Genomic DNA, 288358 nt, shown 5'->3' on the forward strand with positions numbered 1-288358 from the left:
AAAAGTGTTTGTGTTGTTGCAAGAAAGAAGAAAAGCCAAGAAAAAAAAGGAGAGGAGAATGTAAGTAAAATGAACAACTGATAGTGCGTAACTTTAAACTCGCGAAATTGAAGAAAATGATTAGAATCGTTGCTTTTGCACAGGCCTGCTGCAGCATCCAAACTGCTGTCGAGATTGTACTACTGTAGTAACTGAAGAGCCATGTAATTTGCCAGCTGAAGATGGGTGCAAACCCGAAATGCATATTGGCATAAATAAAACGCATTAAAAAGTGGCTGGTTGCTGTATTTTTACAATGAAATAACATGTCTTTTGGTTTCCACTTGCGAGACCAATAGTGGCTAGAACTCGTAAACAGCTATTTAAAGTACGAGATTAGTTGCGATTTCCACGTGCAACGACTTTCCTGGGCAGAAAACTGTAAATTTACAATCTTTTGTTACACCTCAAGCGATAATAACTCAGATTATTCAATGGAAATGAGAGGAAAAATCAAGTGTACTTTGAGGCTTAATTCCGTGCACACCAGGAAGTAACTCGTCGATCACAGAGTTGCCAAATATACCTTGCCTTGTTGTCAAATCTCAGTTGCATTACCAGCAGGAAGAAGACGAACCGATGTGATTCTACATCGGGCTGGGAAGTGACCAGAGCTGGCGTCTCTAAGTCGCGGCTGCTACGGCCTGGAATACGTAATGCGTCTGATTCACGTTTCTGTAACTAGGTTTAGGGATTGGAGCGTAGTTACTAATAATACTCAGAACTGACTGCAAACAAAGCATCATAAATCAGTAACTCTCATAGTTGTTTTTATATTTCTTTCGTAAGTGTACTCAAAACTAAGAAACTTATTGACAGACGTTCTCGGCCAAGAAATCTCACGCTAAAATATTGTTGAACCAAACTGTTATTACCAATGTGACAGAAAGCGAAATATTTTGTAGATTCGCTTGAAATACACTCATAACTTCAGCACCGAGAGGAAAGGGCCGATTAAAATTTTTTCGACACGTGCTTTCGGTTGCCAGACGTCGTATTAGCTAGTCTCGCGTTTTACCTCATGACTACAGTCGTAGTCAAGAATGAACTACTCATACTGCAGTCAAGACTTCCTCCGGGAGTAGCTGCAGTCTACAGTGTTGTCAGATCGATCATATTTCCGGACATAGAATTCTGAAGGGAGCACAACTGTATTGTCCACATTACATGAACGAATCGGTGGTCCATTTTTTTTTTTTTTTTTTTTGTCTAAGACTGTATCTACAACACATATTGCACAATGAAGACCCAGAAGAATTAAAAACAACAAAACTAGCTTATGAGAGCAACGGTAACTACAGCGTTTGAAGTATTCATGGTATTGTGTAAGTGTGTGTAAATGCCTTCCAATGCCCACTCAAGGAAGACAAGGATACACAGTGTAGCTTCAATACTATAAATACCGCTCAGTTTGTGGATGAACTCAGACTTTGCTTGATAATCATTTTGAATATTCAGCAGTACTTTACCCATTGGTGTTAAACTCGTTTTCGACCAATGATTCCCACAGATACAGGATCACTACTTGTGATACCTCTTAGGCAAAATACTTACGCAGTGCTGTCAGACGAAAAGATCAACCTGACACAAACTTTGGGAAGTTTGTTTACCGACCTTTGTACCTGGATAAAGAGCTTGTTCTATTTCAGATATCTGTGAAAGTTGCTGCATAAGATGATTTAAGAAGAAACTAAATTCCTGCAGCTACGACAATGTTTAAAGAAATCGTCCTAACGGTGCTAAATCGTGGTTTGTGAATCGCTTACTGGCCATACTCTGCCGCATTCCTCTGGTTGGAAGGCAAAAGAAAAAAAAAAGCTTATTGACAAATTTCACAGAAGGGGAAAGGGGACGAGATGTCTCCCACTGGAAGGTCATGTTGTTTTATTTAAATGATTACAAAATCAGCTAAAACGAACAGTGAAGCTGTCAGTATAAGCACATTACTGTTGTCAGTATGATGCACTGCAGAGGGTCTTTAATGATAAAGGGCCTGTTTAGGTCAGGCATATTGTATAAAGAAGTGGAAGAGAGAGCATTACTAAATTCTACAATCCGTATGCATTGAATACACACAGAAATTACTGTTTCAGTGTACTAATGGTGCCCAATGAGTGAATTGCATATTTTCCGGTGAGAAAGAGCACTGGTGAACAGTCTTCGCTACATTAGGTTCCTTACACTGGTCTCGCTCTGAGCTAGAATTTATGGTCAGTGACGTAAGGTCAATGAGTCGGATGAAGGATTTGCAACTGTGAAATATTTTCCTACATTATAGAAGTGAATATTAAATTTGAACTAATATTGCGAAAATTTTGAACTTGGATAGCTTGAATGAAAATCTTCCTGTTTATTGCAAAGGAAAACAATTAATTTTCTAAAGCATGCTCTGTCACACACAACTTGAAACAGGTCACCTCGACCAAATCATATTGAAGAACTGACAGTGACGTATATCTGAATGCAGTAAGATCCCTTGGCTTTTAGGCTGGCAGTTTTCGACAGCCATTTCTAGGAGCAAGTAAATTGAGAAAGGCAGCGCGTTTTCGTTATCAAGTAACGTCTTCATCAATTACTTTAGTTTTAATCTAACCTACGAGTAATTGCTGATGTTTGGTATTAACATGAAAAGGATTCCATAGACAGGGAAAGAACCTGTTCTTGGGCAACTACTTCTATAATGACCAAAAGGCACTAAATGATCTTCAAGCACATGTGTTGCAGCAGCGGTATGAAGAAAATAATAGTAATAATGACGGTAATCATCGAATTACCTGGTAACATCACACTTCACAGTGTATTTTCTCGAACTAAGATATTTTCTGAATTAGTGAAAATTTCAAAATGGCTTCACATCGAGGCTATGATTCCTAGAAGAGTCTTTACGTTCTGCTGACATGAGAATTGCATAATCTCCGTGACAGAACCTTGCTTGCTTCTTAACCATTTAATAGACTCGCATTTTTTCCACTGTGACTAATTTTGTAAGCTAAGCACATCATCCGTTACAGCACACTCCTGGGGCTGGGAAATGTGGCCACAGTGCTCTGGTAGAACGAACTATCATAGGTGCAATGCGTGGGTTCAGGCATTTACTTTTAAGAGGCACAAAAATATTTACTTTACCTCTGGCAACCTCAAGAGAAAGACGCTATAATCCAGAATCCTCATTAAACCTCACGTTCCTTCATTACCAACTGCGCAGAGCTGGTTTACGTTGGGAAATGACATAGGTGAAAGTCATGGTAAACAGAAATATTGTCGCCAGTAGATTTTATTTTATTTGATGAACCGCTAGCCATTTAAAGGAACAGGGCTCTTCATTTACTTGTATTTGATTGAACTAGAGACGAAAAATTTGGTGCTGGACTGTGATTCGAATTCGTATCTCCTCTTTCGAGGATCTGAATCCCTTGGAACAGTATAGTTCAATCATTTCGTTCCTTTTCCCAAGGCCGAAATCTTTAGATAAGTATGTAGGTCCGAATCCTGATCAAGTAAAAAAATTTTTATAATTTCATTTAAAGCCCTATCACGTGCTAGGATAGTGAAAATTAACGTCCATTTTTAATGTCTCTTCATGTGTTGCCAAAAATCGCAATAGGTATCGTTATTTTTGGTCAAACACGCACACATCTTACTGTTCGTGAGTAAGCAATTGATACTTAAACTATTTTCGTGGATGATAAAGAAGGACAGTAGGTGTGTGGTTCGATTGGCGCTCAGGCACAAAAATTTGTATCCTTATTTTAGATTCCAAACCTAGCAGCTAATAAGAAAAACCAGATCGTAATATTTGATTTTACTTAGTTAACAATCAGATTACTTGTTGGGTTCGTCCCTCCATCACAGAACTTCACATCATGTGCTTCATCTTTAAATGCATGCACACTTTGTTACTTCTGAATGAAAGTATCTCAGACATCTTCGTGGTTAGTTAACAGGAACGAAAGGGTCTCGATAGGAGTCCCGGTTTATTACAAAAACCGTCGTCTTTTATTTTCAAGTTTAAATTTGGTTACTGATATTGGCGAAAATTTCGGTAATTCATGGCTCTTCATGGCTAGTCAGCAAAATGATATGATTAGATTAGATTAATACTTGTTCCATAGATCACGAATATGACATTTCGTAATGATGTGGAACGCGTCATTTTAATGAAAGATTTCTTTACATAAGATGATTCAAATGGCTCTGAGCACTATGCGACTCAACTTCTGAGGTCATCAGTCGCCTAGAACTTAGTACTAATTAAACCTAACTAACCTAAGGACATCACACACATCCATGCCCAGGGCAGGATTCGAACCTGCGACCGTAGCGGTCGCTCGGCTCCAGACTGTAGCGCCCAGAACCGCACGGCCACTCCGGCCGGCACATAAGATGATTCAGTTTCTTTATAACGATGTTTACTCTCTCTCTCATCCTTTCTTTATTTTTATCTCTCTCTCTCTTCTCTCTGTCTCTCTCCCTCTCTGTCTCCCTCCCTCTCTGTCTATCTCTTTCACACACACACACACACACACACACACACACACACACACACATTCTTTTTTATTTTTATTTTTTTGTAGTGTTCGACTATCGGCAAGGCACAACAACGTCCATCAATGAGTTTCTTAGTTTTGAGTACACTTACGAAAGAAATATAAAAACAACTATGAGAGTTACTGATTTATGATGCTTTGTTTGCAGTCAATTCTGAGTATTATTAGTAACTACGCTCCAGTCCCTAAACCTAGTTACAGAAATGTGAATCAGACGCATTACATATTCCAGGCCGTAGCAGCTGCGACTTTGAGACTCCAGCTCTGGTCACTTCCCAGCCCGCTGTAGAATCACATAGTTTTGTCTTCTTCCTGCTGGTAATGTAACTGAGATTTGGCAACAAGGCAAGGTATGTTTAGCAAATCTGTCATCGACGAGTTACTTCCTGGTGTGCACAGAATTAAGCCTCAAAGTTAACTTGATTTTTCCTCTCATTTCCATTGAATAATCTGAGTTATTATCGCTTGAGGTGTATCAAAAGATTGTAAATTTACGGTTTTCTGCCCAGGAAAGTCGTTGGACGAGGAATTACTTGCAAAACAAAACACACTGAATGTGACACTGTTCACTGAGGCACTCCAAGTGAGAGAGCAGACTTACGTGGAGCTGGCCCGAGGCTGGAATCGATGGACGCGGATTCGGTACCCAGATCATCTGAATGAGAACTCCGCCAAAATGCGGAATCTAAGGGATTTAAGGAGTCGCGTGGGGACACTGTTTTCCCACTTAATAAAGCAACCCAGCCAATCCCGTAGGTCTCTTGCAGGTGCCTGCCAATCACGGCTTAGTTAGGTCCCCTCTACTGCTCCTAAGTCGGGGATGTTAATGCAGTTGCACTAACTAAGTCCGTATTTGGTATCAATATTGTTCAGCTGAAAGTTAACCGTAACTGCTCTGCCAAATAAGACTTGCAACATTATTATACGTCATTTAGCCCCGACCCTCGGGCTCCCTGCAGTAGATACTGCTAGGTCAACAGTTTTTTTGCGTTTTCGCTCTCTTTCTGCCCCTTGTGAGCCTACTGACGTTGCTGTTCTCAGGGCTGGTATCAAGCTGGCTTTATACGCTACTACATGCCTGTTGGTTACAAAGTTCTACGGTCGCAACCTACCACAGCGTCTGGACGACATATGAAGTTACATGTTAATTCCTTGAAGTGGGACCACGTCTGGTGGCGTCTGCATTTTCGCAAGGCTCTCCCCTTACGGTTTATTTCATGTAACAATATCTCTCCAAGTTTCGTCTGCCCACAGCATCGTCTCTACTTCCGTGCCTTGGAGGTCCTGTCCTCCTTTCTCACAGCTTCAAGATAACACCACAGTAGTATGACAAATAAATATATTTCACTTCCCCTTGTGGAAGAAATTTGTTGACAATCAATAGCCAAGAAATTTGTAAACTCGTTTCTGTTGTGCTTAAAATATCTTACCTCTAGAAATGATATTTATTATATTCATTTTTTGCTAAACACTTCAGTCTATGAACAATCCTTTAGTGTCTTCTCACAACATAAAACACTTTTCACTGGACACATAATGTGGGGCGGTGGGTGGAAATTGTTGTTAATGAAATGAATAATGACAAAAATGTTTTGTTTGTCTTTCCCGGCACATGCACCATTCGTGGGGCGGCGGGTGGAAATATTGTTATTAAAATGTTCCTATGATTTATTTATTGCTGTTGTTTGCCGTTCTCAAACTGGCTCTCTAACTACAGTATTGGCAACCTGAAAGTGATTAGCAAAACGTAAAGCCTGTAATTAGAATTCCTAGTCCCCACTTTATCTAAGAAAGACACTTATAGCTACAGCTTATAGCTCTGAGGAATTAGGAGATCGTCTGGAATTCATAATCAAAAACGATTCACTCTAAAATGTTCACTATATTCTGAAAGCCACAGATAAAAAAGAATCCACACAATCCAGCTACCAGAGCAGTTCAGAGTCTAATGCGCTGATGCAACTGTAACTGTTCAAATTAAATGTTTAAGTGAATGCTCGCCATAATTTGATGATAATGTTCATCAAACGCCACGCTAAATAATGGTAGAACGTCTGTCCCGCGGCGGCACGTGAAAATACGACATACGCAAACTAAAGATAGATCATTAAAGTCATCCCAGAATTAACACTTCACTCGAAAACGATTTCATGGTTACGCGTATCACGAGTAACTTATTACGGCACCCGAGGCTGTTTATAGCAATGATACCGATGCGATGCGACTCCCGGCACAGATGGTGCGCTGATCAGCGTCTGGAGAGAACTAGGGCCTTTTTTTCTGGCGCAGCATTCTTACATATGAAGCCGCGGTGCGGACGGCTAAGGGAACGCCTGATTAAATCCGCTCTCCCGACTAGCCGCTGGGCTAGTAATGCACCACTAAGTTATGAAATAAATCATTGCTTCCTTTGCTGATGGCCGATGAAGCTCTCAATTTAAATGTGCAATCAGCACACAGGTAAGTAATCATAATAAAAGTCTGACGTGGCTCAGTCAAATATTTTGGGCGACAGAATTAATTTAATTACACTACACGCAGTAGACGAGCTCTGAACTTGCCCTTTGGAGTTACGCTACGCTATAGTTTTATAGTTGTTCTGTTGAAACTTCTCACATCTTTATGATTATAGCGGATCTCCCTTCTACTTAAATTTAAACATCCTAGCTTTATTTATTCGCCTACTTAATCCATCTTGCTTCCATAATTTTAAGATAAAAACCAGAAAATCATGAATTTAAACTAAGATTTTAATTTATCAGATCCAGAATACTATTTCTACTAAATTATTATGCAAAAGGAATCTAAATATAAATTTTTCAGTTTCTAGCTCCATTCTGTTGCGCCATTGATTTTTATAGAAAAACGTCCAAATTTCGAAAATGGTTAAAGTTATTGAACTGATATTCAACACATACTGATTTAGTATTACTCCTGACATGCTAGGAACGTTTCAGGTTATTTACTTGATTTTTAAAGTATTGCGCAACATTTATGACGTCAGACAGCGGACTGGCTGGCACACAATGGAAAGACTGATGTGAATTTTATACGGCGTGAGTAGGCTGCTTCCCTACAATAGGTCATCACTATAAAATGGTTCTCTTTTGTTAAATATACTTTACATGAAAACATCGTTGTCACAGATTGTTTTACAAAATGTAAATACATCACATGTACATATACATCCAAAATTTAATACATTTACTTACTTAATTGCTATTTTTGGTTAATTGTTTTTCTTTATTCCATAACTTCTTTTTTCATCACAGATACACAAAAAACAGAAGTTGAATGTTACATTTAATATATGCAATGTCAAAATAGTATACATTTTTACATTATTCAGTTTACATAGAGTGACATGAATCACAATATTGGTTTCTTATGTACTAATGGGGGTTTTCTGCAGTGTCTTTTTTTTAATCTTTGATCCCTACATGGAACTGGCATTGGTAGCAGGATATTTCCTTCATTTCGTGCTGAAGTCCTCATTTCGCTCGTCACTACTTCGACCGTTGTTTTGGAGGGGTCGTCTACTCTGGATGCGTGTCATTTATGACCCTTCGCACATATTTACTATTGTTGTTCGCGCACATATTTGGCCACAACAATTATCTCCAACGCCTTTCCACAGTATTTGAAACAATCTCGGAAACATTTGCAATTTTGGTACAAACAACATTTAAACAAAATAGTCAGTAATACAACTCCTAGGTAAGACCAGAACGAATAATGATACCAAGAAATTTCCAAGAAACTGTGCTGTTCCTGGATTGCTATCTCTTCCTCTATTTCGGCTATTTTATGACCGGCGACCTTGAGGTCGTCTAAATGCTGTACTACATGTTCTAACGGCATGTCTAGCGTCAGCTCCGATATGTTTCTTTGTTCTTTGTTAATTATACAACAATCAATCTGCATGTTTAGAGCGGGCACCATATCCTCATTAGTCATGTTAGATCTTATGATTTGTTCAGACTGTATGAACTTGTGTTCCATATCCCTTGCACCTGCCATAAAAGGTCAGTTTTTCTGTACCTTTTACTCGTACATCTGTGGGCTTGTTATCGTTACACGAAACTGTCAACCCTTCCTCTTTTGGGGCAACGAACATCCATTGATCCTGACTCAAGGGAATCCATATACACTTATACAATTTCACACACTTTTGAATGCAATCGCTAGGAATTTTCCTTATGGGTTGCAGCATTGTACCTTCACACGTTTCATGATCGTACGTGGACATTAAAACAAACTTTTGTTTACAAATTTTTCAAAGACGATTTATTTCCTTACACAGTCTAGAACCGCGCGACCCCTACGATCGCAGGTGCGAATCCTGCCTCAGGCATGGATGTGTGTGATGTCCTTAGGTTACTTGGGTTTAAGTAGTTCTAAGTTCTAGGGGACTGATGACCTCAGATGATAAGTTCCATATTGCTCAGAGCCATTTGAACCATTTTTTGACTTCTTGTTATCAAAGGCCTGGGGGATCAATTTTAACGTGTTGCTTATTGAAATACTAGCCATAGCCAGTCCGCTCTCAGTATAGGCAGAGTTAAGGGTCGTCAAGACTTATTGTGTTTGCAATGCGACGTGTTGAGTAGATGGCGCTGCGCTTTTCTGGTACCTACAGATGCGTGCCGATGTGCTGTCCTTCGAACCGAGTTGCTATCGCCTTTCCGCAGCGACTGAAGCCGCTGCCGCTGCTGAAGGCACCTGCTGACGCCTGAAGGACGTGTCTCGGCGCTGTCCTGGCTCGGTTCGTGGGTGCGATGCCCTGGCAGTCCTCCCAGGAACGCGATAAGGCCACGTCTCGTTGGCGCTCCGCCGCCCCCGCGACGTCCGCGGTGTCGGCAGCCGTGAACACAGGCTGCCCTGGCCCCGTCTTCCGGCGTCCGGCATCCACGTCCGGCCTCTTGTTCTTTCTTCTGTTCTTCTCGCTCCGTCTGCTCTCACTGGAGTGCCAGTGCTGCGTCTAACAGAGTCTCAAAGCCGTCAGTCCTGTCAAGACCTCGGGATGAGCAGGAACGATGCGTCTACCTATCTCAAAATTCAATTAAACCGAAAATAACCCCACACCTGGCACCAAAATATTGTTCCTATGTCATGTCCAGACATAGGTGGGAGAGGGAGCAAATGGATAACTGGTCAGTCTGCGCTCCCGAGCGGTACAGAGTAGAAGGCAGAAGGACAACTCACAGTGAAGGCATTTGATTGTTTTCTTCTATCTCAGCCAACACTGGTACAGGCATTTACTAGAAATGCAGGTGGTGAGACTCGGTAGGGAGTTCATTGTGGAGACTCTTGGACAAACGGGGTTTTCAAATAGTTGTTTATTCCAGACAGGACTAACTAATACACTGGCGGCTAATTCTAGGGTTAGAAAAAGCATGAATAACACTGTTTTAACAGATCAGTGCATAAGTCATAAGTCCCAGGGGTGGTTGCTAACCACAGTAGCAAACACTAGCAGCATTTTAAGGCAACAACTTAATTGCAAAACAAAACGCTCTGAATGTGGCACTGTTCACTGAGGCACTCCAAGTGAGAGAGAAGACTTACGTGGGGCTGGACTGAGGCTGGAATCGATGGGCGCGGATTCGGCGCCCAGATAGTGTGACTGAGAACTCAGCCAAAATGCGGAATCTAAGGGATTTAAGGAGTCGCGTGGGGACACTGTTTTTCCCACCTAAAGCAATCTAGCCAATCCCGTAGGACTCTTGCAGGTGCCTGCCAATCACGGCTTAGTTAGGTCCCCTCTACTGCTCCTAAGTCGGGGATGTTAATGCAGTTGCACTAACTAAGTCCGTATTTGGTATCAATATTGTTCAGCTGAAAGTTAACCGTAACTGCTCTGCCAAATAAGACTTGCAACATTATTATACGTCATTTAGCCCCGACCCTCGGGCTCCCTGCAGTAGATACTGCTAGGTCAACAGTTTTTTTGCGTTTTCGCTCTCTTTCTGCCCCTTGTGAGCCTACTGACGTTGCTGTTCTCAGGGCTGGTATCAAGCTGGCTTTATACGCTACTACGTGCCTGTTGGTTACAAAGTTCTACGGTCGCAACCTACCACAGCGTCTGGACGACATATGAAGTTACATGTTAATTCCTTGAAGAGTAACTAACACCCCGGGACCGCTTCTGGGAGCGTCTGCATTTTCGCAAGGCTCTCCCCTTACGGTTTACTTCATGTAACATTATCTCTCCTAGTTCCGTCTGCCCTCTGCATCGTCTCTGCTTCCACGCCTTGGAACGCCTGTCCTTCCTCACAGCTTTAAGATAACGCTACAGCAGCAAGGAATAATCAATATATTACAAATTGTTAAGAATGGGTACTAAATTTTTGTGGTCAGAAGAGTGCCAGCGTGCTTCGGAGGAATGAAAAGAGGTTTTAACATCGAGTCCGATATTGGTATTTCCGGATTTTAACAGAGAATTTATTTATCGTGTGATGCATGAAATCATACACTAGAATTTGTGTTGCCACAATAAATAGAAGCCATAGAACATCCGGAAACCAGTGCATCAAGATAACTAAATTTTGTGGATAGATATTATTCGACAATGTAGAAAGAGATGTTAAGCCTTATTTATGCAACAACATATTTCAAATGTTATCTGTATAGTAAAAAGTTTAGAGTAATAACGGATCATGCGGCATTAAAATGGTTGTTAGGATTAAAGAATACTTCCAGTAGATTGTCAGATTGGACTGTAAGACTAAGTGAATTTGATTTTGATGTTATGCATAAAATTTGGGAAGAACCACAGAAATGTGGGCAGCTTAAGCAGAAAAGTAGCAGTATTACATACTGGGGGCAATAAGCTTATGGATGGCAAGTTCCACAAACAGCGGATGAAGAATTAAGCAGTATTTTAAGCAGTCATAGTTTTGTATGGAGGATGGGATCCTATGCAGAGAAACCAAGTTGGGGCCGCAGAAGAAGCTAAGGAATAGTGTGCTACAAGAAGCTCATAATCACATATTATTCGGTCATGGAGGTTGCAGATCGACCAGCAGAAGAGTAGTGGAAAAGTGTTGATGGAGGAACAGGCAGACAGACGTTGCGGAACTGCATACAGTGCACACTGAGAGCGGATTTGTGTCCAACGAGAGTTGTGGTTACCTGAAGCATAAGGTTTTTCTGGGGATTGATGTTTTAGGTTCATTTAATAAAACACCTGCAGGGAATAAGTACGTACTCACAATCATAAATTAGTTTTCACGACACTTGGAAACGGCCACAATGCCAAACGTGTAAGCAGAATCAGTGGCACTAGCTCTTTTGAGTAATAGGATATTGAATTTTGGATTGCCTGGAGTAATAACAACAGACCCAGGGAACGAACTCCATGTCAGATCTATTCAAGGACTTGCGTAAGTTACTGAATGTGAAGAAGTTAAGAATGAGCTCTCGCCATCGACAAGTCAATGGAAGAAGTGAAAGAGTGCATAGGACGATCAAGGACATGCTTGGATACTGCAATGACTCACATCAAACCAACTAGAATGTCTATTTGGAGTACATCGTCTCCATCTACAATTTAAAGCAGCACACAAATCCAGGATTATGGTTATATGAAATAGCATATGGTTGTAAAACGACATCACCATTTGACATATTGAAAGTGAAGAAAGGGAAGACTAGAGAGTAATACAGAGATAATGTCACAGTGTAAGTTTGATCCGCGGGTGACGCTGTCAACTTCATATACGCCTAAGGGAAAGACCAAGATGTTTTTTTGCAAAGTATCAGCGGCCATACAAAGTGATAGGCACTACGTCACCAGTAAACGTCAATATTCAGTTGTCGAGGAGACCGATAATTGTGTGTGTAGAGTGGTTGAAAGCTTTTCGAGAGAGTGCGGAAGTTAAATCAGGGATAGGAATGTGAACCAAAAAGGGAGAGTGAGGCGAAAGATATCAGAAGAGGAAAAAAGAAGTTTTCAAAGAAACAGTAATGAGGAACCCGTATAGATTAAGGCCTAGGAAACAGAGATTAACATTTTTTTAAGGTTATGTATACATTTAGTGCAGTTAGTAGGAGCAGCAAAGAATTAAAGGAGGAGGGTAGTAATAGATACTCCTGCTCATAGACGAGATTTGGAGAAGGATGTATTGAATAACACACGACTACTACAACTCACCTGGAAAGTAAAGCAGTATGCCAGAGCTGCAGAAGAGGCACCTAATCAGAATACCAGGGAACTACAAACTGTGCTAGAAGTCTTACATAGGGATGTACCAATGACAAAGTGCTTGCAGTTCGTAGGAGTTGGTGTTTGGGAAGCACAAGGGAAAGGGAGAGAACTATAGGAGACTATGTAGCAGGCTGTAAGGGGTCAGTTAGGGGTAAATTTGCTGTCGGTAGAGCAGTATTTAAAGGATCTAATTAAAGTACAGAAGGAACTACCACCGTAGTTGAGGTTCGTTTTAGAATCCAAGCGCAAAGTCTCACCCTTTTATTTCAAGATGGACATAGCATCAGTGAGAACGGATGAAGCAAAATTTTATATTCCCGTTTCTATACCAGTAACAGGGACACAAGCACATTGTTGGTGCTACATAGTTCATGCAAATCCTGTAACGTGGAGAACATTGAAGAAATTTGTAAGAGTAAAAACGCAGCGACTGCTGTTTATTACAAACAAAAAATGGTTCAAATGGCTCTGAGTACTATGAGATTTAACATCTGAGGTCATCAGTCCCCTAGAACTTAGAACTACTTAAACCTAACTAACATAAGGACATTACATACATCCATGCCCGAGGCAGGATTCGAACCTGCGACCATAGCAGTCGCGCGGTTCCAGACTGAAGTGCCTAGAAGCGCTCGGCCACACCGGCCAGCTTAATTACAAAAGACAAGGGAAGATATGTACAAATGGAAGAAGGAAAATTACAAAAATGCCGCTGAGGAGGATTCACAGTCTGTCCAAATATAGTAATAAGAGAGGGGCCGGATTCCTGCACAGTTAAATTGCTAATGGGACCAAAGGAAGCAAGAGAATGCAATAAAGAAGTGCTCGAGTCAGAACTGCACATTCAGAAGGTTGAGGCACATTGGTTATACTCTAACAAGATGGTAGTAGCGGCTAGTTGTTTTGATCAGGGGAAGCTTAATCCAGCGAATAGGCTAGAATTAAATAGGAGTGATTTGTTATTAAATGGAACAGCGTGCAATACGATGGGGCCTACTGTCTGTCTGCCTGACCAGATTTCAGGGATAACTCACCTTTCGGAACCTCACTTGTATTGGCCAGGGGAGCTCAAGGAACTGCTACCTGCCGGAAATCTAAGCAGCTTAAATCAAACTCTAGGGTAGTAATTAACGCAGTCCATAAACACGTTTCAGAACCAGCAGGAGGGACGATTCTCCCTGGAAACCCTATAGCAGCATTTAATTCATATCAGGAATATCAGTACAGGAAAGAGACAATATTGACTATTGTCCTACCAACCACTACAGCAGCACTTGTTCTGCTGTGTAGTTCTTCTTTTGGTACATAGAAGACGAAGCACAAGACCCAGCCGTTGTTCAGATTCAAGTGGATTAAACGCCCTGGGCGTAAAAGCAACAGAATGGAGCTGGGCGCACAGGAGGCTAGTATTAAGAATAATTGGTTCATTTCAGCTTTTAAGTTGGGCATAGAGAGTAGTATTTGCGCGAAAACCTTATAATGAACAAGTTCCAAGGTGTTTGAGTTAAGGAGCAGGACAAAGGGCCCTGTGGCAATGTGTAAGATTAAGTGATCGGCTTAAAGGAAACAATTCTTATAATAATTCTTAAAAGACGAAACAGGGCTGACAAAGCAGGTCGCCAGGAGCTCTTGTGTAAAGGATAATCTAGTCTGGTTGACCTGATGTGATAAACAGGACGGCAGTCTAGCGTATCGACCGTATTTGGTCCAAAAATACTCTGGAGCGGAAGTGATTTGCAACAGAGACAGCCGCATGGAGGCGAGAGAGTTACGCGTTGCGAAGCAAAACACGGTCAAGTGGCATTGTGGTTCGTATAGCAACATGCGACGCTGCAGTACACTAGCGGAAGGATGGAAAAACTTCCCTCACTTGCCACCACGAAAATGCTTAGAGTACGTACCTTAAATCTTTAATGAATATAGTCTACAGCATATAAGTACTCAGCCATTCGTGTAGTAAATGACTCTTGTCTTAGAATCACAGCCTAAACCATGAGCCTGTGACACTTGGAGTGGCATCCTGGAATGCAGTATGGACTCCAATGTTCAACCAAAAGACAGGGCAGCTCAACCTGAGTCACGAGAAAGCTGCCCACACACTACAGGAAGTTCACAGCCACCATCGGCTGCGCCGTCACGCAGTCTTCATGATCCCAGCCAGAGGAGTCGCTGACAGTGGCTTTAGAGTAACATCATTCTCGGCCTTGCTCTTCATGAAGTTAAAGATGACAGCTGTCAATTCTTTTGCATCAGATCAACTGGACGCCTCCACCAAGCTTTTCCTGATGTACTATGGCCCAGCGCCAGAACAAAGAATATAATATATATAACAAACCTACTGTCATCCTGATGTCTCATTTCACACTCCAAACTCTTTAGTCTCATTTAACATTCCAAAGATGGATTATGCAATGAAGGGCAAGATAAGAATTTTTGAAAATGTGAACGATATTCCTCCACTTATGGCGCCTGCTATATATATTTCGAAAGAAAAACATCCAAAAAAGGGCAAGGACATCACATCATAATGACTCCAGTAATGAACATTTAGTCTTAATGAGATTTGTATAAGTCTAATTCTCTAAACACCACTTTAAAATGTACAGTATTAATGGTAACTTTATTATGAAAATTAATTTGATCAACAACTCAAATCCATTTTGTCATTTTAAGTCTCTATTTTTGTACTGCATTGAGGGTTACTTTATCTAATATCCGGTGAGAAACTTAATACGGATATTTTCAGTGTAGAGATTGTTAAAATTGAAGACTTGTTGTTGTTGTTGTGGTCTTCAGTCCTGAGACTGGTTTGATGCAGCTCTCCATACTACTCTATCCTGTGCAAGCTTCTTCATCTCCCAGTACCTACTGCAGCCTACATCCTTCTGAATCTGCTAAGTGTATTCATCTCTTGGTCTCACTCTACGATTTTTACCCTCCACGCTGCCCTCCAGTACTAAATTGATGATCCCTTGATGCCTCAGAACATGTCCTACCAACAGACCCCTTCTTCTAGTCAAGTTGTGCCACAAACTCCTCTTCTCCCCAATTCTGTTCAATACCTCCCCATTAGTTATGCGATCTACCCATCTAATCTCCAGCATTCTTCTGTAGCACCACATTTCGAAACCTTCTATTCTCTTCTTGTCTAAACTATTTATCGTCCATCTTTCACTTCCATACATGGCTACACTCCATACAAATACTTTCAGAAACGACTTCCTGACAAATCAGTACTCAATGTTAACAAATTTCTCTTCTTCAGAAACGCTTTCCTTGCCATTGCCAGTCTACATTTGATATCCTCTCTACTTCGACCATCATCAGTTATTTTGCTCCCCAAATAGCAAAACTCCTTTACTACTTTAAGTGTCTCATTTCCTAATCTAATACCCTCAGCATCACCTGACTTAATTCGACTACATTCCATTATCCTCGTTTTGCTTTTGTTGATGTTCATCTTATACCCTTCTTTCAAGACACTGTTCATTCCATTCAACTGCTCTTCCAAGTCCTTTGCTGTCTCTGACAGAATTACAATGTCATCGGTGAACCTCAAAGCTTTTATTTCTTCTCCATGGATTTTAATGCCTACTCCGAACTTTTCTTTTGTTTCCTTTACTGCTTGCTGAATATACAGATTGAATAGCATCGTGGGTAGGCTACAACCCTGTCTCACTCCCTTCCCGACCACTGCTTCCCTTTCAAGTCCCTCAACTCTTATAGCTGCCATGTGGTTTCTGTACAAACTGTAAATAGCCTTTCGCTCCCTGTATTTTACCCCTGCCACCTTCACAATTTGAAAGAGAGTATTCCAATCAACATTGTCAAAAGCTTTCTCTAAGTCTACAAATGTTAGAAACGTAGGTTTGCCTTTCCTTAATCTTTCTTCTAAGATAAGTCATAGGGTCAGCCTCACGTGCTCCAACATTTCTACGGAATCGAAACTGATCTTCCCCAAGGTCGGCTTCTACCAGTTTTTCCATTCGTCTGTAAAGAATTCGTGTTAGTATTTCGCAACTGTGACTTATTAAACTGATAATTCGGTAATTTTCACATCTGCCAACACCTGCTTTCTTTGGGATTGGAATTATTATACTCTTCTTGAAGTCTAAGGGAATTTTGCCTGTCTCATACATCTTGGTCATCAGATGGTAGAGTTTTGTCGGGACTGGCTCACCCAAGGCTGTCAGTAGTTATAATGGAATGTTGTCTACTCCTGGAGCCTTGTTTCGACTTAGGTCTTTCAGTGCTCTGTCAAACTCTTCACGCAGTATCATGTCTCCCATTTCATCATCATCTACATCCTCTTCCACTTCCATAATATTGTCCTCAAGAACATCGCCCCTGTATAGACCCTCTATATACTCCTTCCACCTTTCTGCTTTCCCTTCTTTGCTTAGAATTGGGTTTTCATCTGAGCTCTTGATATTCATGCAAGTGGTTCTCTTTTCTCCAAAGGTCTCTTTAATTTTCCTGTAGGCAGTATCTATCTTACCCCTCGTGAGATAAGCATCTACATCCTTACATTTTTCCTCTAGCCATCCCTGCGTAGCCATTTTGCACTTCCTGTCAATCTCATTTTTGAGATGTTTGTATTCCTTTTTGCCTGCTTCATTTACTGCATTTTTGTATTTTCTCCTTTCATCAATTAAATTCGGTATCTCTTCTGTTATCTGAGGATTTCTACTAGCCCTCGTCTTTTTACCTACTTGATCCTCTGCTGCCTTCACTATTTCATTCCTCAAAGCTACCCATTCTTCTTCTACAGTTTTTCTTTCCCCCATTCCTGTCAATTGTTCCCTTATGCTCTCCCTGAAACTCTGTACAACCTCTGATACTTTCAGTTTATCCAGGTCCCATCTCCTTAAATTCCCACCTTTTTGCAGCTTCTTCAGTTTTAATCTACAGTTCATAGCCAATAGATTGTGGTCAGAGTCCACATCTGCCCCTGGAAATGTCTTATAATTTAAAATCTAGTTCCTAAATACACTCCTGGAAATTGAAATAAGAACACCGTGAATTCATTGTCGCAGGAAGGGGAAACTTTATTGACACATTCCTGGGGTCAGATACATCACATGATCACACTGATAGAACCACAGGCACATAGACACAGGCAACAGAGCATGCACAATGTCGGCACTAGTACAGTGTATATCCACCTTTCGCAGCAATGCAGGCTGCTATTCTCCCATGGAGGCGATCGTAGAGATGCTGGATGTAGTCCTGTGGAACGGCTTGCCATGCCATTTCCACCTGGCGCCTCAGTTGGACCAGCGTTCGTGCTAGACGTGCAGACCGCGTGAGACGACGCTTCATCCAGTCCCAAACATGCTCAATGGGGGACAGATCCGGAGATCTTGCTGGCCAGGGTAGTTGACTTACACCTTCTAGAGCACGTTGGGTGGCACAGGATACATGCGGACGTGCATTGTCCTGTTGGAACAGCAAGTTCCCTTGCCGGTCTAGGAATGGTAGAAAGATGGGTTCGATGACGGTTTGGATGTACCGTGCACTATTCAGTGTCCCCTTGACGATCACCAGTGGTGTACGGCCAGTGTAGGAGATCGCTCCCCACACCATGATGCCGGGTGTTGGCCCTGTGTGCCTCGGTCGTATGCAGTCCTGATTGTGGCGCTCACCTGCACGGCGCCAAACACGCATACGACCATCATTGGCACCAAGGCAGAAGTGACTCTCATCGCTGAAGACGACACGTCTCCATTCGTCCCTCCATTCACGCCTGTCGCGACACCACTGGAGGCGGGCTGCACGATGTTGGGGCGTGAGCGGAAGACGGCCTAACAGTGTGCGGGACCATAGCCCAGCTTCATGGAGATGGTTGCGAATGGTCCTCGCCGATACCCCAGGAGCAACAGTGTCCCTAATTTGCTGGGAAGTGGCGGTGCGGTCCCCTACGGCACTGCGTAGGATCCTATGGTCTTGGCGTGCATCCGTGCGTCGCTGCGGTCCGGTCCCAGGTCGACGGGCACGTGCACCTTCCGCCGACCACTGGCGACAACATCGATGTACTGTGGAGACCTCACGCCCCACGTGTTGAGCAATTCGGCGGTACGTCCACCCGGCCTCCCGCATGCCCACTATACGCCCTCGCTCAAAGTCCGTCAACTGCACATACGGTTCACGTCCACACTGTCGCGGCATGCTACCAGTGTTAAAGACTGCGATGGAGCTCCGTATGCCACGGCAAACTGGCTGACACTGACGGCGGCGGTGCACAAATGCTGCGCAGCTAGCGCCATTCGACGGCCAACACCGCGGTTCCTGGTGTGTCCGCTGTGCCGTGCGTGTGATCATTGCTTGTACAGCCCTCTCGCAGTGTCCGGAGCAAGTATGGTGGGTCTGACACACCGGTGTCAATTTGTTCTTTTTTCCATTTCCAGGAGTGTATAATGTATCTGAAACTTTCTAGTATCTCCAGGATTCTTCCATGTATACAACCTTCTTTCACGATTCCTGAACCAAGTGTTAGCTATGATTAAGTTATGCTCTGTGCAAAATTCGACCAGGCGGTTTGCTCTTTCATTTCTTAGCCCTAATCCATAATCTCCTACTACGTTTCCTTCTCTTCCTTTTCCTACTGTTGAATTCCAGTCACCCATGAGTATTAAATTTTCGTCTCCCTTCACTACCTGAATAATTTCTTTTATCTCATCATACATATCATCAATTTCTTCATCATCTGCAGAGCTAGTTGCCATATAAACTTGTACTACTGTAGTAGACGGGGGCTTCGTGTCTATCTTGGCCACAATAATGCGTTCACTATGCTGTTTCTAGTAGCTTACCCACACGCCTATTTTTTTATTCATTATTAAACCTACTCCTGCATTAGCCCTATTTGATTTTTTATTTATAACCCTGTATTCACCTGAACAAAAGTCTTGTTCCTCCTTCCACGAACTTCACTAATTCCCACTATATCTAACTTTAACCTATCCATTTCCCTTTTAAATTTTCTAACCTACCTGCCCGGTTAAGGAATCCGACATTGCATGCTCCGATCCATAGAACGCCAGTTTTCTTTCTCCTGATAATGACGTCCTCTTGAGTAGTCCCCGCCCAGAGATCCGAATGGGGGACTATTTTACCTCTGGAATACTTTACCCAAGAGGATGCCATCATCATTTAATCATACAGTAAAGTTGCAAGCCCTTGGGAAAAATTACGGCTGTAGTTTCCCCATGCTTTCAGCCATTCGCAGTACCACAACAGCAAGGTCGTTTTGGTTAGTGTTACAAGGCCAGATCAGTCAATCATCCAGACTGTTGCCCCTTCAACTACTGAAAAGGCAGATGCCCCTGTTCAGGAACCACACGTTTGTCTGGCTTCTCAACAGATACCCCTCCGTTGTGGTTGCACCTACGGTATGGCTATCTGTATTGTTGAGACACGGAAGCCTCCCCACCAACGGCATGGTCCATGGTTGTTGGGGGGATTGAAGAGTTATGAGGCAAAATTTAACATTCATAGTTAGTTGTTGCATTGGAAGTGTATGAATTAGGGGTTGCGTTTTTTTTTTTTTTTTTACCCGAGAACTTATGATTATATTTATTGTTTCAACATGACATTGCTGAGAAAACAACTTACATTTGTCTTATTACTGAAGTGCACTACTCACTAGTAGTGTTGTATTAACAAGCATTGAAGCAAAAATATGTGAATAAATAACTGTGCACCATAACGTAACGAAACTACATTAAAAAAATTTACAAAAATCTATTCAGTTCAACTCAAAGTCACAGCCAAAATTTATTATTATCTGTGAACAAAGAAAGACACCAAAAGTAACAATCAGATCAACATTATTTAAATAGCTAAAACTTACTGTAATACTTGAGATAGCAGACAGTATTACATTGCAAGAACAAAAACAATAAAATGTAAATGTTATTCATGTTTAATTGAATAAAAATTACTACTAAATGTGATGATCAAACATAAGCTGATAGAAAAAATTATAACACCTAAAAGTAATTAATGTAGGCTATTGAAATTTCAGGAATACATATATCTAGGTAGCATATTTATTAATATTGCTAGATCACAGGTTAATGTAAGTGCAACAAAATCCATTGTGGATATGAAATGCTAGTACATTAATAACCACCATAACCGCCTAAATGTTGAATGCAAGCAAGCAAACATGCACAGATTGTGTTGTACAGGTGTCATTTGCCAGTCTCTGGGATGGAGTTCGATACCTGTTGCACTTGGTCGATCAATACAGGGTTGGTTATTACTATTGTACGTGACACTGGAGTTGTCGTCCAATAATGTCCCATATGTGGTCGACTGCAGACAGATCTGCTGATTGTGCACACCAAGGCAACATATCAACACACTGTAGGGCACATTGGATTGCAACAGTGCTATGTGAGCGAGCGTTATCCTGTTGGAAGACACTCCTTGAAACGCTGTACATAAATGGCAGCACAACAAATCAACTCAACAGCCTGACGTACAGATTTGCAGTTATGTGGTGTGTGATAACCATGAGAGTGCTCTTGCTGTCATATGAAAACAAACCCTTGCCCATAACTCCAGCTGTAGGTCCTGTGTGTCTAACAAGCAGACAGGTTGGTTGCAGGCCCTCAACTGGCCACCTTCTAACCAACACAAAGCTATCACTGGCACAAGCAGCTGTCATCAGAAAACACAAGAGACCGGCACCCTGCTCTCCGATGAGCTATCGCTGACACCGCTGAAGTCGCAAATGGCGGTGATCTGGGGTCAGTGACACGCATGCTACAGGCAGCTGGCTCGAAGCTGTCACTGAAGTAGACGATTTGTAACTGTTCGTTGTGTCAATGTGATGCTAAATGGAGCTCGTATTTCTACTGCAGATGCAGTACGTTGGCCCAGAGCGATACGCCAAATATGATATCTTTTCTCTCATTAGTGCCACATGGCAATATGGAGCCCAGTCTACTTACGACCATACATTCCCATGACCACCGATATCACCAATCATGTACAGTGGCACAATCCCTGCCAAGTCTTTCAGCAATATCACAGAAGGAACATCCAGCTTCTCATAGCGCTGTCACATGACGTTGTTCAAACTCAGTGATGTATTGGTAACGTTGTCTTTGTCGCCTTAAAAGCATTCTTGACTAAAATCAGCTCACGACGTCCAGCCTCAAAGGTAAGTTATAATCAAGACCATTACACCGTGCCGGCCGGAGTGGCCGTGCGGTTCTAGGCGCTACAGTCTGGAACCGAGCGACCGCTACGGTTGCAGGTTCGAATCCTGCCTTGGGCATGGATGTGTGTGATGTCCTTAGGTTAGTTAGATTTAATTAGTTCTAAGTTCTAGGCGACTGATGACCTCAGAAGTTAAGTCGCATAGTGCTCAGAGCCATTTGAACCATTACACCATGTACTTAAAATAAATCTGATATGGATTTTCGTAGTGGAGCTACTAACGCCACTCTTATGTGACTGGCGCGAAAGGTGAATAGACATCATCTTTCAGATGAGGAAACAAGCCTACCAACTTTCATTTATGTCGTACAACTCTTTCTTGGTGTCGCGATTTTTTTCAGTCAGTGTACTATGATACTCTAACAAAAACAAAAAAAATTCTAATGACATACTGAGACGTTTACCTCAATACATACAGAATATACACAGAACTAATCCAACATGAAAAATATAGTGATTCTCTTGTACATGCCCTGCAAGCAGAAAATACATCTCATATATTTCGTGGCTGCACAGAAAACCGTTCAGAGAACTAGGTCTATATAATACATAAGTGATCCCCATAAATAAAAGATTGTAAACACGCCCACTGATATCATAACATAAGCTACTCACGGCCAAACAATCCATAAAACCAATACAAACTTACATGCTCATGGGTTAGGCTTGTCAGTGATATGTGCTCTCACACAGTGAGATAACCAGACTTCCACACACTGACATTATAAAAAGATACAGTACAAAGTGCCTGCAGGTGCAGATGTCAGTTCATACATGATATGTCCCCTTTATGCAAAGATTCCGACTTGTCAATACTGCCTTCATGCACATACAGAACACCACAATTAAAATGTCATGTGATGGTCAATGTACTAGGCTGAGTGCACAATGGCTAGCATCTCACGGGAAAGCTGTAAGCTAGTAACCCTGCTATCATCATATCTAAGATGTCGTGAAAAAGCACCATCGCCAACACACTAAAACCGCCCATTAACAAAAGATGCACTATTATTACATATAGCAACACTAGTAGTAAACCAATTGCACCACTAACAGATGTGATAAGAAGTAAGTGAACATACCTCCTACAATGCCAATAATAGAATCTGATACCACCACATAACAGTACTAGTAATAGCAGTAACACCACTAATAAGGTCAGATACCACAATGTATCAAGACAGACATAAGATTGTCACTGAGTTGTAGCCAGTATGAGCTTTCAGGAAGCTAATGCCTCTTGGACCCAAGCCTTAAACGAAATTTTCAAAACCACCAACATATTAAGATCACTGTTACAATGGCAATATCAATTGAAATGCAACTAATAACCACATATTGAACGGAATGGACAGTGTCTTGAAAGGAGGATACAAGATGAACATCAACAAAAGCAAAATGAGGATAATGGAATGTAGTCAAATTAAATCGGGTGATGCTGAGGGAATTAGATTAGGAAATGAGACACTTAAAGTAGTAAAGGAGTTTTGCTATTTAGGGAGTAAAATAACTGATGATGGTCGAAGTAGAGAAGATATAAAATGTAGACTGGCAATGGCAAGGAAATCGTTTCTGAAGAAGAGAAATTTGTTAACATCGAGTATAGATTTAAGTGTCAGGAAGTCGTTTCTGAAAGTATTTGTATGGAGTGTAGCCATGTATGGTAGTGAAACAAGGACGATAACTAGTTTGGACAAGAAGAGAATAGAAGCTTTCGAAATGTGGTGCTACAGAAGAATGCTGAAGATAAGGTGGGTAGATCACGTAACTAATGAGGAGGTATTGAATAGGACTGGGGAGAAGAGAAGTTTGTGGCACAACTTGACTAGAAGAAGGGATCGGTTGGTAGGACATGTTTTGAGGCATCAAGGGATCACAAATTTAGCATTGGAGGGCAGCGTGGAGGGTAAAAATCGTAGAGAGAGACCAAGAGATGAATACACTAAGCAGATTCAGAAGGATGTAGGTTGCAGTAGGTACTGGGAGATGAAGAAGCTTGCACAGGATAGAGTAGCATGGAGAGCTGCATCAAACCAGTCTCAGGACTGAAGACCACAACAACAACAACCACATATTAGGAATCAATGTATGAATAAGAACATATTAAGAAACGAGAACCTTCAGCAAGGAAGCCTGTAAGCAACAAATGCATAATATAAGAACTAGTCAACCATCCTGAGGTGAACGAGTTCAAACCCACTGTAATACCTACTACACTTATTTAATTCGCGATGAGCAAAGCACTCGAACTATAAATCATTAACACAGCTTAAAAAGCCAGTGGCTTTCTCTTGTCCATATAATTACACATCAACATACGTGAGTCCCTTAGTGGGAGCTCCAGAAAAAAAAAAGTCGTGGCGGAAGTAAATGGAAAATATATAACAATATAAATATAAACGCAAAACACTGAGATTCTTTACCTTTTACATAAAATAAGGTTTGTCTACTGGGATACACTACCTCAAAAATGTTATATATATAGATACGAAGCATTGCATAAAACCTTCACGCAGTTTGTTAACATCACTCTCTGGACGCTTGATTTTACATTTCATGATTACAATTTCTTCCAAGATGTCAGTGTTCAGCCTATAGGGCATTTGTGCGAGATATCTGAATCTTCGCTAACAACCTGCAAGTTCTGTTTATTAGGCACTAAGTGGAAGTAAACGACTGACAGGATTATTCATTTCATCGTGCTCCCTACATCTGATATGGAAGCTTCACTCATCTGGCCTGCGCATCTCGTTCTTCATGATCTATAAACCATTGCCCATTTTTCTTGGATGTTAAATACACAGTTATTACATTTAAGTCTCTCAGCCACCGACCCACCTTACCTGAAACTGGTCGACGTTAATATACTTTGCAATATCTCTTCTTCTTATCGTCCACATTCTACTTAAGGAGGACACTACCCACTGATCCCTTTTTCGTACCATCTCTTTCAATATTCAGTTCTATTTGTTAACCATCTCCCAAGGATAATCTTTCACGTGGGCCATATGTCTAATGGTATCTAGTTCTCTCCTTGTCTCTCTATTGCTCAACGGAATTTCCTGCACTCTATAGAGGATTGCTCTAAAGGCAACGTGTTTAAGGTACGTGGGATGTCCAGAAGAACTTGGTGTCAAATTATATGTTGTGGTGGTCATATCATAAATACTGAACAGAATTTTTCTTTCATTCAGAGAGACGTTTAAATCCAAATAGGATGGCTTATCTTCCTATGATAATACGACGGTATATTTAATATAAGGATTTTGGCTATTAACCGCCTTACACATTTCATCTAACTGATCATTATTACCATAAAAATCTCAATTATATCGTTAGTATACACCTTATAGCCCACTGTCTTGTCCTTGAACGTGGCTGGGCATTAAGGAATCTTTGTTCAAAATGGGCCATGTGAGGCAGTGGCTGTGCGGGAGCCCTCGGCCAACTCCATATTTCATTCGTAAGTTTGTTCCCCTAATTAGAAAGAAGACTACCAATTATAATTTCGTAAGATCAGCAAAGCTCGCAGTCGTCTTGAAAAGTAGTGCCTCCAAATTTTTTATTCTGTCCTCAATATCGGTTGAGATTTTATATGTCATGCATAGCACTTGGTGAACCTTCTGGCATCTGAGGACGACATGATCACCACAATCCTCCTCTCCACGTTTACAGATTCGTGTGTTACTACATCCCAGAAGGTGCAGAATTTTGGGATATGGACCGTGCCCTCGACCTCGTGCACCATACCTAGTTGTGCAATTTGAATATGTTCCCGATGCTTGACTATATGTGTTACACACTCTTTGTAGTGCTCCTAACATCCCAATCAGACAGCTATTCATCTAACTTCGAGGCTCATAAAAGTCTTTTATCAATGATATGCATACCTGTGATCTCATACACATGATCATATTGCTCACACCCTAACCGAAACAGCACTTCCCTATAACAAACCACGATATCCATCAGACATATCCTAATTATCACGAATAAACCCTCTATAGGTGTAGTACAAAAGGCACAGTGAGCTCCACTGAATTTGTTGCAGTATTGTTTTGTTGCTCCCTAGTCTAAGATGATGAGTCAAGATGCTGGTAGTGACGTCCATAATGGTGTTGAAGTTAACTTCGTGATATAACCATACCACATGAAATGGTAATTTATAGTCAGTAGTCCCAGCACAGGCAATATTATGCATAATTTTTGCCGCTTTCTGAGTAACAGATTTTTAGTGTTCTAGATAGTATCTTTTCTCGACTAGAAGAAAGCCTAAATATCTGCTAGCAGTTCTGCGTTTTTCAGGTATTCCATCAAGCCTCACGGAAGGATTCCTACTTAAGAGAAAGCCTTCCCTTCAGAAGTATGTACGTGGTTCTATGAACAGCATTAGTCAGTTTGTTGCTCTTGCACCGACGCTGCATCTGAGGAAGAACATCGCTCGCCTTTGCCTTAAGTCTCGCCATGGAATCTGCAGACACACCTGCTAGGATGTCACAGATGTAACTGGGTTCAATACTAAGATCTCAAACCAGTGGACTACTTACAGAACTTTGAGGTTAGCCCTTGGCAATATTTTTAATTACCTTTCTCTGAAGCCCTGGCATACGATTTAGCAGAGCACTACTCCAACAAATGAGAAGTCAGCTACTACAGAGACCATTTATCCACTTTAAGGCACAAGTTGAATGAATATTTTGAAGTGTTTGCTGATCAGATATGAGCTGTGTCAGGTGGCACATATGTGTTAGGGTGGGGCGCCACATGTAATGACGTGTTAATTGAGGTAGCTAGAGCCAGAACAATTGACGTCTTCATATGTGGAATAAATCTGCAGATATATAGAGAACCAAAGGTGGCCTCACCTACTTCACTACATGAAGCAGTAAGACTGATACTTTTTTGCAAGGTGACTGCAAGGTTCGTCCCTACTCTGTCGCAAAGCAATAAGCTGCGCTACGTTTTTGTAAATGGTACGCATTCCAAACACTGGTATGCAAGTACTGCCTGTCCAAAAGATCAGAGACTGAATCTTCAATAGCTGAATTCTCCACGTGATAGTAGAAAAAAGTGTGAGTACACGTTGGGGAAATGGTCAGGGATCAGGCCCCACCACCCATCCTCCACGCAATGTGGGCAATGTATCCAGCCCAAGACAGAAGTGTAAATGAGGTGACAAACAGTTTTAAAGGCCAATATCAGAGGAAGAGCTGCCAAAGTGTCAGTAGACACAGGAACTCAAATTAAAGCATTATTTGTTTCTCTTAATAATAAGAGTGCACTTAAATCGTGCACATTAGTGGATTAAGAGCAGAAGTAATACTGCCCACAGGAATATGTTCTGTAAACCTGCAGATGCATGGTAAGAACTATGGTTTTGTTATTAAACTTGGGAGAAGAAGCAGAAGGGATTTCAGTGTCATTCTAGAGAAGGATTTCCTACACTGGCACTGAGTGGTGGAAGATTATGGGACGCATATTATTCGATTCAGTGTGGCAGCTATTTCTGTGGAACTCGCGACCCTCAATCGTTAGGAATTTGTGGAATGAGGCCTCTTCCACAACCTCCAACAGAACTACATACATGGGCATTTGGAATTTACACAACTGGTAACAATCAGCGCCTGGCACAGGACAGACTTCACGATCCAAATACTGCCTAGATTGGACTTTCTCGTTGGTACACTCAGTCTAAACAACGTTCTATACAGGTCGTAGATTCATGTGAGAAGTAGTGTAAATAAAATAGAGAGACTGGTAAAGAAGTTTTGTGCTCCAGTATTTATTGATGATTTTCGGTAAGGTGATATAGACATTACACGTGGAACAATACTTGCTAGTGCTCAGGAAGTTGTTGAGGAATAATTTCAGTGAGAAAATAAGTTAAAGCGTAAGAGCAAGAAGCAGCTGACAGAAGGAGAATTTGCACGGTAGCGCCCTTACTTGAAAATCAGGCCTATGAGAAGTTAGCACATTTGCCAGTGTCAGTGTAATCTTTTGTACTCGATATTAAAGGAATATGCTTGGCTGTTCGAGGAACAGCAGTATATGTCAGTCACTGACATTGTACAACACGGAATTCAAACTTAAGACATTAGGCCACTTGCTCAGAAACGGGACAGGTTCGGAACCGGACAGATTCCTATTTTATCTACAATCTGTTGTTCAGGATGTTACACAACAACTGCTAGTTGCAGGGATAGATCAATCCTCTGCGAACTCCTGCGAGGTTCCTATCGTTGTGGTACCCAAAAAGGCAATCAGTAGAGAGAAAGCCTATCGCCTATGCATTAACGTACAAGCAGTAAACAAGGTAACTACCACTGATACCTACCCTCTACCCCATATCGACGAAACATTAGACAGACTGGGAAACTGTAAGCATTTTACTACCTTTCATATGTATTCTAATCAGCACCAAATTCCGATTGCACCAGAATACCTAAAAACCGCATTTGTGGTTCCATGAAGGTTGTATGAGTTTTTGCACATGCCTTTCAGCCTTACAAATGCGCCTGTCACTTTCCAAAGATACGCTGACTTGTTACTAAGATGATTGAAGCCTACAACGTCTTTAGTGTATTTGGATGATATCATATTTTCAAGGAGTACTGAGGAACATTTGGTGAGATTGAGGTACGTTTTACCAAGGTTACAGCTTACACATTTGAATTTAAAATTGTTTTTTCTGCACAATCAAAGGTTAAGTACCTGGGACATATTATCAGTTCAGATGAGGTTAAGACAAATCCACAGCTATCCAAACCAGTTGAGACTCTTCCAGGCCCACTAATGTTAAGGAGATGCAACTTTTCTTGGCCTCACTAATTATTATCATCTTTGGTCATGGATTGTGCTATGACACTCAAACGATTAACTAAGTTGTTAAAGCAAGTTGCAGTGCTTTAGCGGACAGAAGGAATTGAATAGGCTATGAGGAAACTTAAATATGATTTGACAGGTACACATTATTAATATACTGATTCGGAAAAGCCTTTTATCCTTTGAACAGACACCTCGAATATCCTATAAGTGCTATTCTTTGTCAGGAATAATTGCTAGCACTTAAATTCGGAGACAACTATTTTAGATGTTATTTCTACAGAAGAAAATCACTGTGGTCTCTGATTATACTGCTCTTTTGTAAAGGCTCAGTTTAAAGGACCCCAATAGTCATTTGACTCGTTGGGCATTAAAAATCATCAAAGAAGGATTATGACGTATGCCACAAACCAAGCTGTTCACACCTGAGTACTGATGCATTGAGCCATAAGGTCAAAATGATTCAGACTGACAATGTTTTAATAGAAGCATTGAGAGATGTACAGTGTCACTGGTACAATTCTCTTCCACATTTTGTCGCAGTTGATCATATTCCATGACGCATAAATCCCCCTGAGCAACAGAGTCATAATTGCAGAAAGAGTTGCAAGCATGTATAATAGCTCAGTATCATGGCACTTTGCAGGCATGTCATAATGGACAAAAACCATGAATGCCAGAATAGACACACGGCATTGAACGGAAGATAGACGGACTAATGTTCAGAAGTACATCCAAAACTACTTGCTTGTTGTCAGAGGTCAGTCCCACCAGGAACTTAATTTGCCTTGCAAACACTTCTAGACGCTACAGACGTTGCAAACCCGTTTCAGAATGTTGCCTTAGACAATGTCAGGTCGTTCCCACAGACCACACAAAATAATAAATATATCCCATCTATCACAGATTTTTTCTTAGATATGTAATTATAGTACAAGTTGCAGATATGACTACAGGAACAGCAACAAGTGCCTTTGTTAATAGTTAAGTTTTATCATTCGGACGTCCTGATAATATTTTGACTGAATGGAAGACTAATTTCATATTCACCCTGTTTTTACAAGTGTACAAATTACTACGAAACAAAAAAAAAACAGAGAAACACTCCTTTTCATCCAAAAGGTAATAGCCACCGCCAATGTGTTCATCAAACAACAGTTCGGCTGTTGTCTTACTACATAAACCACTCAATGACTGGGACAGGTAGGTTTCCTATGTAACTTCTGCGTAAAATAGTCATATACATGCATCAACTAGGCATACATCCTACGAGGAAGTATATGACGGTCTATGAGCTCCCCATCTTAACATGATAAACTCCAATCTGTCGTGGATCTGGCAGAAGTTGTCACCTCAAGGCTATCCGGAAGGAGATCAAGCAAAATAAATATAAGCAACCCAGAAAACAAAGTGAACGACGTAACAAAATGGCTGTGCTTTCTCTGTATAAACCTGGGGACCTACTTTTGATTCGTAAGCCCATGATTAAGAAAGGGAAGACTAAGAAATTCATGCCTCAATACGAAACCCCTTTTTCGATCATAAGAGTAACTTCTGTTAATGCAGACCATACAGTGGTAGTACATTATGTCTGGTTACAACTGTATCATGATAAAGCTCTGCCACCCTCTGTAGTGTCACTTAGTCCAGCTCAAAATAGTTTATGCAGAAATGCAGGAAAAAAAGGACAAGTTGCTGTCAGCATATACTCAGTATGCCTTGAGGTCATGGGACTGAGGTATTGTTTGTTTGAACGAGTTTCATGTGACATTTTATTCTGTATAGGAGTGATTTCACTGTGGGAAGAAATGTATTTTATTGATGCAGTTGTGAGTAATAATTCTGTCGTTCAGTCAGTCATTTTGACTGACTAGTGCAAACGAATTGTGCTAGAATGTGAACCAGTCTCCAGTTGAGGCTAGTTTGCCATCTCTCTTTTGCAGTTTCTTTTTTTTTTTTTTTTTTTTTTTTACGCAAGAATTGCTTTCTACAGTACGATTGTGCCTTGCTGTCTTCTAAGTTACTGTATATTAATAGCAAAGTAACGAGAGCAATGATAACGTAAAAGATTAAAGTGTGACGGGAAGTAATTGCTTATACAGTGGACAAGAGTTTAGAGAGATCAGTTGTTTTACAATTATAATGTACCACTAAAAGAGAATGTGAGAGGCTGCTATTCATCATCATCAGGAGGTTACTATGTTACTCTGTAAAGCTTTAGAAGTTCCTTTAAGTGAGAAACGCACTGTGGTGATACATGAAATGACTGTAACTTTTGCGTTATGTGCACTAAAGATTTTATATCATGTGAAATGGACTTTTTACGAACGCATTTACACTAGTGAAAGCGAGGTTTAATCAGTACTACATTGCTATAAGATGAGAATGACAGTTTTAAAGTAGAAGAATGTTTTTCTTAACCAGCTCATAAGCAGCGTTGAAGTGAAATAGAAAACTGGAAACGTTAAAAACAAAGTGTCTTTCCAGTAACTGCTATTAATTGAATGGTTTCTTTACAGCAATACATATTTTTCTTTTGCCGAGTTTTGTACGAAAAACACAAACACCATATTTTCACTTATTATCAGATGTCATGCTATTTCCACTTCACTATCAAAATTTACTTTAGGATTCATAGGTCTCTTGTCCACAATAGGCAAATAAAGTACTTAATTAAATACATGAAGAGACAAGAGATAGGTGCATTCATTTATATAACAGTTAAGAATCGAATTTGGAACAATCAGCGGACCTCTACAGGGTGGTCCATTGATAGTGACCAGGCCAAATATCTCACGAAATAAACGTCAAACGGAAACACTACAAAGAACGAAACTCGTCTAGCTTGATGGGGGAAACCAGATGGCACTATGGTTGGCCCGCTAGTTGGCGCTGCCATAGGTCAAACGGATATCAACAGCGTTTTTTTAAAATAGGAACTCCCATTTTTTATTACATATTCGTGTAGTACGTAAGGAAATATGAATGTTTTAGTTGGACCACTTATTTCGCTTTGTGACAGATCGTGCTGCAATAGTCACAAACGTATAAGTACGTGGTATCACATAACATTCTGCCAGTGCGGACGGTATTTGCTTCGTGATACATTACCCGTGTTAAAATGGATCGTTTACCAATTGCGGAAAAGGTCGACATCTTGTTGATGTACAGCTATTGTGATCAAAATGCCAAACGGGCGTGTGCTATGTATGCTGCTCGGTATCCTGGACAACATCATCCAAGTGTCCGGACCGTTCGCCGGATAGTTACGTTATTTAAGGAAACAGGAAGTGTTCATCCACATATGAAACGACAACCACGACCTGCAACAAATGACGATGCCCTAGTAGGTGTTTTAGCTGTTGTCACGGCTAATCCGCACATCAGTAGCAGACAAATTGCGCGAGAATCTGGAATCTCAAAAACGTCGGTGTTGAGAATGCTACATCAACATCGATTGCACCCTAACAATATTTCTATGCGCCAGGAATTGCATGGCGACGACTTTGAACGTCGTATACAGTTCTGCCACTGGGAACAACAGAAATTACGGGGTAATGACAGATTTTTTGCACGGGTTCTATTTAGCGACGAAGCGTCATGCACCAACAGTGGTAACGTAAACCGGCATAATATGCACTATTGGGCAACAGAAAATCCACGATGTCTGCGTCAAGTGGAACATCAGCGACCTTGGCGGGTTAATGTATGGTGCAGAATTATGGGAGGAAGAATAATTGGCCCCCATATAATCGATGGCAATTTAAATGGTGCAATGTATGCTGGTTCCCTACGTAATGTTCTACTGATGTTACTACAAAATGTTTCACTGCATGACAGAATGGCAATGTACTTCCAACATGATGTATGTCCGGCTCATAGATCGCATGCGGTTGAAGCAGTATTGAATAGCATATTTCATTACAGGTGGATTGGTCGTCAAAACCACACCAAAGCCCGCACGTTCACCGGACCTGACGTCCCCGGATTTCTTTCTCTGGGGAAAGTTGAAGGATATTTGCTATCGTGATCCACCGACAACGCCTGACAACATGCGTCAGCGCACTGACGATGCATGTGCAAACATTACATAAGGCGAACTACTCGCTGTTGAGAGGAATGTCGTTACACGTATTGCCAAATGCGCTGGGGTTGACGGACATCATTTTGAGCATTTATTAATGTGGTATTTACAGGTAATCACGCTGTAACAGCATGCGTTCTCGGAAATGGTAAGTTCACAAAGGTACATGTATCACATTGGAACAACCGAAATAAAATGTTCAAACGTACCTACGTTCTGTATTTTAATTTAAGAAACCTACCTGTTACCAACTGTTCATCTAAAATTGCGAGCCATATGTTTGTGACTATTAGAGCGCCATCTATCACAAAGCGAAAAAAGTGGTCCAACTAAAACATTCATATTTCTTTACGTACTACACAAATATGTAATAAAAAATGGGAGTCCCTATTTTAAAAAACGCAGTTGGTATCCGTTTCACCTATGGCAGCGCCATCTAGCGGGCCAATCATAGCGCCATCTGGTTTGCCCCTTCAGGCTAGACAAGTTTCGTTCTTTGTAGTTTTTTCGTTTGACGCTTATTTAGTGAGATATTTGGCCCAGTCACGATCAATGGACCACCCTGTATATCAAGTGTTTGGAATTAACACTAAAGACTAATTTATGGAATGAGTAACCTACATAGATCATGTACTTGACACACTCGCTTAAAATCTGGAAATCACAGCTATTTTAAATTACCCAAGAGGCTCGTAGTACACACTGGTGGGAAGTTAAAATGTATAAAACAGTATTATCTGGAGGTTGTGTTAGCCTTTTGTAAACAAAGAATAACACACACTGCAAAATTTTACTAGTAGTCAGGCAAACGCATGCATATAGTGTAGCATACGTTAATGTTTGGCAGCACCTTTGCGCGTCAGATGATCTATATTCTTTGTATGTAAAGGATAAAATGGTTCAAATGGCTCTGAGCACTATGGGACTTAACTTCTGAGGTCATCAGTCCCCTAGAACTTAGAACTACTTAAACCTAACTAACCTAAGGACATCACACACATCCATTCCCGAGGTAGGTTTCGAACCTGCGACCGTAGCGGTCGCGTGGTTCCACACTGCAGCGCCTAGAACCGCTCGGCCACTTCGGCCGGCTAAATCCTGGTCTTCGTAATTTGTGGTGGAATGTATCGTACCTCATGTGGACTGATCTGGTGAAACAAGCGATTTATGGTTATGAGTTTTGTCATATGCCATTATAGAAACTGTATTACGCCTTTAAGAACTACACTTTCCTCGTTTCTCAACCTACTTTACAATAGACTTCAGACGTGAAATTCTGAACATCATCACAAGTAAGTCCATTGTCAGAAGACACTGCTACGTGTTGAGAACACAGATCCAGCATGACATAAATACAGGGTATCAATAGTAGGTCAGGAGAACGAAAGCATAGATAAGTTGAATTATATAGTGCTTCTGTATCACAAATAACTTAACTTCATTACCAGACAATGATACTTGAAACGCACTAAAGACACAGAGGGTGTCAAACGCAGGTTCCTAGCAATGGTTTGTGAAAGGTAATGTTTAATTATATCCAGTTCTATATGAAGTTAAGAGACAAACAATTTTCAAACAACAGTAGCACCTTCACTGTCGTATTGATGAATAAGAAATACTTAGGGTTTTGCAAAGAAGGGTAGATGCATTGATTGTTGTAATTACACAGTGATGGGTTAACTGTTCTTGTCACTGCGACAGTTACTGTGAAAGCATGCCATTCATAAATGTTCATTTGCATTTAACTTTAAATATTTCCATGAGTACCTCTTTTTATGCTTTGGTTACTTTTTTCTGTATTTTGTTTACTGTATTTTAAGTGTGATAAAAATGACGTCATTATAGTCACTGTGCTCTGAGACTTGATAAAAACAGTGAGATCGTTTGTTGTACTAATATGTGGGAGATTACCTTTCTTTAAGCTTTAACACAGTATTTCATTTGAAATACTCTGATCGTCAGTGTGCATCGTTCTTATACAACAATGATTTTATTTTTTCCTTTTGTGGGTAAGCCAGTAACTTTGATTTAATATCCTTCTGGGAAAACTTACTTATTACATGCACTGCAGTGACGCATGTTATCTTTCCATCCACTTTTGGTATCATGAACTACACTGCGTGTACTCCGGCCAAGTAATACAGTACTATTTCTTAATTGTAGTTGCGCTTTCACTACATCTACCAGTATTCAAATGTGTACGCATAATTAAAAAGAGTTATTCCCACAAGACCTGATGGGAGTTATCTGTATTAGAAATGGTAAATATCCAAGTGGACATAATTTTGATACAACCCCACAGATACGAATAAAGGTATGTATGGATCCATGGTTGTACCATTTTGCTGTTAGACAATCCTATGGTGCTTGCACGTGATAATGAAGATTATGCTAGCCTTTTTTTTAACCTGGCTATCTGCTAAAAATGCATGTAGAGTCACTGATTCTCATTCTCAGTAAACAAGGAGGAATAGGGACAACCTCTCAATGACATGGTTTCTTACACTACTGCTAATGTGTGATGAACAGTCACCCTGTACTGCTGGAGAAATTCTGTAGTCACATATCATTGCAGTTAGTTTCTTAACCTTTCCCTGTTACTCCTGTCCCTACTATCATGTCCCTCTATCTGTTCTGTTCTTCTTCTTACGTTAAGAAGGGACTAGTCTGAGCACATCTTGACCATGTGACTCTCATAGTACCATAGTTCCAGTTCTATTTCACTATTCCAGCCAATACTATGAGTTATCGCTGCTGCCTTGTTGCAGTGTCTGCTTTAACTATTCTCCAAAGACTTATTGCACGGTATGTGCCGTCTCTCAATTGGTTAGTTAACCAAGGAGCCAGGGTTATTTTCTAGAGGAATGATTTGGCACATCAGTTGCCAAACGGTAAGTGTTTTATCAGTGACAGGAATATAGCTAAGTACTTCATCTAGGCCCCCAATAAGCCTACTTATTATTTATCCACATCATCTTGGCTCATATATCTTACCAATGGGAATATCACCACTCCATTCATGTGTTTCACAAATTAGATGTATACCTTGTTAATTATGGACTTACCACTCCATAAGAGAACTATCTGGAACCTTGATCATTCTTTTAAGATATTCATATGGTATGTTTCAATTGGACAAAGGTGATTCCAGAAAGTTTAGAACTGCTTCCAATGTGCATCATAGTCTGAAAGTAATAGCACTGCTCTCTCTTACACTGTCTTTCTTTACAACAACTTATATTTAACATAAGGATGTATGACCAATAAACAATGATATAGTGTGAGAAATGTGATATGCCTTGTTCAATGTACAGCCCTCCTGTTTATTCCATATCATTAACTGCTCAAAAATTTATGTGTGAAAGGAACCAATGAGACTCGCTAGACAGGCAGTTAGTGTCTTTCAACATCTACCCCATGCAAATGAGACAGGAGGATGTTGCTTGGCCTTCTGGTTCCTCCAGGGGCGTCCTCCTAACACGGTGTGGTTAGCCATCACAGACTCTGGTCTGGTCTCACCACTTACTTATGATTTGTCTTTATACTATGGTCCTTTCTACCATCATTCATCTTGCTGTCACACAAAAACATGAGTGCCCCACTTGCACACTGAAAACTACAGTACCTCACTTATGGTTGTAGTGGCTCCACTCACACACAACACAAACACCTATGAAACACAACATTCGCTCTTGGACCCTAACAAAGTGTTCCCTGAACGGGTAACTATCTCTAATTCATACACTATCATGTTATTTTGACTCATCATGTTTCACCTACCACTGACACTGCTTTTAATACTATGTGTACACAGGCAATAATGTTCCACATTGTTTCCAGTATTAACACTGATCTACCCTTGAGTATCTATCTCTTTAGTATATTTTTAAAATAATACTGGAGCCTCCATTTGATGCTTATGAACACTTGTGCTACATTACTCGACGTCATTGAGCAAAAGGGGACCTAAGAGATTATCTACATATTCCACTGCATGAAATGTATCATTCAGCAGTACACAATCACATTTATCAAGCAGTTCCTGGCACCACACCAATTTCAGCCTTGCTCACTCCTTCAAGAAGAAATATGAATAATGATGTCTTTTCCCAATGTGGCCGCCACCAATGTTATCAGTTACGCTCATACTCTAATTAAATACTCACTAAACCACAATTTTGTGCATTTGTCCCTCCAGTGATGTGTTTTACCTACCAGTTAGGCTCTGCTATTTTGATGACATGAGTGCAAACACATCTGATGACCATCATTCCGTGTATGGAAAGATTTAGAATGCTTCAAGCAATCTGTTCAACTGCTCTGTGCTTGCCCATCTGTCACTAAGCATGAGAGCAGTGACTCTGTATATGCATACATTTCTGATACTGGTTACTTTTGTGACTCATGTCCACAAATACGTACCACATTATGCATTCACATGTAGTACACTATAAACACGTATACAGTTGGACACACCCCAGTGTCTTACATACCTACAAAGATAACGTACTACTTGCCAGCATTGCATCACTGAGAAAAACTATGAATGCTTTGCCTCTTTTAACTCATTTACTTACCACGTGTATCTATAGGCGTTTCTGCCCATTTCACATTCCTTTACTACCTTTAGCTTTGACATATTTTTATAGCACCAGAATAAAATTCTATGGCTTTATGACACTAATCTTGTATGGCAGCAGCACACTCACTTCGATTCCTACTACTCATAAGTTCATTACACCTTGATAGGCTGATGAGATGACGAAAAACGACTGATTCATCTAGCAACAAGCTCCTGCCCTTCCTATTACTTCCCTTTATGATTAAATGTAAGTTGCAGTAATTGTAGTGCATGATGTCACCTCTTTTCCTGTTAATTTATTTGTTTCTCACTTCATACTGTCATGTTCTGCCATCTGTTTATTATCACCTAATTTAATTAGGACTGGCTTGGACCAGTTAGGTCCCTCAACAGTCACAAGACTACAATCCTTTTCAAAAATTGACTACTGTGAACACCTGTTTTCAGTCCATTACATAGGCTACCCTGTATGGTGCATAACATGCTGGTTTGCTTGAGACATCACGTGCATGGACAGTTGATCATGATTCCCTACCTAGTTCACCTCCCATCCTTATTAAACCATCTGTTATATTTTAATACATTATAATTATAATTGTAACCAATACCAGCAACTTTAATTTCGTTACAGACAATTGAAGCTGGTTTGGCCATTTTCCTATCAGGTTAGCCCTCTACTCTTTCCCATAGCTCACCAAGGGAGGTATCACTACTGGGTAGGTCCACTGGCTCCTATTTTGACATCCTTGTCCTAAATCTAACATCTCCATATTCATGCCCGTTTACATAATGGACACTTCCAAAATGTGGTTTCATTCTCATTAGATTTTCAGAAAAGTGAGGATAGAAACTCACATTCGATTTAACAACAAAGTATATAATTAGTACAGCTACAGTAAACCATACACATTAGCCAACTGTTGACCAAATTCTGCAATATGCTAGGCTATAACGTCTTATGTCCCTTCTAAAAGGATGCCAAAAGCAACTGGCTGTGAATTCAGTCCTCTCAACATTCAGCCCTACTCAACATAAATCATCACTATTTTTTCGAAAGAATACCGAACTTTTAAACTTGTGCAAAATTTCAAGACAACTAGCACCTGTGAACAAGCTATAAATACTGCTGATCAATCATCTTGACTGTGAAGCCATCGAACATTTGTACCCTGTTGAAATTGCCTCCACATGAGTGCTAACTTTTGCAGCATGCAAGCAGAAATGACCAGACAATGGGTACTACCATCTCTGTCTTTTCATACTGATTTAATTCTCCTTCACTAAATTATAGACTCTGTTCATCCTGTGAACAACCAGTCACAGTACCACTCCGCCATGCTATGCGAGTTTGGTTTAATGGAAGTGCAGCTGTGCTGAAAACAAATTTGGTATCCCTGATCAGACTGACGCTGATCGCTGTGACAAAGCTCCCCAGCGAGCTTCATTCTTTGTTACGCAGTATCATGAAATCCTAGTATGCTTGCATGTATGGCTCACTCACAATGAAGACCTTTCAGCTACCAACTGACAAACCCATAATATAGTCACTGTGCTAATACTGCAATATTAGGGACTTAAAAACGCGCTCCAGCGTGACTTAATAACCATTCACAGGGAACTGTGCAAACTCACTGCTACTCTGGAAATAACTAAAGCCTTACAGATCTTGTTGTATAACACCCAAGCAACAGTTGAATGTTCAAACCCTGCTCACTACCATTCAGCCATGACTGCAAGAGAGACTCAGCCCTAACTTAGTGCCAGCTGAAACCTTCCAGCAAACCATAACTAATAATTCATTTCATGCATCAGTACACATGCAAATGATCTACTCCACGTAGGTATCAACCTTGCTGTATTATTGCACTAATGCTATTGTACAACTGTCATGATCTACAGATGTGTTAAATGTGCAGATATCCCTGCCCATGACTTCCACCAGTTGCAAATTTGAATGTTATCACCTTTTCTTTACTTGTCGCCTGTGTAGCTACTTATGAACGCCATGTTTGGCAAATGGACGTCCTGTTTGCTTGCAAGTGTTATTCATCAGACTGTCATGTAGTTCGAGTTTCACCTGTGCATTTATAATAATTATTATAAGAGGCCTAACTTATTACTCTGAGCCAGTGTCATGAATTGTGAAATTGCATTGCTTTTAGAGGGTCCTAAATAATTCCGTTGCTCTAGCACAGTTGTTGCAATCCACAAATCTCTATTTATGCCCATTGGGAACAGATTACCGTATTTGGTAGCACAGTCAACTATAGCAGCAGTTCTCTGCTGTAACCATACATTTACACTTCTGACTTATCGAGTTTCTCTAACATATGATGCATATAACAATTATGATGTATCACACCCACCATTAGCTTATCTGCTCATTTAACTTACAAACACAACAGCTTTAAACTTTTTCTGCTAATTTGCCTGAAACACCTTTTGTGACGGCACCTAACTGACAGCCTGTCTAAACTACCAAACAAATCGAAGACTCGCTTTCTGCAAACCACTGACGAATACTAGCTTGGGAAAATTGCAAGTTACCACTGACCACATCAATGCACACTTCACTGAGTGGAGTAAGCTGGAATACCTACATACAGTGGTTGCCCTGGTGTCATCTCTCTTGCAGTCACTGTAGTTGTCCTCATAATTGTTATATGGATCATATGTAATCAAGGATATTGTGAAGTATTCAGATCACCAAAACCAGTGGTGGACAGGCAGCAGCTGTTGGGTAATTTTATACTTAAGTGGATTTTGGATCCTGGCACAATTCAGTCACAACTCTCGTTTATGACTAAGCATTAGGAGAAGGGATGCTAATATGTATTAGTTTGTTTCCATTGCATAATTTTGTCATTTTTCTTATTCTGTAACATGGGAGAGTTACATTCCACTCAGTTAAGGACCAAACCAATGAGGTAGGATTTAACAATCAGTATCAATTGAGTACATGAAATAAGATTTAATAAAACAATGATAGTGCTACAGTTGTCTTAATGAGATTAGCTTATTATGGATATATAATCAGTTTGTAATGTATCCTTCAATAACTTTGTAATGTTAACTTTTATACTACAAACTGCAGAGATTATAGAAAAATTATGAATCTTACCAATATTATTTAGCTAAACCTCCTTTTGTATTGAAATACCCAGCCTGCCTTTGCTGCTGCACCCCTTCGATGCTGTGTTACAGTCTTTCATGATCTTCACAACTGGTAACAACAAATGGTGGCCCCAATGCTGTCATTCCTGACCACAATACTATATCACTGCCCACGGGAATCACCACTGCAGCAGCCTAGCCACTGCACAGCTGACGCATCTTGACAGCCCTCATGCTGTCCCTGCTGCCTCAGAACGTGGTTGGCACATCTGTTGCCTCTGCACTACAACACCACCGTACCAGTGCATCATCTCACTTGGCTGTATATATTTCTACAATAACCAAAATCAGTCAATTCGAACTCATAATTATTGTACTATTATCTGTAACTTCTTAAATACTTTTGAGTTTTCTATTTCTGTCCACTTTTTTTACTGTATTTTGGAAATTCTTTGTTTCCCATATTAGAAGCTTGCATCCCTTAGCAAGAGCCACCCGTCCAAAGGATCATTTTCAAACATTAAACTACCACTTTTGTAGTTTTGAAATAATTAGCCTGATGCTATGGAGTGAGACTGAAATGTGTGTGGTAGACTGACAGACTGAGTGGGAAAAACTTCATGAAATATGTTTCACTGCAGAGCTGTGACTAGGCAGGGGCTGGTTCTGTACCAGTTACCACTGTATATGCCTTCCTCACATTCATACCATTCTGACAGTGAGGATGCTGATGGGTTACACTTCCAGGAAGCATTGCTAGTGAGGAAAAATTCCATAAACCTATCCAGCAACCAATCAGACAGCTGTTAATGGTCACACAGGGTCAAAGAGCATAGCGAGGTTCAATTTGGCTCTCTTGGAACCAGCTTTCAGTCTGATCAGATGTGCCCTGCCACCCTATTCTCCAGCACTATGCCCTCAGTTGTTAGTGACCTTACAGGTAGAGTTCTGATGTAAACACCAGTCAGAAGTTTTAAAGCACTCTCCGTTGTTTTTTTTTTTAACAGTATGCTTGATTGCCATGTGTTCCTGGAGCCACATCCTACAATTGACTTTTCCTTGACAATTCTTGTACAATAATTTATTCTGTAGTGATTAGCTTAGGTAATTATTTAAATAGGTGCAGTTACACTCTTTAATTTGTGGGTATGTACTGTGTTTATGTAGACTCAGTTCTTTGGGTAGTTTTCCACACAACCACTGAATATGTTTATATTCTGCTTACATCTCTTGTACTAGAGAAACGCTACATAACCCATCTTTAGCTGACACCCTTAGACATTCAGTTAACATTGTGAACCTTTTTTAACATGTTACTACAAATTTTACTGTTTTTCTTAGAGATTCATAATATGTAAAGTCGCCACACTTGGTAGTATATTTTCAGATTCATCTGAATATAAGGCTATTGTCCTGAAGCCTGGTTTTTCTTTCCTTTTATTGGAAAATATTTAGTAAAATATTTAAAAATAAATAATAAATAATAAAAATAAAAAATAACAATATTTAATAAAAATGCATCTGGATGTCCTATCATGAGAAAGATGGAATAAATGTAATCACATCTCTACAAAGTGTAGTAAAACGGAACAGTGCCAATCACTTAATTATAACCAACCCCAGTTGTTACACATATGATGGAACATGTACTAAACCACTTTCACAAATAACAAATAGGGAATCAAAAATAAAAACAATCGTTCTAAAATTAAAAATGAAGCATAAGTACACATTTCCCAAAACGTCATGTTTATTTACACAAATTAAGAAAAATATCCAGAATGGAAACATCTTTGAATATAACACTAGACGTATTTAGTACTCACGTTCTCAGCTCTCCAAAGTGTTATTCTTGCATGTACCTTACACAGTATTAAATGCTTAACAAAGAATTAAGAACTTTGGTGCATAACACTTATCTACAATATCTCTGAATTATGTACAGAGCTTTGTGAAACAAAAAAATTTCACAAAAAAATATAGCTATTGTGCACTGGTGTAAATGGTAACCAAGCACAATGATTTTGTTAGATTACACATTTTCCCATCTGACCCATTTACATGAAGATGCATTGATGAGCAAAAATATCATGAACACTGCCTGTGAGGAGAATGAATGCCATGTTGTACACTAATGATGCAGTAAGCAGATTACATGTATAGCAGATCAGAGATTAAGAAGGAATTGTTCTACCAATTAGATAGGTTGTGAACATGTAAATCCAATGACGTAAGTGACTTTAGCAAAGGACCGGCTACAGTGGTATTGCAGTTGGGAACTAGCACCTCAAAAGTGGTGAAGCTGGTTGGCTGGACCTATGCTACTGTTGTGAACATCCAAAGAAAGTGGTTGAAAGATGATAAATCCATAACCTTATGAAAAGATGTAACACATCTATACCTCATTACAAATCTTGGAGATCAGAGGCTTGTCTGCTCTGTAAAGCTGGAAACGTGGCAATATGAGACATATCTGATGACAGAAAATAATGCTGGAGAGGCAATACACATTTTAAAACACACAATTCAGTGTACATTTTTGAACATAGGGCTCCACAACATATGGTCTCTGTATGTTTCCATACTAACCCACCAAATTTTTCAATTGCAACTGCATTGCACAAGGGATCATTGATGCTGGAATGAAGGTCAATGCTAATGACAACTGCCAACTGTCAGGACGTGTGACATTTCTTGTTACACCAGGTGAGATGCCACATCCAGATATGCAGTCATGTAGGTGAATGGCATCAGATCGAGGGCCCGTTATGCTATGGGGCAAGTCACATTGGCTCCTTTGGGACATCTGGTAATAAGTGAAGGCATCATGACAGTTGCAGACTATGTCACCTTTATAGCAACTACATACATTCCTTCATGACTGATGTGCTCTCCCACAGTGAAGGCACCTTTCAGCAGGTAACTGTCACATGTAAAGAACGACTACACAGTGGTCTGAGTAGCATGGTAACTAACAGTTATGTCTCAACCACACCATTTAGCTGATCTGAATGTGTGCAGTACAACTAGTGCGACATACATCCAGAAATATGAAAACGACATGTCAAGTCCATATCATGTATTCCAAAAGTGGACAAACATGCTATTAAGTTGATTGTTATATTTGTTGTTACGTTTACAAATGCAGGGTTAATATGAACAAAACATACATGTACACACTATTAATGACACACACAGCAGATCTCTTGAGAAAACATACATTAGTTAAATAATGCCATAATCACGTTTCTCCAGTGTTGAGTTTACTAGTCTTTGTGCAGGAAGTGCCATGGATATATTTTTGATAACATTGTTTCTAAAGTGCAGTTATGAGTACTACATAATGACTATGTCTGGAATATTAAGCAGCAAGTCATCACATTTCCTTGGCCTTATACTGAATATTGCATTGTACTTATGATTACTGACGAAGGTAAGGATTTATCACAATTCACAATCTTCTTGTCTCAAGATCGATAGGAAAGAGCAGCAGTGTTAATGACAAAAACAGATTTGATTCATGTCTCTGGAGTATTTAGTAATACAAGTTCTTGACATCACAATCTGTAGATATGGATTTTTATATTGTCACATTATCTTATACCACTCTATAGTACACATCATTGCTCATTTTTTTCCACAATTCTACCACATTTTAATATTATTTCGCAGGAACTGCAATTTATTGTCCCCTGTTACATCCATTACTTTATAGGCCTTGAGGGCACAAACCAGGAAAACCTATTTGTGTAAACCAACACTTACTTGTAGTTTCTTTCTGATGTGAATTAATGCATCTGTCTTGAGAGTACCCAATTTAGTGAAACTTTTGTCACAGACATAACATTTGTGAAGTCACCTTCCAATGTGTTCCAATGCATGTGTCTTGAGATCGCCTGACATAGCAAATGATTTCCCACTAATCTCACATCTGTGAGGTTACTTTCTAATGTGAATTAATGCATGTGTTTTGAGAATGCTGGATACAGCACAAGATTTCCCACAAATCTCACATTTGTAAGGTTACTCTCCAATGTGAATTAATGTTGGGCCTTGAGATTGCCTGCCCTAGCAAAAGACTTCCCACAAATATCGCATTCGTGGGATTTCTTTCCAGTGTGAATTAATGTGTGCCTCTTGAGAGCATTCAACAAAGCAAAGGATTTCCCACAAATATTACATTTGTAAGGTTTCTTCCCAGTGGAAGCAAAACATCTCCCACAAATCTCACATTAGTGAGGTTTGTTTCCAGTGTGAATTAATTCGTGTCTCTTGAGATCGCTGGACCTAGCAAAACATCTCCCACAACTCTTACATTTGTGAGGTTTCTTCCCAGTGTGAATTAAAATGTGAGTCTTGAGATAAGCCCTAGCAAAAGACTTCCCACAAATATCGCATTCATGGGATTTCTTTCCAGTGTGAATTAATGTGTGCCTCTTGAGAGCATTCAACACAGCAAAGGATTTCCCACAAATATTACATTTGTAAGGTTTCTTCCCAGTGTGAAGAAATACATGTTTCTTGAGATAACCTGACAAAGCAAAACATCTCCCACAAATCTCACATTTGTGAGGTTTGTTTCCAGTGTGAATTAATTTCTGAGTCTTCAGATTACCTGACTGGGCAAACGATTTGTCACAAATCACACATTTGCGAGGTTTCTTTCCAGTGTGACTTAATAAGTGTTTCTTGAGATACTCTGACCTAGCAAAAGATTTGCCACAAATCTCACATTTATGAGGCTTCTTTCCAGTGTGAACTAATTTGTGTCTCTTGAGACTATCTGACATACGAAAAGATTTCCCACAAATCTCACATTTGTGAGGTTTCTTTCCAGTGTGAATTAATTTGTGATTCTTCAGATAACCTGACTGGGCAAACGATTTGCCACAAATCACACATTTGTGAGGTATGTTTTCAGTGTGAATTAATTCGTGTCTCTTGAGACTGCTGGACCTAGCAAAACATCTCCCACAACTCTTACATTTGTGAGGTTTCTTCCCAGTGTGAATTAAAATGTGAGTCTCGAGATAATCTGCCCTAGTAAAAGAGTTCCCACAAATCTCACATTTGTGAGGTTTCTTTCCAGTGTGAATTAAGTTGTGAGTCTTGAGATTCCCTGACTGGGCAAACGATTTGTCACAAATCACACATTTGTGAGGTTTGTTTCTAGTGTGAATTAATTCGTGTCTCTTGAGATGGTTCGACCTAGCAAAACATCTCCCACAAATCTTACATTTGTGACGTTTCTTTCCAGTGCGAATTAATTCCTCTGCCTTGAGATGACCTGACTGAGAAAACGATTCCCCACGAATCTCACATTTGTGGGGTTTCTTTCCACTGTCAAGTAATTTCTCTCTCTTGGGATGACCTGACCTACCACACAATTTGCCACAAATACCACATTTGTGCATGCTGTCTGCAGTAAGTAGATCACCCTGGGTCCTGACATTAACAGCTGTAGACAAAGTTCCATAGTCACTTATTTTGTCAGCATCATTTCCCATAGGTGTGTTACACATGTCATTAGAGGACTTCTTTGAAGGTTTCCAAGTTTCCTTGTATGAAGACCACACATTGTGTTCTGTAACAGAAACTTCTGGCAAACTATCCAAAAGGATACTGCTTTGATGCTCATCACTATAGCCATATTTTTCATGGATGCCAGCAGTTAAGACGTGATAATTCTCACTCATTCTCAGATGTTTTTTCAAACTAAATTTACTGTCAAATATCTCACAACACCACTTACAAACATACAAAGGTGGTTGCATGCCATCAATGTGCATAAACACATGCTTTATGAGTCTGTATTTTGAAGGAAAGCCCTGTTGGCAGAAATTACAGCTATATACATGTAATTCCTTTTCCCTCGCACTACAGTCATATTGGGTAGCAACTGAGCATTCACTATCAACAGTCACATCTCCTGTATGCGTACCAAACTCTTGTGTTGACTTCTCCATATCTATCACAAATTCATCCTGGACCAGTTGATGGTGACACGTTTCTTCACATATGCCACACCTCCCACCAGTACTCTGAGTCAATCTGAAGAGTGAGGAGCAGAATGTTATATATATATATATATATATATATAAAACAAAGAAACAATATTTGAATGTCCATAAATCCAGTACTATAGGGCACAAGTCATAAAAGTGCATAAGAAATCATATATTTACTGTTAGCAATTTAAAATTATAATAGTCCACCAGAAGGAAAGAACTGATGAGGTAAAAATGGTTTAAAACGAAAATAACCAGAGGAAATTCAATAATGATTAATCTGAGACACTGTCACTTTGATTTGAAATTTTTAGATCAGAATTAAAATAATTGCATGTGTTACAATCTTTTTAAAATACATTGCTACAAGTTGATAGTCTACACAAATTTATTAAATTTATCAAAAGATGTATCACTTACATGTTATAATTCAAAATACTTAAGTTCAAGGCATTTAAGATTGAAATCAGAGAAATAATTTTTAAATGTTCCTCTTCCATTATCTTAGCTTGTTAAGTGCCTTTTCTTTGTTTTGCAGACACTTTCACCTTTGGCAATGATATATTTATTTCACCTAGTAAACAGATTTTTTTTGTTTGATTCCCAGTGATTCAAGAACTAGTGCAAGCTTCAATATTTTGATTAGGTATCTAGTATGGATGTTAATTAGGTGGATAATGACTGTTCATGAACAAGAACATTGTCACAGGAATCAAGGGGGAAAAATTGCAAACTGATGAATGAATGTACACTTGCAGATGGTTTCAATCTAAGACTGCGTTTTTGGCACTGCAACTTATATGAAGCCTTGAACAAATGGAAATACTGTCTGAAAGGATGGAAATGGTTGTAAATTTTCCTGTACATTTGCAGTGAGCCTTTTTTAAAAGTTCTACATCTTCCCAACATCTGGTCATCTGGCATTGCAGAACACCATTGACTGAAGGACACACACATTAATGGCCACATCATCACCATTAAACACTGCAGGCTGACACTTCATACTGAGTGGCAGTGATAACAGCTGATGCATGAGCTACCCCTGTACTATCTGGGTCCCATTATTCCACCTGCAGTTAAACCCTTTCCCACAGATCAAAATTGTGATGTGTTTCTGGTCCCCAGTATGTGGAACATGTTGGAAATAGAAGATTACAGATACTGAAAGCGTGCCTGCTCCAGTGTTATCTTTTGTTCTGACTGTAACTTTTCACTTTTTTGCAATGTGTTGGGTATATAGTTCTGTTTGGCATGGGTCTGGTAAATTTCGAGTGTTTATAAACTTGTAATTGGGATCACACGATTTTTGAACGTAACTGAGATCATGGTGTGTGTCAGATTCTAGAAGTTGACAACTGAATCACTAAATCTTGTTATTTATTTTTAACTCAATTAGATACAACATAGGAAAGTGAAGTAACTGTATATTAATAATTAAGAAAGAAATCGGAAAAAATATGCAAGTAAAGTTTCAAACAAATACCTTTCTGTTTCTCAAAGTACTAGAAATGAAACTTACAATTAAAATTTTATGCTATGCCAGTCAACCATAAACAAACCAGAAATTGAAGAGAATATGTGGAAAAGTTCAACAATAAATAAATTTTGATGTTAGTTATTTATCAATTGTTTTAGAGACCTCCATGTAAGCATTGTGTAGGTACTGGGTACTTGTGTCAAATCCTTAATCTTTACTGCACAACAATTTTTGTTGCAGGTACATTCATACACTATTCATGCAGTGTCAATGGAAGTGCAAATATATTTTATTGACACACATACTACACCCTGGACAATAACACTGCTAATGGTTTAGACCACATATGTTATAAACGTTGGCACTGCAGATGTTACCTCTACTTTATTCCTTTGTTGTCTCGATTCTCAAACCAAAGAGCTGTCATTATGAACAAAAACGCTTTCTTACAATGTATCTATCTACTCTGGTACCCCTCCATCTGACAACTAGTAAGGTCGGGGGATTAATAGGACATCTCGCCACCTTTACTTGGTCTTTCGGCTGAAGCTGGTTGCGAAGTCCCACTGCATATATAAGCTAGTATTGCAATGGGGTCACCACTCCCGAAGACTACCAACCCCCTCAATAATCAATATAGTTGAAGTACGGTTCTTTTAGGCTCAGAACTCATGGATGATGATGTTTGGTTTGTGGGGCACTCAACTGCATGGTCTTCAGCACCTGTACGAAGTCCTACTTTTTACACATTCTATTTTTTTACACAGTCAAAGGTAGCCACTGTCACAGATGATGATGAAGAAATGATGAGGACAATGCAAATACCCAGTCACTGGGCAGAGAAAGTCCCCAACGCGGCGAGGAATCAATCCTGGGAACCCATGATCTAGAAGCAGCAATGCCAGCTACTAGACCATGACTGCGGACAGAACTCATTGAGAATAATAAGTCTGTTCAGGCTGGTTTGAATGGTTAGAGAGACGTGGCACACACTGCATATTGTAAAAAACACTGGCAGCAGTCACCATAGTTATTACATTGTAATAACAATAAACACACACTGTTGATAAAACCCCTGCTGAGTAGCAATCATAGAACGAGTGTGGTATCTCTGCAAGACATCATAGCAACTTCATTATGACTCTACTTAGGACAAAACTGTCTGAACAGCACCCTGTTTTCATGACAAGAAGTCGATCTGGGGCGTTTCAAGTGATTATAATTAAACTGACAGTGTTCTGGGTGCTGCAGTGTGGGCTCTATACTTTGCAGGATGCTGTAACATTGTAGGGTGTTCATTAACTGGTATCCTCACCAAGTACACTGAAAAATAATTTTTCAATTTCCGCCACCAGGTGAAAATATGGCGCTGTAAGCAGTGAGAATGAGGTATCAGTGCAGGAAAAAAGAGGAGAAACGATCAGACCAATGATAATGATGGTTCTGATACGTTTATTAGGATATGATCAGAAGTTACATGTTCAAAATGGTCTACTGAATTTACAAAATGCTGGTCCATGACATGACATGGTTAACAGTTGCCTACAGCATATCCAGTTTAATAAGGTTGATTGTCATCATATGATATCCTTCTCATCAGGAGTATCTGGATACATCCCCAAATAATCTTTCACATATCCCAACATCCACATGTCACATCAGTTTAGGTCAGGGGATCTCGAAGGCCACATATCTTTAAACTACATAGATATAACGTGGATGATACTGAAGGTTTCATGAAACCAATTGTTCACTCAACAACTGACATATCATGCCACCCCATCTCACATGAAAATAATGTCACAGACACTATTATGTTCTTGAAATGATGGAATCTCGTCGCATAACAAGGTCTTTATAAGGTTCAGATGTGACTTGTGAAATCACACCACACTGTCACGTAAGCTGAGTGGAGTGGATGTTCCTGCACAAGATTTGGGAAGACAACCCCATATGTGACAGTTCTGTGTATGCACAGCCCCATGCAGAGTAAAATATGCCTTGCCCATCCAAAGAATATTCCCCAGCAAAAGGTCACTCATTTCCATGCATGCCAAAAATGAAAGCAAAGTCACAGCGTTGTATCCTATCATGGGTTTCTTTAGTCATGGGCTTTCTTCAGCAACACATTCTGAGCCTTAGAGAGATACTAGTGTAAAATGTGACACAAAATGTTTTGAACTGTTGATTGGGATGAGGCACAGTCAGAGGCAGAGTGTGAGTGTGAGTACTCTAGCACTCACTGCAGAATTTGAGCCATCTGCTGCATGGTCGGTTGTACTAAAAGCAACTTGAGCAACCACTATGAGTGTTTGCTGCACCACTCAATTCACCTATTTCTTCAAATTTCTTGATTGTATTCTTCAACACATTTATTTCAATAATATTCCTCCAATGCAGTGCCACTGGTCTGATAAAACAAGTGTACCACTAGTGCACAGTGTTTCTTGTCAATAGGCACTTCATTGCATATGGAAGGCTTAAACCTTAACTAGGGGGTATACTTTGGCAAGAAAAAATTTCCCAGATTTCCCAATTAGAAACGCGCTTTCTAGGCTCAAAAACTTTTTACTGGATGGAAGTACATTCTTCCATGTCAAAAGATGGTATCATTTCCCTAGGAGCTGTAAACCGTATCAATCCCTTGAATGGTTATGGATTTATAAACCTATGCATAACTTCCTGGCACTTTATGAATCTCAACCTAGCAAAAATCAAAGCATTTTTGAAAGATCTTTGATGCACGGAAACATGTACACTACATATTTTTGTATCACGTAAGTATAAACACAATTACATTACGCTAGCTTCCAAAGCACTGAAATCATGATTGTGGCATGCTTTTGCCAGCCAAGCATTGCTCGTCACATGATCTCGCCAAAGATGGCACAAATATTCAGAGCATAGGCAATGATGTAGCCAGCCAATGACAACATGAATGTTAAGATGTGCAAACACACAAACGGAAGAAGTTAATGATTAAATTAATATACATCAGTACAACTACAAGAGAAGCTTAGTGTTGATATATAATATTGACTTTTCAAAAGTTTTTGCTGTTTTTTTCGAGGTGTGGTTAGGCGGGACCCTAGGAGCACCAGCTTCAATTTTAGCAGTTTTATATTTCTGACAAGCACGATTATAAATGTCACTGATGTGCACTGGACACTTTGTGGGTTACATGGCTGTTTACATGTTCTGTACACCACTGACTTTTCCCACAGTAAAGCTTGTTACATGTGAAATCGCTCAAGGACTTACTTCAGTCTTGTTTTTGAAAAGGCAACTATACTTTTTGCCAGCATTAATGCATAATCTGTAATCAATGAAAGAACTATAATAATTATGAGACACTAAACTCGAAACTTGGTCATTTTTTGTGTGTATTATCTTTTCAAGATATATGAAATGCAAGTGTGCCAACAAAATTTAAAATTATGGCATAAATTGCTGGTATTTTGAGACCAAATTTTTCAACATTGCTGGTCCTAAGCGTTAAGTCTTGAATGGGAATATAATGCTCCATGATTTAAGGAATTCATCTCACAGTCTGACACGCATCATCATCTTACATTTACGTTGAAAGGAACACTTCTGAAACCTACATTCGCGATATTTCACCATCTTCTGTTAGAAATGTAAGCAGCTGTGACGTCACTAATCAAAATCAGCCCAAGAATGAAACATACTGAAAGCAGTTTGTTGTTAGAAAATAATGCAGAATTTTTAACATCGATGTCTGCAGATGCCTGTGTGTGCACTCGTTTTGTTGTTTTGAATGGCGCATTTCCTTTGCAACAAAATATTTCTTTTGGTGATATTCCCTCGTTTTTGTTTTATTGCTGCAGTACTACCCTGCAATAGCGGGATAATGTAATTTTTTTATTAGTGTATCAGGTCTTAGCAATCAGAATTACAAGAATTTAACTTAAAAATAAAATAATAAATTACTGGAATTCTGAAACATCCCTAATCCGGATCTGAGCAGATCCGAGTACTTTTTGTGTGGCTATATTAAAGACAACGCCAGCCTGGCTGGTTCCCCTTATTCCGCCTCAGTTACACTATGTCAGCGATTGCTGTGCAAACAAGCTCTCAACGTATGCGTACACCACCATTACTCTACCACGAAAACATAGGGGTTACACTCATCTGGTGCGAGACGTTCCCTGGGGGTCCACCAGGGGTCGAACTGCACAATAACCCTGGGTTCGGTGTGGGGTGGCAGAGGGGTGGACTGTCGTAGTTGTTGTGGGGTTGTGGACCACTGCAGCTGCAGTGGGGATGGAGCCTCTCTGTCTTTCCTAGGTCCCCAGTTAACGTGCAATACAATATTAAAGACACGGTGTACAGCAGTAACCCCAAAACCATTACTGAGCTGAAAACCGACATTGAGGGGGTCATCAACGACATTGATGTTCCGACACTTCAGTGGGTATTGCAGAATTATGCACTCTGGCTGTACCACAGCATCGCCAATGTTGGCAGGCATATCAAACATGTCAATCTAAATCAGAATATCTGTAGAAAGGTTTACATGTGGAATAAAGTGTGTAAACGCTGTAGTTTGTAACTAATTTACGATTTTTTCATACAGTTTAATAATTGTCACCTTGTATCTTTGCTAAGTGACAGACTGGGCACTGGACTAAGTGCTCCATATCCATCACTGCTACCTGTGTTTTTACTGAGCAATTCAGTTACAAATGTTGGTGTGGCTTTCTGCCCTAGTTGAGAGTGAGGTTATTATTTCCTTTGTCATAATTCATAGGAAGTTGAAATCACTGAATGTTCATCATCCTTTCCCCACAGTATCTCCCTGATATCCTTCACACTCTGATTCTATCATGGAAACAATTTGTGATAAACAGAAAAATTAAGGGACCACCCATTGAAGCTTTCCGCATTTTGTGAGGTTTGTATACTGGAGAGTGTACATCATCCGTGTGGGTACACACACACACACACACACACACACACACACACACACACACACACACTTTAGAACCTTTTACTCTAAATATCTAATTAAGTGTACAGTCCCTGCCTGGTTTCATGATATTACACTACATTACATTACACTACATTAAATTACATTAATACTCGTTCCCCAGATCATAAATATGACATTTTGCCATGTGGAGCTTGTGAGTTTAACTTTAGGTTTCTTTACACAACGAATATTTTCTATTTACAATCACTATTTTGTAATTAAAAATTCATCTGCTGAGTAGACGATGCCATCATTCATAAATTCTTTTGATTTATTTTTAGATGCTAGTTGGCTATCTGTCAGACTTTTAATGCTACCTGGTAAACGACCAAACAATTTTGGGGGAGCACAATTCATCTCTTCCTGTGCCACAGTCAGATTTAGCCCACTGCACTTTTCTGTTATCTTTGAGCCGGCCGCAGTGGTCTCGCGGTTCTAGGCGCGCAGTCCGGAACCGTGCGACTGCTACGGTCGCAGGTTCGAATCCTGCCTCGGGCATGGATGTGTGTGATGTCCTTAGGTAAGTTAGGTTTAAGTAGTTCTACGTTCTAGGGGATTGATGACCACAGCAGTTGAGTCCCATAGTGCTCAGAGCCATTTGAACCATTTTTTGTTATCTTTGAACTGTGGTTCATCATTAATAACAAATTCCATAAGTTAATGTACATATTGTAAATGTACTGCTGATACCTCCAATTCCCTAAGTATCTGCAAGGTGATCTTGGGTGCTCTCCACCTATTATTCTGATTATGCACTTTTGTACAATGAATACTTTTTCTCTTAATGATGAGTTAATTTACTGATATGTTTGTCACCAAAATTTGCAATAACCCTTAAAGCATAAGATGCTGAACTGAAATGTTTCATCCGCTCATTGATGCGTTTCTTCCAGTTAATTTTTCATCAATGCACACACCCACAAATTTCGAATATTCTGCTTAGCAACAGATTTCTGTTCCAAATCTATATTTATCAATGGTATTATGCCATTTACTGCACAGAACAATATATACTGTTTTCTCAAAATTTGTTGTGAGATTATCTGTAGACAACCACTTCATTTCCTGAATGACATAAATCACAATTTCCTCAGCTAATTATTGTTTGGGTATGATTACTGCATCATTAGAAAAATAACTAGTTTTGCATCTTCATGAATGTAGAGTGCCAAGTCATTAACATATATTAAGAAAAATTTGGGGAACAAAACGAACACTGTGGGACATTGTTCTTGATACCTCCCCAGTTAGAGGACCGCTGACTTTACTGTTACTGTTAATTTCTACCTTCTGGACTCTTCCACTTAAATACGAATTAAACCGTTAGTGCATGTCCAACTCACAACAGGCTTTCAGTTCTCTGCTGGAAGTGCTATCAGTTCCATGCGAGCTTTTACTTTGAGCGAATTTATTATTTTCCTAATTTCAGTTGAGGTGCGTTGAATTTCAATTCTATCAAATTGCACAGATACTGCTTCTTCCATGTACATCCTATTATTTCCTAATAAACACCTGGATCCTATTTTCTTTACACCATTTACAAAATGATTATTGAAATTACGTCTTACTTCTGGTTTTTGTTAAACTTTTCATTGAGTTTGATAGAAATACAGTCTTCCTGTGATTTCGAATGTCCTGTTTCCTTTCTAGCAATATCCCAAACTGTTTTATTATCAGAGGTGCGAATCTGAGACATTATGCACACAATTCTTGACTTTTTAATACCTTTTCTTAATACAGTGCAAGTTTTTTTGTAATACTTTGCTCTTTCTGGATAATTATCCTTCTGGCTGTAAAATAAATTTCCATTTTCTGCATAAAACATATTCTTATCTGTTTACTAAGTCACAGCTTTTTAGATTGTTTCTTACGATTACGTTTTGTTTGATTCCTTAGGGAAATTATTTTCGCATTAAATTTGAAATTGGCATCAGGTTCCCTGTAGATCTCATCCCATTCTCTTGCTAGCTCTTATCAAATATATGCTTCTGTCCAGTGTGCACACTGACAGTGACTGTCAAAAAATCTGCAAAGCCATGTCAATAGCAGCATGAATTAAGCAAAGCATTACCATATGACCTTGTCTGTCTGGTACTCACTGCTTACAATGCTATTCGAAAGGCACCCGTGGTGGAAATGACACTGCGGCAAAGGTATGAGCTTAGAGATATCCACTAAGGCAAAATAGGCCAAAGAGTGCTTGTTGGCATTCAAAAAATGGAGTGAAGATGAAGGCTGTGAAAACTGGCATAACCCTCTCAACCACCACTTGTCACTCTATGATGTAGAGCAGCACAAACTTTATGCAAGGAAGCAATCTTGTTGCCTTTCACAAGTTTCCTGTGACAAGTTTTTGCAAGCCCAGTGCATGTCTTGGCCAAGTGATACATGATGTAGGGTCATTGCGCACGGGTTTAACAAAGCAGGATGGGTGGAACAGGAACCAATATTGACATCGATCAAGTTTACAATACTGAGTATGACCTGTTAAAATAGCATCTACAACGAATTGTACAGATGCAGGCTTGGTTGCTGCTTTCATGTGGGCGGACAAAGAGAGATAGAGAGAGAGAGAGAGAAAAGAGAGAGAGAGAGAGAGAGAGAGAGAGAGAGAGAGAGAGAGAGAGAGAGAGAGGCGACAGGGGACAGGGAGGGGGACAGAGAGAAGACAGTAACGGAGCTAGGGCCTGAGGTGCACAGGATGAAAAGGGGATATTTGAGCGGATGTTGGAAGGAAAACAATGACAGGACCTTCCTGCCTCCTCCATGTGCTTCTGCTGATTGTACATGTAGCAGCTCCTGTTCCAAGTGCCCTCTGCTCTGCATTCACAGGGTCAAAATTCCGCTCAGTTGAGATGCATGTCATTTTTCACTGATATCAGCGTTAGCATCCATCCATGAACACAACCACACCCATGGCCACTGCTCCAGCAACTTACGGAAGCACACACTGCCCTGTTCTCCTTACATCTCTGAGCCCATCATGTCATATCACATTACTACAACTAACATGAATTAAGTGTTGCGTACGTTTGAATTGTTTAAAATGCCTGTCCATACAACGAACGTTTAAGTACTAATGTACCTGAAACTCTTATTATGTTTCGTTACTATTGTGTCAGTAGTGGGTGGTACTTTCTTTTTTAAATATCTACGTACAACTCCCCCGCAGCATTTGCATCTTGATAATAACTGATGAATACGTCTACTACGTATTATACACAGTTAATACACTTTTTGGCCATGGCATGCTGTAATGGGAGTGGTGGTGATGAAGATACTGAAGCAACTTGCTGCTGTTGCTGTGGTATTCCAGAAAATGAAATGAGGGTACAGTTGGTAAATATGTGAAGAGCAACTGGCTTTGAGACAGTTAGCCACACCACCTAAACGTCCTAAGCCAACGAGCATAGACGTATGTAAGATGACGATGATGGCTGATCTATATCTACATTAGTATTCTGCAATTCACAATTAATGGCCTGGCAGAGGGTCATGGAACTATCATTTTAATCTACTTCTCTACCATTCCACTCTCATTGCGTGCAGGGAAAACGAACATGTACATCTTTCCATGTGAGCTCTGATTTTTCGTACTTTACTATGATGATAATTTCTCCCTACGTAGATGGGCACCAATAAAATACCACACTGATGACAAAATTCGTGTTTGAGATTTCATGAAAAAGTCTTGCTGTAGTGAAAAACACCTTTGTTTTTTACCACGACCCCAGTTCATGTAGCATATCTATAGCACTGTCTATTTCGCGATAATACAAAACGAGCTGTCCTCTTCTGAATTTCTTTGATGAGCCCTACCACACTGTAATACTCCACAAGAGCACAGACAAGCCGTTTCTTTAGTTGACCTGTTACGTTTTCCAAGTGGTCTGCCAAGGAATCAGTCTTTGGTTTGCTTTCTCCAGAGCATTATCTACATGAATGTTATGATTTTATTTATTCGTGAGTGTAATTCCTATATATTTAGTTGAGTTCACAGCTTTTAGGTTTGTATGATACATATATTGCGAACGAAATTTAGCACATTCCTTTCAGTACTCAGGTGGTTGACTTCATAACTCATTATTTACAGTCAATTGCTATTTTTCACATCATACCGATATCTTTATCACTTCACAATTCGTTTTGATCATCTGATGACTTTACAATAAGGTAAATGACAGTATAATCTGCAAATTATCGAAGAGAGCTGCTCAGATTGTTTCCTAAATCGTGTATGTAGGTCAGAGACAAGAGAGGGCCTATAACACTTACTTGAGAAACGTCAGATATTACTTCGATGGCTTTCTGTCAGTTATTACGAACTGTGACCTTTCTGGTACAAAATCACGAATCAGTGCACACAACTAGGGTGCTACTCCAGGGGCACACAATGTAATCGAAAGTCACTTGTGAGGAATTGAGCCAAAAGCCTTCTGTAAACCAAAAAATACGGAATTCATGTAATGTCATTTGTCCAAATCAGCCATTACTTTGCGAGAATACAGAGCTTGTTATGTTTCACAAGAATTATGGTTGTCGAATATGTGTTGGCTGTTTGTCAATAAATGAAGTCTTCAAGGTAATTCATAATGTTCAAACAGATAATATTTTCCAAAAACCTATTCCAAAGCGACTTTAGTGGAATATGTCGGCATTTCATCGGATTACTCCCATTTCCTTTCTGGGTTCTGGTGTAATTTGTGTAAATATCCTGTCTTCGGGTACCTATCTTTCTGCAGTTGAAGAGTTGTACATGACTGCTAAGTATAGAGCTATTGTATCAGCATATTCTGATAGGAATCTGAGTGGTGTACAATCTGGACCAGAGGCATTGCTTTTCTTAAGCGTTTTAAGCTGCTCCACTACGTTTAGGATACCCACTTCTAACTTACTCATGTAGGCAGTTATTCTTTATCAGAATTTTGGAATACTTACTTTGCTTTTCCTGTGAAGGAATTTAGGAAATTCGCCTTCACTAACTCGTTTTAGTAGCACTGTCGTCAGTAACTTTACCATTGTTATCACGCAGTGAAGGTATTAATGCACTATGTCAGCTGTATACTTTACATACAACCAGAATTTCTTTGGGTTTTCATCCAGATTACGAGACGGAGTGTCGTTCTGGAAACTATTAAAAGTCTCTCTTATTGAAATTCGAGATAAATTTTGAGCTTCTGTGAAACTTCGCCATATTTGTGGTTTTTGCATTCTTTTAAATTTGGCATGTGAATTTCATTGCTTCTGCACCAAAGGGCTGACTTGTTTCGTGTCAGCACCACCTCTTAATTTGACACATATCTCTCAGTTATTACTTATTTTACTTTAAACAACATCTGGACTATGTTTAGAAAGATTTATCTGGAGGAGTGGAAACTGTCTCTTCGGAATGTGTCAAGCGAATTTTTATCTGCTTTTGCAAGGGCAAAAATTTTGTGTTTATTTTAGTTAGTTTCGATGTTACAGTGTTCACTCTTGTGAACTCTTCATGGCTACAGAACACTGCGGTCACTAATCCCTTTATCTGTTATGCTCCCTGTTTGGTCAGGGTCATTAAGATATCAATGATGTTTTCGCAACCATTTACACTTCAAGTGGGCTCCTGAACTCATTGTTCGAAATAATTTTCAGAACGGTTTCTAACGACGTTTTATGCCTACCACTGACATTAAACATTTATTTTCGCCAATATATCAAGGGTAGACTGAAATCCCCACTAACTATAATTGTACGATTGGCATACCTATTTGAAATGACAAGTTTTCTTTGAACTCTTCAACTGTTTCATCGAAGTCAGAGCGTCGGTAAAGGGAACTTATTAATTTACTCCAGTCGGTAGGTGTAAACTCCACCCGTACTAATCATAATGTGTTGACTTTCAGTCAGCATCTTCATCTTCATTAGTTAAAACGTCTGGCCTCGGAGGCTGTGGTCGATCTGTGAAACTACTTCTTCATGACATTTCATTGCCAACTGCAGGCAACAACTTCCGAGGTGAGTCAACGACTGGGTACCAGGCTGTGCAGGTTCCAACATTGCCTGTCCATGACTGATTTCCAGTATGATAATGAGTTCCACGAACAAGCATAAGGCATGGCCACGGGCATTCCTCTGAGTCCAGCTGTTGATAATCTTTTCATGGAATTTTTTGAACAGGCGCTGCAGTCTGGCAGTAAAACCCCTTTAAAGTGGTATCGGTATGTGGATGAGACTTCTGTGATATGGAATCACAGTGAAGAGAACTGTATGGTTTCTTGGTGTATCTGAATAGTATTAATCCAAGGATACAATTTATTATAGAGGAACAGAGAAATGGACAACTAAATTTTTTGGATGTATCAGTAATTAAACAGGCAGATGCGAGTCTAGGGCAGAAAGTGTATAGAAATGAAACACACACTGAGCATTACCTTCATAAGGATTTGAACCATCATCCCAGGCTGAAGAGAGGTGTTATTAGAACACTGGTGGATAGAGATAGTGAGATGTGTGAGCCAGTATTTGCAAGATGATCTAAATCATTTGCGAATGACTTAAGAAAAATGGATATGCTGACAACGAGATATATCAAGCACTTCATCCCAGAAGGAAAGTGTGTGACAACATTCAGCAAGAACAACTGTCAGCTGGAAAAGTTTTTGTTCCATTTATTTATTAATATATACTACGAACCGTATTGGGAAAGTTCTGGCCAAGTTTCTAGTTGAAATAGTCTTTAGATCCACAAAGAAGATTGGTGAGTGGAAACATAGGCTTCTGAGGCCGTCGTCACAGCTAATAAAATTCTTCTGGGTTTGAGGCCGCATTGTCAATTATAAAATTTTGTAGTTGACAATGCAACCTCGAACCCAGAAGAATTTTATTGACAATGCGGCCTCAAACCCAGAAGAATTTTACTGACCAAGATTAGTCAGTGCTTAAGATTGGCGAAAGACGCACGACACCTCTTAAGCAACTCCTGAGGTGTATGAAATTCCATGTGGCTGTGGGAAGGTTTATATTGGAGCAAAGATAAGAAGTGTCGATACCTGCTAAACTGAACACAAAACTGTCAAATGGGATGTACCGACAAATTAGCTGAAGTAGAACAAGTTTTTAAAGATGGTGATCATGAAATAAAATTTAGTGAGACAAGAGTATTCGCCAGAACACCAATTATTTTGCAGGTATGTATACGAAAACTACAGAAATTCAGGACCACCACAATAATTTCAACAGAATAAAGGAAGGCTTAAAGTTAGACAGGATATGGTGGTCCACTTTGTTCCAACGACGTGACGATCGATTACATTCAATCCAGAATAATGACATTAGTTAGAGGTAGACTTACAGTCGGCCCCATGTGACGTATGGTGATGCCCTCTATATAAATGGGATCTCCACGACCTGGCTGCTATCATTGACTCACCTCCGAAGATGTTGCCCGCAGTTGGCTACGAAACATCAGGAAGAAGTTGTTTTACAGATAGACCACAGCCTCTCAACCCGTAACTTTTAATTGATCACCTGTACTACCTCACAGGAACAATCCATTTAAATTTCACTACAAGGTAAACTATTTCGAATACCAATGAACACTACACCACCAACTGTATTTCAACTATTCTTTGTGAACATGGTTAGGTCTCTTGAAAAATTTCAGATCAACTTATTTCCATACATTTATTGTAGTTGTATCTACCCTCTTTCGGTGTTGTACTTGCATCCTTTGAAACTGAAGACATTTCTGCACTTACCTGAGACTCTCTAACCTAAAAAAAAAGACCAGACTCCTCTACACATTCCCCATACTCGTGGAACTGCTTCCTTTGTATAGTTGACTCCTGACCCACTTAGCAGAACTCATAAATTCACCACCTTTTGGCGCTAGGCGACGTATCTGCAACCTACACAGTTGCAGAACAGTCTGGGACTGATTCAGACCTTCACTCCACTCTGCACCAAAGAACCACTTTCAGTTCTGCCCAGGATGCTACAGATGGAGAGCTCCACCTTCATCTCACAAGCAAGACTGGCAGTCTTTACTAGTAAGTCGCCTGAAACCAGAGACAACCTCTTCCAATCCGATGTGGCACATATTGTTAGCACCCACGTGAGCCACCACCTACAGATGGCTATGCCATGCTTTTTATGGCATCCGGAAGCACCCATTTCTTATATGTAAATACACCTGCCAGTATGCACACGGAATGCACAATGGATTTCTTCCCCTCATATGCAGTCTTATCTCTAAATAGTACCATTATACACTTATCAGATCTTTCAATTACCAATAATACTACTCTCTTAGAATGCCCAGTCTTGCATGTTGACAGGACTCCTCTCGAACATGGCAAGTGACTTCATCTGGCTCATCAATTTCATTAGCCATAGAAAGCACCCAAATCTGTTCATCAGACGAAATAAGCAGGCTCTCCAAATGGCACCGTGGAAATTCTTTCACTGCCACCCACATGCAGGAATGACTTCCCACTCAACCACAAGTGCGAAGTCAATCTCAGAGTGGGCTGTGTCCAAGGTGACTGCAACAGTGGACCAATTGGTGGACAACACTGCCTGGAGCTGTGAGCGAAGAATCACCAACTTGATTCTCATCTGAACACAACAATTACTATATCTGTCCATACCAGAACTGGCATAGTAAATACACGGACATATACGGAATATAGGAGTTGAAGGTAAGGAACGCTGACAAAATTTAAAACAAGTCGCTTCTTACAAAAACATGTGTCAGCTCACAGTACTCTGATGTGCTACTGCTGTTACTATGAGAGCTACCACTGGATTGGGTGATTTAAGTGCTGCAAGTAACACAAAACAAATGGGTGATGCAATGTAGACAGTGGTTCTATGCACTACACAGTTAATAAAGTGTATAAATGTGTCTGATAAATACACAAATGTGCACAAAATAAGGGATCTGAAGCTAAAGAACAATAATAAAATAATACAATGATATTAATAATAAAATAATATATAATTACAACAGTAGTAGATGTCACGAAAACATAGTTACAGCAATTGATAAATAGCTTGCTCGCTTGTGACAAACATCAAAGGATAACGATGTCAAGCCATGTATCAGAAGTCCCTACTGTGAGCCTGTTCAAGTATTAATGCTGATGAACAGAGAAAATGAGCAAATAATCCTCTAACAATATGTGCTTTCGTTGCAGTAAAGGTGAAGATGTTGCAGCAGCAGGCATCAACATAATGTTGTTCAATCAAATCTACTGTTTGAATACCAGTGGGTGTAAGCATGTTATTGTCAGTGTAATATCGAATAGGGATTTCTTGAAAACCATCGATTTAGTGATGACAAAGTAATATTCGACTTGGATGAATGACATTGACCATGCAATGTGTCAAAGCAGATTTCAGCATTGTTCCACAGAAAAGTTTGCTCTCCCCTGATGTTACTGAGTCATCATATGATCTCTGTAGGGGATTCAGTTGGTACAGTTAAAATATTTAATAACAGATGGAGCACACATCTACAACAGCAGATTTTTAACATTTTAATGAAATGCGGTACAGGATAAGCTAGGGTGTGGGCAAAGATGTCAGTCACATATCCTCCAATTCAACGGCACATTGTACAGTAATCTACTTTTGATAGCTTGCCAAACTATCCACTCATTGGAAACTACCATAGCTCCACTCCATGATGCATTCTGTGCATTGATGGAAGTGGAAATGTATTATTCAACATTACCAGATGTGCGCACTGAATTACGATCTAAATTAAGTTTGTTGGAATACCCAGCTGTAAGGAAGAGTTTATAAAACCCTTCTATTTCAATGTAAATAAACAATTACCACCATAACCAAGTGGACAAAATAGTCTCACCACAAGGGTCTTTAAATGATTGGTCCTGCAATGATGAAGGTAGAAACCAGAAGAACCACAAAATTGGTTCTGTGGGAGTCCACTTAGAGCATGTATATATTTTTCAAAAATTCTGTTTCAGTCAAAATATCAGCTACTGCAGGAGATTTTGCATGGAGTTAAGGCACTAACATACTGAACTACCAGCAAAAGCAATGATATTCTACCACCTGAAAATGTAAAACCACACAGCACATTCTTATTTGTTAACATCTCAGTGGAAAATCAGGATATCTGCAGATATTTCTGCTTTGATCGCCACATGCAAGTCAATATATTTTATTTCAGTGAGACATACTTAAGCATACCACAGCTGTTGGTCTGAACTTCTGAACAGGACAATCTGAATTTAAAGCATATTTTCCAAGCATGTGTAGGAGCTCACATGTCACTCAATGAATTCGTTATATGTGAGGACTGCCAGAGTAACTCTCAGTATAGCTTGCTGGTTACAGATAAAACTAGTAAATTGAATGAGGGTCAATAGAAACAAAACTTCAACAAGTTTCTTCAGAAAGGCAATGCACCAAAACGTGCCTGTGTCAGTATATTGTACACTATGTACAAATTTGCGCATGTGCTGCACAAACATTCAGAGGACGCAAAGCAAGTGCGTTTGACCAAAAAATGGAGCCAATCAACACTAAATTAATGGAACTGAAGGTCTTGTTAATGGAGGTGCTACAAATGATGTGTTGTTGAATGCTTGAATACAGCAATGTGAACTGTGTGTCAATGAGAAATTAAAGAAGTCAATGCAAAACTAACGTATATGTGGAACAACAATGTGATAGCTAAGACACTTCACTCCCATCACCACCAATTGTCTCAAAGTATATGGAAGTTGTAAATTTTCAAAAATGGCTTAGTATACAGCAGCATGTTGGCGAAAAAGTGTAATGTTAAAAACTGAGGTGCAGATGGCAATTTGACAGGAGTTACTTTTGTGAAGGTTAGGTCAACTGCAACGAGACGAGCATCTCTCAAACAATTAGCCAGTGTGGAGATACTGACATCAGAGAACATCATATACAGTGCCGCTATGTGTGGGAAATACGGGAGTTATGCTGACTGATGGTGGGGCTTATAAACCAAACTGCACCTTCCAGTGTGACACCAACGTGAATTCTCTCTCCTGACTTTAAACTGCACGCAAGAATGAAGAGCAACGCCATGGCCTGGCTACTGGGACACATTGCCTATGCTAATTTTGAGATACGACAGTCACGCCATGCACCGACAGGCTGAAAGAGCTGTCAGGGACTATGGATAAAAGCAGAAACAGGAGGAGTAATGCTGAGTTAAGACAGAACATATGGGGGTCATCAGGGCAAAACCATATTTGTTAGGTAAGCACTCAATATGCTTAACCAAGAAGGCAATAAGAACAGGGAACAAGTAATTTCAAAGATTGCCTAGGTTGTTACAGTTAATAATTTCGAAAATGTCAAATGTTAAAAATATACCCTGAAACTCTAAAAACATGTGGTCCAATATTATGCATTACCAATGCATGTAAAACCCCAAAAGGATGAACGGAAGTCTCAGAGCGAGAAATAGAGCAATAGCAGCTCCACATAATGTAGGTAAAATAGTCGAAGTTCAGACACTGAGACACTGAACAATCCACCTCTAGTAACTAAATGAAATCATAGCTCGATTATGACTGCTTACAGCTTCAGCTGGTAAAGAGAATGCAGATCACATGAACAAAATATTATCGATCTTACCTGAGCTTAGAAAAATATACATCGTCGAGTAATTGAGGAGAGAGTTGTTCATGAGCTTTACAGACCTGCATGCAGAATATTTCTGATAATATGAGGAATGGATTATGTATGGTAGGCTGATCTCAAATACACAAGACTACTAACAATCAAATAATGGTTTCTCAGGGTCACAGACACATTCAAATTTCGCTTGGGCCTTACCTTTGAAAGGAAAGATAGGGAAGGAGGTTTGAGAGGTTTCTGAACAATTGTTGCACACAGGACTAATCGACTGTCCAACAACCTTGAGACATGATGGAAGTGAATTTTACGACAGGCAGTTCAAAACAGAATTGGAATGATGTGGGATAAATCACTATTCAACATTCTCCCATTTGGAAGCTAGTATTGCCAATTGGTTGCACTGAACAATTAAAAACCGAATGTGGAAGCAATTGATCTTCAACATATGTGCAAATGGCTGAACATACAGCCACAAATCATTGACAAGTATAATCACATTATTCACCACAGAATTAAGAACAAACCTACTGATGTCACAAATGAATTACGGGAAAGCTTTGAACCCAATATTTTCCTCATAGAGCTGGTCATAAGATGTCGAGGGAACAGGACTTTGATGAAATGGGGTAGTTTCTCATCAAAGCTCAACAGCTGGGTGAACACTCACAATCCTATGTAATATGAACAGCAAAGCTCAAACCATGCAGTAGTGGGACATGAGTGCTAGGAAACGTATCAACAAAGTTGGAGGTGGTATTCTCGAGAATCTGCCATCAGAAGTTTGTATCTCTGGATACAATTTCTGTATAGCTGGAACAAAATTGAAATAGCACCTAGCTTATGGTGATAAGGGCTTTAAGGTTCTGGACAGTGTATGCAAAGAGGACAACACTGCCTACACTACAAATAAATCTCATCATATTGCAGACCAAATGCTCACTCATTGATAAGGCTGTGCAAGTATGTCATTGATAAGGCAGTGTTTGCTTGAACTTAAATTGGATACCGGACTAACCTTCAAGCAATACTGAATGCAGCTCACTGCATACTAAAGAAGAAAAACCTATGGGATGTTTAAAAAATTGGTATATATGAAGACAGTAACTGTTCTCGAGAGAACAGATACTGTAGATGACTGTGCAGCTTTTCCCTGGAATAAGTGATAACTGAAACCCTCAGCTGCTGACAGGTGTTGTTGATATACCTCGATGTGGACAGCTGAAAATGCGTGCCCCGACCGGGACTCGAACCTGGGATCTCCTGCTTCTATGGCAGACGCTCTATCCATCTGAGCCACCGAGGACACAGAAGAATAGCGCTACCGTAGGGACTTATCACTTGCACACTTCCCGTGAGACATTCCCAACTGTCCACAATTCTACCTATGTAATGTACCTTGTAGACATTTCCAGTGAAAAGCTGCACGGTCATCTACAGTATTGGTTCTTTCGAGAACAGTTACTGTCTTCATATATATAGTTAAAGGCTACCCAGCCATTGACCTTCGTCTGTGCGAATGCGCACAGATTGCCCAAACTCTTATGGGAATCGCTAAAGTGTGCGCGAGTAATGAGTGAATGAGCAAATGTCTGTAAGTTACAGCCACTGGTTTCATTAGATAGGAGAGCTGAAATCATATTTCGAGCAGTACAGAGTGCCCGAAAATGCGAAAATTAATTACAAACAGCAAAAGGCATAATATGACCATGGAGGCCATCGCTATCATTAAAGGCCTATCTTTACAAAACAGGAAATGGCTTGGGCTGTACATTTAAAAAAAGGCCCACAGCAATGGTACTGGAAAGAAGGATTAAAAACATAAGAGCTGCTTAAACTCGCCAGAAAATTTAAAATAACGAGATTTCACAGCGTTTTTATGTAGGATACACTGCCTGAGACAATGTGGAAATACAAGAAACGTGGAACTGTCAATTTGGATGTTGTTTGGGATACGGAGCTCTTGGTGATTTAAGGCCACCTGAAGAATTGTGTTGTCACTTCACCAATAGGAACCAGCTCCTGTACAATGTTCGACTCTACCATGACATCAGTTGATACCTCTGAGGATATTTCTGCATGATACTTTTCCTGAAAATTGCATAAAAACAAGAAGTATGCAAGTCTCCACATCATCTGAATCTACGATGTAACGACGTTCACTCTAATCCTAATTGATATAAATTGAAAGCAAACTACTTTCCTCCAACATATGAGCATGGGGTAGTGATGTGCTGCATTGGCTGGTCTGGAAACACACAAAAGCATGGCTAACGTCACTGAATTAATAATAAATTGCATCTAGGGAATGGGGAAGTTGTGGCAATACCTCCTGGCTCTTGCGACACTGACAATTCATATGCATACTTGAAACGTTTTCTTAAAGGATTTGAGGTACATGCAAACATTAATATGTTGAAATCAGAGATAAAAGCAAAACACATTGAGGACCTTAGTCACAAATATTCAATAGGATGGCTACTAGGTGTCTCGAAAGGTCAAGTGATGGTGCATAATACTGATAAAATTTTTTTAGTTATCAACCGGTGGCCATATCACCTGTCAGTACAATTCGTGTAGAGTGTAATAATATTGCAACGAATTTTCTAACTTGACAACAGATTAGTCCATACTATTTATGCATTTTTTCCTACAGTGTGTCCTGCCTATACGAGTGAAGAAAATGAAGTCCATAATGAACATGGGCTTCTACATGAAGGTTCACAACCATCAGGAATGTGGCAAGTATCGTGAAGTTACACTGCTGAAGCAGAAGCCAAAAGTGAACTCCGGGAGGTAACGAAGGAGTATGGCGTGCCCCATACTGGCAGACAAGGGAGTCATTGAATAAGAGGGAATAGGACAAGTGGCCAGGTGTGAAACGGCATGCCTATCCAATGAGGACATCATGCCAGTATGACTAGCAGCTCAGCGTCTTCTGCATATACTCTCAACTGGGCTTGTAAAAAGCCGCCAGTAGCGAAACATATTCCATAATAGTGGAGTGTGTTACGACTGCACATGATGGACAGAGGTGCTGAGGAATGAACTAAACACCCACAGTCTAGTTATGAATGGGCATGGGATAAAAAAATGGAGGAGGGTTGTCTGATCCTCTACCCTGGAAGTACCACTTAGGACTGGGTACTATGTACAGCCAGGTAAGAATACATGGGATGACCAAGAAAGTTTCCTATCAGACATGAGCGCCAGGAATTTTCTAGTTACAGCGAGTGGAAGAACAAAAGGTGCAAGATTTAAAGAGGGTGTAAGATACTCATTCCGCCTCCAAATATTCATATAAAAGATTTTGGCAGTGGAAAAGTGAAAGCCACTGCCCATGCCTCACGAGAAAAGACGATAGGAACGACGCTGAAGACGCCACTCAAGGAGACAAGTTGATGTAGAACTGCAACAGATTGTAAAATCATTGACGAAAAGGGAGCTGAGATGCCTGGTGGGAGAGTCCACAATATGGTTAATTGGGATAGCAAAGATAATGATACTCTGTACGAGTATTCAGGCTTCTCCTTTTCCTGGATAAATGTGACACAGCCAAACCATATAAACCTCGAGAAAACTTTGTCTTTCAGAACTTCCTGTAGTAAATGGGGGCAAATACCTCTGAAGCCCCGCATGTATAGAATACAGAGAATACCAGCCCTCTAGCAGATGCATCAGGATGATGTTTCAAAATGTGAAGAGCACATTTCTGCAAGCAAATCACATCGCTGCATGCCTCAGTCCACCAGGGACCAGGACATGCTACAGTAAACTTGAAGTGCATGATATTGAACATACTGCAGCAGCAAGGATAACGTTCAGAAGACACTTTACCTGGTCATCACATCTGCGTACAGGTCATGAGGGAGGAGTAAAGCCTCCAGTCGGCCTTGGAAAGCTGCCAATTGGATTTGCACTTAGGTGGGATAGGAGTCGGTGAATGGATAGCACATAGGATGTTATCACTTGAGTATGTGTCAGAGGGAATGGGCCATTCAAGACGATGGATGAGCTGGACAGTGCAGAACGAGAGGTCCAAATGGTAATAAATGTGCATGGAATCTGAAAGGAACGTGGGTGCTCCAATGGTAAGAGAGATGATTCAGAAGGTCAGTTAATAGGGAAGCTCTTGGACAGGTTCTCCATGAGCCCCACAGCAGATGGTGGGCATTAAAGTCGCCATGCAGCAAAAAGGAGTAAGGGAGCTGAACAATGAGCTAGACCAAGTCCAACTTGGTAACAGCAAATGATGGTGGGGTGTTGATGTTACAAAGAGAAAAGGTGAAATGAGGAAGGAAAATGCAGACTGCAACAGCTATCAGTGGAATGTTTAATGAGATGGATCACCAGCATGGTCTCCCTGCGAGGTGGAATGGTGTCCTTGGGGGAAAGGTTATAGAGGACCTGAAGGAATTTTTTTTTTCTTGGAAGCAGAAAACAAGCGGACACTGAAATTCCAAGGGCAGCTGTAATTCCTCCTTGTTGGATCTAATGCCAGGAATGTTTCATTGGAGAAGAGTTATAATGGGGATTGGGGATGAGGGAACAAATGAAGGTTAGTCACCCTGATGGCTGCTGGGTGCCAGCCTTCAAACCTTCACTGCTACAGAGGGCAGAGGCTGGAGAATACTGTTCCATGAGATCTACGAACATACTAGCATTCTCCCTTGGTCAGCCAGTGAATTCCATGGCAGAAAATCGGTAGGCAGTGGGCACCAGCAAAATGGAGGTCAGCTGGGTGAGGGTGTATGTGCCAAAAGCACTGAAGGGGATCTCCAAGTCAGGAAAGGAGAAAACCGTTTGTTTTTTGTTTCATTTCTTAGAGCTTTCTAGTTGGAAGATGAAGACCATGTTTTTGGCTGTAGAAAGTCTTTGCACAAGTATTGCTTTTGATCTTTCAGCCTGACAGTTGTGCAGCAGGTGATTTCGCCACCAGGGCAAAGATCTGATGGCTTGTTGCGCAGCTGTAGGAGGAGTTGGGATGCTACTGTGGCCTGAGTGATTTCACTACTGCAATACTGAACTTGAGGTTGCAAGTCTCGGTGGGCATAGTCTCCATTATGCATGGCATAGCAAAAACGGTACTGTAAATGCCAGATGGTAAAATGCACGGATTTAGACTAGCTAACAACTTCAAGTAACAGGGTGGGGTTTTATGTCTGACTCGGATCTCCTGGATGGGAACAGGATAAATCTTGAGGAGTGATGCTGTACGCAGTTGTTGGGCTTGAAAATCGCAACACATCTTTAGAAGCAAAGTTGCATTACATAAATGAGAAAAGAATTTCACAGGGCCTGCAACTGCAACAACACCTTTTGGAATAATGCACGCATAAAACGTAGCAAAGGACTGACCACCTCTGGTACGTGATACCATGAGGAACTTACGTGCAGCTGAGAGGGACTTCAAATCTTTAGCCTCATTCTGTTTATGTTTAGTAGACACACTAAGATGGTGATATTGAGTCACTGAAAAAAAAATCCCCCATTATTGCAAACATCTCCAATGGCATGTTCCCTCCACCCTAAGTGACTGTTCACACCTCAGGCCACACCTCCCGAACTCCAGGCAGAGGGACCAATAGGCATTTGGGAAGGTAACAGCTTAGGCAGTCACCCCTCTCTGTGCCTGGCCTGTATCAGAGGGTATGTGCAAACCGTACCTGTTGACCTGGAGCTGGGAATTGCGCATTACCTTGTGAACTATGCAATACCTTGTCACCTGTAATGTGTGTAATGAATGGGCAAGCCTTCAGGAACACACTGGGATGAAGGAGAAACAAAGAAAATGAGGATTCAAAGGTTAAGTCTTCACAACCTTACTGAAACTGGCACCAGCTAATTATGTTTCTTCTTGATGGTGGCCCATAAACTGTCACCACTACAAGCTTGTGTGTTTCCTGAGCACCACTGTGGCACAGCATTGAAAGAGCTGTTCAACACTATATTCATTAACCTAGAAGGCTGGGAATCAGCTCAAATTTTTGGGTATATAGCCACTCACTCTTTCTTCTTTCTTCTTCTACGTCAGTATGACATTAGCTTGTGCCCATCAAGATGAATCTGTTGAATTTCATGTGATGTTCTGCATTAAGCACAATACAGCTGCTGATATACCACCTGAACTTTTATTTTCCTGTATGGATATTAGACATTTGCTCTATTTCTCTACCAACAGTCACATAATGGTTGTTGCAGAGAATAGCATAACTGACCATACTATCTTGTAATGATGTTGCTTATTGGTAATACTGAATAATTACAGTAGTGCATTTTATATCTTAAGTACTTTCACAAGTAATAATAATTTTTATTTCTCACAAAGTTCTGCAGTGAATTATGAAAACTTACCTTGCACTATCAGATGGGTATCTTGTTGAGGTTTCCACCTGAAATATTTGAAGAAATTACCAGTGATTTACAACAGATAAGACAGTAAACAGATTTCTATTAATGCCCAACATGTGATTGGTCCACAAAATGCTGTAAGTGAGGCTTCAAAATATCATTAAAGAGGACATAATAAACTGTTGCAGTTAATGATAGTAAGAATTCACTCTCCATTTTCTCACTTTGTTTTCAGTACTGTAAATAACTACACAAGCCAATAATTCAGCTGTGGCCATACTTCTTATTAGACACTTCACAAAGAAAAGTGACTACAAGCATCTTTAATCTGTCATGCTTTTACACCTTGTGTACGATTTTCATTCACTTTTGTTTATTATGAAAACTGCCACCCACTGACAATGAATCGACCATCATAAGTGAAACATTTAGGTCTGTGTCCTCTGGGCAGCCCATACCAACTTGTAGAGGTGAGGAGTGACTTCTAAACCCAACAGCAAGTTACAAAAATGGCTCTGAGCACTATGGGACTTAACTTCTGAGGTCATCAGTCCCCTAGAACTTAGAACTACTTAAACCTAACTAACCTAAAGACATCACACACATCCACGCCCGAGGCAGGATTCAAACCTGCATGTTCTAAAGATTGGGAGTTAGCAGTGTAGTACATCTGGAGACTAAGGCATATCGCAACCACAAACAAATGTGCACAGTCAATGGCAAGAACAGGAAATAACAGTAATCAAAAAGCCAAGGTCCAGTCATCCTTGAAGAAGAGCAAGGAGGGTGGACAGAATGATTTGTAAGCAATCAGCTGCTGCTCCAAGAGAAGCTTCTCAACAAAACAGGGATCATCTGAAGCAACATAAGGGACTGAGCTGACACATGTCTAGTCACTTAGTAACAGGTGATTTACATGATAAATGAAATAAACCCACTCATAAATTCAAAAAATTAGAACTGGATAGAGTTCCCAAGGAAACCCCGAACTTGGAGTGCCAAAGACAAGTCTAAGGTTTTATGGAGTGACAAAAGTTAATTTAACGTATTTATTTTCTGATGGTGTCCAGTATACAGGGTGAGTCACTAACTATTGCCACCAAGAATAATTCTGAAATTATGTAAGAGTTGAGAAGTTTGTGGGACAAAAGTTGCAGGATAGAATGGGGGCCATAATATGACTTGGGTTTTATGTTGCTTCAGAGATATAAAGGTCAACTTTCTTTTTTTAAATGTGTTGCTATGGTTTGATATATATTTTCTTATAGCGGCTACGGAGACAAATTCAATTGTGTGTAACAGTAAGGTCTCTGAAGGTCAACAAAGCGTCACAAAGATGGCATGAACATCCACTTACAGGTGTTCAAAGTGATGGTCATTGGTATGAATGTAGTGCTGCAATGATCTTATCATGGACTGAGTGGTATTCCCTATCACATTGACACGTGTCGAAGAACATGCCCTAACAATTCTCTCTCATATATTTTCAGGTGTAGCTAGAATGTCTTTATGAACAATCTCCTTCGCAAATACCCAGGGATCAATGTTGGGGCCATTCCTGTTCCTTATTTATATAAATGATATGCCCTGTAGTATTATGGGTAGTTAAAATATTTATGTTTGCTTATGACACTAGGTTGGTAGTAAAGGATGTTGGGTGCAACATTGGCTCAGTTTCAAATAGTGCAGTACATGACCTCAGTTCATGGCCTTTAGAAAATAAACTAATGCTAAATCACAATAAGACTCAGTTTTTATGGTTTCTAACATACAATTCAACAAAACTTGACGTTTTGATTTCACAGAATGGGTCTATGATTAGTGAAACTGAACAGTTCAAATTTCTAGGTGTTCAGATAGATAGTAAGCTGTATTGCAAAGCCAACATTCATGATCTTGTTCAAAGACTTAATACTGTCATTTTTACTATTCGAACGGTATCAGAAGTGAGTGATCGTTCGACATGAAGATTAGTGTACTTTGCTTATTTTCATTCACTTATGTTGTATGGTATTATATTCTGGGGTAACTGTTCCCATTCTAAAAGGTTATTTTTGGCTCAGAAACGGGCGGTTCGGGTAACAAATGGTGTGAGTCAAGCGCCTCTTGTCCACTTCTGTTCATGAGTCTGGGTATTTTGACATTGGCCTCTCAATATACAGGGTGGTCCATTGATAGTGACCGGACAAAATATCTCACGAAATAAGCGTCCAACGAAAAAACTACACCGAACGAAATTCGTCTAGCTTTAAGGGGGAAACAGATGGCGCTATGGTTGGGCTGCTACATGGCGCTACGTTTTTTAAAATAGGAACCCCTGTTTTTATTACATATTCGTGTAGTACGTAAAGAAATATGAATGTTTTAGTTGGACCACTTATTTCGCTTTGTGACAGATGACGCTGCAATAGTCACAAACGTGTATATACGTGGTATCACGTATCATTCTGCCAGTGCATACGGTATTTGTTTCGTGATACATTACCCGTATTAAAATGGACCGTTTACCAATTGCGGAAAAGGTCGATATTGTGTTGATGTATGGCTATTGTGATCAAAATGCCCAAGGGGCGTGTGCTATGTATGCTGCTCCGTATCCTGGACGACATCATCCAAGTGTCCGGACCGTTCGTCGGATAGTTACGTTATTTAAGGAAACAGGAAGTGTTCAGCCACATGTGAAACGGCAACCATGACCTGCAACAAATGATGATGCCCACGTAGGTGTTTTAGCTGTTGTAGCGGCTAATCTGCACAGCAGTAGCACACAAATTGCCCGAGAATCGGGAATCTCAAAAACGTCGGTGTTGAGAATGCTACATCAACATCGATTGCACCTGTACCATATTTCTATGGACCAGGAATTGCATGGCAATGACTTTGAACGTCATGTACTGTTCTGCCACTGGGCACAAGAGAAATTACAGGACGATGACAGATTTTTTGCACGCGTTCTATTTAGCGACGAAGCATCATTCACCAACAGCAGTAACGTAAACCGGAATAATATGCACTATTGGGCAACGGTAAATCCACGATGGCTGCTCCAAGTGGAACATCAGCGACCTTGCCGGGTTAATACATGGTGTGGCACTATGGGAGGAAGGATAATTGGCCCCCATTTTATCGATGGTGCAATGTATGCTGATTTCCTACATTATGTTCTACCGATGTTACACAAAATGTTTCACTGCATGACAGAATGGCAATGTACTTCCAACATTATGGATGTCCGGCTCATAGCTCACGTGCAGTTGAAGCGGTATTGAATAGCATATTTCGTGACGGGTGGATTGGTTGTCGAAACCATACCAAGGCCCGCACGTTCACCAGATCCGACGTCCCCAGATTTCTTTCTGTGGGAAAAGTTGGATATTTGCTATCGTGAGCCACCGACAACGCCTGACAACATGCATCAGCGCACTGTCGATGCATGTGCAAACATTACGGAAGGCGAACTACTCGCTGTTGAGAGGAATGTCTTTACACGTAATGCCAAATGCATTGAGGTTGATGGACATCATTTTGAGCAATTATTAATGTGGTATTTACAGGTAATCACACTGAAATAGCATGCGTTCTCAGAAATGGTAAGTTCACAAAATGTTCAAACAGTCGAGTGTTCTGTATTTTAATTTTAAAAAACCTACCATTACCAATGCTTGTCTATTAATTGTGAGCTATCGGTCTATTACAGCGCCATCTATCACAAAGCGAAAAAAGTGGTCCAACTAAAACATTCATATTTCTTTACAATCCTACACGAATATGTTATAAAAAATTGGGGTTCATATTTTAAAAAACGCAGTTGATATCCATTTGATCTACTGCAGTGCCGTCTATCGGGCCAACAATAGCGCCATCTGGTTTCCCCTCCAAGCTAGACTAGTTTCATTCTTTGTAGTTTTTTCGTTTGAAGCCTATTACGTGAAATATTTGGCCCGGCTACGATCAATGGACCACCCTGTATATATTCCTTATTGTCGTTTCTTGTTACCAATATTAGTTAATTCACAAGAATAAGCAGCTTTCACTAGGTTAATACTCACCAGAAATCAAACCTGAATTTGGATTGGACTTTCTTAACCCTTGGGCCAATAGCTCTGCAGTATACTGCTGCATCTGTTTTCAATAAGGTACCACCCGAATTCAAAACTGTTTAGCAGTAATCCACGTGCTTTCAAATCGAAACTGGAGTTCTGGGTCACTCTTCGTATTGTCAAGGAGTTTCTTGAAAAATTAAGCTGATTCTTATAGTATTGGTGATAACGTTTACTTACACATATGGACCGACATTTTCAGGTTCATGAATATTTATTTTTATCTCTTATTACTGTTATGTTGTTATTTCATGTACTGACACGTTCCATGACCTTTGAGATTTGCTCCTCAATTTGGTCCTGTGGAACTTCATGTGTAAATAAAATAATAATAATAATAATAATAATCCCCATGGAGGCCCAGGAAAAGAATAGGCCTCCGGTATGTTCTGCCAGTCGTAAAAGGCGACGAAAAGAACAAACCACTAATAGGGCTAACCCCCTTTTAGTGTGATTAGTTGGTTCAGGACAGAACTAATGAAGCCTTGGACAAGCGTCGTCATGGTCGGGGACGACGCTTGAACCCTATGCCCGCCCACAATGGTAACGACGACACTGCTAGCCAACTGGAAAATGATTTAAATCCAAATAGAGATGTTTCGCAGGATATGCTTCCTGCAACCACCCTAGAAGGAAAACAAAGACAGAGGATGAGATGGTCAGATGAAGTTAATCGACACCTCATGTTCTGTTATTACCAAGCAACAAACCTAGGAACCAACACAACTGGATACAGATCACAAGAATACACAACATTTATTACCAGATACCCAGAATTAAAATTTTTAACAGAACAACGACTAGCTGATCAGATCCGTGTAATAATCAAAAATAACAGGATACCCCAGTCAGAATTAGAAAACATCAAACAACAAGTACAACAAATACTGAAACAAAATATTGTGCAATCAGAAGAAGAAGAAAATACAGTAATGGACTCAAACATCCCAAAGCAAACAAACAAAGAACAACATGCACCAATTAAACAATCAGAGGAAAACGAAATCTTAAGACAGCCACCAGAACAAGCACAAATAGAACACGAAGTGACACAGATGTTAGATATAGAAGAAAAATTTCAGCTAACATATATAGAATACAAAGACACAAATACAGACATTAGACCATTCTTGCATAGACCACCAAATAACCCACAAGTCGAAACAACAATAAAAAGTATCAACACAATCATACACAACAAAATAAATGAAAACACAACTATGGAAGAGTTACAACTACTGGTTATATAGGAGCACTCACTACACTAAATATACACACTAGGCAGAGATCAGAACCAACCAACACACAGAAGAAACCCACAAAACCAGCATGGCAACACAGGTTACAGATCAAAATAGAAAAACTGAGAAAAGCCATCGGACAGCTAACACAATTTATAAGAAATGAAATCTCGGAAAAAAAAAACAAAAGGGTTAGGTAAAATCTCACAACAAGAAGCGATAGAGCAATTAGACGAAAAGAAGCAGAAATTACAAGCATTCGCCAAACGACTCAGAAGATACAAAAAAAGTGAAAATGGAAGGAAACAAAACCAAACATTCAACATAAACCAAAAGAAATTTTACCAGACAATAGATAACACACACATTAAAATAGACAATCCACCAAACATAACAGAGATGGAACACTTCTGGAGCAACATATGGTCAAACCCGGTACAACATAACAGGCATGCACAGTGGATACAAGCAGAAACAGACACATACAAGATGATACCACAAATGCCTGAAGTGATAATTTTGCAACATGAAGTCACCCAAGCAATTAATTCTACTCACAATTGGAAAGCCCCTGGAAATGATAAAATAGCAAATTTCTGGTTAAAGAAGTTCACCTTAACACATTCACATCTAACTAAATTATTTAACAGTTACATTGCAGACCCATACACATTCCCTGATACACTTACACAAGGAATAACTTATCTGAAACCTAAAGATCAAGCAGACACAGCGAACCCAGCTAAATATCGCCCCATAACATGCCTACCAACAATATACAAAATATTAACTTCCGTCATTAAACAGAAATTAATGACACATACAACACAGAACAAAATTATAAATGAAGAACAACAAGGCTGTTGCAAAGGAGCACGAGGATGTATAGAGCAACTGATAATAGATGCAGAGGTGACATATCAAGCTAAAACTAAACGAAGGTCGCTACACTACGCATACATTGATTACCAAAAAGCTTTTGATAGTGTACCCCACTCATGGTTACTACAAATATTGGAAATATACAAAGTAGATCCTAAATTGATACAGTTCCTAAACATAGCAACGAAAAATTGGAAAACCATACTTAATATCCAAACAAATTCAAATAATATCACATCACAGCCAATACAGATTAAGCGTGGAATATACCAAGGAGACTCATTAAGTCCTTTCTGGTTCTGCCTTGCTCTGAACCCACTATCCAACATGCTAAATAATACAAATTATGGACACAATATTACTGGAACATACCCACACAACATCACACATTTGCTATAAATGGATGATCTAAAACTACTGGCAGCAACAAATCAACAACTCAACCAATTACTAAAGATAACAGAAGTATTCAGCAATGATATAAGTATGGCTTTTGGAACAGACAAATGTAAGAAAAATAGAATAGTCAAGGTAAAACACACTAAACAAGAAGATTACATATTGGATAACCACAGCGACTGCATAGAAGCGATGGAAAAAACAGATGCCTATAAATATCTAGGATACAGGCAAAAAATAGGAATAGATAATATAAATATTAAAGAAGAACTAAAAAAAAAATATAGACAAAGACTAACAAAAATACTGAAAACAGAATTGACAGCAAGAAACAAGACAAAAGCTATAAATACTTATGCTATACTCATTTGGAGTAGTGAAATGGAGTAACACAGACCTAGAAGCACTCAATACACTTACACGATCACAATGCCACAAATATAGAATACATCACATACATTCAGCAACAGAAAGATTCACATTAAGCAGAAAGGAAGGAGGAAGGGGATTTATCGACATAAAGAACCTACATTATGGACAGGTAGACAATTTAAGAAAATTCTTTCTAGAACGAGCAGAAACTAGCAAAATACACAAAGCAGTCACTCATATAAATACATCGGCTACACCACTGCAATTTCATAACCACTTCTACAACCCTTTAGATCACATAACATCAACAGATGCGAAGAAAGTAAATTGGAAAAAGAAAACACTTCATGGCAGGTACCCATATCATCTAACACAGCCACACATCGATCAAGACGCATCCAACACATGGCTAAGAAAAGGCAATATATACAGTGAGACAGAAGGATTCATGATTGCAATACAGGATCAAACAATAAACACCAGGTATTACAGCAAGCATATTATTAAAGATCCCAATACCACAACAGATAAATGCAGACTTTGCAAGCAACAAATAGAAACAGTAGATCACATCACAAGCGGATGTACAATACTAGCAAATACAGAATACCCCAGAAGACATGACAATGTAGCAAATATAATACATCAGCAGCTTGCCTTACAACATAAACTTTTAAAACAACACATTCCTACATACAAGTATGCACCACAAAATGTACTGGAGAATGATGAATACAAATTATACTGGAACAGAACCATTATAACAGATAAAACAACACCACATAAACCTGACATCATACTCACCAATAAAAAGAAGAAATTAACACAACTAATCAAAATATCCATACCCAATACAACAAATATACAAAAGAAAACAGGAGAAAAAATTGAAAAATACATCCAACTGGCTGAGGAAGTCAAAGACATGTGGCATCAGGATAAAGTTGACATCATACCAATTATACTATCAACTACAGGAGTCATACCACACAATATCCACCAGTACATCAATGCAATACAGCTACATCCAAACATATATATACAACTACAGAAATCCGTAATTATTGATACATGTTCAATTACCCGAAAGTTCCTAAATGCAATATAACATATACCGTACAGTTAAAAGCAAGTGACGCTTGATCAAGGTCCGCGTCACTCCATTTTTAACCGGACTTAACGTCTGAGAAAGTGAAGGAAATAATAGTAATAATAATAATAACAAAAACAATAACAATCCACAAGTGTCAAGCGGTGACGACGCATCACCTCTGTGTCAAGTCCTACGATTTGGGAATTTTCTCTGCAACTCATTTCTAACCATCAGCGAAAAATGTGCCGGACACCCATCATGTTAATACCACATTCTGCTCCTTGTTCCTACAGGTTTTTAGTCCAATAACAGACCTACTGTTTCTTGCAGGAATGTGGTGTACTTCCTACTATTAAGACTGCCTTCTATGACATAGGGGCCTATAATTCTGTCCTCCAGAATACCACACTACACCATCACTGACCTAGTGTGCACCTTGGAGCAACCAACATGGATTTTCAGTTGCACAGTAATGAATGTTATGCAATTTAACGTTTCCATGGTCCATGAATGTAGTCTTGTCAGTAAATAAAATTAAATTAATAAATGTGTCATCCCTCTGAATCTGAAGTTGAGCCACCAGCAGAATTTAATGCGATGCATACAATCCATACAAGTTAATTCTTGGTGGAGATTGATATGGTAAGGGTGGTATTTATGGTGATGCAGAACATGAACAACACTACTCTGGCTCATGCCAGATTCTCTTGTGATTTGATGCAAAGTAGCACAAGGATCTTTAACCACAGTGCAACAGTACCAGCTCTCACTGAATTTCATTGGCATTCTCCGTAAATGAGAAGCTTATCAACCTGTTCTTCAAAGGAATACATCATTCACATTCACTTGATTCAACGATTGTAGTCTTACTGTTCCTATTAGTGTTCTATTGCAAAACCATCAAATAGTGTTTACATGTCAATGGCACGTTAGATGGATACGCCCTATTTGGCGAATATTTACTGTTTGCATAAGATATGAGAGAGAATTATAAGAGCATGTGCTTCGGTAAGTGCTGATGTGATAAGGAATACCAGTCAATCCATGACAAGAAGATTGCAGCACTGCATTGATACCAATGATGATCACTTCGAACACCTTCTGTAAATGGACGTTCATGCCACCTTTTGCTCTTCGTTGACATTCAAAGACCTTATTGTTGCACATCACTGGATTCATCTCGATAGCCGCTATCAGAAAGTAAGTACCAAACTATAGCATCCCATTAAAAAAACAAAGTTGACCTTCATATCTCTGATGTGACCCCACCTAGCAACTAAATACCAACGTCATATTATGGCCCCCGTTGTACCATGCAACATTTGTCCCACAAACTTTTCAGCTACTCTCATACTTTTGGAGTTATTCTAGGTGGCAATAGTTACTCACCCTGTATGCATAACAATAAAGCTAAAGGGAAAAAACGAGGATCACGTGTAGATCATTAGGCATGGTGGTTGAATTGTCATGTTGTGGGGATGTTTCCTGTACAGTCACATTTTAAAAAAGAATATGATTCCATGTAGGAGACACAACATGTCACATAATTGGCTATTTCAGCAGATCATGATTCGAAACACATCTCCACCTATTTTCTAAAAAATTCTTTCCAGGCCAAAAACAAACTTTTTAAGTGCCCAAGCCGGTGCCTGGATCTAAATTCAACTGGCGCCTCCAATATGAGCTGAATTGATGTGTTCATGGTAGAAGCTACTAAAACAAGGTTCAATTTATTATCTTACTGGATCCATGGTCTGAACTCTGAATTAACGTGTTACAAAAGCTTGTGGATTCACTGCCAAATTGAAGTGCAGCTGTAATCAAAGCCCATGGGTATGCAACAAATACTGATTTGTTCTTCAGATCTCAAAATAGTATTATTTTTACACACTTAGACCTACAAATTACTTTTGATTCAGAAGAATTACTTCTCTCTTGATGCAACATAACCTTGTTTAAACTACATGTAGACTTTTACTAAATAGATTACAATTTCATGTTTTTCAATTACCCAATGGCAGTTTTTTCCATTACACAGTTATGTCTATGTAGTTGTAATTAATGCTTTCTATAAAACATTTTTGGGTGCTACTGTAATAGGACTGTGTTTACACGCATGGTGAGATGAAAGGAGCATATAGTAAACAACAGTGGCACTATACACAATCTGATGACCCTCTGGACAGCAGCAACAATCCTTAAGTGCATTGTTTGATGTCAGCTCATCACATCAAATCAAACTCCTTTCAAAGAAAACAACTACCATATTTTACTGACTGTAAGGTGAATCTTAATTTTCAAGCAATTTTTAAGAAAATTAAATTTTTATCATTTTTTTATTATGTTGCAAAGTCAGCCTTTAAAAATCACTGAAATTCATTATCAGACCTTTCCTCTTTCCTCAGCATCACTGTTCTCTTTATTTACAAGATGGTCTTCACTACCATTAAGAGCATTATTTCTTGAAAGATTTAACAATATTTTCCCTCACCCAAGATGACAACTGCTTTATTGACTGATACACTTGTTTCTTTGTAGATCGTTTTAGAACTCCATTTGTCATGAACTCATGTTGGGCTTAATCCATCATGCATTTGGTCCATTCCCCTTCCATAGACTTTAAATACACGTAAGTGCTACAGAAAACTGGTATAAGCATGCATATTCAAAGACTGACATGTAATGCATGCATAATGACATGCAGAATATGACAATGGTCGGCAATGATCATATAAGACAACATATGTCTGGCACAGCTGTTGTATCAGTTACTATAGATCTAATCTAATCTAATCTCTAATCTACTGCTGCAACAATGGCAGGCAATTGAGATGTAACCGAGTCCGAATGTGATGTTATAGCCAGAGCATGAGTGATGGGACACAGCATTTCTGAGTGTAAAGATGGAATCTGTTAAAATATAAAATTTCTGAAATCGCTGTCGCCAGAAAAAGATACTACATGAACGAAACTAAGAAAAAATGAAGACAATCATTCAGTGTGATGGGAGTGCAACCCTTGTGCAAATTGCTGCATGTTTCAATACTGGGCCATCAGAAAGTATCAGCATGCAAACCATTGAATAAAACAACACTGAAATGGGCTTTTGGAGCCAAAGGCTCACCCGTGCACCCTTGATGACTGCACGACACAAAGCATTACGCCTCACTTTGGCCTGTCAATAGTGACATTCTACTGTTGATGACTGGAAACATGTTGCCTGGTCACATGGGTATCATTCCAAATTTTATTGAGCAGATGGATGTGTACAGGTACGGAAACAGCCTCATGAATCTCTGGACCCTGCCTGTCAGCAGGGAACTGTTCAAGGTGGTGGAGGCTCTGTAATGGCGTGGGGCGAGTGCTGGAGTGATACAGGACATCTGATACATTTGGATATGACTGACAGGTGACACATACGTTAGTATCATGTCTGATCACCTGCATCCATTCACGTCCATTGTGCAATCTGACAGACTTGGGCAATTCCAGCAGTAGAATGTGACACCCCACACCTCCAGAATTGCTACAGAGTGGCTCCATGAACACTCTTCTGAGAAACACTTCTGCTGGCCACCAGATTCCCCTGGCATTAACATTACTGAGCATGACTCGGATGTCTCGCGACATTCTCCTCAGAAAAGATATACAATCCCTCATACTCTTTCTGATTTGTGGTCAGCACTGCAAGATTCTTGGTGTCAATTCTCCCCCAGCACTACTTCAGACATTAGCCGAGTCCATGCCACAATGTCTTGCAGCACTTCTGCATGCTCACTGGGGCCTGTAATGATTATTTACGTGACCATTACGGCACTCCAACCCCAGTTCCCGATAGCAGTAATATCGTACTACTTTTCTGCGAAGTGACAGACTTTTAGTGACAATATTCACATTTGGTTTTATTAATGTAAAGGTACTCTGATGTATCGATATATTACAATGATATGGTTCTTGTGTGTATTCATTTCTGTGAGACTGTCATAATCTTTGACTTAGTTGTAACTGTTCCGGTGTGAATGCGCACAGAGCAATCTTTGTTTCACTTTGCAGAAGTTGTTATTTCGCTTTGTATAAGAACATTCAAGTCTTGTGTTTGGTTAAATTGGAAATTAAATAAATGAAGATTGATACAAAACTGTTTTCTTGATGATGTGACAATTAAGAAGAAATATATGTGAATTTACATTTAGTTTAATAAAAATGTGGATCGTGAACACCAAGCCAAAAATTATTTCTGTCATACCGTTGTTCTGATCTGGGATTGTTTGATCATTAACAATTTCCTGAAAAACGCATTTGTTATGTCTTCAAATATTGCTAAAATACAGATCTGGACCTTCTAGCAGTCAAAGTGGAGTCACCCTAGAATCAACAAGATGAGCCATAACTTCAACAAAATCTACATAGGAATCCATTCAAGGTAAGTGCCAAAATTAATGACTTTTTTACAGTGACTTCATTATTTCCATTCTGACAATACCATCCACAGTCAAATTTGTTGTTGCCCGATAAAGCGAACATATGCTGTGGGAACAACATTATTGATCCGATTTCTAACCTACTTTGCAAGTGGTGGTATTGTTAAGAGGCCCTACCTGATATACCAGCTTCTACGGCTCTTCAGTGCAGTGTATTTGTCAAGACTTCAAGAAGTTGCAATTGTGAAGTAAGTCATCCTGCAATAACAGCAAGCTCTGTATTTAACTGCTTCAATTTCTCTTTCACAAAATATTACAAATGACTACTAATGTGATATAGCACAAGAAGAGAATTCTTCTTCGACGAAGTGACTTTCCTTTGCTTCAACATTGTTAATCCACAATTTCATATTGGCCTCCTCCATCCAAGCCTTGTCATGTACATGAACAACACCTGGAAGTATTCAGAAGGTTTTGACACTGTTTAGCACTTGAAGATGATCACTGGATGAAGTTTAGTACAATCAACACAACATCAAAAAACAACAGTTTAGTGCATTTTTTTATGTTCACTTGTTTTTATAGTTACCATTTTAGCACCTTTCATGGCAAAAATTTTGTTACTTGGTTACTGGTGAAAACTGGATCTCATTGGGATATCGAGACTCTCACACTAAAATAGTGAGTGAGGAAAATATAGGAATGGCTGGGGAAATGCCAGCCTATTATATAACAATTCCCAACTGCTTCAACAAGCCTTACAATACAATAACTGGAAGCAGGGAGCAGTGGGAAAAACAATTTGTCACCATATGGGGGACACTGCCTGGTTCACTGAAAAGTCGAAATCAGACCAAGGTGTTTGAGGCCAGGGTGTACGTGGTTCAGCCAAGACTGGAGGCCATCATTCCTCTATAAAAACTGGTCTCTGTATTTCGAGCTGAAATTACTACAATCAGGGTGTGTCTGGAGGAGATTATACATAGCATCTACATCTATTTAGACAACCAGGCAGCCCGGAAATCATTGGCAGCTCCTGCACCAAGATCTAAGCATGTCACAGGGCTCTAGTGGAGCTAGGGGAAAGCAATAGGGTAAACCTAATGTGGGTCCCTGGCCACTCAGTGATTGGTGGCAACAAACAAGCCGGCAGATTGGCCAGGATGGGGGCAAAGACTCCATTCATTGGACTGGAACGTGTCCTGGCAATTACCAAGGCTTTGATCAAACTAGAACTACGGAACTGGCTTAGAAGACAGCACACAGAACACTGGACCAAGGTCTATACCAAAAACATGATAAGGTAATGTTGTCATAGCCGTGTTTTGAAATAAGATCTCTAATTCTGGGCTTCAATAGAAAAGAGATTAAACATATGGTAGGACTGATGACCAGCCATGGGAATTTCAAACAACACCTACATACAATGAGTATAATGGAAGAAGACCCTAAATGTAGCATCTGTGATGAGACAGAAGAAACTGCTGCACGGTATTGGTAATTTTCGGGGCAACTACAAGTGTAGAAATTGGGTCTAATAAAGAACTGGTAAAGGAACTCCTAGCACTATATAAGGGCACTGGTTGGTATTACTAGATATCCAGGGAGTAATACTGCAAAACAAACTGTTTCGGTGTAGGTCGTGCCAGATTAGACCAAAGCTGTTTTAGATTTCCTACAAAAATCAAATCAAATCGAATCAATCATCCTTAGTGAATTTGTGTTTAGGTATTTTTTTTTGATGAATTAACTATTACGCAGTGTGACCAAGATGGGTCCAGTTCAATTGGTTGTAATTTGAACTTGGTATGTGCTACATAGTAACCTAAAGCGCCATGTAAATGAGCAGGAAATTATGATCTCACCTGATATGACACACTTGTTTGTATAGAAATATTTCCTTGTATTTGGTTATTTTAACAGTTACATATGATGGCAGTTTATCATGTTTTCACTGGTATTTAATGTAATATTTATCTTAGAATGTTTAGTAAGCTTCTAAAGTGACCAGCATGGGAAGGTGATTATTTCAAGTTGTTTAATTTTAACAAAAACTATGTACTTTCAATCATTGTTATTTTAATTTACTTTTGTAAGATGGTTTGAAGATGACTAGCATGGTATGGTTTCTTGAGGTTTTAAATAAGCAGTGCCTCATAGTCTTTGGTAATATATTTGTGTTTCTCACATAGTCTGGGATGGTGAACAGTTACTGTTAAGTCTGCGTAGGTTTTGACAGTAGTTGAACTGAAGTCTCTGGGCAGCCAACCAGTTGTGCCATTTCAGTTCTCTAAAATTGCATGGATGATATGATTTTAGCAAAACGTGAGGATTTTCACATTTTCTGATTACATTCAATTGATGTATCTTTTTGTGACTGAAGAACTTTCACTTTGTGCAACTGATAGTTCTGTTTTGTGCTGAACTTTGATCAGTGACACAGCATCAAAGATGAACTTATATTACCCCATAGTTGTAACTTAGATTTTAGTTCTGGTTTCGAAGTAGCTTATGTAATTGGGGAATCTGTTAAATATCCCTAATTATTCACATAACTGAACTGCATTATATTCAGTCTGAAGTATTCAACCTTGCTATGTAAATATATATAATTCAAAATAATGATTTTAAGTATGGCTATTTCTACTTTTGTGTCTTACATTGACAGTATACACCATTCAATTTAACTTTGCCACTGTTTATATTTCCTTATTATCACTGCATTTAAATTCAGTTTACACATCTTGTTTAAGTATACCTTAACAATTGCAATGTATGCCTAACTTCGTACTTTTAAATGGTGCTTGACTGACAAAATCTAGTCTAGACAGATGGTGCTTTTAACAGGGTAGATACTCAGTGGTGGATGTCCTTGACCCATGCATGGGACTGTAGAAGTACACTCCGACATCAGATCTGTTCACTAGCCTGAAACTCAATACATCATAGGACCAATTTCGTAACATTAACATTACGCATCGTGATTGTTATTCTCAGTAAGGAGTCCTAACAGTGTCAGCAGTTGGACTGAAATCACCATCAGGCACCCTACTGGCACACAAACTGAAGATAAAACACACATGGCCAAAATATACAGTTTGCTCTTCCAAACCTATTTCATCATTGGATATTGCAATGGAGTTCCTTCTTTCAGTACCGGCAAGAACACCAAACTGACAGATTTTTGAGATGATCAATTTCTGTCAATTTTCTACTGTGTAGCCACTTAATAGAAAAAAAAAACACACCTGGACAATATGAGGTGGCTGTACAATACTGCTCATATTACACTGAACTTGTTCCTTCTATAACACTAGCTTACCAAACACCTCAGAGGCCATGAAAGTTTCCTAGTGACTGGAAGAAGGCACCAATCAATCATATTCTGAGTTAGTGTCACTTGATAGATGAACATAATCATAGTAAAATGAAGCATGTGCATTAATAATGCTGTCTTGCACATTTCAGACTTTTATGAAAGTGACAAAAACTGTTAATAACAAAGTAATAGCAGGTTTGTATTGTTTGCAGGGGCAGACTATTGAAAATGGTTGTGCTTTTTAAAATTGCACTAAAGACAGATTTTAGAAAATAAATAACTATTAAAACGAAAAAAAATTATAGCAACTGATTTATGGCATTACTGCAGATCACTCTGTATTTTGCTGTAATGATAAGGTTGCCTAGAATTTCAAAGTTTTAAATAGGAAAATTATAGCAAGATACAAACTAATATTTATTTTAAACTGATTAATTTGGTCCTAAAAAAGCTATAGAACATGAGTGTTGTTAATTTGGTCCTAAAAAAGCTATAGAACATGAGTGTTATCAAGTTGAGACCCAAAGCTGGCACATTACACACAGATGGCACACTGAATGTTTTCATAAAATGCCTTTACTTTGATTCCATGTACTTCATCATGTACAATAGATCACTTTTTTTCTTGTTACAAGTTTCAGTACACCACTGTAGAGCAACCAAAAATCAAAAAACAACAGAATTTCTTTTAATTCATGTTCACAACCATGTTTCAAAATAAAATGTCTTTCACGTGGATGAAACAAGCATATGCCTCAAGGATTGTTACTGCATAACTTCAGACAGAGAACACCAGGAATTTTCTACGCAGGTGCTGTTTTGAGAACCAGCTCAACAGATCCTATGCCCTTCAATTCCTGCATCATCTCCTCAACGGTCAATTTTGAAGGTTCTACAGAGGCCTAAGATATGACATGTTTCCATTCTAAAGGAGCCATAACTTATGACACATTCTTTTCTCAATCACTGCAATGTTCCTGTCACGAGGTAGGAAACTGTGATTTCAACACAAAAACTTTTTGTGTGTTTCTCCACAGTACTTGCAGTTAACCAGATGGAAATAAAGTGCTAAAATTCTCCAGTTATTGTTCTGCCCAACATGGTGGTCAGACCATATAATTACTTTGTGTTCCATACCTTCTTCAAGCATCACAAATTTAATCCGACGGGAAACTATTTTGGCTGAACCACACCTTGCATCAGATCCAGCCCCTAAATTTACGGTGTTATTTAAGTACTGAAGTCATGAACCATGAAATTATATGATGGCAGCTATCTCTGGCAGAATACCATGGAATGTGTCAATGTATGACAAAGTAGAACCTGTTATAGGTCAACATATGTTACATATATATTGTTGTTCCTTTGTAGCCATTTCCGATTTTTTTTTTTTTTTAGCAGTTTATATGCTCAGTCTGCTTTTGTGTGACAACTGACGTAAGTTCTATGTTGTGCATTTGTATCTCATCTGAATCTGCAAGCATAAAGAATCTATACATTCTGCAGAGTCTGAGATTGTGGTACAGACATTCTTTTGAAGATTTATTCCTACTTTGAGGAACTCAAATTGAATTCCTAATTCATATACCTCTCATCATTTGATAAGGCTTTGGCCTACACTATTTTCCTCAACCATCTTCAGGAGTGGTCACTCCTCTGTCCTGTTTATGTTGAAGAGAGAGTTTTCATTGCTGGGTGATGCAGAATATGTCAAGCAATGTTTTTAACGGACTTTTTTTGAATGGACTTTATATTTGAAACTAGCTTGTTTCCATGATGTACTATCTGTCGTACCTTCCTTTCGTCTGGCTGGCACGCCTATTTATGTAGAGTTTATGAAGTAAATTGATTTCATTGTGCACCAAGGCATGGTAATCTATGTACAGCTTTACATTAATTTACATATTTCTGTTCTAGAATCCTCCTTTTGAACACAATTATGTATTGCGTGAAATACTGAATCATGCTGTCAATATTACTACCCAATATTCAACTGAATTATCGTACTCCAAATTCTCTTTTAATAATATAGCAGTGTGTATTCTACTTTTTCATCACTGATAAAGATAGAACTGTAGTAAGTTTTATCCACGTGACTTATTTTTACTGTAATATTGCCAGAAGATGCACATAAGATATGTTGTTAGAGCCATGTACTCTACAGGGATAATAAGCTGCTGTTCAGCACAGTTGTTATTCTATAGACATATGTCATTTTACAAAACCAATGAAACCAATCCAGCATTACTCCACTCACTTGTGTTGGTGACTGTTTTGCATGAACTACCTTTCCTATTGTGATTTATATTCTGATCCACCATCATGAAGTCTTCTCCTCTTAATATCCTGCCTGTTACCCAAGTTAATTCTCCTTTTTGTAGCACTATTTGCGCTTTTCAAACCACTTGCTGTAAGCATCACCTTGCTCCACTATGCATTTCCTGTAACACCTTGCAAGCAGACAATATGGTGGTCATCTCACACTGTGGTCACATTGTGTCCTCCAGTACCTTGTCTCCACTGGTTCTGCATCTGCCTCAGTGTTGTTGGAGCTTGCCTTGTGTGAGCCAAAACATGACAGAACAACCAATAATTCTGCCCCATGAACACACACAAATCCCGATATTCCAGCTTGTGGAACTGGAAAGGAATAGTGGCACTTGGTTACATGTTGCTAAACTCCTGGAAATTGAAATAAGAACACCGTGAATTCATTGTCCCAGGAAGGGGAAACTTTATTGACACATTCCTGGGGTCAGATACATCACATGATCACACTGACAGAACCACAGGCACATAGACACAGGCTACAGAGCATGCACAATGTCGGCACTAGTACAGTGTATATCCACCTTTCGCAGCAATGCAGGCTGCTATTCTCCCATGGAGACGATCGTAGAGATGCTGGATGTAGTCCTGTGGAACGGCTTGCCATGCCATTTCCACCTGGCGCCTCAGTTGGACCAGCGTTCGTGCTGGACGTGCAGACCGCGTGAGACAACGCTTCATCCAGTCCCAAACATGCTCAATGGGGGACAGATCCGGAGATCTTACTGGCCAGGGTAGTTGACTTACACCTTCTAGAGCACGTTAGGTGGCACGGGATACATGCGGACGTGCATTGTCCTGTTGGAACAGCAAGTTCCCTTGCCGGTCTAGGAATGGTAGAATGATGGGTTCGATGACGGTTTGGATGTACCGTGCACTATTCAGTGTCCCCCCGACGATCACCAGTGGTGTACGGCCAGTGTAGGAGATCGCTCCCCACACCATGATGCCGGGTGTTGGCCCTGTGTGCCTCAGTCGTATGCAGTCCTGATTGTGGCGCTCACCTGCACGACGCCAAACACGCATACGACCATCATTGGCACCAAGGCAGAAGCGACTCTCATCGCTGAAGACAACACGTCTCCATTCGTCCCTCCATTCACGCCTGTCGTGACACCACTGGAGGCGGGCTGCACGATGTTGGGGCGTGAGCGGAAGACGGCCTAACGGTGTGCGGGACCGTAGCCCAGCTTCATGGAGACGGTTGCGAATGGTCCTTGCCGATACCCCAGGAGCAACAGTGTCCCTAATTTGCTGGGAAGTGGCGGTGCGGTCCCCTACGGCACTGCGTAGGATCCTACGGTCTTGGCGTGCATTCGTGCGTCGCTGCGGTCCGGTCCCAGGTCGACGGGCACGTGCACCTTCCGCAGACCACTGGCGACAACATCGATGTACTGTGGAGACCTCACGCCCCACGTGTTGAGCAATTCGGCGGTACGTCCACCCGGCCTCCCGCATGCCCACTATACGCCCTCGCTCAAAGTCCGTCAACTGCACATACGGTTCACGTCCACGCTGTCGCGGCATGCTACCAGTGTTAAAGACTGCGATGGAGCTCCGTATGCCACGGCAAACTGGCTGACACTGACGGCGGCGGTGCACAAATGCTGCGCAGCTAGCGCCATTCGACGGCCAACACCGCGGTTCCTGGTGTGTCCGCTGTGCCGTGCGTGTGATCATTGCTTGTATAGCCCTCTCGCAGTGTCCGGAGCAAGTATGGTGGGTCTGACACACCGGTGTCAATGTGTTCTTTTTTCCATTTCCAGGAGTGTATTTCATATGACATCTCTGCACCAAGTGCTGTGTAATACTGACCTGTCCTATCACACAAAAGACTGCTATATTGGGCCTATGGGCACACCACCTCTCTGCCATTTAAATCACGTATTATGTTACTACTGTTGTACAGTCCTTTTGTTGTGGCAAGGTGCAGATCACTGCTTCTGAATGTGTTACTTTTTAGAAGCAGTAGTGTATTACAGGGAGCACATGAAGTCTGGGAACACTTATTTATTTCAGAGGAACCAAACATTGTACAGATATCATACATATCTCATTTTGAAGAGAAATACCAAAATGTTTTTTTGATGTCTACTGCCACAGCGTAATTTGGTAATATGCTGATAATCAGTACTAGTTGCAAACACGGCAAGTTCAGTTGCAGAGCGAGCTTTCTGTGTGTTGGAGTTTGACAAAAACAAGTGCGCTACAGCTGTTAAACAGATCTTTAGAACCAAGTATGGTAACAAGCCGCCAACAAGGAACGCCATTTACCACTGACAACAAATTCGTTACAACAGGTTGCTTGTGCCCAGCAAAGAGAAGTGGACATGCCAGTGTGAGTAAAGTGAATGTGGAGCACGTACGAGAGACATGCTGGGATGGAAATGGCAAGAATTTGATTACCGTATTGATGTCTGCTGTGTTACTCATGGTTCGCATATCGAGTGTTTGTAAAAAAAACTGTCAGTTTCTTTTCAAAATGCAATGGGTGTGATATCAGTACAATGTTTAGTTCTTGTGCAATAAATAGTGTTCCTGGACTTTATGTACACCCTGTATTTTAACAATATTACTGTATCCATATTCTGGAGCTACATGTACACACCTCAAGATGAAAATAAGTAACCTAGCAAACTTCAGACTTATGAAATTAAGTTACCTATTTTTGATCTACATTTTGATCACCCCAATTATGTTAGGAACGGTGCACCTCCTGCAAAATGTGCTTCACTTTAACAGCACCAGCTGTAAATTCGAAAGAAACAAGGTGAGAGTTATACTACTACTGTAACATGACCTTCACTCATTTACACTTTGTGACTTGCAACATAAGAATATTTGAAGTAAAGAGATCTGTCTCCAGTTACAGATGAGACACCACACACTTTTAGACAGTGAACAAACATAAAAGCAGCACCAAAACAGTATTTCGCAAACACTTTATCCACTCAACAGTGTAGTGTTCTTGCTCACGCATGATGCTAGAGTGGGGTGGAGTAACCGTCAACTTATGCACGTTCATCTTTAAAAGCTGTATTTCAGTTGGTTATAACTGCAAAATATTAGAATTATGGAGCAAATTTCAGTGTCAGATCAACTGCAGCACTGACGTCTTGCAAGCATCATATTTTATGGAATCAAGTAATGCAGAATCCTGCATGGAGTGTAACAATATTATGAAGAGCAAAGTTGATTGACTGGGTGGTTTTGGGTATAAAGGGACCACACTACAGGGTCATCAGTCCCTTTTTCCTGATGGAAGCAAGGCTGAAGGTACAAAAACACCCAACACCACACCTAGAACAAAAAAGAATGGAACAAACAACAGGGAAAACATACACCATAAGGAAAAGAGTGTATTCAAAACACAGAGCATGTGGTCTGGGCTGGCTGATAATAATAAAAGAGGATGAGCCAGCCACTCTGCAACACATTAAAATGTTCACCCCAAAAAAGACAAGGCGAGATGAAAACATGTAGGGAATAGATGACCATGAAGACAAACAAATGCAAAGAAAGTGCGACAGAGTTAAAATGGAGGGAGAATGATGACCTCAGAGGGAGGCTAAGTGCCCACCCATAGATGGTATAATAAAACCCCCATCAAGAATAAAACATAAATCTGCTGTTGAAGCACTGTTGCCCAACACCGAAGGTAGGATGCTGTAAAGGTTAAAAGTTCACCACAGAGTGGCTAGAAGTGGGCAGTCCAGCAAGATGTGGATGACAGTCATGTCAGCCACAGTGACAACAAAGCGGGTCCTTGCGACAACAGAGTGCCTGCGAGAGGCTCGCATGGAGGTCTTCCACACATTCATAGTCTCCTTCAGGGCACACAGTTTGTTGTGCGTACTGAGATTATGCCATACCATCTCCCAAACCTGAAAAATATTGTGACATAATAAGGATCGCAGGTCAGTTACAGGGATGCTGATCTCCATAAGTGGTTTCCAGCCTGTTGGAAAGTTCATTTCGTGGGATTCCGACATGCCCTGGGGTCCACACAAACAACACGGAACAACTGGTCTGTTCCCGGGCATAGATAGACTCCTGGATGGACGCCACCACGGAACATTCAGGGTAGCACTAGTCAATAGCTTGTAAGGCAGCTCAATGATTCAGTACAGAGAAGAAACGACTCAACAGGACATGAGTGGATGCACACAATAGCACGAGAAATGGCTGCCAGCTCTGCAGTCAAAAGACTGCAGCTGTCTGGCAAGGAGTGGTGTTCAGTATGTCCCACATGAACATACCCAAAGCCAACGTGACTATCACCCATCAAGCTGTCAGTGTAAACTACTTCATGACCCCGTTACATGTCAAGAATGGAGAGGAATTGACAGCAAAGAGCTGCAGGGTTAACTGAGTCCTTAGGGCCCTGTAAAATGTCCAGGCGAAGCTTCGGACTCAGTGTACACCATGGAGGTTTACGTGAATGGATCTTGAGCATAGGTGGTAAAATCAAGGACGCCACTTCAGACACAAGAAATCAGATGCGAACTGCCATCTTAAGCCCTGACCTGGGCCTCTGATGCAGGAGATGGGAAAGGGAGACGGTAATTCGGCTGCTCAGGAGAACTAGGAATGTGTGCAACGTAACTGGCGAGCAGTTGTGCACACCTAATCTTCATTGGAGGCACTCCAGCCTGGTCACTGGACTTGTCCTGAAACCTTGCTGCTAGTCAAACGCCACAGTGGTGCACTGGGTCTAGTAAACGTAACGCCGAGGGAGCTGCCAAACAATAAACCAGACTCCCATAGTCAAGAAGGGACTGAACAAGGGCTCGATAGAGCTGCAGCACCATAGAGTGATCTGCACCCCAGTTGGTGTCACTCAGGCAGCAGAGGACATTGAGGTGCTGCCAGTACTACCACTTCAGCTGATGAAGATGAGGAAGCTATGTCAATCGGGCACTGAAATCCAGTCGTAAGAATCGAAATTTATCCATTACAGTGATGGTGGATCATCATTAAAGTAAAGTTCTGGTTCCGGATGAATAGTACGACGATGACAGAAGTGTGTGACACACGACTTCACAGCTGAAAAGTGGAAGCCATGAGCTAGAACACATGCCTGCACCTTGTGAATGGTTCCCTGTAGGCGCTGCTCAGAAACACCATTACTAGTGGAGCAGTACGAAATGCATAAGTCGTCTGCATACAGAGGTGAGGCCAACAGCCTGACAGCTGCTGCAAGACCGTTAATGGCCACTAAAAATAGAGATAAACTCAATATAGAGCCCTGCAAGACCCCATTCTCCAGTATATGTGGGGAAACTATAGGAGGAAACCAACTTGGACATGGAAAATACGGAGTGATAGGAAATTTTGGATAAAAATCGGGAGCATGCCTCACAGACCCTACTCACATAATGTGGCAAGGATATGTTGCCAGGTCATGTCTTCAGCTTTTCGTAAATCAAACAAGATGGCAACCAGGTGTTGGCATCTGGAAAAGCCTGTTCCAATGGCAGACTTGAGGGAAACTATCAATGGTAGAGTGACCCTGGCGGAAACCCTCGCATGCAGCCAGCAGGCCATGTGATTCCAGGACCCAACACAACCACCGACTTACCGTATGTTCTAACAGCTTACGAAGAACGTTGGTGAGGCTGATGAGCTGATAGCTATCCACATTAAGTGGGTTTTAACTGGGTTTGGGCACTGAAATAATGGTGCTCTCCCACCATTACGATGCAAAGATGACATCACTCCACATCTAGTTGGAGATGAGATGTTGCTTGTAATCAAACAAGAGATCTTTCATCATCTGACTGGGTCCGATCTGGCTCAGGAGCTGTGGCATGGCAATGTGAAAGGACGATGAGGAACTCCCACTCTGAAAATTGAGCATTATAGGGTTCAATGTAACGTTCAGTGAACTGGAGGGCTTTCCATCTGCCTTCTGAGGGTGCAAAATGCTGGGGGATAATTCTCTGAAGAGGAGGCTCAACCATAGTGCTCCGTAAATTGCTCGGCAATTGTGTTTGCGACAGTAGGTAACACGCCATTGATGTTAATGCCAGTAACACCTGTCGGGGTCTGGTACCAACACACACATCTGATCTTCGTCCAGACTTGGGATGGGGACATATGGCACTCAATGGTCGAGACATCCCTCTCCTAACACGCCTGTTTCTGTCTTTATTTTAGCTGGCGAACGCACGTACAAGCCCTTTAAAAGCCATTAGTTGTTCTAGGGAAGGGTGGCACTTACGTCACTGTAGAGCTCGCCAACGCTCTTTAGTGGCTTCGGCGATTTCCGGGGACCCTCAAGGTACAGACTGTCGCCGGGGCCACCCTATAGAACAAAGGATCGTGTTTTCTGCCACAGAAACGATCGTTCTAGTGACCTGCTCAACTACCACATCGATGGTACAATGTGAAGTAGTTTCAATGGTGACAGCAGAGATGAAAGCTTCCTAGTCTGCCTTGTTTAAAGCCCATCTCTGTAGACGTCCTGGGGAATGGTGCTGGGGGAATGACAGGAAGATCAGAAGGTAGTCACTACCACGCCAGTCATCATGGGCTCTCCAGTGGACAGATGGGAGAAGTTCTGGGATAAATCAATGGCGGAGTAAGTGCGATGAGCCACACTGAAATATGTGGGGCGCCCAGTATTTAAGAGGCAGAGGTCGAAATGAGGCACTGTAGTTTCAACATCTCCACCTCAGCCAGTAAGCACAGTGCCAATGGGTTAAGGACATTAAAATCTCCAAAAAGGAGGTAAGGTTTAGGGAGTTGTTGAATCAGTGCAACTGCACCATCTGGAAGAAGATATACATTGCAGACAGTTACTTCCTGCATCATCCTTATCCTGACAACCACAGCTTCAAGAGTGGTTTGAAGGGGCACAGGTTCACTGCATACTGAGTTCAGGACATAAACTCCACCTGATACACTATTATTGTCACTACAGTTCTTGTAATATCCCCTACAGCGATGAAGGGCAGGGGTCTGCATTACTGAGAATCAGGTTTCCTGGAGGACAATGCAGAAAGCAGGTGTGAAGCTAAACAATGCCATGGCTGAGTCAGGTGATGGAAAAAACTGCAGCTGTTCCACTGGAGGATGAGATTATCGTGAGGCCAAGAAGGCATGAAGCACACAAGGAGGCAGGTTATGCATCAGAGTCACCTGCTGCCACCGACTGAGTATTTGTATGCATTCCTATTGTGGATGAGGCATCAGTGAGATCCAGGTCCTCAGGAGATGCTGAGCTCTCCACCTCATCTGCAGGTGCAGAATTGGTAGGTAGTGGTGGTGGTGGTGTTGAGGCCACAGGAGGGTTCTTTTTCTTAGCAGACTTCTTTGCTTCTTTGCCTTCTCACTTCTCTTTAGGGGCTTGCTGGGAATACTTCTCTAAAGTAGCTTCAGCCATCGAAGAAGACCGTGAAGCTCTTCGTCCAGCAGCTTTTGGCTCCTTTAGCCACTGGTTAGTGTCCTCTGTGGCATTAATGGAGACCTTGGGAGAGAGGGTCCAAATGGACCACTTCCTCACGAGACGAGCCAGAGGAGGCTGTTGCTTCTCCGGCTGGGAGGAGGGCACTTATGTCCCCTGCATTTGGAGGAGTCCTTGCTCCCAAAGTAGGTACTTGTGATGGCAATGGGTAATGTAGCTGCAGCATATATGGACGTCAACCAAATGCGGTGGAATCGTCCAAATTACGTTTAGCCTCTTGGTAAGTCAACTGGTCCAGGGTCTTGAACTCCATGATTTTCCGCTCCTTTTGGAGTACTGTGCAGTCTGTCTAGCTGGGGGAGTGCTGCTCCCTGCCGCTGGTACAAGTGGGAGGAGGTGCACAGGGAGTCTCGACATATAGCGTTGGAAATGCATCAGGAAGACATGTGCCCAAATTTCCAGCACTTATTGCACCACATAGGGGGAGGGACGTATGGTTTAACATCACAGTGGTAAACCATCACCTTGACCTACTCAGACAATGACTCACCCTCAAACGCCAAGATGAAGGCACAGGTAGCGCCCCTGTTGTCTTTGGGTCTCCTGTAAACGCACCAGATGAAATGAACACCCACCATTCTAGATTTCTAGATTGGCGTGGAGCTTGTTGTCAGACTGCAAGAGGTCGCAATGGAAAATAATCCCCTGGACCATGGTGAGGCTTTTATGGGGAGTGACACAAACAGGAGTATCACCCAGCCTGTCAGAAGCAAGTAATGCCTGGGATTGGGCTGGGGATGCTGTCTGAATCGAGACTGCACCACTTCTCATCTTGGACAGCACTGTCACTTCCCGAAACTTACTACCCTCAAGATAACAAAAAATTGAGGCTTCGTACACAGAAAGGAGTCCCTGTCCATTCTGCTACAGACTAAATGACGAGGCGAATATGGCTCTCTTCTTTCTGTAGCCCTACGACCCTCCCATGGCATAGCAATGGAGGGAAATGATTTTGGATCATATCTGTCAGCATTGTACTCGATTTTGCCCTTCTTACAGGCAGGTTTAAGTGTCAGGAAGTCGTTTCTGAAAGTATTTGTATGGAGTGTAGCCATGTATGGAAGTGAAACATGGACGATAACCAGTTTGGACAAGAAGAGAATAGAAGCTTTCGAAATGTGGTGCTACAGAAGAATGCTGAAGATAAGGTGGGTAGATCACATAACTAATGAGGAGGTATTGAATAGGATTGGGGAGAAGAGAAGTTTGTGGCACAACTTGACTAGAAGAAGGGATCGGTTGGTAGGACATGTTTTGAGGCATCAAGGGATCACAAATTTAGCATTGGAGGGCAGCGTGGAGGGTAAAAATCGTGGAGGGAGACCAAGAGATCAATACACTAAGCAGATTCAGAAGGATGTAGGTTGCAGTAGGTACTGGGAGATGAAGAACCTTGCACAGGATAGAGTAGCATGGAGAGCTGCATCAAACCAGTCTCAGGACTGAAGACCACATCAACAACAACAGACTGCTGGCGCCATACAGTCACCAGCAAGAGGTGACTTAGTCTGCTTAATTGGGAGTCATCTGCCATGATGCCACCCACTGCCCCATGGGCACCACACAGCCACAGCAAAGGCCACCTGGCATGATGGCTGTAGCTGGGAGTCCTGGCGCCCCAAGAAGACAGGCATCTACTCCTTGGCATACATGGGCAGTTTACAGCTCAAGCATAAGCAGTGTGATCCCTGTGTTGTCAGGAGACTACCACCAAATGGTTACATGGTGGCCCTACCACAACAGACTGGCTACTGTACTGGATATTGGGCGCCGAGAAATCCAATACTGTCATGGGGGCTGAAGTGTACAGGAGACAATGGAAGAGGACATACCCGGGAAAGGGTCCTCGCCCAAATAATTCATCTGCAGGTGGAGATGCAAAGCCATGACAAGAGGCTCAGGAGATCGTATCTAAGGGCACTATGGATAACTCATGCACCACGTAAGGTGTCCTTCCCCAAATAGCCTGAACTTCTGTAGAATTTGGAAAGTGGCAGGTCAAATCATAAAATTAGACCGGAACTTACAGGCATGGAAAGTGAGACAATCCTGTTAGTCACCTCTTACAATAGCCAGGGATATCTCAAGCCTATTCTAACCCCTGGACCAGCAGGGGGAAGCAAAGTTGACAACACTTGCCATATTGTGAAGATGCTAAGTCATATATAGGCAAAACAAAAAAAGTGTCACAAATAAAACTTTTGGCCTATAGTTCCTAAATCAAAAATAAGTGACACACACACACACACACGACTACAGTCTGAGGCAATGCTGTGAGCAGCAACATGATGGAAGTAGTGGCTGAGTAAGGGTACAAGAAGGCTGGGGTGGAGAGGCATAGTAGGGTAGGGGTGACATACAGTGCAGTGCTGCTGGGGAGCATGCAAGGATAAGGTGGAAAGAGGGTATGGCGGGGCGGGGGAGAGGCGGGGCAGGGGAGAGGCGGGGCAGGGGAGAGGCGGGGCAGGGGAGAGGCGGGGCAGGGGAGAGGCGGGGCAGGGGAGAGGCGGGGCAGGGGAGAGGCGGGGCAGGGGAGAGGCGGGGCAGGGGAGAGGCGGGGCAGGGGAGAGGCGGGGCAGGGGAGAGGCGGGGCAGGGGAGAGGCGGGGCAGGGGAGAGGCGGGGCAGGGGAGAGGCGGGGCAGGGGAGAGGCGGGGCAGGGGAGAGGCGGGGCAGGGGAGAGGCGGGGCAGGGGAGAGGCGGGGCAGGGGAGAGGCGGGGCAGGGGAGAGGCGGGGCAGGGGAGAGGCGGGGCAGGGGAGAGGCGGGGCAGGGGAGAGGCGGGGCAGGGGAGAGGCGGGGCAGGGGAGAGGCGGGGCAGGGGAGAGGCGGGGCAGGGGAGAGGCGGGGCAGGGGAGAGGCGGGGCAGGGGAGAGGCGGGGCAGGGGAGAGGCGGGGCAGGGGAGAGGCGGGGCAGGGGAGAGGCGGGGCAGGGGAGAGGCGGGGCAGGGGAGAGGCGGGGCAGGGGAGAGGCGGGGCAGGGGAGAGGCGGGGCAGGGGAGAGGCGGGGCAGGGGAGAGGCGGGGCAGGGGAGAGGCGGGGCAGGGGAGAGGCGGGGCAGGGGAGAGGCGGGGCAGGGGAGAGGCGGGGCAGGGGAGAGGCGGGGCAGGGGAGAGGCGGGGCAGGGGAGAGGCGGGGCAGGGGAGAGGCGGGGCAGGGGAGAGGCGGGGCAGGGGAGAGGCGGGGCAGGGGAGAGGCGGGGCAGGGGAGAGGCGGGGCAGGGGAGAGGCGGGGCAGGGGAGAGGCGGGGCAGGGGAGAGGCGGGGCAGGGGAGAGGCGGGGCAGGGGAGAGGCGGGGCAGGGGAGAGGCGGGGCAGGGGAGAGGCGGGGCAGGGGAGAGGCGGGGCAGGGGAGAGGCGGGGCAGGGGAGAGGCGGGGCAGGGGAGAGGCGGGGCAGGGGAGAGGCGGGGCAGGGGAGAGGCGGGGCAGGGGAGAGGCGGGGCAGGGGAGAGGCGGGGCAGGGGAGAGGCGGGGCAGGGGAGAGGCGGGGCAGGGGAGAGGCGGGGCAGGGGAGAGGCGGGGCAGGGGAGAGGCGGGGCAGGGGAGAGGCGGGGCAGGGGAGAGGCGGGGCAGGGGAGAGGCGGGGCAGGGGAGAGGCGGGGCAGGGGAGAGGCGGGGCAGGGGAGAGGCGGGGCAGGGGAGAGGCGGGGCAGGGGAGAGGCGGGGCAGGGGAGAGGCGGGGCAGGGGAGAGGCGGGGCAGGGGAGAGGCGGGGCAGGGGAGAGGCGGGGCAGGGGAGAGGCGGGGCAGGGGAGAGGCGGGGCAGGGGAGAGGCGGGGCAGGGGAGAGGCGGGGCAGGGGAGAGGCGGGGCAGGGGAGAGGCGGGGCAGGGGAGAGGCGGGGCAGGGGAGAGGCGGGGCAGGGGAGAGGCGGGGCAGGGGAGAGGCGGGGCAGGGGAGAGGCGGGGCAGGGGAGAGGCGGGGCAGGGGAGAGGCGGGGCAGGGGAGAGGCGGGGCAGGGGAGAGGCGGGGCAGGGGAGAGGCGGGGCAGGGGAGAGGCGGGGCAGGGGAGAGGCGGGGCAGGGGAGAGGCGGGGCAGGGGAGAGGCGGGGCAGGGGAGAGGCGGGGCAGGGGAGAGGCGGGGCAGGGGAGAGGCGGGGCAGGGGAGAGGCGGGGCAGGGGAGAGGCGGGGCAGGGGAGAGGCGGGGCAGGGGAGAGGCGGGGCAGGGGAGAGGCGGGGCAGGGGAGAGGCGGGGCAGGGGAGAGGCGGGGCAGGGGAGAGGCGGGGCAGGGGAGAGGCGGGGCAGGGGAGAGGCGGGGCAGGGGAGAGGCGGGGCAGGGGAGAGGCGGGGCAGGGGAGAGGCGGGGCAGGGGAGAGGCGGGGCAGGGGAGAGGCGGGGCAGGGGAGAGGCGGGGCAGGGGAGAGGCGGGGCAGGGGAGAGGCGGGGCAGGGGAGAGGCGGGGCAGGGGAGAGGCGGGGCAGGGGAGAGGCGGGGCAGGGGAGAGGCGGGGCAGGGGAGAGGCGGGGCAGGGGAGAGGCGGGGCAGGGGAGAGGCGGGGCAGGGGAGAGGCGGGGCAGGGGAGAGGCGGGGCAGGGGAGAGGCGGGGCAGGGGAGAGGCGGGGCAGGGGAGAGGCGGGGCAGGGGAGAGGCGGGGCAGGGGAGAGGCGGGGCAGGGGAGAGGCGGGGCAGGGGAGAGGCGGGGCAGGGGAGAGGCGGGGCAGGGGAGAGGCGGGGCAGGGGAGAGGCGGGGCAGGCAGGGGAGAGGCGGGGCAGGCAGGGGAGAGGCGGGGCAGGCAGGGGAGAGGCGGGGCAGGCAGGGGAGAGGCGAGGCAGGCAGGGGAGAGGCGAGGCAGGCAGGGGAGAGGCGAGGCAGGCAGGGGAGAGGCGAGGCAGGCAGGGGAGAGGCGAGGCAGGCAGGGGAGAGGCGAGGCAGGCAGGGGAGAGGCGAGGCAGGCAGGGGAGAGGCGAGGCAGGCAGGGGAGAGGCGAGGCAGGCAGGGGAGAGGCGAGGCAGGCAGGGGAGAGGCAGGCAGGGGAGAGGCAGGCAGGGGAGAGGCAGGCAGGGGAGAGGCAGGCAGGGGAGAGGCAGGCAGGGGAGAGGCAGGCAGGGGAGAGGCAGGCAGGGGAGAGGCAGGCAGGGGAGAGGCAGGCAGGGGAGAGGCAGGCAGGGGAGAGGCAGGCAGGGGAGAGGCAGGCAGGGGAGAGGCAGGCAGGGGAGAGGCAGGCAGGGGAGAGGCAGGCAGGGGAGAGGCAGGCAGGGGAGAGGCAGGCAGGGGAGAGGCAGGCAGGGGAGAGGCAGGCAGGGGAGAGGCAGGCAGGGGAGAGGCAGGCAGGGGAGAGGCGAAAAGGAGAGAAGTAAAATGACTGTGTGTGATGGTGGAATGAGGGCTGTATGGTGCTGGAATGGAACAGGAAGCTGGATGGGTGAGGACAATGACTAATGAAGGTTGAGGCCAGGAGGGTTACATGAATGCAGGCAAAGTTCCCACCTGCACAATTCAGAAAAGCTGGTGTCAGTGGGAAAGAACCATATGGCACAGACTGTGAAACAGTCATTCAAATGAAGGATGTCATGTCTGGGAGCATGCTCAGCAACCAAGTAGTCCACTTTTTTCGGTGGCCAGCCATGCGTACAGATGGCTAGTTGGTTGTCATGTCCACAGAGAATGCAGCACAGCAGTTGCAGCCTAGCATGTAGATCATGACTGGTTTCAGAGGTAGCCCTGTCTTTGATGGGATAGGTGTTTGTGGTGGTGGTCAGAGGATGTATGGGGCAGGTCTTGTATCTAGGCCTATTACAGAGGTATGAGCCATGAGGCAAGGGGTTGGAGCAGGAGTTGTGTAGGAATGGACGAGTAGATTGTGTAGGTTTGGTGGATGGTGGAATACTGCTGGGGGAGGTGTGTGTAGGATAGTGGGCACAAAATTTCTCATTTCAGGGCATGATGAGAGGTAGTCAGAACCCAGATGGAGAACACGATTCAGTTGCTCCAGTCCTGTGTGGTACTGAGTTACAAGGGAAATGCTCCTCTGTGGCCAGACATTGGATGGTTGGAAAGATAAGGCATGAGAGATTTGTTTTTGTACAAGATTGAGAGGATAATAATGATTGGTCAAGTCTCCAGTGAGACCCTCAGTATATTTTACAGACTAGAAGATTCTTTGGGCTATGAGGCACACTTTCATTTTTAACCAGTTCTTTAAAAGTAACATTTTTACAATTTTTAATATTAGATTGGAAAGCCAGGCTAAAAAAATTCTTAGTGTATAAAAGCAAACTGACCTAAAGGCCCCTGAATATCACAATTTAGTTTCTCCTTCATGACCACTGTCTTCTCCATGTAAGAGATTGTCTTCTCCATGTAAGAGATGGCCTTCACTGCCTGCTAGATCATTACTTATGCTGTACTTCTTGAAATATGTGACCATTATGTCTTCTCTTACTCTATACCATGACTTTTTTCCCACTGACACACATGTTTGATTCTAGGTCCTTTCAATTATCTCTCTGGTGTGAGTCCTTGTTGGGTTTTTCCTGCAGCATGTCAAGTGAATTTGGTCAGAAAATACACCAGAGCAGAAGTGAGCTGCAACACAGTCAGCCGCAGATGGGTGGGAGTATTACATGTTGCAAAGCAAAACACAACCAACTGGCATTGCGAAACTGTCAGCTGGATGTGGTACAGCAACAGCCAATGCTGCAGTACATTAGTGGAACGTCGGGAGACTTTCCTCACCTGACATCAGTTGTGTTTAAAATATTTGCCTGAAGCCCTTAACGAACATAGCCTGGAATGTATAAACATTCAGCCATTTGTGTACTAAATGACTTGTCTCAATATCAGAGCCAACAACACCCACAAGCCTGTGACACCCAGAGTGACATCCTAGAACGTAGTGTGGGGTCGCCGTTTGACCATTAGACAGCCTGCTGTGATGCACGAGGGGGCTGGTTGCTCACTGGAGGAAGTTCACAGCCATAATCAGGCGCACCACTGTGGTGTCATCACTGTCGTAACCAGAGACACTGCTGACAGCAGCACTGAGTGACCCCACATTCAGCCTTGCACTGTCAGCAATGCTAGATGTCTACTATTTCAAATGAGAGGCAATTGGAAGCTTCTAATAAGCTGTTCCTGATGTACTATGGTTGAGGTTTGGACAAAAGAAACTAATTAGACATATCTACAGTTGAGTTGTCCTGACATCTCATTTCACTCTCCACATGTGACAATCCAAGGGTCATGCAACACTGATGTCAGAAGTTTGCCTCCTTTTTAGAGCAATGTTTGAACCTACACCCATGTTACAGTGAATAAAGGGGTAATAGAAAAAACATCTGACAGTCATGAATTTTATGATGTAGATTTAATTGCAAATGGAGAACCAGTGGATTTTTCTACCCTTAGAGGTAATGGAAGGCATGATTAGTTAGTGACTGTTAGATGTGCACAGTGTAACCTTGAGAGTCACTAAGAGCAATGTATGAAATCACTTCTAGGAAAATGTTACACATGTAATCATTTGGGCCGCATGTGTATGCAGTGCTGGGAGTCAATATGGCTCATAATTACATCTAAGAAGTAAGTTAATGTATTTTGTCTTCTTGTCGTGTGAATGTTAGTTCTCAAAGTGAGTGTTGTCAAGAACAAAGCTTCAATAGAACCAGAGATACAAGGTGTGCCATAACCAGAAGCAGTATGCATATTGTTAGGAAAGGTAGCAGAAATACCAGCAGATTATATAGAACTTCATGGGTTGACAGAATCACAATCGTTATACAGAGTGTAAATCTGTCAGACAAAAGTTGAATTGTTCCTTGTCCTGGTAAAACAACTGACATTGAGCAGGTCTTCACCTTCTGTATCTGGCTCAGATGCAAGGTTGGTCTAATGAAGTATTATTGACTGTTACAAAACTGAGGGTAACAGGAGATGTATTTAGGATATATAGAAGCTCTGAAGGGAGCCATAACATTCATTCAAAGAATTTAAAGAAAGGTTAATTCAAAGACATATGGAGCAAAATAGTGCCAGTCGCTATAGAGAACAATTAGAGGTAATAACTAAAAAAATACAGGAACTGTGCAAGAATTTGCAGACAGAATAAGGAAAATTAATGGGAGAACCTGTACACTGGGGTAGGTTGCTGAAGTCAACGACATTATTTCGCAAGAAGCAGAGCAGAGTATCTTCAATGCTTTTTTGAGAGGGCTGCATGCAGAAATAACACAATGTGTTGTGGACAGGGTGTCCAACAGATTTGTGCACAGCAGTGTGGCTAACTACAAAGCATGAGGAGTTCAATTTGTTGACTGGAATGCAGGGCAGATGGTCAGTGTTTGCAGCTAATAGAAGACATTTCAAGTTTGAATGAACAGGCCCTATAAGGATGAAATGTTGCCAGCCTCAGGGTGATGTGAATAAAGTAAGAAGACATAACAGTTTTAAAAGTAGAGGAGCAGGAGAAATAAGATATTAAACACTAGCTGGGACTCTTTGTCCACCTACGGTGATTCCCAGTAAGACTAGATGAAACAAAACTGTATGCAGAAGTAGATGCGATAAGATCTGTGCGTGATAAGAAGAGTAGTAGGAAGAAAAGGATTCCATGATGATATTGGATGCAGGGATCATGTTTCAGCTGCCACAAGTGATCTGGTGAAAAGTAAGCACTTAGACCCACCACAGTACAGACTGCATTGAGTGGGAATGAAGACTTCACACCATTAGGATGGTGGACATAGGCATCCACCTGGATACAGCTTAACTTAAACAATAATTAGAGATTGTGCAACACACAATTAACGGCTATGACATGATTCTGGGACTAGATTTCTTTATTCAGCATTCTGCTATAATTAACTTCCAGCTACCTAGTGTGGAACATGACAGCAAAATGCTTCAGTTAGGTTAAGTCATGGTAGAGAGGTGGCAAGGAGGGTTTGTTGCAAAAGATGAACTAATTAAACCATGAACAACCATACTAAGACTTGATTTTCATGATTATGTATCTAAGGGTACTGTGAAATTACTTTGGGTCAGTGATGAGTCTAGCTTACCAATAGGAATTTTGTGTTTGGTGGAACCATTAGAAGAGAAAGAGGTATTAGAACAGGTGGGTTGTTTATTTAACAGACATATCATGCACATACCTGTTTCTATGTAACGTTTCAGCACAGAGGGCATACGATTAACAAACCAGTTATTAATCACTAACATGAATATCTTATAGGAAGAAGAATGGGACATGCGGTGTGTCAGAAAAGGAGAATTGCCAGATATTACTTAAACAGTATGGGGAGCAAAATTAAAGCGCTTAGAGGAAAGCAATAGGGAACAGATGAAAAAACTACTTTTGGAATTCAATGATTTATTTTTTCCTAAAGGACCATTATCAGGTACGCATATTGCACAACACTATATACCAATAGGAAATGAATCATCAGCCTATCATAAACCATACAGAATAGCTAGCAACTTTCACCCAATTTTGGTGTTATAAATCGATCACCAGCTGAATGATGGAATAATTGAAGAATGTAATAGTCAATGGTGGGCAGGAATAGTTGTGCCAAAAATATAGATTGTGTTTAATTACAGACACCTAAATGTGAAAACCATAGCAGATGCCTACCCTTTCCCACACATCACAGAAACTATGGATCATTCTCAGCAATGCTAATATTTTTCAACAATGGATTTGAAGTGTATCACCAAATAGAGCCTGCACCACACGACTGACACAAAACCGAATTTCTGGCCCCCTGGGGACACTACCAAATCAGAAGTGTGCCATCCTCATTAAAAAAGGCACCTGTAACATTTCAGAGATTGTCGGATGCAATACTAATAAGTTTGCAACTATGGAAATCCCCTGTGCATCTTGACGACATAATCATCTATGGAAGTGATATCAAACTGCACATTCAGTGATGAAGGGAAGTATTCCTAAGGTTAAAAGCAGTGAAGTTCACACTGAGTACAGGAAAGTGTGATTTTGCTATGGAATAGGACATATCAGAAGATGAGTTAAGACAGACCCAAGATTAATTAGAGCTCTAAGTGAATTTCCTATAACATAATCTGTAAACGAGTGGAAATCATTCTGGACTTTTGTACTATTACCACCAGTTCATAGAAGGATGTGCAGATATTGCCAGAATGTTACACAATTTAAAAGGGTACCAAATTTGTGTGGTCAGAACAGTGCCAACATTCCTTTGAGTTTAAAGAAGCTTTAGCATTGAGTCCAATTGTGGCATTTCCAGATTTTAATAGAGAATTTATTTTATTATGTGATGCATAAAACCATGCACCAGCCCGTGTCTTATCAGAAGAGGTGGAATGCATAGAACATCCAGTAGCTTACACTCAAGACAACTGGATTCTGCAGAATGAAATTATTCCATAAGGGAGAATGGAATGTTAACCTTATTTATGGATTCACATATTTCAAATTTTAACTGTACGGTAAAACATTTAGAGTAATAACAGATAATGCGGCATTAAAATGGTTGTTGGGGTTAAAGAATCCTTCCCAATAGGTTGACACAATGCACAGCAAGGCTAAGTGAATAAGATTTTGAACTTATGCATAAAACTGAGAAGAAAGATGGAAATGCAGAAAGCTGAAGTAGAAAAGAAGCAGTATTACATATTACTCAGAATATCAGTGCTCTGCAAATGCAAGTACAAGTCTTGGATAGGGAAGTAGTTATTTAAATGGTTGCAGTCTGTAGAAGGTAGTGTTTCAGCTAGGGATAAATTTGTTGCAAGAAGAGAACTATTTAAAGGTTCTAAGGAAAGTACAGAAGGAACTATCACCAAAGTTGAGGTTGGTTTCCGCACCTGAGCACAAAAACTTGCCTTTAATTTGAAGTAGCCAAGGCGTAAGTGAGAATAGATGGAAGAAAAGTTTCCATTTCTATTTCTGTAACAGTAGCAGGGAAACAAGCACATCATGACCGCTACGTAATTCGTGTATTGCTCGTCAACTGGGGAATACTGAAGAAATTTGTGAGAGTAATAACTCCGTGACTGTTATTAACTGCTAAAGACAAGGGGAGATATGTAGAAATGGAGGAAGAAAAGTTACAAAAATGCCACTGAGAGAAAATCACAGTCTGTCCGAGTATGGTAATAAGAGTGGGGCAGGATTCCTGTGCAGTGAAATTGCTAATGGGACAAAGGAGGAAAGAGAATGCAATTAAAAAGTGGTCCAGCCAGTATTGTACTTTCAGCTGGTCGAGGCACATGGGTTGGACCCTAGCTCTGACAAGATGGTAGTAGCATCTAGATGTTTCAAGAAGTGAAGGGGTACATCAGCAATGAGGACAGGATGAAAGGTGAATGCTTTCTTATTAAATGGAACAGCGTGCAACATAATGGGGCCTACTTTCTGCCTGTCCACAATGACTGCTGGGAGAACTCACTTGAGTATTTCCCAGCCACATTTGTACTGACCAGAGGAGCCCATGGAATTGCCACCTACTGCAAACCTAACCAGCTTAAATCAATCTCTAGGGCCAGAACTAATGCAATCTATGAACACACTTCTGAACCAGCAGGAGGGACCAATCTCCCTGGAAAACTTCTTGCAGCATGTAAATTCATATTGTGAAGATCAGCACCAGAAAGAGACAACACTGACTATTGTCATACCAAAGACTGCATCAGCACTTATTCTAATGGGTCTGATGTTGTTCTGGTACATAAAAGACAAAGAACATGACCCAGTTTGGACCCAGCCATAGTTCAGGTCCCACTGGGTTGGATAACCTGAGCATAAAAGCAGCAGAATGAAGCAGAATGCAGTGATATTCTACAAAGAATAACTGATTTATTGTCGCTTTTAAGTGGGAAGTAGAGAGTTAGGAAAAACTGTGCAAGGAGCATAGTAATGAAATTAGTTCCATGGTATTTGAGTTAAAGTGCAGGGCAAGGGGCCCTATGGAAATGTGTATGATTCAGTGAAAGGTTTAAGGTAACTGTTAGAATGATACTTAGGAGGTGAAATAAGGCTGGAAATAACAGTCACCAGTAACTCTGTCCCTCAGATTGACCAACATATACTACTCATTACACCAGGGTCTTGATTAAAATGTCAATGTAGTGTATCAACCATAATTGGTAAAAAAATGTACCAGAGCAGAAGTGAGTTGAAACAGAGCCAGTTGCAGATGGGTATGAGTGTTCTACATCTACATCTACGTTTATACTCCACAAGCCACCCAACGGTGTGTGGCGGAGGGCACTTTACGTGCCACTGTAATTACCTCCCTTTTCTGTTCCAGTCGCGTATGGTTCGGGGGAAGAACAACTGTCTGAAAGCCTCTGTGCGCGCTCAAATTTCTCTAATTTTACATTCGTGATCTCCTCGGGAGGTATAAGTAGGGGGAAGCAATATATTCGATACCTCATCCAGAACCGCACCCTCTCGAAACCTGGTGAGCAAGCTACACCGCGATGCAGAGCGCCTCTCTTGCAGAGTCTGCCACTTGAGTTTGCTAAACATCTTCGTAACGCTATCACGGTTACCAAATATCCCTGTGACAAAACGCGCCGCTCTTCTTTGGATCTTCTCTATCTCCTCCGTCAACCCGATCTGGTACGGATCCCATACTGTTGACCAATACTCAAGTATAGGTCGAACGAGTGTTTTGTAAGCCACCTCCTTTGTTGATGGACTACATTTTCTAAGGACTCTCCCAATGAATCTCAACCTGGTACCCGCCTTACCAACAATTAATTTTATATGATCATTACACTTCAAATCGTTCCGCACGCATACTCCCAGATATTTTACAGAAGTAACTCCTACCAGTGTTTGTTCCGCTATCATATAATCATACAATAAAGGATCATTCTTTCTATGTATTCGCAATACATTACATTTGTCTATGTTAAGGGTCAGTTGCCACTCCCTGCACCAAGTGCCTATCCGCTGCAGATCCTCCTGCATTTCGCTACAATTCTCTACTGCTGCAACTTCTCTGTATACTACAGCATCATCCGCGAAAAGCCGCATGGAACTTCCGACACTATCTACTATGTCATTTATATATATTGTGAAAAGCAATGGTCCCATAACACTCGAGTTGGGTCTCACACGATCACTGTTTCCGGAATCCATGTTGATTCCTACAGAGTAGATTCTGGGTTTCCAAAAACGACATGATACTCTAGCAAAAAACATGTTCTAAGATTCTACAACAGATCGACGTCAGAGATATAAGTCTATACTTTTGCGCATCTGCTAGACGACCCTTCTTGAAGACTGGGACTACCTGTGCTCTTTTCCAATCATTTGGAACCTTCCGTTCCTCTAGAGACTTGCAGCACACGGCTCTCAGAAGGGGGGCAAGTTCTTTTGCGTACTCTGTGTAGAAACGAATTGGTATCCCATCAGGTCCAGTGGACTTTCCTCTGTTGAGTGATTCCAGTTTCTTTTCTATTCCTTGGACAATTATTTCGATATCAGCCATTTTTTCGTTTGTGCGAGGATTTAGAGAAGGAACTGCACTGCGGTCTTCCTCTGTGGAACAGCTTTCGAAAAAGGTGTTTAGTATTTCAGCTTTACGTGTGTCATCCTCTGTTTCAATGCCATCATCATCCCGGAGTGTCTGGATATGCTGTTTCGAGCCACTCACTCACTGATTTAACGTAAGACCAGAACTTCCTAGGATTTTCTGTTAAGTCGGTACATAGTGTTATGCACTTCAAAGCAAAACATGGCCAACTTGCTTCACAAAGCAGAGCCAGCTGGGCATAGTAGAGCAACAGTCAATGCTGCAAAATGCTAGTGGAAAGGTGGAAGCTTTTCATCACTTGCCACTTGCCTTAAACCCTAAACAAACAATTTGGAAAGCTGAAGTACTCATCGGTTCGTATACTACATAATTCTTGTCCCTTTATCACAACCTACACAACACACCTGTGACAGACAGTGACATCCCAGAATGCAGCATGGGGTTCACCATTTGAACACAAGACAGGGCAGCATGCCCTGGGTCACAAGCAAGCTGCCTGCTCACTCTAGACATTGCCTTCTGTGAAGATGTGTCAGAGTTAGACATACAGCAGGTCTCCGACAAAGGCAACTCTGGCAAAGTCATTTGCACACAGTTTACTTTGATACAACACATCCAGCGGACGCAGCAAGCCCATATGCCAGTTGCCGTGCAGTACTCATGTGATCTGTTGTGACCTTACAGCCAAATAACAGTCCTCTCTTCTTAAGTCACACATGGTCAACCCTGTCTTCGATTTTGGGATACAGTTTGAGTCTCTATGAACTGTTGTCCCATACAACAAACAACTACACGATTCACATTAAGCCATCATACCACATCAATTTTTGACTATCTTGCTTCCTTTCTTTCTATGGCCCTCCACTGCCCGGTCTAGTAGGCATTTCCTCTGTGTCCACCTGCATTGTCTGTAGCTGTGTACATGGTGATTGTGAATGTGGGGCTACACAACAAACACTAACCCATTTCATACAATCACTGACATCACTGGCATAGTTGTCAATTGACCAGACTGCCGTATTCCATGCAGAACACGATCGTATGGACATCTGGTTTACAGTTTGTAGGATTGTATGGTGAATGAAAAACAGGGCGGGGAAGTAGTTGTTTCTTGCTTTAATTTTGGATACCATGTAGTTTTCGCCATTCTGTATTCGGTCCTCAATTTGCACATGTAGTCTTCTTCATTTTTTCAGTTCTTCCTTACTTGCAAGCCAATCATGAATGGCTCTTTCTGTTGGAGGAGGACCAAAATACCACTCAGCTGCTTTGTTTCCATATTGTTCTGCATGTGCTATTACCTTCAATTTATAGCCCACATCATACGAAACCTCTATTTTTCCATTAGGAAACTACTAAATAAAATACTCCTCTGTTACCAATAACACAAATCGCTTTCAGTTCAAGTTCACTGGCACTCTAGACTGCAATGACACATTGGCTAGGGAGTGTTCTGGGTTTGGAATGGCAGGACAGGAGGGGGACAGTGTTAGCAAGCTTGTGAGGCTCCACAACTTTTTCATCGCATCAGTGCACTACTGCTGCCAGTTGACTCCAGTGTTGCCAGATAGAGATAAGTTTCCCACAGCATTGAATATATGGCCTTTTTTAAGCCTGGTAGGAATTTTAAATCAAACACTGGACATTTATACATTACTTTTGAGAATGTTGTAGGAAATTTAATGAAGAAAAAAAGTGTCATAATCCGTAAAGTATGGTATGCTTTTGTTCTCTAAAATATAAGGTCAAACTGATGATGTATCTTTGTGAGTGGCACTCTTTGGGTGTCAGTGACCTGCCCTTCTTTCCCAACCTTCCTGTATCCATTACTAACTCTTTCCAGATAAGGGAACTGCTAATTCAAAAAGCTATGGAAGTTCCTTGTACTTTTGTGTGCATGTATTGCCAGAACTAGCTATTTCACCTCCTGAAGCTAGCTGAAGGCCAGCCATCTAGCCTGGCAAATTTGTAGTTCTGAACAATTCCAAAATGTGAACACGAGAGTAAAATATAATTTTCTGAACCTTATCTTTGTTTTTGCATCACGGTTTATCTGTAGTATCTATTTTCCTGTCTGCGGAGGAAAAACGTAAATAATTTCCCACATCTAATTTTTGAAAGTTAGAAGAAGGGGTTACAATGATGTGAAGAATCTTTGTCTTCACAATACATACCTAACATACTGATCAGTATGACACTTCCTGTGTGCTGATTTGAACTGCGTAGACCATGTTACAAAGTACATTTTGTCTGGCTACAGTGCTAGAGGCATTTTAAGTTTAAATTCATAATGTTTGCTGCCATATATGCAACTAAAAATACTGATTAAGTTTAATGTCAAGGATTCTTACTACTCAGAAGGTGGGTCAGGAAGAAAGTTTATATTTTTTGTTCGTTAACTTTAACCTACACATTTATAAAATGTGCTGTTAAAGAAAGAATTTACAGGGGATTTCTTTTATGTATGAAACAATAAAAGTTTCATTTGCTGAATAATTTACATGGTAATACATCTGCATATTAAGGCTCGTGCAATTGTTACACATTATTAATACTAGCTTTCTGTTAAAGATAATGTATAGTAAATTTGAGAGAGAGAGAGAGAGAGAGAGAGAGAGAGAGAGAGAGAGAGAGAGAGAGAGAGAGAGAGAGAGAGAGAGAGAATGTTGCAAAACTATAAACAAATCAGTTACAGTTGGTTCAATGTAGAGAAAGTGACAAGAAAATATCACAAGACTTCAGAAGAAAGGAAAGAGAGCAACTTAGCAAATGTATGGATTTAAAGTAAAGAAAAAGTGAAAGAAAGAGTTGTGAACTCCTAAACTTCACTCCACATTAAATAATGAAATTTACTTATCAATAAGTAAAATGGAAAAAAAATGAATTGACGTTGACAGGCAACAAAAATATGAAGTAGTTAATTGTACCATCACTGATGTGGTGTCAGAAATTGATAAGCAAATTTTATATTTAATATTTCACTGTTTCATTAAAATCTCTCAAATCTGCTGAATTGGGGATATGTGCAAAATGGATCTCTCAAATCTGGAGATCTACAGACAGACTTTGTAGAGAATGCTTCTGGGCGTAATGAGACAAAGGTCGAAGTGCTCATCATCACATGAACAAGTACAGGCTTCACAGGTTTTGCTTGGATGCTGCGGAAACATTTTATCATGCCATCATCACCAATGAGATCTAACACATGAAAGTTTCTATAGCTATGTTCTTATATATATATATATTACACCTGAAGTAAAGAAGATGATCTCATGTCTCAAAAAAGTTTACAATTTGTTGAGATGGTTGTACTCCCCTATTAGAAAACAAGTACATGTTATCCAGTTTGTGTTCGAAAGTATTTAAAGTGAAAATGGACTGTTATTTTTTGCAGCATGTCATGGCAAAGTTGTGATGGATGCTATTTTGGTAGAAAATAAGAAGAGGAGTGTGGAAACAGACAAAACACAGAAAAGGGTATGCTGGTTGAGCTACAGATTTTTATAAATGAGCACAAACTCTGATTCAAGCAAAAACCATGTTTTATGGTACTGGAAGATGGTTTCTGTACAACTTAGTGAGCATAACTTACATTCAGGTCAAACGTTTTGCTCATATTCAAAACAATAATTATTATTTACCTTCAGCTATCATAATATTGTTGTCACTCCAACCCTGAAGCTTGAAAAAACCAACATCTTTTCATAACTGAGGATGCAACCCATCAAAGATGTGCTGGGTATTCGGAGGTGGAAAATGATTCTTGCGGGCACCAAATGCTGCAGACGAAGACAATAGCAACAGATGCTGTCAAGGATGTGCATATTGATCTGATAAATCCTAGACTGTGTCATGGCAGAAATTTTAAATGAGAGAGGTGTAAAATAATTTATGGCATCTCTGAAAATGCAGAGGCTATGGTAATGTTTTTGAAACCCATTACAAAGGCTACAATGTATTCACACAATACAAAAGTGGCAGCACTTTATGTTATAACTGAACAGATTTGAATATTAATAAATTAACCAATGATTATTTAAAAAGCCATAGATAGTACTTATATCTTTAGAATTGGGACCTACAACTGTGTTATGAGATAAATCTTTTTTTAAAATAAGAAAATGTAGTATAATTAAAAACTGAAAGACTTATGTATTTAAATCATACAATTTATGTACAGTTTTAGTTTTTTATTGTATCAAAAATTGCATATGAATAATGCTATTTGTGTGAGGCATGTATAGAATCTATGATGTCCCAAATGCAATTAGTTTTTGACTTTTATCTTCAAGATTTCAAGTTTTAGATATAATTACTGCATGTCTAATGTAACACATTCCTTGTGTATTTCTATTTTAACGGAAGGGTGCAATTCAAATAATTTATGATTTAAACATAATTTTCAAAAATTCTTTCAGGAGCTATTTTAATTCCACACAGCCAACCGTGTGAACACATTATCAATCATTTAGAAAAGTAATGTTACTATAGGCATTTAATGAGTAACTATACTGTTGTATTCCATTAAGAAATAGTTGTATCTCTATCCACTGCAACTACAAGGCCTACTGATCATACAACATATTCAAATTATTTCAAACATCAACTGGTGGATATTTAGTGCTTCAGCCATTTCTACAAGGAAGTAAACCAATTTATTAACTAATTTACAGGATCTTCATTGCATTTTATTCATGTCAAATTACTTTTAGAAATAATGCTCATTTTTTGATAATATTTCAATGCACCCCTTGAATTGTTCGTTAAAATTATTTCAACCAATACTGTACCTCAGATCAAAAGTATTTAGTTTTCATGTTGGATAACTGTCACAACACAGCTGACCCATCACTACTACTCAAATGTTCTGAGAAAAAATGGTGCACAGATTAAATTAACCTCTCAACAGAGCCATGTCATTTTATGGCAAGAAATTAAGAATCTTCTGACATTTATTCGGCGATAACCTCACTTGGGGACCCTATATATTTTGAGAAAATATTAAATTCTTTATTAACTTGACAACTAAAGACAATATGATTCATCATTGAAGACTTAGCACACATGCACTGAGTTAACTGTGTTGCAAAAGATATGTACAATACCAATCCATGTTAGCACCATATGTACCCAGACAATGTGCTTAACAGACCAAGTGTTATTCTGAACATTATACATATTGGTTAGACAGAGATGAATGGAAACAGTTTACCAGTAAAATGAAAAAAGGTTACACCTATGTACCCATTTGTTGCAAGTATTTGGATGGTACATGGTTAATTGGATTTTTCTGTAAGTTTAATAGATAACAGAGACAAAGAAGGGAGACTTAAATAATCAATGAAACGTTTTGCTTCACTGTTTACAGCGGTCTCCCAATCCTGGGATGACTTTCATTCTGTAACTGCAGAAGTCACATGGTTTTAAGGTGAAGAACACTTTGAACAAGGTTCACAGTGTATTTACATCTTGAAAGGAAGTCCCTTGAAGGTTGTTCAATAGAGAGCAGAAAGGGAGAAAATCTGAGGGTGCAAGATCATTTGAATTAGGTGGGTGTGCAATGATTTCGAAACCCAAATCATGTGTACTGTTTTTGGGTCAGTCTAGCAGGCTGCGGGCAGGCATTATGCTGGAGTAGTGTCTTCCTGGTCGTTGTTCATGTACTGCATCTGCAACACATCTCAGTTGTTGACAGTAAACGTCAGCAGTAATCAGTGGTTACATCTCAAGGATGCAATTCGAAGAACACCACACAGGATGTACAACATTGTCTTTTGTGGATGCTTTTTGTTGCTGCTTTGTTTGGGCTCAACCATTCCTTTCTTTTCCTTATTTTAGCACAAAGCCACCATTTCTCATCAGCATAATGATACAGTCTAGGGACGATTAGTGTTGCTCACAAGCAACTGATGACAGGCAAGCAAGAATGCACATATGGCCATCCAGTTTTGTGATTTTCGTTTAGTGCATGTGGTATCCATACACCCTATTTTTAAGCCTTCCCCATTGCATGAAAATGTCAAAGAGTCATGAAATGATCACAGTTCATTCAATTTGCCAGTTCTCAAGTACAGTAACATGGCTCATTTTGAATTAATGGATTTAAATGATCATCAAACCCTGAAGCTAAGTCAATAATGGTAAAACAAATCTCCTTACAATTACAACCCCATATTCTTGCAAATCTCTGTCCAATGGCATTAAACAAACAGGGTGCAAATGTTTCTGGCTGCCTCCACTGCTATTACCCCTGTACAGAATCCAAACAAATGAATATGTCAACAGCACTCCTATTTCTCCACTTGGCACTCCACTTTCTAGTGATCACAGTTCCACTAAGTATCTCCAAATGACAAATGGAGAATATGTAAACTCAAATATATGTAAACCCAAAAAAAAAATGACAATTGATAAATAAATCCTCAGCAACTGGAATACCAACATGCAAAATGAAAGTGCTATCAACTTAAGCACAAGCATAATGCTTAGAAAAACTGAGATAACATCAGGCCATCAGATGAATGGTCAAATCAATTACAAGAATCATCTAGTGGCAGAAGCAGGAACTCTTCTTGTAATGATCTAATAATCTAATTAATAAAATATTGTGCTGAATTTACAGCATAACTGAAGTATGTAGTAGAAGTGGAGAAAACCTACTGGCAATACATTACAACCTTGATCTCCCTTTACTTGGGAAACTACAGTGTTACTGTGTTAAAAGAATTACACTTACAAGAACTGAATCTTAGCTTAACAATAAAAAACTGTGTCATAGTACTAAATGATACCTTGGGAGGAAACCTGAATACAAAACGGAGAAACAATACATACAATTCCCACAGGGCTCAAAATTTGATTTATTCTGACCTACATAAAAGTTGAGCTAAAACCATTGCAGATGCCTTCAAAATCTGCAATGCTTGCTGATGACAAGAACACTGATAACTGGCAAACACATTCTTACTACAAACAGCCAGGAGAATAATGGAAGATGCTTGTAACTGGTTTACAGGCAACAGAACAAAAATTCAACATTTATACTTACAAAAACACACATAATGCAATTCCAAACAAATCCAAATGACTTACAGATACAAGGAGATATCAATGACAGACACTAGATGAGGATCCATGAGTTAAGTTCTTGGGCATTCGGATTGATAATGAATTAAGGAGGCACCAGCATGAGAATGAGTTACCCAAAAAGCACATGCCTTTCTGCCTTGCAATTAATCAATGTTCCTCCAGAGTGTCAACTTGCAGAAATGCTTCTTAGCATCCTTTCACTCAGTAGTATCATATAGGATAACCTTATAGGGTATGGCAGCTATGAACAAATTAGTATTTACAAGCTTGTAGTAGGAATGTGATGTGATGTTGACAACTGAAAACCTTGCATAAACCTCTTCATTGACCTAGAGAATCTTTCATCTATCAGTAATGTCTATTTCTTCAAGTAGCAGGCCACTTCTGATTGCTTTACATGTTATAAAATGAGTCTTCAAGGGATGACTAACTGGTAGCTGCAACATTAATAAGGGTAATGTGCTGTGCAATATGGGACAGGAAGTTTTTTGGTAGTGATCATGATTTGTAATTCAAATTATGTAATGTGATGAACAGTTTAGTGGGATTAGCACTGAACTGAATCTGAAGAGAAGGGATTTCTGGAACAAATTTAAGAAAGTTGACAATATTAGAAAACACATAGATGGACTAACAGAAGAGATGGAAAATTATCAGACATACAATTTTTCATATGGATGGTGTATCACTGGATTGGAACCTGCACAGAACAGCACTTCTTAACAGCAAGCACCCTGAGTGATTGATGAGCTAACACGGCTGCAGATCTGACCTTGAAATTTGCTACAGCTCACAGTATGGTATCTTTTTTATTGATGGGAGTTTGTGAAAGGCTCCACCTATGTGCCTCCTCTTCCAACAACTTTCGATGAACTATGATGCTACATGCGAACAGCAGTGAGTTTCCTAAACTGACATGCTTGCAAATGCATGGATCAAGTCTATCGCCTGGATGCTTATATGTGTTGAAAGGAATTTTGATATTTGTGATCAGTAAATAACGAATATGATCCTAAACACAGCTGTGAAAAGCACCTTAATGTTGTATGTGCACACACACAAAATGTAAGGAACAGGAAAATCATATGGTTCCTTTGTAAATAAAGGCCATGCAGGCATGTATAGAAGTAAAAATGTGACCAAAATTCTGTACCTTTATTTGTGACAAAGTTATAGCCTTGTGAAATCTGATGATTTTAAACATCATGAAGAATTGCTTGTACACGTATAACTTGTTTCAGTAAAATTTGTCTTGATGGGTTGCATCGATTATTGGAATGTTTCATAATTTTTTTCATAAAATTAAATTTCTTTTCAACACTGTAACCTCTGCTCCAGCTAGAGTTGGGGTGTGAATGATATTCATTTGTTCATTCTTTGATTTACACATTGCATTCCATAAAAAAAAATGTGGATGGATGTGGGATGAGCCAGGCTGCAAATCTGAAGGCAGAAGCTCCCACAGGAATTTACCATTGCGAAGAATACTTACAACCAGCTGTTTATGACGCACTAATCTACCGAAACTGTTAATTATGGGAATTGCTAATAGATTATTTTGTATATATGTATACATACTTTACTATTAAAAACATCACTGTCACTCCCATTAAATTAGTCAGCTACTTATTTTGCCTAGTATCTCCAAATACATCAATATTTTGCTATCCACCTAATGGCATATGGCAAAGGGTACCCCATAACACTGCTGGTCATTTCCTTTCCCATTCCACTTGCAAAAATGAGAGAAGAAGACTGTATATGTGCCTCCATGACAGCCCTGATTTCTCAGTTTTTATCTTCATAGTCCTTATGTGCAATTTAAGAAACAACAAAATCGTTCAGCAGTCAGCTTCAAATGGCAGTTCTCTAAATTTCTCAATACTGTTCCTCAAAAGAACAACCCCTTTTTCTCTGGGAATTCTTGTTTGAGGTCCTGAAGCATCTCCGTAACACTTGTGTGTTGTTTGAACCTACCAGTAACACATGTAGCAGCCTGCCACTGAATTGCTCCTCCAACAAAGTGTTACTTTGCTACACTGCTAGCTTGCTCTAGCTTCTCATACAATAACCAAATATAATTCCCAATTCAACAATTAATACAGAATATTGCTGGCCATGTGCCAGTATCAAAATGGTCAGTCCTATTTTTCTGCATCATTATTAAGCACTAGCATTTTATGTTCTCCATACCACGAAGACTGCATGTCGTGCTAGCTGACAGAACTACGATGTTCACCTCACAGCTGCATGTGTTACTCAAGATCACTGTTATGGTCACACATCCTGCTCTTACATTTGCTGCTCAGGTGTCTACCACTATTTAATTTATGTTACATATTTTCAGAGTAACAAGTGGGGTACACGTCAGTGATTTCAGTGCCAACAACATGACATGGTTTTCCAGACCACACAACCAGCAACACACTGTTCTGCACACTTGCTATGGGAGCAGCACTCCCTGCAGTGGACACTATCCCTGAACCTCTGGCCCTAGTGCTATGGGGACATCTTGTTTGACCTGTGATCTCTTGGGCTGCATACGAAGGCCAGTAAGTGGTCACCAACTACAATCCAGCCACTTTGACAACTACAGCTATGCCCTAGAACACACTACAGTTCGCTGTTTTGGTCAAACTCCTCATATGCACATCCATGACTACTATGCATGGCATTCTCATTTCTGCATAACCCTTTTTGTGAAACACTACTACTGTTTCACTTACTGTCTTGTCTGCTTGTGATGCAATGCATCCCTTTAATTTGTTTAAAATGGCATAGTATGAGTCTATGTGACGGTAAGTCTTGGCCTGTTAGCTGTGAATCAGCTACACTCTTTTACATACTCTGAGCTGTCCCTAGCATGATAGCTTGATTCCTTGACCTGTATGCTTGTATAATCACCACACATTTCAGTGCCTGAAGTATCCTTTATAACTGCAACAAGTTGTTTTATGAACAATGAGATGAAGAATGAGCCAGTGCCTAACGTTCTGCAATTGTGTGTTGAATGTTCCCCTCTCTTTGCCTTATTTCAGGTTGTAGCCAAAGTATCAGGGCTGATCTGCAATACACCAATTTTATCTCTCTTTTTCAAACCCCAAAAATTTTTAGGACAAATTCAAGAATAACTATGATTCACACAAAAGATAAGAATAGCCAATCTCCTTTTGAATTGTATTTATCAGAAGTTATCGAAAGGAGGAATATTTCTCAAATGATCTACACTATTAGAACTTACACTTCATCCAAACGTGAATTCTGTTTATCCATCACACACAACCATTATACAATATACTTGATATGAACAAGGTCAGCCACCAGTCCCCTTCCCCTTCTATTTAAAACAGCACGTACCAGGTGGCATGAAAGTCAGGTGCAGGAGTACAAGAATACTCTACAATTATGAACAGAAACAAGTTCCAGAAAACTGACAATCTGTAACAATTCCACTGCAATGCATCCTATATTCTACACTATTGCCTGACTACAAGCAATAAATCAGAGATGTAAATACTTACAATATTCTCTGTTACATTCATTTCCAAATTTAGTTCAGGGTCCTCCTTGATAAAATCAGTGGACCAAGATATTCCCATTGGATCTCTAACAGACTGAAAGAAGAAAACAACCTGAATTATAACTGCTGACTAACTTCTGTACGTATGACAAATTTTTGGTCATTAATCAAATGAATATGGCATTTGACACAGTATCAGCAAAATGAACCAAATTTAATGCTATTTATACAGCTTCTTGTTCTGTTAGCATGTATGTTCAGTGCCTGCTCTTTAGGAAACAAAATTTATGTCATGTGTACTGGACGAAAATCATACAGAATTACATACAGCGAAAGTAGGATTTCAGCAATGATGTAAATACTACAGTGAATAATGACTAGGAACTTTACAATATGCCCATCACATATCAAAGTTCCACATCATCTGCTACAGCAGTGTGAGAAAGAGACATAACATTAACATTTACTTCCAAAAGCAAGTCTTCTTCGCTCTGTTGACACCGAGTATGTACTGAAAGCATTCATTACATAGAATCATAATAAAAAAATTAATGCAAGGTTAATGGTTTGTAAGGATCTGCTTGTTACAAGTGCTGTTAAAATACCATCGGTAATAACCTACAAATAGCACATCTAAATAGTGTCAACTGGAAGACCACAAAAAGTCTTGAAAATAACTGGTATCATAGGTTACAATTGTTCACCATCCATGAAAATTCAGCTTGAATTGCCCATTTTTGTATCATGACATTCTTACTACACTTTCGAAACAATACAGTGCTTACATGAAAACTTATATTATGCTCAGATCCAACAGCATTTTGTTTCAGTTTGGGATCTTGCTTTACCAAAACAGTAGCGCCATCAGTCTTTAAAGGGTCTTCAAGAAACTGAAAAATGGAAATTTTAAGGGCTCAAGGCTTCTGTCTTATTCCTACATGGCTCTTTCATAGAGTGGTGGGGTGGAGTGGGTGCGGGGGTTGTAAAGAGAGGGGGTTGGGTGGAGGTGGAGAGGGAGAGGGGGTTGGGTGGAGGTGGAGAGGGAGAGGGAGAGGGAGAGGGGGTTGGGTGGAGGTGGAGAGGGAGAGGGAGAGGGAGAGGGGGTTGGGTGGAGGTGGAGAGGGAGAGGGAGAGGGAGAGGGGGCGGATGGAGAGGGAGAGGGAGAGGGAGAGGGAGAGGGGGGCGGATGGAGAGGGAGAGGGAGAGGGAGAGGGGGGCGGATGGAGAGGGAGAGGGAGAGGGAGAGGGGGGCGGATGGAGAGGGAGAGGGAGAGGGAGAGGGGGGCGGATGGAGAGGGAGAGGGAGAGGGAGAGGGGGGCGGATGGAGAGGGAGAGGGAGAGGGAGAGGGGGGCGGATGGAGAGGGAGAGGGACAGGGAGAGGGGGGCGGATGGAGAGGGAGAGGGACAGGGAGAGGGGGGCGGATGGAGAGGGAGAGGGACAGGGAGAGGGGGGCGGATGGAGAGGGAGAGGGACAGGGAGAGGGGGGCGGATGGAGAGGGAGAGGGACAGGGAGAGGGGGGCGGATGGAGAGGGAGAGGGACAGGGAGAGGGGGGCGGATGGAGAGGGAGAGGGGGCGGATGGAGAGGGGGAGAGGGCGGATGGAGAGGGGGAGAGGGGGAGAGGGGGCGGATGGAGAGGGGGAGAGGGGGGAGGGGGCGGACGGAGAGGGGGAGAGGGGGGAGGGGGCGGACGGAGAGGGGGGGACAGGGCGGACGGAGAGGGGGGGACAGGGCGGACGGAGAGGGGGGGACAGGGCGGACGGATAGGGGGGGACAGGGCGGACGGATAGGGGGGGACAGGGCGGACGGAGAGGGGGAGAGAGGGCGGACGGAGAGGGGGAGAGAGGGCGGACGGAGAGGGGGAGAGAGGGCGGACGGAGAGGGGGAGAGAGGGCGGACGGAGAGGGGGAGAGAGGGCGGACGGAGAGGGGGGGACAGGGCGGACGGAGAGGGGGGGACAGGGCGGACGGAGAGGGGGGGACAGGGCGGACGGAGAGGGGGGGACAGGGCGGACGGAGAGGGGGGGACAGGGCGGACGGAGAGGGGGGGACAGGGCGGACGGAGAGGGGGGGACAGGGCGGACGGAGAGGGGGGGACAGGGCGGACGGAGAGGGGGGGACAGGGCGGACGGAGAGGGGGGGACAGGGCGGACGGAGAGGGGGGGACAGGGCGGACGGAGAGGGGGGGACAGGGCGGACGGAGAGGGGGGGACAGGGCGGACGGAGAGGGGGGGACAGGGCGGACGGAGAGGGGGGGACAGGGCGGACGGAGAGGGGGGGACAGGGCGGACGGAGAGGGGGGGACAGGGCGGACGGAGAGGGGGGGACAGGGCGGACGGAGAGGGGGGGACAGGGCGGACGGAGAGGGGGGACAGGGCGGACGGAGAGGGGGGGACAGGGCGGACGGAGAGGGGGGGACAGGGCGGACGGAGAGGGGGGGACAGGGCGGACGGATAGGGGGGGACAGGGCGGACGGATAGGGGGGGACAGGGCGGACGGATAGGGGGGGACAGGGCGGACGGATAGGGGGGGGAGAGGGCGGACGGAGAGGGGGGAGAGAGGGCGGACGGAGAGGGGGGAGAGAGGGCGGACGGAGAGGGGGGAGAGAGGGCGGACGGAGAGGGGGGAGAGAGGGCGGACGGAGAGGGGGGAGAGAGGGCGGACGGAGAGGGGGGAGAGAGGGCGGACGGAGAGGGGGGAGAGAGGGCGGACGGAGAGGGGGGAGAGAGGGCGGACGGAGAGGGGGGAGAGAGGGCGGACGGAGAGGGGGGAGAGAGGGCGGACGGAGAGGGGGGAGAGAGGGCGGACGGAGAGGGGGGAGAGAGGGCGGACGGAGAGGGGGGAGAGAGGGCGGACGGAGAGGGGGGAGAGAGGGCGGACGGAGAGGGGGGAGAGAGGGCGGACGGAGAGGGGGGAGAGAGGGCGGACGGAGAGGGGGGAGAGAGGGCGGACGGAGAGGGGGGAGAGAGGGCGGACGGAGAGGGGGGAGAGAGGGCGGACGGAGAGGGGGGAGAGAGGGCGGACGGAGAGGGGGGAGAGAGGGCGGACGGAGAGGGGGGAGAGAGGGCGGACGGAGAGGGGGGAGAGAGGGCGGACGGAGAGGGGGGGAGAGGGCGGACGGAGAGGGGGGGAGAGGGCGGACGGAGAGGGGGGGAGAGGGCGGACGGAGAGGGGGGGAGAGGGCGGACGGAGAGGGGGGGAGAGGGCGGACGGAGAGGGGGGGAGAGGGCGGACGGAGAGGGGGGGAGAGGGCGGACGGAGAGGGGGGGAGAGGGCGGACGGAGAGGGGGGGAGAGGGCGGACGGAGAGGGGGGGAGAGGGCGGACGGAGAGAGGGGGAGAGGGCGGACGGAGAGAGGGGGAGAGGGCGGACGGAGAGAGGGGGAGAGGGCGGACGGAGAGAGGGGGAGAGGGCGGACGGAGAGAGGGGGAGAGGGCGGACGGAGAGAGGGGGAGAGGGCGGACGGAGAGAGGGGGAGAGGGCGGACGGAGAGAGGGGGAGAGGGCGGACGGAGAGAGGGGGAGAGGGCGGACGGAGAGAGGGAGAGAGGGCGGACGGAGAGAGGGAGAGAGGGCGGACGGAGAGAGGGAGAGAGGGCGGACGGGGAGAGGGAGAGAGGGCGGACGGGGAGAGGGAGAGAGGGCGGACGGGGAGAGGGAGAGAGGGCGGACGGAGAGAGGGAGAGAGGGCGGACGGAGAGAGGGAGAGAGGGCGGACGGAGAGGGAGAGAGGGCGGACGGAGAGGGAGAGAGGGCGGACGGAGAGGGAGAGAGGGCGGACGGAGAGGGAGAGAGGGCGGACGGAGAGGGAGAGAGGGCGGACGGAGAGGGAGAGAGGGCGGACGGAGAGGGAGAGAGGGCGGACGGAGAGGGAGAGAGGGCGGACGGAGAGGGAGAGAGGGCGGACGGAGAGGGAGAGAGGGCGGACGGAGAGGGAGAGAGGGCGGACGGAGAGGGAGAGAGGGCGGACGGAGAGGGAGAGAGGGCGGACGGAGAGGGAGAGAGGGCGGACGGAGAGGGAGAGAGGGCGGACGGAGAGGGAGAGAGGGCGGACGGAGAGGGAGAGAGGGCGGACGGAGAGGGAGAGAGGGCGGACGGAGAGGGAGAGAGGGCGGACGGAGAGGGAGAGAGGGCGGACGGAGAGGGAGAGAGGGCGGACGGAGAGGGAGAGAGGGCGGACGGAGAGGGAGAGAGGGCGGACGGAGAGGGAGAGAGGGCGGACGGAGAGGGAGAGAGGGCGGACGGAGAGGGAGAGAGGGCGGACGGAGAGGGAGAGAGGGCGGACGGAGAGGGAGAGAGGGCGGACGGAGAGGGAGAGAGGGCGGACGGAGAGGGAGAGAGGGCGGACGGAGAGGGAGAGAGGGCGGACGGAGAGGGAGAGAGGGCGGACGGAGAGGGAGAGAGGGCGGACGGAGAGGGAGAGAGGGCGGACGGAGAGGGAGAGAGGGCGGACGGAGAGGGAGAGAGGGCGGACGGAGAGGGAGAGAGGGCGGACGGAGAGGGAGAGAGGGCGGACGGAGAGGGAGAGAGGGCGGACGGAGAGGGAGAGAGGGCGGACGGAGAGGGAGAGAGGGCGGACGGAGAGGGAGAGAGGGCGGACGGAGAGGGAGAGAGGGCGGACGGAGAGGGAGAGAGGGCGGACGGAGAGGGAGAGAGGGCGGACGGAGAGGGAGAGAGGGCGGACGGAGAGGGAGAGAGGGCGGACGGAGAGGGAGAGAGGGCGGACGGAGAGGGAGAGAGGGCGGACGGAGAGGGAGAGAGGGCGGACGGAGAGGGAGAGAGGGCGGACGGAGAGGGAGAGAGGGCGGACGGAGAGGGAGAGAGGGCGGACGGAGAGGGAGAGAGGGCGGACGGAGAGGGAGAGAGGGCGGACGGAGAGGGAGAGAGGGCGGACGGAGAGGGAGAGAGGGCGGACGGAGAGGGAGAGAGGGCGGACGGAGAGGGAGAGAGGGCGGACGGAGAGGGAGAGAGGGCGGACGGAGAGGGAGAGAGGGCGGACGGAGAGGGAGAGAGGGCGGACGGAGAGGGAGAGAGGGCGGACGGAGAGGGAGAGAGGGCGGACGGAGAGGGAGAGAGGGCGGACGGAGAGGGAGAGAGGGCGGACGGAGAGGGAGAGAGGGCGGACGGAGAGGGAGAGAGGGCGGACGGAGAGGGAGAGAGGGCGGACGGAGAGGGAGAGAGGGCGGACGGAGAGGGAGAGAGGGCGGACGGAGAGGGAGAGAGGGCGGACGGAGAGGGAGAGAGGGCGGACGGAGAGGGAGAGAGGGCGGACGGAGAGGGAGAGAGGGCGGACGGAGAGGGAGAGAGGGCGGACGGAGAGGGAGAGAGGGCGGACGGAGAGGGAGAGAGGGCGGACGGAGAGGGAGAGAGGGCGGACGGAGAGGGAGAGAGGGCGGACGGAGAGGGAGAGAGGGCGGACGGAGAGGGAGAGAGGGCGGACGGAGAGGGAGAGAGGGCGGACGGAGAGGGAGAGAGGGCGGACGGAGAGGGAGAGAGGGCGGACGGAGAGGGAGAGAGGGCGGACGGAGAGGGAGAGAGGGCGGACGGAGAGGGAGAGAGGGCGGACGGAGAGGGAGAGAGGGCGGACGGAGAGGGAGAGAGGGCGGACGGAGAGGGAGAGAGGGCGGACGGAGAGGGAGAGAGGGCGGACGGAGAGGGAGAGAGGGCGGACGGAGAGGGAGAGAGGGCGGACGGAGAGGGAGAGAGGGCGGACGGAGAGGGAGAGAGGGCGGACGGAGAGGGAGAGAGGGCGGACGGAGAGGGAGAGAGGGCGGACGGAGAGGGAGAGAGGGCGGACGGAGAGGGAGAGAGGGCGGACGGAGAGGGAGAGAGGGCGGACGGAGAGGGAGAGAGGGCGGACGGAGAGGGAGAGAGGGCGGACGGAGAGGGAGAGAGGGCGGACGGAGAGGGAGAGAGGGCGGACGGAGAGGGAGAGAGGGCGGACGGAGAGGGAGAGAGGGCGGACGGAGAGGGAGAGAGGGCGGACGGAGAGGGAGAGAGGGCGGACGGAGAGGGAGAGAGGGCGGACGGAGAGGGAGAGAGGGCGGACGGAGAGGGAGAGAGGGCGGACGGAGAGGGAGAGAGGGCGGACGGAGAGGGAGAGAGGGCGGACGGAGAGGGAGAGAGGGCGGACGGAGAGGGAGAGAGGGCGGACGGAGAGGGAGAGAGGGCGGACGGAGAGGGAGAGAGGGCGGACGGAGAGGGAGAGAGGGCGGACGGAGAGGGAGAGAGGGCGGACGGAGAGGGAGAGAGGGCGGACGGAGAGGGAGAGAGGGCGGACGGAGAGGGAGAGAGGGCGGACGGAGAGGGAGAGAGGGCGGACGGAGAGGGAGAGAGGGCGGACGGAGAGGGAGAGAGGGCGGACGGAGAGGGAGAGAGGGCGGACGGAGAGGGAGAGAGGGCGGACGGAGAGGGAGAGAGGGCGGACGGAGAGGGAGAGAGGGCGGACGGAGAGGGAGAGAGGGCGGACGGAGAGGGAGAGAGGGCGGACGGAGAGGGAGAGAGGGCGGACGGAGAGGGAGAGAGGGCGGACGGAGAGGGAGAGAGGGCGGACGGAGAGGGAGAGAGGGCGGACGGAGAGGGAGAGAGGGCGGACGGAGAGGGAGAGAGGGCGGACGGAGAGGGAGAGAGGGCGGATGGAGAGGGAGAGAGGGCGGATGGAGAGGGAGAGAGGGCGGATGGAGAGGGAGAGAGGGCGGATGGAGAGGGAGAGAGGGCGGATGGAGAGGGAGAGAGGGCGGATGGAGAGGGAGAGAGGGCGGATGGTTTCTGGGATGAAACGGACCAGACTGCCAGGGTCATCGGTCTCTTTTTTCCAGATACTAAAAACACCCACAGAGAATAAAAACGATTAACAGAATAGATCACAGACGACACAGAACAAGAGAAACTCAGACAAAACGGACTAAAATCACATAGAGTGTGACGGTGGTTGGCCGACCATAGAAATAAAAAAGGAAAAGCCAACCACTCAGATACACATTAAAAATCAGTTTAAAATCGTAGGCCAAAAGCCAGAATCAACACAAAACAATAAAATAAAATGGAAACACTCAGATTAAATGATAAAAAACCTCTGGCTGAATAAAACGGAAAACTAAGTCAGCCGTTGCAGAGTCATCTGTTATAAGAGCAGGGAGCGTGTCAGGTAATGCGAACGACTGCCTGAGCACAGCTAAAAGTGGACAGTCCTATAAAATGTGGACCACTGTCAAAACAGAGCCACAGCGACATAAGGTGGGTCCTCACGTCGCAATAAGTGGCCGTGCATCATCCATGTGTGCCCAATGCGCAGCCGGCAGAGGACAAGAGACTCCTTGCGAGAGACCCGCAAGGAGGAGCTCCACACACCGGTAGCCTCCTTGATGGGCCGAAGTTTATTTCGTGAAGGCAGGACGCGCCATTCGGTGTCCCAGAGGTCCAGAAATTTTGATGCGTAGGAACACTCGCAAATCTGTCTCCAGGAGGCCAATGTCCAGAGATGGTGTACTGGTGGCCTCTTTCGCCTGGCAGTCAACATTTTCATTTCCGGGTATCCCAACATGGCCTGGGGTCCAAACAAAGACCACAGAGTGGCCGCAACGCACAAGAGTATGCAGGGACTCCTGGATAGCCATCACCAGATGAGAATGAGGAAAACACTGGTCAAGAGCTCGTAAACCGCTTAGGGAATCGCTACAGATCACGAAGGACTCACCTGAGCAGGAGCGGATATATTCTAGGGTACGAAAGATGGCGACCAGCTCAGCAGTGTAAACGCTGCAGCCAGCCGGCAATGGACATTGTTCAGAATGGTCCCCTAGAGTAAACGCATAACCGACACGACCAGCAACGATCGAGCCGTCAGTGTACGCAATTCCAGAGTCCAGATACATTGCAAGGAGGGAAAGAAAGCGGCGGCGGAAGGCCTCCGGAGGGACTGAGTCCTTCGGGCCCTGTGCCAATTCCAGCTGAAGGCGAGGGCGAGGCACACACCATGGGGGTGTACACAGAGGTGCCCGGAAAGGAGGCAGAAGAGGTAAAGCCCCAAGCCCGGAGAGTAGCTCTCGGACGTGGACCGCGATCGCACAACCTGACCAGGGCCAACGTTGTGGCAGATGGATGACCAATTGCGGGAAAAGGAGATGATAGTTTGGATGCCCGGGCAAGCTTAAAACATGGGCAGCATAAGCGGCCAGCAAACGTTGGGGCCATAACCACAGGGGAGGGACACCTGCCTCCACTAGTATGCTGTCCACTGGGCTGGTCCAGAAAGCACCAGTGGCAAGGAGTATTACGATGTGTAGGAGTGGATCCAGGAACCGCAGCGCAGATGGGAATGCTGAGCCATAAGCCAGGCTCCCATAATCCAGACGATACTGGATTAACGCCTGGTAGAGCCGTAACAGGGTAGACCGGTCGGCGCCCCAGCGGGCGTGGCTCAAGCATCTCAGAGCATTTAGATGCTGCCAACACGCCTGTTTAAGCTGCCGAATATGAGGCAGCCAAGTCAGCCGGGCATCAACAACTACACCCAAAAACCTGTGGGTCTCCACAACAGCAAGGAGTTCTTCGGCAAGATAAAGCCACGGCTCAGGATGGACCGTTCGGCGCCAGCAGAAATGCATAACGCAGGTCTTGGCAGCCGAAAACTGAAAACCATGCGCTACAGCCCAAGACTGCGCCTTACGGATAGCGCCCTGTAGCTGACGTTCAGCAGCTGCAATGCCAATAGAGCTGTAGTAAAGGCAGAAGTCGTCAGCATACAGGGAAGCAGGGACAGACATCCCCACCACCGCAGCGAGCCCGTTAATGTCTATTAAAAACAGGCAGACACTTAAAACAGATCCCTGGGGCACACCGTTCTCCTGGACTCGGGAGGAACTATGGGAGGCCGCGACTTGCACGCGGAAGGTACGATACGACAGAAAATTGCGGATAAAGATCGGCAGAGGGCCCTGAAGACCCCATCCATGAAGCATAGAAAGGATGTGATGACGCCATGTCATATCGTACACCTTCCGCATGTCGAAAAAGACAGCGACCAGGTGCTGACGGCGGGAAAAGGCAGTACAGATGGCCGACTCCAGGCTCACCAGATTGTCGGCGGCGGAGCGGCCTTTACGGAACCCACCCTGAGACAGAGCCAGAAGGCCCCGAGACTCCAGTACCCAATTCAACCGCCGGCTCACCATCCGTTCAAGCAACTTGCAAAGAACGTTGGTGAGGCTAATGGGACGGTACCTGTCCGCCTCCAGAGGGTTCTTTCCAGGTTTCAAAACGGGGATAACAATACTTTCCCGCCATTGCGACGGAAACTCCCCCTTGACCCAAATACGGTTGTAAAGGTCGCGGAGGCGTCGCTGGCAGTCCACTGAAAGGTGTTTCAGCATCTGACGGTGGATGCCATCTGGCCCAGGAGCAGTATCAGGACAAGCGGCGAGGGCACTGCGAAATTCCCACTCGCTGAATGGAACATTGTACGATTCAGGATGGTGGGTGCGAAAAGAAAGGCTCCGACGTTCCACCCGCTCTTTAATGGTGCGGAAGGCCAGTGGGTAATTGGAAGAAGCGGAACTAAGAGCAAAATGCTCTGCCAAGCTGTTGGCAATTTCATCGGAGTCTGTACAAACTGCTCCATTCAGTGAGAGCACAGGGACGCTGACAGGGGTCCGATAGCCATAGAGGCGTCAGATCTTGGCCCAGACCTGCGATGGAGAGACATGGAGGCCAATGGTGGACACATACCGCTCCCAGCACTCCTGCTTGCTTTGGCGGATAAGGCGGCAGGCCCGCGCACGCAGCCGTTTGAAGGTGATGAAGTGTTCAATGCAGGGATGTCGCTTGTGACGCTGGAGTGCCCGCCGGCGATCTTTAATCGCTTCAGCGATCTCAGGTGACCACCAAGGCACAGTCCACAGCCGAGGGGACCCAGAAGAACGGGGAATGGCAGATTCGGCAGCAGTAACGATGCCGGTGGTGACCGATTGAACCACCGCATCATTATCATCAGTAGAGAGAGGCTCAATAGCGGCAGCGGAGGAGAACAATTCCCAGTCAGCCTTATTCATAGCCCATCTGCTAGGGCGTCCAGAAGAGTGTCGCCGTGGCAGTGACAGAAAGATCGGAAACTGGTCACTACCACACAGGTTGTCATGCACTCTCCATTGGACAGACGGTGAGAAGCGAGGGCTGCAGATGGAAAGGTCGATGGCAGAGTATGTGCCATGCGCAACTCTGAAGTGTGTGAAGGAACCATCATTTAAAAGGGGAAGATCGGGCTGTGCCAATAAGTGCTCAATGGTGGCGCCCCGACCGGTCGCCACTGACCCACCCCACAGAGGGTTATGGGCGTCGAAGTCGCCCAGTAACAAGAAAGGAGGCGGCAATTGGGCTATCAGCGCAGCCACGACATGCTGCGCATCACCACCATCTGGTGGAAGGTAAAGACTGCAGACGGTAACAGCCTGTGGCGTCCACACCCGAACAGCAACAGCCTCTAAAGCTGTTTGTAGAGGTACAGACTCGCTGTGAAAAGAGTTAAGGACATATATGCAGGCGCCACCAGACACCCTTTCGTAGGCTGCCCGGTTCTTATAATAACCCCCATAGCCACGGAGGGCGGGGGTTTGCATTGCTGGAAACCAAGTTTCCTGAAGAGCAATGCAGAAGAAAGGGTGAAGGCTGATAAGTTGTCTGAGCTCAGCTAGATGGTGGATGATATTGTCCATTGATGGGAAAGGCGTAAAGGTGCTGGGGAGGCAGATTACGCCTCCTGGGCCCTGCTGCTACTGAGTCTCTACCTGTACAACAGCCATCCATTGCGTCTGGGGGATTGGCGAGATCCAGGTCCTCAGCGGACGCCAGAATCTCCACCTCATCTTCGGATGCAGAGTTAGAACGTTGCGGTGGGACAGGTGCCACCGTAATGTCAGGATACTTGGGAGCTTTTTTCTTGGACTGCTTTGCGTGCTGTGCCTTCGGTGGTTCTGGCTGGGAGGGCCTCACTGGGTCAGTCTCAGGGACTGAAGACGACCGTGACGCCCTACGACCAGCGACTGGTGGGTGTTTGAGATACTTGCGGGTGTCCGCTTTGGCACTTGGCAAAGCCTGGGATGCTTCCAGGCGAGAGGAGCCGAAGAAGGCTCATGCTTCTCCGGCTGGGAAGGGGGAACAGATGTCCCCGATGGTTGGGGAAGTGTTGCTCCTGAAGTAGATGGAGCAGGAACAACAGGGAGTGAAGTGCCCCCAACAACAAAGGGGGCCGGGAATTCTGACAGAGCTGAGATCGAACTGTAGGTGACGACATGGTAGAGGTTCAAACCAGTGTTGCAGCAGCATCATAGGTGGATGTCATGGGCACAGGATGTAGCCGCTCATATTTCCGCCTTGCCTCGGTGTAGGTCATGCGGTCCAGGGTCTTATATTCCATTATCCTCCTTTCCTCCTGGAAGATCCGACAGTCTGGAGAGCAGGGGGAATGGTGTTCTCCGCAGTTAACATGGAGCACATGGAGTATTGGGGTGAGAAGGACGTCCACAATCTCGACATGTGATGCCGAAGTACAGTGAGATGACATGTGCCCGAACTTCCAGCATTTAAAACACAGCATCGGGAGGGAGGGATATGTGGCTTCACATCACAACGGTAGACCATCACCTTGACCTTTTCGGGTAAAACATCACCTTCGAAGGCCAAGATGAAGGCACCGGTGGCTACCTGATTATCCCTCGGACCCCGATGGACGCGCCAGACGAAGTGAACACCTCGTCGTTAGGTTGGTACGTAGTTCGTCAGACTGCAGAAGAAGATCCCTGTGGAATATAATACCCTGGACCATGTTGAGACTCTTATGCAGCGTAATGCTAACAAACATCCCCCAACTTGTCACAATTGAGCAACCTCCATGACTAGGCAGAGGATGCTGTTTTGATGAGTACTGAACCAGAGCGCATTTTGAACAAGCCCTCCACCTCCCTGAACTTGTCCTCTAAATGCTCCACAAAAAACTGGGGCTTGGTCAACAAACGATTCCCCATCAACTCACGTACACACGAGGTACTGGGGTGAATATTCTCCACTGCCTTCTTTAGCCATACGTTCCTCCCATGGAGAGACCAGGGAGGGAAATGATCTTGGTTCGTATTTCTTGCCGTTGAGGTTAGACCTTGATCGCTTAGAGACTGCTGGTGGAGGCGAGAGATGATGTACCACGCTTCATTGCGGGTCATCCACCCCGATGCCACCCACTTCAACCAGGGGCTCTCCACACGGGCGCCACCCAGGCACAGCAAACACCACCTGGCAGGATGGCCTTTGCCGGGAGTCCCGATGCCCCAGAGGAATAGGCATCTACTCCTCGGCATACGTGGGGAGGTAGCAGCAGTGCGATCTCTGTGTAGTCAGGGGGCTACCACCAAGAGGGTACATGACGACACCACCACAACGGACTGGCTACCATGCTGGATGTCGGGTGTCTAATATCCATGTGTGTCAGGAGGGCAAAGATGGAAGTTCATAATGGAGGGCTTGTATGCTGCCCGGAACACACAGCAGCTGACGAGGCTGGAAGCTCAGTGTAAGGCCAACTCCATGACAATATCGGTTGTGCCAGATCCTAGAGCAAGATGGATACATAATACACCACATAAGGCGTCCTTGCCCAAATGGTACGCACTAACAGAAAATTTTGAAGGGAAGTGGTCAAACCCCCTAGGGGACAACCACATTAAGGCCAGAACATTTGAGACTCCTTTTAGTCGCCTCTTATGACAGGCAGGGATACCGCGGGCCCATTCTTACCCCCAAACCCGCAGTGGGGGAGGGGGAGAGGGGCTGGATGGAGGGCGAGAGCGGGGTGGATAGAGAGCGAGAGGGGGGGGTGGATGGAGAGCGAGAGGGGGGGTGGATGGAGAGCGAGAGGGGGGGGTGGATGGAGAGCGAGAGGGGGGGGTGGATGGAGAGCGAGAGGGGGGGTGGATGGAGAGCGAGAGGGGGGGTGGATGGAGAGCGAGAGGGGGGGTGGATGGAGAGCGAGAGGGGGGGTGGATGGAGAGCGAGAGGGGGGGTGGATGGAGAGCGAGAGGGGGGGTGGATGGAGAGCGAGAGGGGGGGTGGATGGAGAGCGAGAGGGGGGGTGGATGGAGAGCGAGAGGGGGGGTGGATGGAGAGCGAGAGGGGGGGTGGATGGAGAGCGAGAGGGGGGGTGGATGGAGTGCGAGAGGGGGGGTGGATGGAGTGCGAGAGGGGGGGTGGATGGAGAGCGAGAGGGGGGGTGGATGGAGAGCGAGAGGGGGGGTGGATGGAGAGCGAGAGGGGGGGTGGATGGAGAGCGAGAGGGGGGGTGGATGGAGAGCGAGAGGGGGGGTGGATGGAGAGCGAGAGGGGGGGTGGATGGAGAGCGAGAGGGGGGGTGGATGGAGAGCGAGAGGGGGGGTGGATGGAGAGCGAGAGGGGGGGTGGATGGAGAGCGAGAGGGGGGGTGGATGGAGAGCGAGAGGGGGGGTGGATGGAGAGCGAGAGGGGGGGTGGATGGAGAGCGAGAGGGGGGGTGGATGGAGAGCGAGAGGGGGGGTGGATGGAGAGCGAGAGGGGGGGTGGATGGAGAGCGAGAGGGGGGGTGGATGGAGAGCGAGAGGGGGGGTGGATGGAGAGCGAGAGGGGGGGTGCATGGAGAGCGAGAGGGGGGGTGCATGGAGAGCGAGAGGGGGGGTGCATGGAGTGCGAGAGGGGGGGTGCATGGAGTGCGAGAGGGGGGGTGCATGGAGTGCGAGAGGGGGGGTGCATGGAGTGCGAGAGGGGGGGTGCATGGAGTGCGAGAGGGGGGGTGCATGGAGTGCGAGAGGGGGGGTGCATGGAGTGCGAGAGGGGGGGTGCATGGAGTGCGAGAGGGGGGGTGCATGGAGTGCGAGAGGGGGGGTGCATGGAGTGCGAGAGGGGGGGTGGACGGAGTGCGAGAGGGGGGGTGGACGGAGTGCGAGAGGGGGGGTGGACGGAGTGCGAGAGGGGGGGTGGACGGAGTGCGAGAGGGGGGGTGGACGGAGTGCGAGAGGGGGGGTGGACGGAGTGCGAGAGGGGGGGTGGACGGAGTGCGAGAGGGGGGGTGGACGGAGTGCGAGAGGGGGGGTGGACGGAGTGCGAGAGGGGGGGTGGACGGAGTGCGAGAGGGGGGGGTGGACGGAGTGCGAGAGGGGGGGTGGACGGAGTGCGAGAGGGGGGGTGGACGGAGTGCGAGAGGGGGGGTGGACGGAGTGCGAGAGGGGGGGTGGACGGAGTGCGAGAGGGGGGGTGGACGGAGTGCGAGAGGGGGGGTGGACGGAGTGCGAGAGGGGGGGTGGACGGAGTGCGAGAGGGGGGGTGGACGGAGTGCGAGAGGGGGGGTGGACGGAGTGCGAGAGGGGGGGTGGACGGAGTGCGAGAGGGGGGGTGGACGGAGTGCGAGAGGGGGGGTGGACGGAGTGCGAGAGGGGGGGTGGACGGAGTGCGAGAGGGGGGGTGGACGGAGTGCGAGAGGGGGGGTGGACGGAGTGCGAGAGGGGGGGTGGACGGAGTGCGAGAGGGGGGGTGGACGGAGTGCGAGAGGGGGGGTGGACGGAGTGCGAGAGGGGGGGTGGACGGAGTGCGAGAGGGGGGGTGGACGGAGTGCGAGAGGGGGGGGTGGACGGAGTGCGAGAGGGGGGGTGGACGGAGTGCGAGAGGGGGGGTGGACGGAGTGCGAGAGGGGGGGTGGACGGAGTGCGAGAGGGGGGGTGGACGGAGTGCGAGAGGGGGGGTGGACGGAGTGCGAGAGGGGGGGTGGACGGAGTGCGAGAGGGGGGGTGGACGGAGTGCGAGAGGGGGGGGTGGACGGAGTGCGAGAGGGGGGGTGGACGGAGTGCGAGAGGGGGGGTGGAGGGAGTGCGAGAGGGGGGGTGGAGGGAGTGCGAGAGGGGGGGTGGATGGAGTGCGAGAGGGGGGGTGGATGGAGTGCGAGAGGGGGGGTGGATGGAGTGCGAGAGGGGGGGTGGATGGAGTGCGAGAGGGGGGGTGGATGGAGTGCGAGAGGGGGGGGTGGATGGAGTGCGAGAGGGGGGGTGGATGGAGTGCGAGAGGGGGGGTGGATGGAGTGCGAGAGGGGGGGTGGATGGAGTGCGAGAGGGGGGGTGGATGGAGTGCGAGAGGGGGGGTGGACGGAGTGCGAGAGGGGGGGTGGACGGAGTGCGAGAGGGGGGGTGGACGGAGTGCGAGAGGGGGGGTGGACGGAGTGCGAGAGGGGGGGTGGACGGAGTGCGAGAGGGGGGGGTGGACGGAGTGCGAGAGGGGGGGTGGACGGAGTGCGAGAGGGGGGGTGGACGGAGTGCGAGAGGGGGGGGTGGACGGAGTGCGAGAGGGGGGGTGGACGGAGTGCGAGAGGGGGGGTGGACGGAGTGCGAGAGGAGGGGTGGACGGAGAGCGAGAGGAGGGGTGGACGGAGAGCGAGAGGAGGGGTGGACGGAGAGCGAGAGGAGGGGTGGACGGAGAGCGAGAGGAGGGGTGGACGGAGAGCGAGAGGAGGGGTGGACGGAGAGCGAGAGGAGGGGTGGACGGAGAGCGAGAGGAGGGGTGGACGGAGAGCGAGAGGAGGGGTGGACGGAGAGCGAGAGGAGGGGTGGACGGAGAGCGAGAGGAGGGGTGGATGGAGAGCGAGAGGAGGGGTGGATGGAGAGCGAGAGGAGGGGTGGATGGAGAGCGAGAGGAGGGGTGGATGGAGAGCGAGAGGAGGGGTGGATGGAGAGCGAGAGGAGGGGTGGATGGAGAGCGAGAGGAGGGGTGGATGGAGAGCGAGAGGAGGGGTGGATGGAGAGCGAGAGGAGGGGTGGATGGAGAGCGAGAGGAGGGGTGGATGGAGAGCGAGAGGAGGGGTGGATGGAGAGCGAGAGGAGGGGTGGATGGAGAGCGAGAGGAGGGGTGGATGGAGAGCGAGAGGAGGGGTGGATGGAGAGCGAGAGGAGGGGTGGATGGAGAGCGAGAGGAGGGGTGGATGGAGAGCGAGAGGAGGGGTGGATGGAGAGCGAGAGGAGGGGTGGATGGAGAGCGAGAGGAGGGGTGGATGGAGAGCGAGAGGAGGGGTGGATGGAGAGCGAGAGGAGGGGTGGATGGAGAGCGAGAGGAGGGGTGGATGGAGAGCGAGAGGAGGGGTGGATGGAGAGCGAGAGGAGGGGTGGATGGAGAGCGAGAGGAGGGGTGGATGGAGAGCGAGAGGAGGGGTGGATGGAGAGCGAGAGGGGGGGTGGATGGAGAGCGAGAGGGGGGTGGATGGAGAATCCCCCATGGAAGAACCCCAAAAGTGCCCCACTTGTGACAGGATACTTTCCAGGACTGGATCAGACTCTGAATGTGGCTCTCCAGCAGGGATACGACTTCCTCAAATCCTGCCCTGAAATGAGGTCAATCCTTCATGAAATCCTCCCCACTCCACCAAGAGTGTCTTTCTGCCGTCCACCTAACCTTCGTAACCTCTTAGTTCATCCCTACGAAATCCCCAAACCACCTTCCCTACCCTCTGGCTCCTACCCTTGTAACCTCCCCCAGTATAAAACCTGTCTCATGCACCCTCCCACCACCACCTACTCCAGTCCTGTAACCCGGAAGGTGTACACGATCAAAGGCAGAGCCACGTGTGGAAGCACCCACGTGATTTACCAACTGACCTGCCTACACTGTGATGCATTCTATGTGGGAATGACCAGCAACAAACTGTCCATTCGCACGAATGGACACAGGCAGACAGTGTTTGTTGGTAATGAGGATCACCCTGTGGCTAAACATGCCTTGGTGCACAGCCAGCACATCTTGGCACAGTGTTACACCGTCCGGGTTATCTGGATACTTCCCACCACCAACACCAACCTATCCGAACTCCGGAGATGGGAACTTGCTCTTCAATATATCCTCTCTTCTCGTTACCCACCAGGCCTCAATCTCCGCTAATTTCAAGTTGCCGCCACTCATACCTCACCTGTCATTCAACAACTTCTTTGCCTCTACACTTCCACCGACTGACATCTCTGCCCAAACTCTTTGTCTTTAAATATGTCTGCTTGTGTCTGTATGTGTGGATGGATATGTGTGTGTGTGTGCGCGCGCAAGTGTATACCTGTCCTTTTTTCCCCCTAAGGTAAGTCTTTCCGCTCCCGGGATTGGAATGACTCCTTACCCTCTCCCTTAACACCCACATCCTTTCATCTTTCCCTCTCCTTCCCTCTTTCCTGATGAGGCAGCCGTTGGTTGCGAAAGCTAGAATTTTGTGTGTATGTTTGTGTTCCTATCGACCTGCCAGCGATTTCGTTCGGTAAGTCACATCATCTTCGCTTTTATATATATTTTTTCCCATGTGGAATGTTTCCCTCTAATATATATATATATAGCTCAGTTGTTTGAGAAAATTTGCTGCCAGAATGTCAAATGTACTTTTGGCCACTTGTAGGTCACATTGGTTATGTTCCCCTTCCCTACCACCCCGCCTCCACCAACCTAAGTTTCCAACAGGTGCTTATGGCAGTGACAGCTACAGCACGGTTAAGATGAATGACAAAATTAGTAAATGAGGGTAAAGCTCTCACATTCCCACAAACAAGGAAAAGCTAAATACTGATAGAGAAAAGCTTACAATATTGGTTTCCACACAGACACAGTAAAAGGAAATTATTAACACAAATATATTTATGCATCTGCTAATATTGCTACTGCAGAAGTGCTGTATTTGTTCTGCACACATTGTACCACTCAATTAGCTTTTTTCTTTTTTTATATAGCAAATGCCATGAGAATCTTTCAGATAAGTGGCCCAAAAAAATAAAGCTTTTATGCCACAACTTTTGTAAGGGATAAATTTGTGATACTGGATATGGTGGATGCATAGAAAGTCCACCCATCAGGTAGGAGATCTCAGAAAAATCATGGAAGAAAACAAATATGGATGTAACAAGAGGGCAGTTGCTGTAAACTTAACTTTGGTGCCGTGCATAGATGTTCACTTACAGCTATAATTGTACCAAGAGTGTGGCTGCATCATTATACCATTTGACTACGAAAAGTGGTGGAGAGTAAACCAGCTGTGAAATTGTACTGTACTCCACATAAAACAAGTGTTCACCGCTTTTTACATCAAAGGCCATTTGCTGTGCCTGTTCATCATCGCAGAAAATTTCTCTCTAGTTTTGGATTCCTAGGACAACCACCATAGGTGCCCAGATGGCATACGTGAGTTGTTCGCTGTGAGTCCTGGAGATTGCTAGTGGTGCAAGCAAAACGATTATATTTATTTTTATTTGTACAGATTTAGGTCAAATTCACAATTACACTAAACTGTAAAATAATTAAATTTATAGCTTACATGGCATCCATAATTCACCACTTCACTACCGTAATAGTGATACTGGAGAGACGCAGAAAGTTATGATATCTTACATGTTATCTATTTTGTACAATAATGATGTGGCATTGCTTTTCAGAATGAAGGAACTTTCATTTAAGGAAAACTAGTGGAATTCTTGGCTTCATCTGGCTATTTGTTTACTCCAGTTCTAACCTCCTTGACCTCAATTACCTTTCACTCCATTCTCTGTCCATGTCCCCTTCCCTCCCCTCCCCAAGGGCCTTCTAGGGTGATGCATTGATGCAAAAGGTCAAGGTGATGGTAAACTGATGCGATGCGAAATCATAGGTATGCCCCTACCGCCCCCCCCCCCCCTCATGTAGTGCTTAAAGTGTCTGGAATTTAAGTATGTCTCTGCATTGCAGCTCTAACCTTATCTGTAGAGATTGTGGATAAGTATCACTTGCAAATGTCCTGTGTGCCCCTCTCCGCATCTGTGTCCACTGTGGAAAGCACCACACTCCCTGCTCACCAGATTACACTCTTTTCTACAGAGTGAATAAGATACGAGAATACAAGACTCAAGACAAACCTACTGACAAAGAGGCCAAAAGGAAGTGCAAGCTGTTGTCCCCAGCATGTACACAATGTCATATGCTACAGCTACAAAGACATTTCCCCTTTGCCGATGGTACTCCTGCCTATTACTCTTTCTGTATTGGGCCCTCAGGGCCACTTATCCATCCCTGCCCCCCCTGATGGTTTGGGGCCTCCCCTCCTGCTGCCTTTTCCATACATGTTTTGGGATTGATAGCTTCCCATCCACCAGGGACATTTGTCCCCACCTCGAAGCCTGAGACAAATACGCTTCTTCTGGCTGCTCTTGGCAGGAAGGGGTCCTTGGGGACACTTCCTTCCATGGGTTGCACTTATCTAAAACTGGACACCAGCAAGTGGCTGAAGAAGCCACTGGCTGTTGGTTGCACTGCTTCATGATCATTATCTTCACCTGAAACTGAGTCAGAGAAGCCCTTGGCATCATCAAAATCCTCTAAGGAGAGGAAAGACAAGAAAAGTGCTTGAAGGAGGAGGACCTTCCAGTAACCCCACACTGGCAGATCTCACCTGTTCAACTCCTGTGGCCAATACAGTGAATCCAGCAACCCCTGATGACCCAGTTCTCACCACACAATGGAACTTGGAATGGAGTTTGCACATATGTTCTGGATACACTCTCTAGCAAACGTCAGCCCCTTGGTACACCTTTGGAGGCTGTGCGTGCTTAGGTAAGTGCATTTCAGCATATTACTGTCTGCAGTGTTTACCTCCCTCTTGATGACAAAGCATCTTATGACATATCATTTGCATTGGTTTCTCAGGTCCCCTCCTCCCCCTCCCCAATCTTTCCTAATCTTGGACAAGTGCAGTACACATAACCCTTTGTGGGTTTTAACCATGATCACTGGTCATCATAAGGCCTCGAAAACTTATTGGCACAACTTTAACTTTGCGTCTTGAATACTGATACCGCCGTCTTGAATACTGATACCGCCACACTCTTCAGCATGTTACACAGAATTTTCTTGGCCATTAACCTTTTCATCTGCAGCCCTTGGCTTCTCACATCCATCCAATGGGGAGTTCATGATGACCTGTGTGGTTGTGACCATTCCAAAATCTCTCTGTCCCTACCTCAGCATCACTACCCTGGATGCATGCCCAGATGGGCTCTCACCATTGCTGATGGCAGTGCTTTTGGCTTTGCTGTTGGCCTTTTCTCCCCACTGCATAGAGGCATCAACAATGCAGTCCAGAATACAATTACAGCGATTCATTTGGCAGCTGATTTAACAATCGCCTGTTTGTGTTCTTCTCTGACCGAAGAGTACCTTGGTGGTCATCAGAGATTGCAGAGGCCATTAGCGATAGTAGGCAGGCGCTCCAGCACCATAAGTGGCACCGACCAATGAAGCATCTTATTTACTTTAAGTGGCTTCATGCCCGTGTCTGCCACCTGATGAAATGATGTAAACAAGAACGCTGGGAGCAGCATGTTTCAACCATCGGACCACATATCTCTAATATGAAACTTCCTGGCAGATTAAAACTTTGTGTGGGACCGAGACTTGAACTCGGGACCTTTGCCTTTTGTGGGCAAGTGCTCTGCCATCTGAGCATACCCAAGCATGGCTCACGCCCTGTCCTCACAGCTTTACTTCCACCAGTACCTCATCTCCTGTTGTCTTCATATCAGTGCACGCTCCGCTGCAGAGTGAAAATCTCATTCTGGTCACATACCTCTCCTTCGCAGGTTTGACCTAAGATGAGATGTGCCTAATATACCATACACTAGTAGGTGTATCTGCTACTGCCTTGAAATTGCACTGTCTTCACTGACCCAGACACTATTGCTGAACAATTTGCTCTGCATATGCCAAAGTCTCAGCATCTGTGAATTGTCAACCTGTCTCATATTCCCAAGCAATGGGTGGAGCAAAAGCAATTATCTTTTACTACATGCCACCTAGAGCTGTATAAAGCCCCATTCATTGAGTGGGAATTCATCAGTGTCCTAGCCCTCTGCCCTGATACAGTCCCAGAGCTAGGTCACATCCACAACCAAATGATGAAGCACCTTTCAGTGGATTGTCAGCAACATATCCTTGCCATCTGCAACTGTGCCTGGGGCGAGAGCCAGTTCCCATTGCAACAATTAGAAAGCACCATTATCACAGTGCTGAAACTGGGTAAGTGCCTTTACATATGAGCAGTTTTCGCCCAGTTAGTGTCACCTATGTTCTCCATAAATTACTTGAATGATCAGTTAGCTGGCAGCTGTGTGGCTCCTTGAGTCTCATAATCTTCTAACTGCATCCCAGTGTGATTTTTGCCGAGGCTGTTCCACTACTGATGATCTGGTTTGCCTGCAGTCTGCCAGCCAATCAGCTTTTGCTCAGTGTCAATGCATTATTGCCTCCTTCTTCAACCTGCAAAAGCTGTATGCCTCCAGGAACTGACACCATATCCTTGCTATCTTACACAAGTGGAATCTGTGGGATCCATTCCCAATTTTTATCTAGAATTTCCTGTCACAGTGTGTGTTCTGGGTTCTAGTTGGTGCCTCGCTCAACACTCCCCACATCCAACAGAATGGAGTCCTGCAGGGCTCTGTACTGAGGGTCCTTGTCTTTCTGCAAGCCATCAATGGTCACCTCCAGCTGTGAGGTCATCAGTATCACCATCCTTGCATGCTGACTATTTTTGCCTCTTACTATAGCCCCTCTAGTGTGGGTGTCACTGAATGTAGACAGCAAGGTGCCATATGAAAGACACTGTCATGGGCACTCACCCATGGATTTTGGTTTTTGCTGCCAAGACCCATGTCATGGTTTTCTGTCAACATCGTATGGTTCATCCACAACCAGAACTTTTTCTTCCTGACAAACTACTCAAGTGGCAGAAACTTACTGCTTTTTAGGACTGGTCTTTGGTTCTTTGTTAACATGAATTCCCAGTATTTTGCATTGTAAGTGAAAGTGCTTGCTGCACCTCAGTACACTGTCACGTGAGTAACACCAGCAGGGGTGTGTGGTGCACTACCCTTCTGCAGCTTTACAAAGCCATGATACAATCCTATCTTGGTTATGGGAGTCTGGCATATGATTCAGCATCATCCTCAGCATTGTGCATACAGGATCTGATGCACAATTGTGGGATTTGATTTGCAACAGGAGCCTTTTGAACTAGTCCTGTGGACAGATTACTCATGGAGGCTTGGGTCCACTCACTGTGTATCAGGTGCCAACAACTATTTCTCAGTTATGCTACCTATGTTTGCAACTCTCCTAAGCATCCAAACTATCATCCTCTCTCCAAACATGGAAACCCTTGCTCTTCAATATGTCCTCTCGCCTCGTTACCCACCAGGCCTCAATCTCCGCTAATTTCAAGTTGCCGCCACTCATACCTCACCTGTCATTCAACAACTTCTTTGCCTCTACACTTCCGCCTCGACTGACATCTCTGCCCAAACTCTGTCTTTAAATATGTCTGCTTGTGTCTGTATGTGTGGATGGATATGTGTGTGTGTGCGCGCGCGCGCGAGTGTATACCCGTCCTTTTTCCCCCCTAAGGTAAGTCTTTCCGCTCCCGGGATTGGAATGACTCCTTACCCTCTCCCTTAAAACCCACATCCTTTCGTCTTTCCCTCTCCTTCCCTCTTTCCTGATGAGGCAGCCGTTGGTTGCGAAAGCTAGAATTTTGTGTGTATGTTTGTGTTTGTTTATGTTCCTATAGACCTGCCAGCGCTTTCGTTCAGTAAGTCACATCATCTTTGTTTTTATATATATATATATATATATATATATATATATATATATATATATATATATATATATGAGAAGCAGAGTTGCTGCCAGGTAGTCTGAAAGCTACAATCTTCACAATAACTTAAAAGTGATAAAAAGTGAACAACTGCATTACTGGCTATTACCATGGACTTCAGTCAGTATTGAGCTTAGTGTTCTTAGAAATATGGGGAGTGTGGATGAGTGTGTTTTAGTGCTAAGTGTACCAGTGTTGCATTTTTCAGTGTGAATAAAGTGTTTGAGAATAATTGGCATCTAATTTACCTACATCGTAACAATACAATAAAATGGATCACTATGTAACACAGAAAAAAAGTAGAAACATCTGATGATTCTGGTCACCATTCAGCCACAAAAATACCACCAGATGTAAAAGCAGAGCCCAGCACTTCATCGAAACTTCCACAATAAAGTTCATCGACTGATTCCTTTAATCCTATGGATATTGGCAATTATTTGAATATGTTAGGATCAGGAAATATTAGTGCTGATATAAAACACAAGCTTCTCGCAGCCCCAAGAAAACCTGGAAATGGTTATGCCTTTCCTACTTCTGAGCACAACAAGGGAGTTCCGGTTGAATGTAGACATGTGCACGATAATCATTTTGAACAATATCCATGGCTGGTGTTCTCACAAGTCAATAAGGGACTTCTTTGGATTAACTGTTCAATTTTTGTGAAGAATAAAATGGCTTGAGGAAAGAAATCCATTATAGCCAAGAAACTTGTGACTGAACCACTAAAAGTTTGCCGAACTTAGTAAAGATGGTGACCCTGAGACCCACTCTCAGCTCAAGCACCATGTTGAAGTGTCAACAGGTGCAAGATTATTTTGGCAACACGAGGAACGCAAACTTGAGGTCATAAATCAATTGTCAAGACACAGAATGGAAAGCATAAGGGAAACAGACCATCTTGTACCTATAATAAAAACAATCATATTTCATGGAAAGCAAAATATTCCCCTACAGGGGCACACAGATGATGAGAGTATATTAGAAAACGATAATGATCGTGAAAGTATAGTGAGTAACACGGGAAACTTTAGAGCTCTTATAAGATTTAGAATTGACGCTGGAGACTTGAAACTAAAACATCACCTTGAAACCACTAAAGCAAATGCCACTTCCATACATAAAACAATGTGTAACGAACTTAAGTCATGCTGTGAAACAGTGATGTTATCGAGATTACTGGAGGAAATCAAAGACTCTCATTATTACACCATAATCTTTGATGGGACTATGGACATAGTGCACATTGCCCAATTGAGTTTAGCTGCAAGTATCAATGAAGATAAGGATTGTAGTGGAAACATTCATGATGAATCTCAAGAGTGTCAACATGAACAGCGTATTGTTACTGGTGAAGTATTTAAGTACAACGATTCTAGGGAGAATGGAAAGCCTTTCTCTGTCCCTGGAGAACTGTGTGGGTATAGAATGTGATGGTTGCTCAGTTAGTATGTCAGAATTGATAGGAACTGTGGCTACAATATTAAAGAAAGCTATCAACGAGCAAGTAGCACCATGTTGAGGTCATCAGCTCAACCTTGCTGTCTCTCGCAGATGCGAAGTTCCAAGTGTGAGAAACTCACTTGGTACTATTGAAGAAGTAGTATCATTCTTTACAGTGTCTAGCAAGCGGTTTGCAACCTTGAGGAGTCACCTAAAACACTTGCTCCACTCACACTGTCAAATGAGATGGGTTGAGCGACATGATGCTGTTATTCAATTCGCAGCTGATCTCCAAATAGTTTGCCAAGTTCTTCAAGAAATACAGTTTTGAAGGGATAGAACAGCAGCTGCCAAAACCAATATTTTTGCTTGAGTTCTCTGTTATTGTGAGTTTATCACTCTGTTTACACTGAGTGACACTATGTGCATAACATATCCAGTCAGCAAAATCTTGCAAGTCTCTATCTTGGACGTCACAATGGCAGAAGTAAAATTAGATTCGATGTTCAAGGTGTATGACGACATGAGAGCTAATGCTGATATCCGCTTTGCTTGTATTGTTAGAGGCAAAGGCAGTTATTGTAGAGTTAGACATGAAGGCAAGTGTTCCTTGTCTTACAGGCAGACAAAGACACTGGGAAAACTGCGATCAGAATGATGATGCTATGACATATTGGAAAAAACTTTGTATTCCAACACTGGACAATGTTACAACTGGCATGAGAGAATGTTTTGCTGAAGAAAATATTTATCATATAAAATTCAACATACTTTTGCCTTCACAACTACTGAAACATGATGGTAGTGATCCAGTGCGCAAAGTGAATGATTGCTTAACTGAACTACCATTCTTTGAAGAAGAATCACTCTGATTAAAAAGAGACTAACAAGACAGATTCTTCAATACAAGCAATGACCATAAATGCCCTTAATGATTGGCATTTGTAATGCAAGCATAGTCTCTCTGTCCTAGATCTGACTATCCTCCTTTGCACACAGTGTACAAAATATTTGCCTGTCTACCTGCATCTGTTGCTACAGTAGAAAGAACTTTTAGACTTTGTGGTGTACAAAGACATTTTGCCAGGAAGAATAGGTGCACAGAATTCATCATTTTAGGAACACTAACACAATTGTATCTTTTTTATAGCATAAGATGGCATTGTCTTCTATATGTGTATAATCAGTTTGAGTAAAACTTTCTTAAACTTTCCATGTGACTTAATAAGAAATAATGACAGAAAAAGTAAAGGTGGCTTAAGATATCTTTAGTGTCCCTTCCCAGTTTTTCTTTATCTGCCACTATCTCATATGAGATCTGGTGCAAGTTCTGTTGGCCAGCTCTTAACTGTAGCTCGTTTGCAACAACAAAATCTGTTGGTTGGGCTCAGAGGACATCCTAGGCTCACTTTTTGGCTGTTGGCTGAAGAGGTAATGAACGTTTCTTAGTGAGACAAAAGAATATCTTTTAATTTGTAGAGTCAAGCTGCAGATGAACAACTATCACCAAATTTGGAGCAGAGTTTAAGACTCAGATCAGACCTTTTATTAGTTTTGTGATCTCCACTACATATTCTGTGGAACATGGTAGGGTCCTCAAGTAGCAGCAATGAGTATGTTTCGGAGATGTAATCTCATCTTTACAAAACTGTAATGTGTAGATTTGTGCAGTCTATTGCACAGTCGTCTTTTGTTTGTTTTGAATGGCCAGCAAATGCTTGTCACAGAGCTTCAAACTGCAGTATGTAACACCAGCAGAGCACTGTACAGGATGCACAATTACTACTGAAAGAAAAGCATATTTTATTCACACCAGTAGAAGATATCAGGTATCAATCACTTAATGCTCCTAGTATGCATTGTTGCTGCTTTCAGATGCAGTGATGCAACTGCACTACCAGTGAGTGTTGACCATAATGGCACAGTGAGAGGAGGAATATTGCACTGGCTGAATGTTTGTTGCCATCATTGTGGGTTGACCCCAGCAAGCAAAATTATACCATATTGTGAAAATTGTTTTTATCAAGAAATGATCATAAGTACGGAATGCCAATATTACACATTCATGTCCACAACACTGCCCAAAGGACTGCTGTAAGGAAAACACGTTCCGATTGTTGGAACAGGATACGACAATACATCTAAATGTCTGAAAGAACAGACCCCACATACACAATTAAGGTGATGTCAGACAATGATCCTTGCAATGTAGATGCACACCACACTAACTCTTACAGGAACCAATTAGACACCATGTGTACTGAGGATCATGAGCATGAGCACTGCATTAGTGGTGTGTGAATAAGTTGAGAATTGGGTGTGACAGGAAGCACGCTAGAGTAGTCCATGCAGATGTGATGACCACTGTGTCTAGATGGCATAGTTGTCACTGCATTGCCTAGTCAGCATGAAACTCTGTTTCAAATCCTGGTTCAGCACAAATTTTAAACCCTCCCCATTGATGTAAATTAATGCCCATAGACAACTAATGTCTACTTCCTTTGTGCTCTGAGTCATTGTGCTATAGGATCAAAATACTATCTGTCCCCTTGGACATGTCCAAAAGATTAGACAACACATGCATATTTCATGTGTCGAGATTAGATATTAATAAAATTTATTTTGCAGTGATAGTGACTCCTTCCATTTATGTTTAACCAAAAATACGTAGCTTTACTTCGGGATACATTTCATAACCTTGTTTAGTCAAAAATCTTTGCTCCTGAATGTAGCATTACTGAGCTGAAACAACACCCATAGCAGTCAAAACCAATTTGCATGTATGCATTGGGTTACCATTACTTAAAACAAGGATTAATTTGGTACATTATTCGACAGCTAACAATACCGTAATTTAATCGGGGTTGTTTCAGAATCAAGTTACAAAAGTAGTGCTCTGTCTCTCTAATTTTATAATTACATTCCTTCCATGTCTCTCTAGTCAAGAGGTGCAATCTCATATTTTTGTAACTTTAAAGCACATTTGCAGTCTGTTGCACAGCTCTCAATTCTTTTGAATGAACAACTACACAGTGCAGTAATGCATTAGCCTCCACTGGTGAAACATCAAAACAATATCAAGTTATACATTGCTTTCTCTGTGTGTTTTATAGTTAATTCTTGAATAGTAGTACTGGAATGGATATCACATGTGCATGCCGTGTGCAGATGGAGAAGCTGGCCTCAGTTCACGAACATCTGAAGATGCTTTTTGCCATGTTCAGCAGCGTTCAGACTGCTTCCTATTGTAGTAGTGGTGGCTGAGAATTTGGCTTGTCACATGGGATGCCTAAGGTGCCACCTATTTTGCCCATTGGCTCTGCTGTCATGACACCTTGTGGTGTACACAATGTGGCTGAGTTGTCCTCATCAAATGGTGAGGGATGGGTCGCAACAGTTAGCGCTGTTTGAGGGAGAGAGTGATGTGGAGACTGCCTCACCCATTGACCCTATGAGTGGACTGGCAGGGGTTCATTTGTCAGGGTCCAGACAGGCCCAAGTGGAGAGAAGTTTTCTAGTTAATCAGGGCCTCCAATGTCAAATGCATTATGGAGCTCCTTAGGGAAATGGTGTCCAGTACTGGAAATTAATCCCGTGTGTACTGAATATGTCTGCCAGGGAGCCTCATCCGAGATGTGGAAAATGTCCTGCTGTGGCTATCAGGCACATAGGGTGTGTTTGGGTTCTGAGGCCACCTTCAGTTTATATTGAGAGGTAGCACAAATGGCGAAGAGCCCCTGTGTCACACGTAAGTGCATGCAGCACACACGGTTTGTATCAGCATTCCCAGAACTGATTCGAGTCCTTTGGTTTGGTGTGAGTGGAGGGTCTCAACCAAAGGCTTCATCGATTCTCTGACTGTCCAGACTGCAGACTGCTGGCCATGCGTTATGAGGTGGAGAATTCTAGGAATACTTGATGGGTCAGGGCTGCACTACACAAAGCAAGCTTTTTTTAGGCTAGGCAGTTGTTTGGGGTCCTCTGATGAATGCATGCTAGTCAGTGCAGAGATACAGAAATCAGACTACATACAAAGTAATGACCATACTACTATCAAAATGTTAACAGTAAATTCTTGATGTATTTGCAGATCCAGAATTTAATGCCCTCCAGGAAAGTTGTCATGATCAAAATACTTTTGGAACTGATAGCTGGCTGAATCCTGAGGTAGAAACACTTGAAATATCTAGCAAAGCAAGGAATGTACAATGAAGAGACAGAGGAGACACCACTGGGATGGGAGTGCCAGAAGAGACGAGGGGAGAGGAAGGAAGAGAATGAATATGGATAAAATTTGTACTAAAAATCAAAGCACATGCTATTGGTGGTAATTCCTCAAATACTAGTGCAAGTAGGATTCTCAGATTCATTAATCTTTTTGAACAGTTGATTCGCCGGGAAATTTTCAAATTTTATATCAGACTAAACAGTTTCACATGACCAGTAATTATGGGATCCATTTCCATTCTTGCAGATGAAATTATGTTTTCAAGAGCCATCATACAGAATTACAATCTCAGTCAAGATTTTTACACCAGCTAGGTATGTCTGTAGTTTTGCACGTAGCTAGTGATCATCATCTGCTTTCCTCCAAAGATACCCCAGACTGGTAAATGACTGCCTGTATCGATGTCTCTGACCCAATGATATTATGTAGAACCTGAAAAGTCTCCATGTTCTTTGTAAAATCAGTTGCTCATGTATGATTGTGGCAGTTGTATGCTTCAAACATATATCTTTTTACAAACACATGAATTTCCATTAACTATTGCCAGTCACCACTGTACATACTTTTTTTGAACTGAGAGTACAACTGTGTTTCCTCAGCATTTTCAAATTTTGTTATTAAACTAAAGTGGGTCTTTTCTGTCTGCAATCCAGTTACTCACCACATACTTATTCATTGTGTGATTTATAGTCCATTTAATGTTTGCCCATATTCCTCTATGTAAATCATATTGGAAGTAAATGACATTCACTCATTGCCTAAATGGGATGCTGATAACTACGTACCTGCTCTTTCTAGCAAATTTATTCTCCTACCCTTCTTTAAGGACCCATTACATCCATTTACCATTGTTGATTTGCTGGCATCATGATCACTAACCCCTCTATGCACTAATACCATCTATAAGGACATGCTTGTTCATAGTTACAAGGTCTAAAGTATTTCAATTTTGTGTGGGCTGTCGAAGTAGCAGCTTACAACAGTTTTCAGACAACTGTTCAAAAGTACTTCACAAGACTGCCTGTCCATACCACTTGCAATGTATGCACAGACATCTTAGTCTCTACTCAGTAGGTTAGGATCACCTACTTTTTCTGCACTACTTTGTGTAGACTTTTCTTGAATGATTCTGTAACTGTCACAGCAGTATAACATGGTGAATAAAAACATCCAATGCTGGTGTTCACATACACAGATCCATTAAGGAAACTGCTTTAAAACAGGAAATCATAGCTTGAGTCTTGCTAGCAATTATCATATAACTTCGCCAATGCTATCTCATGTAATTCTTATTTGTGCTTATGTGAAGAAGCAATTCTACAAACTCACAAACTAAACTGTTTCACCAGCTCAAAGGTAATATTTAAATCCATATGGGGTAAAGTGTAACAAAATATTCTATTTTACCTGTTTCCTCGTTTCCAACCTGGGGCATACTAAATAATGTAAGTCTTGTCATCTTTACCCTAAAGTAAAAACAGGACTGATCAAGTGAATACACACACAATTGACAACCATCTCATTTTCACCCCAACTCAGCAATGATTAATTCCATGCAGTCATATAAATTCCAAAATTACCTCTTCCTTCGCACCCTCCTCCAACTCTTCTTTTACATTCATGCTGATTGGGAATACTTGGCCCTGTGGCAAAAATAACAAACTGTAATAAAAACAATTTTGTCAAAACAAAACAAAAATTTTGTGAAAAACTGACATACTGAGCCTGTGGCTGTATACGAAGTATAGGTTGATTCTTACACATAAGATTACAGCAACCAGCCACTTTTTATAAAATGGTTAAAATGGCTCTGAGCACTATGGGACATAACTGCTGTGGTCATCTGTCCCCTAGAACTTAGAACTACTTAAACGTAACTAACCCAAGGACATCACACACATCATCAATGCCCGAGGCAGGATTCGAACCTGCGACTGTATCGGCCATGTGGTTACGGACTGTAGCGCCTATAACCACTCTGCCATTACAGACAGCCCACTTTTTATAATGCTATTTATTCACTTAAATAGCACAATTACCGATTTTAAACCGATTGTTCCATCTTCATACGGCTAGTTCACTTTTTACATTACATTTTGAGTTTTGTTTCCCCATCTGACAAAACTTCTTTGGAGTGGTAATGCCCTACAACCAAAACAATATGTGAGACAGTGTCTTTTTAATCGTAATTGTGCTTCACAATAATTTTAAGTGATCTAAACAAATTATCATTAAATGGAAGATGTTTTGGTTACTTACAATGAAGAAATCTTGTCATTGCGTTCCACTGAAGGTTGTTTAATATCTTGCAACATCGATAACTGTATAATGCATTTTTTGTGAATATATATGCATAGAATGTAATGCACCACTTACACAGAAGTTTCGTCACATGGATGTATGCATACAAAGATGACGATATTACATCCATAACAATGCCAAAGTCTTCCACTCTCAGAGATATTTCATTATGTACTTGCATGTGATGGATATTTACAAATTGCTAATGTTACATTACTTACTACTTACATTGAAAGAGAACTGATTAAAATGAAAATAAACAAATGGAGCAGTCAGTTATAAAGTGTTACTGCAGTGATATTATGTAAATATTATGGTATACATTGGAACAAAGTTAATGAGAAGGGCGAGACCTACATAAATAAATGTTACAACTATGGACACATTATTGCATACATTGAAAGCAGTAAATGGGTTCGGATGGATGTGCACATATAAATATTGCAAATATTTTAAAAATGGACATTTATTTATTTATTTACTTTTTCTTGTACTTTAATTTGGAAAGCAAGTGAATGAAATTTTGAAGAAAGACAGCATTGGCTAACTCTGTTTGTTCATAGAGGAGATTTTGTGGTGATTTGCTTTCATATACATATAATTCAATCTCCTCAAGCAAATGGAATGTCATGGGGTGACCTTTCCTCACCTTTTATTAATTTACTGCCAAAAGTTGGTTCTGAGTCCTAATTAGTGGTTTTCCTTTTTAATTGGCATTCTTGAGCTGCCATGCATGCACATCCACTTACTGAATCACTTACACATTTTCGGCAGTATACCTTAATAGAATTTTCTCTCTGTCTGAAGCTAGTTATATCAATCTGTGCACACTCATTCTCTATTAATTACTTAACTGCTCATGGGGGGCAAGATTTAAATAGACTTGCTCTGTCTGCCTGAAGGCAGCTCTAGAAATCAGTGCACCGGTTTACTTTATTAAATTATCTACATGCACTTTGAAGTGTATTTTAAAAATTTCCTTTTTCTAGTGGTTCCAAGGCAGCTATAAATTCCTCCGTCTTCCAGTACAGCTATTCAGTTTTAACCTTTGAGATGAGTTATGCAACTGTCTTGTCTTAAAGAGACATCTGTTTCCAAATAATTATTTGTTCATTTGTTGAAGCATTTTCTTTAGTTGCAGTTTGTGAAGGTGGAAATTTTGAATCTAAAATCTAAGAACTGGTGTCAGACACAGCTTTTGTCTTTAACTATTGCCTTATTTAAATTATCACTAAACTAAAGTGCGTAATGTCTTAAATTTGATAGTTCAGAGTATTGTTTGTAATCCTGCTAATGTATCTGATTTTAGTTATTTTTCTTAAATAAATACATTTTAATAAACAATGGTGACTCATGTGAAGCCCAATCCATCCAGTCTTTCCACTTAATTTCCCCTTTTCCTGCTGTATGTTTGGTTGGTAACAGGATGGTTATTTTCCTGGAAGTAAAGGGGGAAGGTATCCTCATACTGTCATTCACAATGATATGTGTGTGTGTGTGTGTGTGTGTGTGTGTGTGTGTGTGTGTGTGTGTGTAGGTACCCACTGCTGAACATGAGATCCCATGACTGTCCAAGTTTGTCCTTATTGAAGAAGCAACAGTTAATCTACAAATTTAAAGTGCATCAGTTTCCGTGTAAGGGCAGTGTTGCCAAACTTGAGGCTCGTCTGCAAGCCGGTGTGGACAACTGCTTGGTGATTAGTACCAACTGCACCGTGGAGGTATATGTTGCACTATCTGACTGAGCTCCGGCCATGACAACCTTGTGTCAGAATGTAGAGTATTTAGGAAGTAGTCAAGCCCACCGTAAGCAAAGATATACAATTCAGGCACAATTGATCCATTGGGATAATCACTTATGTGGTATTCCACAATGTAATCTCTATTCTAAGCCAGTTATATTGGCTCTGCAGTTACAGGGGTAGGTGCATGACTTGCAATGTGGTGTCAGTCACCATGATTTAAGAAAATTAAGAGCAATAGGTGGTGAACAAGATTCTCCTACCAACAGGTAACTCCTGGAAGTAGTAGCAATGCCACAGACACCTTTAAGGACCAGAATGGAATTCATTTGGGAAATTACCTTACCAAATAATATTACTGCTTGAAGCTATAATGGAACTTTCAATTTAGAATTTAAAGACAGGTGAAATCCATTCTGTGGATCATGGCCAAATTTACATTTCATGCTGACACTTTGGCCATCTCCAATAACATTGTTGTTCAGGCATTGTACCCCCTGTGCTAAGCTGTGTTTTCAGTTGAATTTTACACAAAATTGCAACATTGAGGGAGTTGTGGAAATCAATTATTGGGGTGACATTGTCATCTCATATTAAGAGGCTGCTCAAGCATAAACATTTTTGGCTAGTGCCGTTTCCTCATGAACTTTTTCCTGGGTACATAGATGAATGCATATCGCTATTCCATCCTTGGAATTGCAAGTCACAGAGATACAAAAACTCAATAATATATTACAGAAAATGCAGCCACACGACCGTTTATTGATCACCTTCGCTAATAAATGCACATCTTTTACTGAATTAGAGGCTTTCGTGTCCGCCATTGAAACCTGAGTTTCGCAGACCAGCAGTGATGGGGGCTTAAGTGTCATTATCAGGATGGGGATCGAGATTCCAGGCAATTTAAAAGGACACCACCCATACGGAACAAGCGTAGGATGTGTTTCCAGTGTAACAAAGAGTTGTATTTGGTATGGCAATGTCTGGTTCCATGGAAATAGAGTCAAAGAGCTGACATCACAAGGAATGAAAGAGGCATGGTAGTGCTCTACTGCCGAAATGCTGTGTCTGTGCCACGTCCGAGGTAGGGGAAACCCTGCCTTACCTTTGGGCACAACTAAACCAGGAACCAGTGTGCACCCTCATCCACTCTGGCAGTTCAGTTTCTCATTTAGATTATCTGTGGTATTTGGAGTTCTGCCATATCTGAATTGTCTCATTTGCATCTGTCCTCCCAATGTTGAGCTCTCACTGGGCAGATGTAGCCTCTGATTAGCAAAACTGAGTATGGGAAAATTTTCTTGGCCTGTGAAGTGGACAGTAATTATAAATCTTTCAGTGAACTTAATTTTGGAGTGTGTTTTTCTAAGTGGTAGTGTGTTGTTGTTAGATTGTCAAGGCAGGGTTGTTTATTTTTAGTTTAACCCAGCTGAAAAATTCACATTGTGCTCCTGTCAGGTTGCCACAGGAATTCGTAATGTGTTACTGCAATGTTCACAATTTGAGCTCTGTCACCTTGGTCTAGTAGAGATGAAGCAGGTACTGGAAGCTCTTGATTGTTTACCATAGGTGTTGACTAACAGATTGGACATCACCAATAAAATCCAGTACAAGATTCACCTTACAAATGACATTCCAGAGAGGCAGGATCTTTACAGGCTTTCTCCATTAAAGACGAAATGTATATGTGCTCTAATTAATAATATCTTGTTCGATGAAGTCATCAGACCCTCAACCTCAGCCTATGCTTCTGCCATATTCTCAGTATCTACGGGCAGCAGTGGGGTTTTCATCCAGTCGTGGGTTATCATGCAGTTAATGAGAAGGTAGTTTTGGAATCTGTGCCACTTACCAAACTGCATAATTCTTTTACTTGGTTCAGTCGGGCTCAGTATTTTACTGTCCTGGATCTCAATCTTATTTATTATCAGATCATGTTAACAGAGGATTCCAAGCATATCACTGCCTTCTGTACAGATTGGAACCTCCACGATTTTAACAGGGTGCCCTTTGGTTGCCATTATGTCTTGCCTTCTAGATTTTGTTATTAGTGATTTCACGTTCAAGTGTGTGTGTATTTAGCTAGATGGAATGGTAATTTACAATTCTAGTCTGTCTGAACACTTGCAACATCTTGAGGCAGTTCTGGTTTATCAGAGGGAGGTGGGACTTACTGTGAAACCATCTAAAATGACACTGGCACATAGGTTTCATTATTGGGACATCTTAGTTGACTCTTATTGCATTAGAATTGACCAGGAGCAAACTAGTGATTTGCGAAAAATTCCAGCTCCTAGAAATAAGAAAGGTGTGGCACACTTCAAAGGCATGACAATTTTTTTTCGAAATTTTGTGCCCAATTTTGCTAAATTACTGGGACACCTTAACGATTTAAGAAATTTCAAATGGGATGAAAGTCATCCGGAATCTTCTGAAGTGATTAAGGTGGCACTTAGCAACCCACTAGTATTACCCATACCCAATTTTGAGCTCCTGTTCCTCTTGCAGACAGACACCTAACTCTTCTGGAATAGAAAGTGGCAGGTGTCCTCCTGCAGGAACAGAATGGGAGAGGAGGTGTTGCGGGTTGATGCCCTATAACCTATGCATCTTGGAAATTTTCATCTGCGGGGATGGAGTATTCTATGCATGAATGGGAAGCCTTGGTGGTTTTGTTTGCCCTTGAGAAATTCAGAATTTATTTGGAACACCAGGAATTTTGTTTTGAGACTGACAATCAAGCTCTTAGTTAGGTTTTGGCTCATTATTTCCTTAACACCCTCCTAGGCAGTCATTTGGACATTTATAAAACTGTTGTCAAGATCAGACCATACATCACCTAGTCTTCCCAGTGTATGGAAGCCCAGAGGTTGGTGGGGGCCAAGGTCATTCAACATGTCACCTTGTCCTCCCTGTATAAGGATGTCCAGAGGTTGGTGGGGGAGTGAGAGCAATAAGGGAGCTAAGATCAACCCAAATTCCCTCATGGGGCTTTTAGAGTCTACCCATTAGGAATGCCTGATGCATAAATTTCTTGTTGATTATATAGGTCTACTTCCTCATGTGTGTGGGGGTATTAGGCACCTCTTAGTTATCATAGATGACTTTTCTCGTTTTTTTTTTACTCATTCCAAGCAGAGGAGTGACCATCCTGGTAGCTATCCAGCATGTCTTATGAATTTTTTCTATTTACAGGCCACCCAGGATGCTTGTTAGCTTTTGTTTCCCAGCTATTCATGACATTCTGGCCTAACAATTCACAGCAAGGTTCAGACGAAGTGGGACATGTCAGTACCATGGCTCAATTTTGTCTTTTACACTGCACAACTCAAGTCCCTGGACGCTACCCCTTATGCTAGCACATCTGGCCAATTCTCCTCTTGTCAACCTGTGCTCAATCAATGACTTGCTTCCAGAACAAGTCACCCTAGCAGTAACACAGCACAACTGGTGCTAGGCTGGGTAAATACTAAAATTGCACATTACAAGCTAGCCATCTGCTACAATCAGGGACTAAATGATTGAGTGTAAAGGTTGGGGACAGAGTGCAAGTTTGAAACCCTAATATTGCTCAAAAATGGGAGTTGGGGCACTAGCAAGATAGCTGCTCAGTTCTTGGGACCCTGTGAGATTGTCAGGGTGGTGAGCCTGGTAAACCTTCTGGTTCTGAATTTACACAAAAGTAAAGCTTCATGCATGCACATTACACAGTCGAAGGAGAGTCAGATGTAAAGGGCTCCTGAATGGTAGGGAAGGGGGAATTTGGTTTGGTGGGGAAGGTTGAGCCATGGTGCACTCCCTCTTTGAATTCCAGCCCCATGTGTCAGGCAGATGTCACTTCTCACAGCTCTGAGCTCATGGTGCCAGTGGGCATTGTGGAGCCAAACTGGGTGTACAGGAACAGCAGTGGATCTCACAGACAGTTGGTGTCTTAAAGGTGTACTGGAGGGTGAACCATGCAGGGGTCATGGGCAGCATGTGCTTTTTGGCTGAACTTCATGTGCCACTTTAATTATCACCATCACTAAAAAAAAATCTTCTTTCAATAATGGTAGCTGCCATAGTCTGATCAGCCCCAATATTATCATCACTCATCTAAAAGCTGGTATGTTCACCTCTGGCACAGGTAACGGAAGGGAGACATTGTAGCATGGAAGCAATGAGGCCTTGGTAGATCACTGGATGATGTTGGCACCATATCTGTACACTCAGGTCACCTCATTCCCATAAATTCTGAAAGGGGGAATGATCTCTGAAGTTATGTTAAATCACATCCCAAATGTGTTCGATCAGGTTCACAGCTCACGAGTTGGGTGGCCATCACATCAATTGGAATTCACCACTGTGTTCCTCAAACCATTCTATCACACTTGTGGCCTTGTGAAATGATGCATTATTTTGATGAAAAATGACACTGCCAGTGGGAAATATGATCGGCGTGAAGGGGTGGACCTAACATGAACCATGGACCTTGCCACTGGTAGGGAGGCTTGTGTGCCTCAGCAGTACAGAGAGCCATTCGGTAGGTGCAACCCCAATGGAGGGGTGTCTGTTGAGGGGCCAGACAAATGTGTGGTCCCTGAAGAGGAGCAGCAGTCTTTTCAGTAGTTGCAGGGGCAACAGTCAGGATGAATAACTGATCTGACCTTGTAACATTAACCAAAGAACCCTGCTGTGCTCACACTGCGGACAAATGAAAGCAAGGGGAAACTATGGCCATAATTTTTGCTTAGGGGATGCAGCTTTAATGTGTGGTTAAATGATGGCATCCTCTTGGGTAAAATATTCCAGAGGTAAAATAGTCCCCCATTCAGATCTCCGGGTGGGTGTAACTCAGGACCATGTCGTTATCAGGAGAAAGAAAACTGGCATTCTACGGATTGGAAAGTGAAACGTCAGATCCCTTAATTAGGAAGGTAGATTTAAAAATGGAAACGGATATGTTAAAGCTAGATATAGTGGGAATTAGTGAAGTTCGATGACATGGGGAACAAGACTTCTGGTCAGATGAATACAGAATTACAAATACAAAATCAAATAGGGATAATGGAGGAGTAGGATTAATAATGAATAAAAATAGGAGCACATATAAACTACTACAAACAGCATAGTGAACACATTGTTGTAGCCAAGATACACACAAAGCCCACACCTACCATAGTAGTACAAGTTTATATGCCAACTAGCTCCACCGATGAAGAGATTGAAAAAATGAATGATGAGATGAAAGAAATTATTTAGATAGTGAAGGGAGACGAAAGTTTAATAGTGGTGGGGGAGTGGAATTCAATATTAGGAGGAGGAAGAGGGAGAGGAAGAGAGCAGGAAGAGGAAGAGAGCAGGAAGAGGAAGAGAGCAGGAAGAGGAAGAGAGCAGGAAGAGGAAGAGAGCAGGAAGAGGAAGAGAGCAGGAAGAGGAAGAGAGCAGGAAGAGGAAGAGAGCAGGAAGAGGAAGAGAGCAGGAAGAGGAAGAGAGCAGGAAGAGGAAGAGAGCAGGAAGAGGAAGAGAGCAGGAAGAGGAAGAGAGCAGGAAGAGGAAGAGAGCAGGAAGAGGAAGAGAGCAGGAAGAGGAAGAGAGCAGGAAGAGGAAGAGAGCAGGAAGAGGAAGAGAGCAGGAAGAGGAAGAGAGCAGGAAGAGGAAGAGAGCAGGAAGAGGAAGAGAGCAGGAAGAGGAAGAGAGCAGGAAGAGGAAGAGAGCAGGAAGAGAGCAGGAAGAGGAAGAGAGCAGGAAGAGAGCAGGAAGAGGAAGAGAGCAGGGAGAGGAAGAGAGCAGGGAGAGGAAGAGAGCAGGAAGAGGGAGAGGAAGAGAGCAGGAAGAGGGAGAGGAAGAGAGCAGGAGGAGGGAGAGGAAGAGAGCAGGAGGAGGGAGAGGAAGAGAGCAGGAGGAGGGAGAGGAAGAGAGCAGGAGGAGGGAGAGGAAGAGAGCAGGAGGAGGGAGAGGAAGAGAGCAGGAGGAGGGAGAGGAAGAGAGCAGGAGGAGGGAGAGGAAGAGAGCAGGAAGAGGGAGAGGAAGAGAGCAGGAAGAGGGAGAGAGCAGGAAGAGGAAGAGAGCAGGAAGAGGAAGAGAGCAGGAAGAGGAAGAGAGCAGGAAGAGGAAGAGAGCAGGAAGAGGAAGAGAGCAGGAAGAGGAAGAGAGCAGGAAGAGGAAGAGAGCAGGAAGAGGAAGAGAGCAGGAAGAGGAAGAGAGCAGGAAGAGGAAGAGAGCAGGAAGAGGAAGAGAGCAGGAAGAGGAAGAGAGCAGGAAGAGGAAGAGAGCAGGAAGAGGAAGAGAGCAGGAAGAGGAAGAGAGCAGGAAGAGGAAGAGAGCAGGAAGAGGAAGAGAGCAGGAAGAGGAAGAGAGCAGGAAGAGGAAGAGAGCAGGAAGAGGAAGAGAGCAGGAAGAGGAAGAGAGCAGGAAGAGGAAGAGAGCAGGAAGAGGAAGAGAGCAGGAAGAGGAAGAGAGCAGGAAGAGGAAGAGAGCAGGAAGAGGAAGAGAGCAGGAAGAGGAAGAGAGCAGGAAGAGGAAGAGAGCAGGAAGAGGAAGAGAGAAGGAAGAGGAAGAGAGAAGGAAGAGGAAGAGAGAAGGAAGAGGAAGAGAGAAGGAAGAGGAAGAGAGAAGGAAGAGGAAGAGAGAAGGAAGAGGAAGAGAGAAGGAAGAGGAAGAGAGAAGGAAGAGGAAGAGAGAAGGAAGAGGAAGAGAGAAGGAAGAGGAAGAGAGAAGGAAGAGGAAGAGAGAAGGAAGAGGAAGAGAGAAGGAAGAGGAAGAGAGAAGGAAGAGGAAGAGAGAAGGAAGAGGAAGAGAGAAGGAAGAGGAAGAGAAGGAAAAGTCGTAAGTGAATATAGGTAAGGAATGAAAGAGGAAGCTGTCTGGTAGAATTTTGCACAGAGCGTAACTTCATCACAAACTATGTGCTCAAAAGTATCCGTACACCCCCAAAAACATACTTTTTCATATTAGGTGCATTGTGCTACCACCTACTGCCAGGTACTGCAACTCAGCGACCTCAGTAGTCATTAGACATCATGAGAGTACAATCTGGCACTCCGTGGAACTCATCGACTTCGAACGTGGTCAGGCGATTGGGGGTCACTTGTGTCACACATCTGTATGTGAGATTTCCACACTCCTGAACATCCCTAGATCCACTGTTTCCGATGTGATAGTGAAGTAAAAACGCGAAGAGACACTTGCAGCACAGAAGCATACAGGCCAATCTCTTCTGTTGACTGACAGATACCGCTGACACTTGAAGATAGTCGTAATGTGTAATAGGCAGACATCTGTCCCGACCTGAAGGAACTGCAAAAAGGCAGGACATTCAAGAGATGGGATGTGGATAAACTGAAAGAATCAGAGGCTGTAGAGAGTTTCAGAGAGCATTAGGGAACCACTAACAAAAACTTGAGAAAGAGATACAGTAGATAAGTAAAGGGTAGCTTTGAGAGATGGAATAGTAAAGGCAGCAGAGGATCAAGTAGGTCAAAAGATGAGGTTAGTAGAAATCCTTGGGTAACAGAATAGATACTGAATTTTATAGATGAAAGGAGAAAATATAAAAATGCAGTAAATGAAGCAAGCAAAAAGGAATACAAATGTCTCAAAAATGAGATTGACAGGAAGTGCAAAATGGCTAAGCAGGGATGGTTATAGGACAAATTTAAGGATATAGAGGCATACATGACTAGGGGTTAGACATATACAGCCTACTTGAATACTGAAGAGACCTTTGGAGAAAAGAGAACCACCTGTAATAATATCAAGAGCTCTGATGGGAAACCAGTTCCAAGCAAAGAAGGGAAGGCAAAAAGATGAAAGGAGTTTATAGAATGTCCATACAAGGGTGATGTACTTGCGGGCAATATTATGGAAATGGAAGATGACGTAGACAAGGATGAAATGGGAGATACGATACTACATGAAGAGTTTGACAGTGCTGAAAGACCTAAGTTGAAACAAGGCCCTGGGAGTAGACAACATCCACTGAAACTACCGACAGCCTTGACAAAACTCTGCCATCTGGTGAGCAAGATGTATGAGAAAGGCGAAATACCCTCAGACCTCATGAAGAATATAATAGTTGCAATCCCAAAGAAATCAAGTGTTGACAGGTGTGAAAATTACCAAACTATCCGTTAGTAAGTCACAGCTGTAGAATACTAACATGAATGCTTTACAGACGAATGGAAAAACTGTTAGAAGCTGACCTCAAGGAAGATTAGTTTGGATTCCGTAAAGATGTTGGAACACGTGAGGCAATACTGACCCTACGACTTATCTAGAAGATAGATTAAAGAAAGGCAAACCTACATTGGTAACATTTGTAGACTCAGAGAAAGCTTTTGACAATATTGACTGGAATACTCTCTGAAATTCTGAAGGTGGCATTTGCCAAATACAGGGAGTGAAAAGCTATTTACAATTTGTACAGAAACCAGATGGCAGTTATAGAAGTGAAGGACTGAAAGGGAAGCAGCGATTGGGAAGAGAGTGAGACAGAGTTAAACCTTTCCCCAGTGTTATTCAATCTGTATACTGAGCAACCAATAAAGGAAACAAAAAAAAAAAATTCTGAGTAGGTATTAAAATCCAGGGAGAAGAAATAAAAACTTTGAGGTTTGCCAATGACACTGAAATTCTGTCAAACACAGCAAAGCAGCTGGAACAGCAACTGAGCGGAATGGACAGTGCCTTCAAAGGGGGATATAAAAGCAAAACAATGATAATGGAATGTAGTCTAATTAAATCAGGTGACGACGATAGTATTAGATTAGGAAATATGACACTTGAGGTAGCAGATGAGTTCTGCTATTTGGGGAGCAAAATAACTGATGATGATCGAAGTAGAGAGGATATACAACGTAGAGTGGCAATGGCAAGGAAAGCGTTTCTGAAGAAGAGAAATTTGTTAACATCGAGTATACATGTAAGTGTCAAGAAGTAGTTTCTGAAAGTATTTGTATGGAGTGTATCCACATATGGGAGTGAAAAATGGACGATAAATAGTTTAGACAAGAAGAGAACAGAAGCTTTCAAAACATGGTTCTAGAGAGGAATGCTGTAGATTCGATGGGTGTATCATGTAACAAATGAGGAGATACTGAATAGAATTGGGGAGAAGAGCAATTTGTAGCACAACTTGACCAGAAGGAGGGGTCTGTTTGTAGGACACATTCTGAGGCATCAAGGGATCATCGATTTAGTATTGCAGGGAAGGGTTGACGGTAAAAACAAAGATGGAGACCAAGGCATGAATACTAAACAGATTCAGGAGGATGTGGGTTGCAGTAATTACTCTAAGATGATGAAGCTTGCACAGGATAGAGTAGCATAGAGAGCTGCATCAATCCAGTCTTGGGACTGAAGATAACAACAAAAGGGGTTGGATGTGCTTTGCAACCTGTTTACAATACTCCTTTTCTGACAGGGCCCTGCACGAGCTCCATTGGATCATGGGTGCCCACATGGATGTTTCCCAGAGTATAATGAAGGCCCCACCACTACAGCACTGAAGGAGCTGTTCCCTTGTGGGTGACAGAAATGCACCCTCCCAAAGACATGATGAAGGTATCAGGATTTGCCAGACATGCAGTGCTCTGTCATTGTGCAGACATCCAGTGCAAATTGTTACATGTGTATTTCAGTTGTAGTTGTCAATGTCATGGCATTAACACTGGCACATTGGTGGGTCATCAACTGCACACATTCATCATTCGGAGTGTTTGCAGCATTGTGCATTCAGACACACTTTTACTCTGTCCATGATTAATATCTGATGTTAGTTACGCCACAGTTTGCTGTCTGTCTTGTTTTACCTATGTGCCCAGCCTATAATGTCTACCATCTGTCATGAAGGGTACTTGCCCAACCCCATAGTGTCTGGACATGTCACCTTTGTTTCACGCTGTGTTGAAGGCAACTGCCACAGCACTCTTCAAACACCCAACAAGCTGTGTAGCTTCCAAAATGCTCATCCCAAGCCGTCAGGCCATCAAAATCTGCTCTAGGTCAGACTCGGATAGATTGTGTGCAGTCCCTATTTTACACCCTGTCAGCATGCTCACAGATACTCCATGCACTGCACATGTCTGACTAGAAGACAAGGTGGTGCTATTGCCTGGATGAGTTTATATTGATAGCAAATCCGTGGTCATGTTTTGGCTGATGTGTGTATGCTGGGCAATTCCAAGGGAACCATTCCACAACATTCAAGGCAATTGTCAAATGCATCAATTTATTGCAAGGGTGTACCAGAAAATAATGCCTCCAAAATTTTGATTCTGTTCTTAATATCACTTGTCATGCACATTACTCTGTTGATGTTACCATTTTGCTGATTCAATATGCAGCAGCCTCCTGCTGTAGGGTTTGAACTACAGTGTGTAACATGCGTGTGTGTTATTTAACCATGTCAGCACATGAGAAAACCCTCAGAAAACAGAGCAAAAATTCAAATAGTTCATCCACATGTGAAGCACCCTCTCCTTCAGCGGGACAATGCCAGACCATACACAACTTTTTTTGCACCTGGAACAGTCTGACGTCTTTGATTCATTATTATTGATCATCTTCCACAGTGAGCCAATTTGAGGCAATGAATTTTCAAATGTTTCCAAACTCTAAAGAACACCTTCAAGGACCTCACTTTGATAGTGATGAATTGGTATGAGCAGGGGTGAGGATGTGGGTCTGCCAACAAAGTCAAACATTCTACAGTGATGGCACCAACAGCCTGGTGTCTCATTAGGAGAAAAGTGTCCAGTGCCATGGTGACTGTTTGAAATAAATATGTAAACACAAAGAATAAAGATGTAAAATGTCAAAGTCTGTTTTAATTAAAATGCTTCAAAAATTTTCAAATAAAAATTGTGTGCCATTACCTTCCAGCATACGCTAATGCCCAAAATATACATCAATTAAAAATTAAGCTATAATTAACAGGCACAGAAGGTGGCTTTCAACTAATATAATATGAACATGGATCTGTTAAGGTCACAGGAAAGTTCAATCTATCAACTAACACAGAACATAGTGTATGTGAAGTTTTCTTGCAGGTAGAAGTTACATTACGGGCACCATTTGGATTTTTTGGTTAACATTAGGCTGTGCTACTGGTCAATTTGTTACCACATACTTTACTTGGCTTTCACATTTCTAGGCTTCGTCAGCTCACAGTCACATTGCCACCTTTCAACATAGGCCAGGCCTTGAGCTGCACTATGGATCAGTCTCTCACCACAACCAGTATTTCAAGGGGGGAGAGGGTCTAGCACCACATTTTAACCTTGCAGCCTCTGAATAGTTCTCAAGTTCAGGCCCAAGGTCAATGACTATTCAAGTTGCTTTTCATTCACATAACGTGTGTTATGCATACATATCATTCTGTGTGCCAAACCATTATTACATCAGCAGTCAAAGCCAAAGCCTGAACTATGTTGGGTCTAACCACTCTTACCGTATTTCATACAATTTAGTGTATTTACTTTCCTACCATTTCCTCACAGTGATAGTTTAGGATTATTGTTGTGATACAGCTTATCGAATGAATTGCAAGCTGATCACAGTTTGTACAAACTATAATGAAGCACTTACATATATTCAAATGCAAATGCTGAATTAATGCTATCACAGTACTTCCGCAGTTGCACTCTAGATGGATGTTGTAACAGATTTTTTCAGCACAGACAGTACACAAGTAGTTTGTGTGATTGTGTAAGGACCTTCAATTCTGGTTGGCACAATAAAAATACTAGTGGCACCAAGTGAAATTGTTTGCCTGCTGATAGCTGAGTACCCTACAAATGGTTGCACTGCATTGGATTTTAAGTGACATGTATATGTAAGATAATTTTCCACCAGTAAGTGTAACATTCTGGCAGTTTCACAAACAATATGAGTAACAACATGCAGCAAACACAAAGTGGTTATGAACAAATCTATCAGTATTTAATGTGTAGCCCCATGGCTTCATAGATACTTTACTGCCAACATAAAAATTCATTCTGCACCTATGGGCTGTGTAACTGTTTAAGCTTCCATGTGATTTGTCTGAAATTTAACTTTACTGCTGACAGTTCCACTTACACTTTGTTCACATATTCAAAGTCAACACCTAATGTTAATAGTGCTACAGAATGTACTTCTCAGATTAGTGACCATGTGAATGTCACTTCAAAATTATTTACAAATAATTTATTTTATATCATCATCAATAAATAAATTACAACTCTCATGCCATACCACAATACACTGCAATAATGCATTAACTGCAGCCATACCATTTATAAATTTAATGGCACTGCTAACATTTACAATAGTCAGTTATTCTTAAGTTGCTCATTAAGGTTTTCATTTAAAAGAAGCATATCAGAGCAGAATATACCCACTTTATCAGCATAATTTGGTTGTGCATCAAAAAAAGTTTTCCATGTTTACTGAACATTAAACTCTTGCTCAATTCTATGTGAGGCTTAATACAAGGATTATCTCAATGCACTGTGCAAAACGCCATATTTAAGACAAAGTTCACCTTTTTTTTTTAGTAAATTGAATTACTCATGTCTCCAGCTGTATGACATCAATTGTATGTATTCACACACCATACTGCTCACAGAAATTAATGAAACACTGTTAAGAAATACAAGTAAATAGCTTACCATGAAGCGTAACTCAGTTTGTACTTCATCTGTTCCCTCTTTTTTTATCCACATAGTTGGCTCCTGGTCCATGGCTTCAGTTCTACAGTCTGGAGAAAAAAAAAGCATTCAGATAAGAACAGCTGTAGGTCTACTCAGTTTCCATTGTTACCATGTGGTATAGCTATAATGGAGTATTTTCACTCGCCTACTGGGTACAGTAAGAGGGTGATTACACAGGAAACAGATTCAAAGTGGTTAAGGAAAGGAGTTTTCCTTTATATAAACTAATTCACATTTCTCAGGTCATGAACAATCATAAAATAATATGCACTGAAAACAGAATTTACAGTTGCTACCACTCCTTTCTAACACTGGCTTACAGACACTGTTCTATTGTGACAATTGTGAAAGATTGTGTATTTTTTTGTGCATGCACTAACTTCAGCATTACAAACAATCAAAGCATCTATAGATTGCAGTGAAATTACGGAATTAAACCAAATACTTCATTATACACTTTGCTCATAGTGTTAATTTTAATCTGATAGGGAGGTGATGAAAATCCAGACATACAGACTTTTTTTTTTAATCAGTGAATATGCATTTTCCACATAGGTATTACCTTCAAACTTTCTTTATCTGTATTCATTCACAAATGTATACTCTACAGTAAGCAAAATCATTTTAGAATTTTTACCAGCTTTTCAAGAAAACCAGATACATGTAACGTAGATTGCACACTCCAATGTGGAAGTTCTCATTCTTGATTACCATCAAGATTGGACATTGTTTAGTTTTTTCTTACAAAACTGATTTACTGAAACGACTTCCTACTAACTGTAAGATGAATGATCTATTAATTTCTGATGACATGTAATGCTTTATGTTAGACGAATTACAGTTAATTTGTACCCTGTATTTCGCCAGTTCGTAAATAACGTTACAGTACTCTTATACAGAACTCCATTAAAACCCACACGCTACAACAAACTGTATTTACACATGATTTGACGAATACTAACGATACGAGTGATCAAAGCACAATGAAAACTAACAAAATGCAACAGAACTACAACATTTCCTTTAATGCGAACATACTCGAACCATGAAATGATGTAACTGTGGGCACTTGAAAAATGCTTACGTCAGCCCTAAAATCTGGAGCCGCTAAATGTCTACATCACAGTAAATTAACATCACAATCATTATTACAGGTAAGTCAACATAACCGCACTAACATTGCGAATGGTTGAACTTCACTGTCCGCCTTTTCTCGTCAGATTATGGCGGAGATCACTGCATAGGCAAACTGCTCCTGACAACACGTCACAATCTCAGCCGTTTCTTTTACGAAGATAAAGGTAGCGATTTTACCGGACACACCAAAAACAACAAGGACAAATAACTCAAGTATGTGGCTGTTATGAAGATAGCCTGAAAAAATTACAACATTCACACACCATCACCAAGTACACCATAGGTGATGTGATCACTATTAAATACAGAACAAAATCTCATTCTTATGTACCAATTAAAAAAATAATAATAAAAAGAACAGCAACCTCAAACATAGCTATCACAGCGTCATCACAACATATCGCGAACTATTACACTCATCAGACGCAACTGTTATTGTGATAGAATGAAGTGCCGTGTTAATTTACTTCCCGAAACAATTTTCTTCGCTTATTCTTGTTTACGGTATAGAAACGCTCATAAATTACCTTGAGAATGTCACACACATTTTTCCGCCAAAGCACGAGGTTGCAGCTGACTGCACAGCACGCAACACATTGAAACCAGCTAAACCAAAGATCTTGCAGTAAGACAAACCACTTTGCCGTGGACTATGAGATAAGCAGTATGGGAAAATTGTGAAGATAAAAATGCAAAATTAAATTCCGTAGAATACCTACTCTACCCCTTTGGTAATTCCTTATCGCTATTTTAGTTCAACAAACAGGTAACTTAAAATAGCTGTTATTGAAGAAATGCGTTTGAAAATTTCTGGGAATCTTTAATTTTCACTGTACCCTTTTGGGAAGCACTGATCTGAACAGTTTTCCTTTGTTACAATCACGACGGGCATGTACAAGGTGCTTGACAATGAGATCTAGTTGATTTTTCTTGTTTGAGTTATGAGCCCTTAACTCTTCGTCAAAGTTTTCTTTAAATCGCATACCAAATAGAAGTTCTTTTATGACATTCCCATCCGAAGAAGAAAGGAAGATTAGATTTAACGTTCCATCTACACCAAGGCCATTAGAGACAATGCACATGCTCGGATTGTGTTAGGGATGGGGAAGGAAATCGGCTGTGCCGTTTCAAATGAAACATCCCAACTTCTGCTTCGAGCGATTTAGGAAAGTCACGGAAAACCTAACACTCTATGGTCAGATACTGGTTTGAAACATAGTTCTCCCAATTGCGAGTCCAGTGTGTTAACCACTGCATCACCTCACTCGGTCTAAGCTATCTAACTGGTTTCCTGTTCACATCTTCTTTCGTAACAGCAACATAGCAAATCACATGATACTGTCAATTGATAATTTTCTCACGTGTTGTTTCACGAACAATAAAAGGTTTGCCACCCCCTTCTTCTCGCATATTCATCATAGTATTCCTGTCAACAGGCTAATCCACTTTTACCAACTTTTTTAAAATTCTGTAGTGACTGCCAAATGCAATGAGATAAATTCCATTTCACTGTGACGAAATAACATGAATTTTAAATCAATGAATTCTAGGTTTTTTCCAGTGTTTGTGCACATCAGTAATGTCACCTTTATTGGCTGTCTACAATAGCTCTGAACTTTGTTACCATCAGTAAGCTTTAATTGCTACAAATTTAAATTTGCTCATTTTTGTGCCTCTTCATCTGATTCATAACCAGATGTTAGTTGATATTCCAAAATAGAAGGAGAGATATCCGATGGCGAATATGAGGTATGATTGTTGTCACTGGTGAGGAAAATATAAGGAAAGTGACTGATATAGGTGGTTTCCCATTCAGCAAACATGAAGAATCAAAGCTACTTACAGAAGAACAGAAACATATGCTAGGGTATTGTGTGCTCTATATTTCAAACTTTCCTTACTCTTCAGCTTCACAAAAATTTTAAAAAAATGTTTCCACTCTGTGTCCATAGAAAATGAAGGAAACAGGGAAGAGAAATAAAATGTTGAAATTTGATTCAAAAACTACAGTATTCAGAAGAATATTGTTACACATACAAGCAAGAGACTACAAATTCTATAGAACAAATTCCATCATATTTTTCCTCTGGAACTCATAACTAACAAATTAGTTCTAGAAGAGAGCTCTGAAACCAAACAAATACCTCTGATTTTTTTACTCTTTATGGCATAAACGGACAAAGCCATAAAGAATGGGCAAAAATACTCACCAAAGGTTGTTGCCGATATAAACAGTGTTACCATCACACACATACCACATAAATACTTCCCTGTATGAAACTTAGGTATTACAGTTGTGTAGTTCAAGATATCTGCCTCCGGCATTACTGTTATCCTATCATTCACAGTTCTTATTAAGGAACACCTGGGCAATTCAAGACAGCTATTTGTAGCAGATAAATGCTCACTGATATTATATTTGCATATTTGTTGAAGTGAGTATTGTGATCCAACAGTAAATCCTGAGAGATACCTAGCTGTAGCACAGGGAAAAGTAATAGTGACGACTCAAAGGTGGAAAAGATCGAGTAACCTAGTTATCGTACTAACGTGACGATATTTTTTAGCAGTTGTAAAGATTGGTTGAAATACTATGAATAACTGTATGGCAGCTAAAGATACAACGCCCAGACTAGTAAAAATAACCTCAATCAAAGCAGCCAGAAATATTAGAAAATGTCAATAGAAAAATATTACAAAAATACTTAGTTACAAAATATATTATCAACAAAATAGAGTCCATAACCTCCATATAGTTTAATGTGTGTTAAGGTATGATTTTCCAGCTTAACATTTTCTCTGGAAGCATGTATCAAATTTTAAAGAATTTCAAGTAAAGCAAGCATGATCCCATTTTAGCAATGTTATCCTCGTTCAAAAAATCTTTCACCCAGACTTTAAATGCAAATCAGCTTGAAACAAAATGCAGTTTTGAGAATTTTCGTAAGTTGCAAATGCTATGCATAGGATATTTCGCAGGAAATCGGCATTTGTGTTTATAAGAACAGTTTTTCATTCTGATGGGATCTGATGTCATTTCAAATTCAGCTTTAAATATCTGAAAGCACTAATAAATTTTCTGTTGCTATTTAATTGTAACAATTGTGACCAAAAATAGAAAATCAATTTATTATGCTGGAATTAAGAGATCTTAAAATTCGAATAGTTGTGCAGTAATGTAAATATCTATGTGCCTATACTCAATGTTCTCTAAAATTATTGTCACTGTTTGGTAAGGGAAGTAATTGCTGAAATAAAGAATCAGATTCATTTAACAAAGTTTAACTGAATTTTGCCACTTAACAAAAAATTTGTTTAAATTTCATACTTGCAAAATGATAGCTCATAGAACATGTTAAAACAGTGTCTATTCATTAATTAATTAGTATCAAAACCCAATAATAGAAAGTTGCAACATCACCTACATCTAAACTGACTTACCTAATTTCTTTTTTCTGGTCAAGACTATACGTTTCCTCCTTTCATAGTGTTTAAAAAAGTACTCATGTCTAAGCTCAGTGCAAAATACATAGCACAAAGCTCCTCATTCTAGTTTCAATATAGTTTACATATAACATGGAGTTTCTTTTTTTGAGAGATGTATGTGCCAATTATGCACCAAATCGATGATGATTGTAGTGTCTACAAATTTAGTGACAAAACTTACCTGCTGATACAGGACACAATGTAATAAAAATCACTGTTTAGATGGTATATGTCTTTTTTTGTTGTGTGACAACAGACAGACATATACATATGAATGTAAACACTGAATGAAAGTGCAGTTACAAAGGCAGCTGTCAACTGCAAATCTAGAAGCTCATTCGGAATTTTCTATGGCCTCTAAGGAAAGTTAGCTGGTATTTTATTCTCTTAGGTTACAATTTAATCACTCAGTCACAGTCTTTGGCCAAATCGGAAACAGGACAAACAAGTAGATTACTGCAATGTTCAACATATATCTCAGGTTGCAGTACACATCAGTTTTTTATTTCAGCCATACTTCCATATTGAACTTCACTGGCTTTGTGGCTCACAACTGAACTGTCACTTTCCAACATTTCAAGGACTTACGCTACTAGTACTCTGCAGATCAGTCTGTCAGCACACCTACATTTTCTTCCATTCACATTTGTTGGCTTCGCCAACTCACAGTAAAGTGGTCAAACTCCAGCCCTAACCTAGGCTTCAGGCTTCACTACAAGTCATTGGTCACTACATCTACTTTTTTCCATTTATCAAACAACTACAGAAATCAGTAACCTACCCTAAAATTTATAATAACCAGACACATAAAAGTTATTTAACGCTCTCCATATTAAAAATAATATAATCAATTCATTTCACTTACTGAAAGAAATAATTATGTTAAGTGATTCTTATTGGCTTCCATACACTGCCATCCAATTGCCTGTGACCAGCATCAATAAATTTCCATCAGCACACAATGCAAGTGCCACCAACCCTGTATGTGTACTCAAGCCAAATTCTGTTATGAAATATTAATCTTAATCACCTGTTACACATCAGGTGCATGTTAGGTAATGGTAACAAATGATTTAACTCACCCGACTGTTATTACATGTAATTTACTTATTGTTACCACAAGTCAGTATTCATACTTCTACATCTACATCTACATTTATACTACGCAAGCCACCCAACGGTGTGTGGCGGAGGGCACTTTATGTGCCACTGCCATTACCTCCCTTTCCTGTTCCAGTCACATATGGTTTGTGGGAAGAACGACTACCGGAAAGCCTCCATGCGCACTCGAATCTCTCTAATTTTACATTCGTGATCTCCTCACGAGGTATAAGTAGGGGGAAGCAATATATTCGGTACCTCATCCAGAAACGCACCCTCTCGAAACATTGACAGCAAGCTACACCGCGATGCAGAGCGCCTCTCTTGCAGAGTCTGCCACTTGAGTTTGCTAAACATCTCCGTAACGCTATCACGCTTACCAAATAACCCTGTGACGAAAAGCGCCGTTCTTCTTTGGATATTCTCTATCTCCTCCGTCAACCCGATCTGGTCCGGATCCCGCACTGATGAGCAATACTCAAGTAGAGGTCGAACGAGTGTTTTGTAAGCCACCTCCTTTGTTGATGGACTACATTTTCTAAGGACTCTCCCAATGAATCTCAGCCTGGTACCCGCCTTACCAACAATTAATTTTATATGATCATTACACTTCAAATCGTTCTGCACGCATACTCCCAGATATTTTACAGAAGTAACTGCTACCAGTGTTTGTTCCACTATCATATAATCATGCAATAAAGGATCCTTCTTTCTATGTATTCGCAATACATTACATTTGACTATGTTAAGGGTCAGTTGCCACTCCCTGCACCAAGTGCCTATCCACTCCAGATCTTCTTGCATTTCGCTACAGTTTTCTAATGCTGCAACTTCTCTGTATACTACAGCATCATCCACGAAAAGCCGCATGGAACTACTGATACTATCTACTAGGTCATTCATATATATTGTGAAAAGCAATGGTCCCATAACACTCACTTGTGGCACGCCAGAGGTTACTTTAACGTCTGTAGACGTCTCTCCATTGAGAACAACATGCTGTGTTCTGTTTGCTAAAAACTCTTCAATCCAGCCACACAGCTGGTCTGATATTCCGTAGGCTCTTAATTTGTTTATCAGGCGACAGTGCGGAACTGTATCGAACGCCTTCCGGAAGTCAAGGAAAATAGCATCTACCTGGGAGCCTGTATCAAATATTTTCTGGTCTCATGAACAAACAAAGCGAGTTTGGTCTCACACGATCGCTGTTTCCGGAATCCATGTTGATTCCTACAGAGTAGATTCTGGGTTTCCAGAAACGACATGATACTCGAGCAAAAAACATGTTCTAAAATTCTACAACAGATCGACGTCAGAGATATAGGTCTATAGTTTTGCGCATCTGCTCGACGACCCTTCTTGAAGACTGGGACTACCTGTGCTCTTTTCCAATCATTTGGAACCTTCTGTTCCTCTAGAGACTTGCGGTACATGGCTGTCAGAAGGGGGGCAAGTTCTTTCGCGTACTCTGTGTAGAATCGAATTGGTATCCCGTCAGATCCAGTGGACTTTCCTCTGTTGAGTGATTCCAGTTGCTTCTCTATTCCTTGGACACTTATTTCGATGACAGCCATTTTTTCGTTTGTATGAGGATTTAGAGAAGGAACTGCACTGCAGTCTTCCTCTGTGAAACAACTTTGGAAAAAGGTGTTCAGTATTTCAGCTTTACGCGTGTCATCCTCTGTTTCAATGCCATCATCATCCCGGAGTGTCTGGATATGTTGTTTCGAGCCACTTACTGATTTAACGTAAGACCTGAACTTCCCAGGATTTTCTGTCAAGTTACATAGATATTTTAACTATAATGAACATAACACAGATAAAAATTCTAAACAAAAACCAAAATTTATTCACATCCTGCAGATATGCATCCATCATTAACATATACCAACAAGAGGTGATAGTTTGCTGCACACACAACAGAGATGCAACATGCCCAAAAATACTGGATATCAACCTTGAGACACATCTAGTCCCACAAGTGCCCCCCTCCCCCTCCCCTCCCCCCCCCCCTGCCTTCTGTAGCAGATCAGATCTTCAAAAAGTATGGAAATTTGTGTGCAACTTGATGACCTATGCTTTTGCAAACAGTTGTCTGGGACACTGTAGCATGAAGGGTATCCTCAGTAGAGTATGCATATTGGTGTTGCTGCCATCTGTGGTTCGATGAAATAGTTCGTCGCTTTTTGTGACAAACGAGATTGGTGATAAGTTGATAGCTGGTCTCTTGGTAACAGGTAAGCCGTTTTTGCCCTTTTGAGTGACACTGTTTATGGGTTATCATTGTTTAGTGTATGCAGTTTATGCAGACAACAAGCCCACCACTTTGGTTTTTACAAGGCCTAAAGAAACCTTTCCCTGATGTGGTTTTGGCAGTTAGAATTATTAGTCAATTTTCCACAGATGGGAGACATGTTTAAGGGACTGAAAACATGATGACCAACTACCTTTCGAGGTCAGCGGAATTTTCTATACCATTGATTGGGCAAATATGTGTCAGAATAAGCAGTCAACATGCAGACAGAGGAGCTTATGTGAGTGGAGACATGGGAATTCAGCTCAAATGAATTGTATTTTAAGGGAGTCAAAAACTTCATTGTAGTGCAGTACATCTCAACTACCTCCCACACCTTATCTTACCTACTGCTGTCTTTTGCAAGCAAGTGTTCATCAAACACTCACTGTGGATCTAATACCACAGTTAAACTTGTCAAGGACAGCTACATTTGGCCGTGTACTAGGAAATGCTGTTTATCATGCACTAGTTCATGTGTGTCACTTCAGGCAGCAAAAGCTATCACTATGTACATTGGCCAATAGGTCATTTTTCGGATCCCACGGTGCGTTTTTCCTATGTACACATGGAATCTATGTGCCTACTGCCTCCAGCAGAAGGGCCCTGGTAAGTTCTCAAGGCAACTGAGAGATACACCTGTCGGGCTGATATGTCTCCAATTATCTACATTTCTGTTGATGAACCAGCCAAGACTTTTCTTTGTACATGACTCACTTGGTTTGACTGCCTGGTATACATTAAAATGGACCACAGACAACAGTTCAAGTCACCATCATTCCACAAACTGGATATGTTATGAAAATCTTGTGGAACAGACTGTATTTCTCCTAAGTACGCTCCCATCAGGTAGAAAAATATGTTATTATCAGATTAATATCTGCCATGTCCTGATTTACAGGACTAGACTATTAAGCTCATTTTTGGTTTATGATGGGGCGCTCAAAGCATTATCTACCTCTGTCACAGAATGTCTTGTCATGTTTGAACTCTCTTAAAGTGACCAAATGCCACATCACCTACAAAGTCTCTCAAAGTAGCAGCACAGAGGAGTTGTAAATATCAAGTTAATGCTACATATCACTTTATAAATTCGGTACTGTAGCTAAATTTAATATGATCTTCTCTCCGTGTGTAGTTGGGAGATTGAAATTCCGTTGACAAATTTGACCACAAAGAAAAATTGATTGACTAATTAATAAAATTGATCATGACAGTCTCTTTGCACAGTGAGTAATTTTTTTTCCTGCTGTCAGATTACACTCGTTAGGTAACCATTACAGATGCTCCTGTGGCATCTCCGGAGGCTCCCCACAGGCTAGGTAGTTACTTCCTCTGATACCAAAATGGGTGCTAACTGTCTTAAAATAGTTGAAGGTATCCAACTCTAACTCTAGTCTGCTCTCGGTTGCCTTGTCATGCTGGTGGAAGTAAGTCACTTAGAATTCTGGAATGCCATTCCCAAACCATTCCTGCTGAGACCTGTCGGTGTACGGGTGCAGGGAGATGTTTCACTCCCCTCACCACTCCGGCATCGCCTCCACCCCAATCATCACCCAGCCACTGGGTTTCATGTGAACAGCTGTTACCCGCACCACTGGGTCGTGGACTCCTGCCCTCGTATTGGGTCTACTGCTCTGGTCCTACACCCCACTACTCACTGTGTCAGGCAGCTGATTCCACACCTGCAAAAGTTGTCCTACCTTTCTCAGAAGGAGTGGGAGCTTAAATGCCACTGGGGTAAATACCACAATGCTCAACAATATGCTCCCCTCACCTCTTCTGCAAACGAAAACGTTCTGAGATGTGTTTTCGAAATGGGAATCCACAGAGGGAATGTGATGTTCTTGTCAAGAAAAATTATCGAGAATCAACACCTGAAGCTGACTGCAGAAGAACTCTACTGCTGCCAACATACATTCTGCTTGGACCACAAAGATAAGATGAGAAAAATTAGCGCTCATACAGAGACGTGTACGTAGACCATGTTTTTCTCCCTGTCTCTGTTTGTGAATGGAATAGGTAAAGAAAGGAGCAGTAACGGTACATAGTATCCTTCGCCACTCACCATAGAATGGCTTGTGATGGATGAATATAGATGTATATGTAAATTTAATATACATATTATGATGTTAGTTCATCCATTTACAGGCACACAAAACGATAAGGAAGAACGTCGTCTCCAATTTATCGAGAAAACAAATACAGAACTTCTGCTGCTGATTGTCTCTCTGTAGATATGTTCATATTAGCCCCTAATTTTCTCATTGCAGTCACGTCGCGAGATGTATGTGAAAGGTTGTAATGTGTTTCGCCAGATTATCGGTTACCTGTGATATCCTCACGAATCCACTCATCTTCGATAACAGGATTTGGATACACCTGATTTCGAGAGTAAGAAGTGTCCTCCGCCAAGTTGCAGACATCTGATGTTTGTCTCGCAATCTCATCATATTCTAAGAGCTCTATTCCCTTTGTTAGAAGGCTGTCTAGTCTTGCACCCATCACTGACTAGACAGTGAGCTATCACATCGAAAAAAATTGCACACTAGTGTACAGGAGGAAATTCACAACCAAGCACAGTATGCATGGACCACACAAAGAAATTCAGCTGTCTACACATATCCCCTTGTACATGTCCTAATTCCTTTATGGTATTCTTATGATTACCACATCAGAAATAAGACAGTGTAATGGTGTCTGAATCTTTGTTGATGGCACAGTGCATCTCACTCTCTCTCTCTTTCTCTCTCTCTCTCTCTCTCTTCCATTCTCTGTCCTAATTATATTTGTAAGATCCACTGGAGCAAAACTACAAACCACAAAAATTTCATGATCGCCGCCTGATAGGGAACTGAGTAACATTTTACTGTATCTCTCTCCTGTAATATCAGAAACAAATACCATATCCTTGTTGACATCGACCATATAAATGTATTGGCCCACTGGACCAGGTGGCCAGGTGGCCAGTGATCGAAGTCATTTCCACGGATCTGAATAAAGTTTTGTCGCCTGTACTGGAGGAAGACCACAGCCCACAGACTATCAATCACAAGGAGAGTGTTCTTGTGTTGTTGTTTCATATGCAATTTGATACACTGTTTTTGTTCTAAGACACTGAAGCAGTTTATGACTACAGCTATATACACAGCCACACATGTTGTTTTTCTACCATAACTTTGGGGTCCAGGTGAGGTTCGATCCAACTCTAACACGTTTTGTTCCATTGGCTCTCACACAAAAGAATAGACAATGCATGATGTAAATTATGCTGCTACCACAATATATGGAATGGTTGGAATAAGAGAGAGAGGTGGTGTTTCTTAATGACAAAAATGTTGAATATACTACAATATATGGAAATTGGAAAAGTTTGTGGCGTGGCACAATGTTTCCAAACAGCTGTCCAAAGGTGATAACCTCTACATTTAATCTCATCTTCTACAGTGATTACGTATTATCCATCAATTTCGCAAGTGTACAACGTTTTCCTTAATTTCAACACATTTTATCCAGTTACACAAGGTCCAAACCACTACCTTCGACGAGTTGTCAAGTCAACAGAATATCTCATCACGTCACTGTCGCGGTGTTATCAGCCAATGACATTGCAGCATGGTTCTCAATTTCTGTATCATTGCAAAACCAACTCCGTCATTAATCTGCAAGGCCCGTATACAAATGGATATATCATGAACCCTATTACGCTGCCTACAACACATGACACAAATACTGTTTCTTAGTGTAGGAAATAGCAATCAGCAGAGAGAAGGTGCGAAAACAACCTTCCTTAGGCAAAAAACTTCATAAATTCGGTGAGATTTAATGAAGATTTGCCATATAACTCTATGTGGATGGGATTCACAAAGTATTCTCGCATTTGTAGGACAAAGTCCGAGAATGAAAGAGCTCCCTGCATTGTCTTTGACCAACCCTTTCTGCAACACAGTTGCCGATTTAATTTGCAACTGGCCGTATATAAGAGGGTACTACACCCACTACATTCAACATCTCATGAAGGAACAGAGTGAGCTCGAGCTGAGTATGTGACTGCTGCTCAACGAAGAGTGTTCCACATCAACCTTACTCTCAGCACCCATCCAAGTCCACAGGATCTCTCTGGATGTGTGCATGTCGAGGAGGTGAGCACTCCTTATCAGTGTATAGTAGATATGAGGGTGCTGTGTTGATGTAACAGATGGTTAACAAGAAATGTGTGGCTTATGTATGATGGAGCTCCAGACGAAAGGAGTTTGAAAAATTTTACATAAATCAGCTGTGATATAAATTCTGGCCTATTGTTCTAGTGTCTGGAGTCAGCACTAAGAAGGTATTGGCAAGATAAAAATGATTGTAGAACATAAACACATACACTCCTAAGGCTATACAGTTGTGCACTTAAACACACTATAAAGTTAAATCCATATGTTTTTCTGAAATATTAGTCGTGCAGAATGCAATGCTCTCAATGCTCTACTGCAGGACATACATGTCCAACTTCAGACATACATCCACCCTGCCAGTTTTCTATTCCACTTTCTACGTTGACCGACTTTAAGATGATAAAACTACTTCCTTATATAACAAAGAAAAACATAGATTTTTGTGATACATGCGCAATATAGCCTTCCAAAGTGCATAGTGTCCACTGTTCACAACCGATTACAGTTCAGAAATTATGCTATGCTGATATCAGTCCTATAAAATGATCGCCAGCAATGGAAAATGCATCTTATGAGGAATTAAACAAATGCATAGCAATGGTATGTGACATGTGAAATTATGGACCAATATGCTCTATCTCTGTGAACAGGACAACTGTCATGCAAATGCACACACAGGATAAGCAGTATCTCACAATGCTATGTCAATGACTTAGAATCAAAGTAGTTATGAAACTCATGACTCGATTCATGTCCAAAATGTGACATTAAAATGATGTACTTCACATGCGTCTTCATTCATCTGAAGGAGGGGTCCAAAATAGGATTTCCATCGGTTTGGTGGACATGCTGCACTAACTCCATGTACAGAACACTCTCTCTCTTCCTGACAAAGATTCAGACACACACACACACACACACACACACACACACACACACACACACACACACACACACACCTGTCAGGCAAATGTATACATACGCTCTGCAGTACCTAAAAAAAGGACCTGTCAGTGACTTAGAATCAAAGTAGCAATGAAACAGCGACTTTATTCATGTTCAAATTTGACCAGCACCTTCGTTAATGTAAAAGAGGATTCTGAAATAGGTTTTCCATCTTTTTGGTGGCCATGATTCGTCATACATGCGTTGGAAGTTCTCTGTTGGCTGTGGTATGGAGAGGTTTGCTGTTAACGATTGCAGGTAGCACTCTAACTCACACCCTAACAACAGTCTAGAAAATCATCCATGACCGCAGCCAACTTGCAGGTACTCCTACCACTTCAGTAGACATACTGTATAATGTCATTGAAAAAAACCATGCAGCAACTGTTGTGTAAGGTACCAGGATCACATTGTTATTACTGGTAGAGAACACAGATAAGCACATTGTAAATGATGCTCATTAGAGTTTAAAACACTTAGGCAGTATTGTACAGGGTCAAGCATGCAATCCATTCAGTAGTTACATAATGCAGCCCCAAACTTGGTAGTACAACACTCATTACCTGAGAAGGATGTAAAAGATTTTCGTAGTCACATGCCTAGATTTTAGAAAAATATGTAAGATAGGTGGTTACAGATAAGTTTGTGGTCATACCTGAGGTTGTGATCTGACATATATAAATTTGTTACACTACATTTCTATGTTATCCGCATTAAACAGTCTATTCGAGCTGTCTTATTATAGTCGATCATCACTGTTTCCCTGGGTCACAATGCTTCCATTTCGATTTTTTTCTCGTATCGATTTTGCTCTCACACACTCGTGCCCATGAACAAGAACTTGCCAGCAGTAAGCAGACAAGTAAGTACTCTCTCATTCTCCCCCAATTTTCCAGTATTTTGTCGTATCTCCCCTGAGTTTATATGTACTTTCCCTCAATTTTCGTACTTTTTACCGTTTTCAGGTCTTTTTCTGCACATTTCTTCTATTTGCATATGCTCATATTGCTAACCAGGCGTGGTTTGATTTTATACATGTAATATACACCAACCTTCTAAAAAAAAAATCATACGAATTTCCCTCTTTCTGATGATTTACATGCATCCAATTCCGATGGAATGAGCATGAAAGTAATCGAACTACATAGTCGCTTTGTAGCTATATGTGGCTCTACGAGTGCAGCGTGTGAAGGATATAGTGAAAACTCGAAGTCTGGAAACATTTTAATGTCTCACACCGATGCATCATAGAATGTGTCAGCAGACTCGTGTAGTGCTGCAGTTGATGGGAAACAGTTGTGCATGCTGACTTGATTCCCACTGAAACTTGCAGGGAGCAACAACAAGGAGATAAGTAGTGTACACAGGTCCATGGGAGCGACTTCTGTCACTTGTCGCCAGCTCCAGTGGAAAAATACATATATATTTAATGAGATCACCACATTGTTGATGTTGATATGCAGAAACTATTTGTTTCCGATGTATCGGGAGAAAGAGATGCTAAATGTTGTTGTGTTCTCTACCAAGTTACATTCGTGTAGTTTGTATAGTTCGTCATCTTACTCCACTGAATATTACAAAAATAAGGAGGAAAAACAGATATAGTGTGTGAGAGAGAAAGGCGATGGGAGACACTGTGCTGTCAACAGTACACTGTCGTATTTCTTGTATGATAATCACTGTTTTTCTATACCTTCCAGTTACGACTTCTTATAGCGTTATTGCTTTCATTATTCCTTTTGCTGGTTCACTCTCCTGGTGTGTCTCAATGCAGACATTAGTTATGTGTTTTATACATGGAACAGAAAATACTTGTAACTAAAAACATGAAATTGTAACAATTATATACACAATATGAAAGACAATTTCAGGTTGTGAACTATTTTTATGTTAAACTGAAAAGAAATGGCAGCAACGTTAAAAGAGACTGGAGCCTCTTTCATTAAATGACTAAATTAATTCGGAACTTTTACAAAGGTTAATGCAATGTCTTCTGAAAGTAGCAACGGCCACGGCTTTGGCTTGGAGAGGAAATCTTTTGGTAAAATTTATTACTGACTGTGAATTGAAATATGTGTCCTTGCAGAAATTAGTATTAAACTGATTATCGGACTGTGATATTAAAATGATTGAAGGTTCTATTGTATTTCACAAACAAAAGACTACGGCACATGAAATTTAATAACTGAAAGAAAAGCTTCCATATTTGAAAAAACACACAAAATTGTGAATCTATAAACGGAGGAAAAAGGTAAAAATGAAATATGATTAAACTTTAACAGTACATTTTAAGGGAATAAAAGTCAATTTACACTATTTCACACAGCATAATATTGAAAACAAAAGATCCTCTACATGAAATGAGAGATATTCAAACGCATGCACTTGGTATTCTGATTTCTAATAACAGTTCAGATAATTAAACACCAATCTAAGAAAGATCTCCTACAACCAATTCTTCGAATCCACTGAATTAACTACGTTACAGAATCAAGCTAACCGAGAGAGACAAACACAATGGCAAAGCGGAAAGAACAAAAGAGCAGTGGGAAAAAAAGATAACATCGCCCTTGTTTGATGACTGTTTATATTACTTAGAAGTTATGATCTTTGTATGAATATCGATGTATCTTCTAGAGGTATCTGGCATAGTTACATTACTTTGGGTAAATTTCGTGTAAAAGTTGGGGGCGTTGTAAAATGCCCCATAAATGTTGAAATGATACTGCTTTGACTGTTGTAGATCAATATTTAACTAATGTCGCTTCATTTAACGTTTTCATAGTACAGTTTTACATGGATACCACTTCTTTCATTTGTGAAAAAGGGTGATAATTTGAGTACATTTACATTTACACTTTATTTAACATGTTACAAGACAGTACAAATATTACAGAAATTCATAGGCATTTTGTCATGTTACATTCTGAAGTCCATAAAACTTTCATGTCAAGCAGGATTATTACACATAACGTTCAGTTTTTAAACTGTTCTTTAGTGTAAGAGTCTCTTATCATACAGCTTTTTCATTTTAAGGTCACATTATGTGAGTTTCTCATAAACGTTCTTCCTCACAAATCAAAATCGTAAGTCTTTATAAAACTGACTACGATTAAGAATTATCACATTTTTACAACGTCAAACAGAATGGTTTGTAGTTGCGATGATATATGTTCCAAAGGATTGCTAGAACGATGGTTCTTGCTGGTAGACAGCAGATGATGCCATGACCCTCAGGTACAGACAGAAACATTGGAAGACATGCCAGGATTTGCAACTGGTTACTGGATACACGTGGCTAGGTCTTGTTCTTTCGCAGGACCAGCATCTCAGGTGTGGGGTACATGGGACACAACAAATTAAGCATTAATATACAAGCATATAATTGTGCGGTTTGGCTGAAAGAGGATGTATTAGTACATGTATTGTCCTATGGGTGGATAAAATGACTGTATATTCTGTTTGTGGTGATAGTTTAAAGTTCGCTCTGCCCATTTATTTCTTTCGTTTGCGTTTTGTTTGCTCCGTTGAAGTTAAGGTACCGTACCTGTAGTGTTGTCCATGTTGTCGTTTCTTTTCGATTTCATCATGATTGTTACTTGTTTGCAATGAGCACTGCAGTTTATTTATTGGCATATTACGCTATCACTATTAGCATATCTTGAATTGCTGCTAGTACTGAGCAATCACATGGCTCGCTTTCCACCTCAACAATCCAGAGCTTCATGTGGAACATTGTGAGGTGTGGTTTGCGTTGCTCTCTGTGTACACTCGGTTCGTAGCAGTGTGAGTTTCCTAGAATGGCTACTTGTGCTTTACCTAACAGTTTTTTCATTTTTATTTATTTACATGTCAAGTTCCATTGGACCAAATTGAGGAGCAAATCAACAAGGTCATGAAACATGTCAGTACGTGAAATTACAATATAAAAGTAATAAAAGATAAAAATAAAATTTTTATGAACCTGAAAAAAGTCGTGCCATAACTTTCAGTAAACGCAATCAACAATGCAACAAGAATCAGCTTAATTTTTGAAGGATCTCCTCGACAGAGTAGAAGGAGTGACCCATGAGCAAACTCTTCAGTTTTGATTTGAAAACGTGTAGATTACTGCTAAGATTTTTGAATTCTTGTGGTAGCTTATTGAAAATGGATGCAGAAGTATAACGGATACTGCACCTGTACACATGACTGAACACTTCACTGAAGTTAAGCGTCAACGTTATTCCACATTTTGCAACACTAGTATTTTCACTTTTCTCACAGACGAGTTCTGTTGCACAGCTTTGTTTATTTGTACATAAAGTCCACTTACTATGGTGTTTTCTGGTAGTCTTTAATAGCACTGACTTTTGCATTCGTTTTGATACTCATTTGCAGTTACATAGTCTTTTGAGTCAATTACGCTGATACTGAAACTATGCATTTCATCTAACGCCCAAATTAGCTTGTTCGTTTTCTGTGTGGAGAATCATTGGAAACGACACAACCTTACACTACTTACTTAACATTTACATTGGAACATGGCTGCTTGTGAATGGTAATTATATCAGTTTTTGCAATATCTTTGAAAATTAGCGATGCAAATTGTTCGGCCATTATTTTGTGTGTTATGCTGCCGTGCTTTGCACGTATTTGTTTCGTTCGTATTTTGCAAACAGTTTATTTCTTTATTCCAAGTAAAACCCAGTTAAAGGGCCATTTCCAGTTTTGTACCATATTTATGAGATAGCATGCATAAAAACAACTCTAAAATGGGAAACTAATGCCGAAGGACATCAGTAAGTGCCAAAATAAGCATATAGTTCAATTGCAAGATAGAGGACCTAAGCCCCTTGCCTGCTGGCTAAACATTGACGTAGGACATCATCCTATAGAAAATATGTCCTTCAGTATTTATGCACATGAGTACATATACTATTATTCAAAACTTTTATCTCTAGCTTGTACAACATGCACTTCTGATATGAATAATGCAACTATTTACAACTAATCACATATTTCCGACACAAAGTATAAATTAGTAATCTTAAAACAGACACCCTATCTACAATTTCTGTTTAGAAAACTATACTACAATTTACAATTTATTATGTGAGGTATCTATATAACACAGGTTTAGGCTTTACAAGTAAAACTGAGTGTTGACAATAATTTTTTAGTGGTCTTTAAATGCATTTCACCTTCTCTTTACAATAGCCATATATCTGCTTTGAGACATCTGCTTTCACAACAAACTCTACTATGTGCATAAGATAGAAATGAAATATTTACACAGATATATACAACACAAATATTACATTTATGAAATAAATTTCTTGAGATGTTTATGTTTGAATTTTTATTTGGTAGTCAGTTGGCTAGTAAATAGCTTCCTTTATGAGGAATGTCCTCAATTTTGTGTAGACCATTTTACTTCAGCTTCAACTTCTTATTCTTCTTTTTCAACAAGGAGAGTTTAAAAATAGCTTTTAGTAAGTCTCTGTCCCCAATTCGGTAGCTCTGTACTGTACCCAAGTTTTTATCATATTTATGTTTTCTAAGCTGTGCTTAGTGAGCTAACGAAGCTTCATTACAATTTAATTTTTCCTCCCACGCAATTTCTGTTGTAGGCATTTGTGGAAGGGATTTAATCCATTCATCATTTTCATGTGGCTTTAGCGTACGTTCTGCAGGTGTAAAAGTGGTGGATGAGTGTGGCAAATTGTCAATAATTTCTTTGAAGGGTTCTATATATTCAATCCATTTGGTCTGTCTATGAGGTCTTTAAGTTCTGATAATCTACTGAATACGCTGCATACTTTTTCAGGTGGTAGCAGGATACTAAAATTTGCTTCAGGTTTTGTTCTTTCAAAAAGAATTTCTTCTTACAGCTGGTGAAATTACTGCATTTTCAGAAAGTATTGATGAAGGCTTTCCTATTTTAGGCATGTAATCATTAGCAATGCGTTTGATTATAGAAGCAGAGGCAGTGGTTTCCGTAGCATACAATTTCACATGTTTTGTGACTACACCTATAAATGCTACTACATACTTAACACCCCCACGTGACCTTGGCAGGAGTTCTCCGACGTCAGTCGCCATGGTCTCCAGTGGTTTAGTTGCCAATATTGCACATAATTTTATCCAGGTACACACATTCATGGATTTGGCTTTCTGACGTGTTATACACTTTCTCAGTATTTGAAGACTATTCCATTTCATATTGGGAAAATAACAATAACGTTTCAGTTTCTCATTACATTTGTTTATGCCACAGTGGCTCCTGGATTAGTGTGTACACCTTACCAAAGGCTCTTGGTATTCCAGTGGAATACGTACGCACCATTCGTCTTTTCCTGTATCATGACGTTGGAGCAGAATGCCATTGTGTGAAGTAAAATGTGGATTTACTGATCCGCTGAGCTATTGCTTCAAACATTGTGTTGCACCCCGTGTCATCCTTCTGTAAGGCCTGCACATTGCGACACATATTCACGTATGACCTCCAGTATGTAGGTTCTTTGAACAACAGTACTTTAAATTCAGTAATCTGTTCAACAAAAAGTTCTGAATACCCATGCAATCCTTGCAGTTGGCCATATAGCACGTCTACTACCAAGTTTTCGTTTCTGCTAATGAGAACACTCTCTAAGTCACATTCTTGAAGCACACAGTGACTAGCCCGCCAAACGCTGATGCAGCAACTTACATCTCACGAGGAAACTCAAGGCTTGGTGATCACAAAACATCTTGTCGTGTTTACTATTCACATTGTAATTAAATTTCTTTCATGACCATGTTATGGCTAATACTCAAATTCGGTGGCATAGTAAGATCTCTTACATTGCAATGGAGTCCTACTCGCAAACCCTATGACTCTAATGTCAACATTGTTGGCACTAGTATCCATCTGGAAAAGTCAAGCACCAAGTCTGGGGAATACGCATCCGTCGTCAGACAGAAATCTCTGCTCATATCCAGGTGACGCAGAATTTGTGCAACTAGTTGAGCACATTTCATTTTATCTAATGCAATCTAGCACCTGTTTGTCCAACACCGAGGTGCGTTTTTTCAAAGTAAGTTTAATAGTGCTTCACTATTAAGTAACTGACTCGGGACTAAACGACGAAGGAAACAAGCTAATCCTAAGTAAGCCTTTAGCTGTTATTTAGTACAGGGAGGTGGCATGTTCTTCTATACCTCAATCCTACTCGGTTCTGGTTTTATACCTTCAGGGGCTATGATATGACGTAAGAATTTTATTTTGTATATTACAAACTTGGATTCCTGCATATCTGCAGTGACACCCGCATTCTGGAGCTTGTGAAGTATGTGTCAAGTAACTCAATATGCTCGTTCTACGTTGCAGTGGCTATCAGCAGATCGTCTACGTATACTGTTACTTTATCCAGTAACTCGAGACCTAATAACGTATCTAGAGCGGTGATAAACACACCAGCATTCACTTTTAGCCCAAAAGGTGGTACATGAAACTCATAACTTCTGTCATCGTAAATGAAAGCTGTATATTTTCTTCATTCCTCGCACAGAAAAATCTGACAGCAGGAATTTCGTAAATCTATCGAAGATAGATGTTGCACACGATAATATTTCTGTATTTGTTGTTCTATGTCTTCTGGCCTTGTTTTTAAAGGTAATGTAATCTTACTGATCGTTCGTGCATTCAGCACTAATCGTAAACTATCTTCTGGCTTAACTTGCATGTGGTATACATTCCTTTTATTATAGCTGGTTTTTCTGCAAAGACCTGTGGATATCTATACAAGAAATTGCATATCTCATTTCTCTGCTGTTCACTTAAGTAATCTGATTGTAAAATCTTGCCTGGTAATATTGTCTCGAGATCTTTCTACTTGTCATGAACATTAGCACGCTTGGTTACATAAGCTAGAGCAGTTTATCTACCACTTGTCAGTGGGGGTCCAATGCCGACAAATTTGACTTCATTCGCTGGCAGAATCTGCCATGGCGAAGCTTTTGTTTGAGCAAATCCAGAATTGTGTTTTTTTCCATCAACTATAATGTAGCATTTGCCTGCTACGAAGTCAATTTTTGCGTCCTTCCCTTGAAGAAATCCTACAACAATATTACAGTTGGCTGAGAAATCCTCAACCACTAGGAACGTGCAGCAAAAGATCCATTTCCTGTCAAGATTTCCAACTCAGCCTGCTAACTAATATTCTTTACCCTGGTGCATATTGCACCAATAATTCTACAATTCTGGGCTGGTAGCCTGGGAGGTGTACTCTTCTCACATACTTGTTTAAATATACTATAAGAAATAACGTTTGCCATTGCAGCGGTGTCAGTTATTACTACTGCTGGTACTTTACCTACTTCAGCTTCAAATGCAGACTGCACCACTGTATTATTTGGCTCTCTGCAGTAAGTTTCCTCATAGAGGACGCAAGGAGAATTGGCCACTCTTCGGGGGCAGGTGGAGGCTTTGTCTGTTAGGCTCATCGAGCTCGAGGCGCAGGCGTCGGCTCGTAGTGGCGTTGGGGCAACTGTGGTGAGACCTATGCCTACTTCGGTGGCCTTGGAATCACATGGAACCCCTGATGTCGCTGCGTCTTCCGGCAGTGAGCATCTTACCGGTCAGCCATCACTCCAGGGTGAATGGCGGACAGTGGTGGGCTCGCGCGTGCCTGGCCGAAAGGCAAAGGTGGCAGCTGCCTTACCCCTTTCCAACAGGTACGGGGTGCTTCCTAGTGGTGATGACATCGTTTCCGAGCCACCACAGGATGCCTCGCCTGTTGGGCCAGTGGCCGATTCTCCGGCAAGATCCCGACAGTCACAGAGGGCGGGCCTATTAGTTATAGGGAGCTCCAACGTTAGGCGGGTTATGGAGCCCCTCAGGAAAATAGCGGGTAGGTCAGGGAAGAATGCCAGTGTGCACTCGGTGTGCTTGCCGGGGGGTCTCGTCCGTAATGTGGAGGAGGCCCTTCCGGCAGCTATTGAACGCACTGGGTGTGACCGGCTGCAGATAGTAGCACATGTCGGAACGAATGACGCCTGCCGCTTGGGTTCTGAGGCCATCCTTGGTTCCTTCCGGCGGCTGGCTGATTTGGTGAAGACAACCAGCATCGCACGCGGAGTGCAAGCTGAGCTTAATATCTGCAGCATAGTGCCCAGAGTCGATCGCGGTCCTCTGTTTTGGAGCCGTGTGGAGGGTCTAAACCAGAGGCTCAGACGACTCTGCGACTATAATGGTTGCAAATTCATCGACCTCCGTTATTGGGTGGAGAACTGTAGGGCCCCCCTAGACAGGTCAGGCGTGCACTACACACCGGAAGCAGCTACTAGGGTAGCAGAGTACGTGTGGCGTGCACACGGGGATTTTTTAGGTTAGAGGGACCCCCCCTTGGGCGAAACGATAAAATACCTGACGGCTTACCAGAGAGGACATTATCATCGTTGATAAAGAACGTCCGTCCTCAGAGACCAAAAACAGGAAAAGTTAACGTAATATTGGTAAACTGCAGGAGTATCCAGGGCAAGGTTCCTGAACTAGTATCTCTTATTGAAGGAAATAGTGCGCATATAGTATTAGGAACGGAAAGTTGGTTAAAACCGGAAGTGAACAGTAACGAAATCCTAGACACAGAATGGAATATATACCGCAAGGATAGGATAAACGCCAATGGTGGAGGAGTATTTATAGCAGTAAAGAATTCAATAATATCCAGTGAAGTTATTAGCGAATGCGAATGTGAAATAATCTGGGTTAAGTTAAGTATCAAAGGTGGGTCAGATATGATAGTCGGATGCTTCTATAGACCACCTGCATCAGCAACCGTAGTAGTTGAGCGCCTCAGAGAGAACCTGCAGAACGTCGTGAAGAAGTTTCGTGATCATACTATTGTAATAGGGGGAGACTTCAATCTACCAGGTATAGAATGGGATAGTCACACAATCAGAACTGGAGCCAGGGACAGAGACTCTTGTGACATTATCCTGACTGCCTTGTCCGAGAATTACTTCGAGCAGATAGTTAGAAAACCAACTCGTGAAGCTAACGTTTTAGACCTCATAGCAACAAATAGACCGGAACTTTTCGACTCCGTGAATGTAGAAGAGGGTATCAGTGATCATAAGTCAGTGGTTGCATCAATGGCTACAAGTGTAATAAGAAATGCCAAGAAAGGAAGGAAAATATATTTGCTTAACAAGAGTGATAGGGCACAAATCGCAGAATATCTGAGTGACCACCATCAAACGTTCATTTCTGAGGAAGAGGATGTGGAACAAAAATGGAAAAAATTCAGAAACATCGTCCAGTACGCCTTAGATAAGTTCGTACCGACTAAGGTCCAAAGCGAGGGGAAAGATCCACCGTGGTATAACAATCATGTACGAAAGGTACTACGGAAACAAAGAAAGCTTCATCATAGGTTTAAGAGTAGTCGAATCATAGCTGATAAGGAAAAGCTGAACGAAGCGAAAAAGAGCGTAAAGAGAGTAATGAGAGAAGCATTCAACGAATTCGAACATAAAACATTGGCAAACAATCTAAACAAGAACCCTAAAAAGTTTTGGTCATATGTAAAATCGGTAAGCGGATCTAAATCCCCTATTCAGTCACTCGTTGACCACGATGGCACCGAAACAGAGGACGACCGAAGAAATGCAGAAATACTGAATTCAGTGTTCCGAAACTGTTTCACTGCGGAAAATCGTAACACGGTCCCTGACTTCAGCCGTCGCACGGACGCCAAAATGGAAAATATTGAAATAAACGATATCGGAATTGAAAAACAACTGCTATCACTTAGTAGCGGAAAAGCATCCGGACCAGACGAGATACCCTTAAGATTCTACAGTGATTATGCTAAAGAACTTGCCCCCTTTCTATCAGCAATTTATCGTAGATCGCTGGAAGAACGTAAAGTACCTAGCGACTGGAAGAAAGCGCAGGTCGTTCCCATTTTCAAGAAGGGTCATAAATCAGATGCGAATAATTATACGCCTATTTCGCTTACGTCAATCTGTTGTAGAATAATGGAACATGTTTTGTGTTCTCGTATTATGACGTTCTTAGATAATACAAATCTCCTTCATCATAACCAACATGGATTCCGCAAACAGAGATCATGTGAAACTCAGCTCGCCCTATTTGCCCAAGAAATTCACAGTGCCGTAGGCACTGGCGAGCAGATTGATGCCGTATTCCTGGACTTCAGGAAGGCATTTGATACGGTTCCGCACTTACGTTTAGTGAAAAAAATACGAGCTTACGGAATATCGGACCAGGTTTGTGATTGGATTCAGGATTTCCTAGAAGAAAGAACACAACATGTCATTCTTAACGGTTCAAAATCTGCAGATGTAGAGGTAATTTCGGGAGTACCGCAGGGAAGCGTGATAGGACCTTTATTGTTTACAATATACATAAATGACTTAGTTGACAACATCGGTAGCTCCGTGAGGCTATTTGCAGATGACACGGTTGTCTACAAGAAAGTAGCAACATCAGAAGACTCGTACGTACTCCAGGAGGACCTGCAGAGGATTAATGCATGGTGCGACAGCTGGCAGCTTTCCCTAAACGTAGATAAATGTAATATAATGCGCATACATAGGCGCAGAAATCCATTCCAGTATGATTATGCCATAGGTGGTAAATCATTGGAAGCGGTAACGACCGTAAAATACTTAGGAGTTACTATCCGGAGCGATCTGAAGTGGAATGATCACATAAAACAAATAGTGGGAAAAGCAGGCGCCAGGTTGAGATTCATAGGAAGAATTCTAAGAAAATGTGACTCATCGACGAAAGAAGTAGCTTACAAAACGCTTGTTCGTCCGATTCTTGAGTATTGCTCATCAGTATGGGACCCTTACCAGGTTGGATTAATAGAAGAGATAGACATGATCCAGCGAAAAGCAGCGCGATTCGTCATGGGGACATTTAGTCAGCGCGAGAGCGTTACGGAGATGCTGAACAAGCTCCAGTGGCGGACACTTCAAGAAAGGCGTTACGCAATACGGAGAGGTTTATTATCGAAATTACGAGAGAGCACATTCCGGGAAGAGATGGGCAACATATTACTACCGCCCACATATATCTCGCGTAATGATCACAACGAAAAGATCCGAGAAATTAGAGCAAATACGGAGACTTACAAGCAGTCGTTCTTCCCACGCACAATTCGTGAATGGAACAGGGAAGGGGGGATCAGATAGTGGTACAATAAGTACCCTCCGCCACACACCGTAAGGTGGCTCGCGGAGTATAGATGTAGATTTAGATGTAGAACAAGTCATCACGTATATCAGCTCCGTTACTATAATGGATCAGGCTGATCTATTTTTGAGCATTACCCCTACACTATTCTCAACCACTATCGAAGGGATCGACGACACCGAAATTAGTTTGTTGGCAGGCTGTTTGAAGGTTGATTACTTTCAGTCACTTCAGTTAGCCTCACAGGTTGGTTTTGTACCCGCCAGTTCGCAATATTATTATTGTTATTCTGATTACTTCGGTTTGGGTAGTTATTCTGTATCAGATGCTGTTGCCCACTGTTTCATTGTGCATTATACTATTGCCAATTAGCTTGTTTGTTGTTTGGCCATGTTGGTGCCGTTATGTTGTTACCCTGATTGTCCCTGTGATTGCTATTCCGATAACCAGGATTACACCGATTGTCATACCTTCCTTTCTTTCCGTAGTGCTGTTGGTTTTACCTTCCTGTGCATGGGCACTTCTGTAACCTTGCTGGGGTGTATTTCCGTTGTTTCCATGCCTATTACCGACACCTTACTGTTTTGGTTTGGTATCTGGTTCCCGTTAGCACCATTATTGTAGTGCTTGCCAATTGTCTGCTGTGTGTTCTCATGTAACAAGTCTGTTGTGACAACAACAGACATAAACTACTCGATGTAATTTTCAGCAGCATGCAATAGTTTTTGTTTTAAATTTAAAGGTAATTTTGCATTTAAAATTCGAATAACATCTTTTACTGCTGTAGTCATCGCAGTATCTTCTCTCACTGATATGCTTCTCAAAGTACTTTCGTAGAGGATCCTGTTTACTGTTATAAACCTCGGGTGAGTACACTTCTTTTCTTAATCTTTCTTAGTTCTCTGGAGGACAGTACTTTGACAGAAACGCTCGAATTGCTCATACGTTTAACATACCTGTGTAATTTCTGATGCCCACAGCGCACCTTCACCTTGTACATCCTAGGCAACAAATTGTATTCTTTGGGTGTCTGTCCAGGATCTGGGGAGTATCTCTCTGAAACTCTTTATGAAAACAACAGGGTGTTGACCTCCTTTCTTTTCTGGGATGTATATCTGAAACTGACATTGCTTGAGCAAACTCTCGCAACAAGACGTTTGTCAAAGCATTTACCGCCCCCGTATTACACGATGATTATCCTCCATTCGTGTAAGTATTGTACGATGTTTCTCTTTACAACATATACTACTGTGGAGACAGTAAATGCATATGTGGATTGTTTGTTGCCGTTGCTGCTGGGTTTCTGCCTGCATTACTGGGAATGACTGACAACTCGCAGTTCAATTTGCCAACGTGTTTTTCCACATCATGCTTCCACTTAGGAAGATCACGTTTTAGCATAGCTTTTGTTTGTTCTAATTCTGTTTTTACACCAATATTCCTCTTGTTGTGCTGAGATAACACATCAGCACTAGAGTTTTGACTTACGGTGTGTAATTTGTTCCTAAGTGCCTTGTTAATATGTTAGTCCTTCTGATGTAACCAGTTCACAAAGTCGCTATTATTTCTTTCACTTCATGCTGTTAGCACTCGGTAACCTGCTTGTCTTTCGTCATGCAGCCAAGTAACAAGCTCTTCATTCTTCTGGCGATTTTGCAGAACAGTCTGTTGTGCAGTACTTTGCAATTCAGACTGCATTTCTTTTATTTCGCTCATTTCCGAGTTCATCTGTCTTACCAACTCGGATATGTCTTTACATGCAATTTGTAACTCAGCAAAGTTATCAGTAACAGTTTTTATCTTCGAATTTATTTTTCTTATTTCAGCTGGCTGCTCTTCGCCTAGCTGCCGAAAATCTCCCCTAACTCTTCCTCTAAGCATTCGAAATCAACACTCATCTGGAACTGAATTTGGCCACTTATTTGTTTCTTTTGCTGATTTCCAATTTGCTTAAAATCTTCGTTCATTTTGTCCTGAACAATCGTACTAATTTTTACTGTCTGCTCTAGTGCAACATGTATGAGATTTTCAATCATTTGCACATGTGGTTTTTTTGCAAGTTGTTAGAAACTTTGCTGTATAAGATCTGTTAGTCCCTTATACCACTCGGCAAAAGGACAAGATACAGGAATTGGTAATTTAGTTTTGGCTTCCAAGTGTGCCGGCACATCAGTTTTGCTTGTGGAGCTCTTGTAGCCTCTGGTTCAACTTCCGGAAGTTGCCGATGGTCGGTATTTAATTCCTATCGTGTGCATTCACCTCGTCCTCAACTGCCGGATCCTCTCCTACATTCCCCATATCCATGAGTTATACAGACCAAAATCGTAAACGCAAAAATACACTTTCCTACAAACACGTATTCTACATCGAAAAATCACTGTCAGATGTGATGATTACCAACAAAGCTAAAAAATCTAACCACGCATAGCCATTACGCGAATCCACTAATAAATTCTACCATCTTGTGGCACGCAACTTTCATAGATAAATATCTAAAAGTCACACGAAATAATTTTATAAATTCACACAGGAAAGCAGTTCAGGCCCATCTATTTTCTAACACGAAATGCAAGATTTAACCTTGGACTGTTTTTTCCATACCTTACAGTAGCCACTTCTTATTGTGTTGTTGCTTTTATTATTCCTCTTCTTGGTTCACTCTCTTGATGTTTCTCAATTGCAGACATCAGTTATGTGTTGCATACATGGGACAGGATATAAATATAAAGACAAACGTGAAATTGTAACAATTATATACACAATATAAATTCATTTATTATTTACTCCTTGGCAGTCCTCGTCTGAGGTCTTCATTCATCGTCACTGTCTGTTAATTAGGATTTAATTATTTTACTTGCAAATAAAATGACGGACAGTTTCGGGTTGTGAACTATTTTTATATTAAAATGAAAAGCAATGGGGGCAACGTTAAAAGAAACTGGGCCCTCTTTCATTAAACGACTAACTGAATTCAGAACTTTTACAAAAGTTAATGCAATGTCATCTGAAAGTAGCAATGGCACACAGATTTGGCTTGGAGAGCAAATCTTTTGGTAAACTTTGTTACTGGCCGTGAATTGAAATATGTTTCCTCGCGGAAGTTAGTATTAAATTGATTATCGGACTTCTTAATATTAAAATGATTGCAGATCTATCGTATTTCACAAACAAAAGACTATGGCGTATGAAGTGTCGCACGAAAACTATAATAACAAAAATAAATGCTTTCGTATTTACTAAAACGCACAAAATTCGAAGTGTGTAAACGAAACAGGTTTATAAATGAAATATGGTTAAACTTTAACAGTATATTTTAAGGAAAAAAGAAGTTATCTTACACTATTCGACACAGTCTAATATTTAGAAGAGAAGATTCTCTACATGAAACGTGCAATATTTAAACACACGCACTTAGTATTCCGATTTCTAATAGTTCCAGTCGCAAATAATTAGGTAAGAGCCAAAGAAAGTTCTGCTACTCCTAATTCATCGAATCCGCAGAATTAATTGCTTAACACAAATCAAGCTAATCGAGAGAGGCAAACACAATGGCAAAAAGAAAAGAGCAAAAGAGCAGAGCAAAAAGAAAAGAGAGTGGTGCCCTTGTTTGACAACTACTTATACTAATTATACATTATCCAGAGGCCTCAGGCGTGTTTACATTGCTTCGGTAAACTTCGTCTAAAAGTTGGGGAAGTTACAAGTCCATGTGTACTCTGCATGGTTGTGAATTTCTTTCTGTACGTTAGTGTGCTATTTTTCTCATTGTCAGCCTTCTACCTACTCAGCGACAGGTGGAGGACTAGACAGACTTCTAACTAATAGAACAGTGCTGTTGGAATTTGTTGATATTTCGAGGTAATTAATAGGGGTCTCACTCTCGAAATCAAGTGGATTCAGACGCTATATATCGAAGATTGAAGGATTCCTGAGAATATGGCAGGGTAAGCGATATTGTGATGGAAGAAGAGTCGAAAGGTGAGCTCAACACCTTTCTTCTAAGTATTGTGGCCAAACATATTATAATCTCTCTCATATATCTCGTGAAGAGATTTCAGTGCGAAAATCAGGGGCTAATATAAAGGTTTCTACCTAGAGACAATAAGCAACTGAAGTTTTCATCTTTTGTTTTCTCTCTACATAAGAGACAAGATTCTTCCTTGAGTTCTGTTTGCCTATAAAAGCATGAACTGACACCTGAATAGGTAGACTAAGTTACATCTATATCTCTATGCATACTCTACAAGCCATTGCATAGTAAATGGCTAAGGGTACCCTCTACCAGTACTAGTCATTTCCTTTCCTATTCCACTCGCAAACAGAGCGAGGCAGACAAAGACTGTCTATATACCTCTGTATGAGCGCTTATTTCTTGTACCTTCTCTTTGTAGTCCGTTCACAAAATGTATGTTGGCGGCAGTATAATCCTTCTGCAGTCAGATTCATCATATGTTGGTTCTCAATAGTTTCATTGAGAAGAACATCATAATCCATTCAAGGATTCCCATTTGAGTTCTTGAAGCATCTTCCCATTAATTTGGCAAGAACCAATACGAACACTTCTATAGGATTCTGTTCTGAGGGAAACCTAGATCCGCAGACTCGTACACATTTGAGATGTTGCGGTAAGTAGACAGGTATTTTAATACTGTTCACTGGGTCATTCTTTCCTGGATATTCCGAAAACACGTCTTAGAATGTTTAGATTTGCAGAAGGGATGAAGGGGAGAATATTGTTCAGCATCCTGGTATTCACCCTGGTGACATTCAAGCTACCACTCCTTCTGAGGATGATAGAACAAGCTTTTGAGAGGTGGATTCATTGACAGCTGCCTGGCATGGTGAGTGGTTGTTGTTGGATGGGAGGGGTAGTGCCCTGACACGAGGTCAGAGGTTCGCAACCGGATGATGGCATTGGCAGCTGTTCACATGCGACCCAGTGGCAGGACGGGAGGGGGGGTGGGGGTGCTGGGGCGACTCAGAGGTGGAATGGAGAGTGAAACATCCTACTCTCCCCAGTCTCAGCAGGATTAGTTCGGAATCAGTATACCAGAATTCGAAGTGACTTACTTCCACAAGCGTGACGAGGCAATTTAGAGTCAGAAAACAATAATGTTGGATGTCTTCAGGTATTTTACGGCGGTTAGCATGTATTTTGGTATCAGTGGAAATGACTACCTAGGTTGTGGGGAGCCTCCAAGAAGTCACAGAAGCTTCTGTAACGGTTCCCCGACTGCAAGAAAAAGAAATTACTCACCATGCAAAGGCACTCTCATCATCATTTGAATTAATTAGTCCATCAATTTGATATCAATGACTGCCGCGCGGATGGTGAGGAGAGAGTACCACAGATCTCATTCGAGAGTTGAAGTTGTAATGAGGGTTTTTTGTGTTGCAACGAGACCTTGTAAAGGAATTTCAATATCCCACCTACACAGGGAGAGATGCTAATCAGATGAAAATCAGCTATATTACCGAATTTGTAAAGTGATAGTAGTACAAATCTGATATTTACAACTCCTTTGTGCTGCTGTGTTGAGAGACGTCATAGGTAACGCTGTCATGTGGTTACTTTAAGCAGTTCGAAAGTGGGGAGACATCCTGTGACAGAGATAGGGCATACTCTTATCACCCTGTCATGAACCAACAGTGAACTTAATGTTCTAGTACTCTGGTGGTGGACATGGAAGATATTAAGCTGATAATAACATATTTTTCTACCTGGGTAGAAAATGCTTAAACGTAACCTATGCCATAATGTTGTACAGGATTTTCGCAACAAATAAGCGATTTGAAAACATGTGTATGGTCCAGTTTCTATCTACAATTCACATAAGAAATTCAAGGTGTATTGACACAACAATATCCCCAGTTGAGACTGGGTAAAGTGGATTTTTTTTTTAAACTAAGGCGTCTACGTCAGTTAGTCACACACGCTTGTCTTGCATTGTGTCACAGCAGTGATAGGAATGGTCACCAGGCGTCAGGGATAGGAAGACGTGGCTTAAGGCCCAAGAGGTCATCTATTCAGTTACACAATATGCACGGTAGATAGCGCTGAACTGCACTGGAGGTGACTCGTCAGTTTTCGTTTTCGTCTTGAGATGCTATGTTCCAATAAGTTTGTAAGGTGGCAGAATAAATGGTCAGATTCGCATCATACGTGAGACCTTTACAAATCGCAATGAGAAGGTGAAGATGACACCTAACGTAAATCGACAGTTATGAGAGCATTTGCCTATCAATATGTACTGCAAAAAGGAATGACAGTCAGTCAACGGTAATTAACACATCATTCCTATACTATGCATGTCTTTGAGCGGAAGGTAGAACAGGGAACGCGAGTCGGGTCGCTTCAAGTTTTGAAAAGCCAGCTCGACAACGGCGTAGCGAAGCCGTGCTGCGGGAGTTACGCCGGCAACCACTTTAAGGGGGTGGCAGAAAGGAGGACAGCGACCCCGGGCCAGGTGATTCAAGCTGGAGGGCCGCCTGTACCGAGGGCATCGGTACAAGAGCAGAGAAGAAGCTTCAGAAAACTGCGTTTCGAAATTCCAACAGGATACGAACAAAAGCATATTCGTCCAGCAAGTGCGACACATTGGAAGGTCAATGTACTTTATGCGTCTCGAACGGGCACAAAACGTGCGACTGGTGGAAACTCACTAGGAAGGAGAAAACTACTGAAGTTTCGACGCAGGTTGATAGAAGGGACGTAGTGATTGGTAGAGGGTGTTTCTACAAAATGAGAGGAACGCTCCTGTTGGTCGAAAAAAGCCGTGACGTGAAAAAGGAACCCAAGTGGAGGGAGGCAGTTCTGCCACGAGTAACACAACAGAGAAATTTTGGAGTAGGGCTCTTCTCTGAACTGGTGTCAAGCGCAGAACGGAGCGCTTAACACTCCATACGATGGAGAGAAGAAATTGGTGTGGACACTGCGTTCACAGCGGCTGCACTCCAGCTAAAATTTGCTGTAGCAACATTTAGCTCCAACTGTGGAGAAACGAACCAGTCAAATTAGTTAAGTGTTCTTGCAAGAACTGAGAGCGCACTATAATATGCACGCTGCTCCAAACATGCGCGTGTATATCGCCACATAATAACACTAGGGCTGAGTACATGTTTTCTCGCATAACGAGAAACATAGGGAAAGTTTCTCCGGTGAAGTTCAGCAAAGGCCAGATTAGTTTTGTAGGAATTTCAGTGGGAGAGAGAGGCCATGCAGACAACAGCGCGTCGCAGCTTAAGGTAAATACCCCGTACAGAGGTGTAAACTTTGTTGGTTCACCATCTTGCGTCCACTGTAAACTCAAGCGATCTTGGGTAATCTTGCGCTCAAATTTGTCACTTGACTAACCATCCACCGTAGACTTGCTTGTCATCCTAAATAGTTCCGAACTTTGAACCGGAATCGGAGGATTTTCGTAGTGCTCACCAACATCATAAAGTATGTGTAGGAGCAATTTTGTAAAGAAACGTCCAATGAAACTTTCATATTATTGTGCTCAGGATTAATGTAAAGAAACCTCCAAGTAAACCTCCATAATATTGAACTTAAGATTAATGTTCTTTCAGAGAGTTAATATTTAACATTGTTGTGTATATTTCACTTTTTGAAGTTGGCAATATGTGTTATCCATTGCGCTGTTTTTATGTTGGCGAGCTGAAAACTGTGTGAAAAGCTGTAATGTGGTTAGAAATATTGCGACATTAAATTTGTCATATCACCTCACACAGTGTTCGCAATTCTAGAATAAGCAAGCAAGAACAACAAAACCCTGGAACCTTACAAGGTAATGAGCATTACAGTCATAAAAATTTTGTACAATGTATTTCCCATGTTTCTGTTGGCTAAGATAAGACTTGCGACTCGTAAATAGGTTAAATGTGTCGCCACAGGAGTCCTTTATATACACGCAGTGATTTTTAGGCTCATATATAAAACCTTATTACAGCAAAGAAACGCCAAAACTGGCGCCAGATCTGTAGACGATTCAATGCCAGCCTCCCTATCAACTCCTCCAAGTACTGGTCCACCTTCCATCACCTTACTGTTTCCCATTCTGCACCCCATTACCCCATAACGAACGCCCCCTTCCCGACAACCTCAGTAAGGCCAACCACTTCGCTTTCCACCTTTCCAAGGTCTCGCCATCCCTGATGATCCCCACTTTGATTATTCTCTTTTCCTCACCATCATGGAATGCACCGATACCTAGGTCGCTCCACTTGCTCCTAGTCTCTGGTACTTGGGGCAGTTGCCCCATCTGACATCAACACTCCAGTCACAGCATAAGACATTAAACTTAGTCTCTGGTCCAAATGCAACACAGTGCCTGGTCACAACTGTGTCACCTACCGCCACCTTAGACAAAGCCTCTTTTCGTTCCTGACTGTCATTGCCCATCTGTATAATGTCATCCTCCAACAAACCACCTTTTGTCGCCTCTTCCTATCGTACCATCTGCTTCACCTCTGTCTTCAGTAAGGTCTTTGAATCCATCCTCCCCTGTTGTATTCATCAGCACTGTAATCAACACCACTTCTTCCTCCTTACCCAGTGTGACTTCCGACCCTCCTTCTCTGCCAAAGACCAACTCCTTAACCTTGTTCACCTTCTCTCCCTCCACCTTAACTCCCGCCACTCCGCCATTTTTGTTCCCCTCGACCTTCACAATGCCTATGACCATGTATGCCATCACAGTCTCTTCTTTAAAGTCCAAAACTACGCCCCGCCTATCAGTTTTGTCCATCTGGTCGCTTCCTTCCTCTTGCGACGTCCTTCCTATGTCACCCTCCACAACACCAACTCCTGTCTCTTTTACCCACTGCAGGCCTCCACCACCACTTCTTCCTCCTTACCCAGTGTGACTTCCGACCCTCCTTCTCTGCCAAAGACCAACTCTATTTCTTGTACATGGCTGATATGCCCACGCCACTCCCACCTGTCCACCTTCTCCAATATGCTGATGACATCACCTTCAACGGTCCCAATGCACCCTCCAAACCCACCCTGACCAGTTCACCACTTGCTGTAACCAGAGGTTCCTTCGTCTCAGACCCTCCAAAACCCAGGCAATCATCATTGGCTGCACCAAACACTCCTTCCGTCTCCATGATTTGTATCTCACCCTTTGTGGTGATCCCATCCAGCTCACCCCCACCCTGAGATACCTTGGCCTCATTCTCGACCATCACCTCACCTTGACCTCTTACCTCTTGACCATCCAGCAGAAAGCCCATTTCCACCTCCACCTCCTGAAACTCCTGTCTGGTCAGACACGGGGATTGCATCGTTCCACCATCCTCCACGCCTACAAATCCCTCATCTGTCCTATCATCTGTTCTGCCAGCATTGCCTGGATCTTGGTACCCACCCACTTTTGCAAGGCCCTCTAAATCCTCTAACGCCATGCACTCTGTCTTGCCTTCTCTATCTGCCTTCCTTCACCCACACACCTCCTGTACGACCTCATCCCCTTCCCCTACCTCCTTCTTTTCCTCTATCATCTCTGCATCCTTTACACTGTCTGCACGCTTGATCTCCCCACCCTCTGCTTTTCTCCTTCCTCTCCGCCACCCTCCCCAGTGTCCCTCTTTTCCTCTCCCCTCTTTCTCCCAGAGCTGATTTTCCTCCTCCCCTTGAGTCTCTATACCCCATCCTCAACTCTTACCTCCCACATCCTTCCCTTCCTGGCCCTCTTTGGCATGCCCCCCGCCCATCTCCCCCCCCCATTTCCCTCCCTCCCTGCTTTCCTCCTCCCTCACCTCCATGTACCTGGCGGATCCTCCGTTTTTCTCATCATCAGTGTGCTACATCAGTGTTGTGTTTGGTGCTGTTCTCCTGTGCTTCGAGAGCTGTGATTTTAATTGTGTGTTGGACTTGTACATAGTGTTACTGTCATTGATTGTTATTTGCTACACAATCTGTTGATACCTTTATGCTCCAGTCACACTTCGCCTTGTGTTCTTTTAATTGTCCCAGTGTGTGGTATTGTGTGCACTACTTTTTAAGGTTTTTACCTCCATTTTACAGTCACTCCATTTTTGTCTATTTGTTCCATAATGTTCCCCCTTTATAAATATATATATACATATATATATATATATATATATATATATATATATATATGCACATCATATTTTCTCCTTTATGTTATATTTAAATGTCTTCCATTGTATATTCTTCTATGTATTTTGGCTGAAGAGCAGTGCATATGCTGCTGCCAGCCAACCCTTATGGGGAATTGAAATACAATATATATATATATATATATATATATATATATATATATAGACTCACTGGGACATTGGGTCGCTGTTCTAACATTATGTCGCTGTTCTAATGTTATTACCCATTGTCATGTTTTTCCCAGCATGTATTTGCATGTAGATTGGCAGGAGGCTACTGTGATAGGTTGCTATCCTATCACTGTTACCCACCCTTCCCATATAGGGCTATTGGCTAGAATGGCTGGAGCACCTCTCTGGTGCTGGGTTAACAGCGAAAATATCTTCCAACATCCTGCAGTTATTCACGAAACTGTATAGAGCTATTGTCTAGAGCTAGATCAGTGGCAAAGCCAGAAGAAAATATTCGGATTTGCTTGCCAATGTTTGAATTTCCAACCAATAGGAATAGGGACATTAGACTTCACAAGTGATCTAGGTCAGCCATCTTGCATTGTGAAGTCTTAATTAGACTGTGTTAGTATTCCAAAATGATATGCAAATTCAATTTCTATAAAGAATATTTTATTATTAATTATTATTATGTCCTCTGTAATACATTGTCATTAGCGTTTGAATTTACTGTCAGAATTCGAATTTACGTCTAAATTTTAAATTTCCCATCAAAATTTGAATTTTCACCGTTTTTTGTAGGTGAACGGAGGGGAGGGGCAGGGATTTCCCAGAAGGTTGTTGGAGGAAGGGGACACACACTAACTATGGAAAACCCATGATGTCATCAGGGAATGTAGGTAATTAGTTGATAAATTTAATTAATTTGTATAATTAATTTGATATCAATTGGCATCAAAAGTGTCCTCATACTACCACTTCTAACACTTTTGACTACAAGAAGCGATTTCAAGTCGGACTGAATTCAAATTTCACACCGCATCCACATCAGTTGACTTGCAAAGTCTATCTTCTTCTCTGGATAGCTGGCTACATCGATCTCTGAAAGCTTCTTCTTCCTCAAAGAATAATGCTGGTTATAGGAATTTATCAGACTCACTCTCTACTCTTGAAATAATTAGGTACTCGCAGAAATCTTTTGATTCAATCATGGTATATTTCACTTTCCACAAAGAACAAATTCACTATTTTTCGACATCAATATTAAAACTTGTGCAGGTCAACTGACTTGCATAGCGTCAGACGCGATTAGAACACATTTACAATATAGTTGGCTTAATAAACACCAGCACTTATGAACACGTCTTGTTTCTCTCAAGTCCAATACATAAAGTTATTTGAAAGTTTACATTCAGTTGTTCATTTTTCTTTTACAATAATCATAGTCACTAAAACAGCACAGAGTAATACATAACTGCTCCTTGTTCCTTCATCACAGCTGCCAATTTTTGAGTTTCCCGTTCGACTGCCGCGTCTACAGTCTTCTTACGATGAACTTCAAACCTGCACACACAGATGATGCGCAGTAAATAGGGTTCCTTTCTCTCACTCACATCTAAAGTATCGGGTTGTAAGTAGGCTGTTTATGTTTTCTCTATGTAAGTAGGCTGTTTATGTTTTCTTATTGGCAACGTTACGTAGCGCTCAATATGAAAATCACTGGCTGTGCTGTGTGCAGTCTGTGGCTGCTTTGCATTGTTGTAATTCTCGCCATTGTAGTGTTAGGCAGCTGGACGTGAACAGCGCGTAGCGTTGCGCAGTTGGAGGTGAGCCGCCAGCAGTGGTGGATGTGGGGAGAGAGATGGCGGAGTTTTGAAATTTGTCATGAACTGCTATATTTATATATGATGATATCAAGGTAAATACATTGTTTGTTCTCTATTAATATCTTTCATTTGCTAACTATCCCTATCAGTAGTTAGTGCCTTCAGTAGTTTGAATCTTTTATTTAGCTGGCAGTAGTGGCGCTCGCTGTATTGCAGTAGCTTGAGCAGCGAAGATTTTTGTGAGGTAAGTGATTTGTGAAAGGTATAGTTTAATGTTAGTCAGGGCCATTCTTTTGCAGGGAATTTTGAAAGTCAGATTGCGTTGCGCTAACAAAATATTGTGTGTCAGGTTAAGCACAGCCATATATAAATTGTTCAAAGGGGACGTTTCATATGTCGACCCTTAGCCTAGGATACCTCACTGGAATCTTCTGATTTTTCTTGTAGTTTGTGTAATTAGTGTAGATGTTTTTTATTGCTAGCGCGTAATTGTAGAGATTGTAGAGAGAATCTCCTTTGTAGTTGTAGCCTTTCATTGTTGTACAGTAAAACAGTTGTGGCATGCATGTAGATTTGCACCAAGTATTTCGCAGCTGCGCTGGCAATTAAGTAGACATTATTTCCATTGCTATGTTATTTTATTTTGCTCTTCAAATCGTGCTTTTCTGTGTTATCGTGTGAAATATTGTGACAATTATGGCGTGTGAAAAACGTAATACTAGGCTCTAAAGTAAACTGAGAAATGACAGTGAAGACGAAGGCAGTGTGTTAGCGCCGCAGAGTAATGAATTAACTAATGTTCAAAGTAGTAATTTGGTAATTGCGCATAGGGAAATGGAGCGGGCGGCAAACAATGGTGTAGACAGTGAAACAGGTAGTGAACAGGGAAGCGTTATCGATCGATTGGTCGGCAACAGCTCGCCTCAGGAATCGGGAATGACAGAACACAATATCGCAAATACTGTAGATTCAGGTTTTGGGTCATCACCGTTTTCTCAAATAAGTCAAGACACATTTTCTGCTTGTCAAAATGTGAATGTTGCCGGTGCTAATGCACTGCCGAAAAGCGTAGAGAAACAGATTCCAGACACTAATACATTATTATTGCAATTAATGCAACAAATGGAACAAAATCAGAGACAAATGGGACAAAATCTTAAAAAGTTAGACACAGTGGAACAAAATCTTAAAAAGTTAGACACAATGGAACAACACCAGAGACAAACACAGCAACAGTTAGACGCAATGGAACAAAATCTTCACACCACGCTTGAACAAACACGTGAAGATTTAACTACTGAGTTACATAACATTGAATCGAAATGTAAAAAAGTCTGTAATGACGTAAAAACACAAATTTGTGAGCATTTTCAACCTATTTTTTCGCGGCATGAAAATGCATTGCAGAATCACGAAGCAGCCATAAAAGAACTGCAAGCCATTGTTCATGAAAATCATGAGACCTTGTGGGCTAAAATTGACTCAGTTGCATCTACCGATTCGGTTACGCAACTTGCAATAACTCAGGAAAACTTAAAGGACACAGTAGATTCGATTTCAACACAAATGGACACTCTGAAACTTGGTTCAGAAAAACACACTGAGGAAATGTGTTCACTATCGGAGAAAGTAGCCGAACTTTCGGATCAGGTCACTAACTTGTCTACAAAGGTAGATGATGATCTGAATGACACAAGACCTGTAGCCTTCACTGACACTGAAGAGTGCGAACAAATTAGGAAATTCAAACAAAATCAGAATCAGATTAATACGCGACACCAAAGAGAAATCCGGGAAGTACAAGATCAGCTGACACAGTTAATACAAGAATTACGTATTTCAGAGGACACTCGCGCTCCAATACGGGAAGAGGGACATAGAAATACGGAACAGCCACAAAATAATAACACAGCGCATTTCGGAAGTTATGAAAGAAATTGGCAATGTGCACCGAATTTTGAGATGGAACGGCCGACACGACCTAACAATGACCGATATGCGACACGCCGACATGACGATTTTGACTATAAGCTGTTCATTACCACACGTAAATTCAAAACATTTAAGAATTCTGGCAACGACATTCATCCACAAGCATGGGTCCATCAATTCTCTCATTGTTTTCCTCCCAACTGGTCGTTGGAACACAAATTAGAATTTATGTGTGGCTACTTAGAGAATGAACCAGCTGTAAGAATGCGATCGGTCATTCACGATTGCCACAGTGAAGGAAAATTTTACCATGCCTTCCTCTCAGCGTATTGGCCTCAAGCCACACAAGACCGCGTAAAACATGGTATCATAATGATGAAACATTTCGAACAATCTGAATTCTCCAGTCTTGTGAAATATTTTGAAGACATGTTGCACAAGAATCAGTACCTGTCAAACCCATACAGCCCCTCAGAACTCATCCGCATTTGCTTAATCAAATTACCTGAACATTTACGGCATATTATTTTAGCAGGACGTTGCAAAGACGACATTGAAGCTTTTCAGGGACTGTTACAAGAACTAGAAATTGACACTGATAATCGCGGAACGCGAAAACAAGGACACAACAATTACAGGTCACATCCGTCACAATTCCGTGACGACAGAAACAATAACCGGACACGACTGGTCTATTCTTACAACGCAAATCGTGACCAAAATAGACACCACCCGTACGACAACCGTTGGCAGAGTAGTAATAATTACAGGGAAAGATCACCTCTCCGCGGTAGTGACTATCACAGAGACAATCAGAGAAACAGACAATATGGGAACCAAAATAATTATTATCAAGGGAGACAGAATAACTTCAGACGCAACAGTTCAGCGCGCAGTTACGATTCAGGGAGAAATTCTCCACCACTTAACCGACAAGAAAGAAACTACAGGAACTACCGACATGACGACAGACGATGTGATCGCAACGACAGACCTGAATTGCATCAGAACTGGCGGGATTCAAACAGAGCAGGGCCCTCTCGAGGAGGTGAATTTGTAGAAGTTAGGTCTCCAAATCCCAATAACGACGCGCGCCAACAAAGAGACAATAGGCAATGACTCACACCGCTGGCAGCCACAAAACGTTCTTATGACACTAACGACGCATCTGCCGTAGCTAGTAATTACGTAAAAATGGAAGACATTAGGGACATCTTACTCCAGGAACACGACGTAAAACATAACAATATTGCATATCCTGTGATTCACATTACTGTAAATGACGTAAAATTTACGGCTGTACTTGACTCTGGCAGTCCCATTTCAGTAATCAGTGAAACAGCCTTTAGCAAATGCAACAAATCGAACGATTGCCCCACACTTCCGTTACGTAAGATTAAATTACAAGGTGCAATCTTTGGAAAAAGTGTAGATGTACGCCAACAAACCAATTTAGAATGCTTTTGTCAAAGCCACAGCTTCTCTATGAACTTTCTCATTGTTCCATTATTGTCGACGGAAATTATATTGGGAGTAGACTTTTTGAATGAATACAAAGCAATCTTAAACTTTCACGGTGCTGAAATAAGTTTAGAGAAAGAAGGTAAGTCAATAGCTTTGAAATTTGAAGATTGGCTCTCAAACCATGACGAGGAAATTAATCGGCTTTACATTCTGTTGGACAACAATTCGGAATTTTCTACGGAACTAGACACTAACAATCACTCTGCAAGAACTGACAGGGATGATATCGACGGCATATTTGAAATTAATGAGTTAATTCAGAATAAAATTCAAACAATTGAGAATTGTAATGACACTGATAGGCAGGACCTTTTTGAGATTTTACAAGAACATTCCACAGTTTTTACTCACAAAACAGGAACAATCAAGGGATTTCAATACCAATTTCGTGTTCGTGAGCATACTAAATTTTGTGTTAGACCATACGTAATTCCGGCGCTTTATAGGGACCGTGTTAGAACAGAAATACAATCTATGCTTGACGAGGGCATTATTGAGCCTGCAGTAAGCTCATACAACAATCCGTTACATGTTGTTGAGAAGAAAAATGGATCGATCAGGCTTGTCTTAGATTCGAGACAAATCAATACTATCATTATTCCTGAAACAGACAGGCCGCAGACGATGGAAGAACTTCTTCAAAATTTTAATGGTGTAAAAGTGTTGTCTTCCATTGATCTCAGATCCAGCTTTTATCAGATCGAACTTCATCCAGAATGTAGAAAATACACAGCTTTCCTTTGTTTCGGTGTTTGTTCTCAGTTTCGGAAACTTCCCTTTGGTTTGAACATTTCCTCAGCAGCATTCATTCGCGGGCTAAATTCGATATTACCTGAGTTCTTAAAACGTCACATCACCTTATATGTGGACGATATTCTAATAGCAGAAGCTTCATGGGAACTACATAATCGCATCCTCAACAGTTTGTTACGTATTTTTGCAGAATCTGGAATTACAGTTAACTTGGAAAAGTCTGAATTCGGTAGGACAAAGGTGAAGTTTTTGGGACATATTATTTCTTCTGAAGGCATTCAGCCGGATCCTGAAAAGTTAGAAGCAATCAGAGCCATTCCAGTTCCATCCACAAAAAGACAAGTCCGCAATTTTCTAGGTCTCGTAAATTTTTACCGTCGTTTTCTGAATATGCAAATTCTTGTTACACCAAAACTTTGTTCTCTCACTGGAAAAAATACTATTTGGAACTGGGACGAACAAGCACAGTTGGAATTCAATTCTTTGAAAGAAGCGTTACTTCACGCGCCAATCTTAGCTCATCCAGATCTGTCACAAGATTTCTGCCTTAGCACGGATTCTTCTAAAGTCGGTCTTGGTGCCCATTTATTTCAAGAAGCCATAGAAAATGACACTACCGTTCAGAAAACCATTGCTTTTGCTAGCCGAGTGCTAACAAAATCTGAAAAAAATTATTCCGTTACTGAATTAGAAGCTTTAGCTATCGTTTGGGCATTTAACAAATTCCGTTTCTTTCTTTCTGGTAAGCACGTAAAAGTATACAGTGATCATCGTGCATTACAATTTCTTATGTCTTCAAAATTAAATCATGACAGGTTAAAACGTTGGGCATTGTTTCTGCAAGAATTCCGCTTCACAATAGTCTACATTCCCGGCAAGGAGAACATTGTTGCGGACGCACTGTCACGCGCACCGGCTGGGCTTGAGAAAAGTACCACAGAAGGCAACCTCGAGAAAAATTTCAGTATTCTTTACATTCAGAAAGTCGCCTTTGAAAACTTCATCACCACATCCTTAAAGGACATTGCTCATGAACAAGATAAAGATCCGATTTGGAAAGACATCAAGAGCAAATGGCATGAAAAGACACACACACAGATTCGGCATTATTATCTGGTTAGAAACAACATACTGTTCAAACGCTGCACTGTTGATGACAAGCTATGGGTACTTTGCATTCCTGACGATTTTGTTAATAAGCTCATTTGGTACATTCATTTCAGCTACGCACATTTTGGCCCACGAAAATGTTATCATATTCTTCGAACGACTTGTTATTTTAACAATATGGAAAAGCGAATTCGAAGAGTCTTGTCTATTTGTAAACTTTGTCAAAAGGCGAAACCATCTACTGTCTCACATCGTGCTCCACTGTTTCCTATCATTCCTTCTAAATTAAAAGAATTTGCTGCTGTTGATCTCTTGGGACCGCTTGTCAGAACATCTAATGGATTTTCGTACGTTCTAGTCGCTGTTGAACTTACTTCAAAATTTGTTTCTTTCACACCGTTACGTAAAGCCACTGGACGGTCTGTATCCAACGCCTTTGTTAAAAATTTCTTACGTGAAGTTGGCCACGTTGCTAAAGTCATTTCAGATAACGGACCGCAATTTAGATCTGCTGTTTGGTCACGCATGCTTCGCAACCATAAAATCAAACCTGTTTTTATTTCATTGTACTCACCACATTGTAACCCCTCCGAACGGATTATGAAAGAAATCAATAAGCTTTGCAGGCTTTATTGTCACAGAAAGCATCAGCATTGGGACAGATATTTACACTTATTTCAAAATGTGCTGAATGAAATGCCTCATGATTCCACTGCTTTACCACCTACTCTTGTACTAAAGAATGAAGAACCACTGAACAGAATCAGAGAGCTTGTACCTTTCCCAAATACACGTAAACTTCGACACAAAGACATAATTGATTTGGCTCTTAAAAATATAAAATCTGCAGCAGACAAAAGGAGAAAACTACACGGTAAAGCAAATGCAAAGAAATTGTATATTGGTCAGAAGGTTCTCATTAAAGCTCATTCATTGTCACATAAGAAGAAACACTTAAGTCACAAATTCTTTCTAGTTTACAATGGACCTTACAGAATCCGACGTATACCACATGATAATTGCGTTGAAGTTGAAACTCTGCGTACTAGGGAGAGTAAAGGTTTACACCACATTTCACATGTAAAACCGTTTATTGAAAGATAATCTGCTTTTTAACTTAGTCTTTGTCATAAAATTTTTCGCTTCACATTACTAATATGCTTTGTCAGATTTAGAATCTGTTAACATGTAACAATGTTTGAAGTGAAATATCCAGTCAAGAACCAAGAGAACTTATTTAAACAGAAATGACGAATGCATTGTTATAGTGAACAGACGTCACAGTGTTATTGTGTGTGTACATTCTTGCTTGTTTGTTGCACGATTACGTAACGACTATAAGGCTCACATACTTAGAACATTTACCAGTACTGCTAATGAGATTTTAATGCAACATTTTGGTTTATTTGAAAATACATTCTGAATTTAAAGTGCTTTCTGAGAGATACCAGATGACACAGAGGTTAGTTTATGTGACAGCTACACGATTTTTATCACGATGCTACTAATGAGTGACAATTTACAATGTTGCTTTTGCGGTGTATCTGTTTTATATCTGCACAGTTTTCTGAATTCTTCTGGAAAGAAAAACATGTTTTAGTAGTAACTTTTGTGGTATAGCAACAATGAGACAGCCTTTTTCGTGGCACAACATTACGTTACAGTACAGTACTTTCTTCATCACGGCAATAAGCGTAATAACTAAGACATTTATACGCAAAGCATTTCACTTTTGTTTATCATGAGGTAAGTACATTGACTTCTGCAGAACTTAGCTTTCGGAGGACGATAACTACGACACTTCCACAGAGATTATGTTGCAACAAGACGCACATTTAGCGCTACAGGACACGCATTTGAGTGATTAATTTTGTACTTTAAAAATTTATTTTTAAGATATTTGAAGTACAATGATACGAAGTTTTTCCATGATACATTTCATTCCATTGCTGTAATCTGTAACACCTGAGGGTATAATTACATTTATCCTCAGGGGGGTACACGCTTACTTTGTGTACCATGTGTGTGGCAACCACAAGGAACCCTAGCTAATATGGTATTTGCTTATACAACTTTACACATCGGTACCATATTTCTCTAACACACAAATTACACAGCTATCTGATCATGTAACTGAGAGATAAACTTTTTTATTACATCAGTGACAGATGTTTATGCAATTACACAGTTGGATACCTTCACACTTATGAAACTGTATTTTGTCTGTACTTTGTAAACTGTTCATATTTTTTCGGAATCATTGTGATACTATGAGAGCTTTGAATGATGTATTTGGTATGAGATCATGATTTTTAAAGTACGTTTGAGGCAGCTGACACTTTTGACATGAGCAGAGAATTATTTTAGGCTTAGAAATTATTGGAGGAAGTTACGACGATTTTGAGATTTGACTGACGTGTTATGATGTTATTATTACGACGACGATGTGTATTATGTTGTTGAGGAATGTTTATTATGCTACGTATTTCTCACGATGAAATATTGAAGAAGTGTCGACGAATATGTATATGTATAATGAGGTAAGGAATAATGAGTAGTGTTTAGGGACTCTGATTTATGAAAAGGATGTTGGAAACCAAGAAACGTACTTTAAGAGTTATGAAATTCGTGACTGTATCACAATGCTGACGAATATTTTATTTGGACACTTATATTTATAGGATTTTGTTTCTACAGATTTGCAACGCTAATTCTTGACCTGTGAAATATTTTTATATGAGACTGCAACGGTAGCAGAAACTGCTGTCGTAAATATTTCCATACGAAACTTAAGTGACCACCTGCACGTAATGCGTCGCGGGCACCCAGCTGTGTCAGACGCCTGGAGAAAAAGCCATTATTGCGAGCCCTTTTCAGCGGCACAGGTAGAACAAAAAAAAAGGGGAGGCCATTATCCTCGGAAATATTCTTACATCTGCAAACCTGATAATGACAAGTGTCTTTCTACGAGAATTGAGAGCTACTGACTTACGAAATGCCACATAGCTATTGAATGATATTTTTATGCTTTGGTTTGCGTAATTGCTTATTTCATTTGATATCTGGTTTCCAGCTGTGTTGCAGCATTGCTTTTATAAAATGAAATGCATTTGCTAATGTGAACACTTTCTGTCAACAGATCAATTAAATAATTATTTTATGATCCACATTCTTTAAAAAAGGAGCACTTGGAAAGGAAAGAACAATAAGAAGGAACTAGTAACAGTAACACATAATTTTCTTTTCAAGTACATGGTAATATTTCTTTTTACAATCAGTTGTTGTGGTGCACCACTTTAATTACATAGACATTAAGATGTGAATATACATTTCCCTTATCTGCATTGTTATCTTTAGTGTACTATTTTTTCTGCTTGAGCTATGTCATGTTTAGATATAAGCTGCTGTTTGCCAGGCATAGTGCTACTGAACTTTAATTTGTGTTACTCTGCTAAGCCAGATTTATTTTTTGTTTGCTGCACTGCCTCATATTAGTTGTAATGTTGAATTGCTTGGTAATTTAGATTTACTGTAGCTTGCTTTGCGATTTTCCATTTTTTTATTGCTGTTTATATTAATTGTTTTATGTGCTGCTGCATTGCCTCGTTCCTTAGTTTAGTATCTGAGCTCAGTAGATTTAAGTTAGCTTAAGAGGGGGTAGACTATATAAGAACCTAACTATGGAGAATAGGGAAAGAATGCTTTGAAAGTTATATGAAAACGATTTGGGCCTAAATGAGTATTGCACAATGAGCCATATTTCTTTTGAAAGAAATATGGTTAGAATACAGAAAACAGGTTTAGGTAGGATTTTCTTGGAAATAAATGTTGAGGTGAGAAATGTGTGAACATATAAATACAGAAAGCATGCTTAGATAGAATTTTTTTGGTGGAAACAAAGGATGAAATAAGAGGAAAGATATATGAAGTTTTGGGTTGGACTGCAGTACCAAATGTGACACTGAAAACGAACCCTGTCCTTTCCTATTGGTGTTATCCCACTATGTGTTTGTGTACCCTTGTGTATTTGTTTTCTCCCTGTCTCTGTGTAGTTTCATAGAATTTTTTCTTCTTTTAATATTAAGCTACATTCAATATGATGAGGAATACTGTTATCCTCGAATATAATTGGCATTAATAATATGTTATTTACTTTGTAAAGATGCTTAGACATTATTTATTCTGGTTTGTTGCTCACATGTGAAGGTGATGTTTGAAAAGTTCTTGTGATCTTTATGTATTTACTTATGTCATAATTCCTGTAACACTGACGTATATGTCTATTTCTATTCTTTTGTAAAGCCCCTATTACTACAAATGTTATCTGTATTATTACATTTTAGTGATGTATTTTGTACCTTTGTTATAGTATTCTTATGTTATAAAATTGTAATTGTCACCAGTTCATGATATTATTAACTTGTTAGTTACATTTCACTGCACACATTTCTGTTGGTCATAGTATATGGATAATATGTGAGAAGTAGGGACTGTTAGTGTTTGCACGTGTGTTGATAATTCAGCAAGGGACTGGATAACAGCATTGCTGGTTCTAAGGACAATTCCAAAAACTTTGTGAGTGCACAAGTGGTGGTTATGGACTTGCTATATTATCCGCAAGACTCTTCAATGGTGATTGTGCACCTGCACAGTCACAAAAGATGGCTGCTGGCCATTTCTACAAGGACTACAGTGGGTCTGCATCTTTGATGACCCACCAATACCATTATTTCTACAAGGACTGCAGTGGGTCTGCACCTCTGGTGGCCCACCAGTACCGTAATCTCTACCAGGACTACAGTGGGTCTTCTCTGTGATGACCTACCTACCAATATTCTTCAAAACTTCGAATGACTCTGCTGTGGGTTTGCTCTGTTGTGACCCATTACTTGTCTGCATGTCGAGAGTCAGCACTGTCTTTCCGTTGGAAGGACAACACTACTTCTTCAAGACTGCATGGAAATCCACTACTTCCGTGTGCATTTTCTTCTACTGCTCAGACTTTGAGAAAAACACTATATTTCACCGTAATGAATGATCAGGACTGTCTTTATGGACTGTGACAAAATTTTAGCTTTTGACCAACGTTGTACCAATAAGTGTGTGCATTTGATATCTTTGTTATTGTAATTATGAAAAAAATTTTTCAAATCTGTATTGGGCACTGCCCAAACCAATTTGTAAAATTTTTTGTGGGGAGCATGGGGGCTATGTAAGTACGCTGTTTATGTTTTCTCTATGTAAGTAGGCTGTTTATGTTTTCTTATTGGCAACGTTACGTAGCGCTCAATATGAAAATCACTGGCTGTGCTGTGTGCAGTCTGTGGCTGCTTTGCATTGTTGTAATTCTCGCCATTGTAGTGTTAGGCAGCTGGATGTGAACAGCGCGTAGCGTTGCGCAGTTGGAGGTGAGCCGCCAGCAGTGGTGGATGTGGGGAGAGAGATGGCGGAGTTTTGAAATTTGTCATGAACTGCTATATTTATATATGATGATATCAAGGTAAATACATTGTTTGTTCTCTATTAATATCTTTCATTTGCTAACTATCCCTATCAGTAGTTAGTGCCTTCAGTAGTTTGAATCTTTTATTTAGCTGGCAGTAGTGGCGCTCGCTGTATTGCAGTAGCTTGAGCAGCGAAGATTTTTGTGAGGTAAGTGATTTGTGAAAGGTATAGTTTAATGTTAGTCAGGGCCATTCTTTTGCAGGGAATTTTGAAAGTCAGATTGCGTTGCGCTAACAAAATATTGTGTGTCAGGTTAAGCACAGCCATATATAAATTGTTCAAAGGGGACGTTTCAGGGTGTACGAGACTGTGAAAGGCTGAGTGTATCTACAATTTACACCGAAATTCTCGAAGCACTACATATCCCTCCCCTCAGCTCGAACACGCAATATTTTATACTTAATCACTATGTACGTTAATATTCCAGGTAATTCTAGTTCACATTTTAACCAGTAGACATTATATTTCTTTTAATAACTGTGGATAGCCTTTTACTTAATACTTAGCTCTTCTTTTTTTCTCATTCTACTTTGATAATAACAACTTGAGCATTACACCTAATGTTGGAGCCAATTCTTTCATATCTAGGAATCTTGTGGACAACATTCCTGATTTCCAATCGTCAACTTCATGTGTCACGGACACTAGAGTATTTCATCCTTTATTCTAATTCTTTATACTATTTTTTCTTTAGCACATACTAGTTTCATTATTTACAGTAGTTTGTAGTCTGGAGGAACTCAAGGCAAATGGCAGTATTCTTTCGATACTTGTAAACTCATATAAAACATAATAATACGAGAAATGCATAGAATTCAAACTTACCAGCATAATTTCTATTAAATGTTGTGACTTCCCTAGCATCAGTACCTATACCTTACATGTGGGCTGACGCTATTAGTGCACTTCCTCCTTCCGTTCTGGTAGGTACGCCCCTTTTTAAAACACCCCTATTCTTCAGGCCACAGGTCGTCCTATCTTTATGTAAATATGGCTGCCCTATATCCTTAGCAAATGCTTATGTACACTATAATTAAATATTCTCTGGAAAAAATATGAATCTGTTATACACTTCACATATCCTTGTTGATACTTCATCCAATCCTCTACAGTCCTCCTCTACTTTTCAACTCCTACACTCTTAATAGACACTGTCTTTAGATACAAACCAACTCTTAGTAGATACTACGTCTATCTATACTCCACCTGTTAGTAGATACTATGTCTACCTACATTGTTCAAGTCCTACGATCCTACTATTCATAAATTTATCAGAGTATTTGCTACACTGACTTTTCCTAAACAAGCGGCACAATTAACTCAAATTTGGCTTGCGTTCTCCTTCACAACCCATGCCTCTAGCTTATGTAGATTTGAAGTGGGTCGTTACAGTTTTTCTACAATCGTCATAGTAATATATATATATATATATATATATATATATATATATATATATATATATATATATATATATATATTTATATTGTGTGTGTGTGTGTGTGTGTGTGTGTGTGTGTGTGTGTGTGTGGTGTTGTGGTCTTCAGTCCAGACACTGGATTGATACAGCTCTCCATGCTACTCTATCCTGTGCCCTGTGCAAGCTTCTTCATCTCCCAGTACCTACTGTAACCTACATCCTTCCGAATTTGCTTAGTGTTTTCATCTCTTGGTCTCCTTCTACGATTTTTACCCTCCACGCTGTCCTCCAATACTAAATTGGCTACACTCTATACTAATACTTTCAGAAACGACTTCCTGACACATATCTATACTCGATGTTAACAAATTTCTCTTCTCCAGAAACTCTTTCCTTGCCAGTCTACATTTTATATCCTCTCTACTTCGACCATCATCAGTTATTTTGTTCCCCAAATAGCAAAAATCATCTACTACCTTAAGGGTCTCATTTCCTAATCTAATTCCCTCAGCATCGCCCGATTTAACTCGACTACATTCCATTATCCTTGTTTTGCGTTTGTTGATGTTCATATTATATGCTCCTTTCAAGACAATGTCCATTCCGTTCAACTGCTCTTCCAAGTCCTTTGCTGTCTCTGACATAATTACAATGTCGTCGGCAAACCTCAAAGTTTTTACTTCTTCTCCATGGATTTTAATTCCTACTCCAAATTTTTCTTTTGTTTCCTTCACTGATTGCTCAATATACAGATTGAATAACATCTGGGATAGGCTACAACCCTGTCTCACTCCCTTACCAACCACTGCTTCCCTTTCATGTCCCTCGACCCTTATAACTGACATCTGATTTCTGTATAAATCGTAAATATCGTGTCATTCCCTGTATTTGACGCCTGCCACCTTCAGAATTTGAAAGAGAATATTCCAGTCGACATTGAAAAAAGCTTTCTCTAAGTCTACAAATGCTAATAACGTAGGTTTGCCTTTCATGTATCTATCTTCTAAGATAAGTCGTAGGGTCATTATTGCCTCACGTGTGCCAACATTCCTGCGGAATCCAAACTGATCTTCCCCGGCGTTGGCTTCTACCAGTTTTTCCACTCGTCTGTAAAGATTTCGTTAGTATTTTGTAGCGGTGACTTACTAAACTTATGGTTCGGTAATTTTCACATGTGTCAACACCTGATTTCTTTTGGATTGGAACTATTATATTCTTCTTGAAGTCTGAGGGTATTTCACCTGTCTCATACATCTTGCTCACCAGATGGTAGAGTTTCGTCAGGGCTGGCTCTCCCAAGGCTATCAGTAGTTCTAATGGAATGTTGTCTACTCCTGGGTCCTTGTTTCGACTTAGGTCTTTCAGTGGTCTGTCAAACTCTTCAAGCAGTATCGTATCTCCCACTTCGTTTTCATCTATGTCCTCTTCCATTTCCATAATATTGTCCTCAAGTAGGCCTACATCGCCCTTGTATAGATCCTCTATATACTCTGTAACGCCGGAAATGCATATCCTCCTATTTCCATCTATTGTACTATTATTTTTTTCCTTGTTTTGTTACCTCAAGATATGACATTTCTATCTCTTTATATATTGTAATTGCTTTACTGTTTGGATATATATATATTTATGCACTTATGTCGATGTATAATTGGTTTGTTTCGTAAATATTATTTGTATTTTTACGCTGGGTCTTACCTAGGGAAAACTGCTATCGAACGATTACGTCGATAGGTCGTGTGAAGAATCAAAGTGTGTAGGATCTTTGGTAGTGTTAACTCTGCCGCATGGAGCGCGGTCAGAGGGAGTCTGGCGGGAGTAGCGAGTGGAGCAGGTGTTGTGTGACGCTCCCGCGAGTTGCCGCGCTTTCGGGGTTTGGCAGCATGTAATTGCGCTCGACTCGCGATGATAGTTTCTGACATGGTGTCGCGGACGGGAAGCATTAGCTGGCGCACATCAAGAGCCCGTTTCGCCTGGTGACCGTGTCGAGAAGAAGGCGCGCCAACATCCAGCTTCTGCAACAGCGACGGCCGACAATGAGTGACTGTCGCCACCTCCTCGATCGACGGCTTCAAACCTTCAATCAACCAACAAGGAAGACTAAAAGCACGTAAAGTTTCAGAACTGTATGGCAGACCTCAGCTTTTCAAATTGTTCCATTTGCCTCGCAAAATTACAGCAACTTAGCATGAACTTTTGTTGCTCATTGTCCCAATTGCATTGCCAAGCAGGGTCCCTTCCCTTTCCGAAATGAGCCCGAGGGTCGTTGAAATTCAAACGCCAGCATCATTCGATTTCACTGCTTTAATTTCAAAGTTCAGCTGGCTACAATATTTAGATTGCACAGGCACAAATTAAGAGTGCAAGTTTTGTTACCGTATTTTAGTTACCTGTGACTGCAGCTCAGCTTGGTACGTACTAAATTTTACTATTGTTAATTGTTCAGAATCATTTAATTCAAGTTCAAAGTTAATTCTCTTATTTCTAAATTGCGTAGATTCAAGCAGCTTTTGAAATGATTGTTGAGGTAGTCCAAGACTAACCTTATTTTACTGAATGTCGATGTGCTTCAGAAAGAAAGCTCACTATTAACTTCAGTCACTAAATTAACTTTCGATTTTCCGGTTTCATTAATTCTTTTGCTAAATTAAGTGTAGCGAAATTTATTACTTCTGACAAACTTTCAGTTTTCACACTACACGTGTCAACCTTCAATTGCCACGCTTCTAGTGCTAATTATATGTGTAATAACCTTTCTTTTTCAGTTATTATAGTAATTGTCCATAGGACTGGCGACCGTGATTTACCCCAAATCTCAAACATCTAATTACCGCTAGTTAATTGTTAACGTAACGGCCGCACATTTACTTTCTTCATTAACTTTACCCCTTTTCAAAATTAATTTCCACCAGTTTCATTTGCATTTTTTCTTTCATTTAGATGTAACCCTTTCCTCCCTCTTTACCGACAGATTAACTTCGGTGACGATTGCTTTTCCCAAATTTCCATTAGGTACACGCGGTTTAATTTTTCACTGTCATTAAGGTCGATAAGTGAGGGGGGAGGTTACACGTGGCGACCTGGTGACAGGACAATCTTCAAATTTGAGGTTGTTCTGGACACGAATTTTGCATTGTGCAAATCTCGTAACAAAGTACTGGTTACGAAATGGTCGATACGTCAGCGAGAATATTCGTGTGAGGAATCCTAATTAGAGTTGAGATTTTGCATTTATATTGAAAATTATTAAAATGAGTGAAGGCAACAATTACCAAAATTTGTTAGACTTAGATACGGAACAATCGGTCGAACAGTGGGAAACGCGCACAGCGGTACCCATTGTTCCGGGGCAGGCGGCTAGCATGAAAGATGCGACCGCCGAAACGCAACAAAGAGCAGAAATGGAATTCCAGAATTTAGAAAATGTTTCGGAATCGGAAGTGAAAATCAAATCTGAATCCCTTGATAACGAATACGGGGGGACAATGAAAGAGGAAGCCGCTACGGAAGTAAAACCGGTGGTTTCCGTGAATTTAACTGATTTATTGAATGTTTTGATTAACGAAATCAAGAGTCAATCGGCAGAAATTAAAGATCAGGCTGCCAAGCAAGAAGCTCAGGCTGCCGAGCAAGCAGCTCAGGCTGCCAAGCAGGTAGCTCAGTCTGAAAAAATTGAACGAATGCTAGACAATCATAACAAAGCTATTAATGTTGTTAACAACAATGTTGAAGTTGTTAACACAAAAGTTGATAAAATCAAAGACGATATTGTCGTGATTAATACCGAAATCGGTAACCTTAAACAGGAAATGATAGGTGTTCAGGCGGAAATTGCGAGCATAAATACTCGTTTTGATTCCGAAATTAGCAGAATCGAGAAAAGTGTAGGAGACGCAGTTGCTCCGATCATCGAGAATAAGGTGACGGAACAAATTCAATTAGTGAGAAAAGAGGATCAACAGAAGGTGGAAACTTTAAAGGCTTTAGTATCCGAAGTAGATACCAAAGTGACGAAGCAGGCTAACACCTGCGAAGAGAAAAAGAGGGAAGTGGAAACGCTTGCGACAACCACTTGCCAAGTGATTACGAGGGTGTCGGAATTAGAAAGGAAACTTGACGAAAAACAGAGCTATGTGCCAATCTGTGCACATAGTTCGGAGTTGTTGACGAAAGAGGAGCGGTTCGACCCCTTGAAAAAAGGCGGTATACACCCGACGGATTTCATTAAAAATTGTGAAAGAGTTTTACCCAGATCATGGAGTAATGAGAGAAAAATTAATGCGGTTATTGATGTGTTGGCTGGTGATGCCAAGCGTTGGGGCCTAAACCTCAACATTACGAACCTGACATTTGACGAGTTTAAAAATTTGTTTCTGGCTGAATACTGGTCAGAGCAAAAACAGCAAAGTGTCTGGCGCGAATTTGTCGTATCGAGGCCTTTCGATGCGAATTCGCGCGGCTCGATGAAGGAGTTTTGTGAGGGCTGGATCCGCAAGTTGGAATATTTGCGTGATCGCCGCACGGAATGCGAAATAGTCTGGGAACTCTACAAAAAGCTTCCAGATGATACAAAACGCTACGTAGGAAGCAATTACAGGACAATAAATGATTTCCTGGAAAGAATGGAGGACGAGGACAATTGGCGCAATAATCGCGACAGTGGTAGAGGCCGTGGTAACAACAACGGGTACCACAGCAACCACACCAACGATAACCATGGGAATAATGCATACCGCAACCATGGCAGCAATAACAATAATGGTTCGGACCGTAATAACAATCGGTACAATGCAAATAATAACCGGAATGACGGAAACCAGTATCATACTAGCGTGATACGGGCTGTGCAGAATAGTAATAACGCCAGAGGGTGTGACCAGCCGCCTCAGCAGTATCCGGGGAGCGTATCTGCTGGGACGAGACAGGGAAACCATTAGCCGCGCCGGTGAGGGGCCGACCGGGCGTGGAGAAATTTTGGCGGCCCAATAACAGGAGAAAACCCAGGTGTCGTCGTTATGAAAATTCCGTATGGAATAATCAACGGCGGGAGAGTGTGCCAGTGTTAGGAGAAAGGAGTGCGCCCACAAGTAGTAGATCAGCTGTAGACACGGCAGTAGCAAGTACATTCACTGTCAGTGAGAACAATTTAAGTAGTGTTCCGGAAATCGATTATAAAGTGGCAGCTGTAATACCCACAGCGGAACTGGAGATTGAGTTTAAGAATGATTCGCAAGTGTTGAAAGAAGATCAGATGTCGGATAAAACGTCCGTCATCGAGCGAGGAGATGCAGAGAGGGATGAGGTCTGGTTAAGGTAGTTCGGTCGCTTATACGACGAACTAAGAGATTATAGGGGCATGTACGGGAGAAGTGTTTATGGGGAGCGCGGACAGGATTTGCCGCGTCTCGTCCCGCAGGAAGATAGTGATTGTGAAGTGATAGAAAGTTCTGGCCCTAACCGGCAGACTTTACTAGAAATAGTTGATGTTAATGGGGAGCACGAGCAAGATGCGTCGTGTTTCGTCCCGCAGGAGTTGAATGTTGAAGTAGTAACGGAAAGTTCTGGCCCTAACCGGCAGACTTTACGAAAGTTATAGTGGTAGAAGTAGCCGACCCATCCGACGCGAACGTCCAGTTTAAACATTGCGAGAGTATTAAGGAGAAAGATTACGAAAATTTTAGTGATAGCCGAACACGATTGGTAGAAAAGCACGTAGATTACAGCGTGTATGAGGTTAGAGCTGACATTATACGGTCAGAAGATAACAGTGTGGATTGCGCAGATCTAGAGGAAGTAATTGCAGATACTACTGGGCACATGTCTCCAGGTAAATTGGCAGATGAGATCAATCTGATTAAAGAGGAATCAACGAAGGTGACAATTAGTGAATTGATAACAGAGCAACACTCACTAGTTGACGAGTTACAGGAAAAGGTTTCGGTATTGGAGGCGACGCTACAGACTAAGCCTCAAGACAAACGTGTTGAAATTAAAACTGTATGTGAACAGAGGCTGAAAAAGCCGCCAGATAAACCGGATTTAGGATCAAAGCCGGATGGTTTTTTCTGGAATGACCTGGATATAGACGAGGATTTACTGTGGGAAAATAAAGAAACAGTCGAGGACAAGTGTAGACAGATAGTAGTGTCTGTTAATATGCACGACCTACAACTAAACGTGTTGATTGACACCGGTGCAGAATTGAGTGCTGTATCTGGGAAAATATTTGAGTTACTGAAAGACAGACCTGGCATCGTAGTTATGCCAGTAACAGGAGTGAAAATTATCGGTGCTACTGGGAAGGCCAGTAAACCGGTCACAAAACAGATTTTTGTCAACTTCGAGATATGTGGGGCACGATTTGAACAAGAGTTTGTCGTCGTGCCAGACTTAACTACGGAAGTAATTATCGGGTTAGATTGGCTATTAAGGTACCGTGCAGTGATTAACTGCGAAAGCAAAACTTTGACATGTACGTCCCAAGATAAAACAATAGTAGTTAGTTTTGACGAGGCAGGAGACGGTGTGCATAGGCAATACCAGCCTATACACATTGTTAACTGGTCGAATGGTATTGACGTAGGTATGAATTTGAACTACTGTAATGTGAGGAATCTCGGCATTGACAATAGTGTAGAAAGTGAATTGGAAAGTATTGTAGACGGTGTGTCAAACGTAACACACGAACAAAGACGAGGCCTGTATGAAGTAATAATGAGGAATAAGAGTGTGTTTTCAGACAAACCGGGTCTTGTGGAAGGATATAAATGCAAGTTGCATGTAATTCCGCACGAACCATTCTTCGTGAGACCGTATGCTATACCGCTGTCCAAAAAGGAAGCAGTGCAACGGGAGATAGATAAGATGATCGAATGGGGAGTGATTGAAAGAAGTACAAGTCCATACAATAACGGTTTGGTCATTGTAGCAAAACGGGATGGTAGTGTGCGTATCGTTATTGACGCACGCACGTTGAATACGGTCGTTCAACGTGAAACAGACAGACCAGAGAGTATGGAGGAGATTTTGCAACGTTTTCATGACGTTAAGTTCATGACTAGCCTCGATCTGACAGCTAGTTACTGGCAAATAGAACTCGAAGAAGAATCTAGGCCATACACCGCCTTCTTGTTTGCGGGCAGGTGTTATCAGTATAGAGTACTGCCGTTTGGACTTAATATATCTGTGTCCGTATTCATCAGGGCCCTAGATAAAGTGCTAGGACCGGCTTTGAGTTCAAGATTAACTGTATATGTTGACGACCTATTGTTGGCCAATGTCACTTGGCATGACCATTGTGACCTGTTAGATGAAGTTTTTAGAGCATTGCGCCGTGGCGGAATGACTCTAAAGCTAAAGAAATGCGAATTTGTGAAGCAGGAACTGAAATTTTTAGGGGATGTAATTACCACTGCTGGTATTACGAAAGACCCAGAGAAACTAGAGGCAATAAGGAATTGTCCTCCACCCAAGTCTAGGAAACAGTTAAAAAGTTTTCTAGGGCTCACAGGATTTTACCGTAAATTTGTAAAAGGACAAGTGTTTAATGATGAAAATTTGAATAACCTCTTACGCAAAAATGTTCCGTTTGTGTGGACTGACGGGTGTCAGACCGCTTTCGAGAGATTAAAAGACGAGTTGTTAAGATCTAACATACTATTTCATCCTGATTTATCGCTACCCTTCCATCTGGGAACGGATTCGTCGAATTACGGGGTGGGGGTAGAACTGTTCCAAGAAGTTGGTAAAGGAGAGGATAAGGAACACCGGACGATAGCGTTCGCGAGTCGAACTTTATCAAAAAGTGAGCGAAACTACACGATTTCTGAGAAAGAGTGTCTCGCTATCGTGTGGGGATTCAAGAAGTTCAAGGGTTACCTATGGGACCGTAAGGTGATTATTCATACGGACCATAAGGCGCTCACTTATCTGAAGGATTGTAAACTACTTCACGAAAGACTGACTAGGTGGTCGCTGTATTTACAGCAATTTAACTATGACATCTGTTACGTAAAAGGGACCGACAATTGCGTAGCGGATGCGCTGTCGCGGTTGCCAGAGTCTAATCAAGGTCTATTGAAAGATGAGGCAGATGGAGTGGTCAAATTGTACTATTTTAAAGAAGTTGAGGGACGTAAATTAATAATGAACATCTGTAAGAATCTACGTCGTCATCAGAACGAGGATGGCTGTTTAAATATGGTGAAAACCCGATATGACGAAAGGAGTCCAGAAGGAGAGAAATTAAGGAAGTATTACAAGATATACGATCATATCTTGTACATACGTAAGGGTGAAGATAGTAATATTTGGCGGGTATGCTGGCCCACCAAATTCGTCACGGAAATAATAGACTACTACCATTTGGCGTATGGTCACTGTGGACCGAAGAAATGTACGGAAAAGCTGTGTGAAGTAGTGCATTTTAACAACATGTTAAAACGCGTTACTGACAGAGTGAAAACTTGCGATTTATGTCAGAAGGTGAAGGTTACCAACTGTACGAGTCGTGGTCCTATGCAAAGTATAAGGCCTAACGACACCTTTGAATTACTGTGCGTGGACTTGTACGGACCTTTGCCCAAGTCATCAGGAAACTTTGCCTACATTTTAGTAGTGCTAGAAGCTTTTTCCAAGTTCATCAAGCTATACCCAATTTGGAAAGCTACAGCCAAAGCGGTCTATAGCAAGCTTGTGAACGATTATTTTGTTCATATTGGTAAGCCCAAGGCGATTCTATCAGACAATGGGGCACAATTTACTTCTAAGTTGTGGAATGAAGGCATGGAAAGTAATGGGGTCGAGGTGATCCATATTTCAGCTTATTGTCCGGCTGGGAATCCCGCTGAGAGGTATATGCGCGAGCTAGGCCGACTGTGCCGTACCTATTGCCATCACAACCATAGGGCATGGGGCAAATATGTAGCAGTATTTGAGAGAATTATGAACACCTTGAGACATGAATCTACGGGATTTTCTCCAGAGGAAATCCTGTTGGATGACAGAAGTAAAAGTTTAGTGGAAGAGATAACCAAATTCCCTCCACGGATTGACATTAGTATTGGTGTGAAAAAGGATCGTTTGCGAGAAGTAATGAAGCTAAAAGCCGATGCTCGCATACGTCGTCATGACGCTAAAGCGCGTTTTGCTAAGTTTGCAATCGGAGACTTAGTACTTGTAAAAGCTCATGAGAAATCGAGCGAGATAGACAATGAAATCTCTAAATTTAAGTTTGTTTATAATGGGCCATATAAAGTCATTGGTATACCTCACACAAATGCTTATTGCTTAGAGTATCCAAGCTCTGGAAAACTATTAGGTATACGGAACATTGTAGACTTGAAATTGTACCGACCTAGGATCGATTAATACCACACAATGGGTAATTTATACAGTATGTAAAATAGAGTGTAAGTTTTAACGATTTGCTAGATTGCCATGCTTTTGACTGACCAAGGTCATTAAAGAAGTTGTAATTAATAAGTAATTAATTTTGATTAATCAATTTAATTTTAATCAATTTAATCATGATCTAATCAACTGAAAAATCCAAGCTGCTAGTTTAAGTTTTCAGCTGAGTCACAGTAGATTAAGGAATGTAAATATGATTTTTTAAATAGCTGTAAGATTTCATAAATATGTGATTTACTAGTCATTGCCGATGTACTTAGACGCTGTTTTAAGTTTCAGGCTAGTACACGCGTGTGATGATGGACAGTGTTGAGTTATCCACTGTGACAGTGTTTATGGACTCCTTGAGATTACTCGGGAGTGAGTTTTTCCGAAAGAATTCAGTGAAACGGACGTTCTGGAAACGCCGTCACAAGGGCGAGTGAGATCAAGCGTGCCGCACACGCGGGCGCAACAATACTGGCGAGGCGAGCCGCTGTCGGCTCTTGTGCCGCTGTTGGCTCTTGTGCCGCTGTCGGCATTCTTTGTACTTGCGAGTACGGAAGGCGGAATTGTTTTTCTTCCTGGACAGCTGAAAGAATTCTACTGTCAATATTTATGTTTTTTTCGATCTGATGTGTGTTATTTTCTTGTTTAGCGTTTAATGGACTCCCATGACGAGAATATTAATTATGAAAGGGTTATGTAAAAATGTGTATTCTATGTAATTAATTATAAATTTGCGTATTTTGATCTACCTGTTTTTATGACCATGTACTCTGATTAATTTTGTAAATAGTATTCCATTTCTTGATACTGTTGGGAATTTTGACAATTTTAGAATAGCTAAACCATTTTCTATGTTTTCTATGAATTTTAATATGTTGTCAACCTGTTTTATTTTGTGCAAGATGACAGAGTGGAATAAGATTAGGAGTGTCTCCACTCAATTATTATGGTCTAAAAATTGATTTATGCTTAATTAGACGAATTCTAAATTTTGTTGATGTTTTGAGCATATGCATTTCCGCAGTTTCTTTTTTGGGACATTTTCTGAGTCTGTTTACGTTACACGAACATCCTCAGACAATGTGGGGCACGTGTAACGCCGGAAATGCATATCCTCCTATTTCCATCTATTGTACTATTATTTTTTTCCTTGTTTTGTTACCTCAAGATATGACATTTCTGTCTCTTTATATATTGTAATTGCTTTACTGTTTGGATATATATATATTTATGCACTTATGTCGATGTATAATTGGTTTGTTTCGTAAATATTATTTGTATTTTTACGCTGGGTCTTGCCTAGGGAAAACTGCTATCGAACGATTACGTCGATAGGTCGTGTGAAGAATCAAAGTGTGTAGGATCTTTGGTAGTGTTAACTCTGCCGCATGGAGCGCGGTCAGAGGGAGTCTGGCGGGAGTAGCGAGTGGAGCAGGTGTTGTGTGACGCTCCCGCGAGTTGCCGCGCTTTCGGGGTTTGGCAGCATGTAATTGCGCTCGACTCGCGATGATAGTTTCTGACATGGTGTCGCGGACGGGAAGCATTAGCTGGCGCACATCAAGAGCCCGTTTCGCCTGGTGACCGTGTCGAGAAGAAGGCGCGCCAACATCCAGCTTCTGCAACAGCGACGGCCGACAATGAGTGACTGTCGCCACCTCCTCGATCGACGGCTTCAAACCTTCAATCAACCAACAAGGAAGACTAAAAGCACGTAAAGTTTCAGAACTGTATGGCAGACCTCAGCTTTTCAAATTGTTCCATTTGCCTCGCAAAATTACAGCAACTTAGCATGAACTTTTGTTGCTCATTGTCCCAATTGCATTGCCAAGCAGGGTCCCTTCCTTTTCCGAAATGAGCCCGAGGGTCGTTGAAATTCAAACGCCAGCATCATTCGATTTCACTGCTTTAATTTCAAAGTTCAGCTGGCTACAATATTTAGATTGCACAGGCACAAATTAAGAGTGCAAGTTTTGTTACCGTATTTTAGTTACCTGTGACTGCAGCTCAGCTTGGTACGTACTAAATTTTACTATTGTTAATTGTTCAGAATCATTTAATTCAAGTTCAAAGTTAATTCTCTTATTTCTAAATTGCGTAGATTCAAGCAGCTTTTGAAATGATTGTTGAGGTAGTCCAAGACTAACCTTATTTTACTGAATGTCGATGTGCTTCAGAAAGAAAGCTCACTATTAACTTCAGTCACTAAATTAACTTTCGATTTTCCGGTTTCATTAATTCTTTTGCTAAATTAAGTGTAGCGAAATTTATTACTTCTGACAAACTTTCAGTTTTCACACTACACGTGTCAACCTTCAATTGCCACGCTTCTAGTGCTAATTATATGTGTAATAACCTTTCTTTTTCAGTTATTATAGTAATTGTCCATAGGACTGGCGACCGTGATTTACCCCAAATCTCAAACATCTAATTACCGCTAGTTAATTGTTAACGTAACGGCCGCACATTTACTTTCTTCATTAACTTTACCCCTTTTCAAAATTAATTTCCACCAGTTTCATTTGCATTTTTTCTTTCATTTAGATGTACCCTTTCCTCCCTCTTTACCGACAGATTAACTTCGGTGACGATTGCTTTTCCCAAATTTCCATTAGGTACACGCGGTTTAATTTTTCACTGTCATTAAGGTCGATAAGTGAGGGGGGAGGTTACAACTCCTTCCACCTTTCTGCTTTCCCTTCTTTGCTCAGAACTGGGATTCCACTTGAACTCTTGATATTCATACAATGGTTTTCGTTTCTCCAAAGATCTCTAATTTTCCTGAAGGCAGTATCTATTTTACCCCTACTGATATGCCTCTACATCCTTACATTTGTCCTCTAGCCATCCCTGCTTAGCCAATATGCACTTTCTGTCGATCTCATTTCTGAGACGTTTGTATTCCTTTTCGCCTGCTTCATTTACTGCGTTTTTATATTTTCTCCTTTCATCAATTAAATTCAACAAGGATTTCTAGCAGCCCTTGTCTTTTTAACTACTTGATCGTCTGCTGCTTTCACTATTTCATCTCTCAAAGCTACCCATTCTTCTTCTACTGTGTTTCTTTCCCCCGTTCTTGTCAATCGTTCCTTAATTCTCTCTCTGAAACTCTCTACAACCTTTGGTTCTTTCAGTTTATCCAGGTCCTACCACCTTAAATTCCCACCTTTTTACAGTTTCTTCAGTTTCAATATACAGTTCGTAACCAACAGATTGTGGTCAGAGTCCACATCAGCCCCTGGAAATGTCTTACAGTTTAAAATCTGGCTCCTGAATCTCTATCTTATTATTATATAATCTATCTGAGACCTTCCAGTGTCTCTAGGCCTCTTCCATGTACACAACCTTCTTTCATGATACTTGAGCCAAGTGTAGCTATGATTAAGTTATGCTCTGTGCAAAATTCTACCAGATAACTTCCTCTTTCATTCCTTACCCCCATTGCATATTCACCTACTACTTTTCCTTCTATTCCTTTTCCTACTATCGAATGCTAGTCACCCATGACTATTAATTTTAGTCTTCTTCACTGTGTTACTAATTTCTTTAATCTCATCATACTTTTTATCAATCTCTTCGTCATCTGCAGAGGTAGTTGGCATATAAATTTGTACTATTGTGGTAGGCATGGGCTTCATGTCTATCTTTGCTTCAATATTGTGTTGACTATGCTGTTTGTAGTATCTTACCCACGATCCTATTTTTGTTATTCATTATTAAACCTACTCCTGCATTACCCCTATTTGATTTTGTATTTATAGCTCTGTATTCATCTGAGCAGAAGTCTTGTTCCTCCTGAGACCACACTTCACTAAATCCCTTTATATCTAATATTAACCTATCCATTTCTCTTTTTAAATTTTCTAACCTACCTGCCCAGTTAAGGGATCTGACATTCCTTGCTCCGATACGTAGAACATTAGTTTTTTTTCTCTTGATAATGACGTCACCCTGAGTAGTCGCTGCCCAGAGATCCGAATGGGGGACTACTTTACCTCTGTAAAATTTTACGCAAGAAAATTTAACCATACAATAAAATTGAATGCCCTCAGGAAAAATTACAGCTGTAGTTTCCCCTTGCTTGAATGAGAACATTACAAAATGAAAATAATTTAAAGAGAAAACAACATGACTTACAATGGGATTCCATAGACTTTACATAGAAATACAAATCCATTACAAAATTAATTCATTGACCTGACACCTAGACTACAACTTAATTCTAAGGGGGGGGGGGGGGTCATGACTGATCACATGCACCAAGGTTGGCAGGTAGGTTCAGGTGTTATATTCACCTTTAGGTTGTGGGGGTGGTACTACTTCTCGGAAGGAAGCATTTGCAAAACCCTCTTTTACAGAGTATCCAGGATACTATAATCACAATAATTACAGTGATGGTTACCGAACCAGAGCTGGGTCATACAACCGTGGTTAATGGCTTGGTTTGGCGCCAATCAGCAATATGTGAGGGCACTCGGTCAACAGCAACTTAGTTATGTTCCTGGGTAAGGAGATGATTGATCGGTTGGAGTAGATCTGAATTATTGGTATTCGGTAAATTCTTTAGCTTCTCATGGTAATGGAGTTTAAAAGAGAGTTCAGGAAGGTATAAGGTAAATGTGGGAATGGTGACATGAAAGGTGTAGTGCAATTGAGCTGATATCCCCATAGAAGCAGCGTATACGTCACATCTTGAACTATTATACACTAGGCCACTATTATTCAGTGTTACCCGGTACGATTCGGTCTCTGACATTGAACGGTGGCACACCAGGGTGGCGGTGATGGTCTATGGAACAGCGAATAGAAAACTGTTGCCAACAGGTTGAATTATTGGTTGACGAAGTGAGACTAGAACACGAGGACATGGAGGTGCAGTAGTTTCAGCTAGAAACAGTGACATCTCGCAGTCAGTAGTGTTAGAGTGTAAAATTTGCGTGGAGCATAGGTAATGTGTTGTATGGGTGCAACTGGATAGTTCAGCGCGAGAGAGAGTGGCATGGGTTTGTCGATCCCGACTAACTATTAAAAATTCTTGAGTCTGCCAAACAACATGGTGGTGAAGGGTGGCCAAAGAGACTGGAAAAGTGTATATTTGATAGCACTCGTATTCGCAATTTGCGCACGTGATTGGCAACCTCATTCGCATCCGAATACCATCCGAATTACGGGTAAGTCGGACCTCCAACGCAGCGTAGTAAAAGGGGAGGTTGCTTTCCCGCACGGCTTAAAGCATTTGTTTAGGGGCCAAAATTTGCGACGACACATTGTGTAGGATGTGCAAGAAGGGCTCTGAGGGTAACAGGTGTGGACTGAGCTTTCCTTGCAGTCCGAGTTGAATGGCCGAGTGTAACATGTGTACGTGTAACTGTGCTGTGTGTATATTAAATAAAAGAATCTGCGTGGTCTTCACAATGTCCAATGTGATAGTCAGATTACGTAATCCCGAGCGAAGATTAGTCTACTCTTGGTTAAAGGATTGTTCAGGTGCACCATAGTGTCGTGTTAATCTGTCGGCTACAACTTGTATTTGTCTAGTTGTGGCTAACAGGTTATTCTCAAGATGGGTCAGGAGCACCTGTTGATGTAACAACACTTCGTGATTAACTTGTGTTTCCGGAAGCGCTTGCTGTGTGTCCAAATCCCAGCGTTTTGCGTCTGTTTCGTCAGGAGTCCCAAAGACAGTTTTTAATAATGTACCTCCAACGGATCAACCAGGCGCGTTTGAAACGAGGCCGTGGTACTGCATCCCTAATACTGTTCAATTGACTCCGAAGGGTTGAAATAATTCTAGTCAGCTCCCACAAAGATCGGAGAAACTCATGTTCCTTTGTCTGCGTCAAAAAGGTTTCATATTTTGACAATTGCTGAGCTGTATCATATAAAGCTCGGTCTTTCTCTTCTAATAATGTTAAGTTAACATCAGCTAACACAACAGCATAATGTGGAGTATGCACCAGATTATGATGACGTCCAAAAAGCACGCCAGATGTGGAAGGGTAGACGTGAAATGGAGGCGCCATAACGGCGACGACGACAATCATTGAGATTAACGTGCTTCCCATTGCTGATGATAAATTGACAGCCATTTGAACGGAGGTTGCTTTCAGCTTCCAATGTTGGCAACGGTCGACTGCGAGAGAAAGTAGTAGTGACCCTACAAGTAAAAATTTCTTGGCTCTCTTGATGAGTAACTCAGAGATGACAGAGGGGGTACAACGTCGTAGCAATAGTTACCTGGCAAGTAGCGACGATGGACCAGTTCAGTCACGCTTACTGATGAAGGCCACAAAGTAGAATCACGGCAGGCAACCAACAGTTTGGCAGCCGTGGGGCAACAAGGCGGCAAGACAATGGTGTAATTCAATACTGAGTATCCGCTGATCAATCACACGTTAGCCAAAAAGACACTGAGCGTGGAGGCAGTACTACGCAGCGCAGACTAAGCGTAACTCGCTGGAAAAAATTTTCAACCTTCTATGGCACGAAGGACAAGTGTCGTTAATTAATTTGAGATTTTATACGAAGAAAGTTTTTTTTCTTTTTTTTTATAAATAAATAAAAATTAGAAGGAATGCTGTGATCGTGGTGTTAACCCGCACGGCCTAGGCACCTCCCACGCATTGGCCACTACGCAGGGGCACCCACCCCGCTAAGGCTCGACACGGCGAGACAGGTGAAGTAATTCATAAGTTTCAGAAATAATATTGAGGTGTTTTTCAGTTGTAGAAAACCCGAGTGAGGTTAGGACACCTCAAGTTAACTCAATAATCATAGGATCTTTACTTACAGAAGTGGTCAATAGATTAACTGTACTGAAGTCGGAAATGAATGTTAGCGAGAGCGAGTCTGTTGCTCGTGAATAGAGAGGCTGGGCGTGAAGCAGTGGAGGCGGCGCAGCGCAGGTTTATCAGGGCTGAGCCGGCAGAGTGCTGAGCTCAGATAACAGCGTCGGAGAGCGCTAGTGGCTCTGCGTCCGAGACTAAGACATTGTAAGTGCAACTTAAAAGTAACAGTTTGTTGCAAATCAATAGTAAACGAATAGCTGATGTCACAAAGACGTTTGATTCCACTTTAACAGAATAACTTAAGTGTTCAACAGGTAAACTGATATTGAATATTCAGCGTTGTTGATTAAAAGAAACTGCTACTGAACATAACGTACATACGTACGTACTTCCCTTTCCCGTTTCGAAGAGCGGAGGGCATAAACGATAAAAGCCTTGTTCGTGTACTTAGTATATCACAATAGAGGTCTGGTAACATCAACAGGTTCCACCAAGGTAGTGTGAATATAAACAGTATGAGTGTGTTGTAAGTGTGTTATTGTGCATATGAAGTGTTGTGTAAATGTGTGACTAATGGTAGCTGATGGCGGATACGAATTGAAGGCCAATAGGTGCTATCAGAGATACTTCCAGTCGAGAAAACAATGAAAATTAAAAGGGAATACCGAATATGACACAAAAATGACATAACCATAAAGTGTACTAAAGATGAATCATAACTATAAATTGATAGTAACAAAGCATGACAATGAAGTAATAATAAATGACAAGAAATAAAATCAAGGGAATATTTCCCGAACATAAACTTCCAAATTGGATACGAAATCCGTCAGGGGATGTTGTTTTTTAGTCGGTTGACGAAGTGCATAAGGGACTACGTCAGTAGAATCCAACAGAAAGTGTGTGCGTGTGTATAACAACAGTGGCGTTGTATAAAATTTAATAAAAGAGCGTCTGGGGCTCAGTTCATTTGTGGTTGAGTGCCAAAAGCCTAGTGTGCGGAAAATTTGTCTCACGGTAATTGATGTATGAATTGTTTTGTGGTCAACCGAGGAGCCTAGGATTCGGTGACGTGTCTAAGTACAAGTTCGCGGTGCGAATGAGCTACCTGCGAGTGACTCGACTATTAAGTTCAGCAGTGCATTAGTGCAATCTGAAGACTTGGATTGATGATTATATAATTTGCAGGGCAATGGAGCAACCTGCGGGCAGTGCTAAGGCAACCTGTCTAATAATTGAGGGGTAGGCAGTGCATTGGAGCTACCTGCGATACCGTGGTTCAGCGGGCCTCAGGGCGTCCGTCTGACTTAATAAGGAATTAGTGCAGGCACACGGGTCTCCTGCGACACATGGAATAAAGGTATCAGCGGCGTTATTAGCGACTTGCTGTACTAGGAAAACGTCGACTGTTCAAGTAATAAAAATAGCTCTGAAGCTAGAATAGCATACATGCATCAATAGCGTCACTTTTTGTACGCGCAGTACATAACAATACATAAAATGAAAATCATGAAATATAAATCACTAGCGCTGGCATAGACATAATTAAACACAAAGATATATACTGACAGGAAAATAAAAACACAATGATGTATAATAATAACGCGGTAAGTATCCAGAACGCTCAACGTTAACATGTAACACTGGCCACCTGGGGCTGGGTGCTAGGCTGCGTGTGTGTTAGTTTTAAAACTGACGATAACAAATTGAACTGAAAGGACAACTAGGCACAGTTCCCGTAGCGCTTACATCGCCGGCTAATTAGAGGCAAAGTACGTGTCTCACAATGGATCATCGGCCGATATTTTGGGGGGGAGACTGCAACATGGGAGAAGCGATATCTCGGTGTGAATGGATGGTAAGATTAAAAGACCGGTACTGTCGGAAGAGGGTACCTACCATGTTGTAGAGGCCTCCTCATTGACAGAAGGAGGATAACAGGATAGAACAATGACCACGGCGGTAGAGTAAAATAAAAGGGGAGAGCAAAAATAACTGAGTAGCAACCAAGGAACAATCGCCCACCGATATACGGCAGCCCGGACGATTGGTCGTTTGTGCCTCGTCAGTAGCGTGAAAAACCCGTGGCATTGCGTTGGTTTGCCCATATCTGGCCTTGTCCAAGGAAGATAACGTTAAAGGTCCTCATAGTTCGGTGTGTAAGAGTGTTAGGGCTGTAGTTTGTAGCTTATACAATGAATCAAAGCAATAATGAAACTTCACTTATAAGATTTGTAGACTAAGGTATGCAGAATAATGTAAATCGTTAAGAACTTCGTGTAATTTATCCAGCTAATGTGAAACAAAACAAGGAAAAGAATTTAAACAATGAATCACACCTACTTAATATTTATGTTAAGATTTATTGGGATGTTTGAATGAATTTTGTTTGCCGTGTCTTCCGGCTGCATGAAAGAAACCAGCTCGGAGCTGTTAGCGAGCGCGCAGCGCACACGTAGGTGCGGAGTAGGTACCGGCAAGTCAGCGGTCACGTGAGACGGCGTGTAGCCGCGAGAGACCGGCCGCTACTGTAGCGACAAATATCACGCGCCTAGCGTGTACCAGAAACAACGATGAATTCGAAACTGCTAATCATCTAGAATAAGAGTTTTAAAAAAGCTGTTAGTTATATAAAATGTTGTTAAGTGCATTGTAGTCTGTCACACACGGAGGATAGGGCAGTAATTTGCGGTTTGTTTTTGTAACTACTCGGACGCTCCGCGTGTCGAGATGCTGGAGTCGGCAGCGCACATGGTGATAAGATACGTCATCGCGCGGAGCGCTCTTACTGGCTGAGGAACAATGATGGCCGCTGGCCAGTTCTTGGCGAGGAGAGGGGGCAGCGCTGAAGAGAGGAGGGGAGGCGACAGCTGATGTGTTGCCCCGCCAACAGCTGGTCCCGTAAACAAAGCGTACGGGGCGTATGCATTTCAAGTCCTGGCTTTATCTGTTCCGATTACTTACGGTTAGCTGCAGCAAATACATAACTACGACATATAGTACAATACACTAGACGTCAACGTAACAAGTATTAAGAAAAACTCGGAGTAAAAACATTCCACATGTTCTGGTTTGCCTAATAGATGGCAATAGATGACATTGAAGAAAATTATTCGGAGTTAGCAGCCGCGGTACTGCCAGCACCAAGTGTAATGGTTGCATTTTAATCTATCCACGAAGTGCCATGTCCCCGCCCAGATTTCTGGGTACTCTTCCTACGTAACAGAACTTGTCCGCCCTTCGCGTGCCGCTGCTGTTGATTTAGTTTAGATTTCCCGTTTCGAGATGCGCCACACAGACGGTCGCTCCCAGCCCGTGACTCGCAACCGCATTCTCTGAAGCCTGCTTCTCTCTCTCCATTCAGATAACGCTTGTTACAGCGTCGCACCTAATTGCTTATGCCTCTTGTTACCCCACGCCACGAATGGTGATTTGTTTTCAGAAGTACTAAATACAAAAATAGTACAACGTATTATTTTAAGTTGCTGAAAGTTACACTTCGTTGGGAGCGAACTCGAACAAGAAGATTCAGATCATTTATTTTTTCTTCTGAGACCAAAAATGTTGCGTTCAGTGTTGGAAACACAGATGAAAAAAAGGATTTATTTATTTCCATTCTTTTCACAAGTAAATCAAAGATATATTTGTGGTACGTATTTCGCTCGATAACGAATGCTATCTAATGTTTAATACACGCCGCCTGACTGCGTTATACGATACTCTCTGGTGCTGTGTGGAGGCGGATTTGAGATCGCAGTCGCCTGTCTCTCTGACGTGGCAGTCTTGTCCGATCGCAGATATTTTATTTTACCTTGTTTCATTCCAATGTGCTATGGCTTTCCGTCCTCGCTCACAAGAACAGATATCAATGTACGAGTGTTCTGTTTTGTCTCATGAAAATGCGTGATTCGCGCCGAACCAGGGATGTGAAAAGACATGTTCGGTTGGCGCCTAGTGTTCGGAAGACGTGAACTGCGAAAGGAGTTACGGAGGACGCAGTGTAGCCGTTGGCCGGCAGATGGCAGTATGCGTCTTGCAGTGCTCGACAATGATAAAGCAGCAAGATGCAAGAATGGAATAAATAGTTCAAAAACGGAATAGTACGTGTACTGCACACCATTCTGTCACACAACCATGAACGACGTTGTATAAAGTAATGGAAATAGGAATTCAGATAGCTTTTTGTACACATTTATAAATGTAGAACGGAGGAGAAATGTGAAGAGAAAAATACATTTTTTTGTATATCTTCCCGTTCTGGAAAAGGAACTATATTTTAATATTCTCTTTACTTGTGCCAAAGAGAATATGAAACGTACTTTAACACTCCTACATATGGCTACGAAATGTGTTTTTCATAAAACGATCTCCGTTTACCGCTTCTGGATCGTCATCTAAACACTATCATATCGCTTAAAGGACATCATAGTCGCCGTTGACTGTATAAAATATTTATTGTTACTATTGCAATTTCGGCCTTATGGCCATTTTCAAGTAACACTGCAAAAGTTACATTCTGTCAGAATATAAAACTATCTGCCATGAGTACAAGTTAATCAAACTTTCATATCGATTCTCCAAGAGCAGTTTCAGATGCCGGATTTCCTTCTGTATTTTAAAAGTAAGAATCGATACCATAGCAGTCCATCGTTTTGCTGTTTTGAAGCACATTTGATTTTATCGAATGAATAAGCACTGAACTCGAATGCGGTTAGCACACTTGTCACGTCATGTCAGGCGTCTTTACCGGTACTCGATGGCAAACCTCGCTCAAGCAGCACTGTTTAAATTCTTCCAGTTTTTCACATACGTTACACTTACATAATTTTGTGACTTCCAAACAGGTCGCGACTTATCTTCCGATACTTCTCGAACGTAAGCACGGATTACACGGGATCGTGAAATCATGTTCGCTTTCGCATAATGACACTGTATTCACTCTGAACACATGTATGTAATCGCACCTTCAGATCGCAGTAACGTAGAATTTATCTTTCCGTTATTTCTCCGTCTGCTGCAGCCTACAGAGCTTTGTCGCTGCTGCTGCTAGCGCTCCGAAATGTCGGCAGTCTAATTCTCTCCCGAGTAATGGCTCTCTTCTGGTGTAAATGAAAACGGGAGGAAATGATAATAAATGTGCAGACAGCAGTGAGACTTCACATTTAGCACGGTAATAAGCGAGTAAGCTTGTGAATAATAAATTACGTCGGTGGGCCACACGTCAACTGTGATTAAGCTTTGTATAAAGCCAGATTTGGAGTTGTCTCTTCACAGACAAACTCGCAAAAGTCATCCTTTTTTCCAAATGAAATTACGTATCGTATTCTTTACTGGAAAACGATACTAGTTTCCGCTAACCGCTTGTGGCGTCGTGTTTGCGTAACACTTGCCTATATTCATTATGTATCCACTCTCTCCACGTATAAAAAAAGTTCAATAACTGTCGCTATAGTAACGGCGGAGATATAAAAAATGTCACCTTCTGGCTTAATAATTATCACGTGTGCATTCACACACGTCAGGTGACGGTCGACCGTCGGTTTCTTCACGTGCAGTGATAACGACTTACTGTCGTGCAACATCGGCTAAAACTCGTACGCAGACGTGGCAAGCGAATCGCAAAAGTCGTCGTACATCCCAACAGAAAGTAGGTACCGTATTCGTCACTGAAAAATGATATAAGCGACAGTATTTCCCATAATCGATCACTCTCCGAAGCTAAATGTTGCGTCGACTCATGGTAATTAAATTTCTTCTCAGTTCACAGGTTTTCAGTTCTTCAGAAAAATGTAAACTAACAATTTACAAAATGCCGCGGAAACAGGTGTGGGCCGAACATTCCGTTACAACTCGGGACGGCGTTTCTCGCAGCGACATTTTTGTCCCACCTGCTCTCGGCATTCTTATCGAGTTGAATTTGAGTAACAAATTAAGATTCGAACGAATCCCTCCACCGACTCTTTCCGGACCAGCTGCCTTCAGCCGTGCTGCGAAAGAAGGTGTCGATGTCTGCGACGCTGCTTCCCTCGTGCTTCAAATGTAAACAAGTCTTGGAAAGTAACTTCCTGGCAGATTAAAACCGTGTGCCCGACCGAGACTCGAACTCGGGACCTTTGCCTTTCGCGGGCACATGCTCTACCATCTGAGCTACCGAAGCACGACTCACGGCGGGTCACACAGGTTTACTTCTGCCAGTATCTCGTCTCCTACCTTCCATGTCTTGGAAATCCTCTGATTTCTCTCAACGCTAAGGCAAAAACAAAACGTAAGTTACTGCTGTACATTCTGATCTCTACAGCCTGTCTTTAGACAAAACTGACGTCTCTTAGTTTTACGTGAATACATGTTAAGTAACTAATTTTGCCTAAAACGCTACAGCGAATATTTAAATTTATTACTGCTTTTTAGCGTTACTCGAGCTAAGCATATTCAAATATTGCGATACCTCCACTGTTGTCACATGTGCTTCTGGGCGTCGGCAAGCAAATGTATCATTAACGGTGCTGAAAGCTCATCCCTGTTAAACTAGTATCGAGCTACTTAATAAAGTTTAAATGTGTTCTAAACGATAGAGCTTGCTCTGTTATTGGCCTTACTAAGAAAATACATTTAGCACTCGAAAAGATCCGTCGTGTTAGGAAGTTAATGAACTTAAAGAGCGTACTTTTCGTCTGGCTCTAGCTTTAATACACTTGAAAAACACTCAAAGACGGACATGTAGCCGTTCTTTTAGAACACTGTGGTGTACACATTCTTTTTCTATAGCCTTATTCATGTTTCTTGAAGCTGTTGCTTGTCACATTTTCCTTATTATGGCAGCTTCCATTGCAAAATGGCGCTATGGTTTTTTACATGTTCTCGCCACATATTAGAAGAGAGTTGCAACTGTCGTGGCGACAATGGAAGAGGGCAAGTTGTTATTGTTTTTTTTTATGTCGCATTGTCAGGTGCGCCGTCTGCTCTCCAGAACTCGCCAGTTCAGATGCTCCTCGGTCTGCTTGACCCCGTGCCGTGAACTAACCAGGCCTGTGACCGTTGGTGCTGCCCTTCTCTGTACACGCTCAGTACGCTCCCGTCTGGTACGGGTCCCACACACACGTGAGCAGTAACTCTGGCATCGGACGCAGGAGTGACTGGGGAGCAGACTCCCCCCACCCTGCCAGTGACCGCCAGTCCCCCACCTGCCTCACCCCCGGCTCAGACTGTGTGGTCACTCTGTCTCGTATCCCTGCAAATTGCTAAAGCTGACTCATTGCAATTGTAAATCATTTATACGTAGTCATCCGGCATTTGACATCTCCGTGATTTCACATTCCTGTACATTTAGACCGCGTTTCCACTTGACACCACTTTGCTATCTAATCAGGAGCTTACTGAGTGTCACTGATGCATCTTTCCGACCGTAGTTCATCAACGCATCATCACGGCTGTCGTCTGTTGCTGATGCACAGTGGTGACGTCATAATATCGACCACTCGCCACTCACACACGATTCTGCAGTGACACATATGCTCCCTCTGTAATCAAGTGAGCCGGCCGGTGTGGCAGTGCGGTTCTAGGCGCTTTAGTTTGGAACTGCGTGACCGCTACGGTCGCAGGTTCGAATCCTGCCTCGGGCATGGATGCGTGTGATGTCCTTAGGTTAGTCAGGTTTAAGTAGTTCTAAGTTCTAGGGGGCTGATGATCTCAGATGTTGAGTCCCATAGTGCTCAGAGCCGTTTTTTTTTTTTTTTTTTTGTAATCGAGTGAGCCCGACCTCATATTCTTCTTACTGAAATAATACACTGAGTGCTGAGTGCTCTGAGACATTTTCTTACCAAACGAACTGTTTTTCCATTTTTTTATGTCAGATTGTCTTTTACTCTCTGGCTTACAAGCACAAAACTGACAGTGCAGAACTTATTTTTTGGCTATATGAAGATAGTATCTGTCCTCGAAAGAACACGCTTCCCGTGAAAAGTTTCTAGAGAAGCTGCACGGTTATCAATGGTATCTGTTCTTTCGAGAACAGGTACCTATCTGCATACAGTTAAAGGCTACCCGGCCCTTTACCTTCTTCTGTGCGAATGTGCACAGTTTGCTCGAACTCTTACAGGACTCGTCAGTTTAGTCTGGCGTGCGTAATGAGTGAATGGGCAAATATCTGTTTGGAACATTACGAATATAAGTTGCGGACAGTGGCGCTGTCGTCAGTCCTCGGTGGCTCAGGTGGAGAGAGCATCTGCCATATACGCAGGAGATCCTGGGTTCGAGTCCCGGTCGGGGCACACGTTTTCAGCTGCCACCATAGCTGTATATCAACAATACCTGTCGGCAGCTGAGGGTTTGGATTAATTATCATTTTATTTTTTGGCACTGTTTCCGACTCGACCAGCGGATCGCGTGTGCTCTGTCGGTGACACGCTAATACTTCTGTAGCGTCTTCCATCTGGGAATTCTGCCGTAGTCTGCTTAACATTCCCGCCACATATTAAAAAAATACCGCAATTTTTTAATGACCATGTAAAACGAAAAGTTGTCATTTTTATTTCCTCTTGTAAAGTGTGCTTTCCGTCGCGTTTAAATATCCGACATCGCAAAGTCCCGTTTCTTAGCACTCTCTACCAAAGATTTAGTGTATTCGGCCATCGGTCGGTCGCGTCACGTCTGTCGTATACATGGCGCGAGAAAACAATTTGACCTAAAGGTTAGGACAGAAATACAGCGTCAGACGAAGGGAACAGAGTACAGGAAATAGTGCTCGCAGTCGAGTGTTTACGGCGCTATGGCAGCATGAAAACCGTGGTAAGTTTCAACTTTTTCTACGAGATACTCACGTTAATTAAGTGGTGGCTCACTTGTCATTTACTTTGACCCTTCTAAGACGTGGAACACGATCATGTGATTCTTTTCATTTCTAAAGAAGTGCGATGTGGTAAGTCAGCTAAGTAAATTCATGGGGATGTGATGCTTTAAGTAATTCTTTTCCTCATTGTGAAGACTGGTTGATGCAAAGACTGTGTGTGCATATACATTTCCTGTGAATTACCTTTCATTTTGAGCAAAAACGGCCACATGTCAGACTTCGATTACGTTCCTTTAGCGCCGAAAATGCGCAGTTGCGAACCTTAGTTGCTACACTCAAATTCCTATGTTTCGTACTCTCTCTCCATCCTACGCTTCAGTGTCAAACTCTTTCCCACACTCTGTGTATCCTCGGTGGACGGCAAACCTCGCTCAAACAGCATTGCTTAAATTATTAAATTTTTACGTACGATACACAGATATCACTGAATGACTCCCAACCCGCTCGTACGCTTATATTCCGCCACGTCACTGGGAAGCCAGCACGCGATGTACAAAATGACGAAATCAGCATCATATTTTCATAATGGCAGGTACTGATAGTGAACACATTTTAGACATTAATCAAATTCAGATGGTAGTAATGCAGAAGCCGAGTTGATTTTTCGGTTAATTCTGCGCCTCCTCCAGCCCAACAGAGCTTTGTCGCTGTCTCAGCGTCTTATTGTCGCTGCTAGCGCCGCGGAAAGTTGGCAGTTTTATCTATCCCGCGAGTAATGGCGCTTGCATGAAGTAAATGAAAACGGTAAAAAAAATGTACACCCAAGAGTTCGTCACCGAAATAAGAGTGAATCCGTTCTTGGCGTGGGACCTAATACTTAAAATATTCGAAATATCGGTGCACTGTCGCATGAGCGATTCGCGGTTCTTTTGATGCCTTAAGAACCGAGTTATGTTGGGAGGGATGGAAAAACCTGCCGAATTGTTATCTTGGATATTCGGGAATCCAGCCGGATGTTCGCGTCGTTCTCGCACGATATTTCAACAGCGTGCCTCGCTGTCTTCTTCAGGTGCTACCTGAGACTGGTCCTTGGCTCGATCGAGTCCAGTATTTATGCCTGGGAGGAGCTGGGCGTTCCCTAATCGGTCCGCGCCGGGTCGAGTGTTCCATCTGTGGTCCGCGCCCGCCAGACTCAGCTTCAATGGACCCCTCCAGTCGCAGATGTTCCGACTGCCGTCGGCGCCCGTTCTGGCCGCCCTCAACGGATGTGGTTATCGTCTGAGGTGTGTCAGACCTGGTCTGAGATGTTGGGTACTCTATTTACTGACTGTTACTATGATTTCCACTTCTGTTTCGTGCTGGGCGCTCCCTAATCGGTCCACGCCGCGTCGTGTGTTCCGTCTGAGGTCCGCGCCCGTCAGACGCGGCTACATTGTCGCTCTCTGGTCGCTGGTGTGCTATCCGCCGTCCGGGCCCGGCCTGGCCGTCTTCTGAAGTCGAGTTCATGATCTGGGGTGTGTCAGATCTGGTCTCCAATGTCAGACACCTTGTCTCACGGCTGTTCTCTCGGTCTCCACTTCTATTTCTTGTAGAATCCCGGAGTGTCCTGCGCTGAGTTTTCACAAGCTCAAGTGCTGGATTCCAGGCAGTGCTGATTTGGTATCCCGAGTCACGGTTGATTAGATTGTCTGTGACCTTAATCTCAATGGCTTCTTTAATGACACTGTCCCAAAATCTTGAGGTCTGTGTCACAATCTTGGTGTCATTGTAATCCATTGAATGACCAAGTTCCAGACAATGCTCTGCTATGGCTGATTTAGTTGCCTGCCTGAGTCTGGTATGTCTCTGGTGTTCTTTACACCTGATGTTCACAGTTCTGGTGGTCTGGCCAATGTATGACATTCCACACTGGCATGGTATGTTGTAAATACCTGGCTTGCGTAGCCCCAGGTCATCTTTTACATTCCCCAGCACAGCCCCAATTTTGGTGGGTGGACAAAATATGCTCTTGATGTCATATTTCTGGAGAATCCTGCTGATCTTGGCAGATATAGGTCCGGCATATGGCAGGTATGCCATCTTCTTTGCCTCTTCTGGTTCTTCTTCTTGATCCTTTGGCCAGTTAGCAGGTTGAAGTGCCTTCCGGATATCTCTAGAGGAGTACCCATTCCTGCTGAACACTGATTGTAAGTGTTCTATTTCTGTGGCCAGACTATCAGTATCTGACAGAGTTTGTGCTCTGTGGACCAGTGTTTTGAGCACTCCATTCTTCTGTGCTGGATGGTGGCAACTGCTGGCTTGTAGGTATAAGTCAGTGTGCGTAGGTTTGCGGTACACACTGTGTCCAAATGTGCCATCTGCCTTTCTCTTCACCAGAACATCCAAGAAAGGAAGTAGTCCATCCTTCTCCATTTCCATTGTGAACTGAATGTTTGGATGGCAAGAGTTCAGATGTAGCAGGAACTCATCTAACTTCTCTCTGCCTGAACAAGTCATCAAGAAGCTGCGTCCCAAAGCGCCAGCACCACCTAGACTTTATGGACTCCCCAAGGTTCATAAGGATGGGGTTCCACTGAGACCTATTGTCAGCAATATTGGCGCAGCAACTTACCCTACTGCGAAATACCTGAAGACGATGTTGACACCACATGTGGGTAAATGTGCACATCACATCCGGAACTCAGAGGATTTCCTGCAACGACTGGGCCAGCAACACATCACAGACACAGACATCATGGCAAGAAGACAGCGAGGCACGCTGTTGAAATATCGTGCGAGAACGACGCGAACATCCGGCTGGATTCCCGAATATCCAAGATGACAACAGATCGCCGGGAAAGCATGAAGAATTACACCTGCCGAATTGTCTCTGTATTTTCGTCACTTCTCCTTGGATTGCTTACATGGTGGTTGAAATGCACTCTCGCTCATTACTTGGAGTTACCGCGCCATTCTCTTATGGATATATGAGAAGATGGTGGTTTCCCGTGTCGAGTCCCGAAGTATCTCTCGTTTTTGGTGACTGACTGTATTGCAATAAACCGAGGCGCCAACCATTGTGCGATTCGTTTGTGGTGGTCCTACACAACCCTGCAACAAAAAAGAAAGACTTTTTCCCAGTTACGTTGCTCTTGTCATCTGAAGAGGCAGAACATTTATTCATTACCTCACGTAGAATTGCGTCAGACCAACTTTAGGTTTTTTCTCCAAGTTAATTACAAGTCTAGTTATATCACTTTGATGTTGTGCCATAGCTTTTAAGACATCCTGTAGACTATACTAGCAGACTGTACTAGGAATTGGCGCGAACGGTATATGTATCTTATCTTACAAAACCATACCCCATCCAGGGCGAATACATCTGTTACTGCGTACTTCCTCATTAACACACTAAATTTTTCTAAGGAATCATATCTGGTTCAAAAATGTTCAAATGTGTGTGAAATCTTATGGGACTTAACTGCTAAGGTCATCAGTCCCTAAGCTTACACACTACTTAACCTAAATTATCCTAAGGACAAACACACACACCCATGCCCGAGGGAGGACTCGAACCTCCGCCGGGACCAGCCGTACAGTCCATGACTGCAGCGCCACAGACCACTCGGCTAATCCTGCGCGGCTCTTATCTGGTACTTCGATCATATTTTGAAGGCGAATTCTATGGAACGACTCTTTTGTTTCGTCCAGACAGGTGCTTCTATATAAAAACTGAAACATCCAGCTACGATAAAAGCGTTCTAGCTTTTACATGTACTGTTCTGGAGACAATATTTAGTGGCTTTAAGATTACTCAGTTTTGGTATCTAATGAAATTACGTTAGGTTCCGGTCATGACAGAATGACAGAACCTAAGTGTTCGACACATTATGGTCAACACTTCCTTCACACACGCCATCAGGTCACATATATTACGTTACCTTGACCAGTAGGTGTATATGGACACCATAAAGATGATGATGATGATTATTATTATTATTATCATTATTTGAGGTGAGGGGCGCTCGACATCATGGTCATCAGCACCCTGACGAAAAGTCAGCATGGGAATCTCATGGGTGGGGACGAAGGCTGCCCCATATGTGGAGCAGTTTATAATGTATTAAAGTTTGCCTCCCTTCCCCACCAACTGACGAGTGAGGCCTGACAGTCGACAAAATTTCACCACCCTTGTAACACTGGAATCAGTATCTGCAAGGACGGTGGGCAAATCTCCATCGAGACTGAGGGCTGCCCTAATATCAGTATATAGGACACACATAGCCACAATATGCTGAACTGAAAGCGGCATACCACAAACTTCACAGAGTGGTAGATCCTCCTGCTGTAGGAGGAAGCCATGTGTTAAAGAACTATGTCTGATGCACAGTCTGCTACACAGAACCTCCTTTCAATGGTGAGGCTGAAATGGTCCGCCGTGCTTTTGTGTTTAGTTTTAGCGACCTCAGTTTGCTTTCTGTCACCTGCAACCATGCACTCTCCCACTGACACATGATGCATCTGTCAGAAAATGAGATGATGTGCAACGGGATGGGACATTGGTGGACAGGACCATCCTGACATGCTTTGTTGCCTGCTTTGTCGACCATGTCGTTGCTCTGTATCCAATGTGACCAGGTACCCAACGAAAGGTCACCTCCTTGCCACGGTGTTGGAGCTGCTGTAAGGAGTCGTGGATTGATGCCTGTCAGATTCAGATCCTTGAGACAGTATGTAGCACATATCCCAAATGACTTGGTCGCATGGGGCCGATTCCTGAATAGCCATTAAAAAATGGGCTGGGCCACTAAACTAATAGTCAATGACTGAGGTGATGCAGAGATTTTCAGCGCCTGTCGAGCCAAAAGGATACGTCGCCAAATCCAGAGTGGTGGTTCACTAGCCTCTGCACACAGACTCGGGACTGGGCTGGTCCAAAACGCTTCAGCCGATAACCGAATGGCCTTATGGTGGACACAATCTAACATCTTGAGGTAGAAAGGACAGTCTGATCTGTAGGCCACGCTGCTTTGTTCATAGGTCCTTCAGGTGTGCGAGACAAGTCAATATGGAGCTAAATTATAAACCCAAAAAGCGTATAGTTCCTTGAAAACGTAAAATATTGTCCCCCATTGTGAGCACTGGTTGGTTAAATTTTCGACGAGCACTGTTAAAATTGACAGATGCAGTTTTCTCAGGTGAGAATCGAAAACCAGTTGTCCTGGCTCAGGTTTCCAGCCTCCTAATGGCCAACTGTAGCTGCCTCGCCGTAATTTTAAGATCCAAGGAAGAGAAGCAAACAAAGATCATTTGACAGGGCTTCTGACTGTAGAGGCAATGTCATTGATAGCGATGGCAAACAATGTGACACTGAGGGCACTGCCTTGGCAGACCCCATTCTCTTGAACATAGCAGTCAGACAAGGCATAACTAATGGGCTATCGAAAACGCCTGTTCTCAAGAAAAGATTGGATAAGAAGTGGCACATGTCCACATAGTCCCCATTCATGAAGTTGGTGAAGGATGTTGTACCTCCAAGTAGTATCATGTGCTTTTCGGGTTAAAAAAACATAAAAACCAAATGGTTCCAGCATGAGGACATGTCGCCGTCTTCGGTAGAATTAAGTTGTTAAGGGTGGGACAGTAGCGCCTGAAACCGCACTCGGAGTGCCTCAGGTGAGTTGGGAATCGAGCAGTCAGACAAGGCAGTAGTTGACCATGTGTTCAAGAGTATTACTCATACAATTGATAAAGGCTACACTCTGGTAACTGTTAGGGGCACAACTCTCCTTGCCTGACTTCCAGAATTGAATTAATATAGCCTTCTTCCAAGTCGTGGGGTACTGTCCATCAAACTAGATCTGATTAAAACAAGAAAGGAGCTGTTCTTTCGATTCAGGGTCCAGATGACGAAGCATGGCATAACGGATCTCATCAGGTCTGGAGCAGTGTCTCTGACTACAGACAAAGTGAATTCCAGTTCCCACATGGAGAATGGACGGTTGTAGACTTCCTCATTATGCGATAAGAAATTGAGCGTCCTCATCTCTGCAGTCCTATAGAACACCTGAAAAACAGGGGCTTGTCTGGATGACAAAGTGACATTAAAAAAAGTGTTCAGCTAAAACCTGAGCCATGTCTTCTGGCTTGTTCATAAAGACCCCATTACTTAACAAGGCTGTAAGGGGACGTGTAATGCCCCCACCTGAAATCCATCTTATTGATTCCCAAACTTGCAGAGTGAAGGTGGACCAATTAATGGAAGTCACGAATTCTCTCCAGGAAGCCTTTTTCCATTCATTTAACATTCTCCTCGGATGTGCTCTCGCAGATCTGAATACATGAAGGTTTTCTGGACAGTGTTTGAAGTTCTACAGAGCTGTTCATCTGGCCCTGATTGTCAGTCAACAGTTGTCAATCGACCAAGGTACAGGCCGCCGTCTGAGCTGGTTACTAGATTGGGGGATGGGCTCTGCAGCAGCTCCTTGGATCTCACGAGTGATGTGGACCATTGTCTCTTGTGCACAATCCTTTTGTTCAAAAATAGTCTTTCGACTATACTGCAACCAATTCTCCCTTTGTATCATCCATCTACATGGTCCCCTGTCAGCCAGCGTCCTAGTTAGCAGACGGATCCGCACTGGGTAGTGGTCACTAGAAAGGAAATCTGGAGCCACTTCCCACAGAACTGAATCTGAAAGAGCTCCAGAACAAAAGCAAAGGTCAATGGCTGAAAAAGTCCCTATAGCTGTGGAAGCATGTGTCATATGACCCGTGTTGAGAAGGCAGATATTCTCAGAATGGACAAGTCGCCTGATCATACGACCTCTGCAGCAAGTGGTAGCCAAGCCCCACAGCACATTGTGTGCACTGAAGTCCTCCACAAGGAGGTATGGGCATGGGAGTGCCCGGAAGAGTTCTGCCAGCGCATCTGCATCCAAAAACATCATTAGGCAGAAGGTGCAAAGAACACAATGTGATATTAAAGCGTGCAAGAACTTTTACGGCAATTGCTTGCTTTGCCTGTCTCCTGTAGTATCATCCTTGCTGTATGGGTGGTAACCCTGTAATGTGGGTGTCTTGGTGACTTTAAGATGGGTTTCTTGTAAGTAGATGTCCTGGAGTAGGAACTGTAATTCTTCCAAATGTGAGCGATATATATTACAATTCCACTGCAATACATGTTGGGGCCATTTTTTAGCAATGGTTGGTCTTTTCTTTCTCACTCCGAAGCAGTGATTTACTGGGGAGGTCAGGAGGAATGTTAGCCAGTTCCCAGCTCTCCTATTCCTCCAATTGGATATCCTCCAGAGCATAGTCCCAATCAGAGAGGGAGAGCGATCGCCTATCTGAAGGTTTAACTACCGCTTTCTTGGAACTACTTTTCGAAGGACGTTTTTCTTTACTGATGGGACGATGTCGTTGCCTGGGTTGCGGGGATGGCTTAGTTGGCTTGTAATGGTGGTTAATGGTATGTGGCTTAGGTGGTAAGCCCACTGCTGACAGTTTCCAAACGACTTCAGCTTCGAGTGGAGCGTTTCCCTCACAGGTACACCGACAAGTGCATGTGCTCATACTTGAAGCTGTGGTCTGAGTGTGTGGAGCCATCACACTTAGCAACAGCGTATTAAGGGCTGGCGCAAAGGAAGTAGCGAAAACGGGAAGTTGCATAGCTTTGAAAGCTTTTATAGCTGCACCATAGGGTATGTGTTTCTTTACTTTCAACTCCTGAATTTTCCTTTCCTCGTTGTAAACCTCAAACTTTCTGCTCTACACTGGGTGATGCCTAGAGCAGTTTACACATTTCGAAGGAAGTTTACAAGAATTGCCTGATTCGTGAGGTGAGCCTCCACAATGGCCACACATAGCCCTGCCATTACATCCAATAGTGGTATGGCCAAATCTTTGACATCTGTAGCATTGCATTAGGTTAGGAACAAATTTTCGAACCTTAATATGGATATTGCCTGCAAGGAAATGTTCAGGTAGTTCTGGAGTACTAAACGTTAGAGTAAGTGTCGCCGATTGTTCCAATTTGCCATTGACTCTCCTCATTTAGTTCTACATTTCAGTGACGTCCATATTTTTCCATTCTTCACGTAACTCTGCAGGGTCCATCTTCATTATATTAGAGCAGGTAACGCCAACGTTACTAAAGTTAGGGGATTTATGCAACTCAGACCCGATTGGGTAGTCACCTATGGCCTTACATCCAAGGAGGTTAGATATTTGGCTTGAATTAGCAGTTTCAACTAAAAGTGCAAGGTAACCTGCCTACCGATTGTACTGATAAAATTCAACTGGGTGGGATGTTTACAGTCGCTTATCGTGTCCTAATGCTTCTACAGGTTATCGTCTGTAGTACTGGTTTACAAAAGTCGTGTGCTCCACTAAATTACAGGCCCCTGCAAGTACTGCTGGGGTATTAGTAATCTTTAGTGTGTGGGTTTAACTTACCTGTAAAAACTTGAAAGCAACGGAGAACGCAATTTTTATAACCACTACAGAAGGCAGCTATGCAGGGCTTAATAGGATGTATAGAGCTTTGGTTATACTTATGCAACTGAGGTAGTGACTAATTTGTTGGAGTTTGCCTGTCATCTCTAAGTGATATTCTATCACTTACTATTTTCCATTTTCTAGAGAGGTTTTACGTATTCTTTAAGCTGTTAATGATAAACTGAGGAAATAATGAGTAGAGGATCTCGATTGGTTGATATTTATTGACTACCTGTAGCATTTGAACAATTAGCCATGTATCTATTGGAACTAATTACTGCCCATCCTCAGCAATAGCAACATGTTATACATCATGGCAAATGGTCCCTCTTATAAACACGACTTAACTTTCACCACGTGATTATGGAAAGGGAGAGGGTAGCGAAGACCTGGCTTCAGTGGACTTTTATGCAGGCACACACTTATACCTAAAGCCGTGCCTTCTATTGCTATTAAATTTAATTACTATAGGCCACGCAGAAACATGTTCAGCAAAAGACACTACGAGTGGACTCGGCCAGGGTGGAAGCGTATCTGCCCAATTATTTCAAACTTTATTAAAACGTGCGTCGTAGAAGTGGTAGCAAGTGGTTCACTTGACCCTGACTCGCAGTTTTGGTTTAATCCTGCATTCCGAAACAATTCCATGTTACTGAGCTGGGAGTGCAAGAACATTCACTATCGTGTGGCGGGAAAATTTTGCAAGTCTCCATCCCAACAGAATAAATGTCAATAAAATCTCAGCCATCTGCGGTATAATAGTTTACCCTGAACATTTGTTAGTATACTTCATTTTGTTTAAATCAAAGTAGTTATGGGGCCACAAGAAGCACTGACTATCAAATGGCGGGAAAAATTATGTAAATCCCCATTTCATCAATAGGCATTAAAATCGGAACTTTTCAGAGGTACAAGGTGATATGGTTCTACTCAATTCTGGATTTATCGTTAAGTAGTAGTGGGAGAGGGAGGGCTAGGCCAAGTTCCGGGGAATCGAGCAATAAAGGCTCCGACAGAGATAGCGAGTGGTGCGCCTTAGAATAGACAACTCCAAGATACAGCATACAAGGTCACGGTTGGGTGCGGAACACCGGAAACCAATGTCGGCCCTGCAGTTATCATAAATACAGACGATTCTTGTCTTTCCAAACCTTAAGTCGGAAGAATGTACATAAAAGGATATACCAAAGTTATGGTCACTAGGCAATCAAACCAACAACCAGGGCACAAAGCTCAATAATGATAGGTTCATTCTCAGACCTGTTACGATCAAACATACATACATACACACACACACACACACACACACACACACACACACACACACACAGGATTTAAACAGCACGTATGAACATAAAACTAGGAAAATGTAATCAACCAGGAAACAAGCACAGAATACTACATACGATGGCCATAAGTTACCAGGTAAACCTGTTGCGGGTAAGACTATTAAATGTCCAGAATTATTTTACCTTTTAAATATTAACAGACATAAATAAAGGACTACAACAAGATAATCGTTGAAGCAACAAGTAGCAGGTGTTACTGACGTCATTAATACTTAGTCGCCATACCTGCTACGACCCAGCATACACATACATAAAAAGGGCTTAAACAGAAACGTATTAAAAAAAACTACAACTATGTAATCAACCAAGTCACAAGCGCAGAGTACAACTGCTAGTGGCTGTAAATCATTTGGTAGTAACAGTATTTTCAACTGTACACTGATTGAACACTAAACGGCACTCCGTCAAAAGGCTCTTCTTGTAGCATGCCGTTGAAAAAAAAATTGTCATTCAACGGTGCACGTCAATAACAACAGGAAATATCAATGGCGCTCTGTCGAAAGGTAGTAATCTTGCCGAGTTATTAAAAATCACAGAGCAACGACGTATTTGCTTAAAACAGTAATTTCAACTATACGCTCATTGAACACTCAATAGCGTTCTGTCAAAAGGCTCTCCTTGTTGCTTGCCGTTAAACAAATTTATTTACTAAGATGGTATCTGTTCTTTCGCACATGTCCGGCCACTTGACCATCTTCTTCTTCATCTGTGCGAATGCCCAAACAGTACCCGAACTCTTACGGGAATCGGCAATGCGCCGCGAGTAATGAGTATATTCGTAGTGCGGCACAACAGGTTGAGAATGTGGGTTTCGCGGGAGGCGTGCCAGAGATAAATCCCTTCAGTCGAGCTGTCCTCTGTGTTCTCGGTGGCTCAGATGGATAGAGCGTCTGTCATCTAAGCAGGAGATCCCGGGTTCGAGTCCCGGTCGGGCACACATTTTCATCTGTCCCCGTTGACGTATGTCAACGCCTGTAAGCAGCTAAGGGTGTTCATTTGATTATAGTTAAACAAATTGCCATTCAACAGTGGACGTTAACAACATCAGCAAAATTCGGGGAACACTACCAGAAAGCCACGACATGAATGCGTAAGATGCGAACTTGCAGATCAAGTTGACAATATACCATTTAATGGTGAACACACATACGTGACCACAGGCAGATTCAAACTGTCAAGGAGGTAATCTCGCCGGTATAGCCTTGCAAGCAGCAAAATAAATAGCGAACAACCGGCACATTATAGCAACCATGAGTGTAGTCTGCGTGGGGCAGCGTCGAATACCAGTGGCCACAGTTCCACAGATGAACGGCAGCAGTTTAAACCACAACGTCGTCTTTGAGATGTGGGGTGGGGGGAGGGGGCACAATACATAAGGAGAGAGAAACCTTACCACAAGAAGCCAGGAACTCGATAATACAAACGGCAGAACATCATGCCTCCAGGCACATCACCTCATCGCCATTCTGGATGAGTCGCAACACAAACTGCGATGACGACTGGTTTCCCACCTCCAAACAGCTTACTGTACGATACAGTCCCACTCGCGAAATGCGGCCGTCCACGTGGGCCACCTACCACCAACTGCCCGTACGCTAGTATGTCCTCTCTCTCCGAAAGCTGCCAGTAATCGCACACTAAGCACCGTGACCCCTCTGGCGATGCGCCAGAGGAAAGAGTGCGCAGCTCAACCTCTTCGTTTTAAGATAAAGTTAGAGGGGGGGGGGGGGGGGAATGAATAGCAAAAGATGGCAGCATGGCAACTTAGGCTTTAGTTTGACTAACACGCACCCGAATGAACCTATGGTTAGCAAGGTTTTAAACCAGGAAGTTGACTGGACCCAGTGGCTGACGGACCTGGCATGAGCCAATAAAATGGGGGGCTAACTTACCGACACTAGGTGCTCCCCTGGTCTCATGGGCGTTAAAGTTACATACAAAAACCTGATCCCCTACCTTTATTTGGACCGGCACCCTACCACAGCTATAGCGCTAAGCTTGCCAGAGGTGTGCTTGCTTAATACTGTGCCTAGCGTTCTCCCAATTGCACTTAATTTGATGCGGATCCAAATTTGATGGTAAGAGGTCCTTGGTATTCCACAGATTGGCTAGCGGAGTATTAATTGGGTAAGCAAGCATGAGGGAGGTCGGGGGTCGCGCCGGAAGCCTCATGCTGAGCAGTGGTAAAAGCAAGATTGAACTATGGCAGTGACAAATTCCACTTGTTCTGCACATTGGCATGATAAATAATTAAGGCTGCCTTTAGGTTCTGGCTGCGGATAGTAAGATGTGGTGGTAACATGTTTGATGGCATTATTAAAGTAGACCCTGAAAAACCTTTTTTGAAATAAAGCTGGGTGCATTGTTGCTGACCAGGAGCCAGGTGAAGTGGCTAAAGGCATCCACAACGACCAAAATATAGCGGTTCTCGTTCTTGGTCCTGGGTAAGGATCCCATGTGATCAATGTAGACCTTATCCATGGGGGTAACCTCTCGGTCGGATTGCAATAATCCCTGACGAATGTTATTTTCCGGTTTCCATATTTTACAGGCCTCACATTGCCTAACTAATCAACGGACATCCTTATAAATCGCGGGCCAAGTGAAATGCTGGCTCGTTTTGCGATCGTTTTGGCCACCCCTAAATATCCGTCTACGAGTGAAGTATGAAAACACTTAAAAGCGGGCTCACCAAGGCTCTGGGGCAAGCAAATCCTACCCTGATTGGACCTGCCAAACCGACGACATACGACTCCTCTCTGTAAGGTATAACCATCGACCTCCTCCCCATTCAACAGGGCCCACCTAATGAGCCCCAAGATGGGATCCTGTGACTGTTGTACTTTGAGGTCAACAAATTGTTCAGGGATCTCGGACAGGACAGTTCCAACGAGGATAGCGACCTGGCAGGTGTCCTTTTTAAGATCTTCCCCTTTCTCCTCAAACATGCGACTCAGCACATTGGCGACCTGGTTCTCGGCCCCTTTAATATGGCGAACCTTAAAAGGGAAAGACGATATGCACACTGCCCATCTAGCAATAGGCCCTGTTTTTTTGGGTCTGACTGATGCTCAGCTTAATGCCTGGTTATCCATCTCGAGATCGAACTCCCTATGCTCGAGATAGAATTTAAACTTCTCAAGGACGAACAAAACAGTGAGAGTTTCACATTCGTACATGGAGTACTTCAGTTCGGCTTCGGACAGACACCTAGAGGCGAAGGCCACAGGGTGACTATCCTCCTCAATTTGCTGCAGGAGGACGGCAGCAATGCCGATGCTTGATACGTCGGTCTGGATAATGATTCGGTGACTGAATCAGGGATGGCCAAGACCGGGGGGGGGGGGGGGGGGTTGGTGAGGGCAATTTTCAGGTCGTCAAAGGCGGCTTGTTGCCTCTCTCCCAAAACAAAGCTCACCCCTTTCTTGTGTAAGTTGTTAAGTGGTGCAGCTAGCTGAGCGAAATTCGGCACAAACTTCCTGAAATAATTGGCCATCCCGATGAAACTTGCGACGCCCTTCTTACTGGTGGGCGGATGAAAATTTCTAAGACTGGTGGTCCGCTCCTGATCAATGCAGATTCCGTCATGAGAAACCACATGCCCAAGGAAGGAAATTTGTTTTCTGGCCAAGGCGATCTTGGACGGTTTAACCGTCAGACCAGCACGCCACAATCTCTCCAGAATGGATTCCAAATGATTTAAGTGTTCGACAAAGGTCTTACTGTAGATGACTATGCAATCCAAATAATAATAAAGGAATTCAGACTTCATATCACCAAATACACTGTCCAAAAGGCGAAATGAAACAGCGGCTACTAGCGGGATCCTAGAAGATCCCAGACAGGGTCCCCACACTGAGCGGATACAACAAACGCAAAATGGTAGCTTCCGGCACCCCCAGCACCTCAGATGCAGCTGGAGACGCACGACCAACCAGAGAAAATGTTGAATTTTGTCAATACTGTCAATGACGAGCTGGGTGACATCTCACAGCAAATGCATGACCAGGTTCGGCAACCTGGCAAACTCTACCATCACCTCTCCCTCTGGTACGCCAGCACCTTGCTGTTGGGGACTGCCTGGATGGAGTGTTGGTTATGCATTTCGAATTCTTCCTCTATCCCAATAGTACTGGCTTTGGCTTGTATCTGAGTATTTCTGATAGTGATAGCTAACTCGTCTATGTCTTCCTTGGACCTTTTATTGGTTTGCATGGAGCTAATATCACCTGATCTGGCCCACCAGTGACAAAGTTGGGTCTGAATTCTTGCCCTTTGTTTCGAAGTGACTAGAGTACTCTCGAGAAAATTCAAGTTTTTCTCGAGCTGGTCAACAGCCTGCTCAGTCAAAAGTATAACTTGGTCAACCTTCCCCAGGATGACAGTAGAAATGACAACTGGCTCATGTAATGTAGCCCGCAACCTATTTACTAACTCGGTCACGGTCCCCTGGGTTGACTGTTGACGAATGGTGAGCTCATAATGCAGATGGTCAATTTTTAAGTATGAGAACCCCGCACAACTCCTGGTGCCATGCTCGTTTGAAACCCGAAACGTTATGCTCGTAACCCGGAAAAAACCACGCTCTGCTACCATTGACATGGTCCTACTCAAGTCTGGATCAATCGTTAAGTGGGAGTGGGAGGGCTAGGTCAAGTTCCGAGGAATCGAGCAATACAGGCTCCGACAGAGATAGCGAGTGGTGCGTCTCAGAATAGACAACTCGCTAAATATAAAAAACCAGAACTATGTTATCTTGCTGACAGCGCTAATAATCAGTCGCCAGACCTGCTGCCACCCAACATATACGTACATAAAAGGGCTTATATATATATATATATATATATATATATATATATATATATATATATATATTTAAAAAACTAAAACTATGCAATCAACCAAGTCACAAGCTCAGAGTACAACTGCTTGTGGCTGTAAAACATTTGGTAATAGCAGTATTTTGAACTGTACGCTCATTGAACACTCAGCATTCTGTCGAAAGGCTCTCCTTCTTGCTTGCCGTTAAACAAAGTGCCATTCAACGATGCACATTAACAACAACAGGAATATCAACAGCACTCTGTCGAAAAGTAGTAATCTTGTGAACAGTATTCAATGATCACAGAGCTACGACGTATTTGTTTATAACAGTAATTTCAACTGTACGCTCAGTGAACACTCAACGTTGCTCTGTCGAAAGGCTCCTCTTGTTGCTTGCCATTAAACAAACTGTGATTCAGAGGTGCACGTTAATAACAGCAGGAGAATTTGGGGAACGCTACAAGAAACCCACAACACAAATCCACAAGATGCGAATTTGCAGAGCAAGTTGACAATATATCATTTAACGGTGAACACACACACGCGAGCACAGACAGATTCAATCTGTCAAATGGTGAGTGTCGCCTCACCAATCTCGCCGATGCAACCTTGCAAGCAGCAAAATAAATAGCGAACAACCGGCACACACTAGCAACCAAGAGTCTAGTCTGCGTGAGGCAGCTTCGACTACCAACGGCCACAGTTTCACAGGCCAACGACCACAGTTGAAACCACCACGTCCTCTTTAAGGGGAGGGGGGGGGGGGGGGGTACATACATATGGAAAGAGCAATCTTACCACAAGAAGCTGGGAATGGGACAATACAAACGGCAGAATGTCATGCTTCCAGTCACATCACCTCAACGCCCTTCTGGATGAGTCGCAACACAAACTGAGACGAGGCGTGGCTTCCCACCTCAAAACAGCTCTCTATACGATACAGTCCCACTCGCGATATGCAGCCGTCCGCGCGGGTCGCCTACCACCACCTGCCCGTACGCTGGTACGTCCTCTCTCTCCGAAAGCCGCCAGCGATCGCACGCTGAGCACCGTGACCCCCTCTGGCGATGCGCCAGAAGAAAGAGAGCGTGGCTCACAGGAGTTTAACCCGAGTATTTTCTGTAATACACTTCATTATAAGCAAATTAAATAGTTATGGAGGGCACGAGTAACATTTACTAATTATCACCTTGGTACTAGTTCTCACACGTGGCCAAGTCTGGGGTAGCCAACAGAACTGCAAAAATTCTCACAAGACTTTTTTTGTCGTATATTTCACTCTCTCTACCGTATAATTATTTACTTGTACCTTGTATCATTGATATGGCCCGCCTTCCTGTTATCGACCGTTGACACAGTTTCGCGCCAAAGTGAATATGGACGCATTTCATGATTCAGAGTTCTTTTTGTCCGCACAAATTTACCTTTTCGTAATTGAGCTACACGAAACTGCAGTGACGCTACTGTGCATTTTTGCAACGAACATACACTTTACCAATGTGGCGGTTGCTCCAATCGACCACATGGCGGGAAACTAAGTACACAAATAAAACATATCAGAAATCAGAAAGACCCCCCAAAATATCGCTGTGAAAGAAACACCATATTAACGTACATTAAATGAATTAACTTCCATTACGCTGAGAGCAATAATACGACTGTGAGCTTAAGGCCCATGGGGCGTATCTGACCAAGGCAGAACCGCAAAGTTCTTAATGAAATTTAATCAAATTACAAAAAACAAACTCCCTTATGGGGGTTTCACGATAATCTCACACTTGATTCCAACATCTGGACCTTAGTAACGAACCGATTTGAAACGTCCTAATACCCTTGATAATACTATCATAAAACGGAGAGGTAAGTCTTGAATGCCTGCACAGCGCCGCTACACAGGAACCACTGTAATGCAGGCCACATCACTTGACCGTTCCACGTTCAAAAACGGCCGTGGAGGGGGTGGTTCGCCAACCTAACAGAGCCAATACGCGTGCCTTCGCGACCTCCCTGACATTTTGTCTTCGTCAAACTTGTTTGCGCTTGAGTGTTGGTTAGTACTACTCTACCACAGAACCACTTTACTCATGCGATGCTACCAACTCTGACTAAATCGTTCTGCTACTTCACATAATTTCCCACTCATACAGCCCAGGTCGCGCAAGGGAAAGGATGCAGGGAAACGTCGCACTCGCTAAATAAAATAAACAAATAAATAAACAAACGACGCGTGGTCTATTTTCTCCTACTTGTTGCCAACTGATTTATCTCTGCAGAGAAAAACCCTCTCGCTATTAATTCTCTTGCACCGTAAATTTAATGAGAAAAATATGGAACGATAGAACAAGATCGTTTCACTTTAACTGGACAGAACGGCCTCGATTCTGAAAGGCAGGCAACTTGGGTCACGTAGGCACAGAGGAACTTGTTCTGGGAGACAACTTGTAGAGATTTGACTGGTTCCTTTGAGATTAAATATTTTGATCCAGCTCCCTAAAATATACTTTGACTGGCTGCCACCCTGTACACACGGCTACACCGAACAGGTTACGAACAGTATAACTGGAATAGTAGAAGCGTGAACTATTAATTCAAAATTAACTTTTTCCGCATAATTATTGTGTTAAAAAATTAAATTTTTTTCACCTGTTATTTATTCTTAGTCATTCTCCAATATAGGGTTCATTCCTGATGTTTCATTATTCCGAGTAAACCCGCTATAAAAGTACCTGAAGTGCTTCATTCAGTGTCTACAGGCACTAAGTTTCATTTTTGAACCAAAGTCTGAAAATAATTGTTATGAGTAACTTTTTAAAGTGAAAATGAGTAAATACAGTAAAGTACAAAAAGTTATGAAAAGGAAATTGCTTATGAAGCTGAGTAACACTGAAGTAGGTTTGGATGACAATACAGAGTGAGCACACCCTCCCTTTCTTTGGCTTTTGACAGATCATTTGTTAAGAGAAAGCTGTAAAGAAAGAGGCTTAATAAATTTAAATGTAATATGTTATTAGCATATTTAAGTATTTAATTTGTCGGTTACACAGAGCCATGAAAGTCCTCCCTGGCTATTTTTTTATTTTAACACATAACAATAATCAAAAATTTGCGGCATTTCTAGATTGAAACTATATATGTATGTATGTGGTGTAGTAGCTAAAAGATTGGTGTGTGTTTCTCAGATGCATATCCTCATAGTTATTTGTAAAGTTAAATTAGGGTACAGCAGGAAAGTAGACCATTTTATTTCTTCTGATTTTCTGAAACTTAACCATTTCTTTGTCTAGATAAGCTGGCGACCGTAAATCCATTAAACAAACCTCTTATTGAACTTGGTACAGAAAGATCCTGGATTTAGTATTACTCTATTTTTTCTGCATTTCTTTCTAACAGCTAGAAAACCATTTGTAAAAGTTACTAGTAGTCTGATTCCTGTACTCATTAGTCACACATCACTGTCAAATCCTGTGAAAGGGAAAACATTATACTGTATGCACAATTCCCCATATAACAGTGTTACACATGTCTTTTATATTAGCAGGACTATTTGTTCAGTTGAAGTACGGGGTGATTTTTTTTCCACTGTGTACAAACTCTAGGGATTGATCGATGAGGAGATACAGAACAAAAAATGTGTAATGAACTTATGTCCAGAAATGCATTGTTTCCATACAAGAGACCATTTATTCAATCATACGTTGTTATAGAGGCTGCGGTCTGATGCACACTGTACTGTGCAGCCACAGTTACAGTGTCTGTAGAAAATGGTTTCCGTTAGCCTCAACACATGAGTGTAAGCGCCGTAGCATGTTCTGTCTCACTAATCCCCATGGGGCAGGCTGCATCTGAACAGTGCCAAAGGCAGCATGAATATGCTGCTCCTGTGTCTCTACATCTTGAATGGGCTCTGCATACACGATACTTTTCAGATGGCCCAAAAACTAGAAATCGCACAGGTTAAGATCCGGTGGATGAGTAGGTCATGCAACTGGATGATCTGATCCACCGACCAGGTAAGACACGATTGAGATGCATCCGGACATTTATGGCGAAGTGGGCTGCAGTACCACCATGTAGCAGCAACGTAACCCTTCGAATCATCATTGTCACTTCTTCCAGCAGGGGAGGAAAAGTCACCCGCAAGAAACGCCGATAGTTCGGGCCTGTTAGACGAAGTGGAAGGAAGACTGGTCCAAAAATATGGTCGCTAGTCCCGGCCCACACATTCTGGCTGCACCGATGCTGATGATTCACCATCACCATAACGGGCGGTTCTGAATACATCCCACAGATGACTATTGAAGACACCACTCCACGTAAAGATGGCCTCCATCTGTGAATAGGATGGATGACACAAATCCCGGAATCGTGGTTGCCTGGTAAAGACACGAGTGACAAAACTGCTCTGGATGTGAACAGTCTGTCGCTAGTATGCCCTGCACACGCTGTAAATGATAAGGGCAGTAAGAATTGTCAGGGAGAATGTTCCACACCGTCATCTGGCTTACCTTGTACTGGCGGGCCAACCACCAGGAAGTGACATGGCGATCGTCTTCCTCCGTACTAGTCATATTTTCCTCCAAGTCTGGTATCCGAACATTTCAGATACAACCTTCATGATTTCCTGCTTCCTGAAACGATCCTGTCTAAGACAGATGGCGAAACACGGTTGCAAACAGTGTAGCTATGGTTGCCGTCAGCGGGGACAGGTCTTCTGATACAACCTTGCTGCCCATTGCCCATTGCCATTTGCCTTTCCGTAAGTAAACACCATGTCGCCAAGATCTCCATTCGAATACGGAACCAGTGTGTACACATCCACTACAAGGTGAGCAAGCAAGAAAAGCGAATCAGACACAACATCATCAACTGCTAGGGCGTGAGATATGAAGAACAGTAGCACCCTCTAGGAGAAAACCTGGCTGCACAGTACAGCACGTATTAGACTGCAGTTTCTGTAACACAGTATGGTTGAATAAATTGTCTCTAGCCGAAAACCCTGCATTTCTGCACATAAGGTCATTAGATCTTTTTTGTTCCGTATCCTCTCATCGATCAATCCGTAGAGTCTGTACTTGAAAGAAAAATTCACCCTGTATCGTGCTATATGTGGCGCCCATGAGAGTAAAAATCCTTTCACAGGTGTAACATTATCGGTATAGTATTAATGTAACAGCACTTGGTAGTGTTGTACTTGGCGCCTGGTGAAAGTCCTTTTACAATACTAAAGCGTCCAGAGGTAGCCTAGTATTGTTTTACATATCAAAGATAGGTAAGATTTTTTGGAAAAAGGACAAAAGTTCAGTGGCACGAATTTGTTATAGAGCAGTAAAAAACAGCAATATAAGTGGTTTAGACAATTATTGGAAATGGACAAATAAAAGCATATGCATTATAGGGAAGTAGAACAGTAGGATAAAAGAGAAGACACACTTGCAGAGAGTAATATTGATCAAAAGACAGAGTAATCAGTTTTGTTATTAACAAAATGGTTAGAGAATATGGACCATAGTGATGAAACTCTTACGTGGTTCAGCACATCACAAATTAAGAAGGAAAAAGGAGGGTCAAAGGAGGAAGACAAAGTAGCAGAAAATCGCACTGAGCAAAATAGGCAACTATCGATAGATTTGTATGCATTGTGACACAGTATGTATATACAACAAACAGCGCAAACAAAATACTAAAGTTCTAAATGAGCACATGCAAACACAGTCTAAAATCACTAAGATTATGAACGAAAAACTGGACAAACAAACCGAAATTAGTCAGGGACAGGCCAAAGTTACCAAAAAACTGAGAGAACAGATGGAAAATAATAACCATTAGTTATAAAAGTAAACAACAGGTTTCCTAACTGAGGAACTCAGTAGTATAAAGAAAGATGTAAAAAATTTAAATGAAACTGTTAGTAGAATTCAGGCAGAAATTGTTGACATTAACGAGAGGTTTGAAACTGAAATAGAGAAAATACAAGAGCAGGTAGAACCTATGGTGGAATCGAAGATTGAGGAAAAGGTTTGCCAATAAAGAAAGTAATGATGAAGGTAAATGAGAATAACTGTTCAAGAGGCTGAGAAAATTCTAGAGAAAAACGTAGAACATTGCAAAGAGAAGTGTCGTAGAAATACTTCCAGTACGCAGGAGAAAGTTAGTGGTATAGAAAGAAAGCTCAAATGTAACAGTACTTGTGTTGTAGATAGAACACCATATAACAAGGTACCCTTATCGAAAAATAGTGGATTATCCCATGTGGACTTTATAAAGAACTGCGAAAGGTTATTTCCTGAAAACCTTACAGATCAGGAAAAAGCAAACGTGATTAATGGTTTAGCAGGAGATGCTAAACGATGGGGTGTTAACGTAAGCACTAAAGCAATGACCTTCAGTGAAGGTCTACCATCAAGGCGAACTACCATGAAAGAATTTTGCTAATTATGGTACAGGAACCGTAGCAGTGGTTCCGAAATTTCTGAAAGAAATTGTGAGAAGATTTGAGCAGGTACATACCTTTTCTTCATTATTAGAGAAAGTAATTAACAAAGACCACTGGCGAGAAAATCACAATCTCCATCAGAATGACAACACTAGGAACAGTCGAAACAACATCAGTGTGGAGCAGAATGATAATCTATATCAGGCTAATACTGTCCCTACTGTAAATCAGTCAAACCTAAAGGCCATAAATTCAACTAAATACCCAGGAATTACAATTATGAACAAATTAAATTGGAAAGAACAACTGGAAAATGTTGTAGGGAAGGCTAACCAGAGACTGCGTTTTATAGGGAGGTCACTTAGAAAATGTAACAGATCTACTAAAGAAACTGCCTACACTATGCTTGTCCGTCTTCTTTTAGAATACTGCTGCGCAGTGTGGGATCCTAACCATATAGGACTGATGGAGTAAAACGAGAAAGTTCAAAGAACGGCAGCACGTTTTGTATTATCGCAAAATAGGGGAGAGAGTGTGTCTGACATGAGACAGGATCTGGGTTGGACATTACTGAAATAAACGCATTTCTCGTTGCGGCTGCATATTATCACGAAATTTGAATCACCTATTTTCTCCATCGAATGCGAAAATATTTTGTTGACGCCGACCTACATAGGGAGAAACGATCACCATAATAAAATAAGGGAATTCAGAGCTCGCACGGAAAGATATAGGCATTCGCTTTTTCCACGCGCTTTACGGGATTGGAATAATAGAGAATTATTGTAAAGGTGGTTCGATGAACCCTCTCTCAGACACAGTCGGCTAGGGACAGGCCCGTTTCGTGCGCTGAGGAGCATCTGCGGCGAGCAGCCGTAGGAAGAGTAGCTTGTATAGCAGTGCAGACTGGGAGTGACGTCACAAAGCCGGTCACTGGAACGATACTGCTATCAGCTGATGCTTTAAGTAAGCTGGTAGGCGGTGATGCACTCGCTATAACAAGTTAAGAGGAAATGGACAGACAACTTGCAGTAAATGAAAAGCAAGACTGCGTTACTACGATCGAATATTTGGCTAGGGATAGCAACGAAGTGAAGGAGAAAACGCCGCGCAGAGTTCGCAAGCTGGCAATGCAAATGAATCCAAGAGCACCGCGCAGAGGACGCGCCTGGCTGACGTTAGGGTAAACGAAGATGTCGTGAGTGTACGTGAAATGGACGATAAAAATTTAGACGTCGGAGAAGAGTCATTCCGTGACAACGAATCTGCGAAAATTGTTTCTGTCATTTGCAAGCCTGACTTAAACGATAATTATTTTGCGCCACTGATAGTAATTCACAAAGATTACAACGTATATGAAGTGCAAGCTAATGCTATCAGGGGAGATGTAGAAGACAGTTTGCATGAAGACAAACTAAAACGTACAGTACATAATTTGACTGTTAATAAGGATAAAGAAGAGGAAATAGTTACTATCGAATGAATTCAAAAGTGCACGAGCTATGAGACAAGTAATGACCTAGAATTTTCAAATAAATTAAGAAGGGCTTTCGTGTTATAACCAGACAGTGATATTGAAGATTTCGGCTTAGAAGGAAGATATCATTCGATCAAATGATTCAGAATGGGAAGAAAAGAAGCTTACTGAAAACCTCTGTCTTACACAAACAGTAATGCCAGAAAATGAGTACATTTCGTGCGATAAGTTGCCGAAACGAGATATGAAACATGAAGAAGAACTTGTTCCAGAAGAAAGAAAAACACTAGAAGACGAGCCATGCGAAGAAGGAATAATGCCAATACAGGGAACGAAAGACGCAACGGAGCCAAAGAGAAAGGAACCACTGTGCGAAATGATTAGTAACAAACAACAACTGAAGATTGTGAAAGAATTTACGATAAGAAAGAAAAAAGAACCATCTGACACTGAATTTAAAGAAATGAACGCCATTTCCTGGAAATATGCAATGTTAGATTAGATGAGAAAAGGTTATGGAGGTAAAAGTAACTAAACAAGCCCTTAATTCTGATAGAGGTTTATGGATACTAAATTAGAGCGTTACTGGACATTGGCTCTCAATTTAGTGCTTCATCTCAGTCCTTTTACGAGTACATAAAAGATAAACCAGTCGTAATGTCTGTACAAAGAATGAAAATTGGGGGCGCGACTGGAAGAAAAAGTAAGCCGAGAAAGATGAAGGGTTTAATAGAATTTGTAATACAAGGACGTATTTTTACACACGATTTCCTGGTGATCTCAGAACTTTGCATCGAAGTAATAATGAGCATAGATTGGCTGCAGAAGCAACAAGTAGTAATTACCTATGCAAATGAAATAGTTAACATTACGAATGGAGAAGTTGCCGTAAATATAGACTTTGAAGAAGCAAACGAAAGCAACGAACCAGAATTTCGGTCTATGATGATGAATATAGATACAGACAATGAAGTATTATCAGAATTATTTGAAGGTTACCACATACGAAGCATCAAGAGTTTAGACCAAATGTTCGAAGAATTTCGGAAAGTTGTCACTGACGTACCATATTTAGATCCAATGCAGAAAAATGAGTTTCTACATATACGAGAACAAAATTATCTCATGTTTTCAGATGCTCCTGATGGAGTGAAAAATTTCGAATATCATGTGAAACTACTGCTACATAAACAATTTTTTGTTTACTCATATCCGTTAACGGCAGCGAAAAAACAGGCCGTTCAAGCCGAAATTGACAGGATGCTTGGATGGAAAGTCAGAGCGTAGCAACAAAGAATATAATAATCCACTGATTACTGAAGAGTGGTAATTGGTACCAGAACTTTGAATAAGACAATTAAGAGAGAAATAGATCCTCTTGAATCATTGGACGAAATGTTACAAAGATATTACGATATTAAATATTTATAATGCCTGAACATAATGGCCTGTTACTGGCAGTCAGATTTGATGCTGAGTCGAGGAAGCATACAGCTTTCCTTTTCAGCGGAAAATGTTATCACCACAAGGTAGTACCGTTTTACTTAAATACATCAGTTTCTGTGCTCATACGTACGTTAAACTGGATGTCAGGAACACAATTAAGCAGCAGGTTTACAGTTTATGTAGACGATTTATTAATAGCTACACAACAATGCAAAGGATATATTGTGGACAACTCGAACAGGTATTCATTGCATCGCAGAATGGAGGAATGACGCTGAAATTTAAGAAATGTGAACTGGTGAGAAAATAAATTGAATTTTTAGAACGTGTTATTATAACAGAGGCAATAGAGAAGGCCCCTGAGACACTAAAAGCTATTGAATGGTGTCCTCCTCCAAAGAACAGGAAACAGTTGAAAGCTTTTTTAGGTTTGTGGAGATTCTATAGAAAATTCGTAAAGAGGCAAACTTTTAACATTCAAGCTTTAAACAACTTGTTACGAAAGAACAGTTCATTAGTTTGGACCTCTGAATGCCAAAGAGATTTCGAAGAAATGAAAAGCGAATTGCTTACAAACAATATTTTGCACTAGCCTGATCATTACCATAACATATGAGTGAGAATAGTAGCAACACTGTGGGGCAGGAGTAGAAACCTTTCAGGAAGTCGAATATGAATGGTAAAGGAATTGCTTTAGCAACCAATGTTTTTGAAGGATTGAAGACTACTGAACCAGAGGTTATCTCGTTGAGCTTTATATCTACAGCAATATGACTATGAGATACTTTTCGTGAAAGGTTGGAGATTCACTTTCGAGACTACCTGAAGGCAAAGGCAAAACTAATCTGGAAAACAATGACGAAACAATATTTCAGTTATTATATCTGAAACACCTAGCTTGTAGCGAATCTCAATCAGCCACGGGTACAAATTAAATGTATTACGACTTATTCAGTGGGAGAGGCAGCTAGGCGTACACTCCGGTACGGAAGCACTGCGACAGTGTTTGTCGATGATACTCGCCAGCGCCGGCGAAGCGGCGCCAGGCGACAAAAAACCTTATGTGACCAGCTGGACGCTGCAGCCGAGTGCATAACAGGGATCAAAGCAGCTTTCTCACATCACATGATGATGGAACTATACCAAGTACATGGTGAGCCTCCAAGGAGGAGGTATAGAACATTCTAGGAGCTCTCCGTGACGCACGAAGGTAGTATAAACATGGGGTCAGAAGGACCCTATAGGCAGTCGAGATCTGCTGAGTATAACAACGCAAGCTCTGTGTCATTCTACGCCATAAGTGGGAACTTAGTACGATTCGCTAGCCTCGGCTCCGCAACAACCAGGGAGATAGATTCCAGAGTAAGAGATTCAACTGACAGAAAGTAGTGCAAGATAGTGCCAGTAGGGATTGTCAGTGTTCAAACTGTAAGGGCTCTTACGAATTCTGCCCTGCAGCAATAATCACTCCCCAACGACTACCATATCCTGCACCTTAGCATTAGCTTGCTCCTTCTAGCTGTCGGAGTTGCAGAAGCTGTCCGCGCCTACTTCTACGCTTCTAGAAGATCGATTGAGGTAAGTCCCCTGAATCCAATTCTTGTCAATGTCACTCCCTCTCGGGACACGACAAGCTGGTAGTAAAAGAACAGCTACTGTAATCTGGTACTCAGGGAGAGGCAGGATAAGGTTACAATTGTGGAAGGATCCGTAATCGGCTACCGATGGTTGCACGGCAAAACATACACTTTATTTAAGGAAATAATTTTCAACAATCATTTTAAAGGAATTGACTGTAACACAAACTACATTGACGGCTGAAGGCCTTATCAAGAAAGAAATCAACATTTTTTGTCAGCTGAAAGCCACAATCCATACCACAAACAATTAATGGCTGAAGATCTGAATTACAAGTCAGGAAGGGAAGTACACGTTGAAAATATTAAAATAAATTTCCAAACAATCATTCAGTTATTGACTGCTGACGGCTGAAAGCCTTATTAAGAAAGAATTCAAAATTATTTGTGAGCTGAAGGCCACAAGCAATACCACAAACAATGAACCGCTGAAGACCTGATTTACAAGTGAGGCAGAAATTACACGTTGAAGATTCTAAAACATGTTTTTAAAACAATCATTTTAAAAAAAATTGACTGGGCTGAAGGCCTTATTAAGAAAAAATTCAAAATTATTTGTCGGCTGAAGGCCTGAAGCAATACCACAAACAATTAATGGCTAATGGCCTGAATTACAACTCAGGAAGACGACTACACGCTGAAAATATTAAAATAAATTTTTAAACAATTAACACAACTTGACCAAATAAGAAGGGAGTGATCCACAGACATTGCTCCAAGGATCGACCTGAGGAAAGTCCCTACAGCTGTGTAAGCGGTGAGACAGGCAGGCAAGAGTAATGCTCAACTAACAGGATGGTAACTCAAACTAGAGACGGTTTAAACGCCGATCAACCCTCTTACCAAATCCACCTAACGTCAGATAACCAGTACAACGACGGAGTAATTCAGGCCAGGGCGAAGTGGCCGACAGCACTGCTTCTTCAGAATCCGGTGTTTAAAACACCGAACGGCGGAAGGAACCGCTACAACCAAGGTAGACAAGAGAAACAATTATCCACACCCCAATCAAGGAAGCTGTCAAATTACACGCCATGCCGGACAGTATCGGCAAGACGAGGAAAAGTACACCGCCGCAAAATACGCTAACCCCCAGGGCAGGTAACTGGGGCGTTAGCGGCCAGTAGGCAGTAAGATACCGCTGGTAGCACTTGACCAATAATAACCCAAATTCAAAACTAATAACAAGCAGTAGAAGACGGTTAATAGCTTCTGCCAACATGACACACTCCATTTGCTGCTGTTTGTCTCACCGACCCTGGGAGCAGCAACACGCAAACAACAGCGAGATCTCAAACAGTGGAGGTTTCACTACTGGATAAAGTTCACTCAGCTTGGGTGGACAGCGAGGTCGTCACCCTCGCGACTACAGACCCTCGATCCGACAGTGGCTGCACGTCGCCAGAGGTCTCGCCCTACCCTCGCACTGTGCGGACCTCCTCGCTGCTTCGTCCCAAGCCAGCTACTCAGTATGCAGGCAGAGTTAAAATAACTTCCCATTCAAAACCACACAAGATATCTACATCTACATCTACATCCATACTCCGCAAGCCACCTGACGGTGTGTGGCGGAGGGTACCCTGAGTACCTCTATCAGTTCTCCCTTCTATTCCAGTCTCGTATTGTTCGTGGAAAGAAGGATTGTCGGTATGCTTCTGTGTGGGCTCTAATCTCTCTGATTTTATCCTCATGGTCTCTTCGCGAGATATACGTAGGATGGAGCAATATACTGCTTCGCTCTTCGGCGAGGGTATGTTCTCGAAACTTTAACAAAAGCCCGTACCGAGCTACTGAGCGTCTCTCCTGCAGTCTTCCACTGGAGTTTATCTATCATCTTCGTAACGCTTTCGCGATTACTAAATGATCCTGTAACGAAGCGCGCTGCTCTCCGTTGGATCTTCTCTCTCTCTTCTACCAACCCTATCTGGTACGGATCCCACACTGCTGACCAGTATTCAAGCAGTGGGCGAACAAGCGTACTGTAACCTACTTCCTTTGTTTTCGGATTGCATTTCCTTTGGATTCTTCCAATGAATCTCAGTCTGGCATCTGCTTTACCGACGATCAACTTTATATGATCATTCCAATTTAAATCACTCCTAATGCGTACTCCCAGATAATTTATGGAATTAACTGCTTCCAGTTGCCGACCTGCTATTTTGTAACTAAATGATAAGGGATCTATCTTTCTATGTATTCGCAGCACATTACACTTTTCTACATTGAGATTGAATTACCATTCCCTGCACCATGCGTCAATTCGCTGCAGATCCTCCTGTATTTCAGTACAATTTTCCATTGTTACAACCTCTCGATACACCACAGCATCATCTGCAAAAAGCCTCAGTGAACTTCCGATGTCATCCACAAGGTCATTTATGTATATTGTGAATAGCAACGGTCCTATGACACTCCCCTGTGGCACACCTGAAATCACTCTTACTTCGGAAGACTTCTCTCCATTGAGAATGACATGCTGCGGTCTGTTATCTAGGAACTCTTCAATCCAATCACACAATTGGTCTGATAGTCCATATGCTCTTACTTTGTTCATTAAACGACTGTGGGGAACTGTATCGAACGCCTTGCGGAAGTCCAGAAACACGGCATCTACCTGTGAACCCGTGTCTATTGCCCTCTGAGTCTCGTGGACGAATAGCGCGAGCTGGGTTTCACACGACCGTCTTTTTCGAAACCCATGCTGATTCCTACAGAGTAGATTTCTAGTCTCCAGAAAAGTCATTATACGGATCCGCTGAAACAATTCCACAAACAACTAAAACAATACTAAAACCAGTCACTGCAGAGCCACAAAGACGAATCACAAGTCGAGGCAAACACCGAGAAGCCAGAAGCGGTCGGCAGCCCAAATACACGTCGTCCGCTAATGCGACCGACCGAACGACCAACCAACGGTCGTCGCCGCTGCAGTCAGGCAAGGGAAAGGTCCCAGTACGAATCGTCGACCGACAGTTTATTCCATGAGGTCACTTTCGGCAGACTGACACACACATACAAGTGAAGGTTGCACTACTCGAATATAACGATCCATTCAACTTGCTGAATCCGAACCTCGAAGTGGTCGTGCACTCTCGCGACCACATCATTCGGGCGGGCAGTAGACGTATGTCGCCACTGCTCGGGTGAGTACTGGCTGTGCGAACCAAACTGCTGCTCCGTCCCAACTGAACTCCGACACACAACGACCAGGAAATACTAAAGGTCGCTCCAAAGATAGTATCAGAGAACTCGCTATCGATAAGCGCTGCTGCTGCCACTCATGGAGAGACAAAACGAGCAAACGTAGTGGCGCCAGTGAACACACTAAGAAATCGAGAGGTCACAATCCCAGTACACGACGTCAACCTGTCAGTGACACAAATCCGAGCCGAAGCGCGGCTCAGCTACTATATATAAAAATATCAGACGGTTTCAAAACGAAGACTAAGTGTGGAAGTCAGTGAAGGGTAAAGTTGACAGTGTTGATTGTCAACAAATACAAAAATTTTACAAAATCTTTAAAGATGTAATGTATATCAGTAAAGGAAATAGTAGTGAAGAATGACAAATTTGTTGGCCATCACAATTCGAAGTGGAGGTAATTGATTACATCCATTTAGCATATGGACATTCTGAAGTGAAAAAGTGCCATGAGAAATGCATTAGTCTCATTTTTTTACTACACTTGCTATTTTCTCAAGCCACTTTTTCTCCATGACAACTATTACGACCCATATCACTTACACCTTGTGCTGGGCTTACTAGCGACAGATTTTCGACATCAGGAGCAGTTTTGTCACTGGCTTCCTCACCAGGCGACCACAATTCCGGGATTTGTGTCATCCATCCCATTCACAGATGAGACCACCTTATGCAGAGTAGTATCTTCAACTTTCATAACTGTAATCTGTGGGACAGTATGCAGAACCCCACGGTATGGCGGCAGCGAATCATCAGCATAGGTGCAGCCGGAATGTGTGGGTCGGAATAATTGGCGACCGTATTTTGGGGCCAGTCTTCCCTCCACGTCGCATGACCGACCGGAACTGTCGACGTTTGTTGTGGGTGACTTTGCCTTCCTTGTTGGAAAAAGTGCCATTGATGATTCGAAGGGTTATGTCGCTGCTCCATGATGATGGTCCAGCCCACTTCGCCGTTAACATCTAGACGCATCTCAATCGTGTCTTCCCTGGTCGATGGGTCAGCGAGGGCATCCAGTTGCATGGCCTGCTCATTCATTGGATCTCAACCTGTGCGATTTCTAGTTGTGGGGCCATCTCAAAAGTATTGCGTATGCAGAGCCCATTCCAGATGTGGGGACACTGGAGCAGCGTATTCATGCTGCCTTTGCCACTGTTCGGATGTAGCTTGAACGATGTGAACATGTGAGACAGAACACGCTACGGCGTGTGCACGAACGTGTCGAGGCACATGGAACCGATGGCCACCACATACCGTAACTTTGGCTCCATGGTATACTGCGTATTAGACCGCAGTCTCCATTACAATGTATGATTGAATAAATGGTCTGCAGCATGGAAACCGTGCTTTTCTGAACATAGGTTCATTACACCTTTTTGTTCCGCATCCTCTGATCGATCAATCCCTAGAGTGTGTACAAGGCAGAAAAAAATGTACTGCAAGAGACGAAATAGTTCTGATAATGGAAGAGGCATGTGTAACACTATTATATAGGGAATTGAGCATATAGTATAATGTTATGCCTTTCACAGGATTTGACCATGTGGTAATCAGACTATCAGTTCCTTTTTCCAAGAGTTTTCTAGCTGTTAGAATGAAACGCAGTAAAAATGGGTTAATACTGAATCTAGAATCTTTTTGCATCAAGTTCATTAAGTGCTTTGTCTAACAGATTTACGGTCGTCATCCTATCTAGGTAAAGGAATGGTTAAGTTTCAGAAAAGCAAGAAAAATACAGTGGTCTACCGTCCTGCTGTTGCCCTATATAACTTCACAAATAAATATAACATTGAGGATATGGTTCTGAGAAAGACACAGAAACTTTTTAGCTACTACATCCATATACATACATCTACATCTACATTTATACTCTGCAAGCCACCCAACGGTGTGTGGCGGAGGGCACTTTACGTGCCACTGTCACTACCTCCCTTTTCTGTTCCAGTCGCGTATGGTTCGCGGGAAGAACGACTGTCTGAAAGCCTCCGTGCGCGCTCGAATCTCTCTAATTTTACATTCGTGATCTCCTCGGGAGGTATAAGTAGGCGGAAGCAATATATTCGATACCTCATCCAGAAACGCACCCTCTCGAAACCTGGCGAGCAAGCTACACCGCGATGCAGAGCGCCTCTCTTGCCGAGTCTGCCACTTGAGTTTGCTAAACATCTCCGTAACGCTAACACGGTTACCAAATAACCCTGTGACGAAACGCGCCGCTCTTCTTTGGATCTTCTCTATCTCCTCCGTCAACGCGATCTGGTACGGATCCCACACTGATGAGCAATACTCAAGTATAGGTCGAACGAGTGTTTTGTAAGCCACATACTTATATTGCTTCGATCTAGAAAGGTCACAAACTTTTAATCATTACTATTTGCTAAAAAAAAAAATTAAAAATGTTGGCTGGCGGAGGGCAACACATGTATTTTTTTATAACCAACAAATTAAATAGTTAAATATTCTAATAGCATAATACACACATTTAAGTTTATTAAGACACTTTGTTTATATCTTTGCCAAAAGCCAAATGTAAGAAGGGTGTGATCACTCCATATTGTCATTCAATATTTATTTGCAACCCTACTTCAGTGTTATTCAGCCACATAAGCAATTTTGTTTTCACAATACTTTGTAATGCATAACACTTTGTATTTCATGTCTGTATTTTACTCAAAACTTATTTACTCACTTTCACTTTTAAAAATTAGCCACAACAGTTGTTTTCAGACATTTATTCAAAGGTCAAAATTAGTTCTTGTAGATACTGAATAAATCACTTCAAATGTTCTTATAACAGCTTTACTCAGAATAATCAGACACTAGGAAAGACGCTATATAGGTGAATCATTAGTAATAAAGGACAGGGTGCTCCAAATATTATGTTTTAACACATTAATTAATCAAAAAATGTTAATTTCTATGGTTCACGCTTCTACAATTCTAATCATACTGTTCTTAACTCATTTGCTGAAGCCATTGAGTGAGGCGGTATACAGGGTGGCAGCCAGTCAAAGAATATTTTAGGGATCTGGTTTAAAAATTTTTATTTCAAAGGAACCAATCAAATCTTTACAAGTTTTCTTCCAGGGCAACTTCCGCTGTGCCTAGGTGACACAAGTTCCCTGCCTTTCATAACCAATGCCGTTCTGTCCAGTTAAAGCTGCTGACAAGAGACGCCTTGAGCTCTTTGCTGAAACCAATAGCCACTGGTTTCAGCCAATGGCGTGCGTGGGGTACAGGTCACGTGTGTGGACTCTGGAGGGCTCTACAGTGCAGAACACAGTAGCTTCTCTCTTCTGTGATCCAGACCTCGAGCAGAACAGACATCTTTCTCGTACGGCAGGGTCTCTGGCTCTGCGTTCCGTGACTGGCCATTAACACAAGGTAACAAAAATCGCCTCCTCTACCATTGGCCACTTATTTTGTTGTTCGTCCTCCTAGACTGGCCTACACGTGGTAACTTCCTCCCTAGGAGCGCCACTTGTATACCGTATGTATTCTCCTTATTTTTATCTACTTTTTTGTAACATTATTTAACGGCACTCCTGGATGCCCACTTACAAGTCCTGACCACTCGATCTCTTGTACATCGTCGTCCGTAGCCATTAGTAATGGTGGCTACACTGACCATGATACGGCGTACAAGTTTCTTATAGTAAGGGCTAATTAATTTTTCTTGGTGTCGTTTTAACACACATTACCCAACCCAACAACTTGTACCGAAGCTGTAATAATACAGGAGTCGTCATCCGAGACAACTACGCAACAACTTCCAGCAAGGCATCGCCTGCTCCGTCCGAGGGTTGCCTCTTCCACTGCCGCCTACAGACTGCGTCCTCTCGTTCCCGCTGGCGCTACAGGTGGTGCGACAAAACCCAAGCTAGTAGTACAGTACAAAAGCACTCCATCTTTTATATAACACCCAACCTACACATCGTCCCTAAACGTGTGTTAGTTTACACAAATGACAACTTGCACAAACATATAAAATTACACACACAAACATTTTCATTTTATTACTCCATGACAAAATAGTATTTAATAAATTAAACATTTCACATTTTTCTTTACACAAGTTTCAAATATTCATTTGAAAAGCACCCTAACATCACATATATCATACCAAATAGCCTTTGCATATCACAGTTATATTACGACAATTTTAGATGCAAAAAAAGGTATAAATTCAGATGAATGAATGGATAATGTTATAGCATGCCTGCAGGAGTTCCACGTGGTTCCGTCATGGGCCCTGTGTTGTACTCTGTACACGCGTCAAAGCTGCCGGTAACTCCTCGTGCCTCTGCAGCTGTACACACCGACGACACTGTCTCCTACACCATGATCAGACGACTGCATGTGGTCCACCAGTGGTTGCAGGGAGCTTGTACAATCCTTGAAGCATGCACGGCTCGATGGTGAATAGGATTTAACGGCGCCAAAATTCAAAGATTGATACTCACAAAACGCCGTAAATCAGAGGTAGAACCAGTCCAGTTTTTCGGTACCCCAGTATGACGTACATCCACTGCAAGATACTTGGGGGTCTTATTGCACAGTAAACTAACCTGACAGTGGCTGATCAGCGACGTCAACACCAGGACACTGTAGTGGTTAGGAGCCCTCTACTCACTACTCAACCAGAACTCTGTGTAGTCCACTCCACATTTGCAGGCTCCTCATACGTCCAGTGATGGACTGTGCATCAGCCAAATGGGGAAATGAGGCTCTGACTCATATCAAGATACTTCATATTACGCAAAACAAAGCACTCATACGGATTTTCCACGCTCCCGCTTACTTTGCGGCCAAATATCTGAACCAAGCCGCAGGAGAGCAGGACGTTATGCACCTGATTAAGATGCCTGCTACGAACCTGTACGAGAAGACTCGCAGGTCTGGTAACTGATTCACTCAGCAACTCCAGAGAAGACACGACGATCAAAACTTTTTTTTTTGTATTATGATTTTAGGGCTCAAAACACCTAGGGTCATATGCGCCCCAGCTTAGTGAAGAGCAAAACTAGGTACTTAAATCAGCAGTAATGGGAGCAAAACACAAGAAGAAGGGAAATTAAAAACGGAAGGAAATCTTATAAAAGTCCTATTGAAGAGGTGTTGTTTTCCCCGTAAAGAGCTTTAAATAACCGATGTCATCTCACTAACACCTATAAACTAACGGACGCGATCGGCTGAGCGCGCGTCAGCCGCTAAAAGGCAATATATATTACGCGATAGCTGTAAGCGGGCGCGTATCGAATTAAAATAGGGGCACTGAAGACAAAGGTGTCTCGTCGTCCACGACTGAGAACAGTGGGGACAAAACCGCGGGAGGATCGGTACTTAAATGGTGCGATGGCTAAAACGACAGTGCCCAGTCCGGAGTCTAGTTAAAACTACCTCCTCCCGACGACGAGGCCGGGAGTAAGAGGTCCAAGCGCTGAGAAGAGGTTTAATATCCCGTAATTTATTATACTGAAGTGCAGACCAATGTGTGTGCCATAAAAGAACAACACGGCGACGGAAAACGCTCTGTAGATCGTCAAAGGGAACCATGCGAACAGTGGGCCGAGGAAGACAGACAGCAGTCGCTATATTGACTGCCTCGTTTCTGTGTATACCAACATGCCCTGGGATCCAGAGGAATGCCACAGAAATGCCCCCCAGGTGGAGCATGTGGAGGCAGTCCTGAATCCGGTTGACAAAGGGCGGATGCGATAAAGAGCTTGGAGGTTGAGAAGAGAGCAGAGCGAATCTCAGCATATAATATACTGCATCCACTGATGGAGACGGATTTATTGGACAGCCTTGAGAACAGCGTAAAGTTCTACAATAAAAAACCGATCACTGGTCGGGAAGGCGAAACCTAATAGGGGTGTCGTCAGTAATATTGGCACTCCCATCACCAAAGGTGGTCTTGGAGCCGTCAGTGGAAATAAATGTGGCATCCTCCATTTGTGTGCATAGAGCACCAAGTGACCGACGACAAATTATGTATGTGCATATTATTATCTGTAACTGAGAAAATGCTTTTTGTAAACTTTTGACATTATTTTGATACTCAGAGCTTCCACTTGATCTTGTAGACTGAACGTTAAGCAGTTGCCTTTTGGATATCTGATGTGCTATCACACTGGCTTCGGACCTAAAATTTTGGTCACTTGGAACTGTTTGCAGATTGCAGTCTAATTATCTGCAGTCTCTCTCTACCTGAAAAAGGGGACATCTGAGAACGACATGATCACCATAACCTTCCTCTCCACATTCACAGATTCGTGTGTTACCACATCCGACATGGTGCAGATGTTTGGGATATGGACAGTGCCCTCGACCTCGTGCACCATACCTCGTCGTTCAGTTTGAATCTGTTCCTGGTGCTTAACAATATGCGTTAAACACTCCTTGTAGTTCGAATAAGACTGCTATTCATCTAACTTCCAGGCTCATAAATGTCTTTTATCAGTAATATGCATTCCTCTGATCTCATACACAAGATCATATTGCTCACACCCTCACCAAAACAGCACTGCCCTGTAACATACCACGATACCCATCAGATATATCCCGATTATCACCAACAAACCCTCTACAGGTGTAGTGCGAAAGGCACAGTGAGCTGCAGAAGTATGCTCCACTGAATTCGTAGCAGTATGGTTTTGTTGCTCCCTAGTCTAAGACAATATGTCAATACGATGAAGTCCATAATGGTGTCGAAGTTAGCTTCGTGTTATAACCACACCACATGAAATGGTAATTTATAGTCAGCACAGGCAATATTATGCATAATTTTGGCCGCTTTCTGAGTAACAGAGCTGGCCGGTGTTGCCAAGCGGTTCTAGGCGCTTCAGTTTGGAACCGCGCGACCGCTACGGTCGCAGGTTCGAATCCTCCCTCTGGCATGGATGTGTGTGATGTCCTTAGGTTAGTTAGGTTTAAGTAGTCCTAAGTTCTAGGGGACTGATGACCTCAGATGTTGAGTCCCATAGTGCTCAGAGCCATTTTTTTAGTAACAGATTTTTAGTGTTCTTGACAGTTTCTTTCCTCGACTTGAAGAAACCGTAAATATCTACTAGCAGTGCTGTATTTTGCAGGTATACCGTCAAGTCTCAGGGAAGGATTTCTACTAAGAGAAAGCCTTCCCTTCAGAAGTATGTATGTGGTTTTATGAACAACTATAGTTAATTTGTTGCTCTTCCACCGACGCTGCATCTGAGCAAGCACATCGCTCGCCACTATACCGACAAATGAGAAGTCAGCTACCACAGATCATTTATCCATTTTAAGGCACAAGATGAATGAAGATTTTGCTGATCAAATACGAGCTGTGTCAGGTGGCACATATGCGTAAGGGTGGTATACCACACGCAATGACGTGTTAATTGAGGTAGCTACAGCCAGAACAACTGACGTCTTCATACGTGGAATAAATCTGCAGATATGCAATGAAGTAAAGGTGGCCTCACCTACTTCACTACATGAGGCAGTAAGACTGGCACTTTTTTGCAAGGTCGAAAAGCAAAAAGCTGTGCATCGTTTTTGTAAATGACACGAATTCCAAACGCTGAAATGCAAGCACTGCCTGCCCAAAAGATCAGAGACCGAATCTTCATTAGCTGAATTCTCCACGTGATAACAGACAAAATGTGAGTACATGTTGGGGAAATGGTAAGGGATCACGCCCCACCACCCATCCTCCACGTAAGGTGGGCAATGTATCCAGCCCAAGACAGAAGTGAAATAAGGTGGCTAACATAATTTTAGAGGCCAATATCAGAGGAAGAGCTGCCAAAGTGTCAGTAGATGCAGGGGCTCAAATTAGAGCATTATTTGTTTCTCTTAATGATAAGAGTGCACTTAAATCGTTGTGCTGTAACATTAGTGAATTAAGAGAAGTAATACTGCCCACAGGTATATGTTTTGTAAAGCTGCAGAAGCATGGTAAGAACTATGGTTTTGTTAGGCAAGTTGGGAGAAGACGCAGAAGGGATTTGATTGCCATTCTAAAAGGGATTTCCAACACCGGTACTGGGTGGTGGTAGATTTAGGGACACATATTGTTCCATTTGGCGAGGGAACTATTTCGGTGGAACTCACAACCCTCAATCTCTGGGAATTTGTGGAATGAGGCCTCTTCCACAACCTCCAACAGAACCACATACATGGGCATTTGAAACTTGCACAACTGGTAACGGTCAGCAGTGGCACAGGACAAACTTCACAATCCAAATGCTGTCTATATTGGACTTTGTCGTTGTACACTCGGTATGAATAACGTTCTCTACAGGTCGTTGATTCATGTGAGAAGACGTGTATATAAAATAGAAACACTGGTAAAGAAGTTTTGTGCTCCAGTATTTATTGATGATTTTCGGTAAGGAGATACAGAGATTAACCGTGGAACAATACTTGCTAGTGCTCAGGAAGTTGTAGAGGAAGAATTTCAGTCTGAAAATAAGTTAAAGTGTAAGAGCAAGAAGCAGCTAACAGAAGGAGAAATTTCACACTAACGACCTTACTTAAAAATCAGGCCTATGAGAAGTTACCACATTTGCCAGTGTCAGTGAAATCTTTTGTACTCGGTATTAAAGGAATATGCTTGGTTGTTCGAGGAACAGCAGTATATGTCAGTCACGGACGTTGTACAACACGAAATTCAAACTCAAGACATTAGGCCAATTGCTTAGAAACTGGACAGATTCCTATTTTATCTACAATCCGTTGTTCAGGATGTTACACAACAACAGGTCGGTGCAGGGATAGATCAATCCTCAGCAAACCCTTGCTTGGTCCCTTTCGTTGTGGTACCAAAAAAGCAATCAGTAGAGAGAAAGCCTATCACCTATGCATTAACGTACAAGCAGTAAACAAAGTAACTATCACTGATACCTACCCTCTACCCCATATCGACGAAACATTAGACAGACTGGGAAACTGTAGGTATTTTACTACCTTTTACATGTATTCTAGTTACCACCAAATTCCGATTGCACCAGATTACCTAAAAAACCGCATTTGTGGTTCCATGACGGTTGTATGAGTTTTTACACATGCCTTTCAGTCTTAGGGATGCGCCTGTCACTTTCCAAAGATTTGCTGACTTGTTACTAAGATGATTGAAGCCTACAACGTCTTTAGTGTATTTGGATGATATCGTATTTTCAAGCAGTACTGAGGAACATTTGGTGAGATTGAGGTACGTTTTACCAAGGTTACAGCATACACATTTGAATTTAAAGTTGTTTTTTCTGCACAGTCAAAGGTTAAGTACCTGTGACATATTATCAGTTCAGATGAGGTTAAGGCAGATCCACAGCTAACCAAAGCAGTTGAGACTCTTCCAGGCCCACTAACGTTAAGGAGATGCAACTTTTCTTGGTCTCACTAATTATTATCGTCTTTGGTAAGGGATTATGCTATGACAGCCAAACGACTAATAAGTTCTTAAAGAAAGATGCAGTGCTTGAGAGGACAGAAGGATTTGAATTGGCTATTTGGAAACCTAAATATGATTCGACAGGTTCACATTATAAATATACTGATTCTGAAAAGCCTTTTATCCTTTGAACAGACACCTCGAATATGCTACCAGTGCTGTTCTTTATCAGGAATAAGTGCTAGCACTTAAATTCGGACTCAATTATTTCGGATGTTATTTCTACAGAAGAAAATTCACTGTGGTCTCTGATTATACTGCTCTTTTGTAGAGGCTCATTTTAAAGGACCCCAGTAGTCATTTGACTCGTTGGGCATTAAAACTATCAAAATAGAATTATGGCATATGCCACAAACCAGGCTGTTCCCACCTGAATGCTGATGCACTGAGCCATAAGGTCAAAATGATTCAGATTGACAATGTTTTAATAGAAGCATTTAGAGATGTACAATGTCACTGGTACAATTCTCTTCAACATTTTATCACTGTTGATTATATTCTATGCCACATAAATCCCCAGAGCAACAGAGTCATAATTGGAGAAAGAGTTGCAAGCATGTATAATAGCTCAGAATCATGACACTTCACAGGCATGTCATAAAGGACAAAAAGCCATGAATGCCAGAATAGACACACTCCATTGATAGGAAGACAGACAGACTGATATTTAGAAGTACATACAAAACGACTTGCCTTGTGGTCAGAGGTCAGTCCCACCATGAACTTAAATTGCCTTGCAAACACTTCTAGACGCTACAAACCCGTTTCAGAATGTTGCCTTAGACATTGTCACGCCGTTCCCACTGACCACACGAAATAATAAATATATCCTAACTATCACTGATCTTTTCCTACATATCTAATTCTAGAACAAGTTGCAGATATGACTACAGGAACAGCAACAAGTGTCTTTGTCAATAGTTAAGTTTTATCATTCGGAAGTCCTGATGATATTTTGACTGAACAGAGGACTAATTTCATGTACACAGTGGTTTTACAAGTGTACAAATTACTATGAACCAAAAAAATAGAGAAACTCCTTTTCATTCAAAAGCTAATAGCCACATCCAATGTATTCATCAGTTTGGATTTTGTCTTACTACATAAGCCACTCAGCGACTGGGACAGGTAGGTCGTCTATGTAACTTCCGTATAAAATAGTCATATACATGAATCAACTAGGTATACATCCTATGAGGAAGTATATGGACGGCATATGAGCTCCCCATTTGAACATGGTGAACTCCCATCTGCTGTGGATCTGACAGAAGTTGCCACCTCAAGGCTATCTGGAAACAGATAAAGCAAAATTAATATAAGCTACCCAGAAACAAGATGAACGAAGGAACAAAGGGGCTGTGCTTCCTCAGTGTAAACCTGAGGACCTTCTTTTGATTCGTAACCCCATGATTAAGAAATGGAAGACTAAGAAATTCATGCCTCGATATGAAACCCCTTATTCTATCACACGAGTGACTTCTGTTAATGCAGATATTAATTGTCTGACCATACAGTGGAAGTACATTCTGACTGGTTACAGCTGTACCATGGTTAAGCTCTGCCACCCTCTGCAGTGTCAATTAGTCCAGCTCAAAATAATTTATGACAAGGTACATATACTATATTCAGAAATGCAGGAAAAAACCACAAGTTGCTGTCAACATATCCTCAGTATGACTTGAGAAATAAGCACTCTTATGCCTTGAGGTCATGGGATTGAGGTATTGTTTGTTTGAACGAGATTCATTCTGTGTGGGAGTGATTTCACTATGGGTAGAAATGTATTTTATTAATGTGGTTGTGAGTAATAGTCCTGTCGTTCAGTCAGTCATTTTGCCTGTCTAGTGGAAACGAATTGTGGTGGACTGTAGAACCAGTCTCCAGTTGAGGCTTGTTTGTCATCTTTCTTTTGCAGTTTTTTTATGCAAGAAGCTGCAAGAATTGCTTTCTAAAATAGGAGTGTGCCTTGCTGTAATATAAGTTACTGTATATTAACAGAAAAGTAACGAGAGCAGTGATAATGTAAATGATTAAAGTGTGACTAGAAGTAATTGCTTATATAGTGGACAAGAGTTTAGAGACATCAATTGTTTTATAATAATAATGTAGCAGTAAAAGAGAATGTGAGGGGCTACTATTTAGCATCATCAGGAGGTTACTATGTTACTCAGTAAAGCTTTAGACGTTCCTTCAAGGGAGAAACGCACTGTGGTGATACATGAAATGACTGTTAGTTTTTCGTTATGTGCACTAAAGATTTTACATAATGTGAAATGAACTCTTTACAAATGCATTTACACTATTGCAAACAAGGTTTAATCGGTACTACCTTGTTATAAGATGAGAATTACAGTTTTGAGGTAGAAGAATGTTTTACTTAACCAGCTCATAAGCAGCGCTGAAGTGAAATAGATAACTGGAGATGTTAAGTAACAAAGTGCCTTTCCAGTAGCTGCTATTAATCGAATGGTTTCTTTACAGCAATACTTATTTTTCTTTTGCCGAGTTTCGTCTGAAAAACACATACACCAAATTTTCACTAATTATCAGATGTCCATCCCCATGAACCATGGACCTTGCCATTGGTGGGGAAGCTTGCGTGCCTCAGCGATACAGGTGGTCATACCGTAGGTGCAACCACAAAGGAGGGCTATCTGTTGAGAGGCCAGACAAACGTGTGGTTCCTGAAGAGGGGCAGCAGCCTTTTCAGTAGTTGCAGGGGCAACAGTCTGGATGATTGACTGACCTGGCCTTGCAACATTAACCAAAACGGCCTTGCTGTGCTGGTACTGCAAACGGCTGAAAGCAAGGGGAAACTAGGGCCATAATTTTTCCCGAGGGCATGCAGCTTCACTGTATGGATAAATGATGATGGCGTCCTCTTGGGTAAAATATTCCGGAGGTAAAATAGTCCCCCATTCGGATCTCTGGGCGGGGACTACTCAAAAGGACGTCGTTATCAGGAAAAAGAAAACTGGCGTTCTACGGATCAGAGCAAGGAATGTCAGATTCCTTAACCGCGCAGGTAGATTAGAAAATTTGAAAAGGGAAATGGATAGGTTAAAGTTAGATATAGTGGGAATTAGTGACGTTCAGTGGCAGGAGGAACAAGACTTTTGGTCAGGTGAATACAGGGATATAAATACAAAATCAATTAGGGGTAATGCAGGAGTAGGTTTAATAATGAATAAAAAAATAGGAGTGCGGGTAAGCTACTACAAACAGCATAGTGAACGCATTATTGTGGCCAAGATAGACACGAAGCCAACACCTACTACAGTAGTACAAGTTTATATGCCAACTAGCTCTGCAGATGATGAAGAAATTGAAGAAATGTATGGTGAGATAAAAGAAATTATTCAGGCAGAGAAGGGAGACGAAAATTTAATAGTCATGGGAGACTGGAATTCGAGAGTAGAAAAAGGGAGAGAAGGAAACATAGTAGGTGAATATGGATTGGGGCTAAGAAATGAAAGAGGAAGCGGCCTGGTAGAGTTTTGCACAGAGCATAAGTTAATCATAGCTAACACTTGGTTCAATAATCATGAAAGAAGGTTGTATACATGGAAGAATCCTGGAGATACTAGAAGGTATCAGATAGATTATATAATGGTAAGACAGAGATTTAGGAACCAGGTTTTAAATTGTAAGACATTTCCAGGGGCAGATGTGGACTCTGACCACAATCTGTTGGTTATGAACTGTAGATTAAAACTGAAGAAACTGCAAAAGGGTGGGAATTTAAGGAGGTGGAACCTGGATAAACTGACTAAACCAGAGGTTGTACAGAGTTTCAGGGAGAGCATAAGGGAACAATTGACAGGAATGGGGGAAAGAAGTACAGTAGAAGAAGAATGGGTAGCTCTGAGGGATGAAGTAGTGAAGGCAGCAGAGGATCAAGTAGGTAAAAAGACGAGGGCTGGTAGAAATCCTTGGGTAACAGAAGAAATATTGAACTTAATGGATGAAAGGAGAATATATAAAAATGCAGTAAATGAAGCAGGCAAAAAGGAATACAGATGTCTCAAAAATGAACTCGACAGGAACTGCAAAATGGCTAAGCATGGATGGCTAGAAAACAAATGTAAGGATGTAGAGGCTTATCTCTCTAGGGGTAAGATAGATCCTGCCTACAGGAAAATTAAAGAGACCTTCGGAGAAAAGAGAACAACTTGTATGAATATCATTAGCTCAAATGGAAAATCAGTTCTAAGCAAAGAAGGGAAAGCAAAAAGGTGGAAGGAGTATATAGAGGGTCTATACAACGGCGATGTACTTGAGGGCAATATTCGGGAAATGGAAGAGGATGTAGATGAAGATGAAATGGGAGATACGATACTGCGTGAAGAGTTTGACAGAGCACTGAAAGACCTGAGTCGAAACAAGGCCCCGGGAGTAGACAACATTCCAGTAGAACTACTGATGGCCCTGGGAGAGCCAATCCTGACAAAACTCTACCATCTGGTGAGCAAGATGTATGAGACAGGCGAAATACCCTCAGACTTCAAGAAGAATATAATAATTTCAATCCCAAAGAAAAAAGGTGTTGAGGGATGAGAAAATTACCGAACTATCAGTTTAATAAGTCACAGGTGCAAAATACTAACGCGAATTCTTTACAGACGAATGGAAAAACTGGTAGAAGCCGACCTCGCGGCAGATCAGTTTGGATTCCGTAGAAATATTGGAACATGTGAGGCAATACTGACCTTACAACTTATCTTAGATGAAAGATTAAGGAAAGGCAAACCTACGTTTCTAGCATTTGTAGACTTAGAGAACGCTTTTGACAATGTTGACTGGAATACTCTCTTTCAAATTCTAAAGGTGTTAGGGGTAAAATGGGGTAAAATACAGGGATCGGAAGGCTATTTGCACTTTGTACAGAAACCAGATGGTAATTATAAGAGTCGAGGGACATGAAAGGGAAACTGTTGTTGGGAAGGGATTAAGACAGGGTTGTAGCCTCTCCCCAATGTTATTCTATCTGTATATTGAGCAAGCAGTAAAGGAAACAAAAGAAAAATTCGGAGTAGGTATTAAAATCCATGGAGAAGAAATAAAAACTTTGAGGTTCGCCGATGACATTGTAATTCTATCAGAGACAGCAAAGGACTTGGAAGAGCTGTTGAACGGAATGGACAGTGTCTTGAAAGGAGGATATAAGATGAACATCAACGAAAGCGAAACAAAGATAATGGAATGTGGTCGAATTAAGTCAGGTGATGCGTAGGGAATTAGATTAGGTAATGAGACATTTAAAGTAGTAAAGGAGTTTTGCTATTTGGGGAGCAAAATAACTGATGATGGTCGAAGTAGAGAAGATATAAAATGTAGACTGGGAATGTCAAGGAAAGCGTTTCTGAAGAAGAGAAATTTGTTAACATCGAGTATAGATTTAAGTGTCAGGAAGTCGTTCCCGAAAGTATTTGTATGGAGTGTAGCCATGTATGAAAGTGAAACATGGACGATAAATAGTTTTGACAAGAAGAGAATAGAAGCTTTCGAAATGTGGTGCTACAGAAGAATGCTGAAGATTAGATGGGTAGAATTTGGGAGAAGAGGAGTATGTGGCACAACTTGACAAAAAGGAGAGACCGGTTAGTAGGACATGTTCTGAGGCATCAAGGGATCACAAATTTAGCATTGGAGGGCAGCTTGGAGGGTAAAAATCGTAGAGGGAGACCAAGAGATGAATACACTAAGCAGATTCAGAAGGATGTGGGTGTCAGTAAGTCCTGGGAGATGAAGAAGCTTGCACAGGATAGGGTAGCATGGAGAGCTGCATCAAACCAGTCTCAGGACTGAAGACAACAACAACAACAATCAGATGTCATGCTACTCCCACTTCACTATCAACATTTCTTTTACAATTCATAGTTCTCTTGTCCACAATAGGCAAGCAAACTTGTTAATTAAATACATAAAGAGACAAGAGGTAAGTGCATTCATTTATATAACAGCTAAGATCCAAATTTGTAACAACCAGAGGACCTCTATATCAAGTGTTTGGAGTTAACACTAAAGAGTAATTCATGCAATGAGTAACCTACACAGATCATGTACTTGACACACTCGCCTAAAATCTGCGAACCACAGATATTTGAAATTACCCAAGACTCTCGTAGTAAACACTAGTGGGAAGTTATAACGTATAAAACAATATTATCTGGGAGTTGTGTTAGCCTTTTATAAACAAAGAATAACTCACACTGCAACATTTTACTAGTAGTCAGGCCAACACATGCATATAGTGTAGCATACGTTACTGTTTGGTTGCACCTTTGCACGTCAGATGATCTATATTCTTTGTATGTAAATAATAACAAAACAAAAATAAGTCCTGGTCTTCGTAATTCGTGGTGGAATGTATCGTACTTCATGAGGATTGATCTGATCTGATGAAACAATCGATTTATGGTTACGAATTTTGCCATATGCCATAATAGGAAATGTATAATGCCTTTAAAAACTACACTTTCTTCGATTCTCCACCTAATTCACAATAGATTTCAGATGTGAAATCCTGAACATCACAGGTAAGGCCATTGTCAGAAGATACCACTACATGTCGAGCCCATAGATCCAACATGACAAAAATATGGGGTATCAATGGTAGATCAGGAGAACGGAAGTATAGATAAGTTGAATTATATACTACTTCTGTATCACAAATGACTTAACTTCATTACTGAACAATGATACTTGAAAAGCATTAAAGACACAGAAGGCATCAAATGTAGTTTCCCAGCAATGGTTTGTGAAACGTAATGTTTAATTATGCCCAGTTCTATATTAAGTTAAGAGACAATCAATTTTCAAACAACAGTAGCACCTTCACTGTCGTATGGATGAATAAGAATTACTTACAGTTCTGCAAAGAAGGGTAGATGCATTGATTATTGTAATTACACGGTGATGGGCTAACTGCTCTTGTCTCTGTGACAGTTAGTCTGAAAGCATGCCATTCGTAAATGTTCATTTGCATTTCACTTTAAATATTTCCATGAGTACTTCTTTTTATACTTTGTGTTACTTTTCCTGTATTTTGTTTACTGTATTTCGTGTGAGACAGAAATTATGTCATGATAGTCACTCTCCCCTGAGACTAGCGAAAACCAGTAACCTAGTTTGTTGTACTAGTATGTGATACATCACCTTCCTTTAAGCTTCAACACAGTATTTCATTTGAAATACTATGATCAGTCAGTGTGCATCATTCTTATACAATAATTATTTTATTTCTTTCTTTTATGGGTAATCCAGTGATTGTGATTTAATATCCTCCTATGAAAACTTACTTATAACGTGCACTACAGTGACACATGTTATGTCTCCATCCACTTTTGGTATCATGAACTACACTACTTGTACTCTGGCCAAGTAATATAGTACTATTTCTTAATTGCAGTTGCACTTCTACCGCATCTACCACTACTCAAATGTGTAGGTGTAATTAGAACGAGTTTTTCCCACAAGACCTGGTGGTAGTTACCTGTATTACAAATGGTTAATGTCCAAGCGGAAATAATTTTGCTACAATCCCACAGATATGAATGAATATACCTAATGGATCCATGGTTGTACCATTTTTCCGTTAGACAATCCTATGGTGCTGGCACGTGATAATGAAGATTATGCTAGCCTCTTTTAACCTGGCTATCTGCTAAAAATGCATGTAGAGTCATTGGTTCTCATTCTCAATAAACAAGGAGGAATAGGGACAACTTCTCAATGACATGGTTTCCTACACTATTGCTAATTCGCAACGAACAGTCATCCCGTACTGCTAGAGAAATTCTGTAGTCACATATCATTGTAGTTAGTTTCTTAACCCTTCCATGTTATCCCTGTCCCTACTACCATGTCCCTGAATCTGTTCTGTTCTTCTTTCTCCGCTAAGAAGGGACAAGTCTGAGCTCATCTTGACCATGTCACCCTCATAGTACCAGTTCTGTTTCACTATTCCAGCCAATACTGCAGAGTTATCACTGCTGCCCTGTTGCAGTGTCCGCTTTTGCTCTTCTCCAGAGGCTTACTGCATGGTATGTGCCGTCTCTCAATTGGTTAGTTAAGCAAGGAGCCAGTGTTATTTTCTAAAGGAATGATTCAGCACATCAGTTGTCAAACAGTAAGTGTTTGAGCAGTGACAGGAATACCGCTAAGCACTTCATCTTGGCCCCCCATAAGTCTACCTATGATTTATTCACATCATCTTGGCTCATCTATCTTGGCAATGGAAATATCGTCACTCCATTCATGTGTGTTTCATAAATTAGATGTATTCCCTGTTAATTATGGATTTACAACTCCATAAGAGAACTATCTGGAACCTAGATCATTCTTTTAAGGTATTCATATTGTATGTGTCAATTGGACAAAGGTGATTCCAACAAGTTTAGAACTGCTTCCAGTGTGCAACCTAATCTGAAAGATAATAGTGCTGCTATCTCTTACTCTGTCTTTATTTACAACCACTTACATTTAACATGAGAATGTAAGATCATTAAACAATGATATAGAGTGAAAAATGTGATATGCCTTGTTCAATGTACAGGGCTCCTGTTTATTCCACATCATGAACCGCTCAACAATTTGCGTGTGAAAGGAACCAATGGGCCTCGCTAGATAGGCAGTTAGTGCCTTTCAACATCTACCCCACGCAAATGAGACAGAAGGATGTTGCTTGGGCTTCTGGTTCCTCCCGGGGCGTCCTCCTAACACGGTGCAATTAGCGATCACAGAGACACTGGTCTGGTCATACCACTTACTTCTGATTCGTCTCTGTAATATGGTCTGTTCTACCATCATTCAGCTTGCTGTCACACAAAAATACGTGCCCCACTTGCACACTGAGCACTACAGTACCTCAATTAGGGTTGTAGTGGCTCCACTCACACACAACACAAACACCTATGAAACACAATTTTCACTCTTAGGCACTTAAAGTGTATTCCCTGAGTGGGTAACTATCTCTAATTCCTACACTACCATGTTATTTTGACTCATAATGTTTCACCTACCACTGACACAGCTTTGAATACTACGTGTACACAGGCAGTAATGTTCCATGTTGTTTCCAGTTTGAACACTGATCTGCTCTTGAGTATCTATTCGTTTAGTACCTTTTTATAATAATACTGGAGTTTCCATTTGATGCTTATGAACACTTGTCCTGCATTACTCGTCACCATTGAGCAAAATAGGACCTCAGACATTATTTACATCCTTCATTGAATAAAATGTGGCATTCAGCAGTACATAATCACATTTATCAAGCAGTTCCTGGCTGATGCACCTGACACCACACCAATTTCAGCCTCGCTCACTCGTTCAAGAAGATATATGAGTAATGAAGTCTTTTCCCAATGTGGCCGCCACCAATGTTATCAATTACACTAATACTCTAATTAAATACTCACCAACCCACAATTTTGTCGCTTTGTCGCTCCTGTAATGTGTTTTACGTGCCACTTAGGCTCTGCTAATTTGATGACGTGGATGCAAACTCATCTGATGACCACCATTCCGTTTGTGGAAAGATTTAGAATGCTTCATGCAATCTGTTCAACTGCTCTATGCTTCCCCATGTGTCACTAACCAAAAGAGCAGTGTATCTGGATATGTACACATTACTGATACAGGTTACTTTTGTGACCTTTTTATTTCGACTGATATGTACCACATTATGCATTCACATGTAGTACACTATATATAACTATACAGTTGGATGCATCCCAGTGCCTTACACATCTACAAAGTTAATGTACCACTTGCCAGCACTGTG

The 288358-nt window shown here is 42.4% G+C and overlaps 1 protein-coding gene and 1 non-coding gene across 5 annotated transcripts; one reads left to right on the forward strand and one right to left on the reverse strand.

The window, feature by feature from the left end:
- Window positions 1-20494: 20494 nt before the first annotated feature.
- LOC124720405 (zinc finger protein 99-like) lies at window positions 20495-167146 on the reverse strand. 4 transcript variants are annotated; one of them, XM_047245745.1, is made up of 7 exons: window positions 167041-167146; window positions 165821-165909; window positions 150726-150788; window positions 120778-120870; window positions 71080-71117; window positions 46570-46679; window positions 20495-20581 (listed from the first exon to the last, which is right to left on the reverse strand). In XM_047245745.1, exons 2-7 carry the CDS (start codon window positions 165890-165892, stop codon window positions 20559-20561), a joined length of 399 nt encoding a protein of 132 aa, XP_047101701.1. In that variant the 5' UTR covers window positions 165893-165909; window positions 167041-167146; the 3' UTR covers window positions 20495-20558. The 4 variants fall into 4 exon arrangements, with proteins under 4 accessions (XP_047101701.1, XP_047101698.1, XP_047101699.1 ...); XM_047245742.1 differs by lacking the exons at window positions 20495-20581; window positions 167041-167146 and adding an exon at window positions 151185-151290 and having other exon boundaries at window positions 42456-46679; window positions 165821-165862; XM_047245743.1 differs by lacking the exons at window positions 20495-20581; window positions 165821-165909; window positions 167041-167146 and adding an exon at window positions 113809-113946 and having other exon boundaries at window positions 42456-46679; window positions 150726-150765.
- A 72555-nt stretch (window positions 167147-239701) lies between these two features.
- On the forward strand, window positions 239702-239775 carry Trnai-uau. Its single transcript has one exon. It is a non-coding gene; the product is annotated as a tRNA-Ile (tRNA).
- The last annotated feature ends 48583 nt before the right edge of the window (window positions 239776-288358 follow it).

The sequence above is a fragment of the Schistocerca piceifrons genome, chromosome 11 (genome assembly GCF_021461385.2).
Source record: "Schistocerca piceifrons isolate TAMUIC-IGC-003096 chromosome 11, iqSchPice1.1, whole genome shotgun sequence".
NCBI lineage: Eukaryota > Metazoa > Arthropoda > Insecta > Orthoptera > Acrididae > Schistocerca > Schistocerca piceifrons.

Coding starts and splice junctions, on each gene's coding strand:
- LOC124720405 (XM_047245742.1), bottom strand. CDS start 150,767: ATGAATGTAAAAGAAGAGTTGGAGGAGGGTGCGAAGGAAGAG. Junction 71,118..120,777: donor TGAATGTAACAGAGAATATT/GTAAGTATTTAC, acceptor CAAATATTTCAG/GTGGAAACCTCAACAAGATA. Junction 46,680..71,079: donor TACCCATCTGATAGTGCAAG/GTAAGTTTTCAT, acceptor CTCACTCTTCAG/ATTGACTCAGAGTACTGGTG.